Source organism: Toxotes jaculatrix, chromosome 21 (assembly GCF_017976425.1).
Source record: "Toxotes jaculatrix isolate fToxJac2 chromosome 21, fToxJac2.pri, whole genome shotgun sequence".
Classification (NCBI taxonomy): Eukaryota; Metazoa; Chordata; class Actinopteri; family Toxotidae; genus Toxotes; species Toxotes jaculatrix.
The window spans coordinates 3,536,133-3,817,502 of record NC_054414.1 but is presented as its reverse complement, the minus strand read 5'-3'; the positions used below and the strand labels follow the sequence as shown (position 1 = coordinate 3,817,502).

The 281,370-nt window shown below is 42.6% G+C and overlaps 7 protein-coding genes, 2 long non-coding RNA genes and 2 pseudogenes across 19 annotated transcripts; 3 read left to right on the top strand and 8 right to left on the bottom strand.

The window, feature by feature from the left end:
- Window positions 1-24,722: 24,722 nt before the first annotated feature.
- Window positions 24,723-25,918, bottom strand: LOC121201069. The gene is made up of 4 exons (XR_005896590.1): window positions 25,884-25,918; window positions 25,702-25,809; window positions 25,581-25,617; window positions 24,723-25,027 (listed from the first exon to the last, which is right to left on the bottom strand). It is a non-coding gene; the product is annotated as an uncharacterized LOC121201069 (long non-coding RNA).
- Window positions 25,919-30,339: 4,421 nt separating this feature from the next.
- LOC121175599 (transmembrane protein 94-like) lies at window positions 30,340-46,360 on the bottom strand. The gene is made up of 21 exons (XM_041029411.1): window positions 46,280-46,360; window positions 41,162-41,266; window positions 40,647-40,868; window positions 40,194-40,506; window positions 37,341-37,514; window positions 36,465-36,567; window positions 35,910-36,118; window positions 35,618-35,799; window positions 35,221-35,353; window positions 34,671-34,786; window positions 34,384-34,483; window positions 33,984-34,092; window positions 33,327-33,516; window positions 33,160-33,237; window positions 32,898-32,983; window positions 32,726-32,807; window positions 32,202-32,347; window positions 31,980-32,074; window positions 31,740-31,833; window positions 31,257-31,427; window positions 30,340-30,382 (listed from the first exon to the last, which is right to left on the bottom strand). Exons 1-21 carry the CDS (start codon window positions 46,358-46,360, stop codon window positions 30,376-30,378), a joined length of 2,796 nt encoding a protein of 931 aa, XP_040885345.1. The 3' UTR covers window positions 30,340-30,375.
- Window positions 46,361-63,133: 16,773 nt separating this feature from the next.
- On the bottom strand, window positions 63,134-71,079 carry LOC121201056 (annotated as a pseudogene).
- A 6,172-nt stretch (window positions 71,080-77,251) lies between these two features.
- Window positions 77,252-88,430, bottom strand: LOC121175598 (transmembrane protein 94-like). Its single transcript, XM_041029410.1, has 21 exons — window positions 88,404-88,430; window positions 88,064-88,168; window positions 87,549-87,770; window positions 87,096-87,408; window positions 84,243-84,416; window positions 83,367-83,469; window positions 82,812-83,020; window positions 82,520-82,701; window positions 82,030-82,255; window positions 81,573-81,688; window positions 81,286-81,385; window positions 80,886-80,994; window positions 80,229-80,418; window positions 80,062-80,139; window positions 79,800-79,885; window positions 79,628-79,709; window positions 79,104-79,249; window positions 78,882-78,976; window positions 78,642-78,735; window positions 78,159-78,329; window positions 77,252-77,284 (listed from the first exon to the last, which is right to left on the bottom strand). Exons 1-21 carry the CDS (start codon window positions 88,428-88,430, stop codon window positions 77,278-77,280), a joined length of 2,835 nt encoding a protein of 944 aa, XP_040885344.1. The 3' UTR covers window positions 77,252-77,277.
- Window positions 88,431-92,662: 4,232 nt separating this feature from the next.
- Window positions 92,663-95,736, bottom strand: LOC121201075. Its single transcript, XR_005896595.1, has 3 exons — window positions 95,697-95,736; window positions 93,591-93,639; window positions 92,663-92,743 (listed from the first exon to the last, which is right to left on the bottom strand). It is a non-coding gene; the product is annotated as an uncharacterized LOC121201075 (long non-coding RNA).
- Window positions 95,737-105,368: 9,632 nt separating this feature from the next.
- Window positions 105,369-154,184, bottom strand: LOC121201041 (growth arrest-specific protein 7-like). The gene is made up of 14 exons (XM_041066666.1): window positions 153,867-154,184; window positions 137,530-137,647; window positions 129,906-129,983; window positions 128,735-128,823; window positions 126,590-126,643; window positions 123,685-123,774; window positions 122,096-122,211; window positions 121,798-121,872; window positions 117,082-117,160; window positions 114,899-115,027; window positions 114,069-114,192; window positions 108,773-108,852; window positions 107,795-107,893; window positions 105,369-107,340 (listed from the first exon to the last, which is right to left on the bottom strand). The coding sequence occupies exons 1-14, from the start codon at window positions 154,044-154,046 to the stop codon at window positions 107,227-107,229; spliced, it is 1,425 nt and encodes a 474-aa protein (XP_040922600.1). The 5' UTR covers window positions 154,047-154,184; the 3' UTR covers window positions 105,369-107,226.
- A 6,961-nt stretch (window positions 154,185-161,145) lies between these two features.
- Window positions 161,146-183,837, bottom strand: LOC121201031 (annotated as a pseudogene).
- rsph1 (radial spoke head component 1) lies at window positions 176,297-179,720 on the top strand. The gene is made up of 8 exons (XM_041029409.1): window positions 176,297-176,344; window positions 176,495-176,608; window positions 176,696-176,801; window positions 176,948-177,038; window positions 177,545-177,680; window positions 178,499-178,570; window positions 179,426-179,534; window positions 179,674-179,720. Exons 1-8 carry the CDS (start codon window positions 176,297-176,299, stop codon window positions 179,718-179,720), a joined length of 723 nt encoding a protein of 240 aa, XP_040885343.1.
- On the top strand, window positions 180,619-182,882 carry adprm (ADP-ribose/CDP-alcohol diphosphatase, manganese-dependent). Its single transcript, XM_041066676.1, has 3 exons — window positions 180,619-181,339; window positions 181,495-181,617; window positions 182,040-182,882. Exons 1-3 carry the CDS (start codon window positions 180,766-180,768, stop codon window positions 182,360-182,362), a joined length of 1,020 nt encoding a protein of 339 aa, XP_040922610.1. The 5' UTR covers window positions 180,619-180,765; the 3' UTR covers window positions 182,363-182,882.
- Window positions 183,831-196,938, top strand: map2k4b (mitogen-activated protein kinase kinase 4b). Of its 4 annotated transcripts, XM_041066667.1 has the most exons (13): window positions 183,831-183,995; window positions 185,849-185,884; window positions 187,704-187,736; window positions 189,024-189,126; window positions 189,478-189,652; window positions 190,211-190,330; window positions 190,467-190,586; window positions 190,675-190,726; window positions 190,939-191,066; window positions 192,691-192,768; window positions 192,888-193,036; window positions 193,196-193,241; window positions 193,501-196,938. In XM_041066667.1, the coding sequence occupies exons 1-13, from the start codon at window positions 183,884-183,886 to the stop codon at window positions 193,612-193,614; spliced, it is 1,266 nt and encodes a 421-aa protein (XP_040922601.1). In that variant the 5' UTR covers window positions 183,831-183,883; the 3' UTR covers window positions 193,615-196,938. The 4 variants fall into 4 exon arrangements, with proteins under 4 accessions (XP_040922601.1, XP_040922603.1, XP_040922602.1 ...); XM_041066669.1 differs by lacking the exon at window positions 185,849-185,884; XM_041066668.1 differs by lacking the exon at window positions 187,704-187,736.
- A 2-nt stretch (window positions 196,939-196,940) lies between these two features.
- On the bottom strand, window positions 196,941-280,567 carry myocd (myocardin). 8 transcript variants are annotated; one of them, XM_041066642.1, is made up of 14 exons: window positions 280,519-280,567; window positions 245,577-245,798; window positions 215,333-215,398; window positions 209,944-210,099; window positions 206,191-206,375; window positions 204,759-204,863; window positions 204,346-204,668; window positions 203,886-204,042; window positions 203,265-203,798; window positions 202,612-203,103; window positions 201,822-201,968; window positions 201,286-201,414; window positions 200,350-200,407; window positions 196,941-200,159 (listed from the first exon to the last, which is right to left on the bottom strand). In XM_041066642.1, the coding sequence occupies exons 2-14, from the start codon at window positions 245,740-245,742 to the stop codon at window positions 199,543-199,545; spliced, it is 3,135 nt and encodes a 1,044-aa protein (XP_040922576.1). In that variant the 5' UTR covers window positions 245,743-245,798; window positions 280,519-280,567; the 3' UTR covers window positions 196,941-199,542. The 8 variants fall into 8 exon arrangements, with proteins under 8 accessions (XP_040922576.1, XP_040922577.1, XP_040922580.1 ...); XM_041066643.1 differs by having other exon boundaries at window positions 196,941-200,081; XM_041066646.1 differs by lacking the exon at window positions 201,286-201,414.
- Window positions 280,568-281,370: the final 803 nt, after the last annotated feature.

Below are 281,370 nucleotides of genomic sequence, written 5' to 3'. Positions count from 1 at the left end.
TTCAACAAAACAGAACGTCACGGATGTATCCTGTATTCCACAGCAAAATCGAGCAAGTGTTACCCCAACGCCTTATAAGCTGCACTACATAAGATTCTGCCCTGCTATTGGCTGAGCCCTCTCCTCCCCGGTCACATGGGTTTGATTAGCGCATGGGCAACAGGTGCAACGGATTTTTGGCGCGGCTCAAACTGGACTCTGATTGGACGGGACTAATGGGTGAAGTGGTAGGAGGGACCTGCGGTGACTGCCCTCATAAAGCAGCAGTAACGTCTGAATGGGGGTCCAACACAGAACAGGTGTTTGGAATGAGCACAGATTACCAGGGGTTCATTTTCAGTCTGACTCCATGGCTTTATGCATTAAAGACTTCAATCAGAATCAGTTTTATTGGCCAGATTTATGCATACACACAAAAACATATCTATATATCTATATATCTATATATATAGATATAGATAGATATATAGATATATAGGTATAGATAGATAGATATAGATGTTATATAAGGTATGTTCAAAAGCAAAGTCAACCAGTGAATCTTCTGTCAATTGTCTTCCAACATGGTCATTATAACCATGTTACAATATGAAGTAGTATCAACAGTTTACCAAAAGCTCCCTACTTAAATTTCTTTCAAAGGTGTGTGTCACCTGTGGCCTTCCCATCACAACTACTAAAATCTCCAGTTATGTTTTTGCTCCACACATACACACAGAGTGAGCTCTCAGTAGGAAGAGCTCACTTGATTTTACTTTTATTAGTGTTTAAGGTTCATGAGGCATGTCTTATTGTTTCACTTCATGCACAGTAAAACTGTCAAATCCATTCAACAGTCCTCATTGGGAAATGTGTCTGCAAAAGAGTTAAGAAATATCAAAAGAGGCAACACAACAGAATTTATTTGGACTTTTACACACATAATAAAGACCTCAAAACAAATAAAGTCTCATTAAAAGACATCATACAATCACAATCTAAAGAAAAAATGAAGTAAACTTACAAAAAACCAGTACACAAAATACAAAAACAGTAAAAACTATACAATATGCTAATTTACATGATGTTGGAGGGGTGAAGAGTAGGATCCTGTGGGAGAGAGAAAAAACATGGACAAATGAAATGTTAGACCAGACCAGTCCACAACTATACAGTAATTGTCACACTAAAGAATACAAAATGATCATATGATCAGTGAGTACATCAGACACATCATTAGCTGATATATGTGAAAATATGCATTTAGCTGTTTTTGTAGGACACAGACGTCCTTAGGTTGATAGCAAGCTGGGGGAAAATACAAAAACTCAAAACCTAAACATCATCATCATCATCATCATAAAGAGGAGGAATCCAATCAGTAAATAAATCAGTTGGGTTTTCAACATCTGACAGAAGACAAGTCTCAGCCAGAGAGGCCATCTGGTGTGTGATTGACCTATAGACCTTACAGTGACACTTCTAATGCAGGGAATAATACAACATCCAATCAGACTGAACACGCTCGCACCAATAAGGATACCAGTGATTCCTTGCAGTAGCGATGAATGGGCATAAAATGACATCTGTAGCACGACGAGGTTCAAACCTCAGCTACGACTTTTCACCACCTCCAACTCCAACTGCGTGTCGGGCAGTCCCATTAAACTGCAGCACAAAGTTTTCAGATATTTCTTGCAGATAATCCTCTTCTGGTCCCGCTTTCTTGTTAAATTCGTGCAGAGATTTCTGTAGAAGAAAGGCCTTGTTTAGCCGTGGCTAAAATAATCTGGCTGTAAGGTTCCAGGGACATTTTGGTTGGGCGCGCCGCTCTGACAGGAACCAGGCTATCTCCTTCTTCCTGGCCGCTGGATTCTGCCGTTCGCCCAAACGCGAGATTATTATAAATAAAGAACAGTAGGTGGCGAAAATCCTGCAGCCGGTAGCAGCAGCAGGTCTCCGTTAAACAAAAGAAGAAGAAAACAATGACAACATCCGGTCTGTGGGCACGAGAAAACGGTCCTTTTTTGTTTCTGCTTCTTTGTGATTTTGTATTTTGTTACGCTAAGTAGAGAAAGAAAATCTAAGTTATTTTTAAATTTCGAAGATTCCCTTAAGACCCACAAAAAAGTAAAATGTTTTTTGTATTTTAAAACGAAAATCAAATAAGCACTTTATTTTATTTTTTTAAATATCAGCGTTTGAAGGAAAATTCAAATCCCAAAAGATACACGGACCCTTTTGTCTCTGTATGTTAATATTGTAGAGTCACAGAGTTTTGATATTTGTAATATAAACTGAAACATTATCATATAAACTTACACCAACCACGTGTTACGAACACGCTCCTCTTCTTAGCTGCGTGAAGAACTGATCGATTATATTCAGATGCGTAAGGTCATGAATGCAAATGAACTCCGCCAGGACAAGGAGGTGATTGGACAACTGCACCAAACGTAGCGGTGATTGGCTCCTGCCAGACCACATGTCAAACATGAAGCGCCGGTGGAAAAGCTCCGTTCTGAAGGTGCAGGCTTCTCCCTTTTGGCCCAAAAGGCCACACTACTGCCTGAATATAGGCGGTCCGCTCTCACCCATCTTTCTATTTGACTGAATGTAATGACGGTGCATCTAAAATTCACTTTGCGTCCTCTGTGAATCCACCTGAACACACACACAACACTTCTTCTTTACAAATTCTCATTTTAATGATACAGAATTCAGTGGAAATATGAATAAACGTAACATCAAACCTGAACAGAGAAACATTTAAGTACTGATGTCAAATTGCTTTGCAACTTAAAAACATGCCAACTCCCCGATCGTGTTACAGTACGCCCAAATCTTCTCCCAGTGGAAGTTTGGGAAGGAATTAATGAGTGCTGTTTAAAAAAAAAAAAGAATAAAGGATTAAAGGTGACTATAGATAATGGTTTTCTTTACTGGCCTTACTGAAAGAGGATGGCTCACAAATCTTATATCTCATCTTACAACACTTCCACATGCAGCAGGGGGCGTACCTGGGCTCCACACTGGCCATGGCCTCATCCGAGCTGGAGTCCCACTCAGACAGATGCAGCAAGATACAACTGACGAGAAAACGGTCCTTTTTCGTTTCTGCTTATTTTTGATTTTGTATTTTGTTACGCTAAATAGAGAAAGAAAATCTAAGTAATTTTTAAATTTCGAGGATTCCCTTAAGACCCACAAAAAATTAAAATGTTTTTTGTATTTTAAAACGAAAATCAAATAAGCACTCTTTTTTATTTTTTTAAATATCAGCGTTTGAAGGGAAATTCAAATCCCAAAAGATACACGGACCCTTTTGTCTCTGTATGTTAATACTGTAGAGTCACAGAGTTTTGATATTTGTAATATAAACTGAAACATTATCATATAAACTTACACCAACCACGTGTTACGAACACGCTCCTCTTCTTAGCTGCGTGAAGAGCTGATCGATTATATTCAGATGCGTAAGGTCATGAATGCAAATGAACTCCGCCAGGACAAGGAGGTGATTGGACAACTGCACCAAACGTAGCGGTGATTGGCTCCTGCCAGACCACATGTCAAACATGAAGCGCCGGTGGAAAAGCTCCGTTCTGAAGGTGCAGGCTTCTCCTTTTTGGCCCAAAAGGCCACACTACTGCCTGAATATAGGCGGTCCGCTCTCACCCATCTTTCTATTTGACTGAATGTAATGACGGTGCATCTAAAATTCACTTTGCGTCCTCTGTGAATCCACCTGAACACACACACAACACTTCTTCTTTACAAATTCTCATTTTAATGATACAGAATTCAGTGGAAATATGAATAAACGTAACATCAAACCTGAACAGAGAAACATTTAAGTACTGATGTCAAATTGCTTTGCAACTTAAAAACATGCCAACTCCCTGATCGTGTTACAGTACGCCCAAATCTTCTCCCAGTGGAAGTTTGGGAAGGAATTAATGAGTGCTGTTTAAAAAAAAAAGAAAAGAATAAAGGATTAAAGGTGACTATAGATAATGGTTTTCTTTACTGGCCTTACTGAAAGAGGATGGCTCACAAATCTTATATCTCATCTTACAACACTTCCACATGCAGCAGGGGGCGTACCTGGGCTCCACACTGACCGTGGCCTCATCCGAGCTGGAGTCCCACTCAGACAGATGCAGCAAGATACAACTGACGAGAAAACGGTCCTTTTTCGTTTCTGCTTATTTTTGATTTTGTATTTTGTTACGCTAAATAGAGAAAGAAAATCTAAGTAATTTTTAAATTTCGAGGATTCCCTTCAGACCCACAAAAAAGTAAAATGTTTTTTGTATTTTAAAACGAAAATCAAATAAGCACTTTATTTTTTTCAATATCAGCGTTTGAAGGAAAATTCAAATCCCAAAAGATACACGGACCCTTTTGTCTCTGTATGTTAATATTGTAGAGTCATAGAGTTTTGATATTTGTAATTTAAACTGAAACTTTTTTTTTTTTCAACTTTATTGAACATCAGACAAATATGAACATACAATTGAACATGACAATCTCAAAATAACATCCAAATACATTACAAATTTGAAAACACCTTCTTTGTTTCAAAAAAAATAAATTAAGGGAAAAGGAATTAAATAAATACCAATAAAAAATAATAAAAAAAATGAAATAAGGGGTTTTAAGGGGCTAGAATAAATGAAGCTCATCTATAATTGTGCATAATTTATTTGCATTGGGCATATCTAAGCGTCTCAGACACTTTTGGAGGAGGGAAAATTCATTTTTAAGAGCAGGCCATGAGGGGGTGGACTTGGCATATCTACATTTGTGTATAAAGTATTTTGTAATAATGATAAAATTATTTATCAAAAATTCAATTCTTTTATCTTTAAGCACAACTCTGTTTCGAATATTTTGAAAGGACCAGAATTCAATGTTGTAATTTCTATAATTGGAAGATATTAAATCATGAAGAGATTTCCATAAATTATGGACTGACTCACATTCATAGAATAAGTGTTCTGTTGTTTCAGGGATTGTTTTACAGATATAGCAATTTTCTACTTCAAATTTGAATCTTTTTTTCATGAATTCATTCGAAGGATAAATACTGTTTATAGTTTTAAACTGGACTTCTTTGCATTTTGGAGAAATAGGAAATTTTAAATATTTTGTTCGAATTGATGAAATTTCAGATTTATTATAATCTCTGAGAGACAATGAACTTTTCGTTATACCTGAAAATAAAATATTTACTAAATACTTCCTAATAAATTTATTATTACATTTTTTATTTACTAGGTCCAACTCATCTAATTTCACTTTATGTAAATTTGGGCACGATATGCACAATATATTATTTCTTATTGATTGGATAAAGGCATTTGGAATATTTTGTACAACTGTCTTGTATACGTTATATGAACAGGACATGTTATATTTGGCATTAAAATCATTAAATTCAAGTATATTTCCATTTTCATCCATTATATGTAAAATAGACCAAATTTTCTTTGTTAACCACTCTTCTATAAACATAGATTTCCTTCGATTCAATATCACCCTGTTATTCCATAAAGGTACATTATGGGGGCTGAAATTATGCTTGAATATCATCTTCCAATGTAATAGAACCTGTTGGTGAAATTTCGACAGTTTTATGGGAAGCTTGGAGATTTCAAAATCACATACGAGCAGAAATTGAATACCTCCAACCTTATTAAAAATAAAAGCAGGTAGTGAAAACCATATCCCATTATCATTTTTCAAAAAGGACTGGAGCCATCTAATTTTCAGCAAAATATTCATAATCTCAAAATCAATTGCCTTTATACCACCCTCCTCATAACCTTTTATCAAGTCTCTATTATTAATATAATGATGTTTATTTTTCCATATAAAGTTAAAGTTTGTTCTATTAATTTCCTTTATAAATTTTTGGGGGATTGCTAAAGAATATGCTGGATAAATTAATCTGGATAATGACTCAATTTTGGTTAACATAGTTCTTCCAAACAGTGTTAAATCCCTTTGCAACCAAATATTTAAGCGTTTTTTGCATGTTTCACTAACATTTTGAATGTTCTTTTTTACCCTTTCATCTGCATATTTAGTTATCCAGATTCCTAGATATTTGACCTCGGTTTTGATGGGGATATTATACAATGAGGATTCAGAGGAATTGTGAATACTCATGAGTTCACATTTGTCCAGGTTCAGGAGCAGACCAGAAGCCTGAGAGAAAGTCTGTATTGTATCCAAGGCCAAAGGGATTTGTTCTTTATTTTTTAGAAAGATTGTTGTGTCATCAGCAAGCTGACTTATGATTAATCTGTTGTTATTTATTTCTAATCCTTTAATGGAAGAATTTAAGATAGTGATAGCTAATAATTCAGTGGCAACAATGAATAAGAGAGGTGAAATGCTGCAGCCTTGTCTGATGCCTCTTTCAATCCTGAACCTGGGACATGTGCCGTCTGAGAGGGAGACACAGCTGTTAATATCTTTGTATAACATGGCAATCATATCAATAAATGTATCACCAAACCCAAAGAGTTTAAATGTATTAAGAATGAAAGCATGTTCGATAGAGTCAAATGCTTTGTGGAAGTCCAGAAACAATATAAAACCGTCATCCTTAATTAGGTGATTATAATCAATAAGGTCCAAAACCAAGCGGATATTATTATGTATCGATCTGCCTTTAAGAAATCCTGACTGTGTTTGACTAATTATTTTGGAGATGCCAACTTTTAATCTTGTAGCCAAGACCTTTGTGAGGATCTTGTAATCCGTATTTAAAAGAGTTATAGGTCTTAAGTTATTTAGAATTTTTTTATCTTTCCCGGGTTTTGGAATGAGTTTGATTACCCCTTGTTTCATGCTTTCCATGAGTTCATTTTGATCTATACATTCAATTATAGCTTGGAATAATAACAGTTTTATATCTTCCCAAAAATGTTTATAAAAATTTGTTGTTATTCCATCTGGCCCTGGTGAGCGGTCAGACGCCATGGTTTTAATGGCACAATCAAATTCATCCAACCTTAAATCTTCATCACATATTTCTTTAAAGTTATCATCAATTATTGGAATTTGATTATTTAATTTGTCAAAGAAGGATGTGGCATTTTGTTCTGAATATGATGATTTGTAAAGGTTACTGTAAAAATTATGGACTTCCTTTGAGATGAGTTTATTATCTGTGCATTCCTCCCCATTTATTATCAGACTACAAATTAAATTATACTCTTGTCTCCGTTTTTCTAAATTGCAGAAATAGGCTGTATTTTTTTCCTCCCTCCTCTATCCATTTGGCTCTGGACCTTATATACGCACCTTTGGCTTTGTGTACATACATCTCATCCAATTTGGATTGTAATTTGTTGATATTTTCTTTGTCTTCTTCAGTCCAATTCAACTTACTATAGAGACTCATAAGTTCTTTGATCACACTTGTTTCTTCTTCTCTTCTCACTTTGTTTAGATTTTTGCTAAATGTTATTTAAAAGTTTTCTAATACTGAATTTTAGATATTCCCATTTTGATATTGCTGTGCCAATAGCCTCATCATTTTTGATATCCAAAATAAGTGTTTTAATAGCGTTACAGTATTCTACATTTTTTAACAATTTGGAATTGAATTTCCAATAATTTTTGAATTTATTATTTTGGTCTTTGTTTTTAAGATTGAGAGAGATAGTGCAATGATCACTTAAAGGGGAATTAGATATTGTTGTCTCTGTAATATATTGTAAAACTGAATTTGAAACCAACCAATAATCAATACGTGATCTGCTTAGCCCATTAGGTTTGAGCCAAGTGAACTGTCTCACATTTACATTTAAAGTTCTCCAGACATCAATTAGATTATTATTTTTGGTGAAATTTTCCATTATCGGGTTACTGTGTTCCCTTAAGAATTTTGAGGGCCATCGATCCATCCATTCATCAGGGGTTATATTGAAATCACCACCAACTATTACCTGATCAGTGAGGAATTTTGACTTCATTTCGTTGATAAGTGTTGAAATTTGATAGAGCAAAATTTTGTTTTTTTGATCATTGTTGTACCCATAGATATTAACCATACTAAACATCACGTTGTCCACATTCAAAACACAAGCAATCCAATGTCCATCTTTATCTGCCTTGTTCCACAAAACCTTACCAGGACATCTGTTGAGGCAGATGGCAACTCCAGCTGACCGGTTTGTACCATGACTGAAGAATATTTTATCTCCCCATTGTTGTGACCAGAACTTAACATCAGTCTCATCAGAATGAGTTTCCTGTAGAAAGACACAATTGGCTTGCTGCCCCTTACAAAACAGAAAAATAACTTTGCGCTTAACTGAGTCTTTAAGTCCCCTTGTATTAACAGAGAAAAAAGAAATGTCAGTTTTTAACTGAAACAGAGAACACATAAGCAAGATTTATGAAAGGTATAAGAAGGTGGGTTAGAAAAATCTTGAGGCAAAAGTCCCATCTTCTGAACTGTACCACTGATTATTCCTTTCAAACTAGTATCAGCCCATACCAGGAGTTTCTGTGATGCGCTTGCCCTCGATGGATCCATAGGGGCCTCTGAACCCCGCAGCCTTCCCTTCCTTCCTCGCCTGATCGATCTGAGGCCACAGAGCCTGTCTGGACCTCCAGTCCTCTTGTGTTAAGTCTTCGGCGAATCGGATTCCCTCTACTTTGCACACCGGAGAAGCCCTCGTTCGTTTCCAGATGTCATCCCTTACGGCACGTTTCACAAACAGGATGATGATTTGTCGGTTTTTATTCTCCGTCGCTCGCCCGACTCTGTGAACAACATCCACCTCTTCATCCATCTTCGTCTTCAGGTCTGGAGCGATTCTTCCCAGAAGCTCCACAACCTCTGCTCTGATGTTTTCATTCACTTTCTCTGGCTTTCCTTTAACACGAAGGCACCATCTTCTTTTATATCTTTCTTGCATCAATAAACGTGCTTTGATGTTATCATTATCTTTCGAGAGAGATTCCATCTGTTTTTCCAAGCTTTTTATTTTCGTTTTACACTCTTCCAACTCTTCTGAGTTAAGCTGCACAGATTTAGCGATATTAGCTAGCATGGTGCTGTGTTGTTGCATTTGTTTGCTAACTTCCTCCATTCGGTCATCAAAACGTTTCCCCAGCATTTCGATAGCTTTCAGAATAGCGTCGGTAGAAGTGTCGGTAATGTCTTCCCGTGGTGAGCTTTTGGCTTTCTTCTCTGTGTGTGACTTTTCTGGGGTACTTACAGGTGTCATCATCCTGTCCCGTTTGTTGCAGCTAGCATTAGCTGTTTCCATGGGAGTTGAATAGTCGTGCTCGCTATTAAGCGAGAGGTTTTTTACAGCTGAGGGTTTAGCGCTGATATTTTTCTTCATATTTAGGCTGAGTCTTATTATCAATCAAAAAAGTGGAGTATCAAGCCTCAATAAACTTTCACATCGGGACTCTATTAGGAGCTCGGGCTGATGCGACTACTCAGTACGCCATCTTGGTCGGACTCCCCTAAAACTGAAACATTATCATCTTAATTTACACCAACCACGTGTTACGAACACGCTCCTCTTCTTAGCTGCGTGAAGAGCTGATCCATTATATTCAGATGCGTAAGGTCATGAATGCAAATAAACTCCGCCAGGACAAGGAGGTGATTGGACAACTGCACCAAACGTAGCGGTGATTGGCTCCTGCCAGACCACATGTCAAACATGAAGCGCCGGTGGAAAAGCTCCGTTCTGAAGGTGCAGGCTTCTCCCTTTTGGCCCAAAAGGCCACACTACTGCCTGAATATACAAGACAGAACAAAATGATGGAGTCTACACTGTGTTAAAATTATTATGCGAGTGATCTTTTCTTGAAAATCTGGACGGCTGCTGTTCAGAAACAAATGCTGTTTTAGTGTGATGTATCTAAGACCTTGAGCTTTAATAAAACCCTTTTGTTGGAATCTACAAAGCTTTCTCATATCCTTTATCACAGACGACATGTATGTAAGTGTGGTGGAAATATACTTTCTTCCTGATGAGAAGTGAAATAAAATTCTTTAGACAGTAACTGTCCGTCACACTAAAGTATACAAATTGATCATATGATCAGTGACTACATTCCTTTAGGTTTAAGTAGACACATCATTCGCTGATATATGTGAAAATATGCATTTAGCTGTTTTTGTAGGACACAGACGTCCTTAGGCTGATAGCAAGCTGGGGGAAAATACAAACACTCAAAACCTAAACATCATCATCATAAAGAGGAGGAATCCAATCAGTAAATAAATCAGTTGGGTTTTCAACATCTGACAGAAGACGAGTCTCAGCCAGAGAGGCCATCTGGTGTGTGATTGACCTATAGACCTTACAGTGACACTTCTAATGCAGGGAATAATACAACATCCAATCAGACTGAACACGCTCGCACCAATAAGGATACCAGTGATTCCTTGCAGTAGCAATGAATGGGCATAAAATGACATCTGTAGCACGACGAGGTTCAAACCTCAGCTATGGCTTTCACCACCTCCAACTCCAAATGCGTGTCGGGCAGTCCCATTAAACTGCAGCACAAAGTTTTCAGATATTTCTTGCAGAAAATCCTCTTCTGGTCCCGCTTTCTAGTGAAATTCGTGCAGAGATTTCTGTAGAAGAAAGGCCTTGTTTAGCCGTGGCTAAAATAATCTGTGAGGTTCCAAAGACATTTTGGTTTGGTTGTGAAAAAGAAGATGAAAACAAATGGATGCCAATAATTATGTCCATCATATGTTTTATGTATGTAAATTTGATTTCACTATATGGAAGCATTTTTGTTGTTGTTCAATAACTCTGGACATTTTATTAAATATTGTGATTCTACAAAACCGCTTGATTTCCATTTATTTCTGAAGCTATTCTAAACTCTACTTAAAATTCAGCAGTGCCAATAACTTTGAGCAGGACTGTAAATAAAAGAACATGTTTATTAACATGACATAATCAATACACAAACAAATTTGTCAAAAGTCCTGAACATAGACACTTTCAAAAAATCCAAAATATACATTTCTTGTATCTTGTGAACAGCTATATCACAGTCCATCAGCCAACAGCCCACCATACAAATCAAGTGACAATTAACGAGGCATCAGCTCCGAGCCTATGCATGGTAATGTTATCAGGATGTTAGCATGGACTCTGCAGGCTGTACCAGAGGCACATGCTTTAACACACAGTGTGAAGTATCCATGCTGTGTAGTGAATAAAACAGTAGAACTATAGATAACAAGTACACTGATTAAGACAGAGCATTCACCTGGGTCTTCTTCATGCAGCATAGCACATATGTTTGTCATGATGTAAACCAATAAAGAAGAAAACAGGGCAAAGAAAAAATGAAATGAGAAATGTTCTCTTGCATTGTAATGTTTGTCTAACAACCATCTTCAGTAGTTTCAGCCACAAAGTGATCATGAGTACTTCAGTGCTGTAAAAGCAGAAAATCTAATAGTACCTATTCACATACAGCCCCACTTTAAAGGTGTGACTGTAGAGAGCGTTTGTAGCCGTGGAATAACTGAAGCAGGCACACACACACACACACACACACACACACAAAAGCCAGCACACAGGCTAAACAGGGCTGAGGTCAGAAGACCAAGTCTCCCCACCACAAACCGTTAAAAAAATAAATTAATTAAAAATTAAAAAAATAAAAATACATGGAGTTAACCATTCACTTATATTGTCTGTAAATTTTAATGTTGCAACAAGCATTTGGATTTAGTTCCAAAACCTCCACACTACCAGAGATTCAATTCTGCTGGGGAAATGCTGAACCCTGGAATCACCCTGTAAAATATCAATGAAGAGTTTGTTTTTAGTTGTGAAATCCACAGAGCTTAGACCCTCCAAATCCCCAGCAAAAACAATAGAGAAAACAGTCCAGGCTGGACAGACCTCAGAACTTCAGCGTCCCCCAAATGCCCAGGTTCATGGTGTCGATCACTTGATGGACTACAGGTTTGTTTAGAAACAGCTGTGAGTGATATGGAGAAAATCCACAGTGACAATTATTTCTTTTAGGGGGGAAATATTTTAAAACCTCAGGTAAACTTACAACATGTAATATGTGAACGTCATTTGATGCCAGCGAAATAAAAGTTAAAAAAAAAAAAAAAGAATAACATTACAATATATATATAATTTTATATTTCAATGAGGTTATATATTGGGATGTAAAACATTTTTTGGAAATAAATAAAATGAATCACTTGGGGCCCCAAGGCTCATTTTTGCCCCACAAGGCTAATCCAGCACTGACAACAATGACTTTCCATATGTGTAAAAACAGCTGGTATTTAGTTCTAAATGAATGCACTACCAAGAAATACCACCAACCCACATGTACACAGGAGCAATGTTCAATTCATGTCCATCTGAAATAATGACAGCACCACACAGACGGCTGGTCTGATTGAAAAAACAGTGATACAGACGTCTGCTGCTGAGGGTCCACGTTAACTGTGTGAACCAATCACAGTCGGAAATCCAACGTATATGTGGTGGAAAAATACTTTCCTCCTTTGGAGAAGTGAAATAGAATTCTTTAGACAGTTATTGTCTTTTGATGCTTTATTATAAAATAAGGTTTACAGAGTAATCCATTTGTGCAGAAAGGACAGAGCTCACGCAGCATCAAATGCTACAGAGGTCTGACCCCAGGTTACAAGTTCCAAGAGTACTTATGCCTGTTTCTCACATACCAGCATGGCAAGGATGGCAGGGAGACAAAATAATCTGAAGGTCAAATAATAGAGGTAAGTTGTAAGTTGTGCTCGGAGACAGCGGAGACATAACAGGTGTCCTCACAAAGTACAGTAAACAAAGTACATTAGGCCACTACAGGTCATGTTATATGTACTTCACCCAGAATTGAATATACGAGTTCATGAGAATATACGAATACTTGATAAAAGAGCATATGGTTATATGATAAATTGACATTACAATTCCCCCTTTGGCCATAAAATGGCCACACCAAAGTATATACAAATTGATCATATGATCAGTGACTACATTCCTTTGGGTTTAAGTAAACACATCATTAGCTGCTAAATGTTAAAATATGCATTTAGCTGTTTTTGTAGGACACAGACGTCCTTAGGTTGATAGCAAGCTGGGAAAAATACAAACAGTCAAAACATCAATATCATCATCATCACAAGTCTCAGCCAGAGAGGCCATCTGGTGTGTGACTGACCTATCAATAGACCTTACATTGTTGCTCTTGTTGGTGACACAGAGCTTTACTCTGTAGTCACTTGGTTGGAGCTTGGCATGCTACTGGTGGAGGAGGGCGCTCTTTCACCCCTCACTCTTATATTGCAGACGGTTCCACCGCAGCTGCAGGTTAGGGGCAGCGCACGGCGTGCACCCCAGTTGTCTTCCTCACCGTCTGGATGAGTCAGTTTTCCCTAGACCATTATTCTGGGTCTAAAGAATTTATGTGGCCTCCTTTGCTTTGATTCTCTGGTGGCTGGTTGTCGGCCTTTGGTTCAGGAACCCGTTTGCAGTGGCTGGCGTGTACCCATGTGGCCTTCTCCGCAACCTTTCCAGCTGTCTCAGTGGTCAGCAGAACCTGGAACGGGCCCTGGAATCGCCTTGGTTTCCAGTGACGGCGTCTGTGGTCTTTGATGAGAACCCAATCTCCAGGCTGTAAGTTGTGGAGGACTGCTGTGGCTGCAGATGGCAGGGCACTTTTCACCTGTGAATGTAATGCTGATAAGGTTGTAGACAAGTTGGCACAGTATCTCAACATAGCATCATCACATGCACCTGTGGTAAGGGGAGGGCGCCTAACCGGACCTACTGGATGATATGAACAATGATGACGTCTGTCAAACCCAAGATAGTCTGACACTTCTTTCAGGGGCTGGTTGACAAAACCTGGTCCATTGTCACTGCTGATGACTGAAGGAATTCCCCACCTAGGAATAATTTCAGTTAGCAGTGCTTTAGCCACAGCTCCAGCATCCTGTTTGGAAGAGGGGAAAACTTCAACCCATTTGCTGAACATGTCAACAATTACAAGACAGTGTCTTTTCCCTTCACTTGGTGTTAGTTCAATGAAATCCATCATTAAATGATGAGGATTAAATTGAAATTAAATGAATTAAATGAAAAGGGTTTGTCAGGAGGTGGATGACCAGCAGGTGGCATATGAAGAGCCCCTGATGTATTGTTGGCTGCACAAATGATGCATTTCCTGCAAAAGTCCTGTGCAAAAGTTGAAAAAGTACGTGTGTACCATGATGAATTAACAGCAGCACACATTCCCCCTTTGCCCACGTGGTCTCTCCATGGGACAGTTTAGCATAACAGTGGAAAAGAGCACGTGGCAAACAAGGTTTGTTATCTGGACCCATCCACACTGAGTCTTTAAATGTGGCACCTGATTTTGACCACACGGTGGAAAGAGACTGCAGAACAGAAACATCAGCAGGTGAGCAGGTGTCAGGAGTGTTAGACAACATTAGGGGTGGGTGATATGGAAAAAATATCACATCACGGTTTTTAAATGGTAAAATCACGATCACGATTTTATCAGTTCATTTTTACAGTGAAGTTAATTCAGAACCAAACTATTCTTTATGTAAAAACTTAGCCCTAAAGATAAAAGAGTCACCTCTTTCCACCGTTTGCTACTTCTCTCATATGTCGTGCTTTTATCAAAGGCTTGTGTTATAGCTGGTTGTTTCTGTGTAATGTCTTTAGCCGTTACCACTGGCTGATGTGTGGCTGGCCTCGCTGCTTGGCTCTCAGCTAATAGTTCCGGATGCTGCCTCTTCAGGTGGTTAAAGAGGTTCGTTGTGTTTGCGCTTTGTCGTTTGGAGAAAACCCAAACCAGTTCCATACGCAGTGTTGGGGAGTAACCGAATACATGTAACGGCGTTACGTATTCAGAATACAAATCATGAGTAACTGTATTCCATTACAGTTACAGTTTAAATAGATAGTATTCAGAATACAGTTACATTGTTGAAATTTGTTACATTGTTACTCCCCAACACTGTCCATACGACTGAAGTGGAGTTCTTTTTGGGGACCAACTCCAAGCTTTCACTTTGGTTGTCGGCCAAGGCTACCCGCTACAGCTTGACTAAAACAGCGAGGCAAGTAAAAAAAAAAAAAAAAAAAAAAAAAAAAAGCACTGCTCGTACTTTGCCATGATTGGTTGGTCATGTTCACGTGAAGCGGGCTGTTAGTTGCCCAAGGAAAAAAAAAAAAAAAAAAAAAACCCCTTCTCGTGCTTCTGTGCGCAAGCATAGAGCTGCAATTAATAGAATGTGCCCTATAGACGATAATACGATCTCTCTCCTCTGGCAGATCGTCAACACTTTCTAATCCTTCACGATCTAATATCGTCATATCGCACACCCCTAGACAACATCAAACAGTTAACCGTGAAAGGTGAAGCAGACAATGCAGCAGCTTTAGCGGCTGCATCTGCTGCAGCATTTCCTGTAGAAATAGAGTCAGAACTGTTAGTGTGAGCTTCACATTTGATCACAGAGATGGATGCTGGAAGGAGGATGGCATCTAGCAATGCAGACACAAGTTTATGGTGTGAGATGGGCTTGCCAGAAGATGTAAGAAATCCTCTATGTCGCCAGAGGGCCCCAAAATGGTGCACCACTCCAAACGCATAACGCGAGTCTGTGTAAATATTCACAGTTTTACCTGAAGCCAGTTTACAGGCTTCAGTCAGAGCTACAAGTTCTGCAGCTTGTGCTGAAAAGTGTGGTGGCAGTTTGCCACTGAGCAAAATGTCATGTGGTGTCACTATTGCAAAACCCACTGGAGCAGCACCTGTGTCCACGTTGCGAGACGTCGAACCGTCCACAAACAGCTCCATGTCTGCATTTGGTATGGGCTGAGTGGAAAGATCTGGTGTGGGTGTGCAAACTTCATCAAGAATCTGAAGACAGTCATGTGCTTCTCCATCTGCTGCAGTTGGGGGGAGAGTTGCTGGATTAAGTACACTGCATCTTTTAACAGTAATGTTAGGCATATCAAGCAAAGTAGTGTGATATCTTAACCAGCGCTGTGCAGAGAGATGAGAGGTCTTCTGTGTGTGCAGAATGTGAGCAACAGCATGAGGAACCATAAGAGTCAAATCTCCATAACCCACAATATCACGTGATGCAACCACAGCCTTCTCTGCTGCAGCTACAGCACACAGACAGAGAGGGAGACCAGCGGCAACAGCATCAAGCTTGGTGGAAAAATAAGCTACAGCTCTCAGTCTACCCCCATGTTCCTGTGTCAAAACAGAGGACATGTATCCGTCCTTCTGGACAACAAACTGAGTAAAGGGAAGGTCAGGGTTTGGCAGTCCCAGTGTGGGAGCAGCCTTTGTCAGTTTGGTCAGTCCAGGTCAGTTTGTCATGTGCACAAAGATTGTTTCCATGAATCATGGAAGAGAGAGCTGCCTCTCTCTGAATAATTTAGTATCCACTGTCTGCCATATGACGTCATGCCTAAGAAACTCATCATTTGCTTTTTGGTGATTGGTTTTGGTACAGATTGAACTGCTTCAATATGTTTGGGAGAGAGAGATTTGCCCTCTGCTGTGATCACATGTCCCAAATATGTAACACAAGTCTGAACAAACTGTAGTTTTGACAAGCTAGCTTTATGGCCATTGTTTGCTAGGTGTTTTAGCAATGCTATTGTATCTGTTTTACATGCTTCCTGTGATGGACTACAAATCATCAACATACTGTAACAAGACAGAACCTAAAGGCAAATGGAGGCTCTGTAAACTGTCACGCAGTGCACTGTGGAATACTCCAGGACTTTCTGAATATCCCTGTGGACAGCGAGTCCAAGTGTAGCCCTTACCATCAAAAGAAAACGCAAACCAGAATTGAAATTGAAATGACAGAGAAATGAGCAGCATTAGGTGGAATTAATGACAGAATTGTATGTGGATTTGAAACTTGAGGCGCGTGCGGATATATTGCAGCATTTACTGCTTGCAAATCTTGCACAAGTCGCCACTCAGTGGGTTGATCTGCGTCTGGGATTTTCTTAACTGGAAAAATTGGTGTTCTGACAGGGGAGTCATCGCACGGAACTATAACTCCAGCCTAAAAGTGAATCAAAAACAGGCCTGATACCTTTTAGCGCTTCTGGTTTCAATGGATATTGTCTCATGCATGGTCTGTACTCTGATTTTGGGTGAACTACAAGAGGTGTGGCTCCCTCAATAAGCCCCACGTCATATTTGTGACACGCCCACAAACAGGGCGGCACCTCAGATAGATCAGCCATGTCAACTGATGTGTCATGTAAAAGCATGCAAGGTGTGGTGTGTGTATTAGGAATCAAACAAATGGTTCTGTCGACAAAGGCAGTAGATGGAAGTTTTGTTTTCTATACATCAGCCCTTTCACTGTACAGTGTTCTGGGATCCCCATTCATGGGCCTGAAATCAGAGAGGGTCTGTTGTCTGCGGAGCCATGGTCCCATTTCCTGCCATGTCCAGTGGGCAGGTTTCGCCAGCGACACGTGTGGAGATGCACCATCAAACAGTTCATCTTGTGAACGAGAGACAGATACAGAGACAGCAGCAGCCTTCTTTGTCCAATAAATACATGTCATATTCAATTTCTCCACTTCAAGTGGCTTTCTGTTCCAAACTTTCTCAAACCTTTCACCTGGCCCTTCTGAAACATGTGCTGTGCAGTGTAGTGAATCAGGTGATATGTCCTGTAGTGTGTGAGCAAAGCTGGTCTTCATTGCAAGCAGTGTGTGAGTGTGTGTTAATGTGTGTGTGTTACCTCCTGTAGTCTGTGAGTCAGTGTCGCTGTGGTCAGATTGCTCCTCTCCTCCCGCCCCGTCCCGCCCTCACTTTGCAGCAGCTGTAGTCTGCACAGTGCCATTCTTCTGAGGACAGTCTTTAGCCCAGTGTCCTTGCTGATGACAGTCAAAACAGATGTTGGGGTCATATCGCCAGTGTCCATCTCCACCGTATTCACGTTCTCGTCCCTGACCTCCATGTGGCCGGCCGCGGTCACATCCTTGTTCGCCAGCCACAGGTTGAACACCCCTGTACATGGTCAAGGCTGCCGTGTGTAGGTCCTCGTTGACTTTGTCTGTCTTTCTCCTCTGTTGATAGTGGTCTCAGCATGTACAGCGTGTTGTCTGAGATCATTTAATCAAGCTTTGTCCCTTATTGCCAGATGTGTTCTCACCCAGCTGTGGGAGTTCTTCTCTCTGCTGTGACACAGTCCTGGTCTGTAAAGCATCAGGTTTAGATGTGGTTGAATCAGGGGATGAGGATGATGTTGGTGGAGGTGATGAAGTTTCTGTTAGACGTCTGGAGGATCCTTCCTGTTCCCAGATCCCCACCAGGCTCATGTGGCAGTGGAGGTGCGGTCGGAGGGCAGGAGTTGAGGTCACGATCCACCTTGACATATTGACTCACAGAGAACAGAAGGACAAGGTGTATTAGTTTTTTCATTTTCCTGTAAGGAATATGTCGTGTACTTTTGTGTTTGTTACTTTCAATTCTTTATCTCCTTCTTTCCCTCTCCTCTGCTTCTTTTCTCCACATGCTATATGCCTTCCAGTCTGCTTTAAACTGTTCATGCTTCTCTGGTTTACGTTTGGACAAAGCTGCATGCTGCTCTGCACTTTTTCTTTCCTTTTGCCTCCAAACATGTCTTCAATTGATCCAATTGTCTCAGGCTAAAGCTGCCATTTCCTGGAAACCCCAAATCAACCCATTGTTTGAACTGATTCATGCTTCCAGGATTTTTCTCCATCATCAGTTTTATTATTGGTGGGAGGATTTTGGGACTTGGCTCCACTTTGGACTTCACCTTACTCTGACTTTTACCCATCCTTTATCTCTGATTATTTTGTCTCTTGTATTCACAGAATAAACTGCTCCACTGTCTCCAGCAGATACACCAGAAATCCTCAAATACTACAATAATAACCAAGACACGTCTGTCTGCAAGTGCTTATGCGAGATATACCGGTTTAATTCCCTGATTAACTCTGCAAACTTTCACAAGCAACATCAAAACACTTCTCACCGTGTGTGATTCTTTCCCCTTAAATCCTTCGGGATTGGAGCGATGACCGGGCTCCGTCTGAGGACAGCTTCTCACCCACAGGGAGGAATCTTTCTTTGCAGCCGGCTTTCTGTCTTTTCAACGGAGTCCAGATCACACGTCCAATCCCATCCTCGTCGCCAAGTTTGTGGTGGGAAAACACTTTCCACCAGATGAGAAGTGAAATAGAATTCCTTTAGACAGTTATTGTCTTTTGAGGTTTTATTACAAAATAAAATCTTCAGAGTAATCAATTTCTGCAGAAAGGACAGAGCTCACGCAGCAAACCATGCTACAGAGGTCTGACCCCGAGCTCCATGTTCCCAGGGCTTTTGATGTCTCTTTCTCACATACCAGGATTGCAGGAATGGCAGGGAAAGAAAACAAGCTGGAAATCAAGTGATACAATTAATGAGCAACTGAGATAAAGTGTAAGTTGTGCTCAGAGATACCGGACAGCAACAAAGATAAAGAATAGACAGTCTTTGTCCAAGACTTTTCTAACTTCGTCATCTATTTGGTGAAGAGACAGACAAAGGACAAGTAACACAGCAAAATGCACCAAGTACATTCATTCATTCATTCATTCATTTTCTACCGCTTAATCCTCTGTCAGGGTTGCGGGGGTGCTGGAGCCTATTCCAGCTGACTATGGGCGAGAGGCGGGGTACACCCTGGACTGGACACCAGTCAATCACAGGGCTGACACACAAAGAAGACAACCACACACGCACACACTCACACCTACGGGCAATTTAGAGTAGCCAATTAATCTATCCCATGCATGTTTTTGGTATTGTGGGAGGAAGCCGGAGTACCCGGATAGAACCCACGCAGGCACAGGGAGAACATGCAAACTCCACACAGAAGGGCCCAGACCGGGGTTCAAACCTGGAACCCTCTTGCTCTGAGGTGACAGTGGAAACCACTGCACCACCGTGCCGTCCTGCAACAAGTACATATAAGAAAAAAATCCGCTCTTTACATTAAAAACTGTCAAATAAAAGAAAACAGAGCAGTAGAACGACAAAGGTTGACTGAAGTGTGTATAGACTTACTGGAGGAGGAGTCTTGTACGAACAGAGAGATGAGGTGGGACATGGGAGGCTGGCGTTTGGTGAAGTAATGAAGGTGGCGGGAGGTTAACTCCTTGGTTTTCTCTCCAGATGGCAGCTGGTACAGAGCCAAGTGGTTCTCCTGTTTGAACAGCTCCCTTGCACCGGGAGTGAATCCTGACACACAAAGGAAAAGATGAGGGTAATAGATAATAAGACATGATCTAATTTGGTTCTGAAAACTTCTCTTTCTTCCCACAAACAGCACATCATCTGATACTGATGATCAGTTTAAATGATGTTTCACACCAACCCGGAGCCTCTGCCTACAGTGAAACACCTAAACATTGGGACATGGCTGAATGTCTTTACTGGCCAACAACAACTCTGCACATCACTGCCATCACCTGGTGAGGAGTGGGACAGACGCCGCCTAGTTACTGTGCTGAGTCTCAGCTGTTTAAACCTATGATTGTGATTGCTACAACCTGCTGCTTGCAGCCACTGCTGACGGGAGCTCCACAGGGGACTGTCCTGTCCCCTTTACCCTGTCCACCTCGGACTTCAGGTACGGCATTCTGACCTGCCACCTACAGAAGCTCTCAGATCTCTGCAGCTGCTGGATGCATCAGGGGGGAGGATGTGTCACCAGAGGGCGGTGGCTGGTTTTGTGGACTGGTGTGAGCTGAACCACCTGCAGCTCAGCATCAGCAAAACAAAGCAGCTGGTGGAGGACTTCAGGAGACCCAGGACTCCTGCTACTCCTCTTTTCATTAGGGGACAGATGGAGAACAAAAACCTGGGTGTCCACTTGGACAGCAAACTGGATTTGAGCAGGAACTCGCAGCTCTCTATAGGAAGGGCCCTTCAGGGCCATTTTTTAATTATGGTTGACTTGCAGTTCAGCCAGGTGCAGTACTCCCACTCCAGTCCATCAATCCAACATAGCAGCAACTTGTTTGTAGCCTTAATTTATCATGAAGACCATGTGAGAAATAGATCTTCTCACAGTGCTCGGAAATTGAATCTATGCAAGGACTTTATTCTGGGGTAAAATGTAATCTGGAGTTCATGCTGAGTGGGATGAAAGCCAGATCAGCTTTTACCACTGAAGAAAAATCCTCTGAACCTCTGATCACTGTGTTTTCACATGACCTAACAAAAAGCCAAACTATGAGACAAACCAGGTCATGGTATTAACAGGTGGCTCTAAACCAACCAGATGTCAAAGCAGCACCGTCATTCCAAGCTCACCTATGAGCCTGGAGAGCTCACAGAGCCCCCAGGGTACGTAGACAGGCAGTACAGAGCCGTGGCTCTCCTGCAGAGCCAGGTTGGACAGGTGGTCAGAGAAGCGGCAGAGCTGCTGGGTGACGCTGGCGTTGCAGAGGTTCAGCATGATGTTGAGGCCCAGTGGCTTGAGGGAGGGCAGGTGGCACTGCCAGGAGAGATGATCAAACTGGATGCTGGTTGGGTTCTGCTGGTCCTGTGACAGACTCAACATCTCCAGGTGGTAGTCACACACAAAGTCCTCTGCCTCCGCCTCTGGGCAGCCCATTGCAACGTCCTGGAGACAAATGGGACAGAAATGAAAAGACCAACAACATCACAACATAGCAGGAATAGTAAAGTTACATCAGCTTACTGAATCAATAGCATGTTTCCTATTTTCACAACGGCTGGTACAGTTTCAGGTCTAAGCTTTACCTGGGCCTGGTCGTCCTCGCCTCCCTCGGTATCGTGGCTGAAGCTCACGTTGGATCCAGAGTGGTGTTTGGTGCGACTGTGTGCGGGCTGGCAGGAGCACCGAAGCCGGACGAAGCCGTGTCAGATGAGCGAATGCTGTCGTGTGAGGTCTCGCTCGGCTCGGGCCCCTCCCCCAGCTGGGTGGAGGACTCTGCCGGTAGACAGAGCAGAGCCTGCCCCTCCTGGGCCTGTACAGCAGTCACAGTTAGTCAGGAGTGGATACAACACTGTGCCTTATCAGATGGTGAATTGGGGCTGCTGGTGAGGCTAAAAGGTGCCAGAGAAAACACAAACACACAACTCATCCCTGTCGTCATCCGTCTCCATTCGGCAGTAGGAGTTGACGGACAGGTCGTCTCTGAGATCATCCTGGCTGTTGTGAGGTGGTTCGACCCGTCCGCTGAAGAACAGCACGGTCTCTGGACTGAGGTTAGGCCACGACAGGATACCCTGTTTGTCCACACAACACAGCACCTACACATACACACAAAATATCTGCAAATTAGACACATACTGTCCACTCAGCAACAAGTCTATAAAATGGTTTCCATGTCTATGGGCATAATGATGGTCTCTGGCTTTTTATGGCCCAAATGTTGCCGTGGGCTACACCAGTCAATGGTGTGACTCTGAGACTCAACAGCTGGAAACAAGACAACAGAAAAAATGAAAGCCATCAAAAGAGCAAGACTGTAAATAGAAACATCTATTGCAGACTATATCCTGTAATTCCACAGTGGTTAAAATGTGAAATTACTCAGAGGAACGGTGGATATTTCATTCCCCACCTGCTCCTGTGATGTTAATCCCATCATCATCATTGTTGAACGTTTTAAGTGCTGTAGGCACAACAGAATAAATACCATTTACCTGTTGTAAGGGAGTGGAGGCATAAATGTCAGAGACAGATATCTGAACAAAGAACATCTGCACAGATACTCACACACTCACCCAGATATTCTGGGTCATTCAGCCCCATGATACTCACAGTGACAGATCCCAGAGTGTGGAAAAGATAAGATAAGATAAGATAAGATAAGAGAATCCTTTATCCTTTATTAGTCCCTCAGTGGGGAAATTGCATTTAGCAACAGCAGGGATACAGTACAGTAAGAGGCCAATATGGCCAGAACAAGATTTAGATCTAAGAGACAAGAAAATAGCTGCTGTAAAAAATAAAATATACATAAATAAATAAATATGAGATGGAGATTGTTGAGTTGAGTGACTATAGTACACAAATATTGCACACTAATAACTGGGTTATTGCACATTGATGTATGGTAATCAGTATGTGTGTTAACAATGTTCGTTATAGAGTCTGACAGCAGCAGGAAGGAAAGATCTTCTAAATCTCTCCTTCACACACCGAGGGTGGAGCAGTCTGTCACTGAAGCTGCTCTGCAGAGCTGACAGGACGTTCTGCAGGGGGTGGGACTCGTGGTCCAGCATAGATGACAGTTTTGCTAGGACCCTTCTGTCTCCAACCTCACGCACTGAGTCCAGAGGACAGCCCAGAGGACAGCCCAGGACAGAGCTGGACTTCCTGATGACTTTGTCCAGCTTCTTCCTCTCCTTCTCAGTTATGCTGCTGCTCCAGCAGACTACACCGTACAAGATGGCTGAAGCCACCACAGAGTCATAAAAGGTCTTTAGGAGTGTCCCCTGCACACCAAAAGACCGCAGTCTCCTCAGGAGGTAGAGCCTGCTCTGCCCCTTCCTGTACAGTGCATCTGTGTTGTCAGTCCAGTCCAGTTTGTGGTTTAGGTGAACACCCAGGTACTTACAAGAGTCCACTCTCACAATGTCCATTCCCTGGATGTTCACCGGTGAGGGGGCAGACCGGTGTCTGCGGAAATCCACCACCATCTCCTTGGTCTTCCCTGCGTTGAGGAGGTGGTTTGGCCGACACCAGTCCACGAAGTCCTGCGTCACCCCTCTGTACTCTGTACTCTGCATCATCATCATCGCTGATCAGGCCGACGATAGCAGAGTCGTCAGAGAACTTGAGCAGGACACAGCCGTCCGTGTTGTGTCTGAAGTCTGCAGTGTAGAGGGTGAAGAGGAAGGGCGCAAGCCCCGTCCCTTGAGGAACACCCACACTGCAGGTCAGGGGGTCAGACACACAGTCCCAAGCTCTCACAAACTGGGGCCTGTTTGTGAGGTAGTCCAGGACCCACTCTGCCAGCTGTGAGTCCACTCCAGACCGCACCAGCTTGTCCCTCAGAAGCACAGGCTGGATAGTGTTGAATGCGCTGGAGAAGTCAAAGAACAGAATCCTCACAGCGCTGCCAGGCTTCTCCAGGTGAGTCAGGGCACGGTGCAGCAGGAAGATCACAGCGTCCTCCGCTCCGATCCTGGGTCGGTAGGCGAACTGCAGAGGATCCATTTCTGAGCTCACCTCAGCTCGGAGGTGGCCCAGGACCAGTCTCTCCAGTGTCTTCATTAGGTGTGATGTGAGAGCCACTGGCCTGAAGCTGCTAGGATCCCTAGCATGTGGTGTTTTGGGCACTGGTACCACACAGGAGGTCTTCCATAGCTGTGGTACCATCCTCAGCTTCAGGCTCAGGTTGAAGACTTGCCCCATGATCCCACACAGTTCCTCTGCACAGGATTTCAGGAGCCTGGAGCTGATGCCGTCTGGTCCAGCTGCCTTTCGTGCTTTGATCCTCCTCAGCTCTCTCCTCACCTGGGCAGGTGTGACGGACAGGGGTGGGCTGGGGGGGTTACTGAGTCCATAGGCCGGTGGGGAAATAGTGAGGTGTGAAGGGCTGTAGGAGTGGGGCATTGTCCAGTTGAGCTGGAGGTGTGAAGGGCTGCGGGTGTGGGGCATTGTCCAGTTGACAAGGTGTGGGGCAGCTGCGTGGGGGGAGTAGTGGGTGGCTGGTCAAACCGGTTGAAGTGTTGGTTCAAGTCGTTCACCCACTGCAGGCCCCCCTCAGCCTGGGAGTGGGGTGTTTTGAAGCCTGAGATGGTCTTTAGGCTCCTCCACACCCCACTGATGTTTTGCTGCTTCAGCTGCTCCTCCATCTTCCTCTTGTACCTGGCCTTGCCCTCCCTGGGCTGGAAGTGGGCTGGAAGTGTAGCACAGTGTCTGAGACTGTCCCTTTAAGACGCCAACCAGGTGTCTCCACACACAACGTAGCATCTCCTGCATAAATGAGTGCATATACACACTCAGATATATATAGTAAGCAAGAGAGCTGCTTAATACAATATACTAGAGAGGATAAACATGTCTGAATAAATAAATGCATAAAATTCATACCTATTAGTCATAAATAAAGTGACAGTAATTAAAATGTAAAAAAAAAAGCTTTAAGTAATAAGGAAGAAGCTGAATTTATAGCTCTGCCTAAAAAGCCCAAACCAGCTCTAAAACAGATAAATGTCTGTATGTTTCCACCTACAGACGACACCGACACAAACAAAGACTCTAAACTTACACTGACCTCAATGCTTTTCACACACACTGAATCCATCCACAACTGAGCCCTGACAATACTCAGCCAGACCCAAACTCCAATGCACCTGGATACAGAACAAAGCCCATCTAAACTGAGCTGAAGACAGGCCTGCACTTCCAACACTCACCCTAGCACTCTCTCTCTCTCTCTCTCTCTCACACACACACACACACACAGAAATGAATGCATGCATGTGTAGAAACACTAAACAATGTTAACCAACAGGCAACGTCTCACCTGGTCTCTCATGACCCTCCAAATAAGCTCTGCCATCCTGCAAGAGAAACACAAACAGGAAGCATCAGCACACAAACCACCTTTGAAACAGACCTTGATTTTTTTTTTCTAATCCACTTACCACAAAGAGCTCTGACAACACACAAATGCAATGGTGTGTCCCTCACTTCCACAGGATGGTGCTCTTTCCGCACCAGCAGCACCTTCACTGGCTCCACCTCACATACACCTACAACACACACTCACACACTAAAATTAGTGCATGCATAAGTGTAGAAACACTACAATGTGGCTCTTGCTCACCTGGTCTCAAATGGTCCTCTCACTCAGCTCCTCCCTCCTGCTGAAAAACACAAAGACATTGGTTTTGGATACTAATCAAGTCGGTCCTTGAACTTGTAATATTTTGCTTGACTTCCAGCTGCAGCAGGGGCCTTACCTGAGCTCCACATTGCCCATGGCCTCAAAGTTGGATGGCCACTCAGCCAGAAGCAGCTGCACACAGAAAGAAAGGAGGAGACATTAATGCATGCATAAGTTTTATTCTCCATCAAGCAGCAACTATGTCTCACACACACTAAACCCACACTGACCCCAGTGCCATCCATATAGTGACAAATACCCACAACTAAGCCTGACAACACTAAACTACACAACACAGCCTGTGCTTCCAACACTACCTGCTGATGGGCTTCCACACATATACAGTTGTGTCCGGATCCCAACTGCATAATGTGCTTCCACATACCAACACTGGTGCAACAGCCTGGAAATAGCAAACATACACTCTAAACCTAGTTGGACCCCAGTGCCCCCCCAAACTAATCTAAGTCCCATCTAAAGTGCATTAAAGACAAAAGCAGGCACTTCCTTCTTTCTGATTTTAATACAAACATTCTCTCACTCAGACATGGATGCATGCATACTGGTAGAAACACTGCACAATGTGGCCTTCATGCACCTGGTCTCAAAGGGTCCTCTGGATCAGCTCCGCCCACCTGCAGCAAAAGACTCATCTAAGCTGGAGCCCCACTCAGCCAGATGCAGCTACCTGCTGAACACAAAGGAACAAAAAAAAAACAATAAAAAAATGATGTGTGCCTCCAACAGTGGAGGCACACATAATGGTTGATTCCCAGCTTTAGTTTTTGGCAGTGGACCCACACAATCAGTGAGGACTTTATCAAACGGCTCACCTGTCACTGGAATGGGATGCAAGGGAGCAGGGGGATCACCTGGTTTGGTTTGCCAACAACCTGGTATACATGGCAGGAACAACAATAGTTAACAACATCAGACTTGAGTCCTGGCCAAAAGAAATGTTTAAGGACTCTGTGATAAGTTTTTGTAATGCCCATGTGTCCTGACCAAGAGTGGTCATGAGCTAAAGAGAGTACCTGTGTGTGGTAGACTGTAGGGACAACCACCTGTAAGGTCACGCTCCAGTCCTCACCAGCCCAGCGACGCATCAACAAGCCACCGTCAAGAAGATAAGCCACTTTCTTTTACTGAGCCTCTTCCTGCTCAACAACAGAAGAGAGACATTTTGAGAGAGTTATATCAGTGTTTTGGGCTGAAATAAACTCTTTTCAGGTGGAGAGAGGAGACACTGACTGATCAGGCTGGCTCTCAGCCTCAGTAAAGTGGCTGTCAGGGGACTGCCCTGTGACTACACAAAATAAAGTCAATCCCTTTTACTGGTAAAGCTGGAAGGACTGCAACTTTAAAGAGCCCACTGACCAGAGGAGACTGAAGATGTATATTATGCAATGGAGCAGAGACAAATTTCATCCCCACACCCTGAACAGCTGCACTCAAGCCACAATATGACATAGGTGACAAAGATAAAATGCCTTCACGGATAATGGACTGGGATCCACCTGTGTGTCAGGATTTTTACTGGCTGCTGATCTTTTGGATCCCCACTTAATGAAACAAAGCCCTCAGAAATGAAAGGCTTCAAACAGGGGTCAGGCTTGTTGTCCTCAGCCGCTGTCTGGACGTGGACGTCCGACAGCCTCATGCTGTTGGAGATTAGAGGGTTGTTTATGCTTTAGTGATAGGCAATCAGCTATCAAGTGAGCTTTTTTCTGACAGTAGAAGCACTCAGGATGTACACGGGGAGGTGACCATGGACCCCTAGCCTTTTCAACCTTTTCAACAGGAGGGTGACCAGAACTAGACCCCGCTGGGCGTGACATAGGAACTTTGTCTGGGCGAGAAGATAAAAACACATTTTATCACCAGCTCATAAGCACGCAGAATGGATTCTTTAAGCACATTATAACACAAGCTATCTGTTAACGACAAGGAAGACACAACCTCCTGTGCCTTACCTATGAGCTTGCAATGAAGCAGGACAGGCCACATCTCCTCAGGCCACTTTAGTGCTGTAGCAATCCTCTCAAATGCTGTAAAACAGGAGTCAACCTCCGCCTCCCAAAATGTGGGCACCAAGGATATATTCCTACTCACATCAAAGCTTGGCTTTGTCAGGACCAGTGGAGATACAGAATTGTCAGACCCTTGTGAAATCTGCACAGAAGAAATTTTCATGGCCTCCAATTCAAGCTGGCGTAACTTAATCTCTTTTTCAGCCTCTATCTCCAACTTGCAAACTTGTAGTCTAAGGTCATAATCCGCTCTACGTACCCTCTCCTTTTCCTGTGCTTCCAGCTGGAGACGAGCGATTGTGACCTTGATCCTTGCATCTGAACTGGAGACAACCCTGGGGAAAAAGGGTCAAAGCGAGGAAAAGTGGCTGGAACAGCTTCACTCTCAATCCTAGCACCTCGGAGTGTATCATGTACAGCCTGTTCCCTTTTACCATCAGAAAGAGAGGAAACACTTGGACCAACAACTTCCTCCCCTAACTCAGCTGAAACAGGGTTAATAGGAACAACCAGAACCTTCAACTCAGCAAGTTTTTCCACTATTGTGTTTTGAATTTCCTTTTTAAGACTAGTTTTCTGGACAGGGATGCCACAATGAGCTGTTATACAAAGCAAATCATCTTTACCACATGAATGAACTTTTTCAATGCAAGGATTATCAATGAAGTCCTGCAAGTCAAACATCCTTCTTACACAAATACCAAACTACAAGGACTCTTCAAAATTCTTTGGTTGGTTTGTATTGACCCTGGGAAAAAGTATCCCTGAGGAGACCCCACTTGTGTTCCAACCTTAGTTGGTGGAAGCTCGGGATTTCAGGTCTGTAACACAAGCAACCAAAGCAAATGAACAGAGTCAGTGTAGGTGGCATCATTACAGTTAGTTTATTTGAAAACATCAAAATGGAACAAAATGGAAAAAGTGGGGGAGATGTGGACCAGTGGTTGTGCCAAACAAAACAAAAAAAGTTCCAATAAAACCAGGCCTAGATTACTGACTACCTGAGAAAACAAAGGAAACAAAAGACCTGGCTGAGCTCGCTAAAAAGATAAAGAGAACAAAATACAGGGGGGTGGCACCAACCAATAACCCTAGTGTGTTTATACAACAATAATTCCTACATGTTGCTAAATGTACAGGGTCCCCCAAACTCACCTCTCCACAAACACCCACCACACTTACTCTACTGCCTGATGCCACCAGAGGAAAAAGGCAATCTGCACTGGAACACTGTGAAGCAGGGCAGGGGAGGAGAAAGAGGGAAAAAAAAGCACACAGGCCATCCAGGCACATAACAGCTGTATGTGTTGTGTATGCTCACACACTCAGACACACACAGAGAAATGAATGCATGCATATCTGTAGAAACACTGACCAACATGCTCTCTCTCACCTTGTTTCTCATGGTCCTCTGGATCAGCTCCTCCATCCTGCACAGGACAAACACACTCTACATCAGATCCAGGTACAAACAGTCAAACCTATTTGAAACATTCTGCTACACTTCCACATTCAGCAGGGGGCGTACCTGAGCTCCACCCTGGATATGGCCTCATCCAAGTTGGAGCCCCACTCAGCCACATACACCTGGAAAGAGAGAGACATTAATGGATATGTGTAAAAACACTGAACATCTGTCACTCTATCACATCTGGGTTTAAACTCAGTCTGGCGTCCACACACCACAGTCTAAAAGTCACAGAGCCAAACTCTAACATACATGTGGTCATACCAAACAAGTCAGACATATAAAGCCAACTATTACACACATCTACTTATTTAATTCATGTCTAAAGTCAAAGTGGTACAGCTAATGGTTACCTATAAGTCTTACTATTGCATCCAACAGCTCACAGTTTAAACTCTTAGACTATGGCACCCAGACACCACAGGCCAACAGCCAAAACATACAGCTCTCTAACATAGGTTTCGCCCACCTGCAGCAAAAGTCTGATCTAAGCTGGAGTCCCACTCAGCCAGATGCAGCTACCTGCTGAACACAAAGGAACAAAAAAACAATAAAAAAAAAAACACACACAACAAACAACCAGCAAGATACAACTGAATCCTTCAATGCAGAAATATTGAGCAATGTTTGCCAACATGCATCTTCTCATGGTCCTCTTGATCAGCTCCTCCTTCCTGTACAACTAGTGATGTTATGCTCGACACAGTATCCATCTTTTGAAGCTGAAGCCAAGCTGCTGATCTCTGGATCAGCAGCTCCTCCATCCTGCACAACACACAAAGAAACACACTCAACATTAGCCATAGGTGCTAGGCAAGTCAAACTCTGGAAGTTAAAACATCTTACAACACTTCCACATGCAGCAGGGGGCGTACCTGGGCTCCACACTGACCATGGCCTCATCCGAGCTGGAGTCCCACTCAGACAGATGCAGCTACCTGCTAAACACACACAGACAAATACAAGTGTACTTCCTGCTTCTGAGGAGTGCAGACGTGTTTCTGACTGCTCCTACTGTCTCTTGGCTTGCTTTTTTGTTTTCTCTCGTCTTTGTGATTTTTCTTTCCTGAACACCCTGCTCTGCTACTCTTGGGATATATTTTTGAGATGGAGCTAATTAACTGGTCACTCAGTGCTTTGGACAAAATTTTCCCCCAAAGAAAAGAATCATCGGGAGAACCACTCTGCCCTGAGGGGACATTCGCTGAGGGGTATGTCCGAGATGCTTGGGACTCCTGGCGTCTGGTATGCCTGGAAGCGTTGTCCCTGGAAGACGTGGAGGATCTATTTATCTATTGGACATTGATAGCAGGGATACTACTGATTGGCCTGGGTATTGCCCTGATCTATCGCAGAATTGGAAAAACCGCTGCTGGCAGATCAGCACTACAGCTAAGCGCGGAGATAAAACAGCATCACGGGTTCATGGATACTCGGCTGACGGAATTCCACCAGAAGATGGCTCGGATCGAAGGACTGATCAGTGACATCTCAGCCCGATCTGAGGAGGAACGGAGACAGATTGATAACATCGGAAGACAGTCCGAACACCTGTTGAGATCGGTGAAGGGACTGTCTGTCAAGCTTGAGGAGATGTCGAAGCTACTTCATGCATCTGCAGGGGATGATGAGCACTGAGACCAGACTGATTGATTACTGAAGCTCTCAGTGGGAAGAGCTCACTTGATTTCACTTTTATTAGTCAGTCACTGAACTGTGAAACAAGCTACATGAAGATGTCTTTCTTCTGATGATCACTCTAGAACTTTCTACTTAGGAACTCTGGATCAGTCCCTCCTGTGCTTTGCTTCATACCGTATCTCGTGTAGCTTCACCACCTCATTGACCACCACCAGCAGCAGCATGGACAGAGAGACCAGCATCCAGGCTAGCAGCGGTATGTCACCAAGGTTAAAGGTCGGGAGGTTGCCCCGGTCGCGCCACAACTGGTAATCCACTGAGGCCTGAACAATCTGGCTGAGCAGACTGGAGGAGAGAGGTTTAACAGTTTAGTATGTGATTTGTTTGATTTACTGAATATGGTGCATTTGTGCAAGAAGTGGTACAGAGGATTTTACAACAGCGGAAAATTATATTATTATTACATATTATTAACACATATCTGACAAAGATATATCTCCCATGCATACATCTGTGTGGTGCTGCAGTGGGTGATATCTGACACAGAGTTCTAGATTAAAATCTCTTACAGTTACAGCAGGACCGTTGAGGATGTAAGAGCTAAACTGGCTTAAGCACAGATGAACCATAGAGCATACAAATGATGTGCTAACTTACACCACAGGTACAGTGAGACACCACCAGGTATTGCTGAACGGACTCTTTCTCCACAGAGGCTGAGAGCGGTGGACGTAGCTGAGGGAGATCACCACTGGAAAATAAGGTCAGCAACAAGAGAATGTGAACAACAATGTGAACAACAGAAGAAAGGGATTGGTTTGAATCATATAAAAAGACACGAGTAAGCTTGACCACAGCTTACAGTACAGTATTCAATATGACAGAGAGAGTTCCTACCTGTGTGTAAGACGAGGAACCCTGCCATGACCTTCTGAGTCAGCAGCAGGCCATTAGACAGCTCACTGAACCACTGAGGAGCCTCGTCTGAAGAGCTGCAGTCACACAGGAAAACTGTTACTTCATTCATCAGTTCATCGATTCTAGTGTGTCTGTTCTCACAGCTGGTACAGCTGGTGTACTTAGGACAGTGGGACAGTTAGAGACAGTGCTTCTCTTTACCTGGCTGTGAGTATGTGGCAGGTGATGGTGGTGTTGTTGCCTCTGCTTAGGCAGACCTCCTGCAGCGTAAACCCAAAGGCCAACAGGTAGGCACACACTGTCAGAGCAAACTTCAACAGGAAACAGCCAAGGAAGTAGTTCTGGGTCTGGTCAAAGAGGAGTAACAGTTTAAAGGAGATTAAAAAGCACACAGAAGTACATGTATACATAACTAGTCATTCATGTTTGATCAATGGCCCCAAGTGTAGATGCAGTAAATACACAAGGTGCAGAAAGAGCAGCTGTTTGTTGTCTGTGGTATTTATCATTATCATTACTGCTTTTATGAAAGATTTCTCCTGGAATATTTTTCTAGAGACTTCATTTGACTGGAAGAAGTTTCCACTATATCACTACACAGTATGTACACTAAATGCTACTAATTAATATTATATAAATGTTTGTCTAAGCTTTAGCAGTAATAATCCAGTAAGTGAGGCTTCTAGGTTGAGTAGATGTGGAAGATCTGAGAGGCAGGATCCCACCTTTCTTGGAATGAAATCTAGGTTCTTCCCTGTGGCAACTGCCATGACTGAAGTGTCTGGAGGCTTCCCCAGAAGTGACACACTGAGAACACAAATGGACCATTACTATAATGTATAAACACAGTGAAATAACACAGTGTTGTCAGTTCACAGTGTTTTATTATGTGTGTACCTTAGAAGTGGGCAGCTGAAGCAGGACAGCCAGAGGATGTCAGTGGTGTTCATTGGAGGAGGAAGCTGAGCCAGACAGGCTAAGAACTACGGACAAACACCAGAAGCACTTCCTTCATTTATTTATTCAGAAATGTACATCACAATATTAATTAGGTCTTTAGCCTTTTAGCCTGTTAGCAATGATACACACAGAGAAATGTATTTGTACATATAAATCCATATAAATCCACATGCTCTGAGTTTGTGAAGTGCTCTCTCACCTGGATGATGACCAGACTGAGCTGACACTGCAGCAGGAAGAGGAAGCATTTGCGGATGCCATAGGTCGTGTGTCGCGCCTGGAAAAGATTCACCCAAAAAGCAAATGAATTCATATAGAAGTGTCTCGTTCTGACTTAGTGTATCTGTGTGTGTGTGTGTGTCCAACCTGCTCTATGAGCTTGACCATGCTGACGCTCTCTCCTTGGTGGAAGGTGACAGAGCAGCCCAGACTGTTGAGCTGTCCTGAGAGTCTCAGAGGAGACAGACCCTCAGCGTCTCCGTTGAAGCCTCCTCCGGTGGCATAGCCAAACGTCTCCCACAAACACTGAGACGGGTACAGAGGGTCCAGAGCGATGCTGTGGAGAGAGGACGATGAAAAATCATGTGGACTGAGAATGAGAAGTAGTTTGTTACATAATTATTGTATAATCAGTCAAAACAATGTTGCTGGACTATGGCAAGCTGTTAAAGGGTCAGTACACACAAACTAGAAAATATTTTCCCATTTACCTCTAGTAGTGAGGTATCTGTCTCCATCTAGTACAATGGAGGTGAAAGGAATTGCATTTGTACTGGACAATAAGTTTTGGGATGGAAGTAGGAATCTCAGTGACAGGTATCCCTGAACCCTGACAAACAAGACTACAACTCTCTGCATGGCTAGATAGTATTACTATGAGTTTTCATTTTTTTAATAGCAGAAATATTGCTTCAGAATTCAACATTTACTGGTTTTAATTGTGATAAAAATGAAAATCTAGTCTCATTAACATTGATTTTCAAATTTGAAAAAACAGGATGTACTTCATTAATGAGTGTATACCTGATGTCACTCTGTAGGAACAGGCGGCTGTTGCGGAAATTGGCGGAGCTTCCCAGACAGCATGTAACCTCCCTGTTCTCCTGCATGATCTTCATCATCTCACACATGGCTGTGAAGAGAACTCCACTGTAAGTAAATGTCTACAGTACTCTAAAGCAAACACTGAGTATATCGAAGACACAGACAGTGACACAGATATTTCATTCTTTCCTTGAAATAAGCCTCGTTGGTTATTAATCATCGCTTTTCCTTATTAGAATCTGTTTCACCCTTGAGGGGCAGAGGAAGACAATGGAGTCAGAGGACATCTTTAAAAAGTAAGATGAAAAAGTTTTCCAGAAAAGTGGAATTACCCATAAGCAGAGTGATTCATTCTATAAAACACATAAAGAATACTGACTGTCAGGGGTGCAGTCAGTGAAGAGTGGCACCAAAAGAGGCACATTATCAATGTTCTTCAGATGAGGACGGACCTGGTGGATCCCACGAGGTAGCTTGGCCTGACAAAGGGCAGGGAGAGAAAATGATTCAGACTAATGTAAAATAATTTCAAAACAAAGCACAATTTCCTGCTGGTTACCAAAGCATAAGACAGAGGAATCTGTCTGTATTATACAGCTGCATGAAAAACAGATACTGATATTTCTCCATTGTAGCTTGAGTGGTTTTAATAAAAGGTATTGTTACCCTGTTGCAGTCCTCCAGGAAGCTGGGCACATCACTGTCTGTGGGCTGGAAACTGGCTAAGTCAGAGTGGGCTTCCTCCTCTGGCAGCAAAGGACCTTCTGCTTCATCCCGAGAATCTGAATCACATATGAAGACAGTCGGCAAAGTTAGAGATACTCTGTAAAACTCAAATGAACAGACATCACTCATGTCAGACCTGCACTTCTACAGGACTCCTTTCTGTTATTTCCCCTAAAAGAAGCATAAAGTAACATAAAATGGAAAATCTCATGTAAAGTTATACAATGTAATTCAAACTGTGACCACCCCATAGAACAGGGTAATGTCATAATTTGACGAGTTCTGATCCAGAAATCATGTGGGTTTACTCTTCAAATGATAAATCTATGTCTGTGTAATTAAACAGCAAGACTAAACACAGAAACCTTGACAACCTACATTGATGTCCACATCACACCTGCAGACAGAAGGACAGTCATGAAGTGCACCCCAACAGTAAATGTAATAAAATGAATAATATCCTCAGGTTGTGCAAACACAGGTTTGGTGCCTTGGTTCAGGTCTTCGTGCAGGGAACCGTGACTGGGGCTGGATGGAGCTCCATCACAGGGACTGTCTCCGTTTGGGGTCAGAGAGATGTGGCAGTTCCAGCCCGTCTCTAAACCCATCTTCTCAGCAAAAACCTGCACAGACACAAAATGAGCCACATAAACACATACTCTCAAAATGACAGCTTTTTGTTGTGGACTAGAATCAGATGCATGCTGGGAAATGCACATTTATTTTGGTGAATGTGGAAAAAACAATGTGCTGTCAGCAGAGACACAGAGAGACATCAGATTAAGGAGTCCATTTATTGTCCAAATGAAAGAGTACTATACCTTGATCACTTCATCCAACATAAACTAGATACTATCAAATGTTTATTGGAGCTTGTGTGTGTTCACCTTGCTGCGGAGCTCATCCTCCATAGAAAAGTAAACAAAGCGGATGCAAGCTGTGACCAGGGCATCGATAAGCCGGACTGTGTCCAGCCTCGCCTGGAACTGAGACGACACCATTCCCATGAAGATCTGCCCACTCAGGGCCTGGACGCAGTCCTCACGCTCCACCCCCTCACCTATACCCTCTGCACACATGACAAGGGAAGACAATCAAAGGAAAAGAGACAGGAAAATGAGTTGTGTTATTTCTGTTTTATTACTTGAATTAATCCGTCCCTCCGTCACTAACTCTTACCATCTGAGCTCCAGCTGTTCCTACAGGAGTTGTATTTGATGGGGGTGGTGGAGGGCAGCTCCACTCCAGAGAAGAGGCTGGGACCGGGGGCCAGTTCTACACACTTCCCATTGAGTTGGCTTGACAGTGACACTTGCATGGGTTTGTAGGCAAAGGCTGAGCAGTAACCTGACAGACAGGCCCGCTGGTAGAAGTCCAGGACCTTCTTTCTGTAACACAAGAGCAGAGTGTAGAAATAAACACTCAGGTGGCAGCTTCTATTATTTTGTCCACCCTATTGATATCAGTGAGGGCAGGTTAAATAACAGAAACACCTCTGTATATACTGTACAGTTCAACAGCATCACAAACTGCAGCCTCCAAAATGATCAGAACGCTGAAGCAACGTCTCTAAAACAGTTTGAAGAAAACCTGAACATGATGAGCTTCATGGATAATAAACTGGCAGCTGAGTGTAGATATGGATGATATCACCTGTGCTGTGCTTATGAAACTTTGATACTTGTGTCTGACTCAAGATTTACAGCCACAGAAGAGCGATCAGTGTGACGGCACCTGTCTGAGCCCGACAGGGGGTAGATATCAGTTCCATCCCAGAAGTCAGTGCAGGCTTCCAGGATGAGGTCAGCCGAGCCATGTGACAGCATCTGGATGTTATCTACAACAGAGAGGTTAGAGAAAGACAGTGAGAATAACATTAGCAGACATGAAAATACACACGAACACCTTTTTTTTTTAACTTGCTGGAAGTGTAGCACAGTGTCTGAGACTCTCCCTTTAAGACACCGACCAGGTGTCTCCACACACAACGTAGCATCTCCTGCATAAATGAGTGCATATACACACTCAGATATATATAGTAAGCAAGAGAGCAGCTTAATACAATATATTAGAGAGGATAAACATGTCTGAATAAATAAATGCATTAAATTCATACCTATAAGTCATAAGTCATTGGTCATAAATAAAGTGACAATAATTAAAATGTAAAAAAAAAATAGCTTTAAGTGATAAGGAAGAAGCTGAATTTATAGCTCTGCCTAAAAAGCCCAAACCAGCTCTAAAACAGATAAATGTCTGACAAAGACTCTAAACTTACACCGACCTCAATGCTTTTCACACACACTGAATCCATCCACAACTGAGCCCTGACAATACTCAGCCAGACCCAAACTCCAATGCACCTGGATACAGAACAAAGCCCATCTAAACTGAGCTGAAGACAGGCCTGCACTTCCAACACTCACCCTAGCACTCTCTCTCTCACACACACACATCTATTTGGTGAAGAGACAGACAAAGGACAAGTAACACAGCAAAATGCACCAAGTACATATAAGAAAAAAATCAGCTCTTTTCATTAAAACTGTAAAATAAAACAAAACAGAGCAGTAGAACCACACAGGTTGACTGAAGTGTGTATAGACTTACTGGAGGAGGAGTCTCGTACGAACAGAGAGATGAGGTGGGACATGGGAGGCTGGCGTTTGGTGAAGTAATGAAGGTGGCGGGAGGTTAACTCCTTGGTTTTCTCTCCAGATGGCAGCTGGTACAGAGCCAAGTGGTTCTCCTGTTTGAACAGCTCCCTTGCACCGGGAGTGAATCCTGACACACAAACACAAACAGACACACAAAGGAAAAGATGAGGGTAATAGATAATAAGACATGATCTAATTTGGTTCTGAAAACTTCTCTTACTTCCCACAAACAGCACATCATCTGATACTGATGATCAGTTTAAATGATGTTTCACACCAACCCGGAGCCTCTGCCTACAGTGAAACACCTAAACATTGGGAAATGGATGAATGTCTTTACTGGCCAACAACAACTCTGTACATCACTGCCATCATCTGGTGAGGAGTGGGACAGACGCTGAGTCTCAGCTGTTTAAACCTATGATTGTGATTGCTACAACCTGCTGCTTACAGCCACTGCTGACGGGAGCTCCACAGGGGACTGTCCTGTCCCCTTTACCCTGTCCACCTCGGACTTCAGGTACAGCATTCTGACCTGCCACCTACAGAAGCTCTCAGATCTCTGCAGCTGCTGGATGCATCAGGGGGGAGGATGTGTCACCAGAGGGCGGTGGCTGGTTTTGTGGACTGGTGTGAGCTGAACCACCTGCAGCTCAGCATCAGCAAAACAAAGCAGCTGGTGGAGGACTTCAGGAGACCCAGGACTCCTGCTACTCCTCTTTTCATTAGGGGACAGATGGTGGAGGTGGTACAGGAGAACAAATACCTGGGTGTCCACTAGGACAGCAAACTGGGTTTGAGCAGGAACTCAGGAACTTGCAGCTCTCTATAGGAAGGGCCCTTCAGGGCCATTTTTTAATTATGGTTCACTTGCAGTTCAGCCAGGTGTAGTACTCCCACTCCAGTCCATCAATCCAACATAGCAGCAACTTGCTTGTAGCCTTAATTTATCATGAAGACCATGTGAGAAATAGATCTTCTCACAGTGCTCAGAAATTTAATCTACAGTTGGAGACAAAAGTATTGGCACCCCTGTCAGTTTGACATGTTTTGCATAAAGCAAGGGTTTAATGCAATTTTTTATTGAAGCAAACTAAATGAACATTTCAAAACAATGATGTGATCAACAAATAACAAGAAATGATTTTGCAGTCTGACAGAAATTTTACAAAAATGTAATCGGTTGGTGACAAAAGTATTGGCACCTTTTATATTTTGTTAACTTTTCAAGACTGAATCATGCAGACAGATTCAGGGTTGTTAAGTGTTGACACACCTGTTGGTAGTTGTTAGATGGCTTTACCCAGAGATAAAAAGGGGGACAGCCAAGTTTTATTCAACTTGAACTTGCTCACTAGCCAAGCATCATGGTGATGTCTAAAGAAGTCAGTTTGCAAGTTAGAGAGTGCATTGTAACTGACCACCAGAAAGGGAACAGCTACAAGAAAATTGCAGAAAAGTTCCAAATGCCTAAGTCAATAGTGAGAGAAATGATCAAAAAGTTCAACCTGGCTGCTACAGTTGAAAACAGGCCTAGATGTGGACATCCATGAAAGATTGAGAACAGAAGTGCTAGAAAAGTTGTGTGAGAGGTCAAAAAGAACCCTGGACTTACAGCCAAGGATATCAGGAAAAACTTGGAAACATCTGGAACATTTGTACACACAAGAACTGTACAGAGAACACTCAGCAGAAACGGCTACAGAGGATGTCGATTCATCATTCATTCCTTACTTGAGAGCTGTCTACAAGAAGACGCGACTGGAGTATGCTAAAAAGTATGTAAGTGAATCTGACAGCTTCTTCTCAAAAGTACTGTGGTCAGACGAGTCAAAAATAGAGTTGTTCCGAATTAATGGCCCTCACTATATTTGGACAGAGCTAGGACAAGCCTTGGACGAAAAGCATCTGGTGCCTACTATAAAGCACAATGGCGGTTCCATCATGGTTTGGGGATGCTTCAGTAGTGCAGGCACTGGGACTCTTCACATCATGAAGGAAAAGATGGATGCCACCATGTATCAAGAAATAGTTTGTGATCAAATGCTCCCATCAGCAAGGCAGCTACTGGGTCGACGTTTCTACTTTCAGCATGACAACGATCTGAAGCACACAGCAAAATCAACAACAGAATTTCTGAAGGAAAAGAAGATTTCTGTACTACAGTGGCCGTCCCAGTGCCCAGATCTCAACCCTATTGAGATGTTATGGGCAGATCTGAAAGTTGAAGTTGCTTCAAGAAAGCCTTCCAGTCTGACTGAACTGAAGACCATCTGCCAGCAAGAATGGGCCAAAACACCTGTGCAGAGGTGTCAGCAGTTGATATCAAGCTACAAGAACATATTACAAGCAGTTGTAAAGGCCAAAGGTGGACACACAAAGTACTAACTGCTAAGTGCCAATACTTTTGTCACCAACCAATTATGTTTTTGTAAAATTTCTGTCAGACTGCAAAATAATTTCTTGTTTTTTGTTGATCACATCATTGTTTTGAAATGTTCATTTACTTTGCTTCAATAAAAAATTGCATTAAGCCCTTGCTTTATGCAAAACATGTCAAACTGACAGGGGTGCCAATACTTTTGTCTCCAACTGTATGCAAGGACTTTATTCTGGGGTAAAATGTAATCTGGAGTTCATGCTGAGTGGGATGAAAGCCAGATCAGCTTTTACCACTGAAGAAAAATCCTCTGAACCTCTGATCACTGTGTTTTCACATGACCTAACAAAAAGCCAAACTATGAGGCAAACTAGGTCATGGTATTAACAGGTGGCTCTAAACCAACCAGATGTCAAAGCAGCTCACCTATGAGCCTGGAGAGCTCACAGAGCCCCCAGGGTACGTAGACAGTCAGTACAGAGCCGTGGCTCTCCTGCAGAGCCAGGTTGGACAGGTGGTCAGAGAAGCGGCAGAGCTGCTGGGTGACGCTGGCGTTGCAGAGGTTCAGCATGATGTTGAGGCCCAGTGGCTTGAGGGAGGGCAGGTGGCACTGCCAGGAGAGATGATCAAACTGGATGCTGGTTGGGTTCTGCTGGTCCTGTGACAGGCTCAGCATCTCCAGGTGGTAGTCACACACAAAGTCCTCTGCCTCCACCTCTGGGCAGCCCATTGCAAAGTCCTGGAGACAAATGGGACAGAAATGAAAAGACCAACAACATCACAACATAGCAGGAATAGTAAAGTTACATCAGCTTACTGAATCAATAGCATGTTTCCTATTTTCACAACGGCTGGTACAGTTTCAGGTCTAAGCTCTACCTGGGCCTGGTCGTCCTCGCCTCCCTCAGTGTCGTGGCTGAAGCTCACGTTGGATCCAGAGTGGTGTTTGGTGCGACTGTGTGCGGGCTGGCAGGAACGCCGAAGCCGCACCGTGTCAGATGAGCGAATGCTGTCGTGTGAGGTCTCGCTCGGCCCGGGCCCCTCCCCCAGCTGGGTGGAGGACTCTGCCGGTAGACAGAGCAGAGCCTGCCCCTCCTGGGCCTGTACAGCAGTCACAGTTAGTCAGGAGTGGATACAACACTGTGCCTTATCAGGTGGTGAATTGGGGCTGCTGGTGAGGCTAAAAGGTGCCAGAGAAAACACAAACACACACCTCATCTAACTAACTATACATCTAACACCTACATCGAACTATGTGCAATTTTCCTCTTCATTTTCAACTGGGAGTTAAGTAACAGTAAGAATTTCCCTACGGGGATCAATAAAGTTATTCTGATCTGATTCTGATTCTGATCCCTGTCGTCATCCGTCTCCATTCGGCAGTAGGAGTTGACGGACAGGTCGTCTCTGAGATCATCCTGGCTGTTGTGAGGTGGTTCCACCCGTCCACTGAAGAACAGCACGGTCTCTGGACTGGGGTTAGGCCACGACAGGATACCCTGTTTGTCCACACAACACAGCACCTACACATACACACACAATATCTGCAAATTAGACACATACTGTCCACTCAGCAACAAGTCTATAAAATGGTTTCCATGTCTATGGGCATAATGATGGTTTCTGGCTTTTTATGGCCCAAATGTTGCCGTGGGCTACACCAGTCAATGGTAGAGTGTGTAAGAGGCTGGAAGTGTAGCACAGTGTCTGAGACTCTCCCTTTAAGACGCCAACCAGGTGTCTCCACACACAACGTAGCATCTCCTGCATAAATGAGTGCATATACACACTCAGATATATATAGTAAGCAAGAGAGCTGCTTAATACAATATACTAGAGAGGATAAACATGTCTGAATAAATAAATGCATAAAATTCATACCTATAAGTCATAAGTCATTGGTCATAAATAAAGTGACAATAATTAAAATGTAAAAAAAAAATAGCTTTAAGTAATAAGGAAGAAGCTGAATTTATAGCTCTGCCTAAAAAGCCCAAACCAGCTCTAAAACAGATAAATGTCTGTATGTTTCCACCTACAGACGACACTGACACAAACAAAGACTCTAAACTTACACTGACCTCAATGCTTTTCACACACACTGAATCCATCCACAACTGAGCCCTGACAATACTCAGCCAGACCCAAACTCCAATGCACCTGGATACAGAACAAAGCCCATCTAAACTGAGCTGAAGACAGGCCTGCACTTCCAACACTCACCCTAGCTCTCTCACTCTCTCTCTCACTAACACACACACACACACACACACACACACAGAAATGAATGCATGCATGTGTAGAAACACTAAACAATGTTAACCAACATGCAACGTCTCACCTGGTCTCTCATGACCCTCCAAATAAGCTCTGCCATCCTGCAAGAGAAACACAAACAGGAAGCATCAGCACACAAACCACCTTTGAAACAGCCCTTGATTTTTTTTTTCTAATCCACTTACCACAAAGAGCTCTGACAACACACAAATGCAATGGTGTGTCCCTCACTCCCACAGGATGGCGCTCTTTCCTCACCAGCAGCACCTTCACTGGCTCCACCTCACATACACCTACAACACACACTCTCTCTCGCTCACTCACACACTAAAATTAGTGCATGCATAAGTGTAGAAACACTACAACACAACCTCCTGTGCCTTACCTATGAGCTTGCAATGAAGCAGGACAGGCCACATCTCCTCAGGCCACTTTAGTGCTTGTGTATATGTGTTTCCACCTACAGACGACACTGACACAAGCACAAACAATCTAAACTCACTCACACAGAGAAATGAATGCATGCATATCTGTAGAAACACTGACCAACATGCTCTCTCTCACCTTGTTTCTCATGGTCCTCTGGATCAGCTCCTCCATCCTGCACAGGACAAACACACTCTACATCAGATCCAGGTACAAACAGTCAAACCTATTTGAAACATTCTGCTACACTTCCACATTCAGCAGGGGGCGTACCTGAGCTCCACCCTGGATATGGCCTCATCAAAGCCAGAGCCCCACTCAGCCACATACACCTGGAAAGAGAGAGACATTAATGGATATGTGTAAAAACACTGAACATCTGTCACTCTGTCACATCTGGGTTTAAACTCAGCCTGGCGTCCACACACCACAGTCTAAAAGTCACAGTGCCAAACTCTAACATACATGTGGTCATACCAAACAAGTCAGACATATAAAGCCAACTATTACACACATCTACTTATTTAATTCATGTCTAAAGTCAAAGTGGTACAGCTAATGTTACCTATAAGTCTTACTATTGCATCCAACACCTCACAGTTTAAACTCTTACACTATGGCACCCAGACACCACAGGCCAACAGCCAAAACATACAGCTCTCTAACATAGGTTTGGTCTGTTTAAACAAGAAAAGAACAGAGTTTTTAAAAGTCTATCAAGTCTAAGTGGTGCATCTAACACCTCACAGTTTAAAGCCTGAGAATCTGACATCCACACAGCACAGCCTGCACTGTTTCATCTACATATTAACTATTTGTCTAAAAATTGACCTAAAACTCAAATTATTACAACTACATTTACTCTCTGGCAGTCCTCACAGATGACTCCAAACAAAGAAAAGTCATATACCTTGCAGAAAGGATGGACAGTGGAAAAGTTGCAGAAAGTTGATTTTTCTGATGAATTATCCTTTAACTGCATCCCAATAGCTGCAAATACTGCAGAAGATCTGATGGAACCCACATGGACCCAAGATTCAACCAGAAAACAGTCAAGTTTGGTGGAGGAAAAATCATGGTTTGGGATTACATCCAGTAAGGGTGTGCAAGAGATCTGCAGAGTGGATGGCAACATCAACAGCCTGAACTATCAAGAAATTCTTGCTGCCCATCACATTCCAAATCACAAGAGAGGGCAAATTCTTCAGCAGGATGGCACTCCTTCTCATCAAAGTTCCTGAAAGTGAAGCAGGTCAAGGTGCTCCAGGATTGGCCAGCCCAGTCACCAGACATGAACATTATTGAGCATGTCTGGGGTAAGATGAAGGAGAAGGCTTGGAGGATGAACTGTGGGAGTCCTGCAAGACTGTTTTCTTTGCCATTCCAGATGACTTTATCAATAAGCTATCTGAGTCATTGCCGAGACGTATGGATGCAGTCCTCCAAGCTCATGGGAGTCATACATGATATTAATTCTTTTTTTCCAAGGCACCATGACTTTATGTTCTGATGTTATTGTAGCATGTTTGTGTATTCAAAATAAAGAATAATTTGTAAAGCACATTATTTTTGTATGCGACAAGACTTTTGTCCAAGCACAATCTGACCTTTCTGTCCTAATTAAATGGTAAAACTCAATGAATGATACAAAACTTTATTGTGGTATAACAGGCATAATCTAAAGAGCTTTGCCTTTCATATAAGCTATTTCTGATTCCAGTCAAGTTATTATTTGTTTTTTCTACAACTTGGATGAGTGACAAGACCTTTGTCATGGACTGTATATGCTTCCACCTACAGACAATACTGACACAAGAACAAAGACTCTAAACCTACACTGACCTCAATGCTTTTCACACACACTGAATCCATCCACAACTGAGCCTTGACAATACTCAGCCAGACCCAAACTCCAATGCACCTGGATACAGAACAAAGCCCATCTAAACTGAGCTGAAGACAGGCCTGCACTTCCAACACTCACCCTATCACTCTCTCTCTCTCTCTCTCTCTCGCTCACTAACACACACACACACACACACACACACACAGAAATGAATGCATGCATGTGTAGAAACACTAAACAATGTTAACCAACAGGCAACGTCTCACCTGGTCTCTCATGACCCTCCAAATAAGCTCTGCCATCCTGCAAGAGAAACACAAACAGGAAGCATCAGCACACAAACCACCTTTGAAACAGCCCTTGATTTTTTTTTCTAATCCACTTACCACAAAGAGCTCTGACAACACACAACAGCCACAGTGTGTCCCTCACTCCCACAGGATGGCGCTCTATCCTCACCAGCAGCACCTTCACTGGCTCCACCTCACATACACCTACAACACACACACTAAAATTAGTGCATGCATAAGTGTAGAAACACTACAATGTGGCTCTTGCTCACCTGGTCTCAAATGGTCCTCTCACTCAGCTCCTCCCTCCTGCTGAAAAACACAAAGACATTGGTTTTGGATACTAATCAAGTCAGTCCTTGAACTTGTAATATTTTGCTTGACTTCCAGCTGCAGCAGGGGCCTTACCTGAGCTCCACATTGCCCATGGCCTCAAAGTTGGATGGCCACTCAGCCAGAAGCAGCTGCACACAGAAAGAAAGGAGGAGACATTAATGCATGCATAAGTTTTATTCTCCATCAAGCAGCAACTATGTCTCACACACACTAAACCCACACTGACCCCAGTGCCATCCATATAGTGACAAATACCCACAACTAAACCTGACAACACTAAACTACACAACACAGCCTGTGCTTCTACACACAGTGGTTCCATCCCTGCTTCAGCAGGCCGACAGTCACATGACCACTCTGACTGATGAGTCCTTGAGGTTCTTTTCCCCAGGTCTTCCACTCAGATGCAGTACACACACGGTTGCTGGGGAGTGTACACAAATGAATCCTTCAGTGTAGAAACACTGAGCAGTATTGGCCAACATGCATCCTCATGGTTCTCTGGATCAGCAGCTCCTCCATCCTGCACAACACACAAAGAAACACACTCAACATTAGCCACAGGTGCTAGGCAAGTCAAACTCTGGAAGTTAAAACATCTTACAACACTTCCACATGCAGCAGGGGGCGTACCTGGGCTCCACACACAAATACATGTTTAAATGTAGAAACACTGAGCAATGTTGACTTATGTGCTTTCTCTTACCCTCTAATGATTCTCTAGAGCAGCTCATCCTTCCTGCAGAGAAGGCACATGCACACACAGGCTTTGGATATTTAACCTGGAATTTTCAACATTCAGCAACACTTCAAGGTGCAGCTGAGGGCCTACCCTGGCCATGGCCTCATCCACACTGCTGAACAATTAAGCCTGGCAACAAGACATGCAACTCAACCCATGCTGCCAACACTATCTGCTAGTGATGGGTAGATGAGGCATCATGACACATTGCCAAACTGTATTGATACTGTGTCACTGAATACTGACACCTGCTGGACCTTAAAAATCCCTACAGGCAACCTAGTTGACAGACTCAGCTGACACTGATTTGATGACCTAGTATATACAATAATATAACTTAAGTTATTGTATTATTTCATATCTTCATTTAAATTTAAAATCTTTGATATTTTTAGATACAGTCAATAAATAATGTGAACATGTATCATAACATGAAAATCTAAGTGAACGTGTTGTGAATGAGGATGCTTGTGGACTGGGATTTTCTTTTTTTTTTAACAAATTTTTATTTTAAAAAAAAAAAAAACCGTTTTGAAATTCAGTCTGTTACACTTTTTTGATACAACTTCTCCAGCTGTAGAAAACACCCGCTCACGCGGAACAGATGAGGATCCGATATGAGATCAAAATGGTCCCACACGGTGGAAACCTTTCTTTTGGCTTGAGGCTGCTCCATAATTATTGATTAATTTGACAATGAACCGCAAAAGATCAGAGATTGTTTTGTCAGATGCATCCCGTTAACATATGCGCTTCTTTATAAACAGTTTTGCGCGTCAGTGTCAGTTCCTATATCAGTCATGTGACTTTCCTTAAAGGACAAGCGCACCGACATGGGTTTTGCACTATGAGCTCGACGCATCGGTGTTGCCGGAGCCATCACTACTATCTGCCAATAGGCTTCCATATATACACAATTATGTCCAGACCACAACTGCATATATGCTTCCACTTACTGACAACACCGACGCAACAGCCCAGCAAAAGCAAACACGCGCTCCAAACCTATGCAGGCCGAGTTTCTTCCACACACTGAATCCATCCACAACTAAGCCTTGCCAACACTTGGCCAGTCCCAAACTCCTAAGCGGCTATACTGGTTACAAAGCCCATCTCAACCGAGCTAAAGACACAAGCCTGCACTTCAACACTCAGATCTCTCTCACACACACATACGCGCGCATAAGTGTAGAGCCGATGAGCGACGCCAAGCGCGTGCTTTCTCCCAAATGGTCTCGGCTGCTCCGCTGGATCCCTTCGTCCGTCCTGCGGAAACCCGGCACATAAACAAACATGTTAGCATCTGGTCACAAATCAACTCAAGCTCTGCATTTTAAACGTTCTGCGTGGGCCTTACATGGCCTCCACGTCCGCCATTTTTCCTCTGGACTGCTCCGGACACGTGAACCTCCTGTCTCGCGCCGAAGTTCCAGCTCCACTAGGCCTGAATCGTCTCTCTGCTCTCAGCCACAGCTTTCACTGTGCACCAGGAAGCACAATAACAAATAACCTGCTAAACATGAACACACAGGCTTCTTCTGTCTACAGGTAACGAGTTCAGTTCGCTCCACTAACCAGAAAAAGAGCTTGGACAAAACAGAACGTCACGGATGTATCCTGTATTCCACAGCAAAATCGAGCAAGTGTTACCCCAACGCCTTATAAGCTGCACTACATAAGATTCTGCCCTGCTATTGGCTGAGCCCTCTCCTCCCCGGTCACATGGGTTTGATTAGCGCATGGGCAACAGGTGCGACTGGGTTTTGGCGCGGCTCAAACTGGACTCTGATTGGACGGGACTAATGGGTGAAGTGGTAGGAGGGACCTGCGGTGACTGCCCTCATAAAGCAGCAGTAACGTCTGAATGGGGGTCCAACACAGAACAGGTGTTTGGAATGAGCACAGATTACCAGGGGTTCATTTTCAGTCTGACTCCATGGCTTTATGCATTAAAGACTTCAATCAGAATCAGTTTTATTGGCCAGATTTATGCATACACACAAAAACATATCTATATATCTATATATCTATATATATAGATATAGATAGATATATAGATATATAGGTATAGATAGATAGATATAGATGTTATATAAGGTATGTTCAAAAGCAAAGTCAACCAGTGAATCTTCTGTCAATTGTCTTCCAACATGGTCATTATAACCATGTTACAATATGAAGTAGTATCAACAGTTTACCAAAAGCTCCCTACTTAAATTTCTTTCAAAGGTGTGTGTCACCTGTGGCCTTCCCATCACAACTACTAAAATCTCCAGTTATGTTTTTGCTCCACACATACACACAGAGTGAGCTCTCAGTAGGAAGAGCTCACTTGATTTTACTTTTATTAGTGTTTAAGGTTCATGAGGCATGTCTTATTGTTTCACTTCATGCACAGTAAAACTGTCAAATCCATTCAACAGTCCTCATTGGGAAATGTGTCTGCAAAAGAGTTAAGAAATATCAAAAGAGGCAACACAACAGAATTTATTTGGACTTTTACACACATAATAAAGACCTCAAAACAAATAAAGTCTCATTAAAAGACATCATACAATCAAAATCTAAAGAAAAAATGAAGTAAACTTACAAAAAACCAGTACACAAAATACAAAAACAGTAAAAACTATACAATATGCTAATTTACATGATGTTGGAGGGGTGAAGAGTAGGATCCTGTGGGAGAGAGAAAAAACATGGACAAATGAAATGTTAGACCAGACCAGTCCACAACTAAACAGTAATTGTCACACTAAAGAATACAAAATGATCATATGATCAGTGAGTACATCAGACACATCATTAGCTGATATATGTGAAAATATGCATTTAGCTGTTTTTGTAGGACACAGACGTCCTTAGGTTGATAGCAAGCTGGGGGAAAATACAAAAACTCAAAACCTAAACATCAACATCATCATCATCATCATCATAAAGAGGAGGAATCCAATCAGTAAATAAATCAGTTGGGTTTTCAACATCTGACAGAAGACGAGTCTCAGCCAGAGAGGCCATCTGGTGTGTGATTGACCTATAGACCTTACAGTGACACTTCTAATGCAGGGAATAATACAACATCCAATCAGACTGAACACGCTCGCACCAATAAGGATACCAGTGATTCCTTGCAGTAGCGATGAATGGGCATAAAATGACATCTGTAGCACGACGAGGTTCAAACCTCAGCTACGACTTTTCACCACCTCCAACTCCAACTGCGTGTCGGGCAGTCCCATTAAACTGCAGCACAAACTTTTCTGATATTTCTTGCAGATAATCCTCTTCTGGTCCCGCTTTCTTGTTAAATTCGTGCAGAGATTTCTGTAGAAGAAAGGCCTTGTTTAGCCGTGGCTAAAATAATCTGGCTGTAAGGTTCCAGGGACATTTTGGTTGGGCGCGCCGCTCTGACAGGAACCAGGCTATCTCCTTCTTCCTGGCCGCTGGATTCTGCCGTTCGCCCAAACGCGAGATTATTATAAATAAAGAACAGTAGGTGGCGAAAATTCTGCAGCCGGCAGCAGCAGGTCTCCGTTAAACAAAAGAAGAAGAAAACAATGACAACATCCGGTCTGTGGGCACGAGAAAACGGTCCTTTTTTGTTTCTGCTTCTTTGTGATTTTGTATTTTGTTACGCTAAGTAGAGAAAGAAAATCTAAGTTATTTTTAAATTTCGAAGATTCCCTTAAGACCCACAAAAAAGTAAAATGTTTTTTGTATTTTAAAACGAAAATCAAATAAGCACTTTATTTTATTTTTTTAAATATCAGCGTTTGAAGGAAAATTCAAATCCCAAAAGATACACGGACCCTTTTGTCTCTGTATGTTAATATTGTAGAGTCACAGAGTTTTGATATTTGTAATATAAACTGAAACATTATCATATAAACTTACACCAACCACGTGTTACGAACACGCTCCTCTTCTTAGCTGCGTGAAGAGCTGATCGATTATATTCAGATGCGTAAGGTCATGAATGCAAATGAACTCCGCCAGGACAAGGAGGTGATTGGACAACTGCACCAAACGTAGCGGTGATTGGCTCCTGCCAGACCACATGTCAAACATGAAGCGCCGGTGGAAAAGCTCCGTTCTGAAGGTGCAGGCTTCTCCTTTTTGGCCCAAAAGGCCACACTACTGCCTGAATATAGGCGGTCCGCTCTCACCCATCTTTCTATTTGACTGAATGTAATGACGGTGCATCTAAAATTCACTTTGCGTCCTCTGTGAATCCACCTGAACACACACACACCACTTCTTCTTTACAAATTCTCATTTTAATGATACAGAATTCAGTGGAAATATGAATAAACGTAACATCAAACCTGAACAGAGAAACATTTAAGTACTGATGTCAAATTGCTTTGCAACTTAAAAACATGCCAACTCCCTGATCGTGTTACAGTACGCCCAAATCTTCTCCCAGTGGAAGTTTGGGAAGGAATTAATGAGTGCTGTTTAAAAAAAAAAGAAAAGAATAAAGGATTAAAGGTGACTATAGATAATGGTTTTCTTTACTGGCCTTACTGAAAGAGGATGGCTCACAAATCTTATATCTCATCTTACAACACTTCCACATGCAGCAGGGGGCGTACCTGGGCTCCACACTGACCATGGCCTCATCCGAGCTGGAGTCCCACTCAGACAGATGCAGCAAGATACAACTGACGAGAAAACGGTCCTTTTTCGTTTCTGCTTATTTATGATTTTGTATTTTGTTACGCTAAGTAGAGAAAGAAAATCTAAGTAATTCTTAAATTTCGAGGACTCCCTTCAGACCCACAAAAAAGTAAAATGTTTTTTGTATTTTAAAACGAAAATCAAATAAGCACTTTATTTTTTTAAATATTCAAGATTCAAGATTCAAAGATTCAAAGGGTTTATTGTCATTTGCACAGTAAGGAAACAGGTTTCCCTGTACAATGAAATTCTTACTTTGCTCTTCACCCAGAATGCCATACAAAACGTTGTAAGTAAAATAAAATAGATAAATAATAGTATTTACAAAATATTAACAAGAGCATAAGTGAAAAAAGTTACATAAAATATAAACTGTACTGATATATACAAATCAGCTGTTGTGCAAATTCAGCTGAGGGTGAAGTGAAGACTGTGCAAAAGAACTGTTATGTGAACAGTGCGGTATGTGTGCAGTTATTAAGGTGACAATATCAGCATTTGAAGGAAAATTCAAATCCCAAAAGATACACGGACCCTTTTGTCTCTGTATGTTAATATTGTAGAGTCATAGAGTTTTGATATTTGTAATATAAACTGAAACATTATCATATAAACTTACACCAACCACGTGTTACGAACACGCTTCTCCTCTTAGCTGCGTGAAGAGCTGATCGATTATATTCAGATGCGTAAGGTCATGAATGCAAATAAACTCCGCCAGGACAAGGAGGTGATTGGACAACTGCACCAAACGTAGCGGTGATTGGCTCCTGCCAGACCACATGTCAAACATGAAGCGCCGGTGGAAAAGCTCAGTTCTGAAGGTGCAGGCTTCTCCCTTTTGGCCCAAAAGGCCACACTACTGCCTGAATATACAAGACAGAACAAAATGATGGAGTCTACACTGTGTTAAAATTATTATGCGAGTGATCTTTTCTTGAAAATCTGGACGGCTGCTGTTGAGAAACAAATGCTGTTTTAGTGTGATGTATCTAAGACCTTGAGCTTTAATAAAACCCTTTTGTTGGAATCTACAAAGCTTTCTCATATCCTTTATCACAGACGACATGTATGTAAGTGTGGTGGAAATATACTTTCTTCCTGATGAGAAGTGAAATAAAATTCTTTAGGCAGTAACTGTCCGTCACACTAAAGTATACAAATTGATCATATGATCAGTGACTACATTCCTTTAGGTTTAAGTAGACACATCATTCGCTGATATATGTGAAAATATGCATTTAGCTGTTTTTGTAGGACACAGACGTCCTTAGGTTGATAGCAAGCTGGGGGAAAATACAAAAACTCAAAACCTAAACATCATCATCATAAAGAGGAGGAATCCAATCAGTGACACTTCTAATGCAGGGAATAATACAACATCCAATCAGACTGAACACGCTCGCACCAATAAGGATACCAGTGATTCCTTGCAGTAGCAATGAATGGGCATAAAATGACATCTGTAGCACGACGAGGTTCAAACCTCAGCTATGGCTTTCACCACCTCCAACTCCAAATGCGTGTCGGGCAGTCCCATTAAACTGCAGCACAAAGTTTTCAGATATTTCTTGCAGAAAATCCTCTTCTGGTCCTGCTTTCAAGTGAAATTCGTGCAGAGATTTCTGTAGAAGAAAGGCCTTGTTTAGCCGTGGCTAAAATAATCTGTGAGGTTCCAAAGACATTTTGGTTTGGTTGTGAAAAAGAAGATGAAAACAAATGGATGCCAATAATTATGTCCATCATATGTTTTATGTATGTAAATTTGATTTCACTATATGGAAGCATTTTTGTTGTTGTTCAATAACTCTGGACATTTTATTAAATATTGTGATTCTACAAAACTGCTTGATTTCCATTTATTTCTGAAGCTATTCTAAACTCTACTTAAAATTCAGCAGTGCCAATAACTTTGAGCAGGACTGTAAATAAAAGAACATATTTATTAACATGACATAATCAATACACAAACAAATTTGTCAAAAGTCCTGAACATAGACACTTTCAAAAAATCCAAAATATACATTTCTTGTATCTTGTGAACAGCTATATCACAGTCCATCAGCCAACAGCCCACCATACAAATCAAGTGACAATTAACGAGGCATCAGCTCCGAGCCTATGCATGGTAATGTTATCAGGATGTTAGCATGGACTCTGCAGGCTGTACCAGAGGCACATGCTTTAACACACAGTGTGAAGTATCCATGCTGTGTAATGAATAAAACAGTAGAACTATAGATAACAAGTACACTGATTAAGACAGAGCATTCACCTGGGTCTTCTTCATGCAGCATAGCACATATGTTTGTCATGATGTAAACCGATAAAGAAGAAAACAGGGCAAAGAAAAAATGAAATGAGAAATGCTCTCTTGCATTGTAATGTTTGTCTAACAACCATCTTCAGTAGTTTCAGCCACAAAGTGATCATGAGTACTTCAGTGCTGTAAAACCAGAAAATCTAATAGTACCTATTCACATACAGCCCCACTTTAAAGGTGTGACTGTAGAGAGCGTTTGTAGCCGTGGAATAACTGAAGCAGGCACACGCACGCACACACACACACACACACACGCACACACAAAAGCCAGCACACAGGCTAAACAGGGCTGAGGTCAGAAGTCCAAGTCTCCCCACCACAAACCGTTAAAAAAATAAATAAATTAAAAATTAAAAAAATAAAAATACATGGAGTTAACCATTCACTTATATTGTCTGTAAATTTGAATGTTGCAACAAGCATTTGGATTTAGTTCCAAAACCTCCACAGTACCAGAGATTCAATTCTGCTGGGGAAATGCTGAACCCTGGAATCACCCTGTAAAATATCAATGAAGAGTTTGTTTTTAGTTGTGAAATCCACAGAGCTTAGACCCTCCAAATCCCCAGCAAAAACAATAGAGAAAACAGTCCAGGCTGGACAGACCTCAGAACTTCAGCGTCCCCCAAATGCTCCAGGTTCATGGTGTCGATCACTTGATGGACTACAGGTTTGTTTAGAAACAGCTGTGAGTGATATGGAGAAAATCCACAGTGACAATTATTTCTTTTCGGGGGGAAATATTTTAAAACCTCAGGTAAACTTACGACATGTAATATGTGAACGTCATTTGATGCTAGCGTAATAAAAGTTAAAAAAAAAAAAAAGAATAACATTACAATATATATATAATTTTATATTTCAATGAGGTTATATATTGGGATGTAAAACATTTTTTGGAAATAAATAAAATTAATCACTTGGGGCCCCAAGGCTCATTTTTGCCCCACAAGGCTAATCCAGCACTGACAACAATGACTTTCCATATGTGTAAAAACAGCTGGTATTTAGTTCTAAATGAATGCACTACCAAGAAATACCACCAACCCACATGTACACAGGAGCAATGTTCAATTCATGTCCATCTGAAATAATGACAGCACCACACAGACGGCTGGTCTGATTGAAAAAACAGTGATACAGACGTCTGCTGCTGAGGGTCCACGTTAACTGTGTGAACCAATCACAGTCGGAAATCCAACGTATATGTGGTGGAAAAATACTTTCCTCCTTTGGAGAAGTGAAATAGAATTCTTTAGACAGTTATTGTCTTTTGATGCTTTATTATAAAATAAGGTTTACAGAGTAATCCATTTGTGCAGAAAGGACAGAGCTCACGCAGCATCAAATGCTACAGAGGTCTGACCCCAGGTTACAAGTTACAAGAGTACTTATGCCTGTTTCTCACATACCAGCATGGCAAGGATGGCAGGGAGACAAAATAATCTGAAGGTCAAAAAATAGAGATAAGTTGTGCTCGGAGGCACCGGAGACATAACAGGTGTCTTCACAAAGTACAGTAAACAAAGTACATTAGGCCACTACAGGTCATGTTATATGTACTTCACCCAGAATTGAATATACGAGTTCATGAGAATATACGAATACTTGATAAAAGAGTATATGGTTATATGATAAATTGACATTACAATTCCCCCTTTGGCCATAAAATGGCCACACCAAAGTATATACAAATTGATCATATGATCAGTGACTACATTCCTTTGGGTTTAAGTAAACACATCATTAGCTGATAAATGTTAAAATATGCATTTAGCTGTTTTTGTAGGACACAGACGTCCTTAGGTTGATAGCAAGCTGGGAAAAATACAAACAGTCAAAACATCAATATCATCATCATCACAAGTCTCAGCCAGAGAGGCCATCTGGTGTGTGACTGACCTATCAATAGACCTTACATTGTTGCTCTTGTTGGTGACACAGAGCTTTACTCTGTAGTCACTTGGTTGGAGCTTGGCATGCTACTGGTGGAGGAGGGCGCTCTTTCACCCCTCACTCTTATATTGCAGACGGTTCCACCGCAGCTGCAGGTTAGGGGCAGCGCACGGCGTGCACCCCAGTTGTCTTCCTCACCATCTGGATGAGTCAGTTTTCCCTAGACCATTATTCTGGGTCTAAAGAATTTATGTGGCCTCCTTTGCTTTGATTCTCTGGTGGCTGGTTGTCGGCCTTTGGTTCAGGAACCCGTTTGCAGTGGCTGGCGTGTACCCATGTGGCCTTCTCTGCAACCTTTCCAGCTGTCTCAGTGGTCAGCAGAACCTGGAACGGGCCCTGGAAACACCTTGGTTTCCAGTGATGGCGTCTGTGGTCTTTGATGAGAACCCAATCTCCAGGCTGTAAGTTGTGGAGGACTGCTGTGGCTGCAGATGGCAGGGCACTTTTCACCTGTGAATGTAATGCTGATAAGGTTGTAGACAAGTTGGCACAGTATCTCAACATAGCATCATCACATGCACCTGTGGTAAGGGGAGGGCGCCTAACCGGACCTACTGGATGATATGAACAATGATGACGTCTGTCAAACCCAAGATAGTCTGACACTTCTTTCAGGGCTTGGTTGACAAAACCTGGTCCATTGTCACTGCTGATGACTGAAGGAATTCCCCACCTAGGAATAATTTCAGTTAGCAGTGCTTTAGCCACAGCTCCAGCATCCTGTTTGGAAGAGGGGAAAACTTCAACCCATTTGCTGAACATGTCAACAATTACAAGACAGTATCTTTTCCCTTCACTTGGTGTTAGTTCAATGAAATCCATCATTAAATGATCAAAGGGTTTGTCAGGAGGTGGATGACCAGCAGGTGGTATAGAGATGGATGCTGGAAGGAGGATGGCATCTAGCAATGCAGACACAAGTTTATGGTGTGAGATGGGCTTGCCAGAAGATGTAAGAAATCCTCTATGTGGCCAGAGGGCCCCAAAATCGTGCACCACTCCAAACGCATAACGCGAGTCTGTGTAAATATTCACAGTTTTACCTGAAGCCAGTTTACAGGCTTCAGTCAGAGCTACAAGTTCTGCAGCTTGTGCTGAAAAGTGTGGTGGCAGTTTGCCACTGAGCAAAATGTCATGTGGTGTCACTATTGCAAAACCCACTGGAGCAGCACCTGTGTCCACGTTGCGAGACACCGAACCGTCCTCAAACAGCTCCATGTCTGCATTTGGTATGGGCTGAGTGGAAAGATCTGGTGTGGGTGTGCAAACTTCATCAAGAATCTGAAGACAGTCATGTGCTTCTCCATCTGCTGCAGTTGGGGGGAGAGTTGCTGGATTAAGTACACTGCATCTTTTAACAGTAATGTTAGGCATATCAAGCAAAGTAGTGTGATATCTTAACCAGCGCTGTGCAGAGAGATGAGAGGTCTTCTGTGTGTGCAGAATGTGAGCAACAGCATGAGGAACCATAAGAGTCAAATCTCCATAACCTACAATATCACGTGATGCAACCACAGCCTTCTCTGCTGCAGCTACAGCACACAGACAGAGAGGGAGACCAGCAGCAACAGCGAGTCCAAGTGTAGCCCTTACCATCAAAAGAAAACGCAAACCAGAATTGACTGTCTGGATGAACGGGAACGGAGAAAAAAGCATTTGCAAGATCAAAAGATTAAAAGTGAATCAAAAACAGACCTGATACCTTTTCGCGCTTCTGGTTTCAATGGATATTGTCTCATGCATGGTCTGTACTCTGATTTTGGGTGAACTACAAGAGGTGTGGCTCCCTCAATAAGCCCCACGTCATATTTGTGACGCGCCCACAAACAGGGCGGCACCTCAGATAGTTCAGCCATGTCAACTGATGTGTCATGTAAAAGCATGCAAGGTGTGGTGTGTGTATTAGGAATCAAACAAATGGTTCTGTCGACAAAGGCAGTAGATGGAAGTTTTGTTTTCTATACATCAGCCCTTTCGCGGTACAGTGTTCTGGGATCCCCATTCATGGGCCTGAAATCAGAGAGGGTCTGTTGTCTGCGGAGCCATGGTCCCATATCCTGCCATGTCCAGTGGGCAGGTTTTGCCAGCGACACGTGTGGAGATGCACCATCAAACAGTTCATCTTGTGAATGAGAGACAGATACAGAGACAGCAGCAGCCTTCTTTGTCCAATAAATACATGTCATATTCAATTTCTCCACTTCAAGTGGCTTTCTGTTCCAAACTTTCTCAAACCTTTCACCTGGCCCTTCTGAAACATGTGCTGTGCAGTGTAGTGAATCAGGTGATATGTCCTGTAGTGTGTGAGCAAAGCTGGTCTTCATTGCAAGCAGTGTGTGAGTGTGTGTTAATGTGTGTGTGTGTTACCTCCTGTAGTCTGTGAGTCAGTGTCTCTGTGGTCAGATTGCTCCTCTCCTCCCGCCCCGTCCCGCCCTCACTTTGCAGCAGCTGTAGTCTGCACAGAGCCATTCTTCTGAGGACAGTCTTTAGCCCAGTGTCCTTGCTGATGATAGTCAAAACAGATGATTAGGGTCATATCGCCAGTGTCCACCTCCACCGTATTCACGTTCTCGTCCCCGACCTCCATGTGGCCGGCCGTGGCCACATCCTTGTCCGCCAGCCACAGGTTGAACACCCCTGTACATGGTCAAGGCTGCTGTGTGTAGGTCCTCGTTGACTTTGTCTGTCTTTCTCCTCTGTTGATAGTGGTCTCAGCATGTACAGCGTGTTGTCTGAGATCATTTAATCAAGCTTTGTCCCTTATTGCCAGATGTGTTCTCACCCAGCTGTGGGAGTTCTTCTCTCTGCTGTGACACAGTCCTGGTCTGTAAAGCATCAGGTTTAGATGTGGTTGAATCAGGGGATGAGGATGATGTTGGTGGAGGTGATGAAGTTTCTGTTAGACGTCTGGAGGATCCTTCCTGTTCCCAGATCCCCACCAGGCTCATGTGGCAGTGGAGGTGCGGTCGGAGGGCAGGAGTTGAGGTCACGATCCACCTTGACATATTGACTCACAGAGAACAGAAGGACAAGGTGTATTAGTTTTTTTTTCCGTAAGGAATGTCATGTACTTTTGTGTTTGTTTCTTTTCCCTACTGCTTCCTCTATCCACACTTTCATTGCTTTTTTGTTCTTTTCAATCTCCAAAGAAGTATACAACGTGCTAGTGTGTCCAGATTGTTTTTTGTCCTTTTTTCGTGTTTGTGCTCTTAATCTTCTCCTTCTTTCCCTCTCCTCTGCTTCTTTTCTCCACATGCTATATGCCTTCCAGCAGAGGTGTGGACTCGAGTCACATGACTTGGACTCGAGTCAGACTCGAGTCATTAATTTGATGACTTTAGACTCGACTTGACAAAATGTAAAGAGACTTGCAACTCGACTTGGACTTTAACATCAATGACTTGTGACTTCACTTGGACTTGAGCCTTTTGACTCGACAAGACTTGCTACTTTCCTCAAAAACCCAAAGATTAAAAAGGATGTTATTAAGGAACGCTCTGTATCTTTCTTTGTATGTGTGCGTCTGTGTGCGTCTGTGTGTGTATGTGCTGTTGGCACAACATCCAATCAAATTAGATCAACGTTGTTTTGATCCGACAGCATCCATCCAATCAAATTGCAGGACAACCAATGAAGACGGACTGTCAAACAGCGCGCTAGCTGGAAAAAATGATACCAAAGATAGTTTCGTTCGGGTATAAAAACTACGAGGTGGTCAATAAAAAACGAATTGCAGTATGCAAAACATGTGGCTCGAAGATTACAGATGGAGACGCAACAACTTCGAACTTCGTTCGACATCTAAAGTTGCACAAAGAAAGGTAAGTTCTGAATGAAAGCTTACATTTATTGGCTAAGTAGCTAATTTTTCTTTGCTGTGTAGCTAAATCATTGCAAACACGGTAATTTGTTGCGTCTACTGCGAGTTCACTCCCTTATTCATACCTTTGTTAAGTATTTTTTTAACAGGGCTATGGTTGAGGTACTTATACATAACATTAGTCAAGGTATCACACAGTAGACGGCGGTTAGCAGCAACGCATATTTTAGCCACCTACAAAGAGGCAAACCTAATAAAATCAAGGTCACTTTAAATGTGCGCTATATTAAGAATATGTGTACCGTTTTAGCTTGCTGTCAGACGGATTTTTCCGACAGGAAAACAAAGTTATACTGCTCGTTGCTCTTACTCTCTAGCAGTCCATTGACGAAAAAACAAGTTAGCTTGCACACGTGAGTTGCTGGTCTACGTGCTGCAACGTAACACACTAAAATACAAAATATATTATCACACAATGTTAAGATTGATATTAATAATATGAGTAATTAAGAGTAGTTTCAATACAGTTCATGTGTTGCTATAAGGGATGTTCTGACATCTGTTTAATATGCTTACCTCTTACATAATATATTATTGCTGTGTGGTTAAAAGGACTCGAAAGGACTTGAAACTCAAAGTGTAGGACTTTGGACTTGACTTGAGACTTGTCAATCTTGACTTTGGACTTGACTCGGGACTTGCCTGTCTTGACTTGGGACTTGACTCGGGACTTGAGGGCCAAGACTTGAGACTTACTTGGGACTTGCAAAACAATGACTTGGTCCCACCTCTGCCTTCCAGTCTGCTTTAAACTGTTCATGCTTCTCTGGTTTACGTTTGGACAACGCTGCATGCTGCTCTGCACTTTTTCTTTCCTTTTGCCTCCAAACATGTCTTCAATTGATCCAATTGTCTCAGGCTAAAGCTGCCATTTCCTGGAAACCCCAAATCAACCCATTGTTTGAACTGATTCATGCTTCCAGGATTTTTCTCCATCATCAGTTTTATTATTGGTGGGAGGATTTTGGGACTTGGCTCCACTTTGGACTTCACCTTACTCTGACTTTTACCCATCCTTTATCTCTGATTATTTTGTCTCTTGTATTCACAGAATAAACTGCTCCACTTTTTCAAGCAGATACACCAGAAATCCTCAAATACTACAATAATAACCAAGACACGTCTGTCTGCAAGTGCTTATGCGAGATATACCGGTTTGATTCCCTGATTAACTCTGCAAACTTTCACAAACAACATCAAGACACTTCTCACCGTGTGTGATTCTTTCCCCTTAAATCCTTCGGGATTGGAGCGATGACCGGGCTCCGTCTGAGGACAGCTTCTCACCCACAGGGAGGAATCTTTCTTTGCAGCTGGCTTTTCTGTCTTTCCAACAGAGTCCAGATCACACGTCCAATCCCATCCTCGTCGCCACGTTTGTGGTGGAAAAAAACTTTACCCCTGATGAGAAGTGAAATAGAATTCTTTAGACAGTTATTGTCTTTTGATACTTTATTATAAGATAAGGTTTACAGAGTAATCCATTTCTGCACAGAAATTGCAGGACAGAGCTCACGCAGCATCAAATGCTACATCTCTGGATCAGCAGCTCCTCCATCCTGCACAACACACAAAGAAACACACTCAACATTAGCCACAGGTGCTAGGCAAGTCAAACATCTTACAACATTTCCACATGCAGCAGGGGGCGTACCTGGGCTCCACACTGGCCGTGGCCTCATCCAAGCTGGAGTCCCACTCAGACAGATGCAGCTACCTGCTAAACACACAGACAAATACATGTTTAAATGTAGAAACACTGAGCAATGTTGACTTATGTGCTTTCTCTTACCCTCTGGTGATTCCCTAGAGCAGCTCATCCTTCCTGCAGAGAAGGCACATGCACACACACACTTTTGATATTAAAACTAGAATTTTCAACATTCAGCAACACTTCAAGGTGCAGCTGAGGGCCTACACTGGCCATGGCCTCACCCACACTGCTGAACACGCACCCTATACCCAACCCAGGGCCATCCACACCAAGTTACCCACAATTAAGCCTGACAACAGGACCCCCAACTCAACCCATGCTGCCAACACTATCTGCTGATAGGCTTCCACATATACACAGTTGTGTCCAGATCTCAACTGCATATATGCTTCCACTTACAGACAACACCGACGCAACGGCCCAGAAAAAGCAAACACGCGCTCCAAAACTACGGATGCCCGAGTTTCTTCCACACACTGAATCCATCCACAACTAAGCCTTGCCAACACTTGGCCAGTCCCAAAATCCAAAGCGGCTATACTGGTTACAAAGTAGTGCTGCACAATTAATCTAATCGCAATCGCGATGTCACGCTGTGCGATTACGTAAGCGCATAAAAGACTGCGATTTAATGTCATGTTCAATGTAAAGCAATGTGGAGTAATTGACGGCACATCCACACGCTGTGGGCAGCCGCAGGTATGGTCACGTGACTACCCGGCTTTCGGCAAACAGTAGTGAACGACATGGACGCTGAGGAGGAACATGAGGGACAAGCAGAGCTGGTAGGGAAAAAAAATGCTACTTCTGTTGTATGGCGATACTTTGGATTCAGGTATCACGACCCTGAACAGCAAGACGTGCTGTGTAAAACCTGCAAAGCTAAAGTCGCTACGTCTCCAGGTAATACGACCAATCTCTATCAACATTTGAGACAACAGAAAAATTCGATGAGCGCATGCAAATAAAAGCCCAACCAAGTAACGTGAAAGATAAAAGTGAAAACCGCCTGAAAGAACCACAACGTACTATCACGGATACATTTTGAAAATATCTTTATTTTCAAACTTTTTTTTATTTTTTGATATTAAGTTATTTGGAACAAACAGTCTGTAATCTTCAGGTTTTGTATTTTTGTGTGTGTCGTGTATGTTTTGAGTTGAGTAATACACAAACTATCATTATTCTGTGTTGTCCCTGATATTCAAGCAAGTGGACTCATGACACCATTCATTTAGAATATCGTAATCGCAATATTGTCCACAATAATCGCAATCGCACATTTTCATCAAATCGTGCAGCACTATTACAAAGCCCATCTCAACCGAGCAAAAGACACAAGCCTGCACTTCAACACTCAGATCTCTCTCACACACACATAAGTGTATGCTTAAGTTCTAGCTCCACTAGGCCTGAATCGTCTGAATATATATATATTTATATATATGTAAATAGTTATATAGTTATCTTTTTGAACTACCCACATTCAGACTGACCCATTGCACCATTAGTAACTGGGGAAAATAAATAAATAAATAAATAAAATGAAATAAAATTGTTGTTCCGTTGGTTGTGTGTTGTTGTTTTGTTGTTGTACTGCATGAGAGCAAGAAAAACCGGAGTCAAATTCCTTGTTTGTATGTACAAACTTGGCCAACAAATCTGATTCTGATTCTGAATCGTCTCTCTGCTCTCAGCCACAGCTTTCACTGTACACCAGAACGTACAATAACAAATAACCCGTTAAACATGAACACACAGGCTTCTTCTGTCTATAGGTAACGAGTTCAGTTCGCTCCACTAACCAGAAAAAGAGCTTGGACAAAGCAGAACGTTACAGAGGCGTCCCGTATTCCACGGGAGACTCGAGCCAGCGTCACCCCTCACCTGCAAAAAAAAAAAAAATAAAATAAAATAAAATAAAATAAAATAAATAAAATTCTGCCCTGCTATTGGCTGAGCTCTCTCCTTCCCGGTCACATGGGTTTGATTAGCGCATGGGCAACAGGTACGACTGATTTTTGGCGCGGCTCAAACTGGACTCTGATTGGACGGGACTAATGGGTGAAGTGGTAGGAGGGACCTGCGGTGACTGCCCTCATAAAGCAGCAGTAACGTCTGAATGGGGGTCCAACACAGAACAGGTGTTTGGAATGAGCACAGATTACCAGGGGTTCACTTTCAGTCTGACTCCATGGCTTTATGCATTAAAGACTTCAATCAGAATCAGTTTTATTGACCAGATTTATGCATACACACAAGGAATCTGACTTTGGTTTTCCTTTGCTCTCAGACACTACAGAACAATAACACAACTACTTTTTTTCCACAAATACCAAAAGTGCAGTGGGTCAGTCTGAATCTGGATAATGCAAACTACATACATATATATATATATATATATGTGTGTGTCATTTAAGGTATGTTCAAACAAAGTCAACCAGTGAATCTGCTGTTAATTGTCTTCCAACATGGTCATTATAACCATGTTACAATATGAAGTAGTATCAACAGTTTACCAAAAGCTTCCTACTTAAATTTCTTTCAAAGGTGTGTGTCACCTGTGGCCTTCCCATCACAACTACTCAGCAAAATCTCCAGTTATGTTTTTGCTCCACACATACACACAGAGTGAGCTCTCAGTAGGAAGAGCTCACTTGATTTTACTTTTATTAGTCAGTCACTGAACTGTGAAACAAGCTACATGAATGATGTCTTTCTTCTGATGATCACTCTAGAACTTTCCACTTAGCGACTCTGTGTGGTGCTGCAGTGGGTGATATCTGACACAGAGTTCTAAATTAAAATCTCTTACAGTTACAGCAGGACCGTTGAGGATGTAAGAGCTAAACTGGCTTAAACACAGATGAACCATAGAGCATACAAATGATGTGCTAACTTACACCACAGGTACAGTGAGACACCACCAGGTATTGCTGAACGGACTCTTTCTCCACAGAGGCTGAGAGCGGTGGACGTAGCTGAGGGAGATCACCACTGGAAAATAAGGTCAGCAACAAGAGAATGTGAACAACAATGTGAGCAACAGAAGAAAGGGATTGGTTTGAATCATATAAAAAGACACGAGTAAGCTTGACCACAGCTTACAGTACAGTATTCAATATGACAGAGAGAGTTCCTACCTGTGTGTAAGACGAGGAACCCTGCCATGACCTTCTGAGTCGGCAGCAGGCCATTAGACAGCTCACTGAACCACTGAGGAGCCTCGTCTGAAGAGCTGCAGTCACACAGGAAAACTGTTACTTCATTCATCAGCTCATCGATTCTAGTGTGTCTGTTCTCACAGCTGGTACAGCTGGTGTACTTAGGACAGTGGGACAGTTAGAGACAGTGCTTCTCTTTACCTGGCTGTGAGTATGTGGCAGGTGATGGTGGTGTTGTTGCCTCTGCTTAGGCAGACCTCCTGCAGCGTAAACCCAAAGGCCAACAGGTAGGCACACACTGTCAGAGCAAACTTCAACAGGAAACAGCCAAGGAAGTAGTTCTGGGTCTGGTCAAAGAGGAGTAACAGTTTAAAGGAGATTAAAAAGCACACAGAAGTACATGTATACATAACTAGTCATTCATGTTTGATCAATGGCCCCAAGTGTAGATGCAGTAAATACACAAGGTGCAGAAAGAGCAGCTGTTTGTTGTCTGTGGTATTTATCATTATCATTACTGCTTTTATGAAAGTTTTCTCCTGGAATATTTTTCTAGAGACTTCATTTGACTGGAAGAAGTTTCCACTATATCACTACACAGTATGTACACTAAATGCTACTAATTAATATTATATAAATGTTTGTCTAAGCTTTAGCAGTAATAATCCAGTAAGTGAGGCTTCTAGGTTGAGTAGATGTGGAAGATCTGAGAGGCAGGATCCCACCTTTCTTGGAATGGTATCTAGGTTCTTCCCTGTGGCAACTGCCATGACTGAAGTGTCTGGAGGCTTCCCCAGAAGTGACACACTGAGAACACAAATGGACCATTACTATAATGTATAAACACAGTGAAATAACACAGTGTTGTCAGTTCACAGTGTTTTATTATGTGTGTACCTTAGAAGTGGGCAGCTGAAGCAGGACAGCCAGAGGATGTCAGTGGTGTTCATTGGAGGAGGAAGCTGAGCCAGACAGGCTAAGAACTACGGACAAACACCAGAAGCACTTCCTTCATTTATTTATTCAGAAATGTACATCACAATATTAATTAGGTCTTTAGTCTTTTAGCCTGTTAGCAATGATACACACAGAGAAATGTATTTGTACATATAAATCCATATAAATCCACATGCTCTGAGTTTGTGAAGTGCTCTCTCACCTGGATGATGACCAGACTGAGCTGACACTGCAGCAGGAAGAGGAAGCATTTGCGGATGCCATAGGTCGTGTGTCGCGCCTGGAAAAGATTCACCCAAAAAGCAAATGAATTCATATATAAGTGTCTCGTTCTGACTTAGTGTATCTGTGTGTGTGTGTGTGTGTGTGTGTGTGTGTCCAACCTGCTCTATGAGCTTGACCATGCTGACGCTCTCTCCTTGGTGGAAGGTGACAGAGCAGCCCAGACTGTTGAGCTGTCCTGAGAGCCTCAGAGGAGACAGACCCTCAGCGTCTCCGTTGAAGCCTCCTCCGGTGGCATAGCCAAATGTCTCCCACGAACACTGAGACGGGTACAGAGGGTCCAGAGCGATGCTGTGGAGAGAGGACGATGAAAAATCATGTGGACTGAGAATGAGAAGTAGTTTGTTACATAATTATTGTATAATCAGTCAAAACAATGTTGCTGGACTATGGCAAGCTGTTAAAGGGTCAGTACACACAAACTAGAAAATATTTTCCCATTTACCTCTAGTAGTGAGGTATCTGTCTCCATCTAGTACAATGGAGGTGAAAGGGATTGCATTTGTACTTGTTAGAATGGCCGTTCTGCCAACAGAGACTTCAGAAAGAAGAAAATGCCAAGGCGAAGATGGAATATGCATAGACATATATTTATTTTCTAACAGCAGCACAGGTATGGCAGCAAACCATAGGTGAAACCTAACCAGCAACAACAGCAGATTTAAAATTGGCGCCCTTTTATACTGTGTTCTGGTAGGTGTGATTGGGTGCATACATTCACAGGTGTTCCTAAACATACATTCATAAGCATAATTGACTTATATTAAAAAAAAATGTGAATACTATATTTAACCAAAATATTTAAAATAACCTGCCTGCTGTAACCTAAACCCCAAAACAAACACCATAAATATAATTACAATAAATATATACATTTTACAATACAATACAATTTCCAGACTCCCCCCTTTCTTGTCCTGCCACTTGGTCGTACCCAGAACGTTCTTAACACGGTCCGCTGACCTAGGGGACTCTTTTCAGCAACGCACCCCAGAGCGAACACAAGACAGGTAAAGGTAAGTGTTAACCATAACTTAAACAATGTCTGTTCCAGCACTTGCACTATTTGCATCATCTTTCACAAAACTGCTTGAATATATGTTTCACAAAACTGCATTTACTCCGGAGTCCTTCAATTTTGGACAGTCCGCTGCCAACGGAGTCTAAAGGACCTCTTCTCCTTTTCAGACAGAGCCGGACGGCCACCACGGTTTATTTGAATGAGATGGAAGTAGGAATCTCAGTGACAGGTATCCCTGAACCCTGACAAACAAGACTACAACTCTCTGCATGGCTAGATAGTATTACTATGAGTTTTCATTTTTTTAATAGCAGAAATATTGCTTCAGAATTTTTACTGGTTTTAATTGTGATAAAAATGAAAATCTAGTCTCATTAACATTGATTTTCAAATTTGAAAAAACAGGATGTACTTCATTAATGAGTGTATACCTGATGTCACTCTGTAGGAACAGGCGGCTGTTGCGGAAATTGGCGGAGCTTCCCAGACAGCATGTAACCTCCCTGTTCTCCTGCATGATCTTCATCATCTCACACATGGCTGTGAAGAGAACTCCACTGTAAGTAAATGTCTACAGTACTCTAAAGCAAACACTGAGTATATCGAAGACACAGATCTTTCATTCTTTCCTTGAAATAAGCCTCGTTGGTTATTAATCATCGCTTTTCCTTATTAGAATCTGTTTCACCCTTGAGGGGCAGAGGAAGACAATGGAGTCAGAGGACATCTTTAAAAAGTAAGATGAAAAAGTTTTCCAGAAAAGTGGAATTACCCATAAGCAGAGTGACTCATTCTATAAAACACATAAAGAATACTCACTGTCAGGGGTGCAGTCAGTGAAGAGTGGCACCAAAAGAGGCACATTATCAATGTTCTTCAGATGAGGACGGACCTGGTGGATCCCACGAGGTAGCTTGGCCTGACAAAGGGCAGGGAGAGAAAATGATTCAGACTAATGTAAAATAATTTCAAAACAAAGCACAATTTCCTGCTGGTTACCAAAGCATAAGACAGAGGAATCTGTCTGTATTATACAGCTGCATGAAAAACAGATACTGATATTTCTCCATTGTAGCTTGAGTGGTTTTAATAAAAGGTATTGTTACCCTGTTGCAGTCCTCCAGGAAGCTGGGCACATCACTGTCTGTGGGCTGGAAACTGGCTAAGTCAGAGTGGGCTTCCTCCTCTGGCAGCAAAGGACCTTCTGCTTCATCCCGAGAATCTGAATCACATATGAAGACAGTCGGCAAAGTTAGAGATACTCTGTAAAACTCAAATGAACAGACATCACTCATGTCAGACCTGCACTTCTACAGGACTCCTTTCTGTTATTTCCCCTAAAAGAAGCATAAAGTAACATAAAATGGAAAATCTCATGTAAAGTTATACAATGTAATTCAAACTGTGACCACCCCATAGAACAGGGTAATGTCATAATTTGACGAGTTCTGATCCAGAAATCATGTGGGTTTACTCTTTAAATGATAAATCTATGTCTGTGTAATTAAACAGCAAGACTAAACACAGAAACCTTGACAACCTACATTGATGTCCACATCACACCTGCAGACAGAAGGACAGTCATGAAGTGCACCCCAACAGTAAATGTAATAAAATGAATAATATCCTCAGGTTGTGCAAACACAGGTTTGGTACCTTGGTTCAGGTCTTCGTGCAGGGAACCGTGACTGGGGCTGGATGGAGCTCCATCACAGGGACTGTCTCCGTTTGGGGTCAGAGAGATGTGGCAGTTCCAGCCCGTCTCTAAACCCATCTTCTCAGCAAAAACCTGCACAGACACAAAATAAATAAACACATACTCTCAAAATGCACATTTATTTTGGTGAATGTGGAAAAAACAATGTGCTGTCAGCAGAGACACAGAGAGACATCAGATTAAGGAGTCCATTTATTGTCCAAATGAAAGAGTACTATACCTTGATCACTTCATCCAACATAAACTAGATACTATCAAATGTTTATTGGAGCTTGTGTGTGTTCACCTTGCTGCGGAGCTCATCCTCCATAGAAAAGTAAACAAAGCGGATGCAAGCTGTGACCGGGGCATCGATAAGCCGGACTGTGTCCAGCCTCGCCTGGAACTGAGACGACACCATTCCCATGAAGATCTGCCCACTCAGGGCCTGGACGCAGTCCTCACGCTCCACCCCCTCACCTATACCCTCTGCACACATGACAAGGGAAAATGAGTTGTGTTGTTACTGTTTTATTACTTTAACTAATCCGTCCCTCCGTCACTAACTCTTACCATCTGAGCTCCAGCTGTTCCTACAGGAGTTGTATTTGATGGGGGTGGTGGAGGGCAGCTCCACTCCAGAGAAGAGGCTGGGACCGGGGGCCAGTTCTACACACTTCCCATTGAGTTGGCTTGACAGTGACACTTGCATGGGTTTGTAGGCAAAGGCTGAGCAGTAACCTGACAGACAGGCCCGCTGGTAGAAGTCCAGGACCTTCTTTCTGTAACACAAGAGCAGAGTGTAGAAATAAACACTCAGGTGGCAGCTTCTATTATTTTGTCCACCCTATTGATATCAGTGAGGGCAGGTTAAATAACAGAAAGACCTCTGTATATACTGTACAGTTCAACAGCATCACAAACTGCAGCCTCCAAAATGATCAGAACGCTGAAGCAACGTCTCTAAAACAGTTTGAAGAAAACCTGAACATGATGAGCTTCATGGATAATAAAGTGGCAGCTGAGTGTAGATATGGATGATATCACCTGTGCTGTGCTTATGAAACTTTGATACTTGTGTCTGACTCAAGATTTACAGCCACAGAAGAGCGATCAGTGTGACGGCACCTGTCTGAGCCCGACAGGGGGTAGATATCAGTTCCATCCCAGAAGTCAGTGCAGGCTTCCAGGATGAGGTCAGCCGAGCCATGTGACAGCATCTGGATGTTATCTACAACAGAGAGGTTAGAGAAAGACAGTGAGAATAACATTAGCAGACATGAAAATACACACAAACACCTTTTTTTTTTTTACTTGCTCATCTATTTGGTGAAGAGACAGACAAAGGACAAGTAACACAGCAAAATGCAACAAGTACATATCAGAAAAAAATCCGCTCTTTTCATTGAAAACTGTAAAATAAAAGAAAACAGAGCAGTAGAACGACACAGGTTGACTGAAGTGTGTATAGACTTACTGGAGGAGGAGTCTCGTACAAACAGAGAGATGAGGTGGGACATGGGAGGCTGGCGTTTGGTGAAGTAATGAAGGTGGCGGGAGGTTAACTCCTTGGTTTTCTCTCCAGATGGCAGCTGGTACAGAGCCAAGTGGTTCTCCTGTTTGAACAGCTCCCTTGCACCGGGAGTGAATCCTGACACACAAACACAAACAGACACACAAAGGAAAAGATGAGGGTAATAGATAATAAGACATGATCTAATTTGGTTCTGAAAACTTCTCTTTCTTCCCACAAACAGCACATCATCTGATACTGATGATCAGTTTAAATGATGTTTCACACCAACCCGGAGCCTCTGCCTACAGTGAAACACCTAAACATTGGGAAATGGATGAATGTCTTTACTGGCCAACAACAACTCTGCACATCACTGCCATCATCTGGTGAGGAGTGGGACAGATGCTGAGTCTCAGCGGTTTAAACCTATGATTGTGATTGCTACAACCTGCTGCTTACAGCCACTGCTCACGGGAGCTTCACAGGGGACTGTCCTGTCCCCTTTACCCTGTCCACCTCGGACTTCAGGTACGGCATTCTGACCTGCCACCTACAGAAGCTCTCAGATCTCTGCAGCTGCTGGATGCATCAGGGGGGAGGATGTGTCACCAGAGGGCGGTGGCTGGTTTTGTGGACTGGTGTGAGCTGAACCACCTGCAGCTCAGCATCAGCAAAACAAAGCAGCTGGCGGAGGACTTCAGGAGACCCAGGACTCCTGCTACTCCTCTTTTCATTAGGGGACAGATGGTGGAGGTGGTACAGGAGAACAAATACCTGGGTGTCCACTTGGACAGCAAACTGGACTTGAGCAAGAACTCAGGAACTCGCAGCTCTCTATAGGAAGGGCCCTTCAGGGACATTTTTTAATTATGGTTGACTTGCAGTTCAGCCAGGTGCAGTACTCCCACTCCAGTCCATCAATCCAACATAGCAGCAACTTGTTTGTAGCCTTAATTTATCATGAAGACCATGTGAGAAATAGATCTTCTCACAGTGCTCGGAAATTTAATCTATGCAAGGACTTTATTCTGGGGTAAAATGTAATCTGGAGTTCATGCTGAGTGGGATGAAAGCCAGATCAGCTTTTACCACTGAAGAAAAATCCTCTGAGCCTCTGATCACTGTGTTTTCACATGACCTAACAAAAAGCCAAACTATGAGGCAAACTAGGTCATGGTATTAACAGGTGGCTCTAAACCAACCAGATGTCAAAGCAGCACCGTCATTCCAAGCTCACAGAGTCCCCAGGGTACGTAGACAGGCAGTACAGAGCCGTGGCTCTCCTGCAGAGCCAGGTTGGACAGGTGGTCAGAGAAGCGGCAGAGCTGCTGGGTGACGCTGGCGTTGCAGAGGTTCAGCATGATGTTGAGGCCCAGTGGCTTGAGGGAGGGCAGGTGGCACTGCCAGGAGAGATGATCAAACTGGATGCTGGTTGGGTTCTGCTGGTCCTGTGACAGGCTCAGCATCTCCAGGTGGTAGTCACACACAAAGTCCTCTGCCTCCACCTCTGGGCAGCCCATTGCAACGTCCTGGAGACAAATGGGACAGAAATGAAAAGACCAACACCATCACAACATAGCAGGAATAGTAAAGTTACATCAGCTTACTGAATCAATAGCATGTTTCCTATTTTCACAACGGCTGGTACAGTTTCAGGTCTAAGCTTTACCTGGGCCTGCTCGTCCTCGCCTCCCTCAGTGTCGTGGCTGAAGCTCACGTTGGATCCAGAGTGGTGTTTGGTGCGACTGTGTGCGGGCTGGCAGGAACGCCGAAGCCGGACCGTGTCAGATGAGCGAATGCTGTCGTGTGAGGTCTCGCTCGGCTCGGGCCCCTCCCCCAGCTGGGTGGAGGACTCTGCCGGTAGACAGAGCAGAGCCTGCCCCTCCTGGGCCTGTACAGCAGTCACAGTTAGTCAGGAGTGGATACAAGACTGTGCCTTATCAGGTGGTGAATTGGGGCTGCTGGTGAGGCTAAAAGGTTCCAGAGAAAACACAAACACACACCTCATCCCTGTCGTCATCCGTCTCCATTCGGCAGTAGGAGTTGACGGACAGGTCGTCTCTGAGATCATCCTGGCTGTTGTGAGGTGGTTCCACCCGTGGGCTACACCAGTCAATGGTAGAGTGTGTAAAAGGCTGGAAGTGTAGCACAGTGTCTGAGACTCTCCCTTTAAGACACCAACCAGGTGTCTCCACACACAACGTAGCATCTCCTGCATAAATGAGTGCATATACACACTCAGATATATATAGTAAGCAAGAGAGCAGCTTAATACAATATATTAGAGAGGATAAACATGTCTGAATAAATAAATGCATAAAATTCATACCTATAAGTCATAAGTCATTGGTCATAAATAAAGTGACAATAATTAAAATGTAAAAAAAAAAATAGCTTTAAGTAATAAGGAAGAAGCTGAATTTATAGCTCTGCCTAAAAAGCCCAAACCAGCTCTAAAACAGATAAATGTCTGTATGTTTCCACCTACAGACGACACTGACACAAACAAAGACTCTAAACTTACACTGACCTCAATGCTTTTCACACACACTGAATCCATCCACAACTGAGCCCTGACAATACTCAGCCAGACCCAAACTCCAATGCACCTGGATACAGAACAAAGCCCATCTAAACTGAGCTGAAGACAGGCCTGCACTTCCAACACGCACCCTAGCACTCTCTCTCTCTCACACACACACACACACACACACACACACACACACACACACACACACACACACACACACACACACAGAAATGAATGCATGCATGTGTAGAAACACTAAACAATGTTAACCAACAGGCAACGTCTCACCTGGTCTCTCATGACCCTCCAAATAAGCTCTGCCATCCTGCAAGAGAAACACAAACAGGAAGCATCAGCACACAAACCACCTTTGAAACAGCCCTTGATTTTTTTTTTTTTTTTAATCCACTTACCACAAAGAGCTCTGACAACACACAAACAATTGCAGTGTGTCCCTCACTCCCACACGATGGCGCTCTTTCCTCACCAGCAGCACCTTCACTGTCTCCACCTCACATAGACCTACAACACACACTCTCTCTCGCTCACTCACACACACTAAAATTAGTGCATGCATAAGTGTAGAAACACTACAATGTGGCTCTTGCTCACCTGGTCTCAAATGGTCCTCTCACTCAGCTCCTCCCTCCTGCTGAAAAACACAAAGACATTGGTTTTGGATACTAATCAAGTCAGTCCTTGAACTTGTAATATTTTGCTTGACTTCCAGCTGCAGCAGGGGCCTTACCTGAGCTCCACATTGCCCATGGCCTCAAAGTTGGATGGCCACTCAGCCAGAAGCAGCTGCACACAGAAAGAAAGGAGGAGACATTAATGCATGCATAAGTTTTATTCTCCATCAAGCAGCAACTATGTCTCACACACACACTAAACCCACACTGACCCCAGTGCCATCCATATAGTGACTAATACCCACAACTAAGCCTGACAACACTAAACTACACAACACAGCCTGTGCTTCCAACACTACCTGCTGATGGGCTTCCACACATATACAGTTGTGTCCGGATCCCAACTGCATAATGTGCTTCCACATACCAACACTGGTGCAACAGCCTGGAAATAGCAAACATACACTCTAAACTAGGGGTGTGCCATCTCAGTCACCTCACGATTCGATTACGATTCACAGTGCTACGATTCGATTATTCCCCGATTATCGATGCATCTCGATTAATCTTTTTTTCCCCACATAGAATGTTTCTTTTCTCAGTTACTTGTAAAATAATGTATATTTTTACATATTTATTCATTGAAGTAAAACACGTTTATCTCTCTAAAAACAATAATAATAATACTAAAAATATATATTGTGTGGCTGTACCGACATGATTCTGATTTGATTATTTTATTATGAACATGTACATGAAAAAAATATCTGTTAAAAAAGAAAAGAAAAAATAGGTTAAGGAAATTGACAATATTTCCACTTCTATTACAATCTGATATCTTGATTTACATGTCCAGAAAGTAATCCTTTTAAATCTTATTGTATGTGCATGTCAGATTGTTTCTCATAAGGATTTTGGACACTATTCGGTCACTGCGCGTATTCTTACGTTTCCAGTCAACAGTGTTGACAGAATATGCAACACTCGACGCTAACCCCTCAGTACAGAGCCGAGCAGTTCGCGTCGAGTTTCGCAGTTTTTTCGCCGACGAACACAGAGCCATAGGTAGCCGCTTCGCCATGCTTGAATTGTTTTGAAGGGGGAGGGGCTTAGTCTGTTGTGCCACCCAGATTTGCTTCCCTCCGTGCAGTTTTCCCCTGACACACGTTCCTCTTCCACACGAAAATAGCATTGCACTCAAATTATGTCAAATTCCGCGATATTCCGCGTTAAAAATAGATTCAGATTTAATAGATTAATAGGTTTTAATCCAATTCCGCGATTCAGTGATCGCGGAAATCATAGGGCCCTATAATATGTCCGGGGGGCACGCGCTACTTTTTTTTCGTTCCGACCGCTGCATTTTCCTTCCGTTATTAAAAGAATCGATTTTTGAACATTTATGAATCGATTCTGAATCGTCAAGTGTCGCGTCACGATTAATCTACGAATCGGGCACAACCCTACTCTAAACCTAGTTGGACCCCAGTGCCCCCCCAACTCATCTAAGTCCCATCTAAAGTGCATTAAAGACAAAAGCAGGCACTTCCTTCTTTCTGATTTTAATACAAACATTCTCTCACTCAGTCATGGATGCATGCATACTGGTAGAAACACTGCACAATGTGGCCTTCATGCACCTGGTCTCAAAGGGTCCTCTGGATCAGCTCTGTCCCACTCACCCAGATGCAGCTACCTGCTGAACACAAAGGAACAAAAAAAAAACAATAAAAAAAATGCTTTAGTTTTTGGCAGTGGACCCACACAATCAGTGAGGACTTTATCAAACGGCTCACCTGTCACTGGAATGGGATTTTCTGAGCCTCTTCCTGCTCAACAACAGAAGAGAGACATTTTGAGAGAGTTATATCAGTGTTTTGGGCTGAAATAAACTCTTTTCAGGTGGAGAGAGGTGACACTGACTGATCAGGCTGGCTCTCGGCCTCAGTAAAGTGGCTGTCAGGGGACTGCCCTGTGACTAGGAAAGAATCAGACGGGTCAAGGTCATTATTCCTCGATGGGGCCCTGGTAACCACACATGCTGGGAAGATCTCAGGGTCTTCTTGGGCAATGTCTGTCCCTGGGCTTGAATCAATCAGGCACAACCTTACCCCCAGCTAAATCATTCCACAAAATAAAGTCAATCCCTTTTACTGGTAAAGCTGGAAGGACTGCAACTTTAAAGAGCCCACTGACCAGAGGAGACTGAAGATGTATATTATGCAATGGAGCAGAGACAAATTTCATCCCCACACCCTGAACAGCTGCACTCAAGCCACAATATGACATAGGTGACAAAGATAAAATGCCTTCACGGATAATGGACTGGGATCCACCTGTGTGTCAGGATTTTTACTGGCTGCTGATCTTTTGGATCCCCACTTAATGAAACAAAGCCCTCAGAAATGAAAGGCTTAAAACAGGGGTCAGGCTTGTTGTCCTCAACAGCTGTCTGGACGTGGATGTCCGACAGCCTCATGCTGTTGGAGATTAGAGGGTTGTTTATGCTTTAGTGATAGGCAATCAGCTATCAAGTGAGCTTTTTTCTGACAGTAGAAGCACTCAGGATGTACACGGGGAGGTGACCATGGACCCCTAGCCTTTTCAACCTTTTCAACAGGAGGGTGACCAGAACTAGACCCCACTGGGCGTGACATAGGAACTTTGTCTGGGACAGAAGATAAAAACACATTTTATCACCAGCTCATAAGCACGCAGTATGGATTCTTTAAGCACATTATAACACAAGCTATCTGTTAACGACAAGGAAGACACAACCTCCTGTGCCTTACCTATGAGCTCGCAATGAAGCAGGACAGGCCACATCTCCTCAGGCCACTTTAGTGCTGTAGCAATCCTCTCAAATGCTGTAAAACAGGAGTCAACCTCCGCCTCCCAAAATGTGGGCACCAAGGATATATTCCTACTCACATCAAAGCTTGGCTTTGTCAGGACCAGTAGAGATACAGAATTGTCAGACCCTTGTGAAATCTGCACGAAATTTTCATGGCCTCCAATTCAAGCTGGCGTAACTTAATCTCTTTTTCAGCCTCTATCTCCAACTTGCAAACTTGTAGTCTAAGGTCATAATCCGCTCTACGTACCCTCTCCTTTTCCTGTGCTTCCAGCTGGAGACGAGCGATTGTGACCTTGATCCTTGCATCTGAACTGGAGCCAGACGACCCTGGGGAAAAAGGGTCAAAGCGAGGAAAAGTGGCTGGAACAGCTTCACTCTCAATCCCAGCACCTCGGGGTGTATCATGTACAGCCTGTTCCCTTTTACCATCAGAAAGAGAGGAAACACTTGGACCAACAACTTCCTCCCCTAACTCAGCTGAAACAGGGTTAATAGGAACAAGCAGAACCTTCAACTATTTCCACTATTGTGTTTTGAATTTGCTTTTTAAGACTAGTTTTCTGGACAGGGATGCCACAATGAGCTGTTATACAAAGCAAATCATCTTTACCACATGAATCAACTTTTTCAATGCAAGGATTATCAATGAAGTCCTGCAAGTCAAACATCCTTCTTACACAAATACCAAACTACAAGGACTCTTCAAAATTCTTTGGTTGGTTTGTATTGACTCTGGGAAAAAGTATCCCTGAGGAGACCCCACTTGTGTTCCAACCTTAGTTGGTGGAAGCTCGGGATTTCAGGTCTGTAACACAAGCAACCAAAGCAAATGAACAGAGTCAGTGTAGGTGGCATCATTACAGTTAGTTTATTTGAAAACATCAAAATGGAACAAAATGGAAAAAGTGGGGGAGATGTGGACCAGTGGTTGTGCCAAACAAAACCAAAAAAGTTCCAATAAAACCAGGCCTAGATTACTGACTACCTGAGAAAACAAAGGAAACAAAAGACCTGGCTGAGCTCGCTAAAAAGATAAAGAGAACAAAATACAGGGGGGTGGCACCAACCAATAACCCTAGTGTGTTTATACAACAATAATTCCTACATGCTGCTAAATGTACAGGGTCCCCCAAACTCACCTGTCCACAAACACCCACCACACTTACTCTACTGCCTGATGCCACCAGAGGAAAAAGGCAATCTGCACCTGGAACACTGTGAAGCAGGGCAGGGGAGGAGAAAGAGGAAAAAAACACACACACAGGCCATCCAGGCACATAACAGCTGTATGTGTTGTGTATGCTCACACACTCAGACACACACAGAGAAATGAATGCATGCATATCTGTAGAAACACTGACCAACATGCTCTCTCTCACCTTGTTTCTCATGGTCCTCTGGATCAGCTCCTCCATCCTGCACAGGACAAACACACTCTACATCAGATCCAGGTACAAACAGTCAAACCTATTTGAAACATTCTGCTACACTTCCACATTCAGCAGGGGGCGTACCTGAGCTCCACCCTGGATATGGCCTCATCCAAGTTGGAGCCCCACTCAGCCACATACACCTGGAAAGAGAGAGACATTAATGGATATGTGTAAAAACACTGAACATCTGTCACTCTATCACATCTGGGTTTAAACTCAGTCTGGCGTCCACACACCACAGTCTAAAAGTCACAGAGCCAAACTCTAACATACATGTGGTCATACCAAACAAGTCAGACATATAAAGCCAACTATTACACACATCTACTTATTTAATTCATGTCTAAAGTCAAAGTGGTACAGCTAATGGTTACCTATAAGTCTTACTATTGCATCCAACAGCTCACAGTTTAAACTCTTAGACTATGGCACCCAGACACCACAGGCCAACAGCCAAAACATACAGCTCTCTAACATAGGTTTCGCCCACCTGCAGCAAAAGTCTGATCTAAGCTGGAGTCCCACTCAGCCAGATGCAGCTACCTGCTGAACACAAAGGAACAAAAAAACAATAAAAAAAAAAACACACACAACAAACAACCAGCAAGATACAACTGAATCCTTCAATGCAGAAATATTGAGCAATGTTTGCCAACATGCATCTTCTCATGGTCCTCTTGATCAGCTCCTCCTTCCTGTACAACTAGTGATGTTATGCTCGACACAGTATCCATCTTTTGAAGCTGAAGCCAAGCTGCTGATCTCTGGATCAGCAGCTCCTCCATCCTGCACAACACACAAAGAAACACACTCAACATTAGCCATAGGTGCTAGGCAAGTCAAACTCTGGAAGTTAAAACATCTTACAACATTTCCACATGCAGCAGGGGGCGTACCTGGGCTCCACACTGGCCATGGCCTCATCCAAGCTGGAGTCCCACTCAGACAGATGCAGCTACCTGCTAAACACACACAGACAAATACAAGTGTACTTCCTGCTTCTGAGGAGTGCAGACGTGTTTCTGACTGCTCCTACTGTCTCTTGGCTTGCTTTTTTGTTTTCTCTCGTCTTTGTGATTTTTCTTTCCTGAACACCCTGCTCTGCTACTCTTGGGATATATTTTTGAGATGGAGCTAATTAACTGGTCACTCAGTGCTTTGGACAAAATTTTCCCCCAAAGAAAAGAATCATCGGGAGAACCACTCTGCCCTGAGGGGACATTCGCTGAGGGGTATGTCCGAGATGCTTGGGACTCCTGGCGTCTGGTATGCCTGGAAGCGTTGTCCCTGGAAGACGTGGAGGATCTATTTATCTATTGGACATTGATAGCAGGGATACTACTGATTGGCCTGGGTATTGCCCTGATCTATCGCAGAATTGGAAAAACCGCTGCTGGCAGATCAGCACTACAGCTAAGCGCGGAGATAAAACAGCATCACGGGTTCATGGATACTCGGCTGACGGAATTCCACCAGAAGATGGCTCGGATCGAAGGACTGATCAGTGACATCTCAGCCCGATCTGAGGAGGAACGGAGACAGATTGATAACATCGGAAGACAGTCCGAACACCTGTTGAGATCGGTGAAGGGACTGTCTGTCAAGCTTGAGGAGATGTCGAAGCTACTTCATGCATCTGCAGGGGATGATGAGCACTGAGACCAGACTGATTGATTACTGAAGCTCTCAGTGGGAAGAGCTCACTTGATTTCACTTTTATTAGTCAGTCACTGAACTGTGAAACAAGCTACATGAAGATGTCTTTCTTCTGATGATCACTCTAGAACTTTCTACTTAGGGACTCTGGATCAGTCCCTCCTGTGCTTTGCTTCATACCGTATCTCGTGTAGCTTCACCACCTCATTGACCACCACCAGCAGCAGCATGGACAGAGAGACCAGCATCCAGGCTAGCAGCGGTATGTCACCAAGGTTAAAGGTCGGGAGGTTGCCCCGGTCGCGCCACAACTGGTAATCCACTGAGGCCTGAACAATCTGGCTGAGCAGACTGGAGGAGAGAGGTTTAACAGTTTAGTATGTGATTTGTTTGATTTACTGAATATGGTGCATTTGTGCAAGAAGTGGTACAGAGGATTTTACAACAGCGGAAAATTATATTATTATTACATATTATTAACACATATCTGACAAAGATATATCTCCCATGCATACATCTGTGTGGTGCTGCAGTGGGTGATATCTGACACAGAGTTCTAGATTAAAATCTCTTACAGTTACAGCAGGACCGTTGAGGATGTAAGAGCTAAACTGGCTTAAGCACAGATGAACCATAGAGCATACAAATGATGTGCTAACTTACACCACAGGTACAGTGAGACACCACCAGGTATTGCTGAACGGACTCTTTCTCCACAGAGGCTGAGAGCGGTGGACGTAGCTGAGGGAGATCACCACTGGAAAATAAGGTCAGCAACAAGAGAATGTGAACAACAATGTGAACAACAGAAGAAAGGGATTGGTTTGAATCATATAAAAAGACACGAGTAAGCTTGACCACAGCTTACAGTACAGTATTCAATATGACAGAGAGAGTTTCTACCTGTGTGTAAGACGAGGAACCCTGCCATGACCTTCTGAGTCAGCAGCAGGCCATTAGACAGCTCACTGAACCACTGAGGAGCCTCGTCTGAAGAGCTGCAGTCACACAGGAAAACTGTTACTTCATTCATCAGTTCATCGATTCTAGTGTGTCTGTTCTCACAGCTGGTACAGCTGGTGTACTTAGGACAGTGGGACAGTTAGAGACAGTGCTTCTCTTTACCTGGCTGTGAGTATGTGGCAGGTGATGGTGGTGTTGTTGCCTCTGCTTAGGCAGACCTCCTGCAGCGTAAACCCAAAGGCCAACAGGTAGGCACACACTGTCAGAGCAAACTTCAACAGGAAACAGCCAAGGAAGTAGTTCTGGGTCTGGTCAAAGAGGAGTAACAGTTTAAAGGAGATTAAAAAGCACACAGAAGTACATGTATACATAACTAGTCATTCATGTTTGATCAATGGCCCCAAGTGTAGATGCAGTAAATACACAAGGTGCAGAAAGAGCAGCTGTTTGTTGTCTGTGGTATTTATCATTATCATTACTGCTTTTATGAAAGATTTCTCCTGGAATATTTTTCTAGAGACTTCATTTGACTGGAAGAAGTTTCCACTATATCACTACACAGTATGTACACTAAATGCTACTAATTAATATTATATAAATGTTTGTCTAAGCTTTAGCAGTAATAATCCAGTAAGTGAGGCTTCTAGGTTGAGTAGATGTGGAAGATCTGAGAGGCAGGATCCCACCTTTCTTGGAATGAAATCTAGGTTCTTCCCTGTGGCAACTGCCATGACTGAACTGTCTGGAGGCTTCCCCAGAAGTGACACACTGAGAACACAAATGGGCCATTACTATAATGTATAAACACAGTGAAATAACACAGTGTTGTCAGTTCACAGTGTTTTATTATGTGTGTACCTTAGAAGTGGGCAGCTGAAGCAGGACAGCCAGAGGATGTCAGTGGTGTTCATTGGAGGAGGAAGCTGAGCCAGACAGGCTAAGAACTACGGACAAACACCAGAAGCACTTCCTTCATTTATTTATTCAGAAATGTACATCACAATATTAATTAGGTCTTTAGCCTTTTAGCCTGTTAGCAATGATACACACAGAGAAATGTATTTGTACATATAAATCCATATAAATCCACATGCTCTGAGTTTGTGAAGTGCTCTCTCACCTGGATGATGACCAGACTGAGCTGACACTGCAGCAGGAAGAGGAAGCATTTGCGGATGCCATAGGTCGTGTGTCGCGCCTGGAAAAGATTCACCCAAAAAGCAAATGAATTCATATAGAAGTGTCTCGTTCTGACTTAGTGTATCTGTGTGTGTGTGTGTGTCCAACCTGCTCTATGAGCTTGACCATGCTGACGCTCTCTCCTTGGTGGAAGGTGACAGAGCAGCCCAGACTGTTGAGCTGTCCTGAGAGTCTCAGAGGAGACAGACCCTCAGCGTCTCCGTTGAAGCCTCCTCCGGTGGCATAGCCAAACGTCTCCCACAAACACTGAGACGGGTACAGAGGGTCCAGAGCGATGCTGTGGAGAGAGGACGATGAAAAATCATGTGGACTGAGAATGAGAAGTAGTTTGTTACATAATTATTGTATAATCAGTCAAAACAATGTTGCTGGACTATGGCAAGCTGTTAAAGGGTCAGTACACACAAACTAGAAAATATTTTCCCATTTACCTCTAGTAGTGAGGTATCTGTCTCCATCTAGTACAATGGAGGTGAAAGGAATTGCATTTGTACTGGACAATAAGTTTTGGGATGGAAGTAGGAATCTCAGTGACAGGTATCCCTGAACCCTGACAAACAAGACTACAACTCTCTGCATGGCTAGATAGTATTACTATGAGTTTTCATTTTTTTAATAGTAGAAATATTGCTTCAGAATTCAACATTTACTGGTTTTAATTGTGATAAAAATGAAAATCTAGTCTCATTAACATTGATTTTCAAATTTGAAAAAACAGGATGTACTTCATTAATGAGTGTATACCTGATGTCACTCTGTAGGAACAGGCGGCTGTTGCGGAAATTGGCGGAGCTTCCCAGACAGCATGTAACCTCCCTGTTCTCCTGCATGATCTTCATCATCTCACACATGGCTGTGAAGAGAACTCCACTGTAAGTAAATGTCTACAGTACTCTAAAGCAAACACTGAGTATATCGAAGACACAGACAGTGACACAGATATTTCATTCTTTCCTTGAAATAAGCCTCGTTGGTTATTAATCATCGCTTTTCCTTATTAGAATCTGTTTCACCATTGAGGGGCAGAGGAAGACAATGGAGTCAGAGGACATCTTTAAAAAGTAAGATGAAAAAGTTTTCCAGAAAAGTGGAATTACCCATAAGCAGAGTGATTCATTCTATAAAACACATAAAGAATACTGACTGTCAGGGGTGCAGTCAGTGAAGAGTGGCACCAAAAGAGGCACATTATCAATGTTCTTCAGATGAGGACGGACCTGGTGGATCCCACGAGGTAGCTTGGCCTGACAAAGGGCAGGGAGAGAAAATGATTCAGACTAATGTAAAATAATTTCAAAACAAAGCACAATTTCCTGCTGGTTACCAAAGCATAAGACAGAGGAATCTGTCTGTATTATACAGCTGCATGAAAAACAGATACTGATATTTCTCCATTGTAGCTTGAGTGGTTTTAATAAAAGGTATTGTTACCCTGTTGCAGTCCTCCAGGAAGCTGGGCACATCACTGTCTGTGGGCTGGAAACTGGCTAAGTCAGAGTGGGCTTCCTCCTCTGGCAGCAAAGGACCTTCTGCTTCATCCCAAGAATCTGAATCACATATGAAGACAGTCGGCAAAGTTAGAGATACTCTGTAAAACTCAAATGAACAGACATCACTCATGTCAGACCTGCACTTCTACAGGACTCCTTTCTGTTATTTCCCCTAAAAGAAGCATAAAGTAACATAAAATGGAAAATCTCATGTAAAGTTATACAATGTAATTCAAACTGTGACCACCCCATAGAACAGGGTAATGTCATAATTTGACGAGTTCTGATCCAGAAATCATGTGGGTTTACTCTTCAAATGATAAATCTATGTCTGTGTAATTAAACAGCAAGACTAAACACAGAAACCTTGACAACCTACATTGATGTCCACATCACACCTGCAGACAGAAGGACAGTCATGAAGTGCACCCCAACAGTAAATGTAATAAAATGAATAATATCCTCAGGTTGTGCAAACACAGGTTTGGTGCCTTGGTTCAGGTCTTCGTGCAGGGAACCGTGACTGGGGCTGGATGGAGCTCCATCACAGGGACTGTCTCCGTTTGGGGTCAGAGAGATGTGGCAGTTCCAGCCCGTCTCTAAACCCATCTTCTCAGCAAAAACCTGCACAGACACAAAATGAGCCACATAAACACATACTCTCAAAATGACAGCTTTTTGTTGTGGACTAGAATCAGATGCATGCTGGGAAATGCACATTTATTTTGGTGAATGTGGAAAAAACAATGTGCTGTCAGCAGAGACACAGAGAGACATCAGATTAAGGAGTCCATTTATTGTCCAAATGAAAGAGAACTATACCTTGATCACTTCATCCAACATAAACTAGATACTATCAAATGTTTATTGGAGCTTGTGTGTGTTCACCTTGCTGCGGAGCTCATCCTCCATAGAAAAGTAAACAAAGCGGATGCAAGCTGTGACCAGGGCATCGATAAGCCGGACTGTGTCCAGCCTCGCCTGGAACTGAGACGACACCATTCCCATGAAGATCTGCCCACTCAGGGCCTGGACGCAGTCCTCACGCTCCACCCCCTCACCTATACCCTCTGCACACATGACAAGGGAAGACAATCAAAGGAAAAGAGACAGGAAAATGAGTTGTGTTATTTCTGTTTTATTACTTGAATTAATCCGTCCCTCCGTCACTAACTCTTACCATCTGAGCTCCAGCTGTTCCTACAGGAGTTGTATTTGATGGGGGTGGTGGAGGGCAGCTCCACTCCAGAGAAGAGGCTGGGACCGGGGGCCAGTTCTACACACTTCCCATTGAGTTGGCTTGACAGTGACACTTGCATGGGTTTGTAGGCAAAGGCTGAGCAGTAACCTGACAGACAGGCCCGCTGGTAGAAGTCCAGGACCTTCTTTCTGTAACACAAGAGCAGAGTGTAGAAATAAACACTCAGGTGGCAGCTTCTATTATTTTGTCCACCCTATTGATATCAGTGAGGGCAGGTTAAATAACAGAAACACCTCTGTATATACTGTACAGTTCAACAGCATCACAAACTGCAGCCTCCAAAATGATCAGAACGCTGAAGCAACGTCTCTAAAACAGTTTGAAGAAAACCTGAACATGATGAGCTTCATGGATAATAAACTGGCAGCTGAGTGTAGATATGGATGATATCACCTGTGCTGTGCTTATGAAACTTTGATACTTGTGTCTGACTCAAGATTTACAGCCACAGAAGAGCGATCAGTGTGACGGCACCTGTCTGAGCCCGACAGGGGGTAGATATCAGTTCCATCCCAGAAGTCAGTGCAGGCTTCCAGGATGAGGTCAGCCGAGCCATGTGACAGCATCTGGATGTTATCTACAACAGAGAGGTTAGAGAAAGACAGTGAGAATAACATTAGCAGACATGAAAATACACACGAACACCTTTTTTTTTTAACTTGCTGGAAGTGTAGCACAGTGTCTGAGACTCTCCCTTTAAGACACCGACCAGGTGTCTCCACACACAACGTAGCATCTCCTGCATAAATGAGTGCATATACACACTCAGATATATATAGTAAGCAAGAGAGCAGCTTAATACAATATATTAGAGAGGATAAACATGTCTGAATAAATAAATGCATTAAATTCATACCTATAAGTCATAAGTCATTGGTCATAAATAAAGTGACAATAATTAAAATGTAAAAAAAAAATAGCTTTAAGTGATAAGGAAGAAGCTGAATTTATAGCTCTGCCTAAAAAGCCCAAACCAGCTCTAAAACAGATAAATGTCTGACAAAGACTCTAAACTTACACCGACCTCAATGCTTTTCACACACACTGAATCCATCCACAACTGAGCCCTGACAATACTCAGCCAGACCCAAACTCCAATGCACCTGGATACAGAACAAAGCCCATCTAAACTGAGCTGAAGACAGGCCTGCACTTCCAACACTCACCCTAGCACTCTCTCTCTCACACACACACATCTATTTGGTGAAGAGACAGACAAAGGACAAGTAACACAGCAAAATGCACCAAGTACATATAAGAAAAAAATCAGCTCTTTTCATTAAAACTGTAAAATAAAACAAAACAGAGCAGTAGAACCACACAGGTTGACTGAAGTGTGTATAGACTTACTGGAGGAGGAGTCTCGTACGAACAGAGAGATGAGGTGGGACATGGGAGGCTGGCGTTTGGTGAAGTAATGAAGGTGGCGGGAGGTTAACTCCTTGGTTTTCTCTCCAGATGGCAGCTGGTACAGAGCCAAGTGGTTCTCCTGTTTGAACAGCTCCCTTGCACCGGGAGTGAATCCTGACACACAAACACAAACAGACACACAAAGGAAAAGATGAGGGTAATAGATAATAAGACATGATCTAATTTGGTTCTGAAAACTTCTCTTACTTCCCACAAACAGCACATCATCTGATACTGATGATCAGTTTAAATGATGTTTCACACCAACCCGGAGCCTCTGCCTACAGTGAAACACCTAAACATTGGGAAATGGATGAATGTCTTTACTGGCCAACAACAACTCTGTACATCACTGCCATCATCTGGTGAGGAGTGGGACAGACGCTGAGTCTCAGCTGTTTAAACCTATGATTGTGATTGCTACAACCTGCTGCTTACAGCCACTGCTGACGGGAGCTCCACAGGGGACTGTCCTGTCCCCTTTACCCTGTCCACCTCGGACTTCAGGTACAGCATTCTGACCTGCCACCTACAGAAGCTCTCAGATCTCTGCAGCTGCTGGATGCATCAGGGGGGAGGATGTGTCACCAGAGGGCGGTGGCTGGTTTTGTGGACTGGTGTGAGCTGAACCACCTGCAGCTCAGCATCAGCAAAACAAAGCAGCTGGTGGAGGACTTCAGGAGACCCAGGACTCCTGCTACTCCTCTTTTCATTAGGGGACAGATGGTGGAGGTGGTACAGGAGAACAAATACCTGGGTGTCCACTAGGACAGCAAACTGGGTTTGAGCAGGAACTCAGGAACTTGCAGCTCTCTATAGGAAGGGCCCTTCAGGGCCATTTTTTAATTATGGTTCACTTGCAGTTCAGCCAGGTGTAGTACTCCCACTCCAGTCCATCAATCCAACATAGCAGCAACTTGCTTGTAGCCTTAATTTATCATGAAGACCATGTGAGAAATAGATCTTCTCACAGTGCTCAGAAATTTAATCTACAGTTGGAGACAAAAGTATTGGCACCCCTGTCAGTTTGACATGTTTTGCATAAAGCAAGGGTTTAATGCAATTTTTTATTGAAGCAAACTAAATGAACATTTCAAAACAATGATGTGATCAACAAATAACAAGAAATGATTTTGCAGTCTGACAGAAATTTTACAAAAATGTAATCGGTTGGTGACAAAAGTATTGGCACCTTTTATATTTTGTTAACTTTTCAAGACTGAATCATGCAGACAGATTCAGGGTTGTTAAGTGTTGACACACCTGTTGGTAGTTGTTAGATGGCTTTACCCAGAGATAAAAAGGGGGACAGCCAAGTTTTATTCAACTTGAACTTGCTCACTAGCCAAGCATCATGGTGATGTCTAAAGAAGTCAGTTTGCAAGTTAGAGAGTGCATTGTAACTGACCACCAGAAAGGGAACAGCTACAAGAAAATTGCAGAAAAGTTCCAAATGCCTAAGTCAATAGTGAGAGAAATGATCAAAAAGTTCAACCTGGCTGCTACAGTTGAAAACAGGCCTAGATGTGGACATCCATGAAAGATTGAGAACAGAAGTGCTAGAAAAGTTGTGTGAGAGGTCAAAAAGAACCCTGGACTTACAGCCAAGGATATCAGGAAAAACTTGGAAACATCTGGAACATTTGTACACACAAGAACTGTACAGAGAACACTCAGCAGAAACGGCTACAGAGGATGTCGATTCATCATTCATTCCTTACTTGAGAGCTGTCTACAAGAAGACGCGACTGGAGTATGCTAAAAAGTATGTAAGTGAATCTGACAGCTTCTTCTCAAAAGTACTGTGGTCAGACGAGTCAAAAATAGAGTTGTTCCGAATTAATGGCCCTCACTATATTTGGACAGAGCTAGGACAAGCCTTGGACGAAAAGCATCTGGTGCCTACTATAAAGCACAATGGCGGTTCCATCATGGTTTGGGGATGCTTCAGTAGTGCAGGCACTGGGACTCTTCACATCATGAAGGAAAAGATGGATGCCACCATGTATCAAGAAATAGTTTGTGATCAAATGCTCCCATCAGCAAGGCAGCTACTGGGTCGACGTTTCTACTTTCAGCATGACAACGATCTGAAGCACACAGCAAAATCAACAACAGAATTTCTGAAGGAAAAGAAGATTTCTGTACTACAGTGGCCGTCCCAGTGCCCAGATCTCAACCCTATTGAGATGTTATGGGCAGATCTGAAAGTTGAAGTTGCTTCAAGAAAGCCTTCCAGTCTGACTGAACTGAAGACCATCTGCCAGCAAGAATGGGCCAAAACACCTGTGCAGAGGTGTCAGCAGTTGATATCAAGCTACAAGAACATATTACAAGCAGTTGTAAAGGCCAAAGGTGGACACACAAAGTACTAACTGCTAAGTGCCAATACTTTTGTCACCAACCAATTATGTTTTTGTAAAATTTCTGTCAGACTGCAAAATAATTTCTTGTTTTTTGTTGATCACATCATTGTTTTGAAATGTTCATTTACTTTGCTTCAATAAAAAATTGCATTAAGCCCTTGCTTTATGCAAAACATGTCAAACTGACAGGGGTGCCAATACTTTTGTCTCCAACTGTATGCAAGGACTTTATTCTGGGGTAAAATGTAATCTGGAGTTCATGCTGAGTGGGATGAAAGCCAGATCAGCTTTTACCACTGAAGAAAAATCCTCTGAACCTCTGATCACTGTGTTTTCACATGACCTAACAAAAAGCCAAACTATGAGGCAAACTAGGTCATGGTATTAACAGGTGGCTCTAAACCAACCAGATGTCAAAGCAGCTCACCTATGAGCCTGGAGAGCTCACAGAGCCCCCAGGGTACGTAGACAGTCAGTACAGAGCCGTGGCTCTCCTGCAGAGCCAGGTTGGACAGGTGGTCAGAGAAGCGGCAGAGCTGCTGGGTGACGCTGGCGTTGCAGAGGTTCAGCATGATGTTGAGGCCCAGTGGCTTGAGGGAGGGCAGGTGGCACTGCCAGGAGAGATGATCAAACTGGATGCTGGTTGGGTTCTGCTGGTCCTGTGACAGGCTCAGCATCTCCAGGTGGTAGTCACACACAAAGTCCTCTGCCTCCACCTCTGGGCAGCCCATTGCAAAGTCCTGGAGACAAATGGGACAGAAATGAAAAGACCAACAACATCACAACATAGCAGGAATAGTAAAGTTACATCAGCTTACTGAATCAATAGCATGTTTCCTATTTTCACAACGGCTGGTACAGTTTCAGGTCTAAGCTCTACCTGGGCCTGGTCGTCCTCGCCTCCCTCGGTATCGTGGCTGAAGCTCACGTTGGATCCAGAGTGGTGTTTGGTGCGACTGTGTGCGGGCTGGCAGGAGCACCGAAGCCGGGCCGTGTCAGATGAGCGAATGCTGTCGTGTGAGGTCTCGCTCGGCTCGGGCCCCTCCCCCAGCTGGGTGGAGGACTCTGCCGGTAGACAGAGCAGAGCCTGCCCCTCCTGGGCCTGTACAGCAGTCACAGTTAGTCAGGAGTGGATACAACACTGTGCCTTATCAGGTGGTGAATTGGGGCTGCTGGTGAGGCTAAAAGGTGCCAGAGAAAACACAAACACACACCTCATCTAACTAACTATACATCTAACACCTACATCGAACTATGTGCAATTTTCCTCTTCATTTTCAACTGGGAGTTAAGTAACAGTAAGAATTTCCCTACGGGGATCAATAAAGTTATTCTGATCTGATTCTGATTCTGATCCCTGTCGTCATCCGTCTCCATTCGGCAGTAGGAGTTGACGGACAGGTTGTCTCTGAGATCATCCTGGCTGTTGTGAGGTGGTTCGACCCGTCCGCTGAAGAACAGCACGGTCTCTGGACTGAGGTTAGGCCACGACAGGATACCCTGTTTGTCCACACAACACAGCACCTACACATACACACACAATATCTGCAAATTAGACACATACTGTCCACTCAGCAACAAGTCTATAAAATGGTTTCCATGTCTATGGGCATAATGATGGTCTCTGGCTTTTTATGGCCCAAATGTTGCCGTGGGCTACACCAGTCAATGGTAGAGTGTGTAAAAGGCTGGAAGTGTAGCACAGTGTCTGAGACTCTCCCTTTAAGACGCCAACCAGATGTCTCCACACACAACGTAGCATCTCCTGCATAAATGAGTGCATATACACACTCAGATATATATAGTAAGCAAGAGAGCCTCTTAATACAATATATTAGAGAGGATAAACATGTCTGAATAAATAAATGCATAAAATTCATACCTATTAGTCATAAGTCATTGGTCATAAATAAAGTGACAATAATTAAAATGTAAAAAAAAAAAAAAAAAGCTTTGAGTAATAAGGAAGAAGCTGAATTTATAGCTCTGCCTAAAAAGCCCAAACCAGCTCTAAAACAGATAAATGTCTGTATGTTTCCACCTACAGACGACACTGACACAAACAAACACTCTAAACTTACACTGACCTCAATGCTTTTCACACACACTGAATCCATCCACAACTGAGCCCTGACACAGAAATGAATGCATGCATGTGTAGAAACACTAAACAATGTTAACCAACATGCAATGTCTCACCTGGTCTCTCATGACCCTCCAAATAAGCTCTGCCATCCTGCAAGAGAAACACAAACAGGAAGCATCAGCACACAAACCACCTTTGAAACAGCCCTTGATTTTCTTTTTTTTTAATCCACTTACCACAAAGAGCTCTGACAACACACGAACAATTGCAGTGTGTCCCTCACTCCCACACGATGGCGCTCTTTCCTCACCAGCAGCACCTTCACTGTCTCCACCTCACATAGACCTACAACACACACTCTCTCTCGCTCACTCACACACACTAAAATTAGTGCATGCATAAGTGTAGAAACACTACAATGTGGCTCTTGCTCACCTGGTCTCAAATGGTCCTCTCACTCAGCTCCTCCCTCCTGCTGAAAAAATACAAAGACATTGGTTTTGGATACTAATCAAGTCAGTCCTTGAACTTGTAATATTTTGCTTGACTTCCAGCTGCAGCAGGGGCCTTACCTGAGCTCCACATTGCCCATGGCCTCAAAGTTGGATGGCCACTCAGCCACAAGCAGCTGCACACAGAAAGAAAGGAGGAGACATTAATGCATGCATAAGTTTTATTCTCCATCAAGCAGCAACTATGTCTCACACACACTAAACCCACACTGACCCCAGTGCCATCCATATAGTGACAAATACCCACAACTAAGCCTGACAACACTAAACTACACAACACAGCCTGTGCTTCCAACACTACCTGCTGATGGGCTTCCACACATATACAGTTGTGTCCGGATCACAACTGCATAATGTGCTTCCACATACCAACACTGGTGCAACAGCCTGGAAATAGCAAACATACACTCTAAACTAGGGGTGTTCCATCTCAGTCACCTCACGATTCGATTACGATTCACAGTGCTACGATTCGATTATTCCCCGATTATCGATGCATCTCGATTAATCTTTTTTCCCCACATAGAATGTTTCTTTTGTTACTTGTAAAATAATGTATATTTTTACATATCGATTCATTGAAGTAAAACACGTTTATCTCTCTAAAAACAATAATAATACTAAAAATATATATTGTGTGGCTGTACCGACATGATTCTGATTTGATTATTTTATTATGAACATGTACAGGAAAAAAATATCTGTTAAAAAAGAAAAGAAAAAATAGGTTAAGGAAATTGATAATATTTCCACTTCTATTACAATCTGATATCTTGATTTACATGTCCAGAAAGTAATCCTTTTAAATCTTATTGTATGTGCATGTCAGATTGTTTCTCATAAGGATTTTGGACACTATTCGGTCACTGCGCGTATTCTTACGTTTCCAGTCAACAGTGTTGACAGAATATGCAACACTCGACGCTAACCCCTCAGTACAGAGCCGAGCAGTTCGCGTCGAGTTTCGCAGTTTTTTCGCCGACGAACACAGAGCCGTAGGCAGCCGCTTCGCCATGCTTGAATTGTTTTGAAGGGGGACGGGCTTAGTCTGTGGAAGGGGCTTGTTGTGCCACCCAGATTTGCTTCCCTCCGTGCAGTTTTCCCCTGACACACGTTCCTCTTCCACACGAAAACAGCATTGCGCTCAAATTATGTCAAATTCCGCGATATTCCGCGTTAAAAATAGATTCAGATTTAATAAATTAATAGGTTTTAATCCAATTCCGCGATTCAGTGATCGCGGAAATCATAGGGCCCTATAATATGTCCGGGGGGCACGCGCTACTTTTTTTTCGTTCCGACCGCAGCATTTTCCTTCCGTTATTAAAAGAATCGATTTTTGAACATTTATGGATCGATTCTGAATCGTCAAGTGTCGCGTCACGATTAATCTATGAATCGATGAATCGGGCACACCCCTACTCTAAACCTAGTTGGACCCCAGTGCCCCCCCAACTAATCTAAGTCCCATCTAAAGTGCATTAAAGACAAAAGCAGGCACTTCCTTCTTTCTGATTTTAATACAAACATTCTCTCACTCAGTCATGGATGCATGCATACTGGTAGAAACACTGCACAATGTGGCCTTCATGCACCTGGTCTCAAAGGGTCCTCTGGATCAGCTCTGTCCCACTCAGCCAGATGCAGGCACCTGCTGAACACAAAGGAACAAAAAAAAAAAAAAAAAAAAAAAACAATAAAAAAACAATTTAAAAAAATGATAATAATGGTTGATTCTCAGCTTTAGTTTTTGGCAGTGGACCCACACAATCAGTGAGGACTTTATCAAACGGCTCACCTGTCACTGGAATGGGATGCAAGGGAGCAGGGGGATCACCTGGTTTGGTTTGCCAACAACCTGGTATACATGGCAGGAACGACAATAGTTAACAACATCAGACTTGAGTCCTGGCCAAAAGAAATATTTAAGGACTCTGTGATAAATTTTTGTAATGCCCATGTGTCCTGACCAAGAGTGGTCATGAGCTAAAGAGAGTACCTGTGTGTGGTAGACTGTAGGGACAACAACCTGTAAGGTCACGCTCCAGTCCTCACCAGCCCAGCGACGCATCAACAAGCCACCGTCAAGAAGATAAGCCACTTTCTTTTTCTGAGCCTCTTCCTGCTCAACAACAGAAGAGAGACATTTTGAGAGAGTTATATCAGTGTTTTGGGCTGAAATAAACTCTTTTCAGGTGGAGAGAGGTGACACTGACTGATCAGGCTGGCTCTCAGCCTCAGTAAAGTGGCTGTCAGGGGACTGCCCTGTGACTAAGAAAGAATCAGACGGGTCAAGGTCATTATTCCTCGATGGGGCCCTGGTAACCACACATGCTGGGAAGATCTCAGGGTATTCTTGGGCAATGTCTGTCCCTGGGCTTGAATCAATCAGGCACAACCTTACCCCCAGCTAAATCATTCCACAAAATAAAGTCAATCCCTTTTACTGGTAAAGCTGGAAGGACTGCAACTTTAAAGAGCCCACTGACCAGAGGAGACTGAAGATGTATATTATGCAATGGAGCAGAGACAAATTTCATCCCCACACCCTGAACAGCTGCACTCAAGCCACAATATGACATAGGTGACAAAGATAAAATGCCTTCATGGATAATGGACTGGGATCCACCTGTGTGTCAGGATTTTTACTGGCTGCTGATCTTTTGGATCCCCACTTAATGAAACAAAGCCCTCAGAAATGAAAGGCTTAAAACAGGGGTCAGGCTTGTTGTCCTCAACTGCTGTCTGGACGTGGAAGTCCGACAGCCTTATGTTGTTGGAGATTAGAGGGTTGTTTATGCTTTAGTGATAGGCAATCAGCTATCAAGTGAGCCTTTTTCTGACAGTAGAAGCACTCAGGATGTACACGGGGAGGTGACCATGGACCCCTAGCCTTTTCAACCTTTTCAACAGGAGGGTGACCAGAACTAGACCCCGCTGGGCGTGACATAGGAACTTTGTCTGGGCGAGAAGATAAAAACACATTTTATCACCAGCTCATAAGCACGCAGTATGGATTCTTTAAGCACATTATAACACAAGCTATCTGTTAACGACAAGGAAGACACAACCTCCTGTGTCTTACCTATGAGCTTGCAATGAAGCAGGACAGGCCACATCTCCTCAGGCCACTTTAGTGCTGTAGCAATCCTCTCAAATGCTGTAAAACAGGAGTCAACCTCCACCTCCCAAAATGTGGGCACCAAGGATATATTCCTACTCACATCAAAGCTTGGCTTTGTCAGGACCAGTGGAGATACAGAATTGTCAGACCCTTGTGAAATCTGCACGAAATTTTCATGGCCTCCAATTCAAGCTGGCGTAACTTAATCTCTTTTTCAGCCTCTATCTCCAACTTGCAAACTTGTAGTCTAAGGTCATAATCCGCTCTACGTACCCTCTCCTTTTCCTGTGCTTCCAGCTGGAGACGAGCGATTCTGACCTTGATCCTTGCATCTGAACTGGAGTCAGACGACCCTGGGGAAAAAGGGTCAAAGCGAGGAAAAGTGGCTGGAACAGCTTCACTCTCAATCCTAGCACCTCGGGGTGTATCATGTACAGCCTGTTCCCTTTTACCATCAGAAAGAGAGGAAACACTTGGACCAACAACTTCCTCCCCTAACTCAGCTGAAACAGGGTTAATAGGAACAAGCAGAACCTTCAACTCAGCAAGTTTTTCCACTATTGTGTTTTGAATTTCCTTTTTAAGACTAGTTTTCTGGACAGGGATGCCATAATGAGCTGTTATACAAAGCAAATCATCTTTAGTACATGAATCAACTTTTTCAATGCAAGGATTATCAATGAAGTCCTGCAAGTCAAACATCCTTCTTACACAAATACCAAACTACAAGGACTCTTCAAAATTCTTTGGTTGGTTTGTATTGACCCTGGGAAAAAGTATCCCTGAGGAGACCCCACTTGTGTTCCAACCTTAGTTGGTGGAAGCTCGGGATTTCAGGTCTGTAACACAAGCAACCAAAGCAAATGAACAGAGTCAGTGTAGGTGGCATCATTACAGTTAGTTTATTTGAAAACATCAAAATGGAACAAAATGGAAAAAGTGGGGGAGATGTGGACCAGTGGTTGTGCCAAACAAAACAAAAAAAGTTCCAATAAAACCAGGCCTAGATTACTGACTACCTGAGAAAACAAAGGAAACAAAAGACCTGGCTGAGCTCGTTAAAAAGATAAAGAAAAGAAAATACAGGGGGGTGGCACCAACCAATAACCCTAGTGTGTTTATACAACAATAATTCCTACATGCTGCTAAATGTACAGGGTCCCCCAAACTCACCTGTCCACAAACACCCACCACACTTACTCTACTGCCTGATGCCACCAGAGGAAAAAGGCAATCTGCACCTGGAACACTGTGAAGCAGGGCAGGGGAGGAGAAAGAGGAAAAAAACACACACACAGGCCATCCAGGCACGTAACAGCTGTATGTGTTGTGTATGCTCACACACTCAGACACACACAGAGAAATGAATGCATGCATATCTGTAGAAACACTGACCAACATGCTCTCTCTCACCTTGTTTCTCATGGTCCTCTGGATCAGCTCCTCCATCCTGCACAGGACAAACACACTCTACATCAGATCCAGGTACAAACAGTCAAACCTATTTGAAACATTCTGCTACACTTCCACATTCAGCAGGGGGCGTACCTGAGCTCCACCCTGGATATGGCCTCATCCAAGCCAGAGCCCCACTCAGCCACATACACCTGGAAAGAGAGAGACATTAATGGATATGTGTAAAAACACTGAACATCTGTCACTCTATCACATCTGGGTTTAAACTCAGCCTGGCGTCCACACACCACAGTCTAAAAGTCACAGTGCCAAACTCTAACATACATGTGGTCATACCAAACAAGTCAGACATATAAAGCCAACTATTACACACATCTACTTATTTAATTCATGTCTAAAGTCAAAGTGGTACAGCTAATGGTTACCCATGATTCTTACTATTGCATCCAACAGCTCACAGTTTAAACTCTTACACTATGGCACCCAGACACCACAGGCCAACAGCCAAAACATACAGCTCTCTAACATAGGTTTGGTCTGTTTAAACAAGAAAAGGACAGAGTTTTTAAAACTCTATCAAGTCTAAGTGGTGCATCTAACACCTCACAGTTTAAAGCCTGAGAATCTGACATCCACACAGCACAGCCTGCACTGTTTCATCTGCATATCAACTATTTGTCTAAAAATTGACCTAAGGCTGAAATGTTAACCTAAAGTGTGGAGCCAGTCACCAAGATTAAACACGGCACAGTCTCAAAATCAGTTGGTGCATTGCAAAATAAGCAAAGCCAACAAGCAGACAACTGCCACTGGGTACAAATCAAGCCTTTAATTTGTAATCACCCTCCACAACCCCAGATGCAATTCTTCCTCTTCATGTCCCAGGACACACACCAACTGCCTCTGACCCGACGCTACCTGAATTCAACACAGAAACAGAGACAGTGAGACACACATGAACCCGGAAATGTAAAGTGTAAAAAAAAAAAAAAAAAAGACTGAGCGATGTTGACCAACATGCTTGTCTCTCGTGGTCCTCTCCATCAGCTGCTCCATCCTGCACAATGCACAAAGAAACTAAACAAGAACCACAGGAAGGAAGGAAGGAAGAAAGGAAGAAAGAAAGAAAGAAAGAAAGTCTAACCTTGCATTTTCAAACATTTTGCAAAACCTCCAGATGCAGCAGGAGGCCTACCTGAGCTCCAATTTGACTGTGACCTCCTCCATGACCTTCATGCCAATCTTCATCAAGACAAGCCTGCAGACCCACGCCACAATTGGAGCCCGACTCCACCAGAACCTGTTAAACACAGCCACACACAGACTCACACCTACAGGCCCAAGCACAGTACCTAAACACCGAGCCACACAGCTCCATCAACAATACACAACTATTGGCAGCTTCTACATCAAGAGCCAGCTACATCTAACACACACACACTAAACCTGCAGTGATCTATGTGACCTCCACACATTGACAACTACTCACAACTCAGCCCGGCCACAACCACATACATAACACAGAGCTACACACTTCAACCCATGCTTCCAACACTATCTGCCCATAGGCTTCCACATATACACAGTTGTGTCCAGATCAAAACTGCATCAAGCAGCAACTATGTCTCACACACACTAAACCCACACTGACCCCAGTGCCATCCACATAGTGACAAATACCCACAACTAAGCCTGACAACACTAAACTACACAACACAGCCTGTGCTTCCAACACTACCTGCTGATGGGCTTGATGTCCAGATCACAACTGTATATGTGTTTCCACCTACAGACGACACTGACACAAGCACAAAGAATCTAAACTCACTCACACAGAGAAATGAATGCATGCATATCTGTAGAAACACTGACCAACATGCTCTCTCTCACCTTGTTTCTCATGGTCCTCTGGATCAGCTCCTCCATCCTGCACAGGACAAACACACTCTACATCAGATCCAGGTACAAACAGTCAAACCTATTTGAAACATTCTGCTACACTTCCACATTCAGCAGGGGGCGTACCTGAGCTCCACCCTGGATATGGCCTCATTCAATTTGGAGCCCCACTCAGCCACATGCACCTGGAAAGAGAGAGACATTAATGGATATGTGTAAAAACACTGAACATCTGTCACTCTGTCACATCTGGGTTTAAACTCAGCCTGGCGTCCACACACCACAGTCTAAAAGTCACAGTGCCAAACTCTAACATACATGTGGTCATACCAAACAAGTCAGACATATAAAGCCAACTATTACACACATCTACTTATTTAATTCATGTCTAAAGTCAAAGTGGTACAGCTAATGGTTACCTATAAGTCTTACTATTGCATCCAACAGCTCACAGTTTAAACTCTTACACTATGGCACCCAGACACCACAGGCCAACAGCCAAAACATACAGCTCTCTAACATAGGTTTGGTCTGTTTAAACAAGAAAAGAACAGAGTTTTTAAAACTCTATCAAGTCTAAGTGGTGCATCTAACACCTCACAGTTTAAAGCCTGAGAATCTGACATCCACACAGCACAGCCTGCACCGTTTCATCTACATATCAACTATTTGTCTAAAAATTGACCTAAAACTAAAATTATTACAACTACATTTACTCTCTGGCAATCCTCACAGATGACTCTAAACAAAGAAAAGTCATATACCTTGCAGAAAGGATGGACAGTGGAAAAGTTGCAGAAAGTTGATTTTTCTGATGAATTATCCTTTAACTGCATCCCAATAGCTGCAAATACTGCAGAAGATCTGTTGGAACCCGCATGGACCCAAGATTCAACCAGAAAACAGTCAAGTTTGGTGGAGGAAAAATCATGGTTTGGGATTACATCCAGTAAGGGTGTGCAAGAGATCTGCAGAGTGGATGGCAACATCAACAGCCTGAACTATCAAGAAATTCTTGCTGCCCATCACATTCCAAATCACAAGAGAGGGCAAATTCTCCAGCAGGATGGCACTCCTTCTCATCAAAGTTCCTGAAAGTGAAGCAGGTCAAGGTGCTCCAGGATTGGCCAGCCCAGTCACCAGACATGAACATGATTGAGCATGTCTGGGGTAAGATGAAGAAGGAGGCTTGGAGGATGAACTGTGGGAGTCCTGCAAGACTGTTTTCTTTGCCATTCCAGATGACTTTATCAATAAGCTATTTGAGTCATTGCCGAGACGTATGGATGCAGTCCTCCAAGCTCATGGGAGTCATACATGATATTAATTCTTTTTTCCAAGGCACCATGACTTTATGTTCTGATGTTATTGTAACATGTTTGTGTATTCAAAATAAAGAATAATTTGTAAAGCACATTATTTTTGTATGCGACAAGACTTTTGTCCAAGCACAATCTGACCTTTCTGTCCTAATTAAATGGTAAAACTCAATGAATGATACAAAACTTTATTTTGGTATAACAGGCATAATCTAAAGAGCTTTGCCTTTCATATAAGCTATTTCTGATTCCAGTCAAGTTATTATTTGTTTTTTCTACAACTTGGATGAGTGACAAGACCTTTGTCATGGACTGTATATGCTTCCACCTACAGACAATACTGACACAAGAACAAACACTCTAAACCTACACCGACCTCAATGCTTTTCACACACACTGAATCCATCCACAACTGACAAAGACAATCTTTTGGCCAACTTGCACATAACCATTTGCACTATTCAGCAATCTGCAATTTTCATATTCATATTTATATGTATACATATATATATATATATATATATATATATATATATATATATATATATATATATATATATATATATATATTTGTTTTCCATATATTTCTTTACTATATATTTATATTGTAGTGAAAGTTTGTTTATTTAGCTGGTTTTATTTAAATTGTTTATTTATATTGTAAAACACACATTGTTGAGAGAAGAAACAACATTTCGATTCCCCTGTATGTCTGACATATGGTGAATTGACAATAAAAGCCTTTGAATCCTTTGAATCCTTTGAACTGAGCCCTGACAATACTCAGCCAGACCCAAACTCCAATGCACCTGGATACAGAACAAAGCCCATCTAAACTGAGCTGAAGACAGGCCTGCACTTCCAACACTCACCCTAGCACTCTCTCTCTCTCTCTCACTAACACACACACACACAAAAATTAATGCATGCATGTGTAGAAATACTAAACAATGTTAACCAACAGGCAACATCTCACCTGGTCTCTCATGACCCTCCAAATAAGCTCTGCCATCCTGCAAGAGAAACACAAACAGGAAGCATCAGCACACAAACCACCTTTGAAACAGCCCTTGATTTTTTTCTAATCCACTTACCACAAAGAGCTCTGACAACACACAACAGCCACGGTGTGTCCCTCACTCCCACAGGATGGCGCTCTATCCTCACCAGCAGCACCTTCACTGGCTCCACCCCACATACACCTACAACACACACGGACTAAAATTAGTGCATGCATAAGTGTAGAAACACTACAATGTGGCTCTTGCTCACCTGGTCTCAAATGGTCCTCTCACTCAGCTCCTCCCTCCTGCTGAAAAACACAAAGACATTGGTTTTGGATACTAATCAAGTCAGTCCTTGAACTTGTAATATTTTGCTTGACTTCCAGCTGCAGCAGGGGCCTTACCTGAGCTCCACATTGCCCATGGCCTCAAAGTTGGATGGCCACTCAGCCAGAAGCAGCTGCACACAGAAAGAAAGGAGGAGACATTAATGCATGCATAAGTTTTATTCTCCATCAAGCAGCAACTATGTCTCACACACACTAAACCCACACTGACCCCAGTGCCATCCATATAGTGACAAATAGCCACAACTAAGCCTGACAACACTAAACTACACAACACAGCCTGTGCTTCTACACACAGTGGTTCCATCCCTGCTTCAGCAGGCCGACAGTCACATGACCACTCTGACTGATGAGTCCTTGAGGTTCTTTTCCCCAGGTCTTCCACTCAGATGCAGTACACACACGGTTGCTGGGGAGTGTACACAAATGAATCCTTCAGTGTAGAAACACTGAGCAGTATTGGCCAACATGCATCCTCATGGTTCTCTGGATCAGCAGCTCCTCCATCCTGCACAACACACAAAGAAACACACTCAACATTAGCCACAGGTGCTAGGCAAGTCAAACTCTGGAAGTTAAAACATCTTTCAACACTTCCACATGCAGCAGGGGGCGTACCTGGGCTCCACACACAAATACATGTTTAAATGTAGAAACACTGAGCTATGTTGACTTATGTGCTTTCTCTTACCCTCTAATGATTCTCTAGAGCAGCTCATCCTTCCTGCAGAGAAGGCACATGCACACACAGGCTTTGGATATTTAACCTGGAATTTTCAACATTCAGCAACACTTCAAGGTGCAGCTGAGAGCCTACCCTGGCCATGGCCTCATCCACACTGCTGAACAATTAAGCCTGGCAACAAGACATGCAACTCAACCCATGCTGCCAACACTATCTGTTAGTGATGGGTAGATGAGGCATCATGACACATTGCCAAACTGTATTGATACTGTGTCACTGAATACTGACACCTGCTGGACCTTAAAAATCCCTACAGGCAACCTAGTTGACAGACTCAACTGACACTGATTTGATGACCTAGTATATACAATGATATAACTTAAGTTATTGTATTATTTCATATCTTCATTTAAATTTAAAATCTTTGATATTTTTAGATACAGTCAATAAATAATGTGAACATGTATCATAACATGAAAATCTAAGTGAACGTGTTGTGAATGAGGATGCTTGTGGACTGGGATTTTCTTTTTTTTAATATATTTTTATTTTTAAAAAAAAAAAACCGTTTTGAAATTCAGTCTGTTACGCTTTTTTGATACAACTTCTCCAGCTGTAGAAAACACCCGCTCACACGGAACAGATGAGGATCCGATATGAGATCAAAATGGTCCCACACGGTGGAAACCTTTCTTTTGGCTTGAGGCTGCTCCATAATTATTGATTAATTTGACAATGAACCGCAAAAGATCAGAGATTGTTTTGTCAGATGCATCCCGTTAACATATGCGCTTCTTTATAAACAGTTTTGCGCGTCAGTGTCAGTTCCTATATCAGTCATGTGACTTTCCTTAAACGACAAGCGCACCGACACGGGTTTTGCACTATGAGCTCGACGCATCGGTGTTGCCGGAGCCATCACTACTATCTGCCAATAGGCTTCCATATATACACAATTATGTCCAGACCACAACTGCATATATGCTTCCACTTACTGACAACACCGACGCAACAGCCCAGCAAAAGCAAACACGCGCTCCAAACCTATGCAGGCCGAGTTTCTTCCACACACTGAATCCATCCACAACTAAGCCTTGCCAACACTTGGCCAGTCCCAAACTCCTAAGCGGCTATACTGGTTACAAAGCCCATCTCAACCGAGCTAAAGACACAAGCCTGCACTTCAACACTCAGATCTCTCTCACACATACGCGCGCATGAGTGTAGAGCCGATGAGCGACGCCAAGCGCGTGCTTTCTCCCAAATGGTCTCGGCTGCTCCGCTGGATCCCTTCGTCCGTCCTGCGGAAACCCGGCACATAAACAAACATGTTAGCCTCTGGTCACAAATCAACTCAAGCTCTGCATTTTAAACGTTCTGTGTGGGCCTTACATGGCCTCCACGTCCGCCATTTTTCCTCTGGACTGCTCCGGACACGTGAACCTCCTGTCTCGCGCCGAAGTTCCAGCTCCACTAGGCCTGAATCGTCTCTCTGCTCTCAGCCACAGCTTTCACTGTGCACCAGGAAGCACAATAACAAATAACCTGCTAAACATGAACACACAGGCTTCTTCTGTCTACAGGTAACGAGTTCAGTTCGGTCCACTAACCAGAAAAAGAGCTTGGACAAAACAGAACGTCACGGATGTATCCTGTATTCCACAGCAAAATCGAGCAAGTGTTACCCCAACGCCTTATAAGCTGCACTACATAAGATTCTGCCCTGCTATTGGCTGAGCCCTCTCCTCCCCGGTCACATGGGTTTGATTAGCGCATGGGCAACAGGTGCAACGGATTTTTGGCGCGGCTCAAACTGGACTCTGATTGGACGGGACTAATGGGTGAAGTGGTAGGAGGGACCTGCGGTGACTGCCCTCATAAAGCAGCAGTAACGTCTGAATGGGGGTCCAACACAGAACAGGTGTTTGGAATGAGCACAGATTACCAGGGGTTCATTTTCAGTCTGACTCCATGGCTTTATGCATTAAAGACTTCAATCAGAATCAGTTTTATTGGCCAGATTTATGCATACACACAAAAACATATATATATATAGATATAGTTAGAGATATAGGTATAGATAGATAGATATAGATAGATATAGATATAGATGTTATATAAGGTATGTTCAAAAGCAAAGTCAACCAGTGAATCTGCTGTCAATTGTCTTCCAACATGGTCATTATAACCATGTTACAATATGAAGTAGTATCAACAGTTTACCAAAAGCTCCCTACTTAAATTTCCTTCAAAGGTGTGTGTCACCTGTGGCCTTCCCATCACAACTACTCAGCAAAATCTCAAGTTATGTTTTTGCTCCACACATACACACAGAGTGAGCTCTCAGTAGGAAGAGCTCACTTGATTTTACTTTTATTAGTGTTTAAGGTTCACGAGGCATGTCTTATTGTTTCACTTCATGCACAGTAAAACTGTCAAATCCATTCAACAGTCCTCATTGGGAAATGTGTCTGCAAAAGAGTTAAGAAATATCAAAAGAGGCAACACAACAGAGTTTATTTGGACTTTTACACACATAATAAAGACCTCAAAACAAATAAAGTCTCATTAAAAGACATCAAACAATCACAATCTAAAGAAAAAATTAAGTAAACTTACAAAAAACCAGTACACAAAATACAAAAACAGTAAAAAATATACAATATACAAATTTACATGATGTTGGAGGGGTGAAGAGTAGGACCCTGTGGGAGAGAGAAAAAACATGGACAAATGAAATGTTAGACCAGACCAGTCCACAACTAAACAGTAATTGTCACACTAAAGAATACAAATTGATCATATGATCAGTGACTACATCAGACATATCATTTGCTGATATATGTGAAAATATGCATTTAGCTGTTTTTGTAGGACACAGACGTCCTTAGGTTGATAGCAAGCTGGGGGAAAATACAAAAACTCAAAACCTAAACATCAACATCATCATCATCATAAAGAGGAGGAATCCAATCAGTAAATAAATCAGTTGGGTTTTCAACATCTGACAGAAGACGAGTCTCAGCCAGAGAGGCCATCTGGTGTGTGATTGACCTATAGACCTTACAGTGAGACTTCTAATGCAGGGAATAATACAACATCCAATCAGACTGAACACGCTTGCACCAATAAGGATACCAGTGATTCCTTGCAGTAGCGATGAATGGGCATAAAATGACATCTGTAGCACGACAAGGTTCAAACCTCAGCTATGGCTTTCACCACCTCCAACTCCAAATGCGTGTTGGACAGTCCCATTAAACTGCAGCACAAAGTTTTCAGATATTTCTTGCAGAAAATCCTCTTCTGGTCCCGCTTTCTTGTTAAATTCGTGCAGAGATTTCTGTAGAAGAAAGGCCTTGTTTAGCCATGGCTAAAATAATCTGGCTGTAAGGTTCCAGGGACATTTTGGTTGGGCGCGCCGCTCTGACAGGAACCAGGCTATCTCCTTCTTCCTGGCCGCTGGATTCTGCCGTTCGCCCAAACGCGAGATTATTATAAATAAAGAACAGTAGGTGGCGAAAATCCTGCAGCCGATAGCAGCAGCAGGTCTCCGTTAAACAAAAGAAGAAGAAAACAATGACAACATCCGGTCTGTGGGCACGAGAAAACGGTCCTTTTTTGTTTCTGCTTCTTTGTGATTTTGTATTTTGTTACGCTAAGTAGAGAAAGAAAATCTAAGTTATTTTTAAATTTCGAGGATTCCCTTAAGACCCACAAAAAAGTAAAATGTTTTTTGTATTTTAAAACGAAAATCAAATAAGCACTCTTTTTTATTTTTTTAAATATCAGCGTTTGAAGGAAAATTCAAATCCCAAAAGATACACGGACCCTTTTGTCTCTGTATGTTGATATTGTAGAGTCACAGAGTTTTGATATTTGTAATTTAAACTGAAACATTATCATCTTAATTTACACCAACCACGTGTTACGAACACGCTCCTCTTCTTAGCTGCGTGAAGAGCTGATCGATTATATTCAGATGCGTAAGGTCATGAATGCAAATAAACTCCGCCAGGACAAGGGGGTGATTGGACAACTGCACCAAACGTAGCGGTGATTGGCTCCTGCCAGACCACATGTCAAACATGAAGCGCCGGTGGAAAAGCTCAGTTCTGAAGGTGCAAGCTTCTCCCTTTTGGCCCAAAAGGCCACACTACTGCCTGAATATAGGCGGTCCGCTCTCACCCATCTTTCTATTTGACTGAATGTAATGACGGTGCATCTAAAATTCACTTTGCGTCCTCTGTGAATCCACCTGAACACACACACAACACTTCTTCTTTACAAATTCTCATTTTAATGATACAGAATTCAGTGGAAATATGAATAAACGTAACATCAAACCTGAACAGAGAAACATTTAAGTACTGATGTCAAATTGCTTTGCAACTTAAAAACATGCCAACTCCCCGATCGTGTTACAGTACGCCCAAATCTTCTCCCAGTGGAAGTTTGGGAAGGAATTAATGAGTGCTGTTTAAAAAAAAAAAAAAGAATAAAGGATTAAAGGTGACTATAGATAATGGTTTTCTTTACTGGCCTTACTGAAAGAGGACGGCTCACAAATCTTATATCTCATCTTACAACACTTCCACATGCAGCAGGGGGCGTACCTGGGCTCCACACTGACCATGGCCTCATCCGAGCTGGAGTCCCACTCATACAGATGCAGCAAGATACAACTGACGAGAAAACGGTCCTTTTTCGTTTCTGCTTATTTTTGATTTTGTATTTTGTTACGCTAAATAGAGAAAGAAAATCTAAGTAATTTTTAAATTTCGAGGACTCCCTTAAGACCCACAAAAAATTAAAATGTTTTTTGTATTTTAAAACGAAAATCAAATAAGCACTCTTTTTTTTATTTTTTTAAATATCAGCGTTTGAAGGGAAATTCAAATCCCAAAAGATACACGGACCCTTTTGTCTCTGTATGTTAATATTGTAGAGTCACAGAGTTTTGATATTTGTAATATAAACTGAAACATTATCATATAAACTTACACCAACCACGTGTTACGAACACGCTCCTCTTCTTAGCTGCGTGAAGAGCTGATCGATTATATTCAGATGCGTAAGGTCATGAATGCAAATAAACTCCGCCAGGACAAGGAGGTGATTGGACAACTGCACCAAACGTAGCGGTGATTGGCTCCTGCCAGACCACATGTCAAACATGAAGCGCCGGTGGAAAAGCTCAGTTCTGAAGGTGCAGGCTTCTCCCTTTTGGCCCAAAAGGCCACACTACTGCCTGAATATACAAGACAGAACAAAATGATGGAGTCTACACTGTGTTAAAATTATTATGCGAGTGATCTTTTCTTGAAAATCTGGACGGCTGCTGTTCAGAAACAAATGCTGTTTTAGTGTGATATATCTAAGACCTTGAGCTTTAATAAAACCCTTTTGTTGGAATCTACAAAGCTTTCTCATATCCTTTATCACAGACGACATGTATGTAAGTGTGGTGGAAATATACTTTCTTCCTGATGAGAAGTGAAATAAAATTCTTTAGACAGTAACTGTCCGTCACACTAAAGTATACAAATTGATCATATGATCAGTGACTACATTCCTTTAGGTTTAAGTAGACACATCATTTGCTGATATATGTGAAAATATGCATTTAGCTGTTTTTGTAGGACACAGACGTCCACAGACGTTGATAGCAAGCTGGGGGAAATACAAAAACTCAAAACCTAAACATCATCATCATCATCATAAAGAGGAGGAATCCAATCAGTAAATAAATCAGTTGGGTTTTCAACATCTGACAGAAGACGAGTCTCAGCCAGAGAGGCCATCTGGTGTGTGATTGACCTATAGACCTTACAATGACACTTCTAATGCAGGGAATAATACAACATCCAATCAGACTGAACACGCTCGCACCAATAAGGATACCAGTGATTCCTTGCAGTAGCAATGAATGGGCATAAAATGACATCTGTAGCACGACGAGGTTCAAACCTCAGCTATGGCTTTCACCACCTCCAACTCCAAATGCGTGTCGGACAGTCCCATTAAACTGCAGCACAAACTTTTCTGATATTTCTTGCAGAAAATCCAAATCTCAACCGAAAAATAAACAGGCCCTTTAACCACATCTTTATTATCACTGTCTAAACCTGTAACAAAGTCTCACCAAACCATTTTACTGTTGAATGTGAAAATGTGTTTTGGGTTTTTTTTCTAAATAAAAGACTGTTTTCATCTATGATGTTTTTTTTTCTTTCTCCATCTTGTGATCAGAGAAAAAATGTCACACAGGAAACAAAAACAAACCACAAGCTGCACATGTTGTGACATATGATACAGATTTTCGTTTTATTAATGAAAAAGGCCAACCTTTAGCTGTTAATGTACAAAAACACCCCAACCCTCGTCTCTCGGTGGCTAAGTAATACGAAGCAGAAATACCAGATAAGACTTAGTTGTAAAAGAGACGTTTTTTTGTACAACATTTAGCTTCTGCAGGCAGCAGCACTGAACTGAAGCAGCTGAGCTGTAGAGTCTCAGAGGAGAGAGAGTCACTTCTCCTGCCTATAAAACACTCTGTATATTTCATATATTATCTGTACCAAGTGTCTGCATATCATACGTCTGTGTAATATTCTACTATTTACTTTCACTCCACTGTCTCCTTTTCATGGCAAATCACACACGCGTCATATATTTACACCAGGCCACCCTGAACACAACCAAAACACTTTCGCCTCCATTACTAATAAAAGGAGGAACAGTTCTCTTTAGAATATTTTTCATATGAACAGCGACTTACAGTTTATTCATTAAAAATCACTTGGGTATAAAGTGCAATCGGATGATTAAAAAAAAAAAAAAGATCTTATTAGGAGTGAAGAAAACAACAGGTGGAAAAGAAACTGAGTGTTCTTGAGCTATAGATGATGATTTTCTTTCAGAGATGCTAAGTAGCCAGATCTGTGATGTACGTTAGCCCGGCCTGTCAAGCTTTGGGTTTTGTAACATGCTTACACAGTCTACGAGACTCTAATAAGAACAGTACTTGGTTTCTAAATACGTTTTTTTGGTTTTTGCTTTTTTTTTTTGAGAGGAGGGTCTGTTCTTATCCAAAACCAAAAACAAAAAGGTAAACGTGTGAGGGATGTAACAAACAATGAGTTTCTCTGGTTTAATGTAAGCCACAAACATTTGCATCCCAGACTTAACTTAGCTTACCACCCATAATAGTGACCTAACATTATTTCCAGTGGTAAGGAGCCGGTCATTAGCTCTCTGTGATGTGGGATTACAGGCTGCTACCTGCTGAGGACTGAAACATCCACTGTTTACACTTGGACCTGGACAGTGTTATATTTGATACACTCATTGGTCACATTAAAACACTGATCTCTACAAATTTCCAAGAAACATATTTATAATACTGTATAATACGTAGGCCACTAATAAACACACACACACAGTGCTTGGTAAATCTGCCATCTTTATCTTTATACACTGCTTTCTTTTGGTAAACTGTGTGTGCTGTCAGAGTCAGCTTGACAGGCGTAGCAACAGGTAAGTCACAGGGGAGGGGCTTATCGAAAGGTCAGTACTTGTACATGATGGTTGGTATTAATATTAAAATACTCTTACCTTGCTCTGGTGCACAGTAATATAACACTCTCAGGTCAGAATGCATTTAGCTTAGCAGCATCTGTTAAATCACTCGCAGTCCAGGAGCCACATGTGCATCGACACACAGGTGGATCAGAGAATTACCTCACAGAGCAAAAGCACAAACAAACCGCAGCAAAACGGCAGCAGGACATAAAGCTATTCAACATTTACACACGTTAGATGTTCACCGGTGGTGCCTCTTCATCATGTGCCCCAGCTCAGTGTCCTTTAGCAAAGAATTCACTCTCACGGTTCCCACTGTCCTGTGCTGTTTTAGCCGGCCGTCAGTTTGCATCACAGAAAATTACAACTCATCGCTACCTGACATCTTCATTCATCCCTCAGAGCTCCAACTAAACTGCCCAAATACTGACATCATCCCCAGCAGGTGCAGAGCCAGTGACTGCTCGTCCGTCCCTCAGTCTGTTAGGAGTCACATGTGGAGGCAGTCTCCCAGTCAGGCATGCAGGCTCTGGGTCAGAGTGTCTGTGTGTGCTACTGCAGAGCCAACCTTCAGCACTGAGATCAGATCTCTATGTCCACAGGCCTGATCTCTCCAGTCTTATTCTCCCGCACCCACAGCTCTCTGTCTCTGACCGGGTCCACGCATCGCAGGAGCTGGTCCACTGGCTCCATCGTCTGGACAAACAAAGAACAACACTAAAATTCACACCCCAGTGTTTCTTCTTTGCTTCTGTTCAGATGATAACTCATGTTTTCACCTCTTATAAAATAAGACTTTGATTCCCTCTGCTGGTGTAGTTTTTGTACCTTCAGTTCAACTTCATGTCCAGTCTTAGTCTCCCATGAAGGGACGTTTTTTTATTTCCAGTATTAATGTACAACAAACATTGATGGTATGAATGCAAAATATAAAGTGAAAATATGCATGTGTCAGCCCAGCTGCAGTGGGAATAAATGAGACTTTAAGGCCCTGAAATCCTATTTTCTCGATCAGACTCTTACTCTGAGAGTAGAGCAGGTCTGTTTTTTTTCACAGGACAGTAGGCAGTAGTAGAGGAATGCACTGGCCAATCAGAGGCTCGAACATACTGTTTGTGTGCGGTCATCACACAGTCGAAGTTGTACTCACGCTTTGGTTGAACATGTCCGTCTCGTGCCGCAGGGTGGTGTACTGACACAGATGCTGCCTGATCATCTCCACCCGCTCCACCTCCAGCCGCTCCAGCTCCTGAGGAGAAGAGCAGTGTGTAACGCCTGAGTCACAGAGAAACCTCTACACTACACCAGTCTACGCCGAGCAGAAACAGGGATCTGCAGAGGAGTTACAAACGAGCTTCCAAAAATGATTCACAGCTCCCCGTTTAGCAGTTTCTAAACTTTAAACATACTGTATATATATATATATTTACACATTTCAGAAAGGGGTCAAAGTTCAGGTTCTTTGCCACATTCCAGGCCTGGTCATCAAACATATGACCATCCAGAGACTTAAAAGGTCATGCAAACCATCACAACAAGCACTTTTTGAAATACATGTACAACATAAAAAAGAACCATGTATACAGTATACTCTACTGTATACACAGGCTCTGAGGTATGCAGATTCCATATATTATCCATATCTTAATATATGGAATATATTGTAGTTAAGTGTTTACTTTTCAAAGTGACTATATATTGTCATTTTGTTTCACATTTACCTTCTCTCTTCAATTTTTTAAAAGACTTGTGTTAATTCTTTCTTTTTATTTACATTTTTTAAAGTTTACTCTTTGTAGTTTCGTTGAATAAATCTTTTGCTTTGTACCTGTCACAAAACGCAATACAGTGTTTTACAATTCAGTTTAAACTAGCAAACAAATCCTATACTCCTAATACTGGACTCAAAATCTCACACTAGCTCAAACATCTGTATTAGATTAGGTAAAACATCAGTAAGTCAGTTTGAAAATTCACATTATGTATTTTGCACTTTGAAGTTGCTGTAAAAAAAAAGAGAGCTAAAAACCAAGTACTGTAACATGTTAAAATGAAAACCTAAAAAAACATAACACTACAGCAGAGCTTCCTCTCAAGAAGCCATGTGATTAAAGACATGATGTCTCACCAGGCTTGTGGTGACCATCTCCTCAAACCATTTGGACTGGGACTGGTTATAAAGGTCGACGCAGCGCATCAGGTCGTCTCCTGTCACAGAGAATGAAAACAAGGCGATCAGGGGCTTTCATTCTGGAAATATATACAGACACAGAACTGCAACAGCAATGATGTCTGACAAAGTGCCTCTGCTCACTGTGCACTCACTTCTGCACATACAGTGTACATGTAACATACACCATCTCCAGTAGGTGGTGCCAGCACCCAACTATTCCCTCCCAGCTGACGTTACTCCAACATGTGCAGCATCTGTTCCGCCTCACTCAGCTGATTCATTTATCCCAAACGGACGATGATAATAGATTTCATTAGGATTCAATGAGCCTGCGATTCTCATAAGCTGAAAATTTTATCAATCAGTAACAATGATCTGAGGAGCAACTAATAAAAAAGGATCCAAGTTGAACTTTAGTGAAACAGAGGTCAGCAGTACAGCATCAACCAAACTTTATTTTTACTCCATCTTCTTCCTCTGGTAATCAACTACCCCCACCCACCCCCTAAGTGGCCCAAACCCCCCCCCCCCCCCCTTCCCGCCAGGGAGTGTGCCCCTCAGTTTGAGAACCACTGCCATAAGCTATGATAAAAGGAGAGGTCTAATCTGTCCCTTCATTAGTGTGACTGCCTGTATCCTGCTGACAACAAAAACAGACACTAATCGTGTGTGAGATTAGATCAGAGAGGAAATGATGCTGATTGTTCTGTTCTTCAGCAGTGAACGTCTGCTGGTGTGTCTGCTACTGTACATTCAGATTAACTCTGTGTTCTCCTTTTAATAAAGACAGTGTAGGATAGTGTTTCTCTAAGTGGGGTCAGGGGACCAAAGGTGGTCCTGATATGGATTCAAACGGGTCCACAACAAAATGATTCTGCTAAACTGATGTGAAGTTTCACTGCTTCACTCACTGATAACACAGAATTATATTATACCTTCACTGACTGTGTCACTGTGTCACTGACTGCTGTTTGGTTAGAGCAAAACCAAACCAAAAAAACCAAATAACCCCCTTTTCAAACCCACATCATCTGGCATGAGCACGTCAGGCTGAATGATTATCAGGCTACAGAGTTTGCTCTCCACCCTTAAACATCACGTTTTTGACTTTTATTTGATCTTAAACCTGCAATCGCTGCTTTTTTTTTTTGGCCTACTGTGGGTAACATAAACAAACCATAAACACAGCATTTACCTTTTATCATGTTATAAAGATTATATGGCAAAAATCCTGCAGATTTTTAACATTAGCATTATCATTTGTCCAATATTCACTCTACATTAGGCTCTTTTTGTTTCTTCACCATCTCCTGTGAAAGATATTTGCCTCTTTAGCTGCTAAACGCTCCACTATGTTTGTTAGTGACTCACTAAATGTGTCTGTCTGCTGTTGGGTGCTGAGCAGGTAGTGTACAGTTATTATTATTTTTTTTTTTTTGCTTATTCACTAAAAACAGCTACCTGTTGTGTCTGGAAATGATGAGAGTGGTGAGACTGAGCCAAAGCAGTTAAGCTGTGCAATGAAAAACCCAAACAATGGGCCAAAAGAGGCTAAAAAGCTCTGTAGTGCTGAGGGGAACTGCAGTCAGTTGGGTGATAAATCTCTGTAGGTTCATCAGAGCAGATTCAAGTGGAATTGAATTTGGTTATATGGTGAGTTCAGACTCAGCCTGTCACATTTGCTATCTTAGGAAACTTTGATTCCTCCACAAGAATTTAAAGCAAGGTTTTGTGGGTCTGAACAATGTTTGAGTGTACAGCATGAGTTTATAATGACTGACCAACTGGTGGGGCTGAGGGATTTGAGAGGCAGAGAGGATCAGATCTATTTAACTGGATTTTTATGTGGATTCTATGTTCGGGCACAACAGAAAGTTGTAGTATTTGCTGCTGCAGAAGAGTTTACAGTAAACAGGGTCTTCAGGTCAGCTAAGAATTTGCCTCTATAAATAGAAACCGAAGAAAAATTAGGCAGAAAATGCAAAAGAGTTGCTGCAGAGCGCTTATATCAGACCACCAACTCTTAAAAATGTCTTCTTTGTAAGTAAAAAGCAAAAGTAATGAGCTCCATCAAAAGGTGATCATGGCCTTAGGGGATTGATATATAAACATTAGGAAATCCCTGGCACGAGGAGACATAAATGAGCCAGTGCTGTGTGTAATCCAATGCAGTGAGAGCACGAAGCGATAATGAGTCCTTGTTATGAGCAGACAGATGCCGTGCTTTAGTTGTTTTGGCATCAGTCTCCTCTCTGCTTCCCTCACACTGCAGTCATCATCACTGGCAGCCAGACGCCACGAGCACCGTCAACAACTGCTGCTGTTTTTCTCCCTGGTTGCATAAGCAGCATGGAGGAGGGATGACTCTGTGTGTGTGTGTGTTTGGATGGAGGACTCGTACTTGTGTGTGACAGCATGTGGTCGGCTCTGGTTGAGTCATGACATCACACTTCGGCGGAGAGTCTACATCTGTTTACTCTTAGCCAGTCACTTTCCTCCTCAGGTCGCAAACACATTAAAAACTTCTACAAATGCTACTTCTCTGCTTCGTTTTCCCCTCACACCCGTCGAAGATTTTCACTGACCCTGCAGCGACATGTGGTCTGATAATCAGAGTGAGCTGTCATTTCAATTCCACTTCATTATCTATCATTCTCTTAATCTGACACTGCGTTCATGTTAGTCATTAGTTAGTCATGTTAGGTTTAATTTGCTCTCCCTGAGACAAGCAGTTAACGTGAGGTTTGTCATGTCAGCTGAATAAAATATGTCAGTTTAAAGGGTAAGTCTGAACTGATCCTACCAACAAGTAATCGGGGGCTGTGTGGCCGTAAAGACAAAACTACCTTTAGTCGCCTCTAACTTTCTCTGTGACCTTGTATTTCAGAAATACACACAGATCAGCACAGCACTGCAGCTGGGGAATGACTGCAGGTTAACATTAACAGCCAGAAACAGAGGAATGTGTGATATGTAGGAATTTCAGCAGCCTTGTCCTTTTTTTTCTGATGGAGGAATATGACTGCCTTATTCATAACCCTTCCCACAAAGCTGGCACCGAAATTTTCCCAACCAGGGAAACAACCATCAGCCGAGATGTGAGAAGTAATTCAGAGCCAAGTGGCAATTATGGCACAATGGCAAAAGCTACAACATGGTGTAACAGCAGGACAAGTAGCAGAGTCAAGTTGAAGTTTGCTGGAATTATTTGAACAGAGTGGTCGAGGTCTGATCACAACATCTTGAAACAAGCTGCCCAGCACAAGGATTAGTCAAATTATCTCAGTCAATTAATCCTACTAATTTCAAGAAAAACATCTTTTCACACTGTATAATCTCTATCATAGATGATGAGACTTTGTGGGATGGATGTTTTTTTGCTATCATTAGTGTGAGTGTATCTGTGTGTGTGTATGTGTGGTGCTCCCTGGGGCTATGGAGTTAGTCCACGCCCACGCCTTTCTGTCAGTCTGGTGTGAAGAGACTAGTCGAGCGAAGAATGTTTCTGACCCCTCGTCTTCCCTCCTCTCCCCTCCCTACATTAAAAAAAAAAAAACTCCCAGCCTGACTCCAAGTGCTGATAAAGCTCATGACTCATGTGTAAAACGACAAACACAGCAGATCCCAAGCGACTGCTCCAACGAGGGGCTAAAGGAGATCCAGAGGTTCGTCCAGTAAGTTAACTGCTTCCTGCCAGCGGAGTCTGATTTGTAGCTGAACTGAGGGCAGCGCTGACACAAACCACTGCTGATCATGTACAGATGATCTCTGATAAGTGAGAGTCCTACATCTGTGGGGCGAGGAGGGGGAGGTTGATTTTTATAGGGTGAATGATGAAATCCAGACCCACATATCTGCTGTATGGAGAAACACTGTGTTCCAAAATATATTTTCTTTGCACATTTTACTTAGAAGCTCCAAAGTACATACATTTTTATGCTAGTTGATTTAGAAGTCTTATCAATGGTCTTGTCTTAGGCCAAGAAATGCTGACGAAACTGTCATGAGGGTCAGGACGGATATTCGCTGTCCCCCAGAGGATGACCGCAAATTAATTTAACTCCTTAACTTTTTGAATTGTGCCACTGTCGGGTCAGGGAGGATGAATTCTAATCAAAGGTCACCTTTGACTTGTCCTTCAGCGCTGTAATCTTTTGTGCAAAGTTCAATGAAATTCATTTAAAAAAAAAAAAAAAAAAGAGAGAGAGAGAGACTCCATCCAAGACCTGAGCACAGCCAGATCTGACCTAATCAGACCTGAGGATCCTGAACAGACCCTCACAGAGAGGGAACACAGACACCGGCAGCAGCATGATGTGCTATCACTTAATTCGATCAATTAACAAGCAGCAGTGGTGGAAAAGAACAGCAATAATAATAACAATAATAATAATGATGATGATGATGTCCTAAGATTGAATATAATGCCATAGAAATTTAAAGATTTATGTGCTTCAAATTAAAATTTATATAGCTTGAATAATAAGTTCTGCCACCACCTCCTGCACCAACAATAAAACATTCTGCTGTCAAATGGGCGACAGACAGGGAGAAGACAGTGTTCTAACCTAATATCTGTAAAGCAAATTCCAAAAAACTGTCATTTAATGCCATAAATCTACAGCAAGCTGTTCTGATTTAGTTTATTTCCATTGCAAAGAAAATAAATCTACACAATCTCAGAATGATGAATGAATGATTGACACGAGTTCATTACGGTGATCAGACGTACTCATTTTACTTCGACTTTTACTTATAGCCTGCAGCAAATCTGCCAGTAACCTCTGCTGAAAACCAAACACCCAAAGGCCCAACCCGACCCAGTTAGACTGAACGGATTTTATATCTCAGTTTCTCAGCAGTGACTGGACCCGTGAATACCTCTGGTCAGATCTGCCCTACTCTCACACCTACATATCAACTCTGCACACATGAGATACAGAATCTTATGAGCCAATAAAATTAGAATTTGTTCTGGGTTTAGTGTTGAATGATTGCGTAAAGGCTTTTCAGCGCCTTTTCTCCCTTTTTAAAAAAATCCAAAGAGTGAAAATTCTTCTGTCACCAGGCGATCAACAGCTGTTACTGAGCACACCCTATTTTTTTTTTTTTTCACACCCACATATATGTAGGAGCTTGCAACATAAATACGCAGACCTGCGCTCCCTCCATTGGAAAATAACAAACACCTGAGTAAGGCCGTGACCCACCACGGTGACCCATGGTTTGACCTTTGACCCCTGGCTCTGACCTGCTTGTGTGGATTTCCTGCGGGCCTTCTTGATGTCTTCCTCGATCTTGTTGCTGAGTTTGATCTCCAGCTGCTGAGTCTTCAGCTCCAGCTCTTTCTGTCTGTCGGCCAGAGCTTTGCGGGCCTGATGGAGACAAAGGATTCAGAAAAAAATCAGAGACATGCTCAGATCTCACAGCTGCACGTATGGAAAACTGCAGACATCCACCCATTAAAAAAAAACAAAACAAAAACATGAGGTTTACTTTTACAAAATGATCTGCTCTTAAATTTCTGGCTGTTAACTTTTTTCTTGCACAATTTGTGCAGTGTTCCAGAAACAAACATCAGTGTAATTAAAATGATAAAAGATTAGCAAGCTTCATAATGTTACAGTCTGGCCCCATTCATCACAATGATAATGCTGTCTGCTTCACACTTTCTCAGTATTCATCCATCACCCCGTGCTAAAGCTACTTTCTGAAAGCCAACATGTCCAGTATCTTATTTCCTGAGCAGCTTTAAATGCTCAGTTGTCCTTCAGATGAGTTTATCAGTGAGAAACTGTGTCGTCCCTTCTCAGAGCGAAAGGCTGCTCAGATGACAGATGATGTGAGACAGATTTGCAGTTGCCTTCAGGCGTCAGCCAATTGCTTTTCACTGTACATATACAAAAAGCAGGAAGCATTCCAGGGACAGGAAACAGCCGTCTGCTTATGGAAGAGATGTGGAATTTTAATCACCACAGCAAGATGATTCCCGAAATTCTGCTGCTCCCAAATGTGAGGACAGAACTGTGCTACATTAGAGATGCTTAGCTTCTTCTTATATCTGTGTTTCTGTGTGTGTACCTTCTCCACTGCTGCATAGCGACCGACCAGCTGCTTCCGCAGGTCTGCGATGTGGTGGTCGAACCTCTTCATGTCCTTCTTAAAGTTCTCCCTGAAGGTCAGCAAAGGCTTCTCCACTTCACTCTGGAGCTGCTCGAACCAAAAACAACCAAAAAAAAAAAAAACACAATTCAACTCTGACCAGAAGAAGATTGTGAAAGGCCACTTCCTGTCCAGAGGAGTGACGTTTGCAGTTGGACCCTCACGGAAAAAGCAAACCAAAGCTTTGCAACAGATTCAATCTGTGATTGTTCATCAGACACACCTCACACTGCTGCTGAAACAAAGTAGGCCACAGCTGTATTTGGCTCCTCAGCTTATCACATTCAATTGAGCAGTGTCATGTGAGGACAGCAAGCTTGCAAATATAGAACAAGAAGAAGAAGAAGAAGAAGAAGGGGCGGAATGCCTTGGAAAAGTCATATTCATTCAGTTCCATTGTATTTCCTCAGCATCAGCGTGTGGTGGGGTGTTTGCTCAGTGTAACGTGAAGCTGAGTTTCACTTCGGTGTCAGTCATATTGCGTTCGCTGTCCAAAAGCATGTGCAACTTTCAGATTCCTGATAACTGGAAAGTATAAATCTGCCCGGCAGATTTATACTTTAAGTGCTGAATGACAACAGGAGTCCAGACTCAGAGACACTCTAACTCTTCGTGCATATAAAAAGGCGCTGAAGTAAAAATTACCTCTTTTCCCAGCAGCAAGTCCTGAAAAGAATTACGCTATTTAAATTTCAGAGATGATAAAGTTATCAATCAAAAAGGAAAATCCCTTCAAACCTCCCTCCGCATATCTGACTTAATTATCTAAAAACCATAATTAGCTCCATTCCCTTTAGTTGCTTTCTAAATTATGTCATCGTCCTCCCATGCTGTGCTCGTTTAGATGAGAAATGTTTGATTTTATGGAGCCAAACGACACCAAGAACAGTAGATGTCAACACTGCTTAGCTCCCTTTTCAGATTCTATCAGATTTTCTGAAGGTACAAAAAGGTGTAAAGTAACATTGCATGACACGCAGTGTGAAAAGTCCCTGATCCAAGAATGTGACAAGATAATGTTATTTTTGGAAATGACTAACTTGTGAGTAGCAAGCCTGTCATTGGTTATACGATCCTAAACGGCAATCAGGTATTCTGTCCCAGCTGTCAGTGAGGTATGAGATCTACAGCTCCACACTGGAAACCATCATTCAAAGTTCATTTCCACTCAAATCCTTCCTTCTCCTCCAAGAACCTGGAACGGCGCCGCACATCTGTGCATCTCTGGAGGATAACATCACCGACTCCATTTCCTCCATCAGTCCAGCTGTAATCCTGGCCTCTATCTTTGGTCTTCCCTCCCAAGACAAACTCATCCAACGCTTATTCTTCACAACCTTCAAAAACACTTTTCTGGGAGGGCTTTATATGCGTTTCATATGAATATGGATCAAACCCACAGCCTTTCACATTAAGAGGAAGTCACGTCTAGAAAAAAGGTGGTGGCTGATTCAAAGCCTCAGTGTCATATGTACGTGTTTCAGCCCACAGAGCCATTTACTGTATGTAATTACATCTGAAGCCAGGCCGTCTTACTCACATGTACTGTAGTCTGCAGAGCCCACAGACAATATGGATTCACATACTGTTCGACGCAGGGTTCTTCACTCCTTATCAGTCACTTTTCAGTTTTGTACTCCACATTCACAGCTTTATAAAATATCACAGATTGTTGTTCTTTGTATAAGTGTGATTTTAGATTTTATTTATTTTATGTGAGTGTATTTCTAGATGGAAACTCCCACCTAGTCTCTAAAGGATAATTCTAGTTTATCACAGCTTGAATCTTATTTTTATAGGTGTAGCTTCTACTGATTGTGAAAACACTGTATTCACCAAAATAAATGTTGAGATCAGACAACAGACATCGCTACAGCAAAGACAGGTTATGAAGAAGCCATTAGACAGATTATCTAAACCATTTTACTTAAAGGTAGGCCACTGAAGTACGGTGGCTGTTCACTGTGAGTGAACATGAACCACAAAAACTATCTGATGTTCAAATTTTAGTGACTAAAACAAGGAGGATTACAAATAACTTCAGGTAAGGCCATCGATCAGACTGCGTCTAATTAGAGATAAAGCAAAATGTGCTCCGTTACCTTTGAGGAGAACTTTAGGTGAACCTCAGCTTCATCTGCCAGACTCTTCTTCAACTGGGCCCAAGCCTCCCCCAGAGTCCTGAGAGCAGAGGAGGGAGAGAGTGTGTGTGTGTGTGGTTAATATCTTCTTACACAAGAGAGGGCCACACACACTTTTACATAAAGACACGGAGGGAGGGCAGAAAGTGTCGGGGAAAAGGAGAAATAAGACAGAGCTGGGGAGGGGGCCGGGTGAATCCTAACACACACACACAGACACACACACATACACACACACACACGCACACGCACAGATGGGGTTCAGCAGCAGAGTCAGAGCAAAAGTTCACAGATGCACAAGTACCCAGTAAATCGAGAAAGCTGTGCCGAGGTCCACAGCCAGTTCAACAGATGATTAGGATGTATGGGACATGAGATATGGCTCAGCTTATTTTCTCAGTTATGAGTTCAGCTTTTCATCACAGCTGAGGGCTATAACACTCAGGCTTGTACTGTTTTGAAGATAAGCGTTAAAATGAAGTTAACCGACGAACATGGCGTAACAATTACGGGCCAGACATTTGTTTTGATTTAAAGAAAGCGATTCATCACTCATCTTCAGAGCTACAGAAACTGGAATGAGGCTGAAAGCCTCTTCACATTTCTTCAAGCTGAAGCTGATTGTAAAACAATCATCCAGCAGGCAGAGAGCCACAGCCACCACGCTCTGAGTCCAGAGATGACCGTCTTTATGGGTAAGCAGGTCCGCTTCAAAGCGTCGCTCTGAATGAAGACGTGTGTGGAATTCCCTCAGACTGACATCCTAAACATTCCTAACACTGTCGGAGTAAAGTCTGACACCTGCAGCTCTACGGCGGCAAGAAAGAGTCTAAAGGATTTTGAGTTTTCTAAACTCACATTCAGAAATCATCTCACAGCCTACAACTGATAATCACATTGAAAAAAATACTACTACTGAAAAAAATAGGCTACTACTGACTAATCATGTGGGCACACACATTCTTTTCACCCTGATATTTTGACATATCCCTCAATTATATCTCTTCTATAAATACTTTTTCAGAGATGAGATTTTTGATGTACTTATACAGCACAATAAGGACTGTGAGATGCGATTCCGCATATGAGAAGAATGAGAGCTGATGTGGTTTGAACTGACATGGTTTATGTTAGACACGAGGCACAGCGGTTTGGTTGGAAGAGAGCTGTGAGCTTGAGTTGAAACAGCTGCTGTAGTTGAACAAAGAAAAGAGCCTAACCTACAGAAACTTCATTAAAGATGCCCGATTGGGGTTTTCTTGTAAACAAGAAAGTTTCTGTTAACATTCAGTGTTAAAAGAAAATTAATTTCATGCAAAAACTTGCTCAATCACCCGCCGTCCAGTAAGATTCGTAGTCGGTGGACTGTGTGTTTACACCAACAAGGAATGGTGTAAAGTGTGTCCGTTCTCCTCTGGTGGAGTTTACGATTGTGAAATATTTTGAATACTATCAGCTAAAGGAGTTCACCGCTGTTATTGTAGCAGTCTACCTCCCCCTGAGCGATAATCATTTAATCATGTAATCATTTAGTCATGTTGTTTACTACAACAGGAGAAAATACACTGGACCTTGTTCCAAGTGCTGCTGCTAATGCAAGAGTGCTTACTCTTAATTTTTAGTTCGGCTTTAGTTTTTCACAGCTCTTCATTGTTTTCCAACCATTCTTAAAGTCTGTTCTGCGCAGCACTGAGGACCATCTATGTATGTTACGCATATGTATGGAAATGACAATAAAGCGGAAGTAGAACTTTAATTTAAAGAAAATTAAGATTAAGATTAAGAGGTACTTTATTAATCCCCGTGGGGGAAATTCGTTTGTAGCAGCAGTCACAAGGAGCAATAAATACACTCTATAAAGGAGAAATAAACTTGGAAAAGAAATACAATATATACAGGAGGGGGTCTTATATACACATACATACACACACACACATAGGAGCAGAAATAACTTAAGAACGGATTGCTGGGAACTAAGGGAATCTTTTGTTGCTTTTAAGGTTTGAAATTTGTAATTTTGCACATGATTTAAACACTAGAAAACTAAAATTTCCTGGAAAACAGTGAGTCTTTTATGTTGTCCTCCATCCTGCACTAGTAGGTCCAAACAGAAAACACAGCTGGCAGGAAAGCTGAAGATCTTTTTTCTACAGAGCTTCCTTGCTTAACGTTTTGAGTGTATTTCACCTCTGACCACAGCAAGTATCACTGACACACCCTGAAGTACACCTGTATATCACTGCAGCAAGGTAAGAAATCACTGGGGTTCAGTAAAAACAAGACTTTCTTGCTCTTTAAGTAACCCCACCCTCTGCCATGTCCCCGCAGTCTTACAGTCCCCGCTGACAATCACTTGTCAACAAAATATTGTATCTAAGAGAAAATTAATCTCCTGCCATGAACTCCCTCTATTCAACAGAACTGACACAGTGCACGATTGGTAGCAATAAAGAGTGGTCACATGCCTCACAGCCACATCTCCACCAAACAAATGGTAAATTCAGGAATAAATGGACGGCTGGTTCTGGGCTGCGGCCGGTCGGATGGTAGGAACTGACCAACAAAACAGCGATTGTCATGTCTGACAACAGAACGGCCTGAGGGAGAGAATAATGAAAGTATTGTGTTGCACTTTTCTGGGTGTGGGCAGACTAAGCCGGCTGGTATAATCTGGATTCTATATAGGACAATTCCATCCCACTCTAGCCCTCTACTACCTAATATGAAGAGGGGTTATCTTATACGCATGTAAACAATGCAGGGGAGGGTAAGCCTTGCTAAACCTAATGTGGTTGTATGTTTCCATGTGTGGATATATAAATATATAAACTTAGACTTTATAGGATTGGCGGGTCAGTTTAATTTTTGGATTATATTTTTTAGCGTGTTTTTCAGACTAATGATTCAGCCACATTGCTATGCACCCTCACTGTGTCCTTTAGGAATCTCTTCATAAAGATGAGCTTAATAACGACACCGTAGGCGGCGTCCGTACAAATCACAGCTTCTTCTCTTTGTAGGTGTCTTTAGCTGGCCTTGCCCCTCCCAGCTTCCTGTTACTTTACTTTCCATGTTCCTGTGTCCCCCTCGGTGAATCAGACAAAGAGCTGCCCTCAGCATGATATCCCCTCTGCTGTCAGTCTGGAGTAAACAGGAGTGGCCGCAAACTCTTTCTCCCTGCAGGGCTTCCCTGGATCTCCCCCTTCCACTCCAACCCCCAACACACACAACTAAAAGTCTGTCTCCTCAAATCTCATTGCCCTCATCTTCACTCTCACCACCCCCTCCTTTACCTCTATACTTCTCCACCCCCCCCCCCCCCCCCCCCCCTTCTCCTCTGCTCTCTCCTAATAGCTGAAATATGCTGCAGGATAGAGATCAAAGCATCCAGCAATTTACAGGAAAGCCATACTGTTTCACAGCATCACTGATAGGGCCCCCAGACCCAGACTCACACCAGGATGTCTCGCCTGGATGGCTAGTTGACTGGCTGGCTCACTGAGGAGCAGTCTGCCTGGCTGGCTAATTCTGATATTAGAGTTTATTTATGACAAACCAAAAACACTGTACTCAAAACTACCGATATCAGCTGTGAATGTTCTGTACACACATAGCCCAGGGGATAACTAAGCATACAGCAAGCACATCCTACCCCAAGCTCTGCCAAAGGATACTGTGAAAAGGGCACTGGCAAGGTAAGGCTGGATTACCAACCAGGCAATCTGAGTAACTGCCCCACGGCCCCAGACCTCAAGGGCCCCAAAAGCCACAGGTTTGTGTCAAAATCTAGTTTTAAAAACTCTTTTATACTAGAGTTAGTTACTTAAACTATACTAGTTTTAGTTTATACTACAAGCCTGTGTCCACAGTGGTCGCAGTTAGCAAAAGGCTAATAGGTTCACTTTAAAAGAAAGAAGATCTGCTGAAACTGCTGCTACTGCTGCAGTCGCAACTCACTTTGTTTTTGTTGTTGTTATGATTAATAAATTACCACTATTTTTTCCAGATCAACTGTTTAGTCAGTAGAGAAATAAGGGAAAAAAGCTCATCATGAGCTTCAAGAGTCCAGAAGAGACCATTGCCTTTTTTTTTCTAACAAAGAGAGAAAAGCAGAAAGTTCTTAGCTTTAAGAAGCAGGAACCAGTGAATGTTTGACATTTTTGCCTGATTTGAATTATACATTTTGTGTCAATCAACTAACTGATTAATCAGCTAGTTGTTTCAGCTCTAATTTGCACACTCTCGTCTAACACATTATTTCAAAAACAATGGTTTGTTTTTTGCCATTTATATATTTTCCAAGATTATAAATCATCTGAAACTGAAATTCTTCCGGCTTCATGTCTGCCCTCCTGTAGCTGACCCTGACCTTTGACCTTCCTGGGAAGAAGTATGCCCTCAATGGCCCAATAAAGTCTCACATTATTATTATTATTGCAAATATACTGTAGAGGAAAGAGCATAAAAACACATCATTTACAGCCTCTACATCTCCACAGCGGCTGCATAGCGGAACGTCTGGCAGACGGCTTTTCAAGTGTTGACGTGTTACTTTTTTTTTGTTTTGTTTTGTTAATATTGATTCACATCTTCCATGCAGCCATGTGTGTCAAGCTCCACTATGCTGAGAGAGAGGTTCATCTTTCTCCTGAAAATCCTTCACAGAAGGTCACTCACCCTTCTTCCTGGCCTGCTAGAGGGATCTGGGAGAGCTTGGAGAGATTCTTGGCGTACTCCTCTTCTATTTTTATCCTGAGAGGGAAGTAGAGAGTTTCATTACCACACAGCCTTTATGCAACTCTGACTATTTCCATGTGCGTTTTCTGTGTTGTGCAACTTGGTGATGTACATGAATGAGCATAAAAAAAAAAAAAGGGAAATGATTTATTTGATGAGAAGTGTATGGTTTTCATGGTAACCTGCGGCTGACGTGTGAAAAAACAGAAAAGGGGTTCACTGATTAAAAAGCAGATACCTTTCTCGTACGAACTCGGCCATCTCTTTCTGCATCTGTTTCCCCTTCAGCTGTTTCTGCAGCAAAACCTCAAATCCTGTGATGCAGCCGTTGCCTTGGGGATCCTTCTTATCAGTCTACGAGATAAACACAGCAAGCACACAAGAAACGCACTGAACAAACAAATGCTTAGCTGCAAACACGAGAACATCACACCTTGACCAACCAGCTCAGTGAAATAAATCCCTCAAATACAAAGAGGCAATGCAGCAGCATCACATGAGGTTTGTTTTTACTGAGGCATTATCAGGCAGTTGAGTACATACTGTACTTGTGTTGCTGCACATATCTTCTAATAAATACTTGTTTTAAGGGTCAGCATCAGCCATTGTTGGCACACTAGAATCCAGAATGCTCACAAAAAAAAATCAGGAAACAGGTTACTTCATGCACTGTAGTAAACAGTAACACTGTAGTGTCTGCAGATACATATATCTGAATATGTAGGTCTCTCTAATCTTGATTACAGGGTTCTTGTTTATGTGATGTTTAAGAAAACAGATTACAGCAGCGCACTGGTTCTTTAAGTGCATGTAAACACACTGATTATAAGTCTAGAGAGTCTAAAGAACAGAGGCCAAAACTAGGAGGTCTCAGAGTTGTATGGTTTGTGAAAAACTGACTTGTTTCCTTCTTTCCCCCCTTCCCAGACTCAGGTTTCAGCCTCCCCTTCTTTTCACTGTTTTGTCACCTCCGTGTGCATGGCTACAGTGTGTTAGCCTCACACACCACACCTGGTAGAGATTACACTGCAGGGGTGTGAGATGTCCAAACAGAGCAGCAGAGGCAAGCTGGCTCGCTGTGCTCCGGCTAGTTACATGTAATGAATTATCCTACTGAGCTGTCCGTTGGATCTTATTAAAGCCGTGGCTGATTCTCAGTGTGCAGCGCAGCAAGCATGAGATAAATATGGAGTCACATTAAAAGATGAAAAGGACTCCGTGTTGTTTTTTTTTGTTCACATGGACTCTTGGGGATGTGCAGCAATGTCAACAGAAGATTTCACAATGCAGCTTTATAGCAGTGACACCTGTTGTCTCAGTGTGGGGAATTCTTGTTCCAAACCAAGTACAGACTGAAAAGTGAGTTTTGAAGGTCAGACATTTCTGCTTTTGGCACTACATCCCTTAATGAGGCCTGCCACATATACAGATAGGAGGGAGGAGTCCATTTACATTTTTCTTTCTGAAAGAAATAAAGCTTGGATGGTTTTGATGAACGTGTTAAGAGTTTTTGCCATCATTTCCCATCATGCCCTGCTGTTAGCTGATGTTTGTTTGTATTGTGGTGAATCAGCACCATGGAAAGTCATTAGCTGCTGGATGTTCCTCTCTGCTCTGTGACTATAATGTTCAGACAACACGCAACTTTTTTATGTGAATTCTTAGATTAGATTGATCTTTTTTGTAATTGTTAACACTCCAGGAGCAAGTGAGAAAAAAGAGTGGGTTAAGTTCCTGGTCTTGATCTACCCTCTTCAGACCTTTCACAACCACTTTGCGCTTGAGACAATTAACTTCTAGTCTCAATTAATGTTAAGGTAGGTTTACCCAGAAGTAGTCACAGTAGCTCCATTCGCTTGGTTTCAGCAGCTGCTGCTCAGGCATACATGAAGGCGACGGGAACGTCACACAGTTAATCTGAGAGAGAGAGAGAGAGAGAGAGAGAGAGAGAGAGAGAGAGAGAGAGAGAGAGAGAGAGAGAGAGAGAAAGCACCACAGTTTAATGGGGCAGTTTATAGTATCACGCCACACAACTTTGCTTTGATGCTGCAGTACTGTACAGCAGCACTGTTAGTGCTCCAAGTGTTGACAGACAGTTTATAGATACACAAACACACAGACTTCTGCTCTGGTATTCAAGGTAGTCTGCACTCTGTTGCTTTGGCAACACTCTCATCTCAGCAGCTCCAAGAACACACCAAAGTAAAGAAGACATCTCAAATCGACCCAGCATTGTTCATTCACTTTTCTTGATGTGCCCAAAAAAGGCTGGAACCACAAAGGCTCTGTATTGACAATGGTGTCAATACAGAGCCTTTGTGGTTCCAGCCTTTTTTTGGGATTCATCGTTCAGTTCTGTACCACAACAATGAACTTCTACTTTGGCCCAGAGCAATCAAAAAAAAAGGATTCCCAAAGACTGCCTTTAATTATCTTGGTGCAGTTAATTGTCTCCTTTGTGGAAAAGGGGTAATGCCCTTATCATGACCAACTAAAACTTTGTGACTGCCATCTAAAAAAAAAGAAGAAAAAAAAAAGAGGTAGTACAGTGTCTAGTCTATCAAATCCAAAGAAGAAGAAGAAATGCCATAGTTTCAGTATGGATCTGAAATCGAAGAAAAGCACTTGTAAAGGGAAGATGTAGTCCTCTAATGTTGTTGTTGTTGTAATAGATGCTAGTGTTGCTGGTAAAGCAGAGATCTATGCTGATGTATAATGACAAGGCTCTAAGGTGGCTTTGTAGCATGTGGAACAGCAAAACCAGTTCATAGAAGGTGAAGTTGAACCAACTCCGAACTAGCACTAGCACTGGCTCAGAGCTAGGCCTAGGTTCACGTTTATAGATGAGGGTATCTCTGTGCTCAGTGACCTGGTGCTACATTTTTTCCCCTTTAAATCTCTAGGGTGGAAGAGAAGGTGGAACACAACTCTGTAATAAATGAATCCCCCCCTAACCTGCTCAGTTTGTGAAACACAGGGTAATAAAGCTGTCTGGAACAACTGCTGCTTTGTATACAACTCAGGATTTCACAATTCATCAGGACAAGTCATCGGAAACAAAAACTCTGGTTTGCCATGAAAATGCAGAACTGGCTCTGCAGATTCTTCAACTGCCAACTCATTTCAATTCAAAGTGAAAGAAAGAAACAAAAGTAAAGAAACCACACACATCTCCAAAAGGAAACAAATGAAGAGGTATGTCTTCACAATGAAGGGATACAAACAGACACCAGGTTTAGCAAAGACTCCAGGGCAAACTAAAGGAGCTTTATCTTCTCTCATATTCATTCCAATTAACCTCAGGAGGTAAACAGCCCGCAGCGAGGATGCACTGTTTCTATTTAAAAAACTTCTGTGGCACCACAGAGCACCCTCGTCTTGTGCCAAAGCCTCGCCTTTCAGACCAAATTGACAAATACAGTTTCACTGATGACTTTTCCAGAGCCAATATTCAGATTAAAATGGCAGGAAGAAAAAGGCCTTTAATTCAACCTTATCTTGGCTTATGAAGCTTATAATTTGTTTGAGGGAACGGCTTCTTATTTAATTGCTGCTGAGGTCCAAAGGTTGACAGCAAGTGGGGCTTTAAACTGACCCCCTGCTTCCTTTGGTGAAGATGAGGGCAATGCTGCTTCCAACATTCTCCAATGATGGACCTCAACAATTGACCACTCATTGAACCCCTCCTTGAAACAGTGAATGTCCAATCTTAGCGTAACACTTGTAACTCGGCACAGCAGGTCAGTGAAGGTTTGGATTTCTCCCCATGTTGAAGCAGCGTGGATAATAAAAGATATTCAGTATCCAAAGAGTTTGGATGGTGGTGTCTGTTTTTTTTTTTTTTTTTGACCTTTCAAAAACCCAAAACTTGCAGTTCCTTGTACTGAAACTGCAAGGAACTCACAATAGTAACCTAGCATTACTTCCAAGGCAAAGAGTCAGCATGTCATTAGCTGACTTCATTATGTGAAAGCCTTGTTGAAGACTGGACCTTCCACTGCAGGGGAGATGGTACTGGATGATGCTGTGTTTAGCTTAACGTTATCAGCTCTGTCCTGCTATTTGTCAGATTTTGCACTCCAGCAAACTCTTGTTACATTAGTAAAACTCATCAGCTTATCAATAGCATCAGCTTGGTTTCTATGGAAGCCCGAGACATGCCGAGACATTAAATGCAAAATAAGAAAAAAAAAATAATAATAATAATGAGAGACGAATTCATAATGTCACAGCAGCAGCACCTCTGATACACACAGAGCAAGAGGCCAAACAGGATGCAATGACCTGACAACAGAAATTGGAAATTATCTGGGGGGTGGATAGGATGATGTCACTGTGTGTCTGTATACTAGCAACTGAAAACAAGCACCAAACACTTCTCACATGAGAGGAGACACAGGAAAAAACAGAAAAAGGAACACATTTACAGCTGTCACTTAGAAAGTCAAGATTTTAGTTGGTATATTGTCCTGATTTAAATGAACCAGTGATCCTCCCACAAGTGCTATGTATTTTATGCCCACAGCTGATGCAGGACATGTATCTGAAAAAATTAAATCCTACCAGGGAAATGGAAGCTGTATTTTCCTATATTATTATTTCCAAACTTGGGGTAAGAAAATTTTAGTTTAGCTCCCCCCTGCTGGTGCTAAATCTAGTCCTTCAGGGCTACTGTAGAGATCTGAGGTGAGTTCATGATTAGTTAAGAGTTCCCTTGAGTTGCCCCACTCACCGTGAACGTGGTCTCCTTGTTCTGTTTCCTGGTAGGCGACGTTGATCCCGGGCTCTGCAGAGAGAAGAAGGACGCTCCGTCAAAACCTCCGTCCTCTGTGTTAGACATGACTGCTCAACATACACACACTGTCACTCGCACACGCACACAAACACAGTTGTTTTCCTGGCGAGCGCTGTTAGCGTCTGTCTGGTGCTCTCTCTGCTCCTGCTGCTGCTGTTGGTGTGTAAGTATGTGTGTTAATGTGTGTGTATGTGTTGCTGTGCAGAGTAGGGAGGATAGTTCTGCAGAGCAAAGCAAAGCATGGTTGGCTTTCTCTCTCTTTGTGTGTGAGTGTGTGTGTGTGTGTATGTGTGTGATTTCTAACACTTTAGCTTAGAATAGAGTAATTACCAGTAGCCTGGTTGTGTGTGTGTGTACGGGGAACAGAAATTAGGGGGAAAGTATAAACATAAAGTGTGATGGAAAGTACAGTGAATTCCACACCTGCTGTCCTGGATGAAACAGAGGACAAGACCTTGAATATTCAGTGGCAGAAGTGTGGTTATACTTTTTGAATGACTGCATGTGTGTGTGTGTGTGTGTGTGTGTGTAAGATGCAGGAAAGCAGAGAAACGATGAGACAGAGTGAATAAGTGGTGGGTGGATCCTGTATAACTGTGCCCTAGCTGCTTGGTTAATTATGATCAAGAGAGCAGATACTGTAGGAGGGATTAATCTGCTTTAACTGCCATCAGCTTCTCCATTAATAATGAGAGGGGAAAGGGAGAGGGGGCTTGATCATCTGAAATGTGGAGAGACTGTATAACATATCATTATAACATCTGTTTTATCTTTATGACTGTGTAAAGATGTTATAAGAGCTATTGTTCTACAGTTTTATGTGTTAATTTAAGTTGAATCATTACCTGGTGGTTAAGAGTAGTACCGTATCAAACTGTAAAGCTGCACTGATCAACATTTTAATATTAACAATGAATCAAATTCATAAGTGTGATATGAAAGGGATTGCTTGTACAGAAAAAAGCCATTGAGAATTAGCATCCAAAACCCAGAATAACAGAGGAATGAGTTTTACCTGGCAGTGAGAGTCGGTCTCATACAAAAGCCTGTTAATACAACTTTATTTACAAAATACAAATATGGGAATTAAGAGAACCTGAACCGCCTGACAAATATTTTCACCACTCATGAACTGATTATTACTTTCAGGATGTAATGATGATGATGTCAAACAAAGTAAATCTGGGCAAAGTTGTTCTTTGGTTGGATATTTACAAGAAAATTAATTTTAAAGTATTAGTTGAGTATCAAAATTACAATTAATTTTCATGTTGTTCAACAAACCACAAACCAACAAAGGTTTCAGGCCTTATTTAAAGCCTCTGCACAGCCATGTTCCACCCTCACAGGCAGCTCCCTGATACTTCTGTTCTTCTGAGATCGAGACAACTAACTCACATCAAGTGCTACTCTAACAGCAATGGAAAAAAGACAGCTGGCAGCATCTCTGACTCTAACTGTGGAGGTGTCCTTAGATGGCACATGAAAGAACTGAGTCATACTATCCTGTCTGTGTTCTCAGAATGAATGAAGCAGAAGATCCAGAGAAACAAAGGAAGTTGGCGTAAGTGTCGCTGTCTGTGAAAACCCCCGGCAGGATGAAGTGTGTGAGGGCATGAAGACACAGCGGTGAGGGAGGACGTCATGAGGGTTGAGAAAGACAGTGGCATCACCAAGACTGGACGGTATCAGCGTTTTCAAAGTGGACAGCTGGGACACCTACGTGTTTGTTTCTTCATTTTAAACCATATTCAACAGATAATGTTCTGTGTCAGAAATTACAATGAGAGAATTTTCAGCGTGTGGGTACAAACTATTTGCATATTTATTCTTTTTTTTCCTATCACAAGTCAACGTGACACGCAGACTGTGGGAGCGCCACTCACCACCTTCCCAGGTTTGTTAAATAAATAACGTTAAACGATGCATTCTCTGCATAAGATGAAAAGAAAGAACCATGACGTTAACATGGCTCAGTGGGAAGCTTTCAGGCACAGTCTGTGCTCACTCAACAAAATCTGCAGTGTGCGGTGAGTATCGTGTTGTTAAGGAACAGGCAGAACAATAGGCAGACAGCTTTACCTGTGGCTCTGTGCTGCTCTTCCTAACCAGACTGTTGTGTGAATGCTCCACATGATGCAAGGGACTACCACCTGAGTGAAATCCATTGACTGGAGAAACAAATGGGAGAGAAAGAGAGGGCGAGACAAAGACAGTCAGAGAGACAGAAATTTCATTATTTTTTTGGTGTCTTGTGCTGATCCAGGAGGAATTCACTTATCTTTATGAGTAGAACCAAGTCAGAGCTGATCTGTCTTTTTGTTTTTCTAGCTTGACAAATGTCTTTAATGGGGCAAACACAGACAGACAGAGACACGGGCTGGATTGCACCAGCTATATATAAATCAATCACAAAGTTCTACTAAGTTCTTCTTAACTGTGAGTTAGTTTAACTTTGTTAAACTCATGAAGGCTGTGGATGCTCATTTTTTCTGTGCTGAAAAGCTCAGGAACGTGTGATGCTTTTTCAGAAAGAGATTTATAGAGACAGAGGAACAGCAGCTAGCCTGAATTTGACTCTATGTGATACAGATGCAGCTTCACATCAGTTACAACTTCAGTAAGCCACACAGTAGTTACTGGGAGTATTAGTCACAACTACTCTCTACATAAGAACTAGTTTGTGTTCGTGCAATTCATTTTAATTTAGTCATTTAATTTAGAAAATTAGAAAAGTAAACACTCACTTCACACAGTAACTAAGCAAAGTGTGCTTGCACACTGCTGATTCAAGGAGAAGAAAACTGTTCAAACAGCAGCATGATCAGGCATTTTCTCATTCTTTTAACATTACTTTTCTACTGAAAGTATCTAAGCATGTGTGAGAAGTTCGATGTTTGGTTTGAGGTGAAAACTAAGTGGTTGTTTATGACAGAAGTGATGCAAATGAGTGAGGGCTGCTCCCAGCATTTGACCACTTAGAGTGGGAAACATCTCACAGACCTTGCTGGATCTTTCTGTTTGTCTGCCTTTCGGAGCAGGGCCAAACGAAAGACAGAGGAGGCCTTAGTTCTGCAGTTGAGGCTGCAGATAAAATTAGTCACAGGAAGTGTCTGTGTGTATGTGTGGTGTGCATGAGTGGCTGCTTTGTGCCACCATGGAAGTTGAGGAGAATTCACAGCCCTAGGGCGCTAAAACTTGAGGAAGTTGAAGTGATAGAGAGTTCAGATGGAGGTGGAGAGATTTGTAGTACCTGCTGGCAAAGAGTTCTTGTGTCGGATTGAGGATTTGGGGGTCCCAGGTACGCTGGACGGTCTCTCCCACGTCGTCTCTGATGGAAGAAAAACAATGACATTAGGAGATCTATACCAGCTGTCCTATTATTTTTGTTGACAGTGTTGAAACTATTTGTGGGCAAAAATAAGAAGAAGTGATTCCATCCACGGGTGCAAACTTGGCATTTGTTGCCGTCAGCGGTTAAATAAGGGGGGAAAAAAAAAAAAAGTTCAGATTTTACAGTGTCAGGATTCTCAGTCACCCAGGTCATGAAAAGTAGCCTAATGGTTAGAAAGCATGTCCTGTACAACAACCATGTGCTGCCCTTCACCACAGTAATTTTAACTTAATCTTGATAAAATCTTTTTTTTTAAATCATCTGTTGTCTTTTGCTGTAAACTTAATAGAACAGGTGTAAATTTCCATCATCAGTCCCCCTTTCACTTGCTGGAGATGCTGAATGAATGTGGATGCAAAAAAGCATGAGCGACCAAAAAAAAAAAAAAAACCCTAATATAGAAGGGCTCTCTTTGATTTTTACTCCCCTATGTCCATTCTCACCACAGTACCGAGCTCAATTAGCCTTTACTGTCAGCATAGAAAGAAGAGGCACAGACAAGTAAAGCGTTCTTATTTCATTTGGGCCTCTTTGGCTGGCTCTGCTCTATTTGGTGCCGCTTAGCAGAGGAGACAACTGAGCCAAGCCCATCAGCTCAAATGACACGCATGGAGAGGATAACTGGCAGCAAGCTTATGGAGAGAGGCTGTGCCTTCGCGTTTGATGTACAACACCAGCGCGGAGCCTTTACTCACTGACCCTAAATGCCTCAATTTCTCTCTGTTAGCTTGTCATAAACAGATCGATACTGTGAGAAATATAGGATATTAATGCAGAAAAATAAAGCATAATCTACTTAGCTCAGGGAAATAGTTTTTTTTTATTGTAACTCTCTTTCCTTGCCAGAGGGATAGCAGTCAAAATACAATTTTAAAAAACAATTTATATCACACGTTTTTTTTTTTGTGGTTTTTTTTTTACAAGTCACTCTGGTTATGAGGTGTGAAATCCTTACATATTTACTATAATGTTTGACACCCAAGTGGAACAGGTTGAGTTTCTAGGCAACTGGCTCTTGAAATGCAAATTGCTGATCATTTCCGTCAAACAGGGTTTCATACAAATGAGAGATCAGCCTTGTCACCTGCCAGATTCATACCTCCAGATACAGTGATACATATGCAGCAGCAGCAAGAGTAATTCTCATCAGCTGCCTTGTCACAGACGAGCTGAAGTCTAAAAAGTCTTCTAAATTGCTTTGATGGTCCTGATTGTGGAATATAAACCCAAGTCGGCTCAGTTTACCCACTTGTACATTTGTGGAATAGTGGATCCGTTCTTTTCGGGCCTGTCACGGATTTTAATGATGTGACTTCACGTTATCAATAACAGTATGTGGCATTTAATGACAGCGCGAGGATAGGGGCTTTGATGGAACATAAAAGCATCAATTACTGCTTTTTCTGATTCCCCAAAGGCAGTCATAACCACACTTTCATTTAGCATACATCACCGGTTCAGGCTCACCAGAGTGCAGCACTCACCACAGTGCGGCTGACAACAGAAAAGACGGCGTTCGCGCTGTAGCAGATGTGCACAAGTAAATGTGTGAATGAAAACAGTCAACAGCAGATCGAAAAACAAAAAATAACCCTGCATCAGCTTAGCGTCCGTGGAGCCAACCACGCCACAAGTGATGCGCGACATCCCTGATTCTGAACAGGGAGAGGGAGGAATGGCCTAGTTAGCTCTGACACGGCTATATTTTATTCACAACCATATGACACTGGTCCCTGATGCATTAACTACCTCCAGTCTCTGGTGTTTATCAATCAGATCAGCCCATTCACACTCAGTGTTATCCCAAAGAGGAAAGGATCTGTTCTCATAGCAATATGGCAAACAAGCAAAAAGCGGAAGATACTCTGACTGTTGTGTAAAAAAGTTACCACTGACAGTTGCGTAACACTCCCTGGTATTTTTTTTAAATATTTTTCAAGTCATATGATTTTGCAGTCAAAAAATGAACTGTGACTATTTTTTTTTTTTTATTACTGACAGGAAGAAAAAGGACACATCAGAAATGCTTTTATCTTCCAAGTCTCTGAGTGGGCAGGTCAGCATACACGTTTGATTGACAGCTGAAGGGGCAACAAGATACAGTGTAAAAACCTGTTCTAGAAAATAGCTGAAGACAAACAGCATTTTTTTTTTACCAGTGGTATTTAAGAATAAGGGCCACTGTTTAGTATCTAAACTGATCAATGTTCAAATTTTCAGTTTTTAAGCTGTTCAGAGAGCAAATGAAAAGTAAGGAATCAAATTGCCTTTTGTTATAATGTAACAGTGAAATATTGTGATTAATTTAATATTTCTGGTCAAAGTGGCGCTGACAAAAAAAAAAAACGTTTCCCACGAGTCAAAGACCACTGTGTGGTCTAACATCATCAGGGTGACACACTGAGTGACCCAGCTGAGTGGTGGGTTACAGCACCATGAAGCAGACAAAGCAGGGCCGAGCAGTGTGAGATGTTACAATCATGTGTAATACGTGTGCTGCTGTGCTGGAAAACTGGGGGCTGTTTTTGGAATACTATCAAATTATTGATTGTTTAACTAATTGTCAACTTTAGATAGTAAACCCCAGGAATATCTAACAGGTTTTCAGAAATATATAAAAAAAAAAAAAGAAAGAAAGAAAACAGAAGCTAGTGGAACAGCTGCTGGTTTGAAAGTGGCATCAGGACTGACTAGCTAATGAATTTAGCCTGTAAACTAATGTTAGTGCTCAGCTTTTCCCCCCCTGTGGATGTTTGTTTGGTTTAGGACATGTGGTCTGTGCCAGTAGATAAAAAGATGTTCACACATGACCAGAGTCGGCAGAATCTTTTATCCACAGCAGCTTTCTAGATAATGTGGGCTTTCAAGCTTTCGAGTTCACATTAGCTTCCTATGCATATAAATTCTAAATATACATTTCTCCCTTTGAATGTACTGCTTTCTTTTTCTAAAAAGAAGACCACAGGGTATGTAATTTACAGGCCAGATCTGTATGAAGTGATAGGAAAAATTCACGTAATTTGATTTCAGATGGATTTAATTTAATTCATCAGTCAAAAAAGTTTTTTTTTTCATACTTCAGTATCATACTTCAGTATGAAACAGACTTAACAGACTCAAAAACACCTGGAAACAAAGGGGACTGTCTGTCTGCAGAAAATCTACATTATGTGTGCTGGGCCTGTTGAGTATTTGGTTTGATTTGTTCATAAAACTGCCCACTGCTCAGGCTGGGATGAGTGGAGAGTCTTAGGAGACGACTGGTACAAACCACTGCACCCAGCAACACATGAAGGAAAACCTAGAAAAAAAAAAAACAAGCCCTGACACAAGGACATTCAGCGCTCACCCACGCACACTGCTCTGTTACTATGGCAATGCAGAAACACAAACGCATGCAAACACACACACACACACAGGACAGTATCTAATCTAGCTGAACTTTAGCGTAATGAAAGGGAGGTCCAGTAGAAATAACGGAGATGCTATAAATACCAATTGTTTCAGGAAAAATGTTATCAGATGGGTTTGTTTGGAAACAGTTCCTGTGGTGGTGAATTTGAAAGAGCTACAGACCTGTAGTACACTGGGTGTGTGTGTGTGTGTGTGTGTGTGTGTTTGTGTTAGGACTGATTCTCTAGGCTTTCATTTACTCATCATGCAGCGAAGACACAGAAAGTAAGTCCTGGAGGTTTTCTGTGCCCTCAGAGACCAGTTTCACAACACCACAGCAGCAACACTGCTTTCTTTATGAGCCAGGATGCAGGTGCTGCTGATGTGGTTTATTACATGCAAAAAGTTATGAAAAATGAATCATTTTCTCTCTTAGGAAATACTGTGGAAATACTTTTGTTCCCAAATGCCACTCTAGTCATTTCTGACTGTGTCCATTTGGAATATAATCAGTTTTACTACTGAAGACAAGCCTCCAAACCCTGTCACAGCAAGACAAAACTGTTATGATCAGTGGCTAAGGGGGCTGTTTTGGACTCCTTGAGGGCTGTTTTTTGGAACTCTTTTGGACTTTTGATAAACTCCTGTTAGGACTTTTGAATAAACTGTTATGGACTGGGTTTGTACTTGTTGTATCCAGCCCTGGATGAGTTCCTTTTTTTTAATTATTATTAATCTGTTTTGGACTCTTGTTTAGTTTCTTCAGTTTTGTTACTAGAAATCCTGTCACTCTGGTTTTGGTCTCTAGTGACCCTAGTGTACCTCAGTCTACTTCCTGTCTTTGTCCTGTTTCCCTCCTTTGTGATTGTCTGCCCTGCCCTGTTGGATTCACCTGTTGCCAGTTAGCCCTAGTGTTTTTAAGTCTCATTGCTCCCCTGTTCCATGTTTGTACCTGCTGTCTGTGTCCTGGAGTCTTTGTTTGTCATCTGCCCTGTCCTTTGTGTTACCTGTTTCCCTGCCTGAGTTTTCCTCCTGGCCTTGTCTTCTGTTCCCCTTTTGGATACACCCCAGTTGTGTTGTTTTCCCCAAGTAAGGACTTTAGAGTTTTCCTTGTGTTGTCAAAGTTTTTGGTTTTCCTGGCCCTGGACTTCATGCCAGTGATTTTGAGTTTTAACAAAAATAACTTTTAATTCGCTCATCTGTCCATCCTGGGGTTTCTGCATTTGTCTCCTCTTCCCTCGTGTTCCTGGCTGCGCAGCAGCATTACAACAAAAAACAGATCCGTCAAATTAGGAATAATATGTGGACCATGTAGGAGGAATAGAAAGTTTTGAGGTTATCTTAACTCTTAAATGATATTATAATGGCACATCCATGATGGTGAAAAGACTGTGGATATCGTGGTTTGTTTCCATCTTTTTAACATTTGCATATTCAGCATCTAATTTAATGTAAATAGAGAAGGAGAGAAGGAAAAGGATGAGCGACTCCCCCGGTCTCGTGCTTGGGTGGAGCCCCCCAGGATAAATTTAGATCCACTCTCATGGCCACAACTTGACCACTGCAACCATGATCAGAGACGTACATGATGTGAACAGCTCTAATGTGAAGCTGGTTACTCTCTTTAGTGACGGCTAAGGCACACTCCAGTACACCGAGTCATGGGGCCTCATGTAAGAAGCACACACCAGGAGCAAACAGATTTGTTCCTTAATGGAACATTTAGCAACACAAACAAACTAAGAGCTGTATGTCTGAAGTCACATGGACTGACAGGTAACTTGTTCATTGGACGGCTTTGGTGATGTCATCCTTCATCATCTGGGCTACGTGGACTCAGTCTGTGGAATAACATTGTGATGGCTGACAGCAGGTCAGGCAGCGCTTTACTCTGACTGACTGTATGTGTTTGTATGTGTATTTTCTCTGGTGTCACAAAGAGCTCACAAAGAAATAATTAACCATGGCATTATTAGTTGAGGCTAAACCAGACCTCATGTATCATATATATATAAATAGTAACAAACACAAAGAGACAGGCATTTTGCACTGTACTGTTTTGGGAGGATAGTTATTGTGTCATTGCTATCACCGTTACTGATAAAACTATTTTACACTTTCTAATTTATCAGGGAAAATCCCCGCCCCCGTGCTGACATGCCTATGTGTTACCATGGTTACCATATGATCGTGCATAAATATGGGCACAAATAGATAATATAATAGTACTTTAGCATTGGTACTGATCTAAAATCACATATCTACTGTGGTTGTGGTTGTGGTTGATCTGTTTGCTTTCAAATCACAAATGAAACACGCCACAGTTACTCAGCAGAGTGAGACCTTCATTTTTCAACAGTAGCCAAAGTTCATTTGACAACTGTCAAACCAGCCTAACTGAACCAAACAAGCTGTTTTAAAAAGCAGTTTCCACTACCTTCTGATAACCAACCCACTATGCAGAGCACAGCATTTTACAGATGGAAATATTACTGTTGTGCGAATCTACACCGATCAGTGATGACGCAATATGACAATGTTTTATTTTAGTGTTCAAAATTTTAATTTACTGCTCGCGATCAAGTAAACTCAAGCAGCTCCTGTTGTTGGCAGCTGTGTTAGTATATTCTTGTTCTTTTGGTTCCCCCTTACATGACAAGTAACACCACTAAATATGCAGTTTAATGCGTTTGCCAAGTCCAAATAGACACACACTTATGAAAGGCCCAGTCAACTCGGCATTTAAAATAGCAAAATCAGTTCATTCCATTAGAAGTGCTACAATTACTGGATTCATTCATGAGGGTGCAGGAATTTGCTCAACTGACCAAAGACAAGCCATCTTGACAGTACAGACTTCTGTTAACCTATGTTGCTATCTGCAGGCTGGCGTGTCGGCCGTGAGCTCACTATCTACAGAAGCTCACCAGTCAGTCCTACAAGCATACACTACACTTCCAGGTTCAAATATTTTGCAATGACTCGCAGATGAATTTCGAAGTAGAAATTACAAACGCGTTCTCATTGTCGCCCGTTGTCTGTGTGGCTGGTGAGCACTGTGTCTGACAAACCTGCACTTTCTCACCTTTATTACATTCTCAAGTCAAAGGCACATGAGAGCTACCACCGTGCCAAGACAAGATATTAGCACCATCAGTCAGGTTTTACAGTGAGTTCACCCCGGGATAGTAAAACCTGGCTATGTTGCTATCTGCTCTTCATCTGTCGCTATAGCTGCCTGCAGAACAGAGGAGGGTATTAAACTGTCTCCGTGCCAATGAGTGTGAATATGTGTGCTCGGGGAGACACTGAGTGGTGATTGTGTTGACAGAACAAGGCACTATCAGCAGTATCAGTGCTTCTGCGCCCTCTGTCTCTCTCTGGTACCATCACTGCTGCACAGACACTGAGCGCACGTTAAACTCCATTACAGACATATGAAATTACTCGGGTACTATTTTTGAGATAAATACAAGGTCCACAATAAAAACACTTTTAATGAAAAATGTGGTTGGGCAGCATAGCAGGGTGGCTTCTTTTCTGTGCAAAGAGGCAAATTAAAACTGCAAAATGATATGTGATGTGTGTATGTTATGTATAAAATACAGAGAAAAAGAAAAATCTAAGGTATCAATTCATCTCTGAAACATTTTAAACATTTAAATCTTTTGCCTCTTGGCTTTTATGTCTCTGACAAAAAGTAATCACAGAGCAGTCTGGCCAGATTACAGATGTGCCATTTGTATCTAGCAACATATAAGAATACCCAGTGATTAATGAAAGCTGCACTGGATAATATCTGAATGCACAGAAGTGACATGATTAATAGTCTGAGTAACAAAGTCGATCTGAACTAAAGACTGTTCTGCTACACCCGGCTGAGACAATGTAAATTTGTCCCTTTATATATACGCTGGAAGCAGCGGGGGGGGCAGCTAGCCTGATAATCTCTAAAGGGGACATTTACCTAACTTTCTGTTCTTCATGCTAAACTAGGTTAACCACGTTCTGGTTCCAGCTGCATATTTAAAGCGTAGACACTGAGATTGATATCAATAGTCACAGCAGTTATATAAAATGTTCAGCTCACCATTGCTTGTGGTGTTGACATAATATCGCCGTCCCTGTGGAGACATGTAGCATTTCCAGTGAGGAGGCAGGGGGTCTCTGAGGTCCTCCACAGGTAGCTGACTCAGAGATGCCGTCCTCTGTCGAAACAGGAAGCAATAAAAGCATCAGTAAGTGTCACGAACCATGAAAGGACTGATCAGCAACTCTAGAGGTGAAGTTAAGCACAATGTTAGTTCCAAGACAAAGATTTATTTCTCAAGGATTTGTCATAATTAAACTTAATTGCAGGAGATAAACAGAAACAAGAAGATAAAAACCAAACCACTGACAATCAGGAGAATTGTGCAGCACTCAGCTCGGGTTCAGTGAGGTCCTCGTTTCCACAAGTATTTCACAACTAGCAACCAATGACATCATAGCAGAGCATGCTGAGCACAACAAACTGGTGCGGCTCTGCAGCTGGGCCAAGACCAAGATCTCCAGTCGTCGTATGTGCACACAGCATAAGAGCCGAAGAACATGGGAGAGAGCATGTAGGCAATCTGCACACATCTGCTTCTGATTAGCAAGAAAATAACAGGCTGAGACCATTGTAACGCACTTTGGAGATGCAGTGTGGAGACTTGAGAGAGCCAGATCAAAATCCATATCATCTACGGTTTGTTTACTGGGGTCTAAGCAAAGTCATTCAAGCATCTAGTAGAGGTTAGTTTTAGTTACCGCAAGGATCTCAACCTAGTCTCAGCAGACTAGATATGAATTCAGTAGTATACAGGAGGAGAAGGAGGAGGCTTTGGAGCATTTATGGACATAACTGACCATTTGCTACACCCCATCTCTGAACAATCATTATCCATTCATAGCTCCATAATCATAGCAAGGGGTGGAAGTCTTGCCAAGCTCTGGATTTCTCTTCATTCTGAAGTGGTGTGCATGGATCCACTAAGAGACATACTTGGCATTTTAAGAGTATGGAGGATGGTGGAGTTTTCTCTAGCCTTGTTTGTTTTTTCTAACATAAGACACAAACATTAGCACATCCAGCTAACTAGTTTAATAATACCACAGCTCTACACAGCCATACAAGAAGAGACTAGTAAACATTTGACTGGTGACGCACTTGAACATCAGATAAGGGTTAAACCTTGGGCAGGCCATTTGATGGTTCAATTCCAACACTAGGCTGTGGGTCAGTTTAGCTGTTTGCATGCAAATTATCAGCAGCAGGAAATGGGGAATGAGGAAACCAGTGATCACAGTGAAACTGACAGCCCTGATTTCTCTCTTCTACATCTCAAAAATCTTGCAAGGCCACTGTGGAGATCCGTTTGGATCTAGGTGGGTGTGGGAAAACATGAATTCCTTTCATGATCACTGGATGTTGCCACACACCAGCTCTAAACAAGCATTTCTTCATAGGTATTTACTATCTCATCAACCTTTTATAGTGGTAATCAAACAGTAGTTAGTATTGATTTAAGAACAAACCGTCCCTGGAGATAAAAGTTCCATCACCTCAGAGAATGAAGTCATTATATTTAACTGTTTCCCTGGACGGAGCAAAGGGAAGAAACCCAGAGCTCTCTGGTCCCACAGGACTGGAGAGTATGAATCCATGTCAGCCACGAGTGACTTCTGACTGCATGTAATTACACGGTCTCCGACAGCATTGCAGTGATGTTTTCTCTTTGATGGTCTTGTTGGTCACCGTTATATTTGTCCTTCGTGTGCCTTTGAAAAGCGGATTCACATAAGTACTCTAGTAATTTCCTACAGCATTGAAGACTGGAGATGGATTTAACAATGGATAAACAACGAGCCATGAAAGAAAATATGAGCTATCTCAAATAACGCCAGTGACACAGGATCACATGTTTATGTGCCGAAAAAGAAATGGAAGGAGAAAGAAAAAAAAAAGTCAATATCACTGCCAAACCACAGATACAGTTACAGCAGAGCTAAGTGCTACAGGACGTGGATGTGTGCAGAGGCAAGGGGCCTTTCAGTTGTTCCACACATGCTGTTCCTTAGTCCAACAACATGGGTTATTGTACATTTGTTTTCACTGTTCTATGGTACGAGAGGGTGAAAACAGGACAGAGCAGGCCTGCTGAGGGGCCCGAGGGTCAAAAAAAAAAAAAGATATAAAATATATAACACTCTACCTATGCTGTATGTGTGTGTTCAGTTTAAAATACTACTTTAGCTTTTTCAGCTAAGAAGTTGCTAGGAAGACTGCCTACCAACCTATGAGTTTAGGCGTAAGTGACATGGATAACATCTTTGGTATTCATGGTATGATGACATGGTACATTTTGCTAGAAAATACATTGAGAAACTGTTGATGGATAAAATAATGTGACCAATTCAACAAAACACTACCCAGCAGTTAGAGGTATTCCATCACACTGATGTAAATATCATATATACCTCCAAAACATTTCATATGAGCCAAAGCTAAGTTAGTTTGTCTTATCAATATTCTCACGTAACAAATGAACACCTGAGCGACTGAAATGTTTTGGTTCTATCAGATCCAGATCCAGATCCAGGATCAGGGCTTCTGTGTATTACAGTGACCAAAGACACTTCAGGCATTTCACTGCATTTCCTGGTTACTTTCCCATCAGCTTCCTCCAGACATACTGTTGTTTGGTCACATGTTCATTATCAGTGAAACGATACCACAGTATTGTTTTTCTCCGAGCTAAGGAGATATGGCGCTCCAAGGCATGCGAAAACAGATGGGAGTGGGCCGCTGTGGTCAGAAGGACACGGATAATATGCAAAAATCTTGGACATGAAGACACTTTTGGTCGTTGACTTGGTTCATTTCCAGCGCAACCAAATCAGAAATTTCCTCTGAATCTCTCGAAATTAAGCAAAACTTAGACTGAGCCATGAGAGCCCATGTTAAAATTCTCCTCCCCAACAGAAGTTTGTGACAGATCTGACAGTCCTGTCATCCACCAATGAAAAAAATCAGACATGAGTGAGAGAATGGGAGCACCTTGGCGGTGGGAAGTGTGACGAATCTCTGAGCCAGCTTGTCTCGGCATATGCAACATTAAATAATGCACCATTCCAGATGGTTAACCTTCTAAACCCCAGACTGCCTTTGGCTCCACATTCACAGCATGCCAGAAAAGCCCCTGGCAGAGAACACAAGGACTCATCCCAGGCTGCGATGACTGAGGAGAGACCACAACAATCACTGCTGCTGTCTGTGAGCTCTGCAGACGCTCTCAACATGTCTGTGCTCCAGTTTGAAAGATGAACTTTTAGTTAAACATGCATTAGTCATTACAGCTGTCATCTGAAAAATGCAAAGAGCAATATTATGAGTACCAATAAATTGTGAGCTGGTGAATTGTGCTTTAATTAACATGTCAGTATCAGATGCTAAATAAATGTGTCATTTTTTTTCCCCAAACCTTTCTCATGAACTTTAGGCCTATGTTTCCCAGAACACCTTTCAACAAACTTTTTGTCTTCTTCTCATCTAACTCACGGCGAGAAAGTAAATAAGCATTTCCCAAAATGTCACACTAGTCCTTTAATCACTTGGCCACTTCACTTCCACAATTTTCCAACAGTCTGACATGAAAGAGCATCAACTTGTTGCTCTCAGACAACACTGTGAACAAAATCTTTCTTCTTTAACCCAAAGCTTGATAAACGGTGGAAGCCAAACTCATGAGTTTTCCTTTCATTGAAGTTGACTTTGTCTTAAACAGTTTGCAGCTGAAGAGAAACTGGTAATAAGTCAAATGTCTGTGACACTAAAAAAGAAGTAACCAAATACTACACTAGTCTTCCTGGTATTATAAACAGATCCCAGTATTTTCTTCCTCAGATTACAGACATTTCCCACACACCCCCAAACACAGGCAGCATCTCTTATTATGGAAAACAAAATACCTCATGGTCTTTCTATTTCAGTGACACTGGCTCCCTGCCTGGAAAACAGAGAATAATTTGTTAAATTCCCTTGGAAAATGCCTTTAAATAAATAGCCAGCCTTTTTTTTTTTCTCTTTTAGTTCAGTTGGAGAATAACAGGGTGGTAAACTTGGTTATTAGCCCTTCACCTGGACTTTAACAGCTTCAGCTGAGACCTACAGGAATGATTCTGCTTGTTTCTACTTAATGGACTTTTAAGGAAGTTCAAACTCAGGGCATTATCTAAAGTTTAGTGAGAATGTGGTATACCTTAACTAATTTACTTCACAACAGGTGACACAAGAGCAAAGCAGGATGCTCACTTTGAAAAAGTGACTTCACTTAAATGTCAGGAAAGCGAGAATAGATTAAAAAATAACGAACAGGATCCTAAAATGGATCTGTAAAGTGTTAAATGAGAGCAGTGAGTAACTATTATGGTATTTAAAAAATCCATGGGATCCTAAAATTAATCACAAACTTGGCTTTGTGTAACATACAGAATAACCTTATGAAATTCATTCTTCCACGAACGTCAGAGAGACGTTTATTTTTAGCTGTAAAGACTGTGAGCAGTTTCTACCATTGAGCAACAGCTAAACTCTGAGTCTTTCTCACAGATTTTCAAAACTGAGTAACAAATCCATCTGTCAGCTTTCAGCTGGTTAGCGACGTTACAACATAAACGTTAATTGTCCTGAAAAGGTGAGTCATCAGATGCAACTGTCGCCGTCTGGGATCACATGGTTTGTGAAATACTGGTCACCCACTCACTGGCTGTGTGGAGGACGAGGTATCTGCAGCCTCAGTGGTCCAGAGTTTCAACAGACAGGATTATCGGGCAGGACTAACATTCAGCTGTCCTCACACAAGCCTGAGTGACTCAGTATCTCCTGACTTGTGACAGGGTGTGTGTGTGTGTGTGTGTGTGTTGTATACGGTAGGTATGTGTGAAAAAGAGTTTTTGCTGCGTCTCGTTGCCATATGTGTAAGCTGAAGCTGACCTCTGGTGACCCCTGTGGAAACATCTGGATTTGGGAAGAGGAGAGTCTGTAGGGGTCAAGGTCTGTCAGAGCAGCTGTTCAGCTTCTAGCTAGAAAGGTCCAAAGGCAGAGAGTATCCTGAACATGAACACGAGGGAACTGGTTTATAAAAATGTTAGAAAAATATTAATGTAAACCGCAGTCTTTCCCAAACTCCACTGTTTTAGCCAGAGTTCAGACAGAAAACTTTCCCACGTTAAAACAACGGAGCGGGTGCATTGCTGAGGGCATGTCATTTAGGTATCATGAGACAGTATAACACAATCCAGGAAGTCCAGTTGTGCTAGCTGGTGATTCATGTCAAGGCTTATCAGTCTGCAAAACACTGTACTATGGTTGACATCCAACTCTGGATAGTTATCACTGCAGCAACTATTTTACCTTCTGTCGCAACCATCGTGAGATAAACACCAGGAATGTGCATTCAGATTCAAATGAATGAAGATGCTATGTTTTTCACACAGGGCTGATGTCGGCCTGAATGCAGCCTTCGCTGCTTAACTCTAACCATAGTTGATTTGCCATAAACGCAGCCTTTCCCTTGTCGTTAACCAAAAACAATGTGGTTCAGCAGAATCATCCAACATCAGCATCCTTGTCTGGTGGTTACGTGGACCTTCTCTCGCCTGGTTTGATAAACTTCTACAAAAAATGTCCGTGAAGTAAAAGAAGACAGAGTTCTTCTGCACATTACTATAAATGGCGGTGAAGTGAAAGAGGAATGATGTCGCTGCTGTCACACTGAACAGAGAAGTCAGGTTATGGTAATTCGACCATTCGCAACCTGTGAGCTCCCCAAGTAACGGCTTCATGATATTCTGTGTTAGTCATTACCCAAGATAAATAAATAAATACAAATGAGGCTCCGAGGATAACCGCAAGTCTTCACTCCTTTCCAATTATTCCTTCCTGAAAGAAATGAGAGTGCCATGCATGTGTATTTCGCCCCAATTTCATGACATTTCATACTGTACACGGGCATGCACGTCTCGAGGAGAAACCAAACAAATTCCAGCTGTATACATACTGGAGCAGAGCTGTAAACAGCCACAAGCAAGCACACAGCCACAAACACAAAGCCCTTTTTCATGATGAGATGCAGACGAGGCGAGAGCATGGGCCATCTCTAGTCTGGTGTCTCTACTGAAATAGTAGCGAGGTACACGGTGTATGTGTATACTGCGATGTTTCATCCCTGTTCGCTCTCTCTCCTACCTCGTCATGTCAACGGAGCATGAGAACAGAGGTGTGACAGACAGGGGAAGTGTCTGTTTCCTATTATTCACTCATAAATACCTCCACCTTCCCTTTCTGGGGCAACACTGTCGTATCTGCACACCCTGGGTTACTGAGAAGTTCACACACAACTGCTGATGCTAGTGTCTGAGCAAAAAAGATACGCCGCTGCCAAATCATCACTCAATCACCACCCAGGAGCAAATGGTCATGCACAAATGCAACACTGGCTTGGAATTAATTATCAGTTGATAATGCTGATAATAATAAATATCTGAGACCTGCTGACTCTCCAGCAATAAGAGCGGCGTCATGTTGTCCAGTAAGCATGGAGCTCCACGGGTTAGTCAGACATGATGAGGTATTTCAAAATGATTCATTTCATATGAAATGTATGAAAATGATGAAATAGAGAAATTTCCAGACTCCAGACATGATGTTCCCACAGTCAGCTCTATTTTGGATCTAGTTCCAAACACACACACACTCATTATCTGAGCAATAGAGTCAGATAACATCCACTTCAAGATATGCTAAAACATATGCAGGGTGGTGTTGATAAAAAGGTACTGAAACTCATCTTACGGGGCTTTTCATTTGCAGAATCAACATTCTGTTCATTTGCCGTGCTTCTGCTGCCTCATCATAGAGACATGCTGGAATTACTGTAGGACACAAGTCAGTAAACAGCTTTACCTTTATCCACTCTACATGGTGTTAAATCAAAAAAGCTCTAATACATTTAAACATGTAGAGATATTTATAACTATTAATGTTTTAATCCTTTCTGGGTTGAACTGTGGCCAAGTCTCTGCTTCTGGCATGTGAGTGGTACAACATGTACTGTATTGTACATGTACTGTAGTCATGTCATAGTACTGTCAGCCAGTGCACTGATATATCTAGCGATGAGGCCTGAAGTTGATGATCTTAAGGTAAGATCCTCATCCTTACGGGATGAACAGAGACACGTGATTTTTGTGATGATGTGTGTGTAAGACAGCTGTGGGTCCTGATGTGGTTGAATTCAGGTGATAAGGGTTTAACTAATTCAACTTAAAAAAAAAACTTTATTGCCATCGGTTTGTGAGGAGTACCTTACTGACTTGTGTTGTTTCAAAAGCTTTTCCAGGGGATTTTCCACCTTGACAGGAGGAAGTGTGGAAACTGTGTGGTTGGATTTTTTTTTCCTCTAATATAAAAATGTACAATATCACCACAAAAATCTGCAGCTTCAGGTCAAATTCTCTGTATTGGTGTCAGATTTCCTCCCGTGACCCAAACAAGAACACGCTTTACAAACAGACTCCCACAGAAACTCTTACGACCGACATAACAATATCTCATCACCGCTGTTATTGATGGGCCCCAGCGGAGATTGTAACACTGACCTCTTGCCCAAGAGTTCTGAGGCTGGACTGAGATTTCCCAACCCTCTGGGATCACTCACAGAGTGGTCTGGCTTCATGTGTGAAACACAGCTGCGCAGAAACTTCTCACATGTACACTTGGCTGCTAACTAGTAGACCTAGAGAGAAGACTGTGTTAAGATATGGCAAGACGGAGCTGGAGTGAATGGAGGAGGAGGAGGAGCAGAGAAAGAATGAAACAGAGGGAGACAGGGAGAGGGAAAGAGAGCGACGGGGGCTGTGGACCGTATCTTTATTTGGGAGACATTGTTTTGGTTTGGGCAGATGTGGGAGCCTGAAGCGAAGCCACATTCCCAGATGGAGAGACACTTCAGACATTCACAGAGGAGGAGGAGGAGAAGGAGAAGGAGGGTTGCACATGCGTGTTTAAGCATGTACTCAGTCACACATAGATAACGTACATGCACATATGCTCACACAAACTGTCATTATTGTCTGCTCGGTGCCTAAGCACTGGGTGCATGTATGTTTGTGTGAGCATGTGCAGGCTGGAGTGGTCCATGCAGCAAACAAAGCCTGTTTTGTTACTTCCCGCCCCCCTCCACTCTATGTGAATTTCTCAAGCCTCGTTCGTCTCAATGTTTCTCCTCTAAGCTTCTACTTCAGCCGTACAAATGACATGACTAAGACAGGACCACTGCGACACACACACACATACACACACTCACAGCACACTGCATATGCACGCCGTGCTCTCCAGTGTGCAGATCGTATCTGCTCGGGCCTGCTTATGTTCTCAGGATCAGATATGGCAGCATGTCAATCCACTGAGCTCTCCACACTATCTAATACATTTCTCTCTCTGAGCAGTTAAACGACCGACTGCTTCTCTCAGCCAGTGAAGCAGAATTTTGCAACACCAGACGTCCTGGTCTTTTACCCACGTGAGTCAGCCCAGCGTTAAGCTCAATGCACACTGTCCTCCCCTGTAACATGTCAGCCTAGTTTAAACAGATGCAGCCTCATTCTTGTATGTGCATGCCAGTGGTTAAGACTGTGTATATACAGTTGGGAAATATCGACTGGTAGACTTCTGTGGTTATGATTGATCTGGGTTTTTACCACCTGATCTGGATTTCCCCTCCAAACATCCCATGTGCACGCCCATTCTTCTCAAAGCTTGTTGTAAGTTATGAGTCACATGCTTTAATGCTAAATGTTCATTATTGATTTATACATACAATACTCACACATGAGTCAACAGTTGTGCACCTAAAGCACCTCCAAGTCTGAGGCCTGGTACTATACCAGAAAAACTGTGGGTAGTCCACTTCAGGTTTGGAATGACTTGCTGCCCAAACCAACAAGATCTCAGGCTGAGCTTCACGAATGAGGGTAAGAAGAGACCAACAGGTGGATCAACAGGTTGGTGGAGCATGGGCAACGATGTGGGCACTGTGCCATACTGTTGCGGTGTCAAAGGAGCTAAGCTTGGAGCAAAAAGCCAGGTGATACACGTCTCCAACCCTCACCTGGGGTCATGAGTTTAGTGTCGTGACCAAAAGAACGAGATTCGTATTCAGACCGACTTTAGATAAACACCTTTAGCTCAACAGCCAAAATTCAAGTGCTTTTAGGTTACTGTCCGATTGAACCTCCTGCTTTAACCGACTCAGCAGTGAAAAAGGAGCAGTGCCTCTTATGCTCTTACACTGATGGGACCACAAGATTATTGGACATGCCCTTCAACCAAACATGAGGGGAGACACACACTTGATATGCTCACTCTCACCAACACCACCCAAATCTGGGTTCCATGTGGGCATTCTCCCAAATTAGCAGGCATGATAATTAGCTGAGATGCAGTGTGCTAGTAAATACTCTAATTTACAGAGTGCTGTTGTTGAAAGTCCTCAGCTCAGCTCAACCCAAAAGAGCTCAATACACATGGGTAAGAAACTGGAATTTTGTTTCTTCATTAGATTTACACACTGATTGGTCATTTTTGAGTTTTCCCACTAACCTCTAGAGAGATTTACACCACACTACAGAGGAGTAATTCACAAAATGTTGGCTGAATTCCATCGGCATCTTGGGAAAAAAACTAGGAAAATGAGGCCCAAGTTGAAAATAACTGTAATTACTATTTAACTGAGCTAATGTTTTTCAAGTTATAACTCAAAATAGTTTCAGTGGTATAGACAAGGAGACTGGGGCTTAAAATAGTCTGCCACCATAACCTAAATTTGGCAACAAATTTGCCTTATTATATTAATCATTTTTACTTAAAAGATCCCTAAATTGACCTGTTGCCACAGCAGACTAGTCTTTTTAAAGCATCTCCACTTCTCCTTTACCCGTTGCTATGTAGTGAGGCAACAAACAGCAAATTCTTCAACAGCCCTCCTTGACTCACATCTACCAGTTCCTCTAGCAGATTCACACATCTGCCGGCAGAGCTATAGTAGATGTGTGAAAACCTCAAATCTATTCTTCGGTGTCAAAACAAACAAAAGATTGTGGTTAATAAAGAGCCTTCACAGTGTCACAGCGAAGTGCTTCGCAGTCATTCAGCTGACATTTTCACAGCACCACACTGAATACGTTCCATGGCAAGAAGCGACTGTGTTTTGGCATGACGTCAGCACAGGAGGGGCGGTATTGGTTTTCCAGCGTGCAGGGGGAAGCACCTGGCTGTGTGCTGGAGGCTCTACAGCAGTGGTATGACCCCCACATTCCACTACAGGGATTATGCCAGGCTAAATCACCATCCAAACCTCTACTAGAAACCGCCCCCCCCTTACTCACTCTCAGCTCTACAGTTTCATAATAAACACTGCTGACACTCTACCAGGAGAAGCATTAGGGAGACAAAGTGGTTCTCCATAATTTACAGCTCATTGCAAATTGCTTACAGTAGTTCCCCTGGCTACACAGAGACATAATGACACACAGTAATTCACACTGAGGAGAAACAATACATGATGCTATAATAATAATGTGAGCCCAATATTGAAATTTGGGAAATTCAACATTACTACATCTTCAAATTGACTTCTAATCACTGGCCTCCTCAAGTGAAAGAAAAAAGTCACACTTGATTGTACTGTACGTGGCAAAGTGCACTGACATATTTCAGCCATATGAAGCGGTTAGGGGCGGCATCTCCCTCCAGATGTCCCCAGGCAGGCTCAGCTGCAGGGTCTCTATTACATGTTTAACTACCCATGTTGATATTTCAACACTTGTAGGGGAGTTTCGATTTGTTATGGGAATGTCATATGCAACCCCAGAGCAGCAGCAGTGTGGGTGCCACCAGTCCATTAAACTGGTTTTACTAAGGACCACCTGCATGGCCTGGTGCTTTGACAAACCTTTACAGTAACGGGAAGGTCTCACTTTCAATCCCACCCGAAGCCCATGCAGCGTCAACAAAACACAGACTCTCTACAGTTCCTGTTTATATAGAGGCCATTATTTTCATAACTGGTTAATCAGCCAACTATTTTTCAGTGAATCATTTAATAGTTTGGTGCATTAAGTGCCAAAAAATAAAGAATAATACCTATCACAGTTACTCAAAGCACAACTTGATATATTAAAATTATTTGCTTTGTCTGTTGAACAACCTAAATTCCATCTTCCAGACAAGCATTTATTTGGATTCAGTCATACAGTGCAGAACTCAGAATCTAATTACTGTATAATGCCAAGAGGCTTTGAGAAACGTGCCACATCTGGTTGTCACTTTGCCAGTGAAGAGCAGCAACCACATGGCAGACAGGGAGTGCTATACTCTGCCAGTCTCCTACTTTGCTGCTGCACCCAAACATCAGCCCTATCACAAAAACCTTCAGTTATTTACTGACCACCCTTCAAGGTTTGGTACCAAGTTTGTATTTGTTTCATACTGGTTACTAAAAAAAAACTGTAGAAACTGTAGAATGGTGGAAGCAGTAGAAAAATGTGGAGATATCCTTCTGTCAGAAAACATGCTAATAAGGTGAAAACATATCTTTTTTGATGCAGGTAAAAAATTTAGTGCTCCTGAATCGCATACAGGGAAAAGATGGAACACAGTAATAAGATATTACTCCATGGAATGATGGAGTAACACAGCAGCAATAACACAGAGCCAAACTTGGTCACGAAGAACTTCAGACCATTTAAACATCTGTCTGGAAACAGTGATGAGAGCTCCAAACACCGCGGGGTGGCTGACAAATTATTTTCATGAATGACTGAATCAGTCCAATTCATTTGCTGATAAAAAGCTCCAAAACATTTAAGCATTCCAGTCTGTTTTGGACAATATCTCCCATTCACAGCTGCTCCGGGTGGCATCACGGAGTCATCAGACAGAAACTCATGGTAAACGTCATCACTGATGGCTTTAGATGCCACTTTTACTCACTTTTATTCTTAGTGTTTTTCTTTTTTGTTTCCTTCTCATTAGGTGAACAGGAAGCACTGATATGACTCACTGTCAGTATGACTCATGATGATTTGGATCCATTGGGTAGCTATGAAACACCGAAAATGTTCTGCTGGAGCGAATGACATAACCTTTCAAACAGTACAGTTTACACTGTACACTCTTAAGATCTCATTTATAGCTGATATCCACTGAGACAAAGGATCACAGTGTTTTTTCTCAAAACATCACCTTGACAGAGACACAAAGGAAGATGACGACTTCCCTCGGGCTACCTCCTGCTAGCCTCTCCAAAGTTCAAAATTTAACCTATGAACACAGTTTGGACTTTGAACTGACATGCCCCTCCCCCCCCGCCTCTGCAACCATGGCTGTGGTGCCCCTGAGCAAGGCACCGACCCACCCCAGCTCCCTGGGCGCCTTACACCAGAGAGTTCCCAGTTTTGGCTGTTACATCTCTATTACTAAATGTTTTTTCTCATGATATTAATTGCTACAAATATGGAAATGTGGCGACACTGCTAAAAAGAAGTTCACCATGAGCAGTCAAGCTGGTGTAGAAGAGAAAAAAAACAAAGGTGAAGAGTGAAAGTGTTACAGGAAGTGTATGTTGTTAACACCCATCACACAAAGATCTTCAGTGCAGTGAGGGTATATTACAAACATTTTGGGTGTATTAAAGACTGTTGGCTTATTTACAGCCTACCTGATGGCTTGGCTCTTACTTGGTCTGACTATGACATAGCGATGACGCCATGTTCCCAGATCTGTGCAATTACTTTGGCCAGGACACTGTTACTGATGAAATGATGTTCACAACTACAAAAAGACCCAAGTTGTAATAAACTGGAAATTTCCTTTAAAACGAGTTTATGAAACTTGCATGGCAAGTGGTAATTATTGGACAATGGTAAATGAACAAAGCCCTGGTGCTTTTTATTGTTTATGAATCCAGCTTTTAATGTTTAAGTACATGAATTGGTTATTTGTTCCTTTAAAAGTTGCAGCCTAACTTTAAAGCAGCATCAAGTGTCGGCCCGTGAGAAACAGCCTAGCTGGAGTGTGACGCACCAGGCAGCAACAGGTTCTGAACGATTCATTATACTGGGAAGAATGGAGCTGTTTGTAGAACAAAGCCACAACGCTGAAGATGACAACAGAGCCAGACGAAAGCCCCATTGTCAGCTCTGCCAGCTATACAAATCCATGTCCAGGTGATTAACACACGTCAGCCTGAATTTATGATCATTTACGATTATACGGAGTGAGGCAACTGAGTTACTGCACAACAGCCTAGGGAGGGTGATGATGAGTTTGCCCCTCTGAGCTTTGAATAAATTACCAGAATGAGGAAGTAGAGACGTGTCTTTTTGTTTCACCATCAGTCATTTCACTGTGCCATCCTCCAGCCCCCACAACACGTCTCATCAGCCTACGGTTGACACATTCAAGGATGGCTGGGGGAACCTCCAGTTTCATTATGTATAGTTCGGTCTACAGTGTGTGATGTAGGAGGTGAATCTTTCCACTCCACCTTAACTACAGTAATTCTGATACTTATGCTGAGGCTAAAAACAGGGACCATATCAACCGAGAATGGGTTACTGATATCAATATTGACATCTGTATCGGCGTGTATGATGTACAAAGAAGAAATTGCAGACAGAGCTGTAAACAGCAGTAATATCTGGCATAATATTTTGTGTATTTACACTCAACTTTCCTCACTTTAAGTCCAATAAAGCAGTTAGACAAAATAATATTAACTCAGGGTCCTCTTACTAGCTTTCACTTGCTTATTAAGACTGTGAGAAGCTGCTACTGTGGAACAGGTAAAGCTGATGACTCAGCTTGTACCCATCAACGCAAATAAATTAATGACCACAGGATTTTCTGCACATCACACGTGTGTCATTTCCTTCATCATTACTGCTTATTTTTAGACAGTGCCACAGATGGGTGGGGAAAATCAGCATCTGAACCCACAGCACCACAAGCATTCAAGGCGAGTTGCAGACCACAGAAACTCAACGTGATAAAACTGGTCCAGGATCAGATAAGCATGTTGCTGTTGTGTGTCTTGGTCTGTCTTAAGGGCTAAGCTGTTATCTAGCTTTGCATCAGGGATTTTTTTTTTTTTTTTAAATAAGTCCATGAACCCAGCTGTGAATTCAGTGTGGGATGGAGTTTACATGTCATGGAGATTATACCCCAACCAATGCTGGATTTTTGAGACCAATATCAATAATAATACATCAGCCAATATTTGTTTTTTTTTTGTTTTCATAAACACACAATGCAAACAAACATCCATGATGCGGATCCCTTTGCTTTTTTTTTTTTTTTAGAGAACTGAGAACCCTATATCAAAACAAAAATAAACCTGTGATTGCTTTCTGCTAATAAACATTTTAATGCCTGCACTGTTTCGAAATGACCTCAGACAGATGTTTGCCACCTTTGTCCTGGAGTTTCTTGTTATATACCAGCCAACATACATGCTGATACTATTACATCTACACTAAGCTGATGTTGGTCGATTTATCGGTCTAGTTTTATTTCAAATAGCTTGTTTTGTCTGACTAAGTTCAGATTGACTGCTGACCGTAGTCTCCTCATTCATTTAACTGGACAATACAAACAAACATCCATGATGCGGATCCCTTTGCTTTTTTTAGAGAATTGAGAACCAAATATCAAAACAAATATAAACTTGTGACTGCCTTCTATTAATGAACACCTGCACTGTTTCTAAATGACCTCAGACAGATGTTTGTTTCTGTGGAAACACAACAGCAGGGCTCTGCGTTGGCCATTCAAATACTTGCAAGTTCACATTCCAAGTAGATTTCTTTGTAATGTAAAAGCTGTATTTCTACTGTTTACCTGGCAATCATCATGACAAAAGACAAAATAGCTGTTGCGTTACATTACAAACCATTGTGCTGTGTTTTTGCATCTGATCCGCAGAGATGGTTGTCAAACTGGACTTCCTGCATCATATTTCTTGTCTCGCTGGTACCTGAAGCAGCACACCCCCACAAACCCAGCCCCCTGCGCTCTTCTAATGCAGGCCTGTCACCAGTTCAGTTCACTTCACTTTCTGAATCGCTGAACGACTCAGAGATGTGGCCTCTGATTCTGAGGACTAGAACGAGGCTAATCAATCAGTGAGTGATACTTTACTGATCCCTGTAGGGAAGCTTGCTTTTCTGTTCCACGCTTCAGACAGCTCAGAGGTCAAGGCATCTTGCTCATCAACACTTCAGCAGGGTGAAGCCTTGATGAGAATGAAGATCCTGAGCTTAAAGAGCCACCCAGACGCCTCACCCATCACCTCCATTCCTAAACTGGTCTGAGAGAAGATAACAGATGTTGTACTTTCAACCCATCCGGTGTTACAGGTTTATGTCTTCACGTTCCCAGTACTGGTGGCCGTATCTAAATCAGCCCAAGCCCAGAACCATGACGCATTTACTCTGGTGTCACTGGGTCACAAATCATGTTGCTGTATATATATATATATCTTCTCACATTCAGAGTGGAGAAGTGATAAAAATGGCAGCGCTGGTGCCATAGCTGAAAATGCTGGCTCTGTGCCCGTCCCTCTTAGATACAAGCTGGTTATGACAAACTGTCAGAATACTGGGTGGTGACACAGACTCAGCTGCAAACTCAGTCTTCTCCAATACTGTAACCCCAGAGCCAAACATGCTGGAGTAAAAGAAAGAGATTTAAAAAAAAAAAAAGAAAGAAAAAGTTGGAGATGTTTTCTGAGTTGCAGCAAGAGCAGTGAGTCTGAAGTCACTTGAGTGAAAAAAAGGGGGGAGGGCTGGGTGCTGGGTGGGGACGGGAAGAGTTGACCATGAAGAGAGCGAGAGCAGCATGCCCTGTGCATTCACGCGCACTGAGAGGAGACCTGAGCATTTCAGAGGAATGTGTGTGGAATGAGGAAGTGTGCAGCCGCTCAGGCAGGCGGGCAGGCAGGCAGGCACACAGGCAGGGAGCTGGCTGCTGGGATGGTTAGAGTTAATCTGATAAGCACAGCACGGGAAAACTATTTATTAGTGCATCACTCAATGCTGTCTTTATCTTCAAGTTTGTGTGTGTGTGTGTGTGTGTGTCTGGTCTGAGTCCTCTACTCGCGTCACTTTGAGTGTATGTGGGTAAAACAAAATACACTTCTGATAAAATGAGTATTTCACAAGAAATTCAGGACCCATAAATAAAGTCAAAGTCAAAATCTACATCCAATTAAAGTCCAATTAAGTCATATATAAAGTCCAAATAAGTAACCAGTAAGAAATAAGATCATCTCTATAGAGCCTTACCTCCAGCACCTGGACATAACTGGAGGGGAACCATCCTCTGGCTCCATCCTTCTCTCCCTCCCACCAGCCTCCGGGCAGAGCCTGGACCACCTTAATAATCTCCCCGGCCTCGAAGCTCAGTCCCTGCTGGTGCTGCTCCCCGCTGAACGGGTACAAACTTTTGCAGTAGGATCCAGACATCGCCGGCGTTAACTGATGATGATCCTCAGCTCCTCGGGTGAGAAATGAAACACTTTTTTTTTTTTTAAAGCCAGTGAGAGTCTTGTGTCGGAATGTGGATCTCGGCTCCCGGCTCGTGGAGGAGCGGGGTGAAACTTGTGTGAAGTTGGTGAACAGGTTCTCCTCCTCCTGCTGCTGTCAGGACGCCCCTCACGGCTCTGATCCTCCAGCCTGCACGCACAGTCTGAGGACACTTCAGAGCAGCGTGAAGCCGGACAGAGCCCCGCAGGGTGGGGGGATCGGAAGTCGGATACATCTGCCTTCAAAATAAAAGCACAAAGTTTCATTCATGAGTAAAGACACAAACTTCTGTCAGGCAGCCTCCATGACAAATGAGCACAGTCCTTGAAATCCCTAGAAAAAAATGTTAAGCGAACTTTGAGTGGTGTTATTGTTGTTGTTTGTATTTACTATCATCATTATCATTAGCAGTAGTAGTAGTTTTTTTGTTCTTGGCTGTTTATTATTTTCTTTCTACTTTTACAGCCATCACCAACTGTGCGTCTACAATTAATTATGTAGTTTGTTCATAGTGAAGAGTATATAAAACACTTTGAAAGCAATATGCATCAACTAGAGTATGAACTGTTCTATGTATAAATAAGCTTGCCTTAATACATTATGATAGTGACAGCTACCATTCAAAAACCTATTTAAGAGTGATCACTGTTGATTTTAGGAAGAAATAATTTTTTTTCCTGTACTTTGGCATTTGGTTCCATGCACAGGCACTAAGTTTTAATTTGAAATATTTAGCCGGAAGTCTTGTCTTGTCATGTGGGAAACTTGACCCTCCGTCTCTTTAACTTTTTCATACATCCCCTTAATACTACGATGATTTAACGTCCATACATTTGTCCAGATTCGCTTTTTCCAACTTACTGCGATAATTTCCCACACTGTTTATCATCATTTATATTCTGCTGTTAATATATCTGATTGAACTGTTCTATGAGGGGCTCTGTAATAGTTTTACTGCATATGGGAAGTTCACTACAGTGATGGTGATGATTATGATGATTAGGTTCCTGTTGGAAGTTGAAGCAGCTGTAGTAAAATAAAGCAGGAGAGGACACTAATACAAATTAGTCAATCAATGTATATATTGAAATCGTCCTTTAACAAATAAAGATGTTTTCTTTCTTAACTTTAGACCTTTAAACTGAAGGAGCTTTCCTCTGAGTCAACACTGAATATATACACCAAATATAGAAAACACACAAAAGCTTGACAGTTCCTTTTTTTTTTTGCGCTGCTGCTGGATATTACAACACATCACTGTTTATTGTTAGTCCAGCAATCACACTAACCAACTGAAGCCACAGTGAGACATCACTGTGGCTGCAGTGAGGTCTGTGAATACTCACGCTGTGTTTTCTTTTCCTTTTTATTTGTAATTGATCAAATCCATCTGCTGTAATAAAAAAGCAGCCGCTAGATGCTGATGGAGCTTCAGTTCACACCACAAACAACACAAGGTGGAGCTATCAGATTATCACATGTATGAGAGGGTGTGTGTAAGCTGAGTTTTGTTTTTATTGTTGGTCAAACTGCTGTTTTTAGGGCCAAAAATGAACTTTGAGCTGAATAAAAACAAAATTGTAATTTAATTTACGCCACCCTTCTTTTTAAATTCCTTTTAACAGATGAAGATTAGCTTGAATGAGGTCGTTAATATTTCTAACCAATCTCTAAATGGTGGTTTATCTCTGCTGCATTCTTTCCACCGTCTAAGGAGCCAGACGCACCATACCAGACACATAGTGTTCTTATCATACAGCTATGTTTAAAAGTGAAAATGAATGATACAAATTATTATTTAAGACAGAAAGACATATATATATATATATATATATATATATATATATATATATATATATATATATATATATATATATATATTTTTTTTTTTTTTTTTTTTTTTTTTTTTTTTTTTTACCGTAGTTTCAACACAGTCCACACATAGAGCAAACTTGAATATCTGGGTATTTAAAATCTTGTTACTCTTGTTGCAACTCTTGTTTCTATTAAAGGAATAAAAAATTGAGGTGACCTATCATGAATAATAATCATTTTGTTTTGTTTTGAGTTTGAGCCCCATGGCGACATTTAGTTGTCAGGGAGCACCCAAAAGATGCAGATGATGGTGCATTCAATCTCACACACACACACACACACACACACACACACACGCACACACTGACAACCTCAGCGGCTGGTTCAGACTCTCTGTCTTCTCTGTCTGAACAATCCACCTCCTAACCACCTGAAAGCACATCTTCCTTCACTCAGACTGTGACAACTTTCTCTTTGTACCAGGTAAGTAAAGTCTTTATCTTCACTCTTTCTTTTTCCACCTTTTCTTCATCAGAAATTTTTTTTTTTTAATTCCTTAAAGTGGGGTCATGTTTATGGCTGGTGACTTTTTCCTATTAACTACTTGAACTACTATGTACTTGGTTTGTAGTACTCCACACCCAGCTCTGATAAAAACAGGCTGTTTATACCATTATCCAAAAAGTACTACTGCACTAATACTGTCAGGCCTGGGAGTTCTGAATGGTTTGTTCAAACGATGCATTTTCATCAAATCGTCGCTAACAGCAACATCCACCCCAAGTCTGGGCTGTTCTTGTCTTCCATAAGGGCTTCTCTTTAATACAGCAGCATACTGCCGTGAATTAAAATGTGTGTCATTAATTCATGGTGCACATATGTTCTATTTATTGAATATCTAAGTGAGTGTTTTCTGTTTTTCCTTAAGCAGACTGACCTCTGTTCAACATGGACACTGACTTTATTCTTAAGCAAGTCGAGCACATGAAACCGTCCTCTTTCTCAGAGAGAGAGAAACAACGCTACCAAGCAGAGGTCAGTCTTATCACTGTAACGCTAAACGCAAAGGTGCATGTGTGTACAGTACGGCGCCTCTGGGTCAGCTGATTCGTTCTGTCTTGCAGAAGATGCTCATGAGGCAGTTCATGCTCATGGAGCAGCAGTATCAGGTTCCCATGTATTTATCTACAGAAGACATGAAGGCCTGGCTGCTGGGGGGGAGAAGCTTCCTGGAGGAGTGAGTTCACAGTGGCACATTAGATCAAAGCTAACCGTAAATGCACAGTCAGGCAGCATGGATGACAAAACCTGTTTTCTTTTCTTAAATTCAAAGGTTCCAAGAAATAGCAAAGCGAGCAGAAGCAAGAAAACTCTTCATGGCAGAACTGGTAAATAAGAAACTGTATGTAAATGCACATTTAAAATAAGCCTATGTAACTTTTGCAGAGCTGTGTATAGGATAATGGTAAATGCTAATGTGTAGTGTAGTAAGATCATAAGTGGAGTATAGTTACAAAGTCAGCAATCTAACTCGTTAATGCCTGTTACACTTTAACATTTATCTAAGTAAGCTACTGGTCATATCAGGAAAAGCAAGGATGTAGCAGCAGATGTCCAGAGTGTACTCAATTATGCAAGAGTGAATTTAACGGAAAGGACTCTGTAATTTGGCACTACTCAGAGGGATAAGTGGGGACATGTTTTAATTGGTACACTTGCCTCTAATGAATTCAAACTGTAGCATAACCTAGAGAGTCTTTTAGTGCACAACCACTGTGCTCCTCCCTCTCCCTGCTCCGTTACGCTCCGTTTAAAGAGTAACTTAGCACCAGGCTGAAAAGCAGTGTTTCACTGCCCTCACTGGCTGAGAATGTCTGTTTTCACCTCTGACCACACCCAGCACAAATGATGACTGTGGTCAGACAAAGTGTGCTTATTTTAACCCAAACCATCATCTTTTCCGAAGTCTAACTGAGCAGATTTAGTTTCTTAAACTAACCAAACCGTGAATGTTCCACAACTTCAACTGCGTGTTTGTTACTGTAAACGTAACAGTGAAGATCAGGTACGCCTGGCACTGATACGCTCCTGTGGGTCGTATCTGAGGGTAAATTAATTTTGGTCCATGATGCTCTCCAACACTTTTCCTGAAGGTCAGAAGTCAAACTTTCCACTGGAATAAAATCACAACCAGGGTTTTTTTTTTTTTTTTTTTTTTTTTTTTTACAACCTGGCAAAGCCAAAAAGTTGAAGAAAGATGTAAAGCTTATTACAAAGCTGCCATTATTCCTCTACTCCACATCATTCTTTAGAGAAGAAATCCTCAGAAATTATGAGTAATGTACAGATCTGTAAAATAAAGTGTTACCTATATCAGCTGACACTAAGAGTGAGTGATGTGCACAGGCCTGGACCTCAGCAAGGCATCTCTGTCTAAATCAGATGGAGCAAGAGCTCCAAGAGGAACTTGAAAAAGAGGAACGCCTTTCACTGCAGTTCAGAAGAAAGGTAAAGATAAGAATATTTTCTGAGCAGCCTTTTTTTAGAATTCTGCATGCCCTCACTCTTCTTCTCTGTTTCTCTTCCTGCCATGCGAAGGTCACAGTGGAGGGCCTTCACATGTTTCTCTCAGTGATCCGCCCTAAAGCAGAGCAGGATGTGTACACCTTCCTCTGCTCCCTGTCCGACAAGGTGCTCAGCGCCTTTATGAGCTCTCACACCAACAAGCGCTCTAAAATAGCATTAGTCAAGAAGCTGCAGTGGGTTACCGCACCTTTAAGAACACAGGTGGTGGATATAGCTCTAAAGTTTCTCCTGGATGAACCAGAAACACTTGTCGAGGTCGAGCCTTCACAGACCCAAAGTTCAGTCGCGAGCCGGGACTTAAGTTTAACCTCTGCTCTGAGAAACAAGACTAAAGCCGCCAGCACTGAGATTGGCAAACTGCTGGCCGAAGCAGCAGCTACTTGTTTCTGTCTGAATACATCCGCCACTCAAGCTCATCTCCTGTGTATCTGCACCTCAGTGGCCCGGGACATGGTCAAAGCCATTTACAAAAGATTTATTGACCGCTCCAAAACCTTCCACCTCATGGACTTTGATGAAAGCTCTATCATCGCCAGAGAGGGCGTCACCTGTGCCATCCAGGACATGGAGTGCTGCATACAGATGGGCGCAAGATCATCTGTTTACTGACGACTACACACAGACTCCAGAGGTGTGCTGTATGGTGGCTGAAGAGTGGATTGGTCAGGTACCTTTTCCAAAACATCATTTTATTTGAGACTCATACTTTATACTATAATACTTATGTTTTGTTTTTTTTTCTTTAATCTACAGATGAGGAGGAGGCCAGAGACGAGAAATGAGGAGTGCAGGCCTTCTTCAGTCATATGAAGAAGATCAAATGTGTGTCCTCGGAGGAGTGAATCACACCAGCCGCTCTCTCTACAGTATAATCTCAATAACAGAAATCATGCATTTAATAAATTACTGCAAGTGAAAAGACCCTCTATATTTTCTTCACACGTTTTTACTGTTTACATATCAGATTTTATTTACTTACACAAATAATATCAAATATTTAAAGCTGACCTAAACATTATAGATGAAAGTACTACATTTAATGTGAGAGGTGTCTCTTGTGGTGACCCTCAGAGCTTTCCTCTCAATGCTACGGAGCACTTCAGCACCTTTCAGCTCAGTGCTTTGGCTTCTCATGATGTACAGCTTTAAAGTGTAGCACGGTGCACAGAGAGTGGAAGAACTGGGGAATCAAAAGGGGCCCACTGTACAATACAAACCAAACTGCTCCAACAGAGCTGGGTTGTCACCAGCAGAGAGCTGTGGTGCTTGGTCTCTTGTTGGAGGGAGCCCTCTAGCTGCAGATATGGTAGTATTACACGTGATAGAAGAGCACTGGGGGAACTGAGGCACAGTGACAACTATCTTGCTTGAACTGAGCTGACATTAAGTGGTTTTATGGTCTCACTAGTAAGAACCACTGGATAATGACAGATGTAGAAAATGTGAAAGAGCATATGCATGAGCTTTACATCCCAAATTATATGTGAAATACACGCACGTGTCAGTAAATCAACTAGATTACTTTCATTTCATTTCACAGTCAAGAATCATTATAGGAGGGGTCAACTACCACAGGTCACTCACATAGATCACCCATGGTGCATAATGATGTATCATACTATCAAGCCTCACTGAGCTCAGCCTTCACAGCTGTGTCCTTTATCTTGTCAAACTCAGGGGGTACCATGGCATATACTGATATCCTTCACTGACACAGTGTTGGAGATAGAGGTTAGGTTCCATATGGACGAACAGGAAGAGGACCGAGGCTTTATTAAAAACAATAGGAAGATAGCTTTGATGTAAAATAATATTTAATTATCCATCTTATCCTCGCTTATCCTGCTTTATGAATCTGCAGTCCCTGTTTAACTGCTCTAATGTTTAAAAAAAAAAAACATCTCTACTTAAGGTCTACGCACTCTTTTTCTGGACCTTTTAACAACACCATACATCTATCACATCTTTGCTGCTGAGGTTTCCTTCTATTCAGGCACAAACCTGCTGATTTTGAGAGGAAACCAATTAAATTAGAATATCATACTTATTCCTAATTCCTGTAATGATGAGGACCCAAAACAAATCGGCACAGAGTCCCTTTGTCTCGTGTACTAAACAAACAGGTTCAAGGATGGAGCGACGCAGTGAAACGCATGCTTTATATTAAATGAATCTTCAGGAGGCCTGACTGGTCCCTGTGGTCCTTTGATTAGACTGGTATAATCATGGTTAATCCACTGCTCTCGTGCTAGCATTAGGTATTGTATGCAGATAAGTGACAGTGAAGAGGATGGCTATTTTAACTCAGGTTGTAAATGTCACCAGGCTTTCTGCTGGGATCTACCCTGATCTCTGCAAACAGTTGCTCAAATTTAACACTAAGTGCACACACTGAGGAGGATTTAAATAAAGCTCACACTCCTTCTACAAAACTAATTAGCACTACAAAGCTTATTCTAGTCTGCTAACACAGCAAGGACTATGATAAATGCTAACTTTCCTTTCATTTGTGCTGACATTCAGAGAGATGGCTATGAAAGACGGATGTGGACAGATCATCGGGTGGACTACTGGTAAATTCCGCTGAGATTTCGGTGGTTGTCATTAGGTTTGAGGGGAAAAACAGACAAAGCTTATGCTTCACACCACTTTATTCTGCTACAGTTCCACTGCAAAACAATAAGGTCTGTTAACTGTATTGAGTTTCTACTTGTACTAAAAACATAGAGGATGTGCCATCACTGCCAGCTCTGCTCAGATTCAGCAGCCTGAGACAAGACAGGGAAGAAAAGGTTAGGTAAGGAAAGGAAAGGAAAGGAAAGGACAGGAAAGGACAGGACAGGACAGGAAATAAATAAGTTTATTAAATGCTAAAAACAGTGTGCTTGCTTAGATAAAAAAAAAAATGTGAGGGTGCAACCACTGATTTGTTCTGCGAGTGTTCCTGTCCATGTGAAGACTGCTATTGTGTCCTGCCACTGTAATTTGTGTTGCGGACAAATCTACAGCAAGTACACCAAAAGGCCACCCACAAAGCTGACAGATATACCTGTGGATGCCTTTGTACGATCATTTCATACGCTTTAAATACAAAAGACAAAACCTGAATTTGGTGGTGGTGCCAAGGGCCCATACTAGGTTCAGACCATAAATGGCCTTATGTTCATAACATCAACATCAATGATCACAATCGTTTTATTTTCTGTCGCAACTATTAACCTTACCTTTCCAATGTCTCTGCTCTTGGTTCTCATCTTGTTGACCTGGGACTCAGCAATGTCTGCGCGCTCCTGTGCCTCCTCCAGCTCATGCTGCACCTTCCTTAGCTTAGTAAGATGAGCATTGGCCTGCTCCTCCTGTAGAAATGAAAACGGAATAAGCTACGGAACGATCATGATAAAAATAACAACTTTCTCATTTGATGAGCAGATCTTACAGCTTCCTCATTCTGTCGTTTGTATGCCTTGACTTTGAGTTGCAGCTTGTCCACCAGGTCCTGCAGTCTCAGAACAGTCTTCTTGTCCTCTTCAGTCTGGTAGGTGAGCTCCTTGACTCTCCTCTCGTATTTACGGATTCCCTTGATGGCGTCAGTGGCTCTTTTCTGCTCACTCTCCACTTCCCCCTCCAAATCACGCACCTATAATAGAAAGTCATAACCCCGCACAAACTCAACTTCAGCTGTAATTACTGCTTCACACAAATCTCACATGAAAGAGTGTGATACCCGAGCTTCCAGTTTCTGGAGCTGCTTCTTGCCCCCCTTCAATGCCATGCTCTCAGCTTCATCCAGGCGGTGCTGCAGATCCTTTACAGATGCCTCCAGGTTCTTCCTCATCCTCTCCAGGTGGCTGCTGGTGTCCTGCTCTTTCTTCAGCTCCTCTGCCATCATGGCTGCCTACATTTACACAACAAGTTAAGCTGATGTTTTGTCACAACAAATGGAGAATTGGTAATTATAATCAAGCTGGACGTGAAAAGCCCAGAGCCTGAATTAATAAGAACCACCAGGCTGCTTGATTAGCATTTCTTGGCGCTTGTAATCATACTATATAAACCTTTAACTGAAGGGTATAATTAGAGGTAAAATGTTTGATATTTACATCAGTGATGGCTTTCTTGGCTTTTTCCTCTGCATTGCGGGCCTCTTGGATCGCATCCTCCACCTCCCCCTGCAGCTGGCTGACATCTGCATCCAGCTTCTTCTTGGAGTTGAGAAGACTGGTGTTCTGCAGCCAGATGACAGTGAGGAAAGTTAAGTTCAAGTTAAATTAATGATATCCCCATGGCACGACACTGATCTGTAATCCAGGCAAAATCATATACATTTTTGTCCGGTGAAGAAGAAATACCATCATTGCAACAATTTAATAGCAACATCTCTCTTTTTTCTGCTGCTGTTTCGCCACAAGAAACAAAACATGTCACATACAGTATTACAGCCTTGCTAAGGCTAACAGATGCCCCGGTTACACATTCAGGAGACAGAGCAACATTAGTATTCTGGAGTTGGGTGTTTCTGGTGGCCTTTCCAATTCTTATGTCCGCTTCCCTTTAAGCTCTTCTTTTGGTCTTTGGCCAGTTTCTGAGAAAAGTGTCTCACTCCAGCTACGATTCTCACCTGAGAGTGCAGCAGCCCAACTCTCTCGCAGGCATCAGTGAGTTCCTGTTCAGCTAGTTTGCGGCTTCTTTCCGACTGTTCCAGAGCAGCCCTGAGCTCCTCCACCTCTGCCTGCATCAGGCTGCTCCTGCGCTCCACCATGGCCACCTGCTCCCTCAGGTCCTCCTGGCTGCGCAGTGCCTCATCCAGGTGAAGGGTTTGTTCCTGCAGGGAGAAATGACAGTTAAGGGTTTGTTTTAAAAAATTATTCTAAAAAAATGTCCTTGTGTTGAAGTTGCTAATGAACAATGTCTCACTTTGAGGTGGGCCTGCATGTTTCTCAGCTGCTTCTGGGCCTCGGCGGCCTGCCGGTTGGCGTGGCTCAGCTGGATCTCCATCTCATTGAGATCAGTCTCCATCTTCTTCCTGATTCTCATGGCATCGTTCTTACTGCGAGTCTCAGCATCTAAGGCAGACTGCATGGTTTCCACAACGCGCTGGTGGTTGCGTTTCATCTGCTCTAGCTCCTCATCCTTCTCAGCCAGCCTGCGATCGACCTCTCCTTTGACCTGAGTGAGCTCCAACTGGATACGGAGAATTTTGGATTCCTCATGTTCCAGAGAGGCCTGGAGCGCAGATTAAGATAAAAAGAAAAAATAAGAATGAGCCAAAAAAAAATCTGATTGTTAGAAGTATATAATTTATTATATAACAAAGAGTTACTTCAGCCTCCTCCAGAGCAGTCTGGATCTCTGTCTTCTCAGTCTCAGTTTGTTTCTTAGTCTTCTCCAGCTCATGGATGGCTTTGCCACTTTCTCCAAGTTGTTCAGTCAGATCTGAGATCTCCTCTAAAAATACAAAAACATATCGCATTTCCTCAGTGACCAGTCAAATGGAGATAAACCCAATTTCATTCTTCTTAGCAGGTCAGATATTAAGAGTGCAAACAAAGGTCTGGGCTTTTCTTCTCTTTACACAAAAGTTATTGTCCTTGGTGTATGAACCTTACAAAATCATCCTTAGCACTATTATTGTCTATTAATAATCATCTCATTGACAATCGTGTGTGAGGATGAACATCCCTTTTACTAAAGCAGCATCACTGCAGTAATATACACACGTTGCAGGTTTTTATTCTCCCGTTTGAGGACCTCCAGGTGCTCCAATGCTTCCTCATAAGAGTTCTTCATTTTGAAGAGCTCGGTGCTGAGGGAGCGCGACTCCTTCTGTGATCCATCCAGCTCAGCCTGACTCTCCTCAAACTTCTGCTTCCACTCAGACAGAATCTAAAAAGGAAAAAAATACTGGTATGGATAAGGAGGGTCTCCTCACATCAATTTTGCTCTGACCTACCACATGACAGGTGTTTAGAACAGCAAATATAAAGGCTTTTATAAAGTGGGTATGGGCTGAGTCACTGAATAAGTGATAGAGACTAACTTCTGACAGTGGTTGATAACAATATAGTAGATTTAAATTTTGATGCAGTTTTGCATAATTAATAATAATAATTTAGCATAGGTAACTCGGGTGTCTTTATTACCTTATCAAAACTTCTCTGCTTTTTATCCAGGCCAGCTGCTTGAGCACTGGCCCTTTCCACATCAATCATGAGGTCCTCCACCTCTCCTTGCAGCCTCTGCTTCGTCTTCTCCAAAGACGAGCATTTGGCATTCACAGCCTCGATGGCCTCCTCAGCCTCCTGCAAACGCTGGGCAAGCTTTTTCCTGCAAAAAATAAACTAAAATATCAATAACAGTTGTCACTATTACATTTACCATACCAAAATATTTATTTATACATTATTAGAACAGCTCTCACTTGGCCTCTTCCAGTTCATCATTGCGCTGGATGGCATCAGTCTCATATTTGGTCCTCCACTGGGCGACCTCACTGTTTGCCTTGGACATTGCCCTCTGCAGCTCAGCCTTTGCCTCCTGCTCCTCCTCAAACTGCTCCCTCAGCAGATCACAGTCGTGACGGGCAGATTGGAGAGCATGGGCGAGGGCATTCTTAGCCTAACACAGACGCAGATATGGTAAACATTAATGTAACATAAAATTAGAAAATTAAATGTCACAGGCACTGATTGGTTGCACTGAGAAACGTATGGCAACAAACCTTTGTTTCTTCCTCAACCTGCCTTTTCAGTTCCTCAGTCTGCTGAGTGAAGGCAAGCTTAGCCCTCGACATCTGAGAGAGCATCGCTTCTTTCTCCTCGAGAAGACGAGATAGCTCCCCTGTTCAACACGTCAGAAAAAAATAAAAAAGGAAATAAATGTTTGACTCTTTAAGTCAGTTAAAGAAAATATCCCATCACTCAGGTGCATACCGTTTTCATTCTGAAGCCTTGCCCTTTGAGCATTTATTTCAGTGACCAGACGAGCGTTCTCATCGTGTTTTGTCTTGTATTCACTCAGTTGGTCTTCCAGAGAGTGGCACAGCTTCTCATAATTAGTCTGATATCATTGAGAAAATAAATGAATGAAACAGTTTACCGTGACATTTTAATTACATCTATTTACAATACTGGCGTAGCTTACCTTTGCCTTGACCATGACCTCTATGTTGCTGGACAGGTCATCAATCTCCATCTTGTACTCACTCTTCTCCTTCTCCAGCTTCTGTTTGACTCTCTGCAAGTTGTCAATTTGCTCACCCAGCTCAGCCACGCTGTCAGCGTGTTTCTTCCTTAACGCTGAGGCAGTGGCCTCGTGGTGGAGCGTTGACTCTTCAAGGTCACGTCTCAGTTTCTGAAACTCGACCTCTCGCTTCTTGTTCATCTCAATCTGAGCGGAGGTGGCTCCTCCGGCCTCCTCCAGCTTCTCACTGATCTCCTCAAGCTCCCTGGACAGATCAGACCTTTGTTTTTCTACTTTAGCTCGGGCAACACGCTCCACTTCAATCTCCTCTTCCAGCTCTTCAATGCGGACCTGAACCAATGAAAATTAAAGGTCATCCTTTGACTTGATGGAATTTCTCATTTAAATTGTTTCTTGAAGTACCTGAAGTTCTTTGATCCTCTTCTGAGATTGTGCAGTCACACTCTGCTCATCCTCAATTTTTGCTACAAGTTGGCTGAATTCAAAGTCTTTCCTGTTATGCAGAACCATACAATGTGATTAGAGGATGTGTTAAGTGCTTATCATTTTTAGGCACTGCAGCTGCCACACATACTTTTTAAGGCGTTCCTCCAGCTGTTGTTTGTCATTTTCCAAATCCATTAAGGATTCCTGAGTCAGTTTCAGGTCTCCTTCCAGCTTCCTTTTGGCCCTCTCCACATCCATCCGGACCTTCTTCTCTTGTTCCAGAGAGCCCTCAAGCTAACAAATACACATATTTTTCAGCCAAATCCTCCAGCCACATATGCTATGCTTCGCAGAAAGTAATGAGCATGGACCTACGTCATCAACTTGTTGCTCCAGCTTGATCTTAGCTTTGGTCAGAGAGTTGACTTTGTCTTCCTCTGCTTGCAGGTCATCCAGTGTCTGCTGGTGGGCCTCCTGCAGAGCCAACTTCTCCTTGGATAACTTGGTGATGGTGTCATCAAGAGAGGACATTTCTTCGGTCAGATTCTTTACCTGAATGTGTAAGAAGGAGTAAGTGTGTTAGTAACTGCGTTTTGTCTGGTGGTCAGATGACCATCCACACACACACCAACACAGTACCTTGTTTTCAGTGGCATGTTTTTCCTTCTCTACTTTAGCCAGGGTGAGCTCCAAGTCATCAATGTCTTTCTTCAGCTCCGAGCACTCGTCCTCCAGCTTCCTCTTCTTGGCGGTCAGCTCGGCATTCACCTCCTCCTCGTCTTCTAGTCTCTCACTGAGTTCTTTAGCTTTGGCCTCTAGCAAGATCTTGTTCTTTATCAGTCCTTCACACCTTTCTTCTGCATCTGCCAGACTCTCACTTTCCTATTCAATAAAGAAAAAAAAACAAAAAAACACCCGCAATTTTAATTTATGTAGCATGCAGGTCTTATATATGACTTACCTAACAGCCATTTTCTCTACTCACAGATTGAATCTGCAGACACAGGTCATTCTTCTCCTGAAGCAGGGAAACCATTTTGGCTTCCAGCTCCTTCCTCTTAGCCTCGGCTTTGGCTAAATCCTCCTTACACTTGGAAAACTCCACTTTCATGATGGCCATCTCCTTCTCAGTCTCAGCACTCCTCAAGAGTGGCTTGATCTTGAAGTAGAGCTTCATCCATGGCCAGTGTTTTACATTCATGAAAGAGCGGATGTTGTACTGGACAATGTAAATGGATTCTCTGGAAAGTGACGCAGGTCTATCTAAATTCTTGCCTTCAACATGTTCCAGGAAACATGCACTGTAACTAAATATGTGTGAGCATATCGACCATAATTTTCATTACCTTCTCTCCATCATTTTCTGAAACTCCTTCCTTTGGAGAAAGCCACGACACAAAGCTTGCGTAATGGTGATGAGAGAGGCCAGTTTGTCATCCCTCATTTCTTCCAGTAAACCCAAAAGTCCTGCTTTGAAGAACACCTACAGAAAATACAAATACTGTATAAAATCAATAATCTAATCTTAACCAAAATTTCAGCTTCAAAGGTTTCAGATGCTGTTAGACGATACAAGCACTTTGTTTGAAACATACCCTTAGTGACATTAAAAATAATTTACCTTGGTGTGTCCAAACCTATACTGGGTGTGATCCACATCGATAGACGCCAGGAGCTTCTCAGCAGCTTTCTTGTTGTCAATGAACTGTCCCTCAGGAATCACACTAGCATTCAGTACTTTGTACCTACAAGAAAAAACTCTGATGAGACAAAAGTTGTTCTCTAGTTTCTCACCAATCATCTCTTTGTTTTTGTTTTTTTACCTTTGCTTGAAATCCCCGTACAGAATTCTACTTGGGAAGCCCTTCCTGCAGATTCTGATCCCTTCCAGCACACCATTACATCGCAGCTGATGGATAACCAGATGATGTTCCATAATCCCTAAGAGGCAGCCAGAGAAATGATATAAGCAAGCTGTCTGAGATATCATTAAAGTCTGAAAAGCAGTGTATGTAACATGAAGGACAATACCTGGAGTTTTGGATTCATTTGGAATCAGACACCTTACAAAGTGAGGATGGGTGCTCCTGAGGTTTGTCATTAGCTTTCCCAGGTTCTCCTGTGAGGGATTATCATTGTCATTACTTTGTTAGAGAAAAATACATTCTTCTTCTCCTCCTCCTATTATGTTCACCCAATATTATTTTAGTATGTAGTTACCCTGAAGAGGGCTGACACAGTCTGGAAGGATGAGCCCTTCTTCTTTGCCGCTTTCTTAGCACCAGCACCTCCACCAGTGTTCTCTAAAATCAGAAATGTTTTTCTCTATAAGGCTGAAGTAGGACCTTTAAATGAAATAAATGTTTAGAATAGCAACAGTTACCATCAGATGAGGCGTAGGTAGAATAAAGAAATGCCAGTAGTTTGAGGCTGGCTTTCTGGTAGAGCTGGACTACAGTCTCATTCAGCGGGTCCTTGTTCTTGTCCAACCAGCCTGTGATGCTGTAGTCCACAGTGCCAGCATAATGCACCAGGGAGAAGTGAGCCTCAGCCTTGCCTTTGACAGGCTTGGGCTTCTGGAAGTTGTTTGATTTTCCAAGGTGCTGGTCGTACAGCTTGTTTTTGAAGGTGGTGTCTGACGCCTTGGGAAACATACACTCCTCTTCAAGGATGGAAAAGATGCCCATCGGCTGTTGAGCACAGTCAAAAAATGTGTCACAAAAAAAACCCCCACTTGATATGGTTTTCTATAACATTGTGTAATATGATGTTTGAATAAACCAACCTTTTCAATTAGCTCTATACAAGCAGCCAGGTCCATCCCAAAGTCAATGAACTCCCATTCGATGCCTTCTTTCTTATACTCCTCCTGCTCCAGCACAAACATGTGATGGTTGAAAAACTGTTGCAGCTTCTCATTGGTGAAATTGATGCACAGCTGTTCCAGACTGTTATACTGCAAAACAAACCATTTACAGTATAAACACCTTATTCATTATAAATCTGAGTTAATGAACTACTCGCTGCTAACTTACATCAAAGATTTCAAACCCAGCAATATCCAGGACTCCAATAAAAAACTGTCTGGGTTGTTTGGTGTCCAGCATCTGATTAATACGTAGGACCATCCACAGAAACATCTTCTCATAGACTGATTTGGCCAAAGCACCAATGGAGTTGTAGACCTGCACAATGGCATGCTCCAGTGAGAATGTAACATGTATGGGGAAAAAAACCTTTGAATTTGTTGTGTTTTCTCTCAACGCCATAGCATTAGCCACAATAAGATAGAGGTACATAAGATAAACTATTACTAGAAGTAACTTAAAATTCATACAACACAGATTACCTGCTGAACAGTCTGGCCTTTGGTCACATACTCATTCCCAACCTTCACTCTAGGGTAGCACAGTGCTTTCAGCAGGTCTGCAGAGTTCAGACCCATCAGGTAAGCTGCTTTGTCAGCCACTGTTCAAAGAAAAAAAAATGAAATTGTTAAGACTGAGTCAATAAACCAGGCCTGGACCCAAAATCAGACAGGAGAAGAGTTAAGCAGTTTAACCAGTTTATTTGAGTCAAAAAAACAAAGGTACAAGGAAAGAAAAAGACAGGACGGAGGAGGGATTCCTGGGCGGCAAGGCAGTGTCGGCTGGAGGGGCATAGTACTGATACGTGGAGATGAAACTGGAGGAGACTGTGGGTGGAGAGAGAACACGGTCGTTGGTGGGAGTCAGGAGAGCAAAATACAAAAAAGTAAGTATATTCACAAAATGGTAACAAAGAGAAGAGCACAGAGATCTAGTCACCATGTTGACAGGGATGCAGAGCCTCTTCTTCTTTGTGAGGGGACTGATTGCACCCAAATTACGCACAGGTGTGTGCAATCAGCCTGAGCAGGGGGAGGGAGTAGGGAGGAGCCGCCCAGGAATCTACAACCTGAAAACACACACCCACACCAAAGACACACACACACCCACACATGCACACAGAGAGACAGAAGAGAGAAAAAGAAAACAAAAACAACAAAAACCCCAGAGGCAGCAGAGCTGCCTCATAACAGAAATAACAGAAATACAGAGCAGAGCCTGATAAAAGGGAAGTTAAGAAAAGTTAGATAAGATGTAGAAAAGGATAAAAATAAAGATTTACATATACCAAATGTAAAAAACACTCTTTTCACCCCAAAAAAAAAAAAAAATCAAAAATAAAATCAAAAGATCAAGGCAGAATTTCATGAGTAACAGTTTACCCTCAGTTCCATCTGGCTCTGCCTGCTCCTCTCGCTGCTTCTGCTTGAACTTCATATTCCCATAATGCATCACAGCACCTGTTAGCTTGTAGATGCCAATCCTCTCCTCCCCGGTGAAGCCGAGGATGTCAATAGCACTCTGAAAGGACATATGAGGTAATGTAAGCACCGTGTTAGCACTGTTGGAAAAGAAAAAAAAAAAACTGAAAATGTGACTCACATCAGTGGCCATCAGTTCTTCACTGTCATCAATACTGGCCACACTGATCTCCCCTTGGCTGACAAACGGGTAGTCGTAGGGGTTGGTGGTGATGAGGAGAGTCTCTGGAAGGACAAACAACAACACACCTGAGCCTTGCAATATAAACACACAGTGAGCAGAGCTTTATATAATTTTGACTTTGAATTGTTTTACTAAAATACAGATACATTAGACATTCGCTCAAACTGTAACTGTAACTCTGTCCGTCAGTTGTTACCTATGAGCTCAGGTTTCTTGTTGGACATGATCTGGTAGAAAATATGGTAACTCCTCTCTGAAGCCAGCTGAAACGTGACTCTGGATTTTTCCAACAAATCTACCAAAAGAAACGAGACTGACTTAAGCAAAATGCTCTAACAACAGAATATTATATGTCTCCGTTCTATTCTAGCTCACAGGTTTCAATATCAGCTGAAGCCAGTTTCCCTGTGGTTCCAAAGTGGATTCGTATGAATTTGCCCTGAAAGGGAAAAACAAATGAATCATCTTGGACTCAAAATGACAAATCGGTTATGGGTATTGACAAAGTTTCTGTCTCTTCACTCACAAAGCGTGACGAGTTATCATTTCTGACAGTTTTGGCATTTCCAAAAGCCTCTAGCAGTGGGTTAGCTGAGATGATCTGGTCCTCCAGATTCCCCTACAGCAGCAGAAAGAAGAATAAGATGTTATAAACACTGATAATGAAGTGACTGATTATTCCTGTGGCTATATGAATTAAAATGTTTGTTAGCAGTGAGCAGTTTTACTGTACTGAAAGAGTATAAGAGTATGTTGCCTGTAATTTTCCAGAGGCACCGACGTCTTTTTTCTTGTCCCCAGTCCCTGCGATTGTCGCAAAGTACTGGATGACACGTTTGGTGTTGACAGTCTTTCCTGCACCAGATTCTCCACTGCAGAAGAGGAAAATACACACCTGAGATGTCTTACTTCTTCTTTAGGTAATTATTATAGGTTGTAGTAATTGCATCTATATACAGCATCAGCTTACGTGATTAGGATAGACTGGTTTTCTCTATCTAGAAAAAAAACAACACCACAGTCATATTAGAAAGGTACCATGCATTACATCTGAACCTTATAGAAAACCAGACATAATTTTACATTTTTTCCAAGTTTACCAGTGAGCATGAACTGGTAGGCGTTGTCAGAGATAGAGAAGATGTGTGGTGGAGCCTCCTGGCGCTTTTTGCCCCTGTAAGCCACCACCACCTCTTGGTTGTACACCGGGAGCCACTTGTAAGGGTTCACGGTGACACAGAACAGCCCTGAGTAGGTCTGCAACAAAATAAAATGCATGAATAAGCATGGATGTGTGTTCTCAAACACTGCCAAAGTACAGCAGCAGTTAATCTGCTCTTCTGACGCCAGTATCAATGGTGCAGGATAGGCCTTAACTTACAAATGAAGGATTCCTTAAAACCTTAGTCTTGACCTGTGACCTGTGGAAAAGCGGCTCTTGCTGTTTTCCTTTGTCAGACAACCAAGATAATGCATTTGCAGTATCATACATCACAAACCTATTCCAGCTGTGCCGTTGGTCTGCAGGATTTCTTTTGAGCAACAGCTCCTCCTGCATTGTGTTAGAATGACCATCAGCAACTAAATGTTGCATTACTCACATAGATCATCCATGCTGCGTAACGCTCTTTGAGGTTATACAGCACAGCAGCCTCATTGAGGTGGGTCATCATGGCCATGTCCTCGATTTTGTCGAACTTGGGCGGGTTCATGGGGAAGACTTCACCATCCTTCACTGTAACAACCTGTGACAGTGACGAGAGACGTGCCCGTCATCAGCAAAACAATATGGAGAGTGCCAGAAAGGTGAGTAATGTGGCCTTAAAGAAATCTATTGCCTCATACACTGCTACATACCTGCCCTGCATCAGTTTTAACGGCTGCTTTGCCACCGTCTTTGCTTTGCAGAGTGCCTTTAACAAACAGCTCCTTTGGATCCACCACAAACACTGCAGTTTTGGCATCAAAGGGCCTGTTTTGGGCTTCAATTCTCTCTCGTTCAGGTCTCCTCAGGTATGGGGCTGCCTCCCCAAACACACTCATGTCAGCGTCCGAACTCATCTCTGGACCACACCCCAGAGGGGACTGAAAGGTTCAGAGATAAAAGGTTAGAAGAGTAATCTTAGTAACAAGACTGCTCTCAGTCACTCTGATCAATATCAACTCTTACCTATGTGGGCTCAGAAGATCTGCTTATGTATGCTCCACCTGAAGACACCTGTTATCAGAAACAATGATGAAACCCTGCCAGAAGAGTCAGTGTCTATCACACACAACAGTGAAACCGACCAACGCCGTCACCAGCAGACATCCCTGCTGAAAAATGTGGAGCGCTTTGACCCTTACAGCTTTTATAAGGTCCCTCTTGTTGCATTAGGAGAGACAGCAAACACCTATATTTAGGTCAAAGCCTCTAATGAATGTGGGCGGAGAGAAGCGATTAGTCTGGCATGTGATATCATGGAGATGTCGCTGAGCTTTTGTTTTAAATCCGTGGAGGGGAGCAACTGCAGCTCAAGAAAAGAATGAATGCCAAGGGAGGGTGACCTCTGCCAGAGATACAGCACTCACATGGATGCTTCAACGTTCCAAGCATGCAAAGACCAACACAATGTTTAAATTTATTCTTTTTTTTCCCCCTCACTTTCAGACTTTATACTAGTCTAGTGGTTCATTAATATAATCATCTCATCTCATCTAAAGAGAGAGACTAGTCCTTTTAAACTATTCTGTAAAGGTGTATCGTGTGTGTTGTTTTAGACCCGATTCTGTTGATTGATGCTTTTTTCCATATGAACAAAGAATGTATTTTGCCCTACATGATTATGATCACTTTCAAACAGAATTTGTGAAACATTACACTTAAAAACCTGCTCCTCGGGTGCTTGTCAAGTGCTCTGACTTTCTAAAATCATACACAAGATTTATTTATCTGTCTTTCTTATATTGAATGGTTAATATTGTGTGTAAATGCACACATTTACATTTCAATACTGAAGTAATGTATAGAACCCACTGCCTGTGAGGCCTATTAACTGTTTTACACTAAATACATGCATGACCCTTGCAATTGCTTTGACAGGCTTATAAATAAAGGCATAGCTGATGAATCCCTCAATAGAAATTCCTTCAGAGATTACAGTGGGATAATAGTCGTGTCAGAGATTTGGAGCCCTCTCTTTTCTCCTGCCATCATCTCCTAAAGAATCAACTCTGAAAGACACCAGAGGACAGCGGGGGGGGGGGGGGGGGGGGGGGAAATGCCGTATTAGTAAAAGACAAAAGACATCATCTTTCACTAAATTATATTTAATCAGTAAAGAATGAAAACAATAGAAACTTGTTAGATAAGGGGAAATATGAAAATGCAATTATTCAGTGCATATTATATTGTTAATTTGAAGAAATTGTTCAGCATTTAAAAACAATATTTGCATCTTTCCAAGACTGAGCTGAGAAGACTAATCTCACGTCTGTGCAGAGCTGGAGCCAGGATGTGGTTAGCCTAATTTGGAATAAAGTCTGTAGGAAGGGGGTTACAGTTAGTCTGCTTGTGTCCAAAGTTAAAACAAACAAACAAAAAAAAAATCTACCAATTCCTCTGACGCTCACTAATGTGACACTAATGCAACATAAGTTTTATGTTTGTTTGATCATAGCCAAAATATGGTTGTAGGAGGAGCTTTGAGCTGGAGCTATTTCTTAAACAAATAATAAATGACAGTTCATCCATACTGTCAGTGAGTGAGTCAGTGGGCGGTGAGTCACTGCACCCATTGGTTGTTTACAAAAAAATTGTTCCACCACTAAACTCTGCATTAAACCACAAACATTTTCGTTCACATCATTTTCACATTTCCGTTTGCTCTCGCTCCCAGTTTCTTGCTAAGTTTACCACGTCCTGGCTGTGGCTCCATATTTAACAAACACACAAACAGAAAGTTGATGTTGATTTTCTGATCTCACTCTTGAAAAATAAAAAAGCAAACAGGCCTGTTTCCCCCCAAAAAAGATGCTCTGTAACTAGATCTGTACAGCTGTACCATCTTTGAGTCAACCGAGGCCTGACAGCCACTGCTGACAGCCTCCTCTCATGACACTGACAGCCACTGCTGTCAGTGTCATGAGAGGAGGATTAGATGGCTGTAAACTGACGAGAGGGGTGCTAAATCATGAACAAGCAACCAATGAACCTATGGCTAACACTGCCTCCATCTTAGATATGGACTACTTTAGGGAATTAATCAGGAGTGAGATATTCTTAGGGACTGTCTTCAAAGGGACAATGAGTCAGTTGGGAGATAATGATGCAAAGCAGATTATCACTGCTGCCACAAACTGCCTTTCATTTGCCTTTTTTTTTATAACTGGCAGGTGTGTTTCTATTGATTGAATAACTGCTTGAGACATTTTGAATATTGCCTCCTCGTGAGTCTTAGAAAGCAAATGCAGTGGATTGCAACCAGAGTTTGTTCTAATCTTTAATGCAACAGATGGTAAAATCTCATGGCTTATGAGTTAATGTCAAGTCAAGTTCAAGTTGTCTAAATAAAGGGCTGCTAAGCAGAGGTCACTCAGTCTATTATCTGTCAGAGACGCACTTTGATATCATTTGATAGATAGCTGTTGATTGCTGCCTGAGCTAGAACTCAGTAATTATCCTTAAAAATATACTACAGCAATACATTTGGATTGATTGAAAAGATTTTGATGTGAACATTTATTCTAGATGCTGCTGTTCTTGTTTGTTTATTTTACACACAGACATTGTTAATGTCTGCTGGATACTGGGTGGTCTTATAGCATTGGTGGTCTATCTAGGACAAATGTAAAAGAACAAGACCAAACTTTTTGGTTTAGAGGGAAAACAGTTGATACAAATATTGCAGCTGCGTTTATATTCTTATGTAATTATCCTGAAGGAGTTTTATAACAAAATCCACTTTACCTGGGAAATGAAAAGCCAACCTGTCCAGGGTGTACCCTGCCTGTCGCCCAGTGTCAGCTAGGACTGGCTCCAGCTCCCCTGTGACCCTCAAAAAGGATGGATGGATGGATAGATGGATGGATGGGTACCTGTATATAGTACAGTAAATAATTGTACTTGTTATTTATTCTACTACATTTGCCTGATAGTTTGTTACTTTGCAGATTCATATTTTATGCAAAAAAAATATATGATCAACAAATAGAATATGATGCATTATTATATATTAAACTATCCAGCAGTATTTGACATAGTTTAAATGGGCTCTGCTTTGAAAAGACTTTGCATAAATGTAAGGACATTTAGGTTTCCAGTAAGGCTGAAGGATTACAAAAGCTTAAAGAAAACCCTACTGTCTCTTCTTTAATGTTTTAAAGAGGAGACAGTAGGGCTCATCTCAAAGATGTACCAGACCTGTTTTTCTGAGTATCTGAAAAGTTGCTGTTGGATGGGTGGAAATGACGAGATCCGGCTCACCGGGAAAAGTACATTCAACCTGCGCTGGGTCACGTGGGGAGACGCTGTCGTCTTGGCAACAGTAAACCAGCGAGAGAGCGCACAGAGTTGGCTGAGCATCTTTCCATCTTTCAGCACATTTCAAACTAAAACTTTAGCTGGTTCAGACTTAGAATTGACAAAGAACAATGTCGGATGTAGGATCTGACTTTGATGATGAAGCCAGTAAACTCGGGGTGAGATCATATAATTATCTGGTTATCTAGATACTCTTTTCGGTCTGTTGCTACGAGGTTGGCCGGCCGAGGCCTACGTTTGCCCTCGTTAAACATCAAATGTGTGTGTGTTTGTAGTCTCATGTGTTCTTGTTTCTTACACCGGCACAGGAATATGAAGGGGACAGAAATGAAGCAGGAGAGAGGCACGGAGTCGGTAAAGCCATACTGCCCAACGGAGACAGTTATCAGGGACAGTATGCGAACGGCAGAAGACATGGACAGGTATTACAGGCGCCGTAAAAGTTATCATTATGTTACCTGGACTTCTTTAACTAATGTATAGTTGTCTTTGACTGTTTTGTCTAATAGGGGACATATCGCTTCAAGAATGGGGCAAGGTATGTGGGAGACTATTACCAGAACATGAAACATGGACAAGGCACCTTCTACTACCCAGATGGCTCTAAATATGAAGGTATAACAAAGCCACATTTACACGAGCTGAGATAGTTAGATTTCATAGTGTGTGTGTCTACAGGGTTGTTTGGCTGACTTCAGCTGAAGTCCTGACACAGAGCTTTAGAGACCAGACTCTTATGGTTTCCTGTCTTTGTCTGTCAGGGTCGTGGGTTGAGGACCTGAGACAGGGTCACGGTGTCTACACTTATCCCAATGGAGACACATATGATGGAGAGTGGCAGCATCATATGAGGTATATCTGCACTTTTAAAATCACAAGCGCACACTCTGCTGCCGGGATGAGATCAAATCCTGTAATCAGAAGCCTTCTCTTTAAATCATGTTTAATGTCCTTTATTTGTATTATTGTATATAATACAGAAATATTACTTTTTGTAATCCCATACTGGGCCATAACTACCCAGTAAGTGTGGCTTTGTTGATTTGCAGAACAAATGTGCTGAAGTTTTTTAGATGTCCAAGTTACGTGTGTTGTTCAAAAGGCAATAAATTACTACATTTCAGTATAAATAAGAACCTAATTACATGCTGAAATAAGGTCACTGAAATGCTGTTCAAAGAACAGCCATATATAGCCTAGATTTCTCAAAATCTTTAATCTTTCAACCAGATGTAGCCCAGCTCCAGCACTGATGTGCAGACATCTTTTTACCTGCACATTAATAAATCATCTCTATCTGGGTACAGAGGATGGAACTTTTAAAACAACTGAAATCCTGGGTGTTGTCTGATTGCCAGGCACGGTCAGGGGATTTACCACTACCATGACACTGGCTCAAAGTACAAGGGCTCATGGGTGAATGGCAACATGGAGTCAGCTGGAGAGTACATCCACTGTAACTACAGATACAAGGGTAACTTTGCCAACAATAGAGTAAGTTCTGTTTTTATGAGTTTTTTTTATAAACAGTTGGTCAAATGACTGTGTTTCATATGAAATGAGTCATTCAGTCATTTTTCACATTCTGCATTTTGCTGTTTTGTTTCTGAACATGTCTGTTAAAGGCACTGTGTGCTGACTGTCCCACACCAGATAAATACAGACAATATTAGCGACTGGCTGGTGAGCACAGTGAAGCATAAAGCAGCTAAAGAACAACATATTATCCTCAATTAGTGGAGACCAAACCCTAAAGAGAATATTGGACTTACAGCCTAACCCTAACCCTTACAGCATCTCCTTCACCACCACCCATATCCATTGTGCTTGGTCAAGGAATCGAACCGGCGACCCTCCAATTTCCAAAAGCTGCACGCTTAACTTGCTGTGCCACAGCCGCCCCAAAAAATTTAGGTTCCACCAGAGTGCGAACCATTACACCATGGAACCACATAAAGCTCTTAAATTCTTTTTTTTCCTGTCTGCTGTTTGGTTCTGGAGATGTTAAGCACAGCTGGTTTAACAGAGTTTTTTCACTGGAACAGCTGCCTGCTGCTGCTGGAAACGAGGCTGAGGAGACACTGAACCAAAACAGCAAAGTTGCAGCTGAATAACCAAAACTATGAGCTGAAAGATGCTGAAACGCACCGATCTGTCTGCATAAGTGACCACTTTCACATTCCACAGTCATTTGATCCATAATAATTTATGGTAGCTTTTGTAACTTTGTCCTTGGTAATATCATCATTAGCAAATTAGGTGTCCATTTTGGAAAGTGTTAGAGCTGTCCTGTTCCTGTTCTTGTTTTGCAGCCCTATGGCCCGGGAAAGTATGTGTTTGAGATCGGGTGTGAGCAGCACGGTGAATACCACCAAACAGAGCAGGTAATTCAACATCAGCACATTCCCATTATTTCAGTTCAGTGTGCCAACCGATTTCATTTCCCCAGTTCATTCTACATCTGCTGTAAACGCTCAACCTCGAACTTTGTCCGTAACAGCTGTGATATGATATAGACACAAGACACAACATAACCATGGCGTCTTTCTCGACTAAACCTCCAGCCAGCAGACACCGAGGAGAATGGTATAAACATAAAAGCACAGAAGTCGCCCTACCTGGGCTCCAGGGAGGGCTATGTCACCTTAGGGGGCTCAGGAGGAGGAGTAGATGAGGTCCGGCCCCTGCCTCTGTAAACTACTGCTGATGCTGTGCCTTTTGCTCAGTAGCATAGATCTCTCAGTCACATAGTGTCTTGCATGATGACTTTGTGGTATTTCCAATTATGAGTCTTATCTGTCTTTACATGCATAAGAATAATTTATATTGTTAGTGTTTTTCAGTATGCACACAGGCCTGTTCTAAGAGCATGTTTATCCTGAAACGCATGATGTGATGGGTCATCTTGAGTGACTGTATTAAAACTTCAGGATGTATGTAAATAACCCAGAAGTGTGTTTGAAATGCTAGCTGATGTGTGTTTCATCTTCGCTGAGCCTGGAGTTTGCAAATGCCTCCATGTTTGTGGTCAGTTGAGCAGCACTGCAAGATTGCACAAGCAGAACCATCTGCAAACATGGCAAGATGTGTGACTTTCTGAGGGTGAAAAGGTGAAAACATAAAGAAGGAAGTGTATATGCATTTTGGTTGTATTGCAAGCCAAAATCTGTCACAGTAATATATTTAGGAGTAAATCCTCTTGGTACAGATTTTTCTTTTTCTAACTCAACTCTTAACAGGACAGAGCTGAGGGTGAATGGGGCGAGTTGGCCTCCACTGCACTCCTCAAGTGGATTCCTAAGAGTATCACCGGCCTGACGCTGTGGACTCCAGGAAAAGAGACTTCAGGTGAACTTTATCAGCCCTAGATGGCAGTCAGGGGCAGAACCATAGCCAGGATCTTGGAAATATTGAGTCCAGACTCACCCAGCTGAAGTCTAATGTTTGTGCGCACTTGTCATGAGTGTGTGTGTGTTTTTTTTTTCAGCTGGGGAAAAAGAAGCACCTTCAGCAGAAGAGGGGGGACAGAACTGATCAATTCACTATCCTGCATCTTTCAGCCTTTGTTTAAAGAATAAAAAAGCATGAATAAATTAATAAATACATTAAAAAACTATCTACTAATCTGTAACAAATGGAAACTTTTCATTTCCTGATGAAATTATCCTTGAAGTATACAATGTGTGCTTTTTATAAGGTGCAATATAAGGAAGACCCTCCCCCTCTGTGGCACTGTGAAGAATAAACATTGTTCAAGAATTAATTGTCCTCCTTTGACATTTAAGTGGCTCAGTGCAACCTCATCTCAGTAATGTAAAACCTGGACTCCACCAGGCTCCAAGCAACTGCTTAGTTGACTTACTGTGCCTCAGACTGTCTGATTCTTCTTTTGGTCATCCTTCATCATATGATCCAGGCTCAGCCTGCTCTGATAGTGCACTTGTTCTTTTTGGTATTGGGATACCAGCTCCAGAACCACTTCATTCTTCATTTCTTAGGTGGGCTCCACCCTCATGATTGGATTCTGAGAAATGAATTGCACAAGTATCACTATAAGGCCCATATGAAATATGCCCTAATAATAAGAAATGATCCCTCAGTGTCCCTGGAGAAAGGGGAAGGTGCACTGTTTGGCAAAGCTGACGCCTGATGGGTAATCTCATATTTGTGAAATTAATTTCTCGGCCTGCAGGTAAAATCCTCCTCCTGCTACACCGACAGCATTCCCTGTTTCTCACACCGTGGTTACCTACCGGGAGGATCACAGTCGTTTGAATACGTGGGCGGCCATTTTGCTACACTACATCCACTTTTTCTCAACATCCATGCCTTTTTCCGCTCAGCATTATTTTGAAGGATACAGTCGGAAGTGATTGCTTTTATTTTGCTTTAGTTGTCACTGACTACGCTGGCCGGTGTGCTGTCACTCTGTGGACGGTAGCGGAACTGGAACCGGATCAGCCTGGCAGGGTTTCATCATGTGCGGAGGCTGAAAACAAGCCGGTTAGTGGTAAGTGTTTCCTGTTTCAGCCTTTATAAACGCACTCACACACCAGTTCATCCCAAGTCAACATCGACAATGGACGACTTTGCTCAGCATGAGCCACTGTTTACATTCGGCGTGATAGCTGACATCCAGTACGCGGACATCGACGACGGATACAATTACTCCCGGTCGAGGAGGCGGTACTACCGGAACAGCCTGCAGCTGCTGAGAAACGCCCAGGAAAGTTGGTCAGAGTCGGCTGTCAAGCCGGAGTTCATCCTCCAGCTGGGAGACATTATCGACGGCTTCAACAAGGGCCGCAACGCCTCTGACCGTGCACTGGACACCGTGCTGAGAGAGTTCAGCTCCAGCCCCGTGGAGGTCCACCATGTCTGGGGCAACCACGAGTTCTATAACTTCAGCAGGAGCGCGCTGCTGAGTTCAAAGCTCAACAGCACACCTCACACTGACAGGAGCCTGAGAGGAGCCCGGGCTGGCTCTGATATCTACGCCTACCACTTCAGCCCGTTCCCCGGGTTCACGTTCGTTGTGCTGGATGCCTATGATGTGAGCCTGCTGGGCAGGGAGGACTCCAGCGAACAGTACAGGAAGGCGATGCATCTGATAAAACAGTACAACAGCAACGAGGATCTCAACTGTCCCCCAGGTATGTTGGCATAAAAATAAATAAATAAATAAATGAATAAATGAATGAGTATTTTACTTTTTACTTTTAATGCATTAAGAAATGGACCATCCAAGTTTTTTTTTATCATTCTGTGTGTTTATTAATTTACAATTTTTATTACACTTACATTTCAGAGGCTGGGGGCCTGCTGCGGAGGTTTACAATGTTCAACGGTGGCTTCAGTAAGGAGCAGCTGGACTGGCTGGATTCTGTGCTGGCTTCGACTGATGAGAAACGAGAGAGAGTCACCATCGTCAGTAAGTGAAACCTGTCGCTTTTAGAGAGTGTGAATTGATCCGATTTTATTTTTTCTTTCCTGGTATTTCTCAGGCACAGCAGCTGTGTGTTGGCCTCATTTTGAAATGTGTTCTAATTCATTCTGAAAGATAAAATTTGGTCTCAGAGTTGAAATGTAATAATTCTTGTTGCCAGTTTGTCTGGAGGAAAAGCTGAATACATAATAAGTACATGTTTTATTGCACAGTTTAACAACAGCGCTGACTCTGAGGACTCTGGGGTTTTTAAATGTACAGATATATCACCACATTTCAATAAAAGGAAAATGAACAGAGTCTGAAATCAGTCAGAGGTCAGGTGGGCTGAAATCAAATTGTCAATGTGATACTGAAGACTGGATCAGAGGCCTGATAACCACTGATAATCGAATTTTATCCCTCAGGTCACCTCCCTGTCCACCCGCACTCCACAGACCCCATCTGCCTTGCCTGGAACTTCGATGAGCTCCTGGCCATCATACGTTCCCACAGCAGCGTGGTGTGTTTCATGGCTGGACACGACCACGACGGTGGATACTGCCAGGATAAATGCACTGGAGTGCACCACCTGACGTTAGAGGGGGTGATTGAGACTCCACCTGACAGCAATGCCTTCAGCACAGTCTCTGTCTATGAGGACAGGATGGTGCTAAGGGGGAGTGGGAGGATCACAGATCGAGTATTTCTGTTTCCAGGACCCCAAAGTGACACAGATCATAGGGCATGAGTGACATGGTAGGATTACTTTAAAAAAGGTGAAGTACTGACAAGGACTGTATTACAAAAACACAGACACACATACTCTCTGCTCTGTGTTTTTTTTAAGATGGAAGCTGTCATGTCCACTTTCCTCAGGAGAACAAATACTGTACCTCAAATAATTAATTGTGCTTTTTATTTTTTTATTTATGAAATTTGAAATCTATTTTACGCACTGGTTGTTTTTATCTGGAGGTTTGGTGAAAAAAATTTGCTTATTTATTTATATATTTTAAAAAGGAAGTGATTTAAAAAAAAAATAGATTTGCTGCCTTTTTACATTGTTTGCTTGTTGCACAAAACTGACACTTATACTGTTATTTGCTGAGTGATGTACAGTGCAATGTAGTGAGAAATGCAGTGTACTGTTAAGTATAACTGATATATTACCCAGTTTTGAGGTGATGAGATCATGACAAGATAAATGCAAATCTGCAGTATTTAAAATGTAAAACAATATGATGAATAATAATAAAAAAAAATCTTCTTACCAGCAGTAGTTGCACCTCCCTGTCCAGACAGATGACACGTTCAAAGCTCTGCCATCACGTGCTGCATTCAGGTCACACGGGAAAGTGTTAGACACACATTTTCCACCTGAAATAAATAAGAGAAGTTCACTTGAGTTTTGAAGAAACATAATATCACAACAGGTTTGATTATGAACCCCACCTGTGACGTATCACCTGACACCGTGATCATGTGTTAAGTCTGCATGGAGTTCTTGCATGCAGATGACAATGCAGTCATAAATCATTGGTTACTGATTGTAAATTGTTTTGTGGAATAGCCACATAAGTACTTTTAAGACAGATTAGGACAAAAACTGCAATTTATCCAAAACTTGACAAAAAAAAAAAAATAATTAAGCATAGCAAAGGAAAAGTTACGGGGGGATTAAAAAAGTACGAGACAACAATAAACTCCATCCAGTGATGAAGGCCATAAGGTGCAGCTGAATGCTCTGAAAAAACAATTAAGTGGATGTTGAGTAACTAGTAATTCAAAGGTCAAGGATGAATTTCACAGTACATGCTATACTTGATCACCTTTGACATGCTCACACATAAAGCAGTGATAAGAACACAACTGTAAGATGTAAATGAAATATCAAACTAACATGCAACGTTGTATGATTCAGAGAATGTGATCCAAGAGGGACAAAGACCTACTGCGGCACAGTGACAGTATAGATTAAAAGAGCATAACTATTTTTGTGTTCACTATTTTGTTGAATCACACAAATACAAGTGGGAAATTGAGTTCATACAGTATAACATAGAACGTGGGAATATGATCAGATAAAGAGATCATATTAAGAGCGCTAAGCTGTATTTCCGACCGCCCCTGAAAGCAGCAGCGGGCACAGACGTGGCCGTGGTGCAGCTGCTGCGTTCAAGTGGCGCAGTGTCCCGTCTGGAGGCAGAGAGGGCGAAGTTTCACTCTCTGCATTGCAGCCTGAGCGCTGCTGCCGGAATCCAACACAACAATGGCGACTCCCAGTCCTGACAGCAACTCCACAAGCTCCAGCAACAGCAGCAACATCGTAGGATCCACGTCGCACCAACTTCACCAGCAGACACAGAGCAGCAGCATGCAAGGTTGGCGATAATGGCCTCTATTCTGTGTTTTTTCTATTTCAACTGGAGACATTGGAGTTAGTAGGAAAAGGTAGCTTCTAGCTTCCCAGAAGCAGCAGCACCATAGTCAAGAGAGACACAGTAAATCAGTCTTTCCGCTTAGAACTTTCAAAATAAAAACCGTATTGTAGCATTTCATGTACTGTTTTGTTGCTTATGATCAGAAATATGTACAAATTGATGCACATTCTTAATGTTTTGTTCATGCAAATGCACAATGCAGACTTTGGACCGGTTTAGCTAAATGTTGCTGTGAGTTGAGCTGACAATATAAAAGCTATTAGTAGTGGTAGAAGAAATGGAGCATCTCTGTACAGAAACCTACTCAGGATGATGGATGGACACTAACAGTGTTATATGTAAGGTTATTCATAATATTCCTTTCAACTAATTTGTAGCATGATGATGATAAATACTTAGTAATACAGTTTAGTACTTTGTGATACATTACATAGAAATATTGTAATATCCACAGCCTTAAATTATTATTTAGTATTAAGCAATTCACTGCCTTTAATGTGAATTTTTCATGCAGCAGCGTGATCCCTTGTTAGCAGTTTGTCACGCCTTGGTTTTATTTTGAAGGCTGAATCGCCCGGTTTCCGCAACCGCTTTTACTTTCTTCGCCTAGCTTTGAAGCAGGTCCCTGAAACTACAGGGCTGTAGCCTGGTGTACCAGGTTAGCAGTGATGCCGTAGCCTGTGTTTAGCTGCTGAGCCAATGGGCCTGTGGTGGCACGGTGAAGTGTTCTCATTCCTTAAGTCTGTTGTTGTTCCCATAAGTTATAAAACCGAAACCACAAAGGTCTGACGCCCTGAGAACGAATTCAATGAACGTCTGTTCAACGATGTTATCACACCAGGCTGCTACCAAGTATCACCAAGGCCTACACTGAAGTGTTTCTGTCTGCTGAGCCAGGCCACTGTTTCCATACGCCGCTGTCTGTAGCTAAGAAAACATACACATAATACAGCGCAAGTTAGTTATAATAATTAAAGCCAACCTGTCGCCATTTGTGTGTAGATGTTGTCGGCGTGTTGGCCTCCGTGGTCTGACAGCGGCACGGAGCTCTGGAGCAACTTGCTAACGTTATTTGTGACGGGATTTTCAGCCCGTTTCATAATGTGATGGCGCAAAAAAATTTCAAACAGCCCAGAGTTGAACACAGCTTTTCTCTACCGAAACGACACGTCTGTCACCTAAATAACGTGATACATGTGTTCATATCTAGCTAAGTTAAACACTAATGTTTTGCGATGCAGCCTAGCCTCTGACTACACTCTTTGAAATCCATTATCGGACAGGGAGCCGAGTCTGGTCGCGGCCAAGAGGTTTGATCTGATCCACCGTTTCAGTCCCAACTGTTTTCCATAAGATGCACTGATCTACAACAGTGTCCGCTGATATAACACAAAACTATTAAAACCGAGCAGCCTTCCTGTGCCGGCCGAGGCGGATAAAGTCTGTTGTATTTTGCTTTAGCTAATTTCGGGGATTAGATTCAATTTGCAGTCTCACTCATAAACGTTAGAGTTGAAACAAACACCGGTTTACACACAGCAAACTGTGTGTTGACTGTGTGGTTAGATTTACTGTCCTAAATCTTACTGGGTAAAGACCGTGATTGATGTCAGGCAGGGTCGTGTCCGATAATGGATGTAGCTGTTGGTGGTGGCGGTAGCTGCTGGTTAACGGGCGGTATTTCCATTGATTGACCGACTGATTGAGCAGTAACAGACTCCAACAGATCTGAGTTGCATTGTGTTGCTCTGTGGCATTTGCCTAGTGTCAAATGTTTTATCTAAACCTTACAGAAACCAACACCTGCTGGAGATGTCAGAATGAAACAGGTATTCACACTTATTTTACTAGGATTTAGTCTGATGTTGGAGGACATTTGTTTACGTTGTGTTTGTTTAGGCCACCTCTTGGCCAAGGCTTTCCCTGAAATGTTCCTTCTCCACCTTCTTCTGTTGACCCCTTTTTTGTTGTTGTTGAAATTTCATTCCTCTTTCTTTTCTGTTTTCTTTATTCATTAGTATATTTTGTTTTTTCATTCCTTGTAAAAACCTGCATTTTTACCCACTGATCTGCATGTTTTTAATCTAGTCTCCATTACATGTTAGAATTACCTGATGTAGACACGGTAGGCCAGAGGTGTCCAAACTGTTCCACAAAGGGCCCGTGTGGCTGCAGGTTTTTTTTCCTTCCAACCAAGCAGCAGCACACCAGACTTGACTCATTTAATCAACTGATCTCAGTCTTCAGACAGTTGATTGGTCAAACTGTGTGCTGCTGATTGGTCGGAACAAAAATACCTGCAGCCACATGACCCTTTGTGGAACAGTTTGGACACCTCTGCAGTAGACGGACCCCATTGGATGAGACACTGCATCAAGCAACACATACTCCCCCTTGTCTTTCATGAACAGCTTCTCACGTGTGTGCTATTGATAGATACCAATCTCTCAGTGATGGCCCACTCTTGTTGAACTCCCATGTGTACATTCTCAGTGGTATGCTCCTGCTGTTTGACTGGTATATGATGAATAAAAATGCCATGTTGTTCCACTATTACGTACCACTCCCTACTGGCATATGACGATTCTTACTGGCATATTCTGTGGTAATGGTGTGTCTCGTACACAGCAGTGCTGTTCTCATGGATACTCTGCTTCCTGATTGATTTGTCAGGGACTAATCTTACTGTATTAACTGTACAAGCGTATGATATGTAGCTATGCCAACCCTTACTAGATTAGATGCCTCATCCCTATCCTCACGATACCTTGTGTGAATTGTGGCTGTCACACGCAGCCATGACTCTCACTGATCCAGCCTCTGTGAGTTAGCATGCTAAAGGATTCTTCTGTTTTCTTAGAGATTTTGGAGAAATAAATGATATGGGGACACAACCTCTGCCCTCTACTACTGAGGTTTAAGAGGACGAGTGGAAGAGGTGGCCTCAGATAATTGCACAGTAGCAAATGTAGCTATCGACTTTATTGATCCTGGAGCTTCTGACTGTGGTGATGAACAGCCTGAAAAGCTCTGAGGCTTATCCGTGCTTCCAGAGTAATAAGCTCTGGCTCATTTTAAATAAAGATGCCACTGAGTGGCATGTGACAGTGGAACAAGCAGGGGTGGCATGAGGTTTTTATGTGACACACAGCAGGGGGACAACAATAGCCAGCAGTGGTGTCTGCCAGTGGAACATGACTGATGTACAGTATTGTTAATAAGCGTCACATGCCAGTAGAACAACAACAACAACAGCGTATCAACCACTCAGAATTGGCATGTACCACTAAAACAAGAGTGGCACAGTATAAACCACTTCCTCATCTCAGCATCACTTGCTTTTGTCGTTTACTGTGAAGTAGCACTGCTACTGTGAACACTGAACTGTTCTTCATTCTGCTGGGAAAACAGTGGAACCACATCTAGTTACACACACACACATACACACAGCTGCATGGCAGTGCACTGACCCAGTCCCGCCAAAATAATGGCGCTTCTTTCACCACAGCTAAAGCCCGTTCAGAGTAACCTGCCCTATATTCCACTTTCAGCATTGACTCTTGATGGGACGGCACTTGCTAATAATGACCCACTCACACATAAACAAGCCCAAAGAACATGTAGTAAAATGTTTTTTCTTCACTTCAGGGTTTCAGATAAGCCTGTCTGGAGTTTCCCAAAGTAAGCAATAGACCCGCACACGAAGCACACCGACCTTTACTATTTGTGGGTACACCTCAGTAGTCTACAGTGGTTTTCTTTCCCTCGCCGCCTTTGGGGCGGAGCAGTGTTTGTGTTCAGTCACTGGCTGATGACTGTGCATTCTGCTGCCTAATGACTGATCTGCGTTGTTGTTGTCGTCGTTGACCTCCAGACTCTTACATTGAATTGGATGAAAGAGGTGAAGTGAAACCACTGTGAACTACTGAGGCAGCCTGTGTGGTGCTCTGGTAGTTGGGGAGTCTGTCCACTGTTCACTGCTATGAACCGTCACAAATTCAGTTATGGCCAAGAAAGATTCATTTGCACTGGGGCTTAAAGGTTGAGGGATCTGTTTGCACTCAGGAGCTGGTTGAACAGGACATGGCAAAGAGGACTCAACACTTAAACGCAGCACTTTGCCTAAAAGCTAAGCCTGATTCCCAGATGTATTCTGGAGACGCATCATGTTAAACACACTCACAGGTGACAGACACTGTGAACCAGACACTTAAATCAACTTAGCTGGAATATAAAACAAGTTTAATTACACTTGAATCAGTCTTAAATCTGAATCAAGTGCTGTCTAAGTGTTGGGTCACTTTGATATCTGAAGGGAAATGTTCAGGTTTGAGTTGCACATTTTTATAAAGTCCTCAAAGGAAATGTTTTGGACTGGGATTCCCAATATCAGTCCCCTGCAGTAAGGCTCCATCTGGCTGTGTTGCAGCAACAGCAACGCATATTATTTGAATACATATAGTATTTGGACAAAAAGGTCGTGTTAATGCTAAGAGAGCTGGTGCAGTATCTGAGTTTTGGGAACCCCTGGACATGTGGGCACTTTGCTTGTGTTCAAAATGCATTGTGTGCTTCCTCTGATCTTAAGAAGAGCTTGAGATAAACCGAGAGCTCAGTGTTTGTATGAAATCAGCTCTCTGCAGACTGAACCTTTAAGTCATGCTGACACCACATCAGTCACACCACTCTCCATTGACCTATTAGCATGATTCAATTATTCAGAGCACAGTAATGTGCTGGCACTCTGCTCACATGATAGTTCTGTGGCATAAATCAAATTCCATAATATTTCTCATTGCACATGCACAGTAAAGGCTTATCTCAAGTGTTTTTTTGTCAGATGTTACTGAGGTAAGAGCAGTGTTATATCACACTGTGCGTGTCCTCTGCTTGCATCAGCGGGTTGAAGCCACAGTGTGATGTGCATGTGGTGGGAATCTGGATCTGTGTCTCTCTTCATCCTGGCAGGTAAACGTAAAGCCCTGAAGCTGAATTTTGCCAACCCTCCAGTGAAACCGACCTCCAGGCTGCCGCTCAATCCAACGGCTCCCTCTTTCCAAAACCCTCACATGTGAGTACAGACGTTTGGGATGGGATGTCAGGACAGCTCTCAGGACCTATTTTTACAATTAAAGCACTTTTTTTTTTTAACTTTTTACCAGTTAGCTCCCACCACATTTCACTCCCACCCAACATAAGAAAGCTCAGATTTCAAAGCCATCTCATGGAACCTTTAAATGTTTCAGATTCACAGAAGCCCAGGGATTAGTGATTAAATATTTATCATATCCACATTAATCTATAATGCATGTTCTTCTCATGGCTCCACACTGTCCTTTTCCTCTCCCTCCTTCCTGTGGACTCTTCCTCCCTACCCCCCCTTTTATGTTACCTCATCCCATCCTCCCCGCTCCTCCTCCAGAGAGCGCCTGCGGACACACAGTATCGAGTCGTCGGGGAAGCTGAAGATCTCCCCGGAGCAGCATTGTGACTTCACTGCAGAGGATCTGAGAGACCTCGGGGAGATCGGCCGCGGAGCGTATGGCTCCGTCAACAAGATGGTCCACAAACCCACGGGCCAGATCATGGCTGTCAAGGTGACCGGCTGATCGACACACCCTCATCCAGAACAACAATGAATCGGTTCTAAATAATGTAGAGAGAGAGATCCTGAAAGATGTGATTACATTTTTATTTAACATAATATTAGACTTACCAGCAATTTAGCTACATCACACAGCAGAAACCATGTACCTCATGAGTGAGGGGATCATTCAGACCATTCATAAGGAGATGAGATGCGTCAGGATCAGTGTGATTCAGCTCATGTCAGAACATCAGGATTTCTTCTTACAAGCTGGAAAAAGAAGAAGCAGACAGCTCAGTTAGTCACAGATGCAGTGCACGTGTGTCGGGAGCTTCAGACGGTTAAACTGACCTGCAGCTGAAACAGTTAAAGCAACTATTTTGATAATCAGTGAGTTGTTCTAGTCATGTTTGAAGCAAAAACAATGAATCTGTAAAGACAAACCCATGATGAGATGATGAGGGCTTGACTCCATCACTGGACAGCCTGAGTGGTGGTGTAGCAGATGGTCTGGATAGCGTGAGTGAGTCTGGATTGTCAATGTGTCTTTGTGTCGTCCATCCCTCAGAGGATCCGCTCCACTGTGGATGAGAAGGAGCAGAAACAGCTGCTGATGGATCTTGACGTGGTGATGAGGAGTAGCGACTGTCCCTACATCGTTCAGTTCTACGGCGCCCTCTTCAGAGAGGTCTGAGAAAACCACACTGTCCTCAAACGCATCGCACCTTTACCACCTTAAGCCATAGCTGAACTTCACGATGATCGGTGTCACAGCAGATGTTACTGCAGAGGGGGGGGAACTAACCTTTGACTCTCTGTTTCAGGGGGACTGTTGGATTTGTATGGAACTTATGTCTACCTCATTAGACAAATTCTACAAATATGTATATTGTGCATTAGATGACGTCATTCCAGAGGAAATATTAGGCAAAATAACATTAGCGGTGAGTAGATGCATCACTGTTTCTCACCATTTCAGACCATGTGTGAGGTTACTGAATGACCAGAAGTCTTTCATTTTGTCTTCAACAGACCGTTAAAGCACTGAACCACTTAAAAGAAAACTTGAAAATAATTCACAGAGGTAAGGTTTTATGTTGTTTGTGAAACGTATCAGTATTTATACTTAATATTGGACTTGCTGACGTATAAGTTGAGGAGTGAATGGGAGAGTGGCCTCGGCACAAAATATTGACTATCAGCATTATCAAAACAAACATATTGGAATTTGAATTCAAAACCTACAATCAAGAAAAAACTCTTTGTATTATAATGTTATATTTCCTGTTGTTTCAGACATCAAACCTTCCAACATTCTTATGGACCGAAAGGGGAATATCAAGCTGTGTGATTTCGGCATCAGCGGTCAGCTGGTGGACTCCATAGCCAAGACCAGAGATGCAGGCTGCAGGCCTTACATGGCAGTAAGTGATGAGCAGGAATGAGTTACAAACTCACAGGAGGTGCAGGATGAAGGTGTGAAGGCTCCTGAGATCAGCTTCATTTAAATCCTCACATTTATATATTGTCATGAACTGGCTCCACCTTCACAACAAAATAAGGAGGATCCAGCACATCGCCAGGATGCTGTTTTTGAAACAGATTAAATTGTACAACCATGTCTCGCACTAATTCAGCATGAGTTTGGTTTTCCCTCTTTCTCATATTCCTGAAGCGTTGCCGATACGCTTCAGGAACCAACTCATACGCACGCAATACTGCAGCCTTAAGCCGATCATACCTTGTACTCTCTGCTGATCTTTCTCAGTGAATCTGGGAAGAAGTTTCAGGTTAGTGCCAACATTAAAAACGAGTTTCATGAACCAAACCCACCACCCAACAGCTTCCCCTCCTCAATCAGCTGCAGTTTACACTGTTCCAGTTCCAAGTTTGCCTGCTCCAATTCCAGTTGTTTGTACCGCAGTACTTTTTCATGTTCCAATTTAATCATTCATAACTCTGTTGTTCAAAAGTTAAAGCTTTATATTTTCTTTTAAACGTTTTTCAGTTATCTCAACACCAAAATACTCAGCAACCCTTTACAATTGATCCTTAGTACACTGATCCAACAACTCACCTGAAGGAGACTGAATGAAATCCTCCACAACCGAGGCCTCAGTGAGGGGGGGTAGGCAACTGGTTCACCAGGGGATGCTGCACCCACGTTCACCACTACACTAAAGCTGGAACAACGGATACCCTACGCTGAATCCGTTGTCTAATCCTAGCAGGGGGAAAAACTCCAAAAAAAAAAAAAAAAAATCCTGGACAAGCCCCCATTTTGGTTACTCAATTAAGTTTATTTAAAGGATAAGGAAGCCTAAATTCAAAAGTTAATATGAGAATCAGTACAATCAGTGGTGTAAAGAGTGTCTGCATGTGTGAATGTGTTGGATGTAAAAAAAAAAACCTGATCAGAAACTCAGCTCAGGTGTGGCTCAATCTGGAGGACACACCCCTGCTACTCTGTGTCTCTCCTGAGGGAAGGGGAAAAAAAAGGAAAAGAACACAGGATACAAACCTAGGACCACAGAGTAGGAGGGATCATCCCAGTATATATCAGGAGCCTTCATTACAAATTACAGAATCTCGGACAGTCAATTCTTTAATTAATTTTCACGTAATGATGTTAAAAAACATCAGTGTGAATAATATAAGCTCTCATTCTGTGGCCTGTTGTCAGTTTTTCACACTGTAATTGGTTCTGTCCTGAAAAACTTAAGTTTGTCTTAAATGCTCATACAGGGTCTGGGCTAAAATGTCCAGAGACATCAAATAAAACCTGACCAATCATAATAAACTAACTTTTACTAAATACAACTAAAGTTCACGTGGAGCTTTGACCTCAGGACAGAGACGAAATCAGACAGATCATCACTCAGCAACTTTTGGACGACTGGGCTCAAGTTCCCATAACAGATTTGACCAGATTCAGGGCTCTGTTCCACCTCTGAAGTGTCTAAGGTTCAAATGAAAAACTGTCCCGTGGGGGGGTCGGTGAAGTGTCTCAGTGTCTCAGAGTCTTTTGTGGTGTGTGTGTGTTTTCAGCCTGAGAGGATAGACCCCAGTGCTTCCAGACAGGGCTATGATGTCCGGTCTGACGTGTGGAGCTTGGGAATCACCTTGGTAAGAGAAAGAAAGTCGTCGCCAAGTTTGTCACGAAACGTTACCTTTGATACATCTGAGTGAGAATCATTCTCGCCAGTCTGTTGACGTCCGTCCCCGGGTTGTGTGTGTGTTTTCAGTATGAGCTGGCCACAGGAAGGTTTCCTTACCCCAAGTGGAATAGTGTTTTTGATCAGCTGACACAGGTGGTGAAAGGAGAACCTCCTCAGCTCAGCAACTCGGAGGAGCGGCAGTTCTCTCCCAAGTTCATCAACTTTGTTAACCTATGGTAAGCCCCGTTACACTTAAACCCTCACCAGGCACTGAGGATGTCAGAGGGATGCAGATGTTCAGTAATTGGTTCTAGTTGCTTCTGTTCATGGACGTCTCTGAATGTTTGTCCCTCTGTGCTGACGGTGTCTGATCTTTTCATTCTTGTTCTGTGCAGCCTTACAAAGGATGAATCAAAAAGGCCAAAGTACAAGGAGCTTCTGGTAAGTTGTTGGACTTTTCTGTCAGGTGTTTGTTCCTGATGTCTAACATGTCAGGGTTTGGTTTTCAGCCTCTTCTGCAGTCACAAAAAAAAAAAAGTCAAGATAGCTAAATCTTTATCTCATTCTCCTGGCAAACAGTTTAACACATATGTGTAACATCCAATTAGCCGACTGTCAGGAACAACAGCTTTGACTGATTGACAGAATTATTATACCATAATTATTAAGCAGCCTAAAGTTGTGTGTATCTCTCCGTCAGAAACACCCCTTTATTCTGATGTATGAAGAGCGCTTCGTGGACGTCGCCAGCTACGTATGCCGCATCCTGGATCAGATCCCCGCCTCTCCCATCTCTCCTATGTATGTGGACTGACTGAGTTAAGCTGGGGAGCTTGGGGAGGGGGGCAGGGGAGTCGGGGAAGGGGGGGGGGGGGGGGGCGGCGGTCACCCAACATGCAGTGGGTGGAACACTAAGCTTTGTGAAGCGACGCTTAACATCTTAGCCGTCAGAGTTACGTAGGATCACCTGTTTTATTCACATGTTCCAAAGAACAAAGGAACCGAGTCCAAATTGCCCGGTGCAATGAGATGAGTATTGTTAAGCAAACACATCCACCTCCCATCACCTCGTTCAGAGTCCGTGAAACCCGAAATATTATCATCACCATCATCATCATCATCACCACCTTCAGCCAGAAAAACTTGAAGACGTAACATTGTCTTAGTAAAATGCAATGCCTCGTTTTATGTGGGGAAAAAGGAATAGAGTATACATATATCGTATATATATATATATATATATATATATACTTGAACTCGTACACAAATACAGAATCTACCAAATAAAATGTTGAACAGTGACGCTCATGACGTATGAACAAAAATAGCCACCTATTGGATTGTACATTGTGGACTGTACGTATGCATCTGTGTGTTCACCTCTGAATTGTTGACATGTACAGACGTATGCCGATAGACCTACTGTCTAAACACACACACACACACACACACTTCACACAGTTTGTGGTCGGCACCTTCACTCATGGTAAATGGAATGAGTATGCAAAAGTGTTTCCCTCTGAAAGCTCATGGATATGGTAGTGTGGCTTTACTTCTTTGTTTTTTGTTTTTTTTTTTCAATATGCAATCTGTGAGAGTTTGTCTTGACTCATGACTGGGGACAAATATACATTTCTTACATCCACAGCGAGCCCCAGCTTGTACCTTTCATTTATTATCATTATTATTATTATTATTATTATTACTCTTGAGTCAAAGAGCTAAGCATCTGCTTTTATGAAGGATAAATCCCCGGTGAGCTTCAAAAACCCCAGAAGGTCATTTAACAACACAGGTATTTGCAGAGTCTTTAAAGTCTCTGTCCGTTATGTACACTGCACAATAAAAAAAAAATCTGTTATGTATAGTTGCTGTTCGGTGGATTTAAGTTGTGAACAACTAAAACTTGAAATGATCTTTTTTTTTTTGGCTGAAAAGGCAGAAACATTTCAATCTTGAGCGTCTAATTAACGTTCACCACCAGCAGCTCCATCCTGGAAATGAGCTCAGCATGTTAATGTTCATCAAATGTAGCCGACTTAATATTACACTTCATTTTGTTTCATAGTTGATGTGGCTGTATGAAAGTTTAACTGTTAAAGTTCTCCTGAAGGTGATGAGCTGAGACTAGACTCAGTTCTCTGGAGCAACCAACTGCTAAAGCTCACATTTCATTTCAGACATGACTGAACTAATGTTGACTTACAACTGATAGAACCTCAGTTTTTAAATTCAGACTGACGAATTTTTGTTTTGTTTTTTTAAATCTGGAAATAGTTTTTCAGCAACTATTTATCCTGCAGAGAAGAAGATGCTAATTTCTAAAGACTAAAATAATAATAGATGAGAGAAACAAACTGGGGCTAAGCCAGTGCTACGTTGCCTGATGTAAAGTTACTTTAGGACGTCATGTCCCTCAATGTAAATGTGTATGTATATAGTGCATCTAATCTGCTGTTTCTGGCAGGCTCTGCTCGACACTTAAGGCTCTTTTCTGAAACACAGAGATGATCAGAGGTTTAGCTTCGGTTTGAGAAAGAGCCTTAATGCTCCTCAGCAGCCTGTCATAGCACTGTACAGTTAAACTGCTCATCCACACTGATCACAGGTCCAACATACTGCCACACAAAGGCAAACAGCAGTAACTACACAAGTCCTGGGGTTTTCCTGTTGAGACAAATGATACCCGTCGATGCTGCTAAACGACAAACTGTCCACTAACCACACACCTGTCAGGAGAGGAGGAAGGAAGGTCGCTCCCCGGATAGTTACTGCTCTTTGACCCTTAAGGTCACCATGAACTCAGCATGCTCCTCTGTGACTCGGCATGTCTCTCTGGCTTGCACTGATGATAGAATGTTTCCACGCCAAACCATGTATTACACCTGGGATGCGTCTCTGTAGTCTAAAGACACGTTCCCTCGCCTGTCTTCCTCCACCGGCGCTGATTTTTACTAAAAGTTTACCGTACTGGACCAGGTGAAAGGGAAGCTGCAAATCTGAGACTATTGAGATCCTCCCTGTTATTCCCTCTCAGAAAGCCATGTCTGCCAGGCAGGGTCTCTCACCCACAGGATGGACATTAGTGGACAAACGTCACACAACTTGGAGTTAGCTACGTAATCAAACTGTGTGTAGGGATGCTAATCCTTCAACACTGGGACGCTGTAGAGACTTGTAATAAATGACTTTTCAGTGTGAGGATGGCATTATTTATATTTTCTTTCCCATGAATCCCGTGAATATTAAATTGAAAACAGCCTCGTCCTTCAGATTCTAATAATGTAATTTTTTCTTTGTGTTTTTGGCATTTACCTCCACTACAGGCTTTATTACATTCAGTGTCATTACATTAAAGGAACTGCCGTACCTAAAGGGACACTGCAGTGATTTTAGTATTGTACTTTAAAAAAGTTGGGAGTCTCACAAAGAGACAGATTTTAACAATAAAAAAAAAAAAAAAACGGTCAAAATTGATGCAGCAGAGGCTGAGATATCCTGCCCTAACAGCGCTTCGTATGGCACAAGCTCCAAAACAAAAGTTCAGACGAGTTAACTGAACTTTGTGTAAAATCGGCGGAGCTCCCCTTTACATTCTACCTAAACGTCTACGACACGGGCCTCTACAGATGTTAGCCATGTTGGAGGATGGTCTCTATGGTCTTGTGGCGTACTCGGGAGGGCGGAACATTACAAACCAAGATGGGTGGAGAGGGTCACTGTAGACCAGACACGGTTCTCTGTCCAGTTCACCAGGAGAATTCTGTCAGCTCTGTTCTTTCTAATGGTGAAATGGTGCAAACCCCTGAGAAAGTCCACGGTCGCATTTAACACAACAGAAGAAGCTGTTTCACTGCAAACAGGTCTCCAGGTCTGTTCTTCTCTCATGAGATGTGTTTCCAGGAAGCTAACTTACCACTGGTGAATATGAATCTCCAGGGTACATGTTGTATAAATTGCAATTTACTAGAATGTTCATATTAGATTATAAGATAATATTAAGGGCAATGAATATTATATTGTATCTTTATCGAGGGTTACAAATAAAGTTCCCATGGAAAAGATGAAAAAGCTGTATTGTGTTTCATTTCTTCTGATTTGGACGTAAATAAAAAAATAAAGTACCTGCGGAAATGAATTTGCTGTGATAAGTTTATTGCTTTTCTTTCTGTAGTATACAGGGAGGCAGGCAAATATTGTTGTTTACAATAGTAAAGCAAGTCAGTGGCCAAGCAACATGGAAGCTTCTGTCAGATGTGATATTTTCTCGATTAGGGAAAATTATTGTGAAATGAACCCAGATAAGAGTTTCTTTGAAAAAAAAAAAAAAAAGGCCAACAGAGGACAGAAAGTAAAGAATTATAAACTTTGTCTTATATTCAAGATGGGGGCATTAACAGCCTGCATTTCACCACAGAACCCATTTAATAAGTGCAACACTTCATAAGTAAATAAAAAAAAAAAAAAGCAATATTTGGTCGAAACAGAATTCAAAAGTGAGACTCACGTTTACAGAGGACGGAGCTGTAAACGCAGCTGCATGCTATAGGCCAATGCTCCAACAGAAACAGAGTGGCATTCTGGGAAATAAAACACTCATTTACTTTTCTTGCTGAGAGTTAGATGAGAACACGGAAGCCAGTCTCGTATCTGTTCAGTTAGTATGGAGCTGAACAGGAGACACCCATCTTAGCTTAGCATAAAGGTAGCTGGGCTCTGTCTGTAACAAAATCCAGCGACCAGCACCTCTGCTACAAAAACCCAAGTGCAAAAATAATAATTTGTGTTTCTATGAGGATTGTGTGCTGGATAATTAACCTAAGCTTTAGAGATGTTTGTGACAGAGACGCTGACTAAGACTAACCTTATTTTGGGGAAAGGCTCAGCACGTTGCCAAGGACAGTGAACGACGGTGGGACCTCATTGCGGCCTGGTGTCTGACGGGGGAGGAGAAGGACTGAGTAAGTTAGAGGTGCTGGATGCAGAGTTTGATTCTGTTTCCTGTCTCTGCGAGGTAAAGATAACACACATCAATGATCTCATCTGACTCTCAGGAGGAAACGTGATAAATATATTCCCCAGAATGTTAAACCATTCCTTCAAGTTTATACACATGTGAAAAATAAACTAAAATTACTGACCCAAACTAAAACTTCTCACATTAGGATTAACTACTGTGTGTCTACGCTGGCTTCAGTTTACATGTTGGTGCTGTGTCATATTCAGTATTCACAGTAAAGGTCTGAATATATTACATTTTCCTATTCACAAGTGCTAATAGCGGGCATTTTTCCACTTCACATGATTCTTTAAGGAGACGTGTTTTAAGAGAGCATGGCTTTTCAAAGTGGTTCCTTCACTCTGCGTCACATTTTTAAGAGGACTGATTTACAAAAGAAATGTCCGAGGTCAAAATGGCAGCACTGGAGTTTTCTGGTAAATCAAAAGGAGTCCCAATCTGTTTAGAGAGGAATGCCAGTATAAATACAGGATAAAGTATAAATATAAAAAACACAAAATAAATAACTGTGATTGGCCCGGAGACAGAAAAAGGGTAAAATTTGTAAGGACAAAAATAAAAGTACGTAAAAATAGAGATGAAGTTGTATTTTTCATAAACATTCGTCTGATTTTGCAGCTGCAGATGTTGGAGCTTTCTCCATTAACATCTGTCAATAGGTTTCAGGGAACAGTAAGTTCATATAAAATTGTAAAGGGGAGATCTGTATAAAAATTGTATACAAAAAAAGATGTTGCAGGTAAGGCACAGTTCTGTCTGCCAATTAAAACGATAAGACCAATGGTTTTCAAAGACATTCATTTCTCTGTGGATGAAAAAGCCAAAGAGTGAAAAGAAACTTGTATAAAAAAAAAAAAAAAAAAGGACCTTCAAAGGAATGACAACCACTTCTACACACATATTCTACGTTCAAGCAAACTGTGACAAATGTGTTTTAAGCTAGAGGTGCACAGTGAGGGTTTTTTTTTTTTTTTTTTTTGGTCATATTTACATCAAATGAGGACTTGATTACACAATACATTTGATTTGTGGTTTGTGTCCTTTCCCACACCCACTGACAAAATATGCAGACGTCAACTTGTCTCTGTCAGTACAGATAGTTATGATATTTACAAAATGGCCGTGCTAAGAAATCCAATTCACTTTTTAATTCCTTTCATTTCTTTTTTTTTTCCAGTAATACAAACACAGACTCAGAAAGTATACAATGATTGTCAAAATGTGTCTTCAAGTCTAGGTGGTGTAACACTGATATTGCATAAAGTGTTGGTATAAAGCTCTGTAGTCATGTCCCTCCGTCCTTCATCCGTCCGCTGTCATACTTATTTGGCAGTTGTGCGTGTCGTCGTCCCAAAAAGGACGACGAGCATGTCAAAAAGCACCTGGTCTTTGGATTCTGGGTTTGACGACAACATGAGAGCCTCATTTCAATGAAGTGGAGGAAATAAGTCAAAATCTAAATCTGCAGTTCAGCCTCTGACTCAGCCGTCGATCTGTGAACGCAGGCTAACGGTCTACTCTGCAACAACCCACTGGATGATAACAAGAAGCTAATTCTGGCATTTGGACTGAAGCTGTAAAGGGAAGAATTCAGTTGTTCTTTGATATGGTCGGAGCTGGTATCAGCGGTCCGTACAGCTACTTTCAAGCCGGTGTCTTGTGTGTGAGAGACGGCGGACGGCTAGCTTGTTGCTAGCCAGCACTTGGGTGGCGATGCAGCATTCACCAGTGCTCCAGGTGGAGGTCCATGGCAGAGTTCAAGTTAATGTCTGTGACATCCAGGAACTCTGTGTTGAAGATGCTGGGGCCGCTGGGTGGAGCCACACTGAAGGCCGTGGCTGAGCTGGGCGGCATCAGGTCCAGCCACTCCATCGTCTCCCACGGCGTCTCGCTGAAAGTCATGCTGACCATCCCCTGCACCTCGGGGAAGGTGGACGCCTTGGTGCTGATGGGCGACAGAGGGGTGTCCATCTGATCTCTGTTGGCCAGCAGTTTGTCCTGTGGGGGATGGTGAGGGTGGCGGTGGTGGTTGTGGGGGCTGCCGTACCCTTCGCCCTCTCTGGTCCCCTCGTCTTCCAGGCCCCTGTCCTCGGTAGCCATTTTGAGAAGGGCCGCCTCCCCTCCCCGTCCAACTGGACTTCCCAGCAGAGTTTCCAGGTGGCTCTCTGTGATGTGGTTGGCCGAGTGGTCGTAAGGGGGCTGGGAGGGGTACAGGTGCTCGTAATGGCGGTGGAACCTCGGGATGAGGAGGCCGGGACACCCTGGGGACACAGTAATGTGAGGCACAACTTTGGTTACAGAGGACCTCTCCCTGTCTTCTCTGGCGTTAGCTGGCATCTCTTGAAGAGAAAGAGGAGAGGAGGGAGGGTCACAGCAGGAAGTGGGATCTGATACCAACGTGTGGAGTTAGACTCTGACCCTTAGGTGAAACTCTAAGCCAGTGCACTTGGTGATTTACATACAGATTCTACTCTGACTCACACATGTATGTGCAGTGCCAGCTGCAGATTGATTAAGATTTCACCTTACCTCCACTCTCTATGAGCACATCCAAAAGTTCATCCATCTGCTGACTTCTGGTCAGTTGCTGTAATGGTAATCAAAAAAAATAAAAAGATTCTTTTTATGAATTGAACAGAGTCTCAGCAGTTATGTTAAATGATTTAACATGAAACATTAGCAAGCCTTCAAGCAGTCTACTCAGACCTGCAGGAGTTTCTGTAACACAAACTTTTCTTGGGGACAGACTGACAGACAGTTTACCGGTTGAGATAAATGTCTTTAACTAACTTTTATAGCTTTATCCTAACATGTGGCTGTCAAAGGGTTTTCATTGGAATGATCAGAGTTGTACTCCACCACTGTCTTTCTGTCCCACTGAGCGCTCTGTCCCCCCTTTTCAGCTATTGTTCTCTTCACTTACACAAACTTACACGAACTGAGTGTTAGTTCAAATTAGTTCAACTAAATATTTTGGAAAGAAAAAAAAGGAAACAAAACATGAGAGACATAACGGGGGACACTGTTTCCGGTAGGTGATGAAATTCCTTTCAGATTCACTGTATCGGGGAGGAGACAAAAGTCTCAGAGACAGAAAAACCGAAACCATCACCATTCACCCTGGCCAGTGTACCAGTTGCTCTCTAGCAGCTCTCTCTCAAAGTGAAACACATTTATTGAATCATTTGTTTGTTTAATTCGACTTACTAGAGAAACATCTGCCGTCAGAAAAATGTTTGTACGACTAAAACACCAGTGTGCTTCAGACTTGGTAAAGGGTGAAAAGTTAGTGCAGTAAACAAAGCAAATGGATGAATAAAGGAGGTGCGACAGAGGTGATGGGACAAAAAAAAAAAAAAAAAGAAGAAGACAGGAGGAAAAGTGGAATTAGAGCAACGCCGATAGGTAAAATAAAATCAACGGCCAGCCATTATCTACTGAATTTTAGCACGGGTTTGAGTTTACCTGCTTCACTGCATCCTCATAGCATGGGGGCTGTCTTAAGTCAGATGCATCTGAATCTGAGCTACTGAAGGCAGGGGGAGAGACCTGGCTCTTTTGGCCAACATGCCGAGGAGAGGGCAATACTGAAATCTATATGAGAAATAGGTGAAAAGTGACATTAGACCAATTAGAATAGGGGAGCTTAGCAAATATGAGTGTACTACAGATAAAAAAAAAAAAAAAAATAAGGCCCTCGTGTTCGAATACTCTCATCACATTAAACATTTATCTGTGAGAAATGGGTTGGCGTTGTGTTATTGTAAAGGAAGAGTCACTGACGTGAAGGAATATGTAATGAAAACAGACAAACTCTTAAAGAATAGAGATATGACAAGAATGAACCTCGTAACAACAGACAATTATATAGAGTCAGACAGACCACAAATGAATGGGAAAGAGAAAAATGGTTACGTGAGTGTGAGGTGATTCAGATGAAGTACGTAACACCGAGGTGACAACACCGCAAACGCACTCAACCCGGACGTGACGTCGTTTACCTTTGGTTGCATATTCTGGCTGTCAGCTTTGGCTGAGCCGCCGTGGCTGAGGCCACAGTCGGCTGAGTTGGGAAAGACTCCCTGAAGGCCTCTTTGGTCAGAGGTATAGGAACAGTTCACGGGCTGGGCACCGCTCTTCTGCTGGATCTGTCATGAGCCAAAAGTAACATGTAACCGCGTGCGTTAGAAATCAACATGCAAAAGAGCCTGAGCCTGAAGGCAACACTGAGATACACTGTTATTTTCGGATATGCAGCAGAGGGTAAATCACCACAGCTTGGCTCCAAAACTGGAACACTGACCAAAGGATGAAGGTGTTTTTAGTCCTGTGAGTGGGGCTGGGGATGGCAGCTGGTCAGCTCAAACACTGTGGACCACTCTGAAATATTTTTTTGATAAATATTGGATAGATTGCTGTGAAATTTGGGACACGCGGTCCACAGAGGATTAAATCCAGCCGACTGTTCTGATCCCCTGGTTGACATTTTTTTTTGGTCAATAGTGAAAGTCTGTGACAGCTGTTTGGTAAGTGGCCATGAAATGTGGGACAGATGTTCATGTTTCCCACAGGATGAATTATATGAATTATAATAACGCTGATGATGATCCTCTGCCATCACGTCAGTATTTGAATTTGTGGAGCGCTTTGATTTATGACCAAATACCCACAACACTAAAGGCATTCACATCAGTGTCAGCAATACTTTAATTAGCAGGTGTTAGCATGCTAACACTCTAAACTAAAATGACAGACACTGTTCACAGAGCAGTTAAGAATGGTGATTCATACCGGCATGTTGCGTGCTCGGTTGTTGCCCGGGGTGTGGGGGTGGCCGCAGCCGTCCCTTCCCAGCGGAGGTGACAGCAGGTAGGGGTTATTGGGAGACGAAGGCTGGGGACTACTGGAAGGCTTTCCGTTGGGAGAGTCTTGTGGGGAGCACTGTGGACTGAGGAAAGCAGACATGGTGGAGGGGCTGCCGGAGGAAGGGGTTGTGTCCATACATTGTGGCCCACTGGGGCCCCCCAGGTTGGAGACGGAGGTGTTGCAGTGTCCCATTTCCTCCATGCAGCTGCCAGGAGGGCTCTTGAGCTGTTTGGGAGAGGACAGGGGACAGCTGGAGGACAGGGACATTGGCTCCTGCTTGATAGTCACCCCAAAGAAGTGCTGGCCCATCATGGCTGGAGTCTGCTGGTGGTGCATGGAGGGGTGAGATGGAGGAGGGTCCTGTGTTGCTCCATAGCAGCGTTTCCTCTTGTGGAGCTGCATCTTCAGCTCTTCAACCTGATGAGTGTAAATATGTCAATATCTTATGTGCAAACAATCAAATATATGATCAAAGATGATCATATATTTGATTGATGATTTGGAAATCATCTATTCTTCCTACTCTGATCTGTACTCGTGGTTCATTACTGTAGCCTGACACACTGATTGTCACCCACCTGTCTCTGCTCCTGGTGCAGCTTCCACGTCAGCTCCTCAATCACCTTCTGCTTCTCCACCAGCATTTTATCTTTTTCAGCTTCCAGGCCATCCATACCTCCACCCTCCCCTGCCCTCTGTCCCCCACCTCCCTGGTTGCCTCCTCCCAGGCCGTCCTCCATGCTGAGCTGGGCTGGGGACGGCTGCAGGGCAAACTGCGTCGGCGAGGACATGGGCACATCGCTGAAGCTGTCGGGGAGCGAGCCGCTGAGGGACAGCTCCGAGGAGGCCGGAGAGATGGGAGGGGTGGAGGAGGTGCTGGGGTAAGGATAGTAGCCTCCCTGAGACAGGACGCTGGAGGAGGACGGGGACTGGTAGGAGGACAGGGACCCTGTGGGCGTGACAGGGAAGGTCACTGTGGTGATGTCGGAGGAGCCCGAGGGCGAGGAGCTGGCGTTGGAGTCCTTAAAGGGCCGGAGTCGCTCGATGAGGGCGGTCTTGGTACCTGAGACAGGCAAGCCACGAATACGCAGGTGCTGCCTGAGCTCTGATACCTTACAGAGAACAACAACACAGATGGGATTAGATGGAGTCTTTCTTCCACAGTGAAGACTGTTTATCTGAATTCCATTAACACCTACTTTCAGGTCATCTAGATTGGCTGGCAGGGGCCCAGGTTTGACCGGTGAGATGTTACTTGGGTTGGGATATGTGTTTTTGACTGGAGAGGAGGAGTTACTGTTGGCTGTGCTGGACGGACCACTGGAGCTACAAGCTGGTATCTGCTCACTGGATCCTCTGGAATGAGACGAGCGAAGTGGGATCAATCACTTACAGCAACACACAGTTCAAATATACATAAACTGCTAAACAGCTAATGATGATTTAACATTTACAACTCCAGACATGAGGACCTGTTGTATTAAACCTTTATTGATAATGTATCAGGGTCTACTTTTGACTGAATGACACTGTTCATCAGCATTAACCTGACCCCATCATCCTGTGATCTACGTACGGGTCTAAGCAAACTCCCTGAATTGATGATGACTGTGACAGCACGCAGCTGAAAGCTCCAGGAACAGTTAGTAAGTGACTTACTTCTGGGTCTGGGCCGGTGGGTGAGGCTGGTAGCTGAAAGCAGGCTGTCTCTGCTGAGCCTGGGCCTGTGTCTGCGGGGTGTGTGCGTGCGGCTGCGACTGCTGCGTCTGTGGATGTGTGTGAGAGTGTTTCTGCTGGCTGAGGATCTGCAGCTGCAGGAAGAGCTGCTGCTGCTGCAGGAGTCGGGCGTAGGCTGAGTCCATGGGCGGAGGGGACTTCTCTGCCTTCTGGTCCGGAGGAATGTACTGGTGGTACTTGAGCTTCTTCACTTTGGGCTTCACATCTTTGGGTTTCTTGTGTCGGTTCTTGTCTGACGTCTTGGACTGTGGAGAGTGAAGAGGGTGAGACGGTGTGAGCGGGCAGGCTTGGTGGTCTTAACCAGGCATGTGCAAATGTTTTACATGTCAGCTGACCTTGACAATAGCAGGAACAGGTATGGGGGGAGTAGCCTGGCTGTTGTTGGCACCAGACAGGCCTTCATCCTGGCTCTGATCAGGCGGGTCTCTGGCTGCACCCCCCTGTTCACCAATAAAATAAGATATGAGTACCTTTACTTTTATACTTTAAGTATATTGTGCTGGTAATAACATACATTTTGAATGACTGACTTAGTTTAACACTGTGGTACTGACACTTTTACGTGAGGAAAGGAACTGCCTGTGGGGAAGATGAATGGCAGTCCGTCCCACAGTCTGATGTTTGACAAGACATTTCAGTGTGAATCAGAACTTGTAAACGCAGAGTCAGGGGATCAGCAGGTCGGTAGGATTGATAGGAGCCGTGAACGTCTGAGCCAAATTTCATAGCAATCCATCCAATATCTGACAGCTGTTTCAGTCTGGACTGAAACAAGTGGTGGACTGACCAACGTTTCCATCCACAGAAAGTACTCCACTAGCTAATCAGATATATGACCAAAATCTTTTATGGGTCAAAACCAGGAATTTTTTAAAATTACTAATTGTTTGGAAATATACTCTATAATATGTTCTGTCTGCTTCAGCTTCAACTGCGTATTAATGTGGACGATACAGCAGTTTTACACAGTGAGACTACAGCTCTCTTCCCTTTGTGCTTCATTTGGTAAACTGGTCTGTTTAGAGGCTGAGTTTCACTCCAACAGGTTTATCCACCAGGTTATTTTATAATATCCCCTCCCACTGACAAAGGCCTTGTGCCAAACGATACTTAACAATTAGATCATAGTATACAGTATAATAACTGAGGAAAAATCTACCAGTTGATTTCATTCGTTTGAATGTTACTGATTCTGGGGATTTTGTGTTTTACGGTCTGACAACACCAATCTCTCCTTCAGGATCATGAAGCTGAACTGAGGAGGCGTGGAGGCTGACACTCAGTTTGAAGTTAGAATAATTATCCCCATGTACTGATGTTTCCAGAAAGCTCTACACAGACATTTCAAACCGACCTGACACGCTGAGAGCTGAGGATTCAGTTGGAACATTTCAGAGGCACAAGTCTAACAGATATAAACAACCCTGTTCTGGCACGAGCTTCAGTCAAGTGACCGTTGCTGATGGTGACCGTTGGAATGAGGTCATCGTGAGCCAGAGGTAAGCAGTCAGGAAATAAAGGCAGCTGTGCCTGGGGGGATGGCTCGGCACGCAGGAATGTGACACCTGCCTAGTTCAACTCAGTCCAACGGTCAGTGGGAAAACAGAGGACGACGATACGGTTCCCTCTGCCGCCACAGGAGGGCAGAACAACCAAAGCTGTGGCAACAGCTGCTGGAGGTGCAGCAAAACAGGAGTACAAGACAGATGGAGGGAAGCAAAGCCAGGCATTTATGACTGTGTGTTTTTTTTTTTTTTTTTTTTGTACCTGACGCGGGCTGGTGAGGGCGGGTGAGGACGAGGAGGAGGGCGTGCTGCCCACAGCCTCAGAGGAAGGGCAGGCTGAGCCCTGAGACTCATCACTGTGGTGCTGCTCTGGAGACAGACTCTCACTGCTGCTGTCCTCCTCAAATGCATAGGAGTCATCCTGCTTAGGGAACTTACCATGGTTTACTGTAAGGAGAGCAGACAGAGAGACAGGCGGGGAGGGGGGGTCAGTGAGCTGGAATGTAGTATTTAATGGAATGACTCAAAGCATGCTTTTAAAGGATAATTCAAGTTGTTTTTTGTGTGTGTGTGTGTGTGTGTGTGTGTGTGTTTGGTTATTAGGATGTGGCCATCTTTTCAATCAGTAAAGATAAGTGTTGTAAGTCATTTCGGAGATCTGTACCTGCACAGCTACAGTAAATACAACAGGTCAAAGCTGAACAAGGATGCCGGTCTGTAACCTGATGGAAGTTTGGGCCACAATTTTATCATTCACCTTTGTTTTCTCTTAAAAATGATCTGGCTAACGTGGAGGTTTGTTTTCAGCCTGATGACATACTTCTGTTTCTTGTGTTCAAAACACAGTTTTTTAGTCTCCTACATTAGTACAGTTTCAGTTTGACGCACCCGCCAAAATATTTCTGAACTGTGTCCTTTCACTGTCCAGCTGCAGCTGCCACGATTCAGATGAGCTGATAAAGGTGTTGGTACACTCAACCGAGCCGTCTTTATTTCTAACGTACGCTCCCAGCAGTGAATGAGCAGCGAGAGATCTGCAAACATTTTCACCCTGGGTTTAGCTTCGTGTACGTGCTGGTTGTGGTTGTATACAGCCTGAGAGGAACATCTGATACATGATACATACTTCCACCTACTCTGCATGTCTTTTTGATAAGGCCATAATCCCTGTCCTCTTCGTAGTGAAATACAATATTATTAATCATGAAGTATGAGGTCTTGATTAAGCTAAAGGAAGTATAAGGTTAGTGAATAAATAATGCATTTCTAATATGTATGTATGTATTTTTAAGGTTATATGACCTATTATAGGAAGTATAACAGCCATAGAACAGTGTTTGTAGAAACGTGATCATTGCAAACTGCTGGACATTGGTTTTCACACACTGCCTGTCTGTCACTGACACCTAGTACCACACTCAGCCCGGAGGTGTTACGCTGTGTGAGTGAGAGACTGACACCGCCACTTTACCTCCACCACCCTCCTGATTGGCCGGGCTGATATCGAACGCAGCTTTGATTGGAGGAGCTAAGAGCAGCTATCTAACAGAGCTGAGGGGAGGGAGGTGGTAAAGGTTGGTGTGTGTTGTGTGTCTGTGTGTGTTGTGTGTGTGCAGAGGTATAAGATTCTCTTTTTGTATCCAAACATGTGACAGCGGGGAACAGACCCTGGTTTCAATCACAGCACCAGGCCCTTTCTGTGCAACTCAGTGACCTCACGACACACACACACACACACACACACACACACACACACACTGATGGAGCTTAACACACAGCTTAGTGCATAGCATTGTCCTAAATGCCATTTCCTCCCACCTGTTCATGTTTAACTCCTTCCCTCTCTGCAGTCACACACACACACACACACACTCTGACAGGTTCACGGGTGAACTTGCTGGTCTCGCTCTGCTACACACAGTCCAGTACACGCTGTCTCCATGAGTCTTTTAAGTCAATTTGATGTCACCAGGAGATTGAGATGGCAGAATTACAGGAAATCTGCGAGCTGTGTACACTTCCGCTTTTCAAGTGGCTGGTTCAGAAGTTACAGAGGGTCACATAGTTTCCAAAATTACCGGACAGAGGTTGAACCAATCGTTGGGAGTGTTGTGTAAGGGGATATATTGAGCTTTAAGGTGAAGGGTTAATGCTGCAGGCGAGGGGAACGCAACAGCCTGGTCCTATCATGAAGCTTTGCGGGTGGCTCGCCGACTTAAAGCAGAGACCAAACACTGGGAGGAGGTGGGTACAAACATACACACAGGTATGCGCACACATGCACACAAAAGATGCACTCAAACTGAAACACACATCTCCACTTCTGAAGAAAAAGGGTGGATCCAAATACAGCTGCTGTTCATCTCAATAAATGGCGCTCCCCTCCTCCTGAAGAGGTAGTGTAAACCAGCTGACTGCAGGCCGTCGGCTCCTTTACGCAACATGTTTACTGGGAGCTCAAGGGGGCAAACATAAAACCGCTAAAACACAAGCCGCGCTGCCAAGAATGCTATAGAGAGAGAGAGAGAGCGAGTAACATGTCGGGGACTGGAAGACAAACAGTGCGAGGTCAGAGCGGCGCAGTGGGACGACCAAGGCCCGACGCTTCATGCAACATTAAATCAATGGAGTGTCTAAGCATGCATGCTGTACAATCAAACACGAGAGGAGATGGAGATCTCAGAGGAGCTCCCCAAACACTTGAGTCTATAATATACATTTGTAAATACTCATGTCAAAGCAGCTTTTTTGAAGCAGAAGAAGATGAAGAAGAATTCTATTCAGAGCCACACTAACAGCATTTTTGGAGATCCAGACTGATGACAAGAAACGTGGAATAGACCTGTTGTTCTAAAAAAAATAATGTAAATAACATTCCTCGTGTAAGTAACACAAATAAATATTTTCCCCTGCCAACAAATTCGAATCACGTTAAAGTGGAAATCTCGAAGATCTTCATTTAAATAAATGTCTGTTAAATTACTATCTGTCACCGAATGAGGTAACACAATGGAGACAGATAGTAACTCAACAGACATTTATTCTCTACGGCCCATTGATGAAAATACTGCAGTATTTATGTATCTGCACTACTACAAACTGCATGTGTGTGGTGACATTCCCAGAAGAAAATGCTGTATGTATTGCTAATGCAAACTGAGCTGACTTTTATTATGAAGTAGTCAGAAAATGCCATGTGTTTGTGGGTGAGCTCAGCTCTAACTGTTATCGTTCATCAAAAATGCATCTACAAAACAAGACAGTGGTCATTTTGGGCATTTTCAGACAGTGGATCAGTTTGAATGATAGCATTATTGGCCTGCTGACTGCCCTCTGACCTGCTGTTCACAGATTCATGCAGTGCACAGCATAAATTCAGATATTATTAAAATGACAATAGTTTGTTTTGCTGCCCTGAGAGTTCTGTGACCTGTAGTTTTAAATTGCATTAAACCCTTTACAAAGGGTTTACAAAGGTAAAGATAAAGGCGTGGGGAAAAAAACCAGAGATGCACTTCCTGGTTTTACTCGTGTGCCCGGTATTGTCTTTCCATCTTGTGACTTGTAATGAGCAAGTCAGGAAATTTGGGGGCCACTGGTGGGACAATCAGATGTACTGTCATTCATTTATTGGCCTTTTTTACACTTTTTTAACTAATCCACAGAGTGTCCATATCATGCAACAGTCACAAAGCTTTTCGTGGTGGAGGAATATAATGTTCATAAAGGACCTAAAATAAACACTGTGCAGTGCGGTCATTAAAGTACATGCTTGTTTGAGTAGATTACAATCTCCAACAGAGTGCTTTGTACTGCTAAGTAAATGACTTGAACAATGGTTTGTTAATACACACACACACACAGGAGGGAAGCGTGCTCTCCTTTTTCCTTAACACAAACTCTAAAGCTAAACTTCACCACCACCCACACAAACAAAGCCGGAGTCTCGCAGGTTGAGATGCAGCAGGTGTTAAAGGTGTGTTACACTACAAAGCAGGCGTCTCTCTGCTGATACCTGTCATTGTGTCGGCAGAGTCTAGGGGAATGATTTTCTTTTGGACCAGCTCCAGAGGCCCCGGCCTGAGAGCCAGCTTCTCATTCAGATCCTCGGCGAGCCGGGCTCGCTTTAGCCTCAGCTGGGCCTCCAGAGAGGAGCCGTCTGAGGCCGGGTCTGCACAACACACAGCAGGACCACACCATCAACAACATGGGACACACCAGGGAAACACTGGCTAAACATACTGCAGTGCTGGAAACTAACTAAGGACAATGCTGCTAACACATTAGCATTAGATCTGTCAGTTGAACAATAAAGTTTAGTAAAATTCAATAAAACACATGTAAGATGTAACATGTAATTCATTCAAATGAATCCAAAAACAAATCATGTAGTGTCCTAATCCTGAAATATGTTGTGGCTGTAGACAGACTGGATTTCTGTGGGCGATGCTGACCTCTCATTCGAGTTCAGTGTTGAAGGGGGCACTGCTTGGCTGCAGTCAGCCAAAGTCAGCCAAAAAGGCAGACAGTGAATGATCCCTACTGTACAGGCTGAGAGTTATCACTGAGAGTACAGGACTCACATTCAGGTCAGAGTTACAGCCCTCCATGCTTCAGTACATTTGGTTGATAATGCATATTTTTTTTCACTTAAGTAAAACTTTGAATGGAGAACATTTATTTGTAGTAGTTTCACAGTACAGAATATAAATGCGTCCTCCATCACTGGATTCACCAGTCACCCGGTGAAACTTTTCATCTAGAGCAGGTCGAGGCAATCGATATAATCAATATTTCAGTTTCGGATCAGTTGTGATATGTGTCCAGATGCTCCACTACCACTGCAGACACTTTGAGTACTAGAAAAATAAATGGAGTGGCTGTAATTAAGTGGCTGCAGCAAGGTGAGATTTCCAGCCTTCCACAAGCTCTGTTAAATCCAGTATAAATAATCAGGGCCGGGGCTAACCTGGCCCACGATCCATCTGCAGCGCTCACAGGACTGACTGCCCAGCAGTGAGCAGAGCTCACCAAATCAGTTTGATTATACTGAGTGAGAGAAAGAGCAACAGCACTTATTTGGTCAAATATAATTTTAGTGGGATATTTCTGAGGGATGGAACAGGATACGATGCCAGAATGGAATGAATGATACTGAGCTTTGTGTTGGACGACTCAGGTGGAGTATTACTGTCTGATGAAAAAATGAAATGTGATGCTTCAAAGCTTTCTTCATTTCCACATACAGCAAATATTTAGCTTAATGTCTCATTCAAATCAGACATCAGTCTGTCTGTCTGTCTGTGAAACTAAGACGAAGAGAGGACAGATGCACTGTATGTCACTGAGAGTAGCTCACTGAAGAACATTAAGGTGTGAATGAAAGAACAAATTAAGCAAGGAAAGATCAGATAAGAAAGAAAGAGCAGGAATAAATGAATGAGCGATAAAAGTAATGTGAAAAGGCAGAAAGGGAGGAAAGAAAGGAACAAATAAGGAAAGGAAAGCAAAGATTTAAAGCAGAAATTACAGTTAATGTAAAAACAAAAGGATGGAAAAGAAAGAAAGACATTTAAAAGAGGAGAATTTTGAAGCAGAAATTGAAATAAGAATGGAGGATGGAAGGAAGGGAAGAAAACAAAAAGAAATAAAGGAGGGACAAGGGGGATGTAAGGAGGCAGTGGGTAAAGCAGATGATCCAGTTTGCCAGCATGGATCCAGTGTCCTTCCTCAGAGGGGAAAGTGGGGAAGCATCAGCTGCCAGCCCGTGGTCACACTGTCCAGCCGTTACCGTCCACCAACAGGATGACGTCACCTTGTGTTTATAACAGATTCTGTCTAACCCTGTCCTGCCTCACCTGTCATTGACATTACGGGGACACTCTGAGCTTTAAGTGTGTTTAAACTGTGCAACCAAACTGCCTGAAAACGCGTTCCACCGTGGCTGCACTGACCCGCGTTGGCATAATGTAACATGAGCCGGTGAGTCTGAGGCCGGCTTACAGACTTTTAAACAGTCTGCAGCAGTATTAAACACATACATGCACTTTAAACCTATTGCAATACATATACCTGCTGACTGTATCTGTCAAACGTAAACACGACACTAAGAGGTAAGACGTACGGTGCATTAGGCAGGAATAATTCCCTTTGTGTTTCCATCCACTGAGGATTAAAGCAGTCTTGCCATGGAGATGAAAAAGGGGTGTTTTTATGCACGAAAGCATAGCACAGGAAAAAGCACAGTAAACCTGCAGCTACAGCCCTATTATCTTTATGAGGAAATATTAGATTGTATGTGTGTGTGTGTGTGTGCAGAGGCAGACCTGTGGCCAGCAGGCAGACAGTGTGCTCCTATGCAGGCCACACGCCAATCAGGCCTGAGAGGCCGGGGTGGATTCTTGAATAGCCTAATAAACACCAGATGTTCCCTGGGTAATATATACACAGACCCTGTGCCGTGTCCATCTCCCCAGCAGGAATAACACAGCCAGGCAGAGTCAGCCAGCATCTGAAGGATCACAGCCACAGCAGCACAGAGGAGGAGAAAGAGGAGGAGGAGGAGGATGCTGTGACGCCCTGAAATATGGCTTATTTTTGGGGTCGGACGTAAAGAGCTGGGAGGACGGATGATGTTTAGGAGAGTGATAAGACATCTAGTGTGTGGGCGTAAGAAAGTGTGTACTAACAAATACTCGTCATTGCAACCCTGCTCCATCTGCGCCACCGCCTGCAATCAAGAGATAAACAGCCAATTGAAAGTTCTTTTTTAAAAAAGCGCTGGCCAATTGCATTTCTCCTTGCTGCCTTATCTGTGACAGACTCCCAGAAACTGATAGGGCCTCGCCGGGCCTCTGGATTCCGTTCCCCCGCACACTTACCAGCAGTTTATCTGGAGGCTGGAGCCTCTGTGAAATGGCAAACGGTGCCAGAGATATCATTCAACAAATCCCTGGCCTGCGGTCCAAGTCCCCAGTCCCCTTGTTTGTTCTTACAGACAAGTGACCAAAAAAAAAACAAAAAAAAAACTATACACTGGCATCACTCACTGCTCTCATCATTGCCAAGACGACACAGCGCTGCTTTAATGCGTCAGGAATCGATAAGATCATAGTTTACAAGTGGCTGTCTGCTGTGTAATGTCTCATGCTAAACAAACTGAGCGCTTTGCTTTCTCATGAATATTTGAAATTTGTGGCACGTACCCAAGCGTTGGCGGCCGTAGCCAGTGCTACCCTGACCTAAAGAACATGCCGGGCCATTAATCGCAGCAGCAGTGAGGATTTAAGAGTTCGCACAGTACAGTCAGGTCTCCATGTTCTCATCACTGTGTCCTATATGACATTAAAAGCACAAAGCCACAGTCTTATAAAGGCCAGCTCACGCTCCGTGCTGTTGTGTTTGGGTGTGCCTTTCGCTTTGATGCGGCACCGTGCAGGCGCTGTGCTGTAAACAGGTACAGTCTATGTAAATCTGGCAAAGCAGACTCTGTTTCCTCTTAGAACTGAGAGGCTCTTCCAGCACGAGAGCATTCCTCGGCGGTCACTCACCGACCTGTCTGCCTACTTGCTGGCTGCAGGCACTATCTGCCTGTCTCCCTGCCTGCCGGGTGCATATATCCACCTGCTTCCTCTACGTCCACCTTCGTATCTGTCACTACCTGTGGATTTATCCGTCTCTGCTGTCTGGATCTGCTTCTCTTTAGAGCATCTGTCATCTTAACTGTTTTCTTTTCTTCCTGCCCGTTTCTCTGCCTGCCTTTTCATGCCTTAATCTGCGGTGTAAGTCTTTTGCTCACGGACAGAGTTTCAAAGCCGACCTCAGCTCTAACGCAGTTTGACTTAGGTTACACCATTTCACGAAGAGGGAAGCGCATCGGTTACACACTGTGCAAACTAGCAAGAATACACAGGTTTGATTCCAAGAAAACACTACAGCAGCTGATTTCACTGATTGGTTCCTTCTTTCTGGTTGAAGTTCAGTGAAATTATCTGCTGATTCTTTCCCCTTTATCTCCATACTTCTTTCTCTGTCTTCCTCTTTTGTTCTTTTACAAGCAGCTGGCGTCTGATTTTTGTTGTTTCATTTCAGAACTGCAACAGACAATCACAGATCAGGTGATATTTTTTTTCTTTTTTGTTTTTACATGTAATGCAAAGTGTCAGATTCAATGATCTATTCATGTGAAACTTGTGGAAATCAGGCCACTGCAGCCCAAGATTTTCAGAGTGATTCTGATTGAGCTGGGGGGACCTGCTGCAATTAAAGGGCACATCTGAAAAGACAAAAACTTCCCACACTGGACTGAATGTTTGACCCTACAGGATCTTCAACACACACGATATTCGATTGTTTATTGTGTTAAATTATTGGCTGAGGTATTTACAATATTTAAAACTGCACTGATCAATATTTTTTATATAAACAATGTTAAATGAATGATTCGTAGTGATAAACCCAGAGAGCAGCAGCTCCCCACAGCTCTACAGAGCATTTTAGCCTCTTTCAGCTCGTTGTTTTGGTTTTCTGGCCCTCAACTTTAAGGTTCTGCTTCACTCTCTCTGCTCTCATCATCATCGTTCCCAGCTGCAGCAGGGTTAGCAGGTACCACTACCTGCCCAGCAGCAAACATTAAGCAGACAAACGTAGTGACCTGCAGGTGAACATAACAGAATCTGGCAGCTAAAGAGTCAGATATTTTCCTGAGGAATTGATAGAGACTGAAAGCAGACAAGACGACAAGACTCCAAATGTTTATGTTGCTTGATGTGTGGATGAGCTACTTTTTCTGAACACGTTTGCCATTATTTTATAAGGTGACATTGCCTGCCCCCACATGGCCTCACATGGCCAAAAAGGATGTAGAGAATGATAAAAGAAGATGGGTTGAATTCAGGTTGTGCACAGAAAAATGACATTAAAAAATGTAAAAGCAGAACATTTCATTACAGAAACTATGCGTTTTTGTTAATCTGGATAATCCACAAAACTGTTGACAGTTTCTGCAGGGGCTTTTTCTTCAGTAAAAGTAGTGCTAGTAAAACTGCTCACATCTGTGAATTATCCAGAGTATCATTTCCATTGTCTCTGGGTGGAAACACAAAACTCAGATATCTCCAAACCTGGACAGAATAAACCAAAGATTAAACCGTGGCTAGATACCCCTCCCCTTTTGGTTCTTTCGTGGAACTGAGCCTCCACCTGTATATATTATTACTAACTGGACCAGAGTCTGACATGTTCTTCTCGCTTGTTCTGTTTCTCATTCTTTCCATTTGTCTGCTTGAGTCACTCTACAGTCTAAAAGCATGTAAGTGGAACTCTGAGTGTGTGTGTGTGTGTGTGTGTGCGTGCATGCGTGCGCCTGCATGTGCGGCAGCTCAGTGTTGGAAGGCGTTACTCACGAGGCATGATGCCTTGGTCTGCCAGCTGCTCTCGTGTCCTCCTCTGCTGAAGTCTTAACTGTAGGACTGAGGGTGGAGGGGGGAGGAGGGTAAGAGAGACGGAGGAGAGGAGTATAAAGAAAGGGAAAGATGAGAGGGAGATGTGGAAGGACAGGTAAGGGACAGAGAAAAAGCAGGAAGAGAGTCTGAGAATTTAACCCACTTTAAATGCTGTTTCACAATTCAAACTCATAGTTTGAGTTAGCACCATTTTACTTCACCTGCAGGCTGAAATGAAGAAGCTGCCCATGTTGTGATTCAACAGATGCACATGTCCTCTATGTAGGTATCTATATATATGTATGCATACAGAAAACACAGGGAAAAAAACACAACACAGCTTGCTCACAAATATTTCTGTGAGCAGGATGTAGGGAATGATAAACACAGCTCCTGGCTTTTAAACAGATCTGCTCAGCAGTGTGTGGTCCGCAGCATGTGTGCGTGTTTCTGCGTGCTCTGGATGTGTGTGCGTACGAGTGGCCTAGGTTGGGAGTGTGGGGTCATAAACACAGAGCCTCCCCCGTGTCTGTTGGTCTGTTTGTGTCTGTGGCTCTTTTTGCTTTCCTTTTCTTTCTTTGTCTGTGTGTCTGTGTGTGTTTTTCCTCCCCGCTGTTATCTGAAGGTCTCCCTGTGAGATCCCAGGTCTGACACACAAGTATGAAACGTCCCTCCTTTTCTGCAAGGCCCCCAATTGCCTTCTGTTTGTCCTCACAATTGCTCATTACCTTGCTCAGATGGTTTATGTTTGCTCGCTACACGAGCGTTTGATGAACTTCCTAAAACCGTCCAGGTTTGATGTAATAGTTTTTTTAACAGCTGGACTGTCGGTTGAGCTCGGGGTGCCACATCGTAGCACGCTCACGGGAGAGCACCTCCATTATGTAACACCAGTCCCTTCCCTTCATCTGACATCTGCTTTAGTTTACAGTGAGGGAGGTCGTGACCCGCTGGCCGCAACATTACAGGGGGAAAACACAGGCATTAGCCGCTGACTGAAAGATGATCGAAACTTGTAACGGATACAACCTCAAACACCCGTCCATGTAACACTGGAACAAAACGCGTGCGAGTTTCTTCTGTCGTGGAAAAAGAAAGGTGACAAAGGAATGCAACGGCTCCTGAAAGCTCAGTATTACGGTATGTTTACAGAAAGGGTTATCATGAATGCTGCCTGGAAAAGCACAGCAGCTGCCACGTGACTGTGATCACTTTGCTTGGAAGGACCAACGGTTAGGACACACACTCTTTCTAAAAAAAAAAAAAAAAAATTCAAGGCTGAGTGAATCAGAGCTAAGGCAAGTTGTTTGAACTGATTCTAGCTCAACCCCAAGTGGCCCCATCCTAAATGATGTTGTAGGACTGGCACTGTTTTGTTCATTTGTGGTGACTGTGCTGCATCAGAGTGACGAGCTGCAGTTTAAAGCCTTAGCTTAATTCGTAGTACATGTGGGTTCAGTCTCTTCTGCTATGAAGACAGCAAGGTAACTGTTAGTGTTAGCTCTCAATGATTCTGGCTGAAAAAGCTGAGCAGCTGCCATATGATCTGTTCTTTCTCCTACAGAGTTTCAGTGAGACCAGAGGAGGGCTGCCTGTCCTGATCACAGACTGCACATGTTATAGGTAGAGGACCCGAGGAGCAAGGGCCGTGTAATCACAGATCACGGACCATACGATACTCTGCCTCTCTCACTGTTTTTGAAACTGAAGACATTTGTTTTAACTCGGGCTTTCTTGACAACAAAGGACACACAAATCCACCGCCGCATTTACACGTTTTCAGATTTATAGTGTAAATAAATTATCATTCAGCCTGGCTTGCACTGGTGAAGTGGTGATAATTACACAAGCCAGCGTAGTGATATTCTGATTTATTGTCCCCTTGTGCCTCACACATTCACAGCCACCACACGAGAGAAGGAACAGGCTAACAATAACACCACGCTTTCACACTTAAACTCCCAACAACTTCCCTGCAGCGACTGGTCGCGTTTGTTCCATGAATTTCTCCTGAACTTTCCCGCAGCACGAGCAGGAATGTGTTTGCGACAGATGTATGAGCACCACTGTATAACTTCTAATAAACAGGTATTCCTCAATGAAGTATTAGGTTTATTTTAGTCTAATACCTCTCCATAAAGTGAAAATCCACCTTAAAACAGAACTCCCATATTTTATTCCTATGGTCTTGGACAGTTAAAGGCAGATTTGTGAACACGAGCCAGAGCCGGTCTCCGGCAGAGCCAACACTGCACCATAAAGATTCAGTTTCTGGAGCTGCTCCACTGACAGTGACTTGCGGTGGACAGTGAAACAGTAAGGTGATGCAGATTCATGTTCAAGAAGACAAGAAAAAAAAAACACAGGTAAGAGCTTTTTTTTTTATCTGTTGCCAAAGTGAATTCACCTTCAGTAGAAGGTGTCTGGGTTTAGCCTCTCAGATTATTACATATTATCAGCTCTGTCATATATATATTATCAGAGATACCAGACCTGCCTTCATTAAAGATTCAATTAACACAAAAGCAGGCCAGTAACGGCTGTCGTTTTGTTAGAAATTAGAGTTTGAACAACTTTGAACGAACATAACTCTTTCTCATTAATTCTAACACAATCTGCTAACCTAGTCCTAAACTACACTGAGAGTCGACGCTGCTCTGTTCACCTGTGGTGCCTCTGTTGCCTCACTGTAATAAGATAATGAGACAAGCTAATGCTGCAGTCAGGCAGCTGAATTTCAGACTGAGATAAAAGCCTTCATTGAATCCCAATATTTTTCCCTCCACAGGGTCCAATCCAGGTTGCTTCCTCACATTACTACTGAGGTGATTTGGTGTCATGATTACTCAAGTCACCCCCCCCCCCAACCAATTAGGGCACGCAGACCTGTGATGTGCTGTCAGGACAAGCAAGACAGAAAGTGCTTGAGCAGTTAAAGCTTATTATCGACATCAATTAAAGTGGAAGCAATATCGCTCCATCTCAGAACAGCGATCTGCTCCATAAAGGATCTGATGTTAGCTGTTTACATTCATCTTGTAATTTACTGCCCTCTTGTGGCCACAGTAAGCTACTGACTCTTGAAGCTAGGCTGACCACCATTCTTTTTGGATGTTTTTGCGCGTTGTGGATAATCCTGGGATCTTGGGAAGTGTGATAAGCTCTAGCTAGCTACAGACACGTGCGATGGTCAAGCGGCCCTCGACTCAGGTTCCACCGCTCAGTTATGAAATTGGACGCCTTATTATACACGTACACAGATGTGTGTGGAAACAATAAGAACTAAACAAGCTAATTACACTGTGATTTATCATCTCAGATCAGTCTAAGTTGTCTTAGTAATCACCTTGGTCAACATGTGTGACGATGAGGACGATGAGCTTTGAATAACTTCTTTTGCTGAGAAAGTTTTCACAGACATATTTATTCCATTTACATATTTAAAGCTAAACTGTTCTCCGTGTAAGTGAGTTAGAGAAGTCTGAGACAACAGACTGAGGCAGGAAAATACAGGACTCTGAATTATCAATGGAGGGCGTCACTGTCACTTCATGGTAAAGTTGAATCTAGCTGTGTGTGGTGCTGATTTACTATTTAACGTGTTCGACACCTTGTAGCACCGATTTTACTTATATTTGCGGCTCATGTCATACTGTTATGTAATGGCAGTGAGCTTCAGAGCACGGACCACAGCCCTTTGAGCTGTTAATCAAATTGGCATGAGAACTAGTCAGTAACACACACACACAGACACACACACACTCACAAAACATTCGGTGGTCCGTAGGGAGCACTTAAGTGAGATCTTTATCTTTCCTTTTAGCTTCAACCATGCAGCAGCAGTTCCCATGGCTTTGATAATGCAGTTCAAGCGTGGTGCAAAAGGAGCAACAATCGCCGTTTTTCACAGGGCACTGAATGTAAGTCGAGGTCCTGCAGCTTAAAGAAACCTGTAAATCCTGGACAACCAGATCGTCTAAGACTCCCCCTGTCATCAGAGGTTATCACAGAGAGATTTATGGGCAGTTTTACTTCACTTACGCACAATATTTCACTCATGTACTTATAAATCCACTCAAGCGGTCATGTCGGTTGTAACCTGCATCACCCAATATTAATCATTCCAGCTGTAACATAAAGCAGGTTTAGAACAAGATTAACTTTGCGGCAATAAAGACAGTGTCTCCACATCTACGCCATATTAACCTGCTGGAGCAGTTAGGGCGACGCAGAACCTGAGCCACCTCGGCAAAAAGCTTTCTGCTGCTTGTGAACAGAGATATCCAGCCAAGAGTGCTCCCTGGAGCACTGGGGGTCATTTCCCACTCTGCCAATCTGCTCTAAACAACTCAAAGGAAAAGCATCATTTACTCTGCCATTTCTGGAACGCAATTACAGCTCACAGACAAACTGCAAGTAAGAAGTGAAGCCACTCTGGCAACGAGGCCGTACATTCACAGCAGTGTGATCTGGTGCTTTCCAAGGCGACCGTGTATATCGGCTTTTACAGTGGAAGGAAGCAGGATTTGAGCTCTGCTGCCACCATCAGTTACATTTTCCTCAGGGAGGTGGCAGTGTTGGTCAGACTACACACACTGTGGTAGTACAGTGCAAACACACACAGACACACACACTCAGGCTCACAGAAAGTATCTTCAGAATAAAGACAGCTCCAAAGAAAGTGAGTGTGTGAATAAGAAAAAAGTGTGTATATGTGAACGATATACAGGGATACAAAGGGGAGTTTACACCAATATCAGTTACAACATTAAAGCCATATATATATATATATAGTCACACACACACACAGGCACCATAAGCCTCCACTTGAGTCATATTAAGATAACCTCTGACCCCTCTCCAGTTTCTAATCTTCCTTTATCAGCGAGCACAGAGCCACAGAGTGAGAACGTCTCGCTGGCTTCCCTCAGCGGCAGCAGGTTAGCGGCTGGCACGGAACAAGTGCAGTGCACTAACCTGTCTCAGACATCATCCTCACGTGCCGGGTTTTTACGATGAGGCAGATGAACATCAAAGAACACGCCCAGCTGTAAATCCATCACACTGTGACGGGGCACGTTGTTAGGCTCGGTGCTCGGGAGGATTCCTGACTCACGCGGGGCTCCCTTTGGTATTCCTCCTACCCTCACGTTATATTACACACACCTGTCACTCTGCTGGTGTCACTGACTACCACAACGCGAGTGTTCGCGCAACTCATCCGTGAAGACAGATAAATGACATAACGTACACAGGATTGCCTATAAATGCCAAGTGTTGGCAGACAAAGTGTTTGCATGGCAGTGGGAATAAACACAGCTGTAGACAGAAGCTGTTCACTCATAAACTTGACACAGAGGACTGAACAGAAACTGCACGTCAATCAATTATTTGACTTACCTGATCTAAACTTGCTTCGTATCAGTATGGAGTGCTCAGAGCCCAGAAGAGTCATAATGCTTACAGTACAGTTCCAGTGTTCAACAGTTGCAAAATAAAGTCACACGGGCTCGAGAAGTGGTACACACTTCGACCCCCCCGCCCACCTCTGGACCCCAGGCTTAGATGAGATGGAGCTGACCCAGCCTGCCTCATCAACAGCTCTAGAAGAAAACTAAAAAAAACAAACAAAAAAAAAAACCACAACACACACACTGGCTTTCTTGTTGTATGTCTCTCAGCCAGTGTGCACACTAGCTGCAGCCTTCGGCTCTTTGGGTCCTGCCTTCTCTTCCTGCCTCCTCTCCTCTGCTCTCCCTCTCCTAGGGGCTGATGTGGGGAGTGTGTGAGTCTGCGGGCCGGTGAAGCTTTGGTCCCATCTAGCTGAGAGCTCTGAGCAGGGCCAGGGACAGCACAGAGGGATATGCCCTGATCTGGGAGGGGCTAATTGGCCAGGGTTTCCTCTAAGCCACGCCTGCCTGGGCCTGGAGGCTGGACAGGGCTTGGCTGATGACTTCTTCCTCCCCTGCCACCAGTATAAATATATCTGCCTATTAGCCCTGCTGACTGTCATTAGTGAGGGTAGAGGGGGAGTCAGATAGAGAGAGAAAGATCAAGATAAAGACACAGAGACTGATAGTGGAGCAGCAGTACCGCCAGGAGGGAGAAAGTGGGAAAGTGAAAGGCGAGGATGGCTTTAAGTTTCACTTCTTTCCTTGTGGAAACAGATGAAAAACAACTGTCAGCCCTCATCTAACTGATCTGAATTCCATATACAATATGTAAAATATGTACAATTAACTTATACTGAGCTTCTGACAAGAAGATCTAGATCAGGAAGTATCTTTTCTTTAATTTAAAGCTGCACTTTCAACATTACTTTAATGTTTAGGCTCATTCTCAGCCTTTCATCGACCCTGTTTCCAGCTGCACTGAGGACAAAGCTGTGATAACCCTCTGTGTCCTACCTTCCCAGCACCAAACAGCAAAAAGACATTTAACAGTTAAAGAAAGTTAGCAGTTAGATCACTCGCTGGTGAACACAGTGGAGCAAACCAGAGCCCAGAGAAGACAGAATACTGGACTTAGGTTCATCTGAAGGGCAGAAACACGAATCCAGATAACAGCTAAGAGCTAGCCCTGTGCTGATGTTGCTCTGTGTTAGCCATAACTACTTAATACAAATATAATTTGTCACTGCTGTGATTTTGAGCTTGCATTAAAATTAAATTAATGCAGTTTAAACCAGCATAATTTATTCTTTTTTTTAACAAAGAAAAAATGGTTAAAAATGGTTTCAAATGATGCTCAGTCTTATGAAGTACGGTATGAGGGTACAATAATGTGATTTTCTTTTATACTGTTGTTCTTATTCTTTGCTCTTTTCTGTCATGGCAAAGATGCTAATTTTTAATGTGAAAAAAAGATCTGTCTAAGCAAGATATCACAGATACTGAGGAGCATTATTCATAACTATGAAAGTAAAACTTAATCAAACTGATTAGAACTGCAATCATTCATCAAATGCAAATGGCCTTTAAACTAGATAAGAAAGTTAGTTAGTAAAATATTAAAGGGCTCTTGTGAACACTACCACTGACAAACTGAGCTTCTATAAATGCTGTGTGCCTCTCACACATTAAGGCTGGGATTGTAAGAAAACTGCATGTGTCTGTGCGGATTTTACACTTTCATTGCACAGTGCGATAAATGATGGGTCGAGCCCGGTCAGTCATCCAGCAGCTGAGAAGCAGGAGGTTTATCTTATCAGTAGCACGATAGCAGATTCTCCAGCCTGTATTCAACAAGGCATCCCTTCCTCCAGCTCCCACATACCAGCCGGACATTTGTCAGAGTTGAACTGAGCTCCGTGCCCACTCTCCTCTGAGGGCGGTGTTAGCCAACTGCGCCTCCTATACGTCGCAGAGCCTCCAGAGCGTCCGTCAACACAGGACGTCAGCTGGACACATCAAGGATTTCTCTGCAGTTATTTATACCCACACTGGATATGAGCGTAATGTGGAAAGCGAGAGAATGCATGAAACTACAAAACATCAGAAACCATTTCAAAATCCAGCACAGTCAAACGAGGAGGGAATGTCATTTATGTGTTGTGTTGTTGTTACACAGCAGGTGTCAAAGTCAAAGTGGCTGTTGTTCCAGAGGGCTGCTGTCTCACTAAACCCAGATTAAAGGGTTCAGTGGATACTGCTGAGAATGTGCAGAGGCTAAACAGTAAAATACAGTGTCCCTGGACCAGTCAGGCTTCCTGTCACATTCACTGCACAAAGGTCTATTCAAGAAAGTGATAGTATCTTATTTTTGGATAATATAATTTTTACTATCTTATTTAAACTATCTTATCTACGTGAACCTCCATCAACCCACTACAGAAAACATGGATGCCCAGCACCAGTTAGTGACTAACCCGGCCAGATACTGGTCTCAGCAGTTGGTGGGGACCAAAACAGTGAGAGAATATGGGACAATCTTTAGTAAACGTTAATGTTCTGTCTTGCTGATGTGTGGACAGGCAAATGTTTGCTAAAACATTCATTTTCTAATGTGACAAAATGTCAGCGTTGTGTTTTCAGCTTGTTGCACTGCCCTTTGGTAGCCAAAAACATCAGTTCATGCATCTTTAAAGAATCAGATCAATGTTTACAAAAACATTCAAGTTCACATTATCACTTACTCAGAATGCTCTTTTTCTTTTTTCTTCTCATCTGCCAGTATTAAGAAAACAAACATTAGAAAATCCTTGAAATGAGTGAGGCTTGTTTAAAGAAGACAGAGACTGTACTCTGTGTAAAGGAATATTGTCGGGTTTCACCAGTCACCAGTCACCAGTGACTAGTACCTGAACAGACCAGCGTGTGACTAAGGACTATGGGGTTGCAAGTCTGTGTGTTGCGACCTCCTCGTCACACAGTTTACTATCGAATGTAAAGAATTCACATCTTAAGAACCCAAGAACTGTTATCATGAATTTCTGACATTTCACTGCTTGTATTGTGTTTTTCTTACTACTTGGCCTGCTGCCTTTTTTTTCTTAACACTAGCAAAACTATCCAGATTACAGCGTTTTGCTTGTTTATAGACTGAATTTTTTTGTAGTGCTCCCTCTCCGTCCTCACGTCATTCTTCCCTCCATTTCATCTCAATGCCAGGCTCCTTCTTTCTCCCTCCTTTTTTTTTTTTTTTTAAACGTTTTCTGTCTGCTTTGTTTATCCCCATGAGCCACATCTCCGGCTAGACTTTTGTCCCAAAGTGTGCACCATGTGCACCGATTTCCTACCCTGTCTCTTTTCAGTTTGCTAAATAGAAAGAATACCAAAGAGAAGTGTGTGATTACTACACGCCTTTTCCTCACACTGTGTAGAAACTGCAGTGACAGAGTGCTAATCAGTCATCGAAAGCTTTGTACAGCAACAGCTCACTGCTTCTGCCTCGCCGCTATCCACTTTAATCTCTTCACACCATAAACACTGCTTGGCTTTTGTTGCCGGGAGCAACTACACACACTCCCGAGATGCGCGCACACCAAGATGTTTAATAATTTAATGTTACAAATGACACGCCCTTTTCTGTTTGCTGTTAAGCTGTGCGCTGACGTGTGCTGGAGCAAGCTCCAAAAGCCCCATACAATGCTCCAGTCAAATATTTACATAGAAGCTCCTCAGGCTGCAAATCTATTACTGACATCCACCAGCACATTTGTCTTGTGTGTGTGTGTGTGTGTGTGCAGCGAGTGAACACGCACACAAATTACACAGGTGCACACACGCACACACACAGAAAACATTTGTGCATGGGCGTCTTAATTAGCAGGTGAAAGTGCTTAAAGGGAAGGTCTGTCAGAGGCTTTGACAGTGTACACACAACGTCTTGGAGAGATTCCTGAAGAGGTCACCCAGCCCTGGCTTAATCCTCCCCTTTAATTAGGCCCTATGTCAATGGACGTGACAAGTCTCATCTGAACTGTCTGGAGCCGTAAACGTGTGTGTGTGTGTGTGAAAGAAGAAAGAGGAAACGGTCACGCTCGTACACCAATTAGACACATGTGAGTGCAGATTTTGTACATTATATACAATAAGCGCGCAGCAGGGTGTCGAGGCTCGGCCTTTTTCGCTCCGCCGTATGATGCATATTTCAAAACAAAGCCCATCTGAAGCGATAAATCCAAAGCCACTGCATAGAGCATGTTAAAAACACACATTCCATAATGCAACGGAACGTGTTTATTGGCCCACTGCGCAGACATCTAGATCAAAATATGACTGTTAGTGTTTTGTGTGATTTCTTGTGTTTTAGATAAAGCAGATGGGACCAGCTAAAATGGCCAAAGTGCACAAAATATCACAAAAATGATGTCCAGCAAGAGAATTACAAACTGTTATTATATACGATGTGTCTGGAACTTTTTTTTTTTTTAAAGAAGATCGTCATCATCGTCATTTCCAACAAACGATGAATCAATGGAACGTAGGTCCCTTAGCTGCTGATAGGAACAGTCACATATTCGAAATGCTCTAAATATCTGCTCTCTTATGCCATCCCTGGAATCCAGCTGTCCCTCAGCCATTTGCCTGAGAGAGTGTCACAGGAGGAAGTGTACTGGAATGCCCCTCTCCAGTGCTGCATGAATGGAACATGTGCTGGACACCATGGGAGCATGTGGAGCACGTACTCAGCTGTCATCCTACAGCACAAGGGAGGAAACTAGAAAGAAACTATCGCTTTCATCACTCTGTCTTCATCCTTCCTACCTGCTTCCTTCATTGGACGACAGAGACTATCCTTCAGTTTGAACCAAGCAGTTAATTTGATTAACTGCAAATTAGTCTGAGGATCTGCAACATTAATGCACATCAACTAAGGCAGGTTTTGCATTACTACTTAGTCCCGAGGCTTGTCTTGTAGAAGGGATCTGTGTCATAATATAGTTATAAACTCTGGCATTATTTTATATCTTTATTATTGTCAACATGAGAAGACCAAACCCAACAAAGCATTAGTCTGTCTCCCTGTACTTTCCAACTTACAACTTAAGACGGAAATCGGTACAAACAGATAACAGACATGCAGCTTCATTTCAAAGGCTCAGTGATTTTCTGGTACAGCAGAATACTGTCGTTTTTAGCAAAATGCCGCACTTTTTGGGGACTATTTTTAGCTGAGGATTAATACACATTCACTGTGCGCATCAGGCCTGTGTAGGCCACCTCTTGTTGTTGTAGTTTATTTTGCTCGTGAGGTACATAATCCTAAACTAAGTTGTGTTTAATCAAAACAACACAACCTGACTGGTACACAGAGAGCCATGGAGTTCCAGCATGTGAGGTCTGGTTGGTTTCTTGGGTTGCAGGGCTTGTGTGTGTGTGCTGTATGTAAAGGGACAGACGTCGTGGCCTCTGAGGCCCCAGCAGCAACAGCTGTGTCGCATCAGTCTGAGCACCGTCGTGCTGCTGTGTTTCAGATAGCAGCTCTCCTCTGCTCACCGTCTCCGTGTTGGAGGGGGGGGCTCTCAGGTAAACACTGATATTTATATAACCAATCAGGATTGTGGAGAAAGATGCATTTATGGTCCTGTGCTGGAGAAGCCAAACTGACAGGTCGGGTTCATTGACAAATTACTTTATGTTGTGGGCTCACGGCATTAATATTAAAAAGAGCTACTGTATGTTTATGACTGGCACATCCACTGTGTAGTATTTCCTCACTGTGCAGTAGCTGCTTCTGCAGCTAACGTCACCTGAGATGCCAATTCATTAGTCGCATTAGTTAGTCCTCATCCTGAAAGCATCTTCTCCTGTTCTGTTAAAAGTGAATCATACTGGTTAAAAGGTTTTATGGTATTATTATGTAGAAACGCACATTTCTCCTACATGATCAGCTGGTGAGGATGTTGAGTTGTTTTTTTTCACAGGGACATCCAGCCTCAGCCTGAGGCGGGTGGGGCTATGTGAACAGTCAAATGTCATTTGGCTTTGATTTGTCTTTTAAAAATTCACCCCATCCAGCAGATTGTTTGCTCTATGTATTCTGCATCAGTGATAAAGTGAACTTGAAGCTATGTTTTTGTAAGCTATCATTTATCATTTAGCTCCAGTGTAAAAAAAAAATATGAGGAAGTCAACGGGGTGATACGAGGTTAGATGATGGAGGCTGGATTATTGAGAGTGATTCATTCCTTTATCAGCACCCAATCAGTCTTATCAGAAAACAGAGAGGTTTCTCACGACACAAGCCGGCCGGCTAAAAACAAAAAGAGGGGAGATGGTGGAATGCAAACACAGTGAGCTAAACATCAAGCATACAAGAGGACAGAGAGAAGGAGCGAGGGCATGGTGAGAGAACGAGAGCAGAAGAGCCAGAAATATACTGTGAGAGGAGAAGAGGAGGTGAAGGAGGGTGGGAAAGCGAGAATGAGACGTGGACGGAGCCAGACGTGGAGTCAGGTTCAGAGTTTCCCCTCTGCCTCTGAGCTGCGGTTTATAATGAAGAAGTTCCAGGGGAGCGAGCCGAATCCAAACCAGAAGTGACAGAAAGACAAGCCCGAGCCAGCAACCTCCCCTCCTGTCTCCTCTTACATGCCTCCTTTCTGCTCTCTCTCCATCATTATCTGGTCTGAGGCTCGGTCACCTTCACTTTGCTTTCGCTCTCCCCGGGGCCTCCGTGGGCCCGTGGGTCCAAGCGGAGCATGTCTGCCGCCAGGGTGGAAATGTCAGCGTGTTTGAGAGACGCCGGCGCTGCTGCTGCAACCAATCCAAAATGGAATCCCAAAACACAACAAGAGCACAAGGGAGATAGATTGTCTCCACATCATGTAAAAACCAAAAAACGCTGAGGGGAGATACTGTTTTGTGTTTTTGTGGTTGTTTAGATTTCGGCAATTGACTTTGCCTCCGCTGTAGTCTGCAGGCACTTGGCGGGTGGCCACGGGAGCATGGGCAGGGAAGGAGGGGAGCATGTCTGTGAGCCTTCAGCTCAGAGACGGGGGCCTGCATCACCACAGCTTAACTCTAACTCCTGTCTATTACCAAGGGCTACGGGTTGGCTTTATGTGGTATTCCCAAAACTTCACTATCAGAAATTTAATAACTCAGAATCTACTTTGTTGTTGTTAATGTGTGTGTCTGTGACTAATGGGCCCAGATGAAAGGAACATCAGGAGGAACAACCAGCTATGCCAAGCAAATGTCTTTCATTGGCCTCATTTGGCTTTGACGGAGTTATGAAGAGAAACCAATTAAGTAAAAATTGGTGGAATTGGAACACTAAGCCCATATAGTGCATTAGATGAAATAATTCCAGGGTTAACAGCATGGATAAATCTGCAGCATACCACAGGTCTGGTTCTGTTACAGCAGCTGGTTGAGAGACGATCGGCTGTGTCATCGTACGGCACAGAAGCACTGCCTCCAAACATTCTCGCTGGGACATCTGCACCTTCGTAAGCCTTTCAGCCTGACTGATGCAAAAAACACTCACACTCTGTTCAAAGACGTCTCATACACAGCGCTAAGACCAGCTCTTATGATTATCACTACACCACGATCCAGTGCTAGCTGCATCCATCCAGTGAGGCCACAACTCAGTTTGCATTATCAGCTAAGTCATTTGGTACCTCATCGTGTGGCTAAAACCCTGCACAGAACGTTTTTTTTTTTTTCATGCTCAGTGGCACATCAAACAGTGACAGAGCCATAAGCTTATAAATAAGCAGAGTAAAAACAACAGAAAAAAAAATCGAGGTTCAAAAAAGAAAAATGGCAAAATGTGACTGCATCTCAGTCACATGACTTTGACAAGGAGTCACAGTGTTACAGGCCCAACACAGCATCATTACAGAACCGATAGAAGATGTAAAGGAAAGACTCAATAGTACAAATATTTAGTTATCTGGATCTCCTGAGCCAGTCCAGCACTTTCAAATGGCCTGGCTGAAATGGCCTGTCAGCCAGCACATTCTTTCTCTCAATGAGGACCGACCACTGCCATGTTTTTGTTGGTATGTCCCCACCCTGCCCACCCCGTCCTCTCTATATACCCCTAACCCCTCCTTCCCCCACTGACGTCAGTTTAACAGAGTAAAACACGCTGCTCCAGACGCTGACTCCAGGTCAGATTTGTGTTCTTGTGTAGAAAAAACCCTCACGGAGGTTCTGCTGCTGCGTAGTCTGATCCAGGACCAGTGTTTGAGTTGGTTGACAGACAGAGAGCAGACACAGGGGTTGCCACGGGCCACAGACTGATCCCTGGGTACAGAGCTGGTATCTGCTGGGCTGGACTCCACTTGACCATTGAGGACCAAAGACTTATTTATAGTCTGTGTGTGTGTCTGTATGTGTGTTTATCTTCCTCTGTGTGGCCGTGTGTCATACGTGTTTGCACGCTTTGCCCCAGAGGGGGGGTACGTCTTATCAGCACCGCGGAGCATTCATCAGGGGTGACATTTTCTGCCGTTCCGCGTTCAAACCAAACACACGGCTACATGGGCTACCTCCACTCTGCAGGATGTTGAGAGGCCTGACTTATGCAACTTGTCAGTAAGAAATTACGCTATCATCACACCGACCCATTGATTCAGTACGTTGCCTTTTTTTATTATTTTTCCTGCGATAGGTAATTCGGTAATTTTTTTTTTTTTCACTTCCTTGCCCGATTCCGAAAGCTGAAACAACAAAGGGGCACCAACAGCTACATGGCCCTGCATGCTTTTAACACCCCAGGGAGGCTCAGTGGGTCATGATCAAATGTTGTTCTAGGGTTCTGAAAGAGGTCACGTGTATATGTGTGTATTTCTAGCTCTGTGGTCTGTGTGTGTGTGCGTGTATGTGTTAACCCCAGCACACCTTTGCAGCCTCGGTGGGTTTTGGAAACTGTCGTGATTGAGAGTAATAGGATGAAGCGGAGCTGACGCTGTTGACTCAGCTAACAGGATTGTGAACTGTGAAAAACTGTTGCCTTTACTTACATTGGTTATGGCAATTTTCTTGCCCAGGAGGCAGCCTGGGTCTGGAGCCGGGTGGGCCGTCCACACCGAGGGCCGGGGAGTGAGTGGAAGAGAAAAACCAAACTTAAACAGAGCTCACACGTGTTAGAGGAAAGGTTCGAACTGATTCAAGTCTATGGTAATACAGCTGAAAAGTGTGAGGAGGTACAGTTTTTCTGGAGCTTGGATCCAGGAGGTCTCTGTGTGTCACTATCTGCCCCTTGAGTGACTTTACATTGACTCTGTGCTTCCTGTTTTATTTTATTATCATTAACCTGTTGTGTATTTAATTGTTTTACTTCCTGTCTTCATGTTTTTCACCACCTGTGTGGTTGCCGGTTTTTCTGTTTCAGTTCCTGAGTGTCCGAGTGTGTCTGCTTCCAGTTTACGCTCCTGGTGTTTTCTGTGTTTACCTGTTGCCTGATCCTGCCTGCTTGCCTCTCAGCTCACCTGCGACTCCACTCACCTGCCTGTACACCAGTTTTTCTGCTATTAAAACACTTCACTGCAACAGCCTGTCTTTGTGTCTGCATTAGGATCCAGAACAAACCTAATCTTGACTCTGTGGGTCTGAGGCCACTATTTACACAATTTTGCATTAGTTTGGCATCTAATGTTGGTAACTGGTTTTACTGTTGTAGCTGATCAGTGTACAGTAAATACGGAGGCATTTCGGACGTTTCCATAAAAGTCTTTTGCATGCAGCACTAATATCAGGTGGAAGCTTAAAAAAAGTAATTGAAGAATCAGCAGCTTAAGTGAATTTGCGTTCACATTCTGAATCTAATTTGGATGAATTCATCAACTTTGGTGCCACGTTTTGTTCACAACTGCAACAACAGAGCACTGAATTCACTACAGCTGTGAAATGACTCTGTTTACACTTATGTAGCCAAACTGATGAGTATTTTCCAAAGTTAGAGTCTCCTCGGTCCGAAATTTCCTTTTTGTGTTTCATTCAGTGTTTTGGTGCTTAATCATAGAGGTGGTTTATCTCCTGGCACTGCCTGTGGCTTTGTCGCCAGGAAAAACAAAACATTGGCAACGAAACTAATCTGAGGCCTTCACATTCCAAGTTAGCCAAACTGCTTAGATATTTTCCAAAGTTACGGTCTTTTTAGTCCAAATTCCTTTTTTTTTTGTGTTTCCCCCAGACAGTGTTTCACCAATCACAAATCTTTCCTGGCTGTCACATATAGATTTGTTTTCGGGGAGGCGGGTGTCCGATATAAGACCATAGCTGTCCAGCTTAGCCAGACTGAGTGGCTACTTTCCAAAGTTATGATCTTTTAAACTTTTAAAAAATTCACTTTTTTTTTTTCTTTTTTGGCTGAGCCACAGCTGAGAGACGCTCTTTAGTAGTTGCATGTACATTTGTTGCTGGGATAAAAACAGGCAGTGAGGCCCCAGTCATTTTGCAAACTCTGTTCACGCCCACATCTCACTAATAATTATAACTGGGAAGCTAAGATTTTTCTATAAACTTAACTAATGCAGTTATGTTAGTGTTATAGTGTAAAAGCGTTTTAACTGTCACATTGTCTGTTTAACACTGTTTAACATTTTTTACAGTGTAGTCAGTATTGCTTTACGGCCAGTATGGAGAGGAATGATTACAGCAACCCAAAATGCTTTCCATGGACACACACCATGTGCTGTGAAGCACCAACACAAGCAAGAACTGAATCTCTAATCATCGGTGGTGCTTCCTTTCTCTGTCAGCTATAACTTAATGGTCCAAGGAAGTTTGAGTTTTTCCACCTTTTTTTTTTTACAGCTTTATTTCACTGCAGAGCAGACAGCTTTGAAACATAAAATGCTTCCATATCCTGTGATGATCACCCTGTGTACGGTCACGGTGTCCACAATGTTTGCACAGAACACCGTCTATGGATTTACTCTGTTGAAATGACAGTAGCTCTACAGACGAGAGGGTTGGCTCTCCCCTTCTGTACATGCTCTGGTACAGAGCGAAAGGCTCCAAATGACAAGAATCAGCTTAAGAAAATCGGTTTTAATGTGTTTTACTTCAAAGAATCAGGTTTAGATTATGTTTCCTAAAAAATTTTGCAGTAATTGTCATCAAATAGGTCAGGTTTCGCCACGCTCACGTTCAATAAAGCTGTAATTTGCTCCTTTCAGGATCTTAGGTATGATCATAGAGGAGAAGAAAACATAAAGGTCTTGCTGTTAAAGGGCACAGATCGCTGGATTACCAGCACAACACACACGCTCATAACCACAATTAGATCAGACTCAGAGCGTGAACTTGGTGGGTGAGACAGATAGTGTGTCACAGTGACCAGGGGTGTCACTTTCTGTCTCCCAACCCCCCCACCCCCCTTTAAACACACACATATCCACAGTGAAGTATGATGTCATTGGCTGCCTGTCCGCTGAGTCGTGGACCAGAGCCATGATCACAGGCTGAACGACTCGCAGGCTCCACATGAGCCAGGAGGACGAGGGGGAGACACGGGGGAGGGAAGGAGAGTAAATGGCAAAAGAGAAGGCTAGAGACAACTCCACAGTGTCCTGGAACGCACAGCAATGATGCTAGAGTCAGAGAGACTGCCAGTGATTCCTGTTATCGCTCATCCATCAAATGTGATACCACAGAGGTTATAGAACCATCCTGGTAACTTTCTGTTTTTCAAATAGGAGCTAATTACAGTACATTACATTACATTACATTACAATACATTACAGGTAAACATTTCTGTCAAACTACGAGTTCAAACTGAAGACAAGCACTGAAACTGTGAAAAGAACAAGATGAATTTTGATGTTTCTTAACAAAGTAGAAAATATATTTTAATGGGAACTTTGGGAAGCAATGAGTAGCAAGTTGAAGTAATTTTGAATATCGACTGAATTTTACAACAAAATCTTACTGTTGGTTTAGTTCACAGCTACAGCACAGTTCAGGTGGTCTGGACTAACAGGAAACTCATTCACTGGACAGTGTTGGTGGATGTCATGAGTGTCAGTGGCATCATCGTTGACCCGTGCGGGGAAACTGGATTCCAGAGACTGACAGCAGGTCATACTGCAGCTTACTGCACTGACGCCACCTCTGCTTTAACCCCTTTTCACCTTCTAATCTTCTAATTGATATCATGTTCATGTTCTGACACATAATAGAGTCTGAGGCCACTTTCCCTTCTCAGATGTTTGCACACCTCTTTACATGTTACCATAGTTACAAATACAGACCCCTACTTAACGGTTTAGCCTTTGAAATCATGCTAAAGTCACATATCTACTATCACAAAATCCTGCCATTGTTCTGCTTTGATTACACACCGCAAACAAACTGAGTTCATTTGAAGCAAACCAATAAAGTAAGGTGTGAGCGACCAGACCACAGCCACATCTCAAACAGTACTCTGATAATAGCGCTGTAGGTGACAGCTGTCTGCAATGTCTCTGTCTGGCAGAAACAGACGCTGGGATTAAACTCACAGATGTACACAGGCCGCCACATATGTATACGCACACACACACACACACACACACACAGACTCCTGTCAGCCAGGTTCTGTATTTGCGTGTGATTGGAGACACCTCAGCGCTGTGTTGACAAGGAGGACTTTCACTCTCTGCATACTTCACACAGGCCTGCGAACAGTCCACCGCTCCCCTCAACTGTTCATCAGCTTGACTGACAGCTCGGAAATGTTTGGGCTTCTCGACATGTCCAAGGGCGCAATCCGTCAGATAAACAACGCTCAGAAGCAGACAGCAACCAGCTTGTCGAGACCAGGAGGCAGAAGACGACAAATTGGAGAAACTGAATGCAACAAACAGGTCTGTCAATGTGTCCTTTTCACCAATCAGCCTATTAGTGAACAGACAACACGAACCTTGTTTTCTTTCTCTGTGGGTGAGAGTGTTTTCACCTTCTCACCTGTAGGGGAAAACTTTGGTTTTAATAAAGAAAAACATTCCTCTATATGTTGTAAAAGCTTCACAATTAACCTGCAGGGACACATGTGGGATGTCCAAGATTCTGCTGGACAAAATGAACGCACTGAATCTGGAGAGAGAGCCTTTTTCCAAGTGTGACCTTGTATTGTAGGATTTAGCTGCATGGTGATTGGGATCGTGCTGCCTGGCGACTCTTATCATTCCTGTCTGTCAGAGACGGGAACACTCATGGCCTGTGGGGATGGCTGCCTGAAATTCTCTGGAGAGGTCTGCTGTTGGCTCAGACTCTGCAGGTCAGAGATCACATCGGCCCCTGGCCACGTACCAGAGAGATGGGAGACAGGAGGGTAAAGGTGGGGGAAGTACTACCTGGGCCACCGCAGGTGTTTCATTAACAGAGGAGAACTGTAAGCATTGGGGCCGTTTGAAATGGGCCTGGGCAATATGGTGGAACATGGATTAGGTTAGACAGAAGGGGAACCATGCAAAACTTCAACCTGCACCTGTATCTGTTTAGGTCAGACAAATATCTGTACATGTATCTGCTGTTGGAAAATGTCTGGACTGCCTCATTTGTGTTACTGTTTTAACTAAAGTCTATTGATGATCAGAGTGGAAATGAAGCCGAATCCAAATTTCTAATTTCTATGTCGTGTGAGACAGCGGGCACACTCAAGTAAGTAAAAGTCACGTGACCATTGTGGTCAAATGTTGAGATTGTCATTTCTGGTAAATGCGTAAAGGCTGCGTTCAATTTGAGACAACACTACCTTGTCGAAATTCACACACGATGCCAGTAAGTACACAGTGTATACAAGAGCTGAAGTCAACCAAAGAAAATGATGCTTGACTGAAATCATACCAACTCTTCAACCAATCAAATGGTCGCAGAGAAAAACAACATCTGAATATTATCTCCAGAGTAACTGAAGCAGCCACAGTGCACTGGGTGCTCTTTACCCGGTATCCTTATTAAAATGAATTATAGAAAAGGTATCATAAACATTAAAGATAACATATTTTAATATGGCAATCCTGATATATCCACACTCAAAGCCCTCAAGCACTACACACGATAACAGAGAATCCTATGACACAGGCAAGTGAGCCTGCCATTATTAGATTATGTTCCATGTTGGTTGTGGAGCTGTGATATACAAACTGCTTTCTGCAAAGTTTATCAATTAGTCCGGAGTCGAGTCAGAAATAAGTTAGACCTCACAGTCTCTGTTAGGGTGGGCGAGTTCAAAGTGCTGCAGAGGTGTAAATGCTGTGACACAGACAGACACAGGAAAAAACCATTACCATATAAATAAGACAATTTGTCCCAATATTAATGTAAACAAATATAAAATAATGATATATAGGAACAAGTGGAGCCTTCACAGAGGAGACGCATGCTGAAGAAGGGTCTAATGAAAAGACTAAGAAGAAATAAAATAAGGCGTGTATCTGCTACGTCTGTTTATGGGATCTGTGGAGCAATATGTTATAGTTAGACACAGGCGCATAGTTATTTTAATGTATTAACATAAAATATAATATGGACTCACTTCACCTCACTCTCCTCGTCTTATTAAATACAAAGTCTCTCTTAGCCCTTAGTCTTTCCAGTCGGTAATTTCACAGTAAAGCCAACTAGCACAATGCTTAGTATCATTCGACAGCTGTCTACATCAAACCAAAGCAAACAGTGGCTCAAAAGCCAGATACCTGTTCTAGCGCTTCTTCATTTTAATGAAATTTCCAAGGTGTACCGAAAAAAACGAAGCACAATGTACATAAACAGAGAATGATCAAGCTAGATTGCTGCGCTAAGCGTTAATTGAAGAACATCTGTAATGAACACATACTTGACCCTGATAGGATCTCCATGCAACTGGCGTGAGCTCGATCTTGATATAAAAGTTGGTATTCTGTTGTTTTTGCTGAAGCTGATTCCCATAGCTTCTGGTATGTCAGCTGAAACCTTTAAAAATATGACCCTCGGTGCCATGTTATACTTGGCCTTTGGGATAGGCAGCATTTAGGAGACATTAGGAGGCAACAGCTGACGGATTCTCTGCTCCGTGTTTTAATGAAGAACATATCTACATAAGGCTACAAAGGCCAGAATCTGAGCATTAGATAGTGAAGCTTATCAATCAGAACCCTGAGCCTCACTTTACCTGTGTATACAGCACACTATCACATGGTGAGTCTAGAATTATTTTTCTGGTACTGTGGCCAAATGTGTCATATCATTGGTTGATTACAGACACTGGTGGGCGATGGAGTAATAGCATAGAAAAATGTTAATGATGATTGGTGGCTGGTTGGTGACAATCAGACAATCAGGAGTAAACAACATGTGGTTGTTTGTTTATGTTGTCAGGCAACTATCAATGAAATGTGATCAAACCATATGCACACACTGTGGACACAGCAGAATCACAGATTCACTGAAGGTTAAACTTAAACAAATAACAACTAAGAATGTAACTTTAACTACGATGTAGTTGTAAATATTTAATGTCGTAGAGAAATTCTTAAGATTTGACACCATATTTGAACAATGTGAAGTCACATACACACGAAATAAACACATTTTTACTCTAAATATGTAAAGTACAATTGATAACATACTATAAAAGTAGTGAGAAATTAAGCTCAGCAATAAATCAAACAGTAACAGGGCTACTCTCTGATCACTAACATACTGATTCAGGGTCTCTCCTATCTGTGTCTGCAACAATGACCAGTCATAAAAGTAGGAAAGTGAACTCCACCTCCTGGTTCAGCCTCAAAGTGTTCATTAAAATTATTTCAAAAACATATAACAAACCAAGACGTCACACAAGGGACCATAACAAAACCACAAAGACTAATGGAGGAATACTGAAGTCAGTGACTTCTAACATCTTGGTCTAGAGGTTCAAACACTGAATTTAGTTATAACTCAGCTACAGTACCTGATTTCAGCTATCCCCAAAATCTGCTATGACACATTATTGTGAACTCATTAGTTTATATTGAGCGTCAATGTCCTTTTCCTTTCATTTTGCTTTGTAGCAGCTGTACTTTCTGCACCGTGTGGATCCTCAAACCAAAAGCTTTAACAAAAAGCGGATGTTTGACGAAACAGTGTTTTCTTCATCTTTTATTTCCAACACCTGCGAAAGGTTTGGCTCCGACAGGATTCCGAAATTTGAAATGAATAACACCTCAAAAACGCTGTGTCGCAAACTCTTTCGAGGCCTCTAACAGAGAAGAAAAGAACTCTGTGTTCAAACTGGCCCACATACTGAGAGGGAAGCAGTAAAGCAAATTACATTATAATTTATGGAAAATTTGCCCTTTGTGTGAAGATTCGGTGCTGTCCATCACCGCTCTGATCGGCTCGTAAACGTGGCATGTGTGTCCTCAGCACGCCTTTCCATCAGCCCGTTCATTAAAAGGAATCCTTAAGATCTTATAAATGTTTTCATTCTGATTTGAGCCAGTGTTGTCCTGTCCATTGTGCTTTCCCCCCCTGAGTACAGCCCACTGTGTGTTTCCATCATCTGCAGCATGGCCCTAATCACAACCAGGTGCCTCCCATTCAAATTAACATGTGGTTCTAACTTTCCCCCTATTTTGACAAATGCATACCTGGGTTGCTGACTAGTAAAACCATAAAATGAATTCTTCTTTTTTATTATTCACAACACATGAGGATGGTTGGGAGAGCAAGGTGGAACAGAGCTGCGAATGATTTCACCTTGCATGCAACCCTCCTCCGCTGGTATTGTGTACCTTGATACATGACTGGGATCACAGTTATTAGAAGCAGGACCTATTGTACTTGGCTGATCCAAATTCTTTTTTTTTTTTTTCATTTTGTTCGTTCATTATTTGGGTTATCGGTTGCATTTGTAGAGTGCACTAACACACGAGCAGAACGGCTTTAATGTGATATTTTCATGATCTGTGATTCCAGTTAAACAGATGAGTTCCTATGTTGAACAAAAAACAAACTTGCAGCCGGCGTTTTTGCACATTAGCAGCGTCGCATAGTATATTCTTATTACTCAATCCAGGATACTAAAGGTGGGATAATGTCATTATTTGAATCTATCTGGATCATTTGCAACAACAACAAAAAAAAATGTTAAAATAGATAAAAGGCGCAGACTCTCCTGAGACCTGTGTGTTTTGTTGGTTGAGATGGGAGGAACAGCAAACACAAAGAGGTCCAGCTTTACTGGATCCAGCATGAAATCAAATCTGTTTGGTTTGTACTTCAGTCTTGTAATGATTAGTCTCATTAAACCTGTGCTAGTGTGACAAATCAATGAGTACGGCTCAGACACTTTTCACTGCTGCAGCTCCACTTTTTGAGTATTTTACATTAAAATCAAAAAGGCATGTGGCAGCTTTAAGCAGAGCCAATGAAAGCAATAGGAGATGACGAGCATCCTAGGGAAGTGCTGATGATGACAGACCAATATGTAAAAAATTACAGGATGGACTAAGATGTCTCTTTTATTGATATTTATGTGAAGGCGTCTGACAAAGTTATTAAAAAGTTTGAAGGTGAAAAGGGTTGTGAAAACCCGTAAAACGTTTCCTTAGACTCAAACAGCTCCTGTGGGAATATATGCTACCGACTCTCTCTCGAGGCCCTCATTCACATAAATGCCATACATGTGATCGATATCTGAGAATGATCCCGAGCTGTCTTTCCTCGCTTCCTTTCTCTCGGGGTCTGGAATGCGCTCACTGCTCTCGCGTCTGAGCCGTGAGCTGGATCAAAGCTGTATATTGTGTTACTGTTTTCATTTCTACCGTGAGGATTTCTCCCCTTGGTAAAAAAATTCACCGCCCAAAGCTCTTGTATCCACAATACAACACCTGGAAAAAGAAACTCTTCATTAATCTCCGCAGCCCTTAAGAATCTGTGGTTTTAAGCACTCCTGTTTCCAAACCACATGTGAGGCGGCACAGCGGCTGGTCGGCAGAGCCTTTGTTTTAGAATAACTCTGGGTTATTTTCAGGTCATTGTGGACGGGTGGTTTCTTAATTGAATTTCTAAGCGTTTTGTTTAATATGCCACCATTAAAGGGCTCTAAAAATAGCCCGGTGGATGCAATGACCTAATCTTTTCCGGAGTTTTGGAGAGATAGATAATCCTAGATGGTCTTTATCTCTCCGACTAACAGCTGACGAATGAATAATTACAGAGCACCACAGATTAGATCACTGTCAGTGTTGTTCTTAACTTAAGAGTGCTAAATCATGTGGTACTGCCCTGATTACTGATACCTCTGAGAATATGTAGTCCATGAGATAAACTGTATAGACTTTTTTTTTTTTGCCGCCTCTCTCCGTCAGTGTGTTTTACTATGACCACAATAATTCCAGAGAAGCTTTTAAAGCTTTTACAATAAACACGGCTGGTATCTGTGGTGACAGAAGATAGAGGGCGCTCCTCTAATTGCTTGCCTTCGTGACGACTCTAACAAATAATGAAAACTTTGAACAGAAGCTTCTGAGGTAAGCCCTTTAATTCCCTCTATATTACATTTGTCCTCGCTCATATCCACAGCGCATATTAGCGACAATCACGGAAAGTTTAATAGCTGCCCAGCTGAGTTTTTGTTTCCAGTGGACAGGAGCTTCAAATCTGAAAATCCTTCTCATAATAATAGAAGCCATGGAATCATAATAACATCTACTCCCTCTGATAAAAACTATCCACGAGTGAGTCAGCTGACAAGATCATACAATGTCATTTCTCTAGCTGCCTAAATATGGATCCCCAATCTGTTTAATATTAAATACATCAGCAAATCAAAGGAAATGACTGAGGAAATGATTAAAACTCAACTCATGAATTGTTCTTTTTATCTTGGTATATTATAACAGTTGTACTATGCACAGTACACAGACAGTAACCACCTGTACCTTTCATTCAGTTTAACCAGGCTGTACATGCTACCAGCCCAGGGGCTAATTAGTTGGACAACAAATGTAACACGTTACATTACTTGTTCCTTCACTTTCATAGCTCATCCACGCTCTGTCATGGGCCTTTAAACATTAGCAACATCAGCTACATCCAGCATCTAGCTTAGCCTTGGCAACCACATACAGTTCTCTAGAAGACCTGACCTGAGGAGTGAGGTTACGCACCCTCCAACTCCTGACTGAGTCAGTGTCGCCACGTGAAGTGGGCGTATCGTAGAGAGGAGGACAACTGCGAAGTTAAAACTAAAAAGAACTGTTTCTTAAATTACCTCACAATTTACCTGTGTATTTATCCATTTTACGCAGTTTATTCATGTTATTAATTTATTCCATAATTAGTTTTCTTAAGTACTGAGCACTCTGAGGCTGAACCTCAGAGAAACGTGCTATGCAGTGAAACGCTCTTTGGGAGGTGCGAGTGGCCGAGGAGCAGCCGGTTTGTCACCGAGCGTTACAGAACACGGCGCGGTGCGCTCTCGGCGGTGACCTCATCTTCTTAATTACTTGTCAGTGATCGAGGGCAGGAGCAGAACACACACACACTCACTCACTCACACAGATTTATCAACACAAAGAGCTAACACGGCCACCTTCTGCATCACTGGAAGAAGCCTGTGACTAAGAGTTTGCTCACACTCCACACAAGGGCCTGCCATCTCAGTGCACTACAACAGCCGTGGCCTGTATTTATATTAGTGGCTAAGCAATTTTAACTGTACATTCCAGATAGGTGAACAGCACTTGGCCCAGGCAGACAAATATTTCAAAGCTTACAAAAAACAGAAAAAAACCCCCCCAAAAAACAACAAAAATCAGTGATCAGTGTTCAGTCAATAGAGCACTTGGCATGAGGAGGTACGCAGCATTTTTGCAACAAAGGTAACAAAGATTTATTTATGTGTCTGAGCTCACAGAACCCTAGTATACCTTTCAATAAGTTTTACTGTAGTGTAACTAAATATGAAACCAATTACAAACTTGGGTCGGCACTACAAACACAGTCCCTGGGTTTATATTTTTTTCAACATTCCCCTCGAATTCAAGTATTTATTTCATGCTCTCCCATTTGGTTTTTCATCACGTCACACAGGCTGGTTTGATAAATAATAAATCTGTTTACTGCCCCTATGTACTGAGGTAATATTTGCCCTCAGAAATGTTCTATCCATCAACTCATTCTCATCTCAGGCTCTGTTGCTCTCGGCTTGGATGATGAATGAACAAGTGAGTAATTTCACGCATGAATTAGGAGCTAAAAACAACAGCAGGAAAATGCATCGGCACACATTCCACCTGTTGCCTAATGCAAAAAATAAAAAAATAAAATGCTGGTTTTTGTTATGGTGATGAGGTTGTATGATGATGGTGGTTAAGATAAAACGCCTGGCAGGTCTGCAGAACACTTTTGATAATGAGGATAGCAAGGTAAACAGTTTTATGTTAGTTCTATTTACAGAACAGGCAGTTCTTATCACGTCTAGAGTAATATCTGTTCATTACATCCATTTAAAATCGTTTTTTTCTCCTGCACTAAAAGTTCAAATTTTTAACCACAGGCATGGAGTTAAAGCTCATTGCACAATGCATGATTGTCTATAATCAGAAACCTAAGTTAATTTCCTCTGATGAAAATGAATCAGTCAGTTTAGGGGCACAGCGCTACATAAACAGGCGAGCTGCGCAGAGCCCAGGTTGAACTGCATGAAATGATGAAGTGTTGGGCTGATCATGTCTATCAGTATTACTGACTAATCTCCTCCAGATGAGAGTAATCTCCCCAACTCCAGCCACCATCAAATCAGTATGGAATCCACTCAGCTTGCTAGGGAGAAGGTGCTACACGAAAAGCCAGACTGGAGCAATAAGAGTTGTTTTTACTGCAGGTGTTAGAGACTCCCGAGCTGCCAAACTACCTTCTTAACCGCTCGCGCCGCTCCTCCACTCTTATTTGACTAAATGAAAAGAGCGTTGCCCAGATTTGTATCGGGTAAAAATCTGTATTTTCATGTTAAACCCGGTGAGGAATTACAGTGTTGTTGGGCCACCTTCAACTGAGTAACCGGAACGCTACCCAATCAACCCTCTGATGTGAGGCCAGTGAGGGCTGATTGCATGTTTACTGCAGCTTGTTCATTAAAAAAGGTTTTATACTTAAAGGTCCACTGCTGAATCAGGTCAGAATCAAGACGAGGGGGACAATCAGTGCACCTTAGCATGATTTTAAATCAGGGATAAAAGGCCAGATATGTTTGTTCCTGCTTTTTTTTTAATGATTATAATCAGCATAATAAAGATTTTTTACAAAAAAACATTTTTCAAATGAATTCTTCAGTCTCTGTAACTGGACATAGATGTGCCAATATGAAATCCAGCGTAAAAAGAAATGATTTTAGGGAGCACTGCCAATTCCAAAAGGAGCTTGCATTGAAAGTATAAGTGGGCAGCAGGACAGCATTAAAACTGCTTATGGCAAACTTGTGTTAATGATGCCATCATGTGGACTCTTATAAAGCTTTAAGGATCTTATAGGACAGGAGGTGACCTTTATTATCACCAGTTACAAAACTATATTAACATAACACAAACGTAACTGAGCAGGAGGCATTTCATTACAAAGCTACAACACTGAGGTAACCTCTGAAATAAGGACCATTCACTGGAAGCACCACAGAGACAAAACATCACTGTGATGAGATACCAGCTCTCAGCATTTACCACTGGCCTCTCTCTCTCTCTCACACACACACACACACACACACACACACACAGTCGAACAGTTCGTATTATAAGATTACATCATTGCATATTTTGGCCAATAAGCAACAGAGAACTACAGAAATGCACATGACATATTCCTCCTCCCTCTTCCATTATGGCTGTGTACTCTGTGTTCTGCTACGCCGCTCACCTGAAAGCTGTGCTGCCACTTGCTGCTAATGCTGCATGGGAATAAATCATTCACTCCCCACATCACTCCCCACTCCCTGCTGTGCTGAGGTTGGGGTTTCCTTTTGGGCAGTGACATGATCGGAGCCTAGACACCAAGTCTCAACACTGGACATGTTCTACATGCACACAATTCATTCCATGGGAGGTAGGTAAGTGAAACGAAGGCTTGGAAAAGCTTTGCTGTCACTTGTATCTCAAAATGAAGGATAAACTAATACATAAAGATGAAAAGGTCAGTGGTGACAAGCTATTTCAGCTATTAAACATTCAACATCAACACTGGAATTTCAGAATCACTGAGGACAGGAGTCTAAGTCCCCCCCTGCGCACCCCAGGCTGGTAATTTCCAAATTCACCCCAAAATTTCCAAGGACATGCTCTCAGTGTCCTCAGTGTCCCACCCTTAAACAGACAATACTGATATCATTATTTCCTTTTTTTTACATTTATAGGTTTTTTTTTTTTTCCTCAAATGTATGATATTATTATTTCTGTATTTTCATCATTGTTTGTACTTTAGTTAATAATTCACAGTTTTTGTTACTGTTATAAATGTTACATTTTTTAAAGAAGGAAATTTAAGGGACCCAGGGACTGTATGAAAATTATAAGGTGGGCAGCAGGGGGCCAGAAAATGGGGAGAGCAATTCTTTTTGTTTTTCTTTCTTTTTTTTTCAGCACCATTTTATATTTTTTCACCCTCCCCCCGTGAGATTATTGTATTTTATTGCAAAATAATAAAAGTAAATGTTGCGTTCAGAGGGGTTGATGTTTTTTTCTAAGTCAGTGGGAAGGTTAATAGTTTTTATACAGTCCCTTATGTTTTTAGTTAAAATACATATCATACATTTTTTTCTTATTATATCTGTAATTTTTTTTAAAACTCTAAACTCAAAATCTCAAAATCAGCATCAGCCTCAAAAGTCCACTATCAGTCATTCTCTAGCAGACAGCAGTGAAATTACAACCTATCTATTAACTCAATGAGCTGATTGTTCGGTTTGAACAGGACACTGTATTTGTAAGCAGTAAATGAAGACAGGGTCACTGTGTCAGTAACAGTCTTATCTTTCATTTGTGTTTGGAGTCTGTCATCTGGTCTTTGGCAGGAACACCACTTGCTCTGTTTTCCTTGTCCCTCTTGTCTCATCTACAGGCTGATGCGAAGACAAAGGGAATAAAATGAATGGCCGAATTTGAGGAGATTCCAGTTTATGTTCATCTGCCTCTTCAATTACCCTCACTCCCGCGCCTCACATGACATCATGGAAAACTTTGTAAGGTCTAGGAGTGCACAGGGAAATGCTGCGTTGCTCTCACTATTCAGAGAGTCCGCAGGGATACGTCAGTCTAAAAATACAGATTTAAATCACAGGATTCTTCGGATCCTTTCACCTTTAGCCCTGTGATGCGAGTGGCATTTAAGCCAGGTTGCTTTGGGCTGTGAGGCAGAAAAGCAGAGATATTTCAGCATGGATTAATCATCAGATGGATTCAATAAAATGTTCAAACAACCTTGTTTTATCTGGCCTGGGGACTTTCTTGGAAAAGACACGTGACTTGCATACTTATATTTACCTGCTGTATGTACGTTGGCTGAGATAACACACATGATTTTGTCTGTGCAATTTTCTAAAGTTTCTAAAGATAACAAAACAATAATGTTCATATAAAATTGAGGTGAGCTTGTTTGTGTTTTACTCTCTGCCTTTTTAATTGATTCAGACGACCTCATCAATCATTTGAAGGCTACCATTACCATCTATTTGGTCAGGGCCAGCGAGTATGAAAGATAAGCACTTGTTTATATGCATGGTAATGGAAGTGCCTCATATGTGGAGAGCTTGATGAGCAGACATAAGCTTGGATTTTTTTTAAGTTCTTCAAAGTTCTTCAAAGTTTTTCTATAACTACAGTGAGAGAACCATGAACCTGCAAAAGTACAGTGAGAACAAAGGACATTTGTGGCAATAAGACTGATGTTAAGTGCAAAGCATCCCAATTTACTGCATGACCACTCAATTTCATGACCCTGAAAAGTATTTTTTTTACAAAGTTTAAAGTGAGCTCACTCTATCGTTCCCTGTAAACCCGAAAGATATAAAGCTGTTATTTTCATGATGCCAAGTCTGTGATAAACACAGGAAATCTAGTCAGATACAAGATGGTGGATTTGGTCACTTATTGATTTAAAACTTGATTGTGGTTTGTTTTAAAACAGAAAAAGTTCACAGTGACTTCAGACACAATGTGTTTATTTGAATTTAAGCAAAACCACCATCTTTTCCCTAACCTCAGCCACAGAGCTTTTGTTGTGTAAACCTAATCACAGACGGGACTCTGGATGTGAAGCCCCGGTCTCTGGTGTGACATTCGTGCTCTTTGTACACCCCAGCCACCTCCTGGCAACCCTGCTGCTGTTAATAAATATAGAACTTCATTCATTCATTCATTCATTCGTTCAGTCAAACAACCAAAACCGTTTAAATCCCCAGAAAATTCACATAGGATCCCACCGCTCAGAGTAAGAAGACAACTGATAATAGCAGTCCTTTACATGAACTACTGTGCAGCTGCAGTAAATATGTAGCTCTCTGTAGCTGCAGTACCATAGCAGCTAATCATGATTGCAATCAAATGATCAGTACTCAGCCAATCATATCAGTGCTAATCATTGTTTTGACTCTCTACTCAGTTTGCCTTTTGTTATGCACACTGTTATTTAAGGTAGATGAACAAACCAAATCTCTGACGGTGTTCGAAGAGCCAAGTTCGTGGGATGAGAATTAGCAGGACTGGCTAACGTCACGTTAGCTTGGATTAGTTAAGCTAAGTTTGGAGAACAGCTCCCTGTGTGCTTGGATTTCAAATGAAAAGGAAAGAAATGCAATCAGAGCTCACCATTCTTGCCCTCTGACGATGGAAGCTGGTTCTTTAATACGTGGTTTCTCCTCTCCGTCAACTGTCCAGTGTCTCCATGACCCTGTGCAGCCCTCTGCAGGTGTCCAGGACACTGCCTGTCCTCTGAACCGTTGTTGTGGATCTCAGAGCATTTCACAGCGTTCATGGCTCACACGTCACTCCCCAGTGGAAAACATCTCTCTTCGGGTCACCGCAACTTCCCTTTGAAAGAGAAAAAGACAATTAAAGAGCATACCCTGTGCACACCACGGTGAGAGCACTTGACTCTGACTACTACCTCGGTCAGCTGTAACAGTTTGAGAGCCAAAGTTAATTGAGTTTGAATGAGCATGAAAGACACAGCAAACAGCCATTTGAATGTTTGCATTTGAAAAAATCCTCCGTGGTGCCGGGAGCTGGAGCGGAGCCATGTTAGTGTTTGCAGAATACAACATGAGTTCCAGATTTTGTATTGTTTCTTTTCAGAGGTCCATCTCAGCTCAGGCAGACGGCAGAGCGCGTGCCTGTTTGTTTACAGAGCTTTAAGCCCACTTTCAACCTTCGCGGATGCATCCCTCCATCAGCCGCCACTATCCTCTGCCGCTGCCAACTTATCAATTTACACAATTTACAAAGAGCAGACCTTCCTACCTCCTGAACAAATATTAAACACATCAACTCTGTGGATTCAGTAGCTCAGAGAGCCCCCACAAGGTGTCGATGTGAAAAATGAGCCTCTTACTCAGGTCCCAGACAAGCCAAGTCTTCTTTTGCAGCCTGTCTACGCAGTCTGTCTACACTACATCATCTCCTGAGGCCTGCACCATAGGGCACCACAAACATACATTTCTGTTTTCTTTAATAAGCTCTGTTTGGAGAACCGCTCATATGCTTACAGGACAATAAAAGCCTCATAAATGTATGTAAGGCCTTATAAAAATAGCACTTTTTTTTTTTTTTTTTTTTTTTTTTTAAAGGCTCCTTCAGTAGTTTAGGATAAACTTTTATTGCAGAATCTTTGCAATAATGAAAAATAGTTCTTTGAGATCAAACAGCATAGATTTAAACGTAAGCATTTAGGACACAGGAACGTGCTGAGGGCACTCCAGGTCAGTTCAGATCCCTGCAAAGCTGTAACCACTGCAAAGCAAATGAGAATCAAAGCTACGACCAACTTAATATCTCCTTCAGCCAAACACACAGAGGCTTTTCAGTCACAGTACATATCTTCTATAAACCACTGCTGCACGTAGCATACAGCATGAGATCCAAAAAAACAAGCAGCCTCTGCAAATGTTCACTTATACTCAGAGATTCTCTCTCAAACTTTCTTGCAAATAAGCAAACGTTTGGTCTCTGTTTATCTCCAAACTACACTGTATGTGTTGCATTTTTAAACTGCATTGCTTAAATACCTCTAATAGTGATTGACAGTAACTGGACACTGATTGTTAGCTGACCAGATGCTAACACTGAAAGCATAAACTGAAAGCACAGCTCCAGACAGTGGACAAAGCCAGGAAGTGTCGAAACAGACACCTGAAAACTGTGAAGACCTTTCTCTGAGTATTATACTCATTCTATGAATTATCACACTTCTGAATATCAGATCTTTTGTGAAAGCTACCAAGATTATTTACTGTCATGTTGTTACTGTAATGTGGGCTGTGTTCAGGTAGAGAAGGTAGAGAAGCTAAAGGCCACCACATCCAGTGTTAGACAGTACAACAAATGATAAATGGCTTAAGGTGCAGTACCATTAATGTCCACTGTAAAGTCAGTACATTTTTTGTGCATGACTGACACATATCTCAGCCCATAAGCCTCCTCATCCCTTCTTTACCCTGGCTCCACTCGCTTCCCAGGTAGCCAAAATGTTATGGCCCAACAGCAGCCTAAATCTGATAGGCCTAATTGCTCGTCTCATGATGAATGATACACCAGAATCTGCCAAATTGTGCTGATTCCACCTGTCAAAAAGTAGTCCAAGTGCTGCTAACTCGAGGTGATTCTCAGTCCACCAAAAAAAGGCCAAGCCGAATCTGGCAGCCATATGTAGGCCAAAGGCCCACATTTCTATGAATGGTTCAATTAACTGCCAAGACAATGGCAAACCCAAAACCCAAGTCTATGGATTCAGAACTTCCTCTCAGAAATCTGTAGGTGACGCTCATGTTCTCCTTCAGTCTATGGTCAAACCTTTCTGCAGGCTGTGTATCCAAACCTCCTTATTATGGCTGCCAAGGGGTGTGTTAACACCTGAGAGCCCTAAGTTAGCTTTGAAACACACAGGACTTGAATTTGAACGATTTATTTAAGTGGCGTGTCCTGTTGTAAAAACTCAGAAAAGGTTGTCCTGGTAGTTTTCTGGGATTTGAGTCTCCTCTTCTAAGAAACAATACTGAAGACACTGCATCTACTCAGACCATATCTTGACACACAGATTACATGTAGCGTGGCTGAAGGAACAAAAAGGGTTTGCACGCTATACTGCACATAAACATCGGGCAGGGCAAACAATAACAAACCCGTGCATTTACCTCAGAAACAAGACAACAGTTACAGTAAATCATAGCCTGTTAAAAGGCTAGAGGAGACTGGGACTCCTCCATGGAGCATCAGGAGGAACCTCTTTAATGAAGCCTTAACTGATGGGCCTGGTTTAACAGCCCACCCAGAGACAGATAGGACCCGCTCTGATAATTTATACCACAGTGAAAATCCCCGCTGGGAATAGGTGGAGATAGGCGGAGGAAAACACCATCTCAAAGACAAAGAGGGGACAAGAATGACACCCAAGTTCAACTTGATGTTTCATATTAGCTCATACTATGAGAAGTTATCAGTGAATCTGCTTTTTACGAGACTTAAAGACTGACTGAGGAAAAAAAAAAAGCCCATCTACTGAAAGGCTCAGGGGGAAAAGTGTGGATGGAAAAAAGAGAAAAGGAAAACAAGGCCGTGTTCAAAAGAACCAGGTTATGGTCTGATGCTATCTGAGGCAGTGTGGAGTGAATGGTGGCCTGCATCTCTGTGTCAACACGATGAGAGCCAGGACACGTGGCACTTGGAACTCCATCGAGATGAGCTGATAGCAGGGTCTCACTTAACAGTTGTCTGCTTATCGATTCCCTCGGCCAGTCCGAATGCTTGTTGTATTATCTGCCCTTCTCTATAATGACTCACAGATTAAGGAGTGACTGGAGCGGCAGACAATCGCTTGCCTCAGGATGTTTACAGACCCCCTCCCTATATCTTCTGCATGTTAATCTTTATTACCTGGCAGTGTTTAAGTTATTGGTCACATTACCTGCTTGTGGTAATACGTGTGGTGAGACACTGTGACGTTTCCAATTCCAATATATCATTTAGTACTGAATTACTCATATTTGAACCAAAGTTAAAATTCATGACCTGTGTACTAATGTGTACTAATCAAACTGTACTTATAAACATGGAGAAATGAAAGTTTTGTTGATTTTTCTACAGCACCACCCACACTGAACTTCTCCAGGGAGCCTGAATTTTTGGAGTGTCAGCGCTGGCACTGGTAGCTTCACAGAGCTGTTAAGAGGCAAGGACCCCTGGTTCTTGAAATAAAGACCCCACTCTATTTTTCCCACAGACACTGTTAGGTGATTCCCAGCAACTCGACAGCTTGGACTGGCTTTCTAGTTGACTCATAAGCTCAAAACTTGAACGACTGCATGAGAAGAAATGCGGTTCTTTGATAAAAAGTCGAAGGTACAAGCTTGTGAAAATGAAACTCTGGGAGTAATGAACCACAACTCCCAGGGTGCTTTTCAGAAAGACACATTTGCATCACATCTTAAAACTCTTACATACTTAGTCAGGGTGATCGGAAGCTAAAAATGACTAATAGCACAATTTGCAGCTTAAATTGGTTCAATGAGGCAAAGCGCTTTAAATTTATGCTACAGACGGGCTTCTTCTAATATCTAATGTCTAATATCTGATGTCTTAAACCCATGTGACTGCTACACTATCCAGGAGAGACCAGTGTGTCTGTGTTAAGTAACATAGTAACATTATAAGTCAATGGTACAGGGAAGCGTGGCTGTGGACTGCCCTCGCTCAGACGTCCATCATACCCTCCAGCATAGCTATGTTAAACAAATCCTTGGGATGCGGTAGTTATGTCACTTTCATTTCAATGTGCTGTGGAGGCCTATGTTATATGAGGTCTGTCTTTAATTCTAATGTCTGACAATCGTCAGAGATACAAAATGAATGTCTGCAAGGAACACTGATGATTTTGTGTAGAAAGAAACTCTGAAAAACTTTGGAATGTGAGAACATTAGTTCCGCTTTCTGAGCTAGTTAGCTTAGCTTGCTTGCTTCCATTTTCTGAGCAGAATACAAACTTAGCATGATGGGTCCACCTGATTGTTAAATCTTGTAAAGGGCGGAGACATCTTAAATTCCTGACAGAACATAACCAATGCTACGTTTGCAGGGTATAAAGGACTATGACATCCTCCAGTCAGTGTAGAGCACCGTGAAAGTTCAGCTGGACAGTGCTGCTTAATTATAAGAATAAAATAGGACAACAAGCATTTCTGGGGCCATAAAGCACTGAGGTTATCTCATCTCATTCATGTGACACTGAGAGTTAGGGAAAATATGCGGGACCTGCCTTTAAATTATATGCACACCAAAGGCGGGCTGTTGGTTGCCAGTAGTCTACTTCCTATTATAGTATACTCATGCACGAACAATGTCATTACACAGTTTCTTGTGGCATCCATGAGTAACTTTACTGTAATCGAGCTTTTGTTTTATTTAACTTGGATTAAAGTAACAGATAGCAGTAGCAGTATTTCATGGTGAATTATAATCCACTTTCTATTTTGAGGTTTTTTATATTTGGAGCCAAAGATTCACACATTTAGCCTTTGGTGAATCTCTCCATCAGCCCTGCTCGTCCTTCACTGCTAGATTATTCATTCGAGCGGTCACATCTGGTATGTTTTCTTCTCTTTTGTCTCTTTCCTGCTTCTCTCGCACTCTCCACGGTTTGCGAGCGACCACCAGCCGAGCTGAAGCCGAGCCAAATTTACAGGAGGCTTTCGTAGCCTAGTAATATTTATGTTGGGGTTAGTCCAGGATTTCCAACTGATGATTGTGAATTTATGCTGCAATCAATATGGGGGATCCTCCAGCTGAGCTCATTATGATAATTCCTGCTTGAGTTCTGCTTAATAACATTTGTTTTGCACATTTTGATGGGAGCACAATAGATCCCCTTAGCTTAGCTAAAGTGCCTTTATAATACAGGCCCACTTGTTTATGACTTCCAAAAGTTTAACTGACCAACACTCTTTACTGGAATGCTTTTATCTTAAAGGCTTTTCTCCAAGACTGAACTCTTCCTCACACCGCTATCAGGCCAACTGGTAATCTGCAATAATTTCAGCATCCAATACTGTACGGTGCATCCTCACGTCTCATGCTGCTTTAATCCAGCAGCATGATAATACTTAGCAGAGTGGAATGTGAGCCCGTATCTGTGATGGGTGACATACTGTATTTGAAACGAGACAATGTGCCTCTCGACAGGCCCGAGGTATGCTTTTATCCTCCTGCGAACGTAGCAAGAAATCAGAGTAAGCGGCCAACGTTTTCAGCCTGTGTAATGCTCTGCTCTAACCTGAGCCTGTACTCACACCGCTGTTGAAACAGGTGGTGTTTCTGGATTTGTTTGAAAGTAAATAGACTCGCGAATATAATGAAAAGGAATCGGCTCTATGTACATGGCGCTTCACTTTAGACAAGTTGTTATTAAATGATTTTTTAACAGAGGATTTGGCAAGATTTAGAACTTTTGCCATTCTATAATAAACAATGGCATGGCCATAATGAAAATATTTACTTAATTCTCTAAAGTGACTTATGGCAACTTTGGCCACTAAACAGAGTGTCATGAGTGTTATGGCGTCAGGTGCCACGGTCTGTATAAATACTGCCTGTACACTTGTTTATAGGAAAACCCCCATCTGGCTTCAGCGAACACAGTCAGACACACTGGTGACCCCTGGGATTTTTCGAATGGAAAATATAACAGGACTGTTTGCTAAGCGGGGGGATAGCTGTACGGCAGTCAACTGTCAAGTGACAGACAAGACAACGTTGTAAAAGACTGCAGGCTCCACATCCCCGAGCCCAGCCCTTTCTCAACCTGTAAACACAGAGCCTAGCTTTTGAAGAACTATCCAAAAAAGCCCAGTGGCCTTTTTTCATCCCCCGTTTACGGGATTCATAAACTATGACAGTGTTACTGTGCTGTGCAGACTTCAAATTTCAAGGAGGTAACAACTGAGGGAATGAGAAGAACTGTCTACAAAAAGAATAAAGCAATGGAAAGGAAGCAAAAACAAAAACTAAACAACAACAACAAATTGGCTGCTCAGCAATCCTGAAGAATGTAAACAAAACAATAAGACAAAACGAGGATTAAGTGGCCTACGCTATCACTGCACCTTTTCAGCCTCGGCTCATTCCTGGATTTATTATAGAACATGGGATTATTAAGCTTATTCATTTGAAACAGCATTAAACAAGCCCAGCATTTTTTTGTTACTTTTACCTATTTTATGACCAATGTGGTTTAGTCTAGAAGGCCCCTAAAAGCACCGGGTGACAGTTGATGCATACACAGAGCTGCTGTAACTTATGGCAGACGGAGCGCTGGAGAAAGTTGAAAGGTCAAATGTTTCAAATAAACAAGGAGAGGCTACAATTACTGTTTTTGTTGCACACCGTGAAAGAAAAGCAACATGAAAGCCCACTGGCAGATAAACTGCTCGGTTTGATGTCTTTGTTTTGTTTTGTCTTAAATAACCAGTTAAGGGATTTCCGTGCAACACAATGCCAACACTGTACAGTGTAATCTGGATTGAATAGGGGTCATTGTGTTTTTTTAATGTATTTAGTCATTTTATTTTCACAGCAGAAACAAAAGTCGTCCAAATTGAACAAAATGTGACGCACACCATGTGACATCTGTAAACTACACACATCATTCATTATGCTGAAAGTTTTTTGTTGCACTGGAGAAAGTTTTTGCATGTTGCTCTAAAGTTTTATTTAATTTCATTTATTTACATGGAGAATTGTCCACATTAGATACCAGAAATCAGTCTGTGGAAAGGCACCATCTGCAGCATCCAGATAATAATTTCTGTTTATCTGTACCTAAAATATTTTGCGTATTGTTGCTCCAACACAGCTTCCAAACTTCTGTCAAACGGCTGCAGTCCGTGTGTGAATTCAGTGATTAGTGCGAGAGGGTAAGTGAGGAGCTGCAGTCAGCCCGACATGTTTCTACTCTTGTCAATGCAGCTGGGCTTCTAGTATTCCCCTCCTTCAAACTGTTTAGCTTGACGGCCTTTATCCACATCAATCACACAAGGAATCGAGCCACGGGCGTTTCATCCACGCTTTTCACTGCGAAAACAGTGGAAGATGTCCCAGACCCACTTAAGCGCACATTCAACAGAAATGAACTGGAATGGTGCACAGCAGAAGGGGCTTGCGTCGTGTCTTGTCTGGTCGCACATGCCAAGAAAGATTAAGATATTCCAGAGAAGAGGATCCGTTAATATTTTACAGTTCACCAGATGTGTCCACAGTGTTATGAAAAACACGCTTTCTATGAATCCATCATCTTCCAATCCTGCCCGGCCCTCCGAACTCATGAAATACATCAAAGGCAGTGGCACGTGGAGGATGAGGAACTATTACTTCAACACTAAGAGCCCTGAGCAGATTCCTCTCCATGTCCCTCCAACCCTGGTGGCTGTGACTGAGCGACAGAGGACGACAACTTCACGAGGTCAAAGATCTCAGTATACCACAGACCAATACTGAAACACACACGTGTGCACACAAGCACCAACACACAAAAAACAGACACGCAGCAGAAGTAAATGGTCTGTGTTTGAAATGTTTTGTCAGTGTTACAGTACAATGTGCATGATTTGCACCTCAGTCTTCAGACTGAGTGCATGAGGCCTCATCCCTTTACGTCATCCACTACACATGTTGAGAGAGGATTTACAACCAAACTGTGTTTAAACATTTTACTGTCACCACAAAAAAAAAAAAAAAAAAAAAAAAAAAAAAAACAGTAACAAAGTATGATTCCAATTCATCACATTCTTTGTCTTTCTCAGACTGGGAGATCGTAAAAGAGAAAACAACAAGATGAAAAATACTGGGAAAAGATTCAAGTAGAAGGAGGAGAAGTGACCATGACCTCCTCTGAACTGGGCAAGAACTGATTCGACTCACAGGAACACTGAGGACCAATTTAAAGAGCTTTGGGGCTTTTGGAGGAAACGAAGACATGAAAGAATTTATGTCCTTTGGCCAAACCACAACAATGTTCAAGGTAACAGAGTCATCACCCGGAAACTGGAACTTGTCATCAGTAAAATACACCGGCCAGTCCATGTGGTGGTCTGCCGTCTGGACCTTGTGAAATGTGGATGAATCTTTATTTCACAGTTTGACACTGGCGGAGTACAAGATGGTGTGCGGGGCCTACCACTGCTAGTCGCTCACAGTCACATTAGCTGTATGAGCTGCTTTCTAAGTTCTCCTCACGTCACTGTTTACTCCCCCCCATGGCATTCTGGTCTTTCAGAGCGGTCAAAAACAAACTTCCTGTTGGTGAACGGTACAAATTTGTTATTCAGACTTCACTTACGTTGAACCTCAAATGAATAAAACTCACAGATTTACTTCACCCACGTGGACGAGACCACTGATCGTCACTATTCCACTGGAATGAAAGGATTTTGCTGTGCAAATGCAAAATGTCACTGATTTAAATGCTTGTGCGATCTGACCTTTATGATCGTAGTTAGCATTGTCACACCTTGGTGAAGGTGTGACGAAGGACTGGAAGTCTCACTGTGGGAACGAGTGAGCAACTGGAGAAGCTGGGCCAAGGGAAGATTGTGGGCGTGGACCAAGCTTAAAACCAAGACCAAGAAGACCAAGATTAAAACATGTTGTTGTTTCGTTCATTTCAATGAGGCCATACTGAATGGTGATCTGTGTGTACTACTGTCAGCTCTGTAAGACATCATCAATCAGCTTTTGATTATTTATTGATTTATTTGACAGGTGACAATGCTGACTGTTGAAGGGATTGTTCAAGTCCGCCAATACCTGTCCTGCAATAACCTCTCTGACGTCACCGCTCCTCGGCCCAGCAGCCTCGGTGCTGCTGAACAGACTCACTGCTGGCATCATGAATAATGGCCTGTGTGTTTAACTTGCTCAACACAAAGAAGCCATGAAATCTAAATACATAAGGTAATATAAATATAAAGGAACCGTATAATCTCACACACCGTGGTTGCTCCGAGTGTGTGCGGACTGTGTGTGTGCGACTGTCACATTTTGGCTGTGCCTCCCGCTCCGTCTCTGGTTGGGTAGGCTGGCACTCTCTGTGTTTAAAAAGCTCCCGGAAAGTTTACAGAGAGTGTACTTCTGCTGGGGCTTTGTGTGACAAGCTTTAACGCACCATACCCATCAGCAGCAAAACAGCCACAGACCTCCCTGGAATCTGCTCTGCCACTTTCCATTCATGCATTTCCATGCATTCCCCAGCTTCCTTTAGTGTCCTGTCTCAGAAAACCTGTGTTGACAATTAATACTGGCTTTGTTTGTCAGGCTGCAAGCTAAGAGGCTACCGTGTGTTTACCTCGCTTTTGTCCTGCCGTGTGTCACAAGGCAGAAAAGGTCTAATCCGAGTTGGAAAAGAAGACGCGTTTTCCAAAGCAACAGTCCAGCCAGAGGTGAAAATGCTCCATTCTGAAAAGCTGTGTCCTCACAGGCTCTTCATCTCACTCACGTTGTGTTTCTAGGCAGGAAAATGGTGCAACTGGCCATTAACCACCCGGTCCACAAAGGTTTCACATAATGGTGCGACAACACTGTGGGTGTGACATTCCTGATGTAAGTCTGTTATGAATATACTTTGACTGAAATGGAAAACATTAACAGGCCACTAAAGAAACAGAATAATGTAAACGAGGTAATGTGAAGGTGTAGAAGATATGTTTCTCTAATTTATAAGATAATACGGGGTGTTACTAGTGTTTCCCACTGGGAGTTTACTTTTTAGGGAGCAGGGACAGTCAGGTAAATCAGATACAGACTGTCTGAAACTAAAAGCAATACTAATAAAATCAGCGGACTTGGACTGCTAACAAAGATTTACATTTACTACTCTCGAACTGAGAAAAGTGAGTCTACCAGACAACAACAACACAGTATTGATAACTGATTATTTTTTCAGACAAACATCCAACAAATTGGCAAACAAACTGGTTATATGGTTAGTTTTTTTGAAGGCTGGACACATGAAATAAGCAATAATCTAATCAGAGACGATTAACTGTAGAATTACTGACTCACTAATCAAAAACAAAATCAATGGAACCACTGGTTGTACAGTATACAACAAAACTGAGTATACCCCATGTGTAATAGCACTAAAAAGGTAAATGATAAAACAAATTAGATAGATGACACTAAAATTATGGGCCCCAAAGTACATGTATAGAAGAACATAGAACGTAGAAGAACATGTGAACGCTACAGCTTCCTCAGCTTTGGTCAGTGTTGTTTCTAATGCAACGTGGCTCCACATGGTGAGGAACAGCCAGAGCAAGTAAGAAACCAGATGGTGAGACTTCTTCACAAAGATGTGACAAAGGTACAAGAGCATCAACAGGCTGCAGAACATCAGCTGAAACACAGTGGTTAAGAATTACAGAGAGAGCCGTACTACCAGTAACAGAAGGTGCAGTGGCAGAACATGAAAAATGACGCCACACACACACACAATTCACTGTTTACACAGCCTGGCACTGAAAAACAAAGTAAGTGCTTCTGACTTGGTACAAGGATTATCTATGGAAACTGGTGGCTGATCGGAAAGTGAGAAGGACACTGCATGAAGTCAAACTCTACGACCAACGTCCAAGAAGAAAAACGTTTCTCACAAAATGGAACAAAACTGCAAGGACGAACTTTGCCAAAGTACATGAAAAGAAACGTGATGAATGTTGGCAGCACATTCATTGGTCTGATGAAACCAAAATAAATTTGTTTGGATCGGACGGAGTCCAGCATGTTTGGTGTGGACCTGGTCAGGACCACCACAGTGGCTGCAGAGTGAAGGACTGTGAAACACGGAGGTGGGAGTTTGCTGAAATGGGGCTGCATGAGAGCAAAAGGTGCAGGAGAGAGGACATTTATAGATGGAACTATGAATGGAATGGTGCCCAGATGCTGAATGAAAGGATGAATCCCAGTCTCAACAAGCTTGGCAGGATAGACATTTTCCAATACGACACACAACATGGCGCAAAATCACACGAGAGGTTTTAAAGACGAAAAAAGAGGAAACCTCTGCAGTATTTTAAAGTGGAAGGTGGAGCAACAGAAGCCCTCCAGCAAAGAGCAGCTGAAAAGAATCATCTGTGAAGAAGCAGAGCATCTCTCCACAGATCTGTGTTAGACTGGTACCATCCAGCCCAGGAGGATCCAATCTGTCATCAAGATTAAAGGTGAACTATAGTTTATAGTTTAATATAGTTTAATTAGGGAACAAAGGTAAGGAAATGAATGAGATCTGAAAATGGCTTCAGTATATCTGTGAAGATAATGTCAGCCAAACACATCTAGAGGTTTTGAGTCTCTACACAGAGGTGGATTCTATCAGTACTATAACATACAAATAAAATACACAGTTCTTCTTAGTCAACTTCTCTGTAGAGTCAGGAGTGAAGCTTCACCTGTGAGTCTTTAGCTTTTGTCTCTTTCACCCAACTTAACTGTCGTACTCCATTAGAGATTTCATGTAATATTTTATTTTATTAATTAAAAATAACCAGATTTTAGCATTCAAATAAAAGTCTGCTGTGTTAATGGGAGCTGCTTACTTCATCTGAGGTAAATGTGAAAAGTCAAACAGCCCCAAAATGCTGTACGTGCACTCTGTGACCGGAGTGAACACACATAGTAACAGTATGAGGTGGAAAGAGAAGATAGCACATCATCGATTTGTTGCAGATATTGCTAATAATAACGTGTCTCCATGATGTCAGTTCTAGGAAGCCACCTCCCTCAGAAGCAATATTTACATTACACACTAGGTGCTTCTGAGTCAAAAAGTATTCTGGGTAATGCTCGCAGTAGCTTTGACGGCGCAGGAAAACAGCGAGGGTTAAAGAAGAGACATGAAAACGTCACCTGACTCCACAGAGCTCTGGGTTACCAGTCTAACACATCCCTGATTTATATGTTCATGAGCCACTTTTCCTTTGCATACACTTACTTGCTCACACACTCCTGGATTATGTAATCTCCACTTATATAGATAGAGACATAGAGTGCCCACACACACACACACACACACACACTCACACACATAAGACAGTGTTACCACAGTAGAGTTTTAACATTTAAGTCGATCTATCCTCCTAAAAATCTCTTTGTTTTCACTAAGAACTGCTCCATGTTGACTGATAGTGGGATGAAGTGTTACAGGTGCGGCTCATATGCGTCCTCTGAATGTGGAAAGAAATGAAAAACCTTGAAATCCCAGACATAATGTAAACATCTGCTTTATGTCAACTGAAGTCTATAAAATAGACACTTCACCAAATGTGGATTTCTTTGTGACATCCTTATAAAAAAAAAAGCGGCTGATGTGTTGTAAGTGAAAAAAGGTTTCCCCTCCTCATGACCATTTTTTTTTTTTGAAATCCATTTAGCTGCACTAATATGAAATGTCATTCTGACCTCGGTGCTTTCATTCAGTCACTCCTACAACATGAAACGCATGTCGTGCGGACTCCTCCGGGCTCGGAGTGCTGATGTAATAACGCTGCTCTGAAACGCGTTTAGTTGAAAAAACAAACTGAAGTGGTCCAGGAAATGGCAGTGGTGGGGTGACAGTAATTATGAGTGGCAGCGAACACATTTGCCGCCTGCTTAGGTCTCCACATGTTAAGACCCGACTTTAAAGTGGGCTCCAGAATGAAACCTGGCAATTCCACCGCAGCTCACCAGCCAATTGCCTCACTGCTGTGACGTGGCTCTCAGAAGTCCTCTCCAAGACAGTCCAACTCTCCCGCTGACGTTTCTCTTAAACGGTTGACCTCTACTCGTTTCGGGAACAACTCCATGACGGCCATGCCATGACTGTCTGGAACCTGAATAGCGCACCAACAGAGTTAAAATGATCACTGTTGCATTGTTTCTCAGCACCTACATGTATCTGCTATTAACTGTGCAATGTACTTTTAAAACATCTGCATATATAAAATTAGATTAAAAGCCAGTGCTACCTTCTACGCTGCCGAGTAAACACTATGGGCTGCTGCAGCACAGCGTTTTAAAGAGTCTGGTTTATCACAACTTTTTTTCACCAAAATTTGGAGCCTTTATAAAAACACTGTACTCACCAAAGTAATTGCTAAGAACTGGGAACAGAGCCACGAAGTCAGACGAGACATCAGAGAGGTTGTGAGCGAGCCAGAAGTACAGCCAGATTATCTAAACTACTTTATTTAGAGGCCAAAAGTAGCCAAAAGTGAGCACCGCCGAAATCCTGCATTGTACGAGAATTCTTTTTTTTATTTTGGGTACATTATTTTACAGGCTTAAGCACAAAAATGTGCTGTTAACAGGTTGAAACCTGTCTGATTATCTGGCTGCCGATGGACAAATAATGGAAATATGTGATCATGATACATCTGAATTATCCTTTAATTTCAAGACGTTAAACGATCCAACAGACACTGTATGTGCAGGATACTGATGTCTTAAGAGCTACTGCAGCATCTGCTAATATCTGTAATCTCAGTAAAAAGATTTCAGATTGCAGATTTCTGGCGTTACGGCCTAAGACAGGTTACCAAACATTTCCACCATGATCGCATTTGTATACAGCGATAACTTAAGATATTCCAATCGGTTTGGCAGCGTTACTTTCTTTTAAGGCAAGATTGTACATCAAGTATCTTCAAGAGACGGCCTGAGCTACGACACCGCATTTTATGACAAACTGTCCCATTCCACAGTGACTTTTAATCATCCGTGGACCATAGACACAGAGCAGAAGAGGTACACACCAGCACATTCCTCCACCCAAACATTTGAACGTGACACGCTGCAGAAGCGCCTCACCCCAACGCAACTCCACGTAGCTGCTTGACAAGGGCCATGTGTGGATTTTTGTTTTTTTTCCTTAGCCAAATGTCCTTTTTTTGCAGGAGGTTATAGATATATATCTGCAAATGGTAAAAAAAAAAAAAAAAATAATTGATGGCTCTGCTGGTTCCCGGAGCGCGGCGTGTCTCTGAGATCTGAGCTTGTGCCGGCCTCATCAGACACGGAGAGCTGAAAGGAGACTTGCAAGATGTTGGTCTGTTTAATAGGTGTCACATCAGCTTCAAAACAGTAGAAACAGACAGCCAGTTTCTTTTTTTTTTTCCACTGCCGAGGCTCCAGATCAATGTAGCCTGCGTACTTTCAGTGTTTTATAAAAGCACAGTGAACGCAGACAATGTCTTTTGTCAAAGATGTGGTGTTTGAGTGTGTATGAGATGGTGTATGAGTGGCCGGTCATTTAGCATTTAGAGCATGCCGTCACACGTCCAAATACTTCAAAATACAAGCCCCATAGACTGCATCGCTTTGTTATATTTATTCAAGAGGAAATAATTCAGCATCTCTGAGTGTTTAGAGAGATCTAATGCAGATAAGTGCAGCAGGAATTTCGAATGAATGATGTCATCTAAATTGAAGTCTGCTGTTTCAGTTGTATGTTGCTGATATAATAAATAGCTGTACTTTGGACACAGACCCTGAAAAATAACTATTTGTGATGAGTGCAGAGGACTAATATGGTGATTGTGTTTTGTCTAATTGGCAAGGCTCAAAGATTCGCATACTGTAAAATATGCGCCTCTTTCCCTCTGTTCTTTTACACCGTGTGCTTTAAAAATGTCCTCCTATCATGCCAAAAAGACTGCAGATAGTCGTGGTGCTGTGATATCACGCCGCAGGAGGACAGCCGTCCCCGCAAACTCAGATGTAATTCTGGGCACTGGAGTCGCAGGGTGTGAAGGAAGACCTGATTTCATGAAGGAAAGCCATAAAAACAAAGGAGGGCCTGATGCGCTGTCACACATGTTTAATGAACTCTCGCTACTTGGAAAATAAAAGACGGGCTCTGACGCGTGTAACATCTTATCTCCTCTGCTCTTTTCCTTTGTGATTTCTGTTGTATTTCCAAGACAAGCAAGACCAGTGCCAGTGGAATTTGATGCAGCTTGGATGGGCCCTATTGGGAAGCAGCACCCAAATAAGCCCCGCGAGCCCTGAGGTGGCAGGAGTTTGGCCCAGGATGGAAGGGGAGGGAGACAAGGGAGAAGATGAGGGGAGAGAAGAGAAGAAAGGGAGGGAGGAGAGGACGAGACAAGAGCGATCAGATGAAGTGCTGAAATGAAGGCAGGGCTGTTATCTGGGTGTACGGAGCTGTGATGAGATGTGGCGATGATATTTAGGATGTGAGAAAGAAAATGCCCCCGGTGTGTTTTTATTGGTCTGAATGGATAAACGCACTGGAATGTGACCAAATCATAACAGCGACCAAGACACAACTTCTTACCCGGAACATTTCACAGCAAACAAAAACAATTTCTCCTGTTCTAAGCCCAACAAATAGAAAGAAAGCACAATAAAGGTTCCTTTCCTAAAGCAAAACTTATTGTAATAATGTAACCAGAGCTTTTAAATCATCATATAGCGAGCAAGAAAACAGGAACTGGACTTCAGTCTCACCTGAATCACATGACGAAAAAACCTTTAGTCTTTAGGGGGACCCTTCAAAAAGTTCTCTAATTTAGCATTCACTTGTTCAGGCACTCACTCGTTCATACTTGATTCATGCTTGAACATCAGATGCTGCTGAGGAATATTAATGTGAGCACACTGCTCCCTAAGAAATCACCAGAATGTTTAATAGCACGGGTACAGAGCACAGTAGTTTCAGTGGTTGTAAGTGGGAGACCACGCTGAGAATCAGTTCTCTCATCTTGTTTCTTGCTAACATGTCCTTTAATACTGGCGCACGTTTTCTGTTGAAGTTCAGAAGTTTAAAAACTAAAGGTTATTATTTCAATGATTAGATTATAATGTGATTATGTTATAATCAGGGTTACTTACAAATATGACAAAAGAAAAACACAAGAAAATAGACAAATTAATATTGCCTGGAAAAATCATATAACACCAGTCTTACTGGAATAAGTCAAATCTAAGCTTTCCTGCTGGATTTATCCTATTTTGAAGCCACTGGGCATATTAAGCCACACAAAGCACTTCTCCTCTGTGTGTGTGTGAGAGAGAGTGTGTGTATAAGTGTGTGTGTGTGTGTGTGTGTGTGTGTGTCATGTGAAGGCCCTCTGTGTTTACAGGGCCAGTGAGCAGCGATCCACAGCATAACCATGGATACTGGTGCGGGGTCATATCGGTACTGCACACTCCTCAGCAGGAAACAAACACTGGGGTGTCACGCTGAAACCTCAGCTTTCTAATTGGCTGCTAATTAGCAAACGAGTCTGACCTTCAGGTTCTTAACCAGCTCTAAGAGCCCTGTCAAAAATGTCTGAGACCTTTACATGTCCACACCACTTGAAAATGTCCTTAGATTTCTTATTTGATCTTCTGGATTTTCTCTAAGCACCAAAGTCCATAAGCAGTTTGATAAATTTAGCAGATTGCAAGGAAATACACAAATACTACAAACACTGCTGTACTACACTTTTATCAAAGCATAAATTAAAAAAAAAAAGTGTGTGTTTAGATTTGTGAGTTTTGTATTTAATGCTGCAAAAATATTTCACCGTGAAAAATAAAAGTCTGTTTGGGACAGAGCATTTCAGCAGCTACATTAGTTTAAGTAATGCTCTAGTATTTGGCTCCGCTGTCCCAGTCTGCAGCCAAAATTATAAAGAGCAACGTGCACATAGTTTTATGAGGAGGAATGTTGTGTATAACAGTCTAGTGTTGAGATTCCTCCAAAGAGGGCCCGGAGGAGAGAGGAAAACATTATTGGTCTTGATGTGTTCACATGAAATCAGAAATTTAAACAGAGATGAGAAAAATCAGTTCATAACACTTTCTACTCAAAGGAGATATTTTTGTCTGTAAAGTGTGAGGGATGAGGAAAGAGTGTTTGAAGACACGCTTATCCCTTTTTATGGTGCAACACACAAGGCAGAAAACAAAACAACTACTGTCTCTTTATACACCAAACAGCCACAATATGAAAACCAGTTACTGCTTTTAATGTTGAGGTTAATCGGTGTATTCCACAAGAAAGAGAAGTCACAACAAAAAAAAGAAAAAAAAGAAAAAACTCTGGATGTCTGTTGAGCTGATCCGTCCGTGTCACAGGGCTGTGTAAAGTGCTGAATGTGTTTTCTGACCGGCCTGGCCTGCGTCTCGGCAGCACTTCTAAAACATGTTCAGATCGTCATCCAAATGCCGACAAACCGTTTGTTGACTTTAGTGTAAACCAGTTTCATTCCTACATTTTTGAAAGTTCAGCTTCTAAATACATGCGGCTTGAATAAAACAGTTTCTGAGCTGCAGTCAGGCTCGTAGATACTAATATAAGAATGTCACAGGCAGTTCAACAAAGGGGAAGAGGAGACTTGTTCTTACTTTACACTGTTAAAATGGCAATTTATATTTTGTGGCATAAATCAGGATCAGATGTCAGAGGGGCTTAGAAATACTAATTATCAGCATTTAAAGAAATAAGAAATGTTGCCAGGACACAATGCTGTTCTATTCTAACATTATATTTAGCTGTGATTCATTACAAAGTCAGAAGGATCTGCTACTAAACAGATTTTAAACAAACTCCACTTTTGCCATTATGTGAGTATATGGCATATTTGCCTGTTATTGTCTGTCAAAGATTTCAAATGCTTGCGGTCTCTGCTTAACCGTGCACCTCTTTCTTGACACTTAGTCCTCAGCGGCTTCTCTTTGCTACACTTGAGGATGGCATTAAAAAAAAACAGGCAGGGCTCAGCAGCCGAGACGTGCCGATCGAATGCGATAAACCTGCTGCTCTCCTGTGTGCGTCACAACCGCTGCAGTGTGTACAACTCCACATAGAAAACACCTGGCGCGGTACGGCCATCGCAGGCTGACGCTCTGTAGCTCGGTTACACAGCAACATTTAAAGTAACAGCAACTGAAAACAGGTTGACGCACAAACATGGTCAAGGACACAGGCCTGTATCAAGTGCAGGTGTCTGTGATTTGCTCTGGCAGAGCGCAGACAGTTGGGTTGTCTGCACATCACCATTACAATGCTAATCATGTTTTAGTGAATACGAGTGGATGTTGTAGGAAAACAGATGATATTTTTTAATAGTGGACATTTTGCAGAAACACTGAGAGCCAATGTGGTTGGACTTGGCACATAGGTTCTTTAAAAATCTTTGTTATATGTTGGTGATAAATGGAATTCAGGTAGGATTATGTTATTTGCTGTTGTAAATTAATAGTTTAGAGATGGCAGGAATAAAAAATAGTTCTGTGACAGTATAAAAATTAGAGCTCCCACTAACCTAAAGTGAGTTAAAAACAAAATCAAACTCAAACAAAAAGTTTGGCCGACTCCAAAGCTATACTGTCGGTTCACAGGTTCACATCTGATCCAAAATACCCACTAATTATTCTTATAATAACATCTAACTATGTCTAAAGCTGCTGCTGTAACAATGTGATCTGTGCTGCTGTAGGTTCTGGGACAATGGAAGTGAAAAGCAACAGTTCTGGCTTTGATTAATGTACTGTTCCGATGTTTATTTTCTATGACTCTGCATAACCAAATAAACAGCAACGCTCCACTTCATGAGAGCTCATGTGTTTTTTTTTTTCTATCTTTTTTTTGTTTTTTTTTTACCCCAAAATAAATGTGTAATCATAACAGCGAGGCCTGATTCAATGCACATGTCAGTCAGCGTTTGGTTACAGCATGCTGTACTGCCGCTCTTTATCACTTCACAGATCAAGAGAAAGAAAATTAAACATGTTGCCTGATCGAAGAACATGTGTAAATAGCTGAATAATTGCTCCATTCTGATTCCTGTTCCCATACCTGTCAATCAATATTTTTTTAGGTTTTCTAAAACAATAAAAAAAAAATATTGTTTTAGGGAAGCAATAGAAAAACAAACCCAGATAAACAAAAATTATCATATTGATACAAACAGGATGGCTGGAAAATCTTAATGATTATTGAGCCTTGCTGCTGTTTGCTCAGCACCAATCACATGCTTCTTCACACAAGATAAAAAGTCAATATTATTTCCCACTATCGGCTGAAACCTCTGTCATTAATTCTGCTTCCGTACCTGGAAAATGTGAGCACACACATTTTCTTTGACTGTATTTCTAAGCTGCATCACTCACAATGAAGAACTGTATTCTTAGTGATATAATGTGGTACTTCCACATAAATATAGCTGCTCAGGTACTGCTCATGTTACATAGAAAACAGCTCAAAAACATTAGTTTTCTTACCACAGAAAATAAATTAGAACCACTGCTTGTTTTACAGAGGCAGTCTCATAAAAACTAATGTGGTGAGCTACTTTGAAAATAAAGATACAAGATGAATCGTGGTGCAATAAAAAGATGTGAGGGGACAAGGCACATGAGACTTGATCTGAATGTCCAACTTTCTCCAGATATCCAGGAAAAACACATCACTTTCTGATGATACTGACTGAAACTCCACAAAGATGAGTTTAACAGCTTCCAGCTTCAACATCGCACGTCAATCATTATCCCACACACCATCCCACCTTAAGTGTAGGTGTGTAACATGTCCCAACAGATTCATTAACATTTTACAACCAACATTACAGCCTGAGGCAGCCAAACAAACATATTTAGACATTTTGTAAATTGAATTTAAGGCTTTTCAACACTGTCCATGAGCAGCAGATACTCTGTGGTAAAACCATGCAATTAACTGAGCAGGAATGAAGGTGACATTGTCAGCACTGACTGTGGTGGAAAAGCACGTTGCCTTTGTGATTCTTTATGTAAACACAGAGGACAAGACAAAAAAAACGCTGTTTAAAGTGTCTGAACTCCGACCAAAGCAAGAGGAGGGACACAAAAAAGGAGCTCAAACACACACACACACACAGGGTAAGTGGCGTGTGTTCACCACCGTGTTACAGCCCATAATACACTGCTGCTGTCCCTCCATTCCTGCGGCTCATCGTGACACTTGTGTTTTGACGGAGTACACCGAAGCCTGCTGCCTGGGTAATCCCAGATTTCCTATGGCACAGCTCTCAGCTTAGCAGAGGGCTTGACTAATAGCTTTCTTTTCAAATGATCGCTTTGCTACACGACTTCAGAAGAAGGCAGCGAGCGTGAAATTCAATTATGGCGCACACGCTCCGCAGCCCCGTCCAGAGCTGTCCATTTTAATCCCTCGTTTGCCCTCAAGGATTCTCAGCTTCTTTCAGCTGGACCTCGTCTCCAAGTTCTCCCCTTCACTCCTGGACTTGTGTTGGCCCTCTGCGTGCCCCGTACATCTTGTATTGTCCTCATTGCTTTGACCTCACAATTGCCTGCCTCGAACTTTACAAGCTCCCAGCCTTCAGCCTAAGCCTTTTTTTACTTTTTATTGTTTCACTGTAAAAGAAAACTGGGACTGTCCTCCTAAGAAACACGACTGCATCAGTGATTTGTGCAAATGTCTAAATAAGAATTAGACAGTTCTTCTAGGGGACGTGTAAATTATGACTCATCTGGCAGGAGCAAAGGCAGAAGTAGCACGATGTAGTTCTATACCCTCAAAACTTTGTGAGGAGGAGCTTAGGGTGAGTAGATGTGTCAACAAAACATCAGACTTTGACATGGGAGACCACTGTTTGTTTCCTGTTTCCTACCAACCGTCAACATTTCCTCCCCAACCTCAACCAAGCAGTTATTCTTCCCGCCATGACGATGGAAGTTCCCTAACCTTAATGAAATTGTTGTTTTAAACGCAAACCACAATCTTTCCCTCACGCTAAACTTAACACGGCGGTGGGAGATCAGTCTTTGGAAGGCCCTGACTAACAGTGTGTGTCCTGCCAACAGAGACATCGATTAGAAAACACTCATTTCTAAAGGCAATGAGAAACATTGCACTTTAGCTTGGAGCAATCACGTGCTGCACATAACAGCTCAGTAGAAGGATCACAAAATGCATCACATTGTGTTTGTAGCCACACAGACAGAAAAAGTCACTTGATAAACTTTTGCTCTGGCCTCAAATCTACATTGATTTTTACTGGAAAAATTCCAGGTCAAATTAAATTCTGTTTATCTTGGCATATGAAAAGTGCAAAAAAAAAAAATGTACAGGAGTCAGAACCAAGAGGTGAAATACAAAACTTTCCTCATGAAGCTTAAACATGTTTGCAACAAACACCAGCAACCATGAAAAAGAGATCTAAAAAATATTCTGAAATATGTTCAGTATGAATGATGTCATGTTTGCTGATTAAAAAAAAACAGCCGACTTCTTTTTATAGTGTACAACATACTATGTGGTCATTCTTGAACCCCCCTGACACCTTCTCAGCTCTTTCATTTCATTTCTCCCTCTCTCCTTTCCCACCCTCTGATCTGCTCTATCTGTATTTTGGTCTGAGATGAAGGTCACTAAGAGTCACAGTGGGGGTGGCAAACCACACATTACCTCCCAAAGCCCCATTAACCACAACCTCTGACATTTTTTGGTCACTATGTAGTCCTATCATCCAGACTGTGTGGGGTGTGAGTAAGAGTGACACTCTCTCTGAAGACTTTAGACGATTGTGTTGTGTTGTAATGAATTGTGTTTGTCTTCTCTACTGTACATTGCAAATGTTATCCTGCCTGGCCAACTTTCTGAATGGCCTACAGTAGTAAAAGTAGAGTAACTTACTTCCAAGGTCAGGAGGTAGCAAGCCATTGGCTAACTACATGTATCGTGGGGGTTACATTAGACAAATGCCTGTTAAGAACAAGCACATACATTGCGTGGGAGCATCTCCCAGACGCTTCTATATCAGAGTGTAGATTAACTTTGTTGACTCTTGTGCTTTTTGTTGGATTTGAGGAAGTTTACCCAAGACATGTTTGCTCAGACTCATCAGTTGGTCTTCTTCTTGTTAAAGTCAACTATTCTTTCAAAATACTACTAATAAGTCATAAATATCGCCTTAATGTTGTTTGGCATTGGGGCATCATATCACTCATAAACTGGGAAAGTAAAATGATATACCAAATATATATATATACTGACGACTACAATGGAGAAGCTAAGATTTGTATCTGTTTGAAATCACAGACGTGTTGCTTCAAAACTTGCTGTGAGTTTCGGGCAGCAAATCTGACACAGTTATGATAGAAAACTGCGCCAACTGAGAACAGAAAGTTTACAGGAGGGTCACTCGGAACACTTGAAATCGAAATGCAGCACTCACATCTAATCACCTTCCCCCTCCTCTCAGTCTAATCACAGAGTAAAAACACCCCCCCAGTGACAAAGAGTAGGCATGCTGTGGTCTCTAGGTCTGGGATCTGCAGAGGTGGAGTGGTGGGTTGAGGTGGGCCAATGCCAGATGAACTGAGCAGCCAGGACCGCCAAGAAATGCAGGGGAGGTTTCCTGTCCGGATCTTGGGCTGGGAACACAGTCTCCCATACCCCTCTCCCCCCTAGAGGACGAGAGACAGAGGGTGGAATCACGCCGTGTTCCTATACTCAAAATACCTCCGCTTAGCTCTGCTGGCTCTTCTCCTGAACTTTTCCGCCGCTGGATTTTATTTGGTCTTCCTCTGTCTCCATCTGACCCTCTGGCTCTGTCTCCTGGTCACTGCCTTGGCCTTCATTCTCACTTTTCACTTCGCCTCTCTGCGTCTTTCACGCTCACTCCCTTTGCTGCGACACTCAGTCCACTGCTTTTCCTGTCTTCTGTTTGTGGGGGAGTGTATGTGTGCGAGTCTCAAAGGGGTCGGCTGGAAGCAGCAGCTGTGGTCTGGCCTGTGGTCAGGCACTGATTCACTGATTTGCAAAGCATAATGACATAATACTGTGATTTGTGCTACAAATTGCTGTATGACAACAATGCTCCCCAGAGTGATTTTAATTTTGATGTATGTCATAACTGGAGGTTCTGGTCTCTTTCGACTGCAATATTCAACCAAAGCCAAGAGCTAAAACAGCAAGAGAGACAGAAAACACTTGACATTTCATTCCAGTCAAGGGTCTATTCTGTTATTCTTCTAATATAATTACAGGAGAGAGTACGCACATCATCAATTACACACTTCACTGAGCCAGTTCACACAAATCTGAAAAGGAGGAAAAAGTATTGAGACACTTTGGGGTTGATAAGAGACATTACCATTCCCTTATCAGATCTGCTGCTAACACGGCCAGATGAATGTATGGGAAATCCCATGCTTTCTAACTCATCAGACAATGAATGTGTCATGAGGGCAGAGACTGGGGACCCACAAATCACTTCTGTGAGTATCAGCCCTCTAAATCCAGCATGATGTCCAGCAGCTCCATGTGAACTTTCACACTGTCTGTTTACTTGACTCTGGAAGTCTCGGGCTCATCCAATAATTTCGCTTAAGACAATGTGATGGCCAGTAACAATTTAACAAAAAAAAAAAAAAAAAGGCTAAACAAAATGCTTCTGAGTTGATGCCAAAATGAGGGTTTCCCAGGGGCTGCTGGTGTGGGGGTTGAGGACAGTGGATGGAAATAGCTGTCCAGACCACGGGGAAAGCCCCTGTAAATTCTGGGACAGTGACCGCAGGCCTGCCTGATGGACACACAGCTGTTGTAGCAGCAGTCGTTGTAACTGTGACGTTCAGAGATGGGCCTTTTGGCAGCAATGTCCAGCATATTTTGTTTGGTTCTGTTTGTAGACCAGCAGATGGGAAACAAGCCGGGTCCATGTTCTCGAGAGGTCCTGGGGGAGAGGAGGACCAGAGGGAGGAGATGCTGCCAAAGTGCCATGTCGGCTTGGCATGGCTACGCCAATGACATGCACACCACGCCAGACTACTCCTGCTCAGGCAGAATGACTTTGTGTCAAACACGGGTCAATGAAAGACACAATTTTAACATCTGAGTAATTGCTCACATAGTTACATTAGGTCATAGTGGCACATACTGGCCAACGGCACAGATAAAGAGCAGTAAACACAAAGTGACGCTTTCAGTTTCTGTTGAACTGATGGACAATTTTAGGCAAAATTTTCATAAGATTACATAAAACACAATCTGTGTATTTACTGAGGGGCTACTCCAGTGAATTAGTGCTGCACTACCAGGGAGTCAGAGGGCTTTTGTGAGACATTTTGTGCATAATTGCCTTCACTATTTTTGTGCAGAAAGGGCTGCGCTATATACAAACTGAACATGCATGCCAAGTACACCTGTTCCTATGGCAACAGCATCCAGAATAGGTCATTTTTCATAATATGAGAACCTGTTATCTGATAATTCCCACAGCCCTTCATGCACAGAATCACCGGCTGCAGACAACATATATAGAACAATAAGTGTTCTATATGAGTGCAATAAACATGAACATGTACGATGAGCAAAATGATGGAAAACATGTTCATGACCCTAAAATGTACCAGATATGATGAAAAATGAAACGTCTGAGAGTATCCTGAGAATGTTAAAAGAAATATCAGCACAATCTCTTCGATGCTAGTGAGTCTGAGTAAAAGGAGGGAGTGACCGATGTATTTTGAGAAGCCTTGTATAACAAATACGCTGCTCGGCGATGCCATGTGCAGCTGGCAGTACCATAAGCAAACATCGTGCCCTTCACTGAGCGATGAATCATAAGTAAGGGGAAGTTTGCAGACAGAGGCCCTTGTGAATGTGATGGTGTGGATATAGCTCTGGTCATGTCAGACTGTGTGGGAAACACAAAGAGGGGCAGGCCAAGTCACATGGGTCGTCCTGCTCCCAAAGACATGACTCTCTGTCCTTTCAATCTCTCACTCGTTCCTCCTCTCCCTGGCAGGCCCACCCTCTCGCACATGTACACACTCCTCCGCTGCATTCTCAGTTTATGCTAGCGCCTTAATGCTAACGCCTCGTTTGTTTGGGTTTTCTTTATGAAACTCAGTGCACTGTGATATTTTATTGGTTCTATAAGATCTAGTCTACATTGTACATGTGTCCTGTGTGTGAGCTGTATCTGTTCAGCAGTCACAGCAACATGCGCACATTGTTATGTAATGGTCTGCTGCATGTGGCTGTATGATGGATTATGTGTTTGCACAGCAAGTACAGTGCATAGGTATGTACAGTGGTCCATATACAGGGGAACTGCATAGAACACATACTATGTGGGTCTTTGTATGGGTTTGTTAACAAGTGTATGTACCAATCAGGCACCAAGCAAAGAAAGGTAAAAGGACAATTCTGCTTTCATAAAGTTGCAGAGCTTTATAAAAACTAAAGATTCAACCTACCACAATATAACTAAACAGAACTTATCTTCCAAAAAACACACATGGTTATACAGTATACACACATGGACTAACCCCACACACACAAAGGGAAACTCAACAAACAACATTAAATATCTAACAAACTTAAAGATATCCAAACAATACCTCCTATCAAAAGAAATTATCTACAAAGAAAGCATTAGCTTCCAGCAAAAGATAACAAAGGCAAACAAAAAGAGATTTTGGAGGATTCTTAGTTCAAGTTCCCTCTTCTTTTATCTCTTTGCTGGTTTCTGTGGCTGTACCTAAAAGGCCATCATTCTCTAGCTTCAGGCCTTTTGCCAGAGGAGCTTGGTAAGATCAAACACAAAGGTAAGTGTTGCTTACAAATTAAACAACCATGTGAGAGAATGTCAACTAAGTTGTGTGCACCCAAATTAGAAAACAAAGTGTCATAAATTGAATAAAATGTGTAACGTGAAAAACAAAACACTGTGTAGTGTCATTTTTTGGAAAAAATGTCAAGGTGTAAAAAAGGGAACATATTTAAAGAAATACTAACACTGGTGGACAACAGCTGATGTGGCCGAGACACAGTTCACCCCCTCTGGACACCAGGAAAGGTAGCCAGCAGTGGAGTTCTGTTTGCGTGGGATGTGATAAACCTCAAACTTGAAGGGCTGCATAACACCAGCAGGTTACTCTGCTGTTGTGTCCTCCATCCTCTCCAGCCACTTCAAGGTCTTGTGAGATAGTATCTTAGGAAATCCAAGCCATATCTGAAAGTCAGGCATTCCTTCTCAGCTGTAGAACAGCCTGTCTGTAGAGCTTCCAACTTATGAATGCAGAGGGACGGTGATCCTCTGAAGGACCGTGCCCACAAACTAAGGCATCAGTTTGCAAAATTAAGTGTTGCTTCAGGGGAGTACAACATAGGATGTCCAATCAAGACCTGCTACATGTCCCTGAAGATGTCCCTTGCTTCCTCTGATCACAGTAGTTGGCTGGGCCCTTTGAGATTTTCAAGATCTGTGAGCACAGCAGCTCTGGCTAAAAAGTCAGGAATGAACCAGTGGCACCAACCTGATATGTGATGTGAGCCCAAAGAATGTAAAGGGCCAGGACTTGCTTGACCTGAGGCTTGATGACCCTCTTGCTGATGACTTAGCTGAGGTACTCTGTCTCCCCTTTGGTAAGGGTACATTTGGCTGGACTGACTGTGAGATGTGAAATCAAAGACCACCATAGGATGCTCCAGGTGTTCTTCACAAAAACGACTGTACATTACAATTTCATCAAAGTAAGCAGATGCAAAAGCACGATGGCACACTGGTGGGGTCCCCAAGTTGTCCTGAAGGCAGTCAGCCAATAGGACCTGGTGGTAAGAGGAACTTGCCAAAATTCTTCAGATCAAGAGTGGTGAGGTATTTTGACTTGCCTAACTTCTGTGTTATTTGGTCATTGCCCTCATCAGTGAGCAGCACTAACAGTTACCTCTGACCAAGTTATTTGGTTATTTTGTCGAGCCTCATCTGGAGGACATGAGAGACAACATTAACAGACTCTGTTACCTTTGTCAACCTCCTAGATTTCCTTCAGGAGAGGTAGAGTTTCTCTTATCTCATGACTAAAGAGAACTTCAAATGGTGAAAAGCTTGTGGAGGCCTGTGGAGCCATCCTATAAGCAAAAAGGAGCTAGGGGATCAGCCAGTTTCATTGACAAATATATGCAGCATTTGCTTCAATGTCTGATTAAACCTTTGTGTAAGTCCATCACTTTGTGGGTGGTAGGGTGTTGTCCTCAGTCCCCTGATTCCAAGCAGCTGGTACACATCCTTAAGAGGGTTTGACATGAAGTTTGTACCTTGATCCATTGACTAGTCCATTTTTCTGGGGGGAAACCCACCCTTGAAAAAAACGAATAAGGCAGGTCTCCAGCAACAGCCTTGGCTTTGAATGACCTCATGGAGAATACTTCTGGGTACTCTGTGGCATAATCTGTAATTACCAGTACGCCATGCAGTAAAGCATTTGCATATATGTATTTTCTTAGCACTGTTGTGCTAAGCTGTATATTGTAAAGAGAACAATGCGAAGAGCTTTGCAAAACTGAACTCAGTTAAAAGGGAATAAAGAAGAAAATGAAATAACTTCACCATATGGGCAAGGTGCATGACTAATTATTTGCATGAGTTAATAAGTTGTAAATTACACCTTTATTAATTCTTCATAAATGATGTACTAATGGTTTATAGATCAGTTGTAAGCCACAGGTAAACAACTTTTGAGAAATGTTAATAGCTATTAATAAATGCATGAATGGGTTTTTCCCTTCTTCATTAGGTACCATGTGCAGAGCCATGCAATTATGAATGTTAAGTCTATAATAAAGAGCTTTTGCAATAATCAATCCAGTCCACAGCTGTAAATGTTTAATAGCTGTTAATGAATCAGTTCCCTCAAGCTCTTTTCCAGAAGGTGAGCAGTCAAATGAGCCTCTGAAGCGGTCTCATTTGTGAACTTAGCAGTTATTTAAAAGACAAGTGCATGTGTGCATGTGGAGAAACATCAACCAAAGGGATTCTTTACAACCTGGCAACCCAAAGGTTGTTCTTATGAAGGGCGTATAACTACCTATATAGCATTAATGAATGTTTTTTTCTGCATTTCCTAAGTTAGTATTTTGCAACTTAAAAACCTTGTATAAAAGGTGCTTTATTAGACACTGCAATTTGCTTTGTACAGCTGATAAAACAGGATGAGAAGATGTAAAATGAAAATGACATACACTAAAGTCCCCTCACATACACTAAAGCTACACGTGATTAATGCATCCACAGAGAAAACCACATGACCCCGAACCTCTCTCCTACACACACAAACAAAAACCGACCAAACAAACACATATATTAAGCTGTCGAGTGAAAACAAAGCTATATTTAAAATCCTTTTGGTCACATTGCACCTGTTAACAAACCACTGGCACTGTTTTCTGAGGCCAACAGGAAAGGGTCTCGAAATAGCTTTCCCATGAGCCTCTGGTCTAAAATAAAGTAAAAGGGCTGGCAGAAACCGCCCACCACACTGGTGCGACCCTGTCATGGGAACCATGTTAAACTGTCTGTGGAGATTTGAGCAGAATAAATGAAACAGCCATCCCTCAGTATCTCTATTTACATCGCTAATGCAAATGCTCATTTATCTTTACCAAACAATAAATACAGAGAGAACAGAGGCCACTTCCATGTGTGTATATTTGTGTGTTCGCATGTGTGCCGGGGCTCGCACGCAGGTTCACCACATGCTCGTGCTTGCTGAGATGCCTTGTTGACTTGTCTTAGAAGCGACGAGTGAGAAGAGGAATAAGCAAATCGCATTAAAAGTGTGGGAGTGAAGAGCCAATAAGACCTGTAAACAAAAAAGGGCATGCTAGCCATTATTGCCAAAGTAAACACACGCACACACGCAGCACGCTTCAACAAAAATATTTACATTAAACGCCACACAAAAGACCATTTATTAAAAGAAAACAGTAATGCTTCACAACTTACAAAGCTGAAGCACCTCTGAAAACCCCAACAGGCTATATCCACCAAAGAAAAGTGAGGATTCCACTGAAATGAATCAGGTTTTTTGGGGGCGCTGAAGCAGAATCGGCTTAACCGAAGCACACCAGCCAGCACTGTTCACCTTTCTCTGCTTCATTCTCAGACTGCACTCTATTTTAGGGACCTCTGATGACTCCGTCTTGGCCACATCTCCCTTTTTCCACTGTAGAAAAAAAAGTTATTCATAATCCTCCCAATAACTCAACACTATTTGTCCAGTGTGATAAAGCAAAGGGAGAGTTCACAATCTAAATCTGAATTCTTCAGAACTGAATGGCTTTGTCGGCTCGGGTAATACTGTTTGCTGCCTCTGCCTCCTCCCACTGCAGGGAGGCTGTTTACATGGGGACAGCTCAGAGATCCAGAGAGGAGACAACGCTGTTGGCTTCTCCCCACAAGAAGGCCCTCCTTGGGTGGGCAGCGTTTCACCCGCTGATGTTCTAAGATCATTCCCAAGACACACAAGGAGAATAAAACTCTCAGAGGAATAGACAGTTTTTGTGCCAAATAGTCCATTTTATGACACGGCCCTCCTCTCGGCTGCGTTATCTGGACTTTAGAGCCTGTCACTGTAAAGGGGGAAAGTTGAAATATGAACAGAGATTACCCTCAAAATAGTAACAAAACAGAAACAGAAGGTCGTTGATGGAGGGAATCCCCTTTAATCTCGTCTGTGCAGTTTCAGGGAACTTTAGGGTGCAGGTCAAGACCAAGAGGTCAGAGGTGAGAGGTGGGGCATTAAACTGATTTGAGAGGTCACGGGATGGGGCCTCAGATCCTGTACTGCTCTCAGTTATCTTGGCTTAAAGTAATCAAAAACACAAGCTGGAGTGATTCCCAGAGTGTATTCCTAGATAATACAAGTGAGAAAGCTTTGGCAGGCAGATAACACGGAGAAACCTTCATGATGTTGGCCTTCTAGTGTGATGCACAACTTGTTTTTGTTGTGTTCTTAGGGCTGACAAACAGTTTATTTGCAGTCTGGGGTGTTACAATGTTCTAAATTGGGCCAAGTGAAAGCAATTTTCACTAAAACTTGGGTGGCCATGCATAGCTGCACCTGAGGCCTTAAAATGCTGCTCTTAGCCCAGTTTAAAGAAGCATGGCACAGTCTGTCCACAGAGAGAAAGAACTCTCAATCAGCCAAGGAGCAGCCCTGTGATGCAAGGATTTATGGGTATAACGAGGGAGTTGTTGACACTTGTTAGCCCGAGGTTAGTGCTCAGAAAGTCAAGCGTACAAGTTGGACGGAGGGTTAACCTCAGTCACACACATGACTAATGTCTATATTCAGATATTTCTTCCAGTATTTTTAACTGATAAGTATGGAGTCCCCCAAAAAAACAAGACTATCAGACAAAATCTATGTGAATACACTGATATGTCATACAGTCACTTACATAATCAAAATGGAGAGTTACATTAGTGGTGAACCCAGACTGTACGGTAAAGTCAGAAAACAACACCAGTACAAGTAACATGGATCGTTTATATATTTCTACTGCTGCAGTATCACTGTGAAATCACACACATCTACCAAGTGTCAAGCAGGACACAATAAACTCAAGACTTAGCAGAAAGCAGCAAAAGCCTGTTCCAAAAGTTGTTAACTAGATTACAACAAGATTACAACATGCAATAATTTTCCTGTCACTGACATTATCACGGCTATCTACATAAAATACAAGACTGTAACGGCCTTTATCATTAGCTGTGTATTTTGAGAAAAAAAAATTACGTAATTTAAATAATTTGAACCAAAAACAAAAGAGAAGGGGTTCCCTGGATAATCAGTTGGTTATTAGTTCATTATCATTTGATAGTTTGGATAGTTTTTTGGCCTTTCGCCTTTATTTAACAATCAGGGGATGTGGTTCTGTGGTATGCACCTTCACCATTAAGCTACTGGGGTGCTCCAGCTGCTAGCTAACTGTTGCTTTCCAGTTAAAATGATTTAAGTTAAAAGTAAAAAACAAAAGTGTTCTCTCTTTTTTAGCTGCTGAATGAAAGAAAAGGGAAAACTGTATATTTTTCTTCTAACACTCCAGTTTAATTATTTAACCAATAGTATTTTGTATTGATATATTGATATATTCAGTTCAGTATTTTTGATTTGGCTGATAATATTTTGCTGTCCTTTGTCACATTTGATGCTACATAACTAATAACACCACAGGAAGAGTGGATTATAGCAACAAAACCTCATATTTAGCTCATGTTACATTTCCAGACGTATTCAGATCAGATGTTTTTTTTTTTGTCCTCACTCTGCCACCAAGATCCAGCATAGAAAACAACACAGACTCTTTGATTGCATGCAGCATGGAATCCAGAGCCGTTTGAGGATCACCTGCCAGTCTTAACTCTCGGCACAGCTTCGCTCTGACTAAGCTGAACTTCTGCATGACTTTTTCTTTCAGCTGGGAATTTACAGGCATCAAACTGAAACACGCTGTTCCACACTCAGCCTCCCATCTCTGTTTTCTCCCACAGCCTAGAGGCAGGGCTTTATCCTACCACCTGAACTTCATTACTCTGCTCCGTCATGACTAGGTACGTCTTGTATCTTGTCTTTTTCTTTTTACATAATTCATGGGTCACAAAGTCAGGCTTGAACCTGTGATTCACCCAAGATCGTGGCTGGCACTGGAGGATTGTTCTGTTTTACCTATTCTCCCACAGTGTAAAAACAAACTTCCATCTGAGCACTTCTGTGACTTATTATATATATGTTTCCCCCAGAGAGGAATGTCCCAGAGCTATATTTTAGAATGGCTTTTATATAAGCCCCAACTGTTAGTTAAATATAGAGAAACCACTTGCATTTTACATCCCCATGGGGCACCAATTACTCCAATTTATACGCTTGCATGTTATACTCCTCCAATCCAAAATCTCTTACACAGCTCAATGAAACACAAAAAAAAACAGTTTCTATTTAGCCATCAATCCCTACAGTGATGTAAAGGCTGTGCACATGTTCCCATGTTAGGGCTAAAAATAGGGATAACTTTACTATTATTTAACGAGATGGCACATTTTGACTGATGGTGGAATTTAAATTATCTTAGTATAAGACTGCAACATGATAAAATGTGAAAAAAAAAAAAACTGAAGGGGTCTGTATGCAGTGCATGGACATTATTTCATCTGTAAGTGAAAGAAGTAGCTGAAGCTTCCACATATGGAGCTATGTAGGGAAACTTTCACCAGAAATCAGTAAAGATTTCTGAGTATCCTAAAACCCACTACCTACCTCTCACTCATGTCTCTGATCCCTTCAACCCATTCCATGCTGACAAATGCTATGCACATGGGCATTATTGACAGCAAGTCCTGCCCTCCATCATGGGTCAAGCAATTCACCCTGAGCAGAGGAATTAAAAAAAGAAGCAGAGATACCTTCATACCTTCAGATGTTAATCCTCCCTAAGATTCAGAAATGATGTGATCGCATGACGTGCACTGGTCGTTTCTTCAGAATTTGTAATTCAAAAGAATGTCTCAAGATGCGGCTGTATGTGTAGTGGGTCTAGCTCTGCGTCATTTTGTGTAGGAAGAAAGGAAACACTTTGCAGGAATGTCTCAGAGCAAATTATCTGCCAACGCGCGACAACAGCAACTGCAAAAATAAATAGGACCTTGAATAAACAGAATAAACAATCTCAGAGCCTCACAGAGGAAAGTTATGAAGAATAAATAATATCAAATATTAGCAAATGAACTCACACAACATACTGTATTTTCTAACAGAAAAATAAAAGAACTAGCCATACCTCAATAGAAATAGTACATTCACAGCACATTTCTCTAGTGCATAAGCTCTCAGCGCCTGTGTAGCATCATGAGTCAAGTCGCTAAATGCTCCATGCTAGCAAACGCAGTCTCAAGAGTACACTTTAGTATGACAAGCTATGCTGCAGGAACGTTCAGAAACAAATGACGAATTAAAGTCACTGGAAGTTACAGCAAGCGCAGCTCGGAAAATAAAATGCTTGAGCTTCTTCCAGAGATAACCCCCAGTATTTCCACTTTCATGCAGGTGTCTAATCTTAACATGAGACCTAATATACCAACGTACACAATTTTAAATTAACATACTGACAACACATCAACAACACTTTAAGAACCTTGGAAATGTGATTGCAGAAATGCTGACCCGCGTCCTTCAAAATAAAAGTCTGTGCTTCGATCCATACAGAACTCTTCCACGATGCACAATGCCCTGTTCATAATATAGCGCAACAACATCACACTACTACATATGCTTTGGTATATTGTTCTGTGAACAGCAGCATGACCTCTGCTTAACCTCTGTGTTCACCTTTGACCCACAGGAAGTTGTAAACAGGGTAACCTGCTGTTAATGAAAGGTATTAACTGAGGTCATGAAACAACACTGAAATGAGTCCCGAAGTGCTTCTAAACTGACAACATCAAGATCCCCTGAGATGATGTAAGATTGCGTGGGGTGAGTACAGGGCGTGTATGAGTGTGTCTGGGGTAGGGGTCTCATACATGCAGCTTAAATGCAAGGCATCTTTCCAGGAAAAAGCAAAAAAAAAAAAAAAAACCTAACATAAAATACACGTACAGAAACCAGAGGGATGTTTGAGTGACACTAGTTTGATGTTGCAGGTCTCCTGACACACGAGGCTGTTTGGAAATAAGCCCCACGCTGCTTAGGCATGAGAGTAAAAAGGCCTCCATGAGCTTCTCGGTGACAGGCCGCAATAAATGTCACAACCGTGAACGCTTTCTCATACAGACAAAAGGCACACCATCGAGCAGGTAACACACACAGTAGGCCTGCAAAATTGCTACTGAGAGTTATACTAAACACAACAGCTCCTGCAGACTGATACGTACTATGGCATTTTGGTGGGGAACTTTTATGGGGTGGAAAAATGTACATAGTCACTTTTCATGAGGGTCAGCAACGTTTAAATCCCTGCAGACTATAAAATCATCATTCTGAGCCATTACATGACTCTCAGAGCTTTCTTCTATATTAAAGAAACCTATAGCTCTGGTAGCTATAGTGGTCATTATGGGAAAAGAAGATAATCTTGGGGAAATAAATCTCAATGGAATCAGTATCATAAACCATGAGTACTCAAGGCATATCTGAAAGCTGACAGGTAGTTTTCAGCGATCACACTGGGGAAAAAACACAGCTACACATGTATCCATGAAGGGTCAAACTACATCTGACAAGCTTTGTGACATTTAAATCTGGAAATCATCAGCTGGAAAATCGATTCAGACCCATGTGGTGCATACTGGAGGATTCAGCGAGCATTAAGTTATTGACACGTTCTTCCAAACAATATTAAAACTAGCTGTTGTGAATATAAAATCAAATGTGAGCCTGCAGCTCATGGTGCATTTACTCAGGCATTAATTTTGGCAGTAAATTAAAAAATTGTTGTAAAATTGTTATGACGCTGTGTTTCACAACAATTTTAATGCTTCATGTTGCAAAAGATGCTGGATGGTTTTGCCAGGAGGCAACATCTCCTGCAAATAAATTTCCTTTACAGCAGTAAGGCAATGCACCGGGTTATTAACAGGCCCAGGATTAAGATTGTCTGTCTTGAGTCTAACTCATTCCCTCATTCATCTAAAGCAGACACTTAAATTTAAAAGCTACAGTCAGATTCTGATCCATGTGAGACTGACACGATTCATAAACAGACATGCTGAACTCTTACCTGCTCACCGGCTGTCAGAGCATTCCTCTTTGAAGCCACTGTCTAGCGTCCACCACCTGTTAGACAGAGAGAGATACAGAGATGATAATGCTAAACATGCTAACCATGCACTCAGCTGCCACTTCATCAGGTACACCTGTGCAATCTAATGCAATCCAATACAACTGCCATAAAGTCTGCTTTTATGATGGTTATAATGTCCAGTTTTATGACAGTCACAGAAGTGTTAATTTACATATATGATTTAGCACTGATGAGTGTTAGTGGGGGTATGGTGTAACACTGAGAGGTGTTTCTAATATTCTGTGCACCTAATGTATGTAAATAGGGATAAGAAATTCAAAACATGTCGCAAAAATAATGTAGGAAAACACCTCAGCTATAAACATAATTGAATTTACACATTTTGACAACGTCAACAGACACTGAATATTATAAAGCTCATAAAGGTAGAAACTGGCAGAGTCTTTGTATGGAATTACAACAGACTGAGCAGGTGTACCTGATTAAATGACCACTGTTTTTAAAAATTAAAAATAAAATTCTGTGTCATATTTAATGTACAAACGTGTGATTGCCTCATAACAACCACCATCTGAAGTGGTGGTGTGTGATTTGAAAACAGCCTCCATTTGTTTAGTTTCTTCCTGTGACTGATGGTGCATCAAAGTGATGAAGCAAAACCCCTGAAAGCTCCAAGTGTTCCTGTGGATCACGACGCTTGGACGCGTTCTCCCTCTTTTTCTCCGGCGGGGCAACAAACTGCCAAGATGCATGTAATCAAGCAGCCAATAAATACACCAGAATAGCACGACAAGAATGTTCGCACAGTTAATGTGGATCCCACAGAGC

What these genes read in the sequence shown, in the direction of transcription:
- LOC121175599 (XM_041029411.1), bottom strand. Translation starts at nt 46,360, where the DNA reads ATGGAGCAGCCTCAAGCCAAAAGAAAGGTTTCCACCGTGTGGGACCAT. An exon ending in AGGATGAGCTCCGCAGCAAG is followed by an intron (nt 35,354 to 35,617) that starts GTGAACACACAC and finishes GTGTCTGTGCAG; the next exon opens with GTTTTTGCTGAGAAGATGGG. An exon ending in GCACGAAGACCTGAACCAAG is followed by an intron (nt 34,787 to 35,220) that starts GCACCAAACCTG and finishes TATGTGATTCAG; the next exon opens with ATTCTCGGGATGAAGCAGAA.
- LOC121175598 (XM_041029410.1), bottom strand. Translation starts at nt 88,430, where the DNA reads ATGCTACGTTGTGTGTGGAGACATCTG. An exon ending in GAACAGCTGGAGCTCAGATG is followed by an intron (nt 82,702 to 82,811) that starts GTAAGAGTTAGT and finishes TCATGTGTGCAG; the next exon opens with AGGGTATAGGTGAGGGGGTG. An exon ending in GTTCCTCGTCTTACACACAG is followed by an intron (nt 78,736 to 78,881) that starts GTAGAAACTCTC and finishes CTTATTTTCCAG; the next exon opens with TGGTGATCTCCCTCAGCTAC.
- LOC121201041 (XM_041066666.1), bottom strand. Translation starts at nt 154,046, where the DNA reads ATGTCTGGATCCTACTGCAAAAGTTTGTACCCGTTCAGCGGGGAGCAG. An exon ending in GTTATGTCCAGGTGCTGGAG is followed by an intron (nt 137,648 to 153,866) that starts GTAAGGCTCTAT and finishes CTGTTTCGACAG; the next exon opens with AGGACGGCATCTCTGAGTCA. An exon ending in ACCTAAAGTTCTCCTCAAAG is followed by an intron (nt 115,028 to 117,081) that starts GTAACGGAGCAC and finishes TGGTTCGAGCAG; the next exon opens with CTCCAGAGTGAAGTGGAGAA.
- rsph1 (XM_041029409.1), top strand. Translation starts at nt 176,297, where the DNA reads ATGTCGGATGTAGGATCTGACTTTGATGATGAAGCCAGTAAACTCGGG. An exon ending in AATACCACCAAACAGAGCAG is followed by an intron (nt 178,571 to 179,425) that starts GTAATTCAACAT and finishes AACTCTTAACAG; the next exon opens with GACAGAGCTGAGGGTGAATG. An exon ending in TCCAGGAAAAGAGACTTCAG is followed by an intron (nt 179,535 to 179,673) that starts GTGAACTTTATC and finishes TTTTTTTTTCAG; the next exon opens with CTGGGGAAAAAGAAGCACCT.
- adprm (XM_041066676.1), top strand. Translation starts at nt 180,766, where the DNA reads ATGGACGACTTTGCTCAGCATGAGCCACTGTTTACATTCGGCGTGATA. An exon ending in GGATCTCAACTGTCCCCCAG is followed by an intron (nt 181,340 to 181,494) that starts GTATGTTGGCAT and finishes CTTACATTTCAG; the next exon opens with AGGCTGGGGGCCTGCTGCGG. An exon ending in AGAGAGAGTCACCATCGTCA is followed by an intron (nt 181,618 to 182,039) that starts GTAAGTGAAACC and finishes TTTATCCCTCAG; the next exon opens with GTCACCTCCCTGTCCACCCG.
- map2k4b (XM_041066667.1), top strand. Translation starts at nt 183,884, where the DNA reads ATGGCGACTCCCAGTCCTGACAGCAACTCCACAAGCTCCAGCAACAGC. An exon ending in CCTGTCTGGAGTTTCCCAAA is followed by an intron (nt 187,737 to 189,023) that starts GTAAGCAATAGA and finishes TCATCCTGGCAG; the next exon opens with GTAAACGTAAAGCCCTGAAG. An exon ending in GCCAGATCATGGCTGTCAAG is followed by an intron (nt 189,653 to 190,210) that starts GTGACCGGCTGA and finishes TCCATCCCTCAG; the next exon opens with AGGATCCGCTCCACTGTGGA.
- myocd (XM_041066642.1), bottom strand. Translation starts at nt 245,742, where the DNA reads ATGAACGCTGTGAAATGCTCTGAGATCCACAACAACGGTTCAGAGGAC. An exon ending in AGACCAAGGCATCATGCCTC is followed by an intron (nt 210,100 to 215,332) that starts GTGAGTAACGCC and finishes TGTGTTGTGCAG; the next exon opens with ACCCGGCCTCAGACGGCTCC. An exon ending in CTCTGCCGACACAATGACAG is followed by an intron (nt 206,376 to 209,943) that starts GTATCAGCAGAG and finishes CTCTCCTTACAG; the next exon opens with TAAACCATGGTAAGTTCCCT.